This window comes from Dipteris shenzhenensis, chromosome 25, assembly GCF_047967505.1.
Source record: "Dipteris shenzhenensis isolate YYH24624 ecotype China chromosome 25, Dip_SZ_1.0, whole genome shotgun sequence".
In the NCBI taxonomy this organism is placed as follows: domain Eukaryota; kingdom Viridiplantae; phylum Streptophyta; class Polypodiopsida; order Gleicheniales; family Dipteridaceae; genus Dipteris; species Dipteris shenzhenensis.
In genome coordinates this window covers 45,695,280-45,983,637 of record NC_141620.1, presented here as the reverse complement: position 1 = coordinate 45,983,637, position 288,358 = coordinate 45,695,280, and the positions used below count along the sequence as shown (strand labels likewise).

General features: G+C 42.7%; 3 protein-coding genes and 2 pseudogenes across 4 annotated transcripts in view; all 5 read left to right on the top strand.

Annotated features, from left to right (window-relative positions):
- Positions 1 to 27,803: 27,803 nt before the first annotated feature.
- Positions 27,804 to 30,507, top strand: LOC147885947 (uncharacterized). The gene is made up of 3 exons (XM_087396749.1): positions 27,804 to 28,850; positions 29,455 to 29,907; positions 29,995 to 30,507. The coding sequence occupies exons 1-3, from the start codon at positions 28,202 to 28,204 to the stop codon at positions 30,192 to 30,194; spliced, it is 1,302 nt and encodes a 433-aa protein (XP_087252875.1). The 5' UTR covers positions 27,804 to 28,201; the 3' UTR covers positions 30,195 to 30,507.
- A 33,031-nt stretch (positions 30,508 to 63,538) lies between these two features.
- On the top strand, positions 63,539 to 215,586 carry SS3 (starch synthase 3). 2 transcript variants are annotated; one of them, XM_087396090.1, is made up of 16 exons: positions 63,540 to 64,024; positions 65,267 to 65,315; positions 78,496 to 79,821; positions 108,617 to 108,831; positions 128,626 to 128,896; positions 129,094 to 129,269; positions 165,692 to 165,799; positions 166,870 to 166,979; positions 167,255 to 167,360; positions 184,014 to 184,184; positions 184,285 to 184,413; positions 191,360 to 191,542; positions 197,457 to 197,588; positions 197,828 to 197,939; positions 211,427 to 211,550; positions 215,220 to 215,585. In XM_087396090.1, exons 1-16 carry the CDS (start codon positions 63,917 to 63,919, stop codon positions 215,347 to 215,349), a joined length of 3,450 nt encoding a protein of 1,149 aa, XP_087252216.1. In that variant the 5' UTR covers positions 63,540 to 63,916; the 3' UTR covers positions 215,350 to 215,585. The 2 variants fall into 2 exon arrangements, with proteins under 2 accessions (XP_087252217.1, XP_087252216.1); XM_087396091.1 differs by lacking the exon at positions 197,457 to 197,588 and having other exon boundaries at positions 63,539 to 64,024; positions 215,220 to 215,586.
- On the top strand, positions 109,748 to 110,896 carry LOC147885946 (uncharacterized; annotated as a pseudogene).
- A 53,078-nt stretch (positions 215,587 to 268,664) lies between the features above and the next one.
- On the top strand, positions 268,665 to 270,997 carry LOC147885944 (uncharacterized; annotated as a pseudogene).
- Positions 270,998 to 277,870: 6,873 nt separating this feature from the next.
- LOC147885943 (carbon catabolite repressor protein 4 homolog 5-like) overlaps positions 277,871 to 288,358 on the top strand; it is a 69,574-nt gene continuing 59,086 nt past the window's right edge. The window contains 9 exon segments of the mRNA XM_087396411.1: positions 277,871 to 277,902; positions 278,038 to 278,316; positions 278,422 to 278,588; positions 278,734 to 278,799; positions 278,886 to 278,938; positions 279,026 to 279,107; positions 279,647 to 279,690; positions 279,841 to 279,925; positions 288,249 to 288,341. Of these exon segments, the coding sequence (XP_087252537.1) occupies positions 277,896 to 277,902; positions 278,038 to 278,316; positions 278,422 to 278,588; positions 278,734 to 278,799; positions 278,886 to 278,938; positions 279,026 to 279,107; positions 279,647 to 279,690; positions 279,841 to 279,925; positions 288,249 to 288,341 (876 nt within the window). The 5' untranslated portion in view covers positions 277,871 to 277,895.

Sequence of the window (288,358 nt, the reverse complement as noted above, 5' to 3'; positions counted from 1 at the left end):
GATCGACGACTACAGTAGAAGGATATGGATATACTTCCTGAAGACTAAAGATGAGGCTTTTAGCAGGTTCAAGGAATGGCATGTAATGGTCGAGAAAGAAACGGGGAGGAAGGTGAAGAAGTTGAGATCAGACAGAGGTGGAGAGTTCACATCAACTGAATTTGAAAGTTACTGCAAAAGTCACAGAATCAAGAGGCAGAAACCCCCGCCACATACGTCATAGCAAAATGGAATAGCAGAATGCAAGATGTGCGTCATCTATGAAATGGGCCGGAGTATGATGAAAGGGAAAGATTTGCCAAAGACTTTCTAGGCTGAAGCATGTAACACTGTAGTTTACATCCTAAATCGTAGCTACACGAAGGCTATGAATGGGATGACTCCACTGCAAGCCTTTTCTGGTAAGAAACCTTCAGCTGCACATTTTAGAGTTTTTGGAAGTGACTGTTTTGTCCATGTCCCTGATGTTACCAGGACCAAATGGAAAGCAAAGAAGTGTATTTTCTTGGGCTACAGTGAAGAGGCGAAGGGTTACCGTCTCTATAACTCTGTTACCAAGAAGGTAATTATAAGTCGTGATGTGATCTTCTCAAAACAGCCGCATCAATTGGAGGAGGATGCCTTCCCAGACAACCAGGACCAGGATATCCATCCAGTACCGCCACCAATAGCAGAGACCGAACTCCCCCAATGGTGCTTGGGAGGATTCAAGACAAAGAAGATGAAGAAGAGCCTGCAGAACTACAACGGCAACGGCCATTCCTGAGTGGGTAAAGTAGCTTTTGGATGGTAGAGAACCTCCAACCATTGAGGAGGAACCATCTGAACACCACCGGTCCAAGAGATTAGAGGAGCAAAGAAGGGTGCAAGAACACTTGGTCAACCATGCTTTGATGACAGAAGTGATCCGTGCTGATGAACCCAAGTGTCTTGAAGAGGCACAGGGCGATGATAGGTGGATGGAGGCTATGCAGTCAGAGTATGGCTCCATAATGAAGAACAACACTTGGGACCTTGTGGGTCGACCACCAAAACGCAAGGTAATCGGAACCAAGTGGGTGTACAAGACCAAGTACAAGTCTGATAGCACGTTGGATAAGTACAAGGCTCTGACTCATGGCAAAAGGATTTGCACAGGTACATGGTTTTGATTATCAAGATACTTTTGCTCCCACAACTCGACTAACCATAATTTGCAGTGTTTTGGCTTTAGCTACCCAAGGAAGTTGGCCCGTGTTTCAGATGGATGTGAAATCCGCATTTCTGAATGGAGATCTCAAGGAGGAGGTATACGTGGAACAACCACTAGGTTTTGAGATCCCCGGTTCAGAAGGTAAAGTCTACAAAATGAAGAAGGCACTTCACGAGTTGAAACAGGCCCCACGAGTGTGGTACCAGTGAATTGATGCCTACTTTCTGCAAAATAGGTTCAGGAGGAGCCCATCTGATGCAAATTTGTATATCTTCAGAGAAGGAGGCAGGTGTATGATCGTGGTCCTTTATGTGGACAACCTTGTCATAACAAGGAACCATGAAGAGAAGATCTCGCAAACGAAGCATTTGCTAGGAAGAGAGTTTGAAATGACAGACCTCGGACTGATGCATTTCTATTTGGGGATTGAAGTTTGGCAAGAGCAGAAACAGATCTTCATTTCACAGCTAAAGTATGATGGAGAGATACTGAAGGCATTTGGCATGGCTGAGTGCAAGACAGTTGGTACCCCTATGGAGGTTGACGCGAAGCTCCCAAACGAGGATTCATCACCACTGGTGGACGAAGCGAAGTACAGAAGGCTTGTGGGTAGCTCGATTTACCTGTGCAACACACGACTGGACATCAATTTTGTGACTGGTGTACTAAGAAGGTTTTCCAATAAGCCCCGGGAGAACCATTGGAGGGCAGGGATGTAGGTGTTGAAATACATCAAAGGCACACTTGATTATGGCATCACCTATACCAAGGGTAACATCTTGACCAAATTCTGTGACTCGGATTGGGCAGGAGACGTGGACAGCAAGAGATCAGTGACAGGGTACTGTTTCTCACTTGGATCTGGAGTTGTGTCATGGGTCAACAAGAAGCAACCCATAGTTGCTCTTTCTTCTACCAAGGCCGAGTACAAATATGCATGCTTTGCTTCTTGTGAGGCAGTGTGGTTGAGGAGGATTTTGGGGGACATGGATGCAGTGCAAAACAAGCCTACGCAGTTATCATGTGACAATCAAAGTTACATGGCGATTGCAAAGAACCCGGTATTCCATGCTCACACAAAACACATTGAGATTCAATATCACTTTGTACGTGAGCTCATCGTGGATGGAGAGGTCGACTTGGTGTACTGTCCGACTATAGAGAATGCTATGGACATCTTCACGAAGGCTCTTGGAAGAGACTTGCTAGAGAGGCATCTTCATCGACTTGGCATTGGGCTGAAAAAAAAAGTTCACTTGCGGGTGGACATTGAGGGGGGGTGTTAGATATCAATGCTCCACTCTCGTGTAACTACACGGGAACCAGCTAACTCTACTTGTAAGACCCCCATATGAGGAGAAGGCATTTGAGTAGCTCGGTTATCCGGTAGGTCCTGGTTTGGACACCAGATGGGGGCAATGTGTGGCCTGATGGTTGGACGGCTTCAGATAGAGTTGGCACACCACCAACTAGGCTACATGCAATTGTGGGAAGGCATCCCTTGACTGACCGCACTGAAGGTAGATGGAGCATTTCCCGAGGCAGCCCACTCTCAGGTTGCGGGGCCCGTTTGGAGCCTCAGATGATCCCGGATGGATCGGTGACCATAGGTCAATTGCTCTGTTTTGCGCACCGGTTCTATTGTATGGTCGGTGGCCTATTGACCCCCAGTCGACCATTTTGGGTGGACTAGGTCGGTCACTCAATTGAGCCTAACAGACTACGACTGCTATATAAGAGCAAGCCCGTGAAGCCCATTTCATCACTGGCTGCAACAACCCTGATTCCTTAGCATCCAGCCTCCGTCTTCTACTGTTTCTAGCATGCCATCGAAGCTTCTTTCACAGGAGAGCACAGTTGGGAGGCAGCGCCATCTATTGTATTAGTTCTACAATAATCAAATTTTTGATTCTCCATACTATCTTGTTTTCTCTCTTGCGTACGAGATCCTATTATCTGTTGAGCACAGACGTATTATTATTTTCTTACAGGCACCTCTTACATGATCACTGACATCATTGATGACCTCTGAGCTCGACAATCATCTCCTCAATCTGCTCCTAGATTCTCTCAATCATCCTATGTGGCATCTACCACCACCTAACAATGCTTATGGGCACCTAACTGTGCCTCTAGCACACACACATAGAAACCAAGGTGTCCCTGGCATACACCTTGAGATATCCCATCATTATGCACACCATATTTTATTATACTATTGCCACACATACAAGCACACACACATATTTATGCCTTTTACTTTGGTCAAATTTATCTATAACATTGGTTGGCTATTTTTCTTCGAGCCTACGTTCCTTATAACAGAATGGTAGAAACCCACTACTTTAAACCTATCCACAAGCTTGACATAATCCAAGCATCAGTTGTTTCAAAATGTCAGCTACAATGGTAACATGCATTAAAATTTTCTCGCCTGGAAGTAAAAAAATCACCGTGATTAATAATCTAAACAATTGTAATAACAAGTTACCGTGCTAAGGTCTTCTGCAATTTCACTATCACCGATGATTAGTTCATCCATCTGACGGATGCAGCTTCCATTGCAATTGTAGCTAGCAGCAAGTAGTTACCTTATCCTTCGCTCATTCTCTTTACAATCTTCCTTGTACTTGCAGATACTAGTAGTCGGAACAAATATTGGGTCAATTGCAAACGTTTCAGAACGTTCGACTCTAGTCGAAGGATCAAATACTAGAGTATAATCAGATGTTCCCCCATTGTTATGAGTATTTCTATTACGAACTGAGAAGTTTGTAATCTTGATGCAATCTCCTACATTTAGTGTCTTGACAAAGTCGGCATAGTAAACCTCGCCTATTGTGAGTGTTATACACCCGCCTCCTTCTCTATCAGGTAAGTCTAGTTTCAAAGTCTTGGGATAATTGACATTTTGTAATGCCCAGGTGCCATACTTATTCAATACTTTACCTTCACATATTCCATTCTTAACAGATAAGTCCACTTCATGAATGAGTAAATCCCTCTCATTAGGCAAATACTCACTTTTGATGCTTAAATCATCCGAACACTCTATAGTTAAATTATGGTAAGGTCTACCCTCTTGTGGAGATTCTAACTTGGCTCGTTTATCTTCTCTACAATCTACCTCATCGTACATTCTTCTCATAGAGCTTTTGTTGACAATGACAACTGTAAAATTTGATGATTCTCTATCAGATTCGACAAGCACTACTACATTGTCCTTAGTGTAGTACCTACTTGAATCTGAAACATTCATGTTTGTTACAACTTCAGTACGTTGTCCCAATTCAAAAACTACACGTCTCAATCCTAATGTAGTTGCCATATTAAATACTTTGTACATTGTAAATTCGCAATATCTAATTGATCTACATATTCTTATATTCCATCTATTACACATAATTCGTTACAAAATAAAAACCTTAGTTTATACAAATTATCGAAGATACATTCATACCATATTGTTTGTAAAAACAGCTACATGAAGAAAGCCTCATCTATGTATAAACTACTCTTGACTATATAGATGCATGTGTGTGCTTATAAACTCAAAAAATATTAAAGCTCTAGAATTTTCATAGTACCAAGGTTTCATTACAATCTTCTCTCCTCTTTTTTTACGCTTTAGCTTATTCTTTATAATTGTAGGCAACTTCGATTTTGAAGATTCATTAGTATCAATGATTTTCTATACAACTCCTGCATGTCATGTTAAAATCCTTTTAAGCAAGCCAAAGTTATAATAGAAGTTTTTTCTCCTCAATTCTTTCTACACTAGAGAAGTAGATAGTTTGTAAAAGCTTATAATTTATTTTAAGGACAAAAAATCCCAACAGGAAGTCCCACAATTAAATATTACATAAAATCTAGAAGTAAAAGTAATTCGAAATTAACATTCTCAAATTTATTATGATTTTTCACTTGACAATTTCACTATAACAATTTCACACATCTTGTTGATAAGACTAATACTACATAAGGTGGTAACCTTTTACATTTAGTATGCCGAGCAACAGCTATAGGCAAATATAAAGGGTACAGACTGTTGAAATACTGAAAAGAAAGAGTAGAGTGGACACAAACTCAGAATACTTGGTTATGGAATGAAGAAAAGTGAGGTCCTTAAGTAGGCACCTCATACAAGCTCACTGACATCACTGATGACCTCAGAGCTCCACAATCATCTCCTCAATCTGCTCCTAGATTCTCTCAATCATCCTATGTGGCTCTTCCACCACCTAACTATGCTTGTGGGCACCTAACTGTGCCTCTAGCACTCACACATAGAAACATAAGGTGTGCCTGAGGCATACACCTTGAGATATCCCAACAAACCCCCTCTCAAGGAAATGCCTCAGGCTATGTCAAGGATACATCTAGTCTCATAGTTTCTCATGCCATCTCATGGTGGTCAAGGATAAATCTATGGCTAGGTTCTCATGCTAGCAAGGGTTTCCTTGGGTGTAAGGTAAACAAAAGGGATACAAAAAGACCTTCCAATGGTTATCTCCCCTGCATGTACATGCACACAATGTCTGCAGGAGGTACCATGGAACAAAACATACACATGACCTACATCATAAGGTGACCAGAGGTGTTTACAAAACACACAAAACACAATAGTTTATTTTCATTCATTTTGGAGGACTATCCAGGCTGAGTACCTTGACATAAAAAGAGAGATCTGGAGCATACATAGAGATGTGTTTAAAATGCATAATCTTCAAAGGATGCCTCATCTTGTGGAGGCTCATTAACTGTAAGTAGATTTGCATTTTTTGTCTTTGCTTTGGCTCTGCAAAACTTCTCATTATGGTTGTTCTTGCCACAGTGCTTGCATGGATTAACTTTGAAGCAGTCCTTTGAAAGGTGATTTGTCTTTCCACAGTGATTGCAAGGAGTATACTTGCCCTTCTGGACTTTTACAGCATAAGCAGTGTCATTGCCTTTCCTTAGCTCCATATGCCTTTCTTCATATGCTTTTTCTTCTCTTGCTGGATCCCTTGCCGGTCGTGTCGGTGTTGAGGATTCTCCAACATTGGAGGCTGTAGAAGAAGCGGTAGGAGTGGGTTTGACAAGTCCCCATAAGTTCTCCCTCATCAATGCAAATTTCACCTTCATCTGCCATGTATGGAAGCCCTTTCCATTGAACTTTTCTAGATTGAATAGGGTAGCCATGAGAGGGTCTAACCCAGATATTGGGCAGTGTCTATCTCTCTTACAAGACAAAAATAACTGAAAGACTTCCAAAATATGAGCACTTGATGTAGCAAATAGTAGTGACTAGATTTCAAACAATGATGCTTCTTCTTACATGCTTCAGAGAAGTGGGTGAAATAAACACTTTCCAATCAAAACCAGGTCTAGCAAGTCAAAACAAAACTGAATCCACACTTGTACTGAAGTTATTGAAAGCTTCAAAAAACAAAAAATGCTAGAGTAGCATTTTATGTAGCATCATCTTCAAAAACTTGTCCAAAACTGTCAAAACTGAAAAGCTGAAATTGGAGGGCTTGTAGCTCACTCTTCAAAGCAAGGAAAAGAGGGCTTTCTGAAGCAAAAGAAAGCTCATATACCAGAGAAGGTCCAGCACAGAGGTTGGATGAAATGGTGCGCACTTTTGCTCAGGAGAGTTGCTATAGGCTGAAACTGAGTTTTGATGATTTCTCCCTCGTTACTGAACCAAATGACCTGAAAAATGGCTCAAAATCTTTGTCTTGAGGTCGCCCATCTACTCCTAAGAGGGCTCAGGCAATGGCGGAGCAGGCAGGGAGTATTGAGCAACAGAAGAAATTCGCTGTTTGAAGAATGGCAGCCACCACAGACGTTTTTTCTTCAATTGCTTGCAGGTGGAAGTTCGCCCATACTAGAGGAGTTTCCAGCTTAGAGGGTTTGGGCAATGGCCGTTTGTAGATGGAGAACCAAGCTCTCAAAGATTTTGGGAAGAAAGAGGAAAATGGAGAAGAAGAAGATGAAGAAGAAGATGATGATGTGGCAGAAATGGGCTCAAGGGGGATCAAAGGGCTCTGATACCATGTTGAAATACTGAAAAGAAAGAGTAGAGTGGACACAAACTCAGAATACTTGCTTATGGAATGAAGAAAAGTGAGGTCCTTAAGTAGGCACCTCATACAAGCTCACTGACATCACTGATGACCTCAGAGCTCCACAATCATCTCCTCAATCTGCTCCTAGATTCTCTCAATCATCCTATGTGGCTCTTCCACCACCTAACTATGCTTGTGGGCACCTAACTGTGCCTCTAGCACTCACACATAGAAACATAAGTTGTGCCTGAGGCATACACCTTGAGATATCCCAACACAGACATTTGCAATAGTGCCTACTTGTTGTAAATATTGCCACAAAAAAAATGAGATCATAACATTTATTAAAAACTGCAAGAATAAACTATTTTTTCTATTGCAAAACTAATTAATATAATCATATTTATATACTTTGGCTTCAAGTGTCATTGAAGTTTAAATATTAAATAAACTATTTAGGCATTACAAAATTAACATATTTATGCTAAAAAAACCATAACATTAATAAAAATTACAGTTTGTAATTATATGTACAAACTCATATTAGCTACTGGTTCAAATATTAAATTGCATATATCAATACTTAAACATATTCATGGTAAAAAAAACACAACACCAAATTCTATAATGAGATTGTGCATAATTTAAAACTAAATTATAGCTAGCATGAAATACTTTATAAAAATTACAATATGTAATTATATGTACAAACTCATATTAACTACTAGTTGTTTCTATTAGAGTCAAATGGTCTCTAAAATTTATTGAAACTTACACAACTAATTCATCACGTAATGGTATCTTTGCCTTAATGGGAAAAATCTCTACTACAAATCATTGCTATCCTTTCTTGCAAAGTATAAAAAATATATTGCCATTACTAAAATATTTGAAGCTATACGTTGGCTATAGATTCCACTAATGCTCAAGAAATTTAAATATATTCATGATAGGTGCTCTTTCTTAAATGACAACCAAATAAAAACTAAAAATTTACAATATTTGACATGAGAACAATTTGACTTAATGAAATATCTTTAAAAAGGTGCTCATAGAAAATAACTCTTAACAATGTAAATGTTTGATAAATTAATTATATATTGCTTTACAAAGTACAAATGTATTTGCCAAAAGGCAATCATTAGAGAGTATTCTCTTTAAATTGATTTTATGTTGGAAAAAGTGTGGCATTCAATAGACAATGTCTTTAAAAATGTGGGGCCTTCCATAGACAATGTCTTCCAAAGATCTTGGAAGACATAGCCATACTAATACAAAGAAGCACAAACAAGCACACAATAAGGAATCACAAAGTACATTTTGTACGATATCACAATGCAAGCACATTACAAACAAACAAAAAGAAAGACCACGCTTTACATTTATGCAAGAAATAACGGGAAAAAACCCAAAAAATGCAGAATTTTGGCTGTTGCATAGTGGTTGCTAGTAGTTTTTGGCCTAGTAGACACTGTTGTTGCACTGTGAAAATTTGAAATGCAAATTGCAGGAGACCACTCTAATAACAATAATCTCGTCACATTAAGCGCCCACACACCAAAAAACATTTTCATAAGCCGACTACGCAAAAAACACCCATCCCTAAGCCTCTTGCAGGGCCAACAAACGGACATAGCTTTATCTAAAACTAGAGCCTAGTCTATAGTAGGAGTTCTGTATTAACAACGCTACCACAAATCACACACACTTCTGTATATTTTCACGAGTCACAGGAAGGTTTAACAAATTTGCTTCAAAAGTTGCTTCTAAAATCTACCTACAACCAGACAACAAACAAACAGAGATATGTCCTTGCATTACTGCAACTATCACATTGTACACAGAATAGCCATAGGACATGCAACATGCCTACAACAAACAATATATCAGCTCATATCTGCAACCGGATGACTTGCAAAACGATACAACTTCTAGAATTATCCTCCGATTCAAGGCATTGAAGGACAAACGGGACAAAGCCGTGCCCCTTGTCCATCTATTTCAAAAGAAAGGGGAAATGGTGCAAAGAAAGTGGGATTCAAGAGATTAAGAACCCGCAAGACTGGCCTCTGCCTCTAAAATGTGAAATGAAATCGACACAGAAGAATAGATAACAAAAGACCGAATTACCTTCTACACACTCAGCCATCTCCATTTCGCAAGCACTTCCCATCAGAATGCTACAACTTCTTTTGTACTTCGGGAACCAACAGCTTCCTTTTAAACTCACAATATTTCAACTGGTTACAGATGAAACCACAATAGCACAAGTAGTTGAAATCTTTAGCTATATATATAGAGGAATACATATATTAAGTATCGTGACTGAGATAGCGTTACACTGCAATCATGAGCTATTTTATAGATGAAGTCCGATGACCAAAATACAAGAATAACATATGCCTTAAGAGTTCAAGGTTCTACGAGGTTCCTTAACTGACTTCACTCCCTCGAAGCTTCAAACCGACTTCACTGATGCTCCACATAGCACACTACAACATGACTAGAGGCCCCTTTACTTTGCCCTTCAAAGCCAACATGCAACAATAGCATGTTGCGTGTCCGATTTCCTTGGGCAGATGTACACGGTAACAAAGACAACAACCGTTTCAACAACTAGAGAACTTGGGGTGCAAGACTCGGCCAACCAACATAAATTGCAACCATACATCTTGCAGCACAGGACTAGTAAGAGACTAGCCGTAAATCCCTCAGCTCCCTCAAGAACCAGGCCACCATCTTCCTCACCAAAGTCACCAGCTCTGATGCCTCCGACCTCGATGTCACCCTCATAAAAAATGCCAGGCACGCCAAAATCCCCATCAAGGAGAACCATGTTCAGTAGAAGCACCACCTCCAAACGGAATCACCAACAAAAGCATCGCCTCCAACTAGAACCACAAAAGTGAAGCACCCACAATGACAACTAAAACAAAAAGCATCCCTAAATCTAAAACACAACCCTAACCACACTACTCACCTTAATCTAACCCTAGCATATGCACCAGTCGCATGACTAACCATGACCTAACCTACCTGGTTCCACTAACCTGGTTGAATTGACTGCCTATATGAAAAAAACCACATTCATAACCCAACCACCCAAAAAACCACCCATCCCTAAGACCCTTACAGGGCCAAAAAGACATCATTTTTCCAATCAGGATTTCTCAATTTCAACTGGTGTTTTTACACTAAAAGTTGGGTTTTGTTGATCTCTGCCCATGGAAACTTGACCCAAGACAACCATATTAAAACATATCTCGACAATCGTTAGCTCGATTGACACGAGAAGAGTCATGTCTCAAAGCTCTCGTGATGGATTACAAAAGTGCCTCACACAATGCCCGGATCCAATGACAGTGATAAAGAAACCTGTGAGGTAGCCAGCTGATTTGAGGAGTTATTTCCAAGATGGGGACTCGGGACTGTGGAGAGCTTGGCACTGTGCAGGGGAGACAAGAGGTTGGGCAAAAAGTGTTCGATCAGTGAGACTCTGGCATGGATTATGGTACCACCAACAGCAGCTCTAGCAACAACGGATTACCTGCATTGTTCACCCTGGGCCTGTTCATCTAAGCTATGCATGCTTGCCTCTCCAACTCAGGCGTTGCTAAAGGAGTCTTCTATTTTTGTGAGAGGGGTTGTATTCATGACTAACAAATGCAGAATACAGGGCAGAGTTGAACAGAGTTATCACATGCATCCAAGGCCTGCGAACATAGATGAGGTGATAGACATCCAAAACTATTTTGATCCCTGGGTATTAGCTAGATGAACACAAAGGCCTTCTAAAGCATGACGAGGACAAGCAAAGTACATATCATGTTGGCAGTTGTAAAAACCCTTGCGTCATCTAGCTTGCTTTCCTCTTCGTCAAGTGTTTTTCGGACCTAACAGCCATTCTCTAATGTGTAGGTCACGACACTACATGAGGAGGGAGGGTTGAGAAGCAAAGATCCATAGCCGTGTCAAGAAGCTCTTCTTTCAAGCCTTCTTGCACCAAAATATGCATGTGTACAACGTATCAATCACAAATTTCCCTTGACACAATGTATATCAAGGAAGTCAAAATTATCTGCAATGGTCTTAAGCAGGACTCCGAAAAGAACATGCTAAAAAAAGCCAAGACTTCATTGGCATCTTTAGCACAAGGATCTTTTTTGGTCAATCGGCCAATGTCTTCCCTCGGCATATTCCAGATGAACATGCATATTCTGGTGCAAGAAGGCTTAAAAGAAGAGCTTCTTGACACGGCTGTGGATCACTTACTTCTCGACCCTCCCTCCTCACGTAGTGTCATGACCTATGCATTAGAGAATGGTTGTTATGTCCGAAAAACACTTGACAAAGAGGAAAGCAAGCTAGATGACGCAAGGGTTTTTACAACTACTAGCATGATATGTACCTTGCTTGTCCTCGTCATGCTTTATAAGGCCTTTGTGTTCATCTGTCTAAAATTTGAGGATCAAAATAGTTTTGGACTTCTATCACCTCATCCATGTTCGCAAAGAAGCATAAGGCCTTGGATGCATGTGATAACTCCGTTCAACTCCACCCTATATTTAGCATTTCTCAATCATGAATACAACCCCACTTGCAAAAATAATAGACTCCTTCAGTAATGCCTGAGTTGGAGAGGCAAGCATGCATAGCTCAGATGAACATGCCCAGGGTGAACCATGCTACCTCCGTTGTCACCACAGCTGCTGTTGGTGGTACCATAATCCATGCCAGAGTCTCACTGATCTAAGTCTCTTTGCCTGACCTCTTGTCTCCCCTGGATAGTGCCAAGCTCTCCACAGTCGTCGCGAGTCCCCATCTTGTAAATAACTCCTCAAATCATCTGGTTGCCTCATAGGTCTTTGCATCATGAGACCATTGTTGACTTCCTTGATATACATTATGTCGAGGGAAATTTGTGATCGATACATTGTAGATGATATCGAGCGATGGTATGTTCATAACTATACCATTTTCAAGGTCATGCCCCAATCAATGGGGATGTTGTTGAAAATCTTGCAATAGCAAGACATGAGGTGATAGGATCACAAGATAGGGGTCAAAGAAGATGGCATAAAAGATAGAGGTGGAATGCAACAACTGAGCGTGGAGAACAAGAAGCAGGAGGGGAAGCGAGAGGGGAAGGGAAAGGGGAGAAGGAAGGGAAAGGGGAGGAGGAAGGTATGGTGGTAGAGGAAGGGGTGAAAGAGAATCATCTTTTGGCACACAGTTTAGGTAGTATCCTCATTGGAACAAACACATTGGTCTTATTTTAGAAAACATAATCAATGAAAACAAACTCACTTCTACTACTGATGCGACGAATATCTTAAAACAAAAACTCCTGGAAGCATTTCTCTGTAGTGACATTGTCAAACGTAAGATTCTGGACATTAAAAAGAAGCAAAAAAACCTGCGACACAACACAAAGATGATTGCAACAACCAAGAGACTGAACAACACAACCAACAACTACATCCCAATCAGACACCCAATCAGACAGCAAGCACAATTGTACTAGGAACAACTTTAAACCCACAACTAAAAATAACAACACGCAAACGACAGCGTACATACATAATAGATGAATGCATAACATTACAAAAATACTTATCAGCATTTGAAACTTCTTTAAAGTTCGTAGAAAATACATTAATACAATTCGAGACACATCAAAATACGAATGCTTATCGTGCGAGCGTCTATTGTTTAGAAAGCAAACAACATACGCAAAGGAGGCCACACATGCTTGGGTAATGACCAAAAGACAATAAAATGTTCCTTTCAAAAAAAAGAAACAACGTATTTGCAGATAATGCAAGATAGCAATAAAATTAAATAGCATTCCAAAGTATTTCATCCCTCAATAGATAAAGCGAAACACAAAGGTACCAAATGTGGTGATTCTCAACGACATTGAGGAATGATTAGTTGCTCCAAGAATAGCATTCAGTCAAATAAGAGAACTAACACATGGTGGCCAGTATGGAATGTATGGTAGCATTGTAAATGTTATGGCTGACACAAGTAAAATTCAGCATATCAACTGGATTTTGCTCTGGAGTACGAGGGGATGTGAGCTCCCTCTTAATCCCATGTGTATCACAGAAATGCTGAAAGTCATGAGAGAGATACTCTCCACCATTGTTAGTCCGTAGGCATTTAAGCGTTCTACCAGACTAATTCTCAACCAAGGCCAGCCATTTCTGAAATACCTGGAACACATCACTCTTTCGAGCTATAGCATAAGCCCACACTTTCCTAGTTGCATCATCAATGAATGTCACATAGTATTCAGCCCCGCCTAATGACCGTGTAGGCATGGGACCACATACATCTGAATGCACCAAATCAAGCATTTCAAACTCTTTCTTTCCCCTTCTTTTATGGGCTGATTTAGTCTGCTTCCCATAGAGACAATGCTCACAAAATTCAAAATCAGAGAAACTCAAATGCGGTACATAACCCAAATGGCATAAGAGTTTCATTCCATTCTGGCTCATGTGCCCCAACCTGCAATGCCACAAAGAAGTGCTTTGCTGCTCGGTTATTGCAACACCATGATCAAATACCCCTGATACATGTAAGGGATACAAAGTCCCACACTTGGCACCCCTGGCCAAAAGCATAGAGCCCTTCTGAATTTTCCAACTCTAAAAGCCAAAAGTGGTGTGAAAACCAGCATCATCTAGCTGACCCACTGAAATAAGACTCTTGGTCAACTTAGGCACATGTCTCACATCTTTCAAAATAAATGCAGACCCATTTGCAAAAGAAAATTTTATGTCACCTACTCCCACTATGTCACATGCATAGTCATTTCCAAGATGCACACAACCTGTCTTTCCACTGTCATAAGTGGAGAACCATTCCCTGTGGGGAGTAACATGGAATGAAGCACCAGAATCCAAAATCCAATCCTGGGAATATGCATCATCTGAAGTGGTAACCAACTCTGCAGATAAACTAGACATGAAGAGAACGTCATTGTCACTATCATGTGTGACTGCATTGATCTCCTCGATCTTCACTTTTCCTTTGTCCTCCCTTGGACTCTCTTCCTTTTGATTTGCACCCCAATTTGCATTCTTTTTCTTATCCTTTTGCTCTCTTTTCAGCTTGTAGCAATCCTTTTTCATATGGCCCTTCTTGCCACAATGGTAACACTCAATGTTCCATGCCCTGGATTTGCTACGAGACTTCCCTCTTTCTTGGGACTTCCCCCTGAATTGTGATATGCCCCTTTGCACATTTAAGGCTGCATCCTACTTGTTGCCATCCATAGACTTTCATCTAATCTCCTCGGCCAACAAGCTACCCACAACATCATCAAATTTTAGTACTCCACCAGGTGCAGAGTTACTGACAGCTGTACAGAAGGTATCCCATGAGGATGGCAATGAACATAAGAGAAATATTGCCTTAGTCTCCACATCAAAATTCATCTTCTGAGCCTGAAGCTGGCTGAAAATAATATTGAATTCATTCAAGTGAGAAGCAATGGAGACCCCTTCCTTCATCTGCAGCTCAAACAACCTCTTCATGAGGTAAACTTTATTAGAGGTAGTTTCCTTCTCATAAGTGGCACACAGTTTCTTCCACAAATCTTCTGTAGTCTGCTCATTTACTACTATGAAATAAACTGACTCTGCAAGATGAAGTCTAATAGTAGATTTTGCTAATGCATCCAACTCATTCCAATCATCCTCAGACATATTTGCAGGCTTAGCTTCAATCCCTGCCAAGGGTTTAATGTGCTTCTTTTGAATAAGCACATCCCTTATTTGTTCTTTCCACAAAGAAAAGTTTGTCCCATCAAACTTTTTAATGCTGAAAAACTCCTTTTCAGACATGGAAGAGGATGCCATGATGCAAATAAAGCAAAATCCCAAATGCTAGTGCCTCAAGAGAGAATCACACCAAATACCAGGTGCACCCAAATGTGTATGCCACAATAGACTGAAATATCACCAAAACTCAAAGCTCAAAGCATCTGACTCATGTGCATATACTATGCATCCAAATGAGCAAATCTGGCCCAAAAGAAAATGCCAACTACAATGGCAATCCAAAATGCCAATAAGTGCCAAATGACTCAAGCATAAACACCGTCCACTGGCATATGCATCAATAATATCTCATCCAAGAGAGCATAGCACTATCAGTGCATCACCTGCAATGTGTCAAAGCTATCCCTCGGCATAAAATAGCATCCATGTGCAAAGCGTCCATAAAAATAGCATCCCACAAGGCAATTTGGGCCTATTAGCGCATCCAATAAGGACCGCATTGCATCCAAATGGCCTATAAATCATCCACTACAACCCAATGCACACCACAAATGAGCGCACACTGCTCAAACTTGCAACCAGAGTGATCTGCATAAGGTATGCTCAAGAAATCATAGTCCCATGGTAATGACCGCTACTGAAAATAGAAGCTGAGATGCCTCAAAACATGGGCACCATTGCATAATTGGACTCAGCAAGAAAATTTGCAAATATCCCTCTTCTGCCAGAACTCCAAAATCCCAACCGCCGATGAGTGAGAAATGGGAGTCAACACTTATCCAGTGCCATGTGGCATAAATCTAAGGTTTCAAAACCTTAGAATGAAAAATGCATAACAGAGAGACGAAATCGAATACACAGAGATCTATAACTCTAAAATCCTCCACCGAATTGCGCAAGAACTGACAAGTAGGGGTTTTTGGGTGTCCGGAACGCAATGGGATAGACGGTTTTGGAAACCGTGGTCTCAATCACTGGGTCTAACACACGGATTGAAAAACGTTTTTGGGAACAGAGCTGTTTGTAAACTCCACCGGAGTGCGAATGATGAGCAACATAGAAGTTTTAGGACCACTTGAGTCCACCGGAACTGACAGATCTGCAAATGGTTGCTCCAAACTTGAGTTCCAACACCTGGGCAAAAAACGCAGAAACTGACACAATGAGTCAGAAATCCACTGAAATGATCCCATATTCAAGAATGAAGGTGTTTCCAAGCTCCTGAAGTGAAGTGGACACCAAAAGCAAGCAATAGTTGCCTCTACAAGTCAATTCGGAGTCTCTATCATCGAATGGAACAGGGAAAGCCTCAAAAAACGACTTTTTCTTTGAAAACTCTTAACAGGCTCTCAAAACCACTTTGCAAAACCGAAGTGACTTTTCCAAAGGTGCCTCCAAGGTCTTTGCACACTTGGATGTAAGTAAAGTCACCCACAAAGCTTCCCACAGAGCTTCTCCTTCCTCCCACAGAGCTGCTGAGCTTCCAAGCATTCACACACGCTCAGCCAAATCACTCGGGCTTTGATACCAGTTGAGATTGCTCTCAACAGAAGCAAGAATGGAAGAAGGAGAGAGAGAGAGAGAGAGAGACAGAGAGCCACACAAAGTTTTGGTGGGTGCAGAACCACCCTAATCTTCTTTGTCATTCATTTATATATGTGTTTGAGTATTGTACATAACTGGGGTAAAGGCATAGTGACCTTTAACCCCCACAAATCTTATGCGGAGTCTCATGACTCAACTTGCTTCTATCAACTCTCCAATCACTACAGATGATGCAATGGCAGTGTTGCTCAAGAGTATGCCTGAAGATTATGATCATGTTGTTACCACTTTGAAAAATCTTCCTAATCCTAATTTTGAAGGTCTTATTTCTGCTCTTCAAGAAGAAGAAAGACACATGGAACTCTGGAGAGGCAATGACATAGCCTATGCCATAAAAATCCAGAAGGGCAAGTTTTCACCTTGCAAACATTGTGGGAAGACTAATCACCTCTCAAAAGACTGCTTCAAGATCAATCCATGCAAACACTGTGGCAAAAACAATCACCATGAAAAGTTTTGTAGAGCCAAAAAGGAAGCAACTACAAAGTTAGAAACTGCCAATCTACTTTCAGTTGATGTGCCTCCACAAGATGAGGCATCCTATAAAGATTATGCTTTTTGAATCATCTCCATATATGCCCCAGATCTCCCTTTTTTTATGTTGAGTCAAGGTACTCAGCCTGGATAGTCCTCCAAAATGAAATAAACTATTGTGTTTTGTAAACACCTCTAGTCACCATATGATGTAGGCAATGTGTATGTGTTTTGCTCAATGGTACCTCCTGCAAACATTGTGTGCATGTACATGCAGGGGAGATAACCATTGGAAGGTCTTTTGTATCCCTTTTTTTTACTTCACACCCTTGGGAACCCCTTACCAACATGAGAACCTAGCCATAGATTTATCCTTGACCACCATGAGATGGCATGAGAAACTATGAGACTAGATGTATCCTTAACATAGGCTGAGGCATTCCCTTGAGGGGGGGCATGATGGGATATCTCAAGGTGTATGCCCCAGGCAGACCTTGGTTTCTATGTGTGTGTGCTAGAGGCACAGTTAGGTGCCCATAAGCACTGTTAGGTGGTGGTAGATACCACATAGGATGATTGAGAGAATCTAGGAGCAGATTGAGGAGATGATTGTGGAGCTCAGAGGTCATCAATGATGTCAATGATCATGTAAGAGGTGCCTACTTAAGGACCTCACCTTTCTTCATTCAAAAAGCAAGAATTCTCAGTTTGTGTTCACTCCATGCTTTCTTTTCAGTTCAACAACACATAAAGCCCAGGGTTGAGGTGGCAGGGCATGACCCTGTGCCACCCTTCTATGTAAGAGGACCCATAAGGTGTGTTGTACATAATCCATGGTAGCAATAATATAAAATGATAAGGTGGCATGGGTCCTCCATGTACCACCCCTCCACTTAGGTGGTCCCACGCCTGCATTTAGTGAGATATGGCCCAAGGACCACGGGAGAAGTAATATAAAATAGGTAGACATGGATATTATATTGGATTATTCCCTCCATGTAGGATAGGCCCATGTGGGGGGGGGGGGGGGTGTAGAAAGTCCAAGAATGTAAGTTAAATAATGAAAGTAGGATGAGGTGGCAAGATTCCTTGTGCCAACCCTCCACTTGTCCTCCTAGCTATTTGAATGTATTATAAAATTGGGAAGAGACCAAGGGAGTGTCTTAGACTTGGGATATGGGGGTTGATTTATGTGAAAAAATGAGGCAAAGGGTTATCGCACACAATTGAGAGTGTGTAACCACCTAGCCCACATGGGAGACACTTTCACACACACCATGCATGTGGGAGGATGCATTTATTGGGAGAGACCCCCTCTCTTGGATATAAAAGGAGGGGGCTATTCCTTGATGGGACACACTCATTCTTGTAAAGCCACCTAGCTAGTACTTTGATTTCTTCCCCCCCATCCTTCCTTTCAAATAAAGCATGACCCTCCTCCCTTGATGTCTCCATCTCTACATTCCTCGTCCCATTATGTACATGCTCCTCTTTCCCCTCTCCCTCTCCCCTTGTGCCATAGTCTCCCTCTTCATTCCCACCCCTCTTAATCCCTTTTCCCCACCCATGTTAATGATTCTCCCCTCACGTTCCCTTTTCCTATATGGCCCTCAAGCGTCACCATGCCTAGCATCTAGCCTCTTGTCTCGAATTCTTTTCTAGTTAATAGAACTGGTGTGGTTGCTGGGATCAAAATCTCCATGGCTAGTGGTGTAAAATTCGTTACTCCTACAGCTGGGTGTAGTTCTACAACACCTTCTGTGTGCGGTTTTCTGCTTCTGCGCCTCCAATCTGTGTGTCTTCTACTCGCAGTTCTTCGTCTATGCGGCTGCAAAACTTCTCTGTTTTTGTGCCTTTCGCCTGCGGTTCTTGCGCATCTTCTGGGTTCTTGCGCGTCTTCTATGCGGCGCCACACGTCTTCTGGTCGATCGCGTCTGCAAAACTGCTCTTGCGCATCTTTTGCGCGGCGCCACGCAAAATTGCTCCTGCGCATATGCAACAAACCTCGCGCCCCCCCCTTCTATCTTCTTCTTCTTCTCCTCCTCCTTCTCTTTCTCTTCTCTTCTCCTCTCCTCTCCTCTCTTTTTATTAAGGAGTGGGAATTGAACCCAAGACCTCCCCATTCACAAAATAAAGACTTACCAATGGGCCAGCAAATAGAAAGTGATGAAAGTGTAATCATATTGCTTATATGGTGAAATCTCATGAACTGTAACTCTTTAACCGTAGGGAGTTTCCTCTTGTTGTAAAAAGCAAAAGTACTTCATTTCATGTGCTCTATTCATATCTAATAATAGATCGTAGATTCTGAACTTTTTCAAGTTCACTCCTTGGATGCACGCCACAAGAGGAGGGTGGATATTTATGTCACTTCTCGATGAGTTCAAGGATTTGGTGCTTGGTCCTCCGCTCATTATGACTACCAATTGGCGAGATCTCTTTCTTGATCTTCATGTCGATCTTCAACAATTGATTGTACAATGCATGGTTCAAGGAGACGATGGGTGGGATGATACACCATGGATGATTCAAGGTGAAGAACTAGTGATACACTGGGAGGACTTTGATTTCAATTCTACTCATTGTGTGGTGATCGAGCTACTTAATTAAAAGGGTGACATTCTTCGAAGGGTGGGATGCTCCCCAAGCTTGGGGGGAGATTTGGCGCATCTGCTTATTAATTCCTATGGATAAGCTCGTCTTGAATGATTTCTTCTCGATCTCACTACAAAGGTTTCTAGGGCTTGGCTATGGTTGGTAATGTTTCGACCAAGGAATCCCTTTGTACCTAATCAACCTTTTGTGCCTCATTTTGAGCTTCAAGTTATAATGCTTTTTGGTCTAAAGATAAACTATCAACAAAGGATTGCAAGTTTATTTGGTGCTGAACGTCTTGCTCAAGTATTGAATTCTCCCCACCCTCTCCTTCTACCTATCTTTGAAATCTGGAAAACACTTCAGATTTCTGTTTCAGAAAGTAGACCCAACAATAATCCATGGAGATCGTTGTCTACTGTGTCTTCGAAGTACACTAGCTCTTCTGTAGCCATGATGGTAGTCATAAGAGCATAGTTGGTGGTTTCCACCTGAATTGCTTTGTCTTTCTGAGAGTATTTGTACATGTGAATTGTCTTCGAATGCCGTGACTTCTGCAAAAGTTCATGAATGCTGAAGACATGTATTCACCTCCTCTATGTGATCTCATGACCTTGATCTTTCTGCCTGTCTGGTTTTCTACCATGCTCTTCTGTAGCCATGATGGTAGTCATAAGAGCATAGTTGGTGGTTTCCACCTGAATTGCTTTGTCTTTCTGAGAGTATTTGTACATGTGAATTGTCTTCGAATGCCGTGACTTCTGCAAAAGTTCATGAATGCTGAAGACATGTATTCACCTCCTCTATGTGATCTCATGACCTTGATCTTTCTGCCTGTCTGGTTTCTCAGTGTGAGAATCCTAGATGTGTTCTTAGACATAAAGAAATGCAAACATATCCCATGCTTCATTCGATGTCTTCACTGTGTTTAGCTGTAAAAGCACGACATCTTGCATGTCCAGTTTGATCAAATGATATGCATATTTGCCTTTCTTGTCCCATTCTACCTATGCTCAAGCAATGGTGTGGACATAGTTGATGCATGTGAAGACCCTTCTACTTGTGGTGTGGCAATGGTGGGAGTTGTTGCTAGTGCACAAGATGGTGGGGGTGTAGACCCATCTGACATACTCCCATTTGTCTTAAAATACAAGAATGGTCTCCATTTGATATTTCTATGTGCCATAATTGCAATTGTCCAACTTAGCAGATGCCTCTAAATTGAGGTTGCTAAAGGTAGAAATGATGGAAGAAATGTACTCAAAGTGTCTATGAATATATTGTCTAAATCAACTACAAAACACTATCTGTATCAACTACAATCTAAACTACTAGTGAAGACAGAACTATCTATGAATATACTATCTAAATCAACTGCCAAACACTATCTATATCAACTGCAATCTGAACTACTAGTGAAGATAGAACTATATTATATATCAATTTGTTACAAGGCTTGTGTGGCAAACAATGCCAGGAATAGCTAAGAGGCTTTAGAAGGCTCAAAATAATGTGCACAAATGCCAAAAATAGCCAATAAGGCTTTACAACAATGAAGGCAATGTGAGTGCAAAATGAAATAATGTGCAATCTGCCAATACCTCTAAATACTCTCAAATCTACTCACCGATGTGTAGAGGGTCGGTTTTCAGGATATGTGATGATGTGAAACCACATGTGAGCGTAGGGACTGATTCCGAGTAGGAACTAGTTGGGAATCTTTGGGCATGGCTGAGATTGGCTACATTGGAGTTGTGTCATCTATGGAAAACTGATCTATGCTAATCTAAAGCTAGACCAACCATTGCATGATGAAAAGTAGTAAATAGTTTCTTTATCTTTTGTTTTTTTAAGGTGCGGGGATATATGCATTGATGTAGAGGCTTAAATGTGTGCAAGAAGTGGATTTGGTGCTGAGGCTAAAAAGTGTATGATGCAAGCATCAATTTTTTGCGTGATGTGACAAGCATGTAAAGCATGAAAAAATGAGCGATTTACCTATTCGGAGCACCCTCAAATTCTTCCTTGGTCAAGAGATACGGCTTAATCTAGGTGGAGGGGCCAAAAAGGAGAAATGATGATGTGGCAGTTGTGTTCAAATGAGAAAGTGTGCCTGTGAAGAGGTGTGCCTATGGTGGCACTTGGTGCACATGCAGAGAGGAGACTGTGCCTGTGAAAAGTTAATTATGTCTTGCTAGCTTTATGCCACGTGGTAGATGATATGGTAGCATTGTGTTGCCCTAATGGCATGGACTTGTTGTGACGTGGACTTACAAATGTGTCTGATGATGTGGCATTGGTGATGTGGTGGCTAAGGTTGACTTAATGATGTGTCATAATGATGTGTCAAGCTGACTAGGATCATGACGTGGTAGATAGGGCTGACCTGGTTGCTTGATAATGTGGCACATAGGGTGATGTAGCATCTAGCCTCTACCTACTGATGTGGTAGATAAGGTATGATGACATGGTAGATAAGCTACCACATGGCGGCTTGTTGAAATCTTTGTGTAGGTAGTTGCTTTTGCGGTTGGTGTCGCCTCGCTTGCTTCAGTGGTAGAGGCTTAGGCTAACTTAAACTCTCTTACAAAAATGAACAAAATGAGAATAATAGAAATCTCGATCAATAAAATGAACATAATTTTCTCTCACACTCAAGAATCTCTCTCAAATGGATGGAATTAAACAAAAATTTCTCAAAAGAATGCACAGAAGTGAAAAAACTCACAATCGCTTGAGAACTCTTAATCTCACAATCGCTCACACTCTCAGAACGAATAGCACCTCAACAAAAGGTACAATTATGCTCTGATACCATGAACAAATATGGAGAGGGGAGAGGAGAAGAGTGGAGATAAGGAGAGAGGTCACAACTACAAAGCACACCACAAATGACTAGTTGTACACTAGATTTAGTTGAAAATAATGAATGTATACAAACCCCTCTAGGGCTAGGGTTAGGGTTAGGGTTATAGTGTGCATTTTAGCACTCTATGTATGCACATATGATGTTGAGATGAATCCTCAATATATCCAAAGGAGGGAGATGGGATAGAGGGAAAGCCTCCAATGGGTGTCCATGGATAAAGGATCCCAGACCCAGGATCCCAGACCCTTCTCGACTCCCTTTCTACTTTAAATGTCTACACTCCTTTTGTGCTTATTCAACCAACACTCATAGATTATGCGGCCTGAATGATTGCAAACTTACCTAATGGACGCTCGTTTGCCATATGGCCATCCACGTTGCACTTGATGCACCATACTTAACCCTTTTTTGTGGTGGTGCCTCTCATTCATGATTTCCTTCAAAAGATTTTCTAGCTCCTCGTCCTCAAACTTGGTGTCTTTCTTGATCACCAATTCATCATGTTCTTCTTCTTCACTATCCTAAGGAGTTCACTATGCAATTCTAACATAGCACGTGAGTTCAATAGAAGGATTTTTTTCCCCTTATGGAGTTACAAAAAAATAAACCCCCTTCATTAAATGACGTGATGTAGAGGGCTTTTTGCATAGTGAACCTTAGCCATACTTTAATCTCATGGCATGCCATGCTATTTAAACTAGTTAGCATGATTGCATGGCTTCTAGCCACCTTAAAAATCAAAAGCATGTGGTGGTCAACGATTCGAGCTTACAAAAGTCAAGGTAAAAAGGAGTATAAGGTGTGTGTGTGTGTCTGTGTGTGTGTGTGTGTAGATTAAAGAGTTCCATAAATAATTGAGCCATACAATTAATTCCATCAATTGGATAAATAGTTTAAAAAGGGAAACATATAAGGAAAAAATGTTTGGGACATCTATGTTAAAAAATGCAACTAGAGTTTGCAAAAATTTCAATCAAAATTAAGAATTTTTAATAATATTGAGTTTGACAAACATAATATTGAAAAAAGATGTCGAATCTCAGGCATTCCAGGTTCTGAGGTCGAGGTCCATTTACCTATCACCATCCAAACAAACTAGGTATTAGAACATCATAGTTTTCGATAGTCAAGGTGTGTGGCCCACCCCCAACCCAAAGGGTTATACCACATGGTGGGGAGTAAGCCCACCATGTTGAACTTACTCCCAACCTACTGATAATAAGTGAATAAAAGTGGATTTGTATGATAAGTGTCAAAATGAAAAAATAATGCCAATAGTAAATGCGTAAACGACTTCTACAAAATCGACATAAAAGTTAGTAAAAAATAAGGCGGATCACAACATGACTAGGGATTATCCATGCTAAAGAATTATCCAATGGATGTGAATTAATTATATGGCACTAGCCTGACCAAGGGCTAGTTGGGAAATCAAAGTGTGTGTTTAGATTAAAAGTCCCATCAATAATTGAGCCATACAATTAATTCCATCAATTGGATTAAAAGTTTAAAAAGGGAAATATATAAGGAAAAAATGTTTGAGACATCCACGTTGAAAAATGCAACTAGAGTTTGCAAAAATTTCGATCAAAATTAAGAATTTTTACTAATATTGAGTTTGACAAACATAATATTGAAAAAAGATGTCGAAGCCTCAGGCAATCCAGGTTCTGAGGTCGAGGTCCACTTACTGTTGGAGTAAGTATGATCAAGGGCTTGCTCTATGGTGCATGTGTGCATCTAGGGGAGTCACATGTGTGTTTGTGTGTGTTGTAAAGGCACATCAAGTGCTATGATGTGTCTAGTGTGTGACCTAAGTGATGATGTAAGACAAAGGCAATCCCACTGATGTAGGGATTGATTCCCACTGATGTAGGGGCTGATTGCCACTATGTAGGGAAGCTATTACCTTCTCCCCCTTTCTATAAGAGAGAGTCCTCTCTCTCACGATCATAATAGAGATCTACCATCTTTCTTTCATTGTGCTCTCACACCTCTTGCAAGATGCATCTATTCTATCCTACGGGATCCTACAAATGGTATCAGAGCTTTAGGTTCTAGATCTAGCCTAGCCTAGCATTAGATGCTATCTCTAGCATAAACTACTAGTTTCTCATCTTCTCCATTTTCCTTCTTCTTCCCCAAATCTTTGAGAGCTCTGTTCTCTGCCTACAAATGACCATTGCCCAAACCCTTTGAGCTACAAACTCCTCACGTATGGGCAAACTTCCAGTTGTAAGCAATCAGAGAAATTTTGACTGTACGCACAACGCCAACACTCACACGCTCTGATGAAATTTCACACAATGCCACCTTTGTACTTACCTATCTGCAAATTCCTCTGAGCCCGCCGTGCTGGATGACATGGAGGGCAAGCCACTATTGAAATTTGAGCTCATTTGGACAAGAGATGGAGGAGAAAACGATGAAAAACCAGTTGGTTTTCTCAATCCTGGCTATGGCGACCTGGCGCAACATTCCGCCCCTCCTTGTTGGTAGCTCTTCTCTGGTATAAGGCCCTTCTTCCTACATAAAAATCCCCTTGAATAGAACTATGAGCTGTGAGAATTGCACCCTCCAAGTTCTGGTCTCTATTTTGGACAGTTTTGACAAGGTTGTGAGTTTGATGCTACATTAGATGCTACTTTAGCATTTCTGATGTTTTAAAGTGTTGAATAGCTTTAGTACAGCTATGGCTACAGCTTTGCTTTAAGTTGCTATACCTAGATTTGCTTGGAATACTTTCATTTAGCCACTTATATGAAGCATGCAAGTGAAAGCATCATTGATTTGTAGTATGGAATTTGGTTACAAGTCTTTGCTACACTAAATGCTTGTACTTTGAAGGATTATTTTTTATTGCTCATATTTTCACTTGTAAGGCACTAGACACTACCCTCGGGTAAGACCTTGCCATGGAAGCTAAGACCTTTTCTGATAAGTTTAATGGAACTAGTTTCCATACTTGGCAAACAAAAGCCAAGTTTATGCTTATGAAAAAGAAGATATGGAATGTTGTGAATGGAAAGAAGTCTACAAAAGAAAAAGCTAATTGGTTGATCAAAGACAAGAAGGCTCTTGCTATCATAGCTTTGGGATTAAGTGGCTCATACTTTCACCACATTGATGAAGGGAAGTGCTTCAAATATATATTGTTCCTTTGCCTACAATTGGAAAAGGGAATGTGTTATTCCATGAAGAACAACAAAGAGAATCAAGCATTTCTTATGAAGAAGGACTACTTCAACAACAAAGCAAATATGCCTGAAGGAAGAACTCCAACAGCAAATGAAGAAAATGAAGACTATGCTTTTTAAACACTTTTTTGTTTATCATCACTTGGTCAAATTTTGAGGTTCTCTACCTGGAGTAATACTCCAAAAAGAATATGTTATGTAAATCACCTCTGGTCACCATATGATCTAGACCATGTGATATGTGTTTTGACTATCCCATTTTTGTGAACCTCACACCCTTGGGAACCCTTGCTAGCATGAGATCCTAGCCATAGAGATTAATCCTTGACCACCATGAGATGGCATGAGAAACTATGAGACTAGATGTATCCTTGACACTGCAAGAGGCAACCCCTTGAGGGGGGGTTTATTGGGGTAAGAATGATCAAGGGCTTGCTCTATGGTGCATGTGTGCATCTAGGGGAGTCACATGTGTGTTTGTGTGTGTTGTAAAGGCACATCAAGTGCTATGATGTGTCTAGTGTGTGACCTAAGTGATGATGTAAGACAAAGGCAATCCCACTGATGTAGGGATTGATTCCCACTGATGTAGGGGAAATTTTATTATCTCAATAAAAAAGTCTGAATGGGGCTTTTGTTGTGATGCTAAGGTGTATTTGTTGTAGGAAATGTGCATGGATGTGGAATAGAGACGTTAAAGTTTGAGATAAATGTAACATGTATTTATTTATTAGAATGTAGAAGGGAGTTCCTTGGCTAAACTACCATTGGCATCGGAGGGTGTTTGAGAGGAGCTGGCGGTTTGACATGTGTCAAATACGGGTAAATCTTAATGTCATCCTGAAGGGGTCCAAACTAATTGTTTTAATGAAAGTGTCAAGTCAGAAATAGAGGTGATTGAATGGTGAGAATGTGTTTCTAGTGTAGGGAGAGCCTTGTAAACGATGTGCAATTTTATTGCACACATGGTACTATGAGGTCTAAGAGGCATCATGAGGATTTGAGGTTTGAGCATGGAAGTGTGCGATTGCACCACTGCTAGGGCAAGTGCAAGCGATTAGAGCGCATTTATGCATTTACAAGGGTGATGTAGGAGGAATTTATGGCTGAAAAATAGTAGTGAGGGAACAAGTTATCTTCGAACTCTTCGTGTTTTTTTGCGATTGTGAAGCTCTTATTTAGGGTCAATGAGTTACAAAAAACCCTCACTACTGGTTGGATGATTGTGAAACTCATTCTATTAATGTGGCTAACTTCAAATAGCTTGCAATGTTAACGGGGCTTTGTTTTGCCCTTGAATTTGAGGCACAAAAGGCAAGAAAGTACATAAATACCAACTCGTGAATTCAAGGTTGCAACTGTGGGAACGCAAACTTACAATTGGGGAAGGTGATGATGGGGGGCTATGTTTAATTTCATATTAATGGCAAATTTTGGAAATTAACCTTTAAATTTGAAAATAGAAGGATTTAAAACGTACATTTTAGTTACATATTTGCTTAAAACCTCAAAAAGCCCTTAAAAGTTTCAACTTAGATTTTTGTATCTTTTAAGGAAAATGATCTTGTGAACATTGGTGACACGCCTAGATTGTTCCAACATAGGAGCATCCCTAGGGATTCGAATGCAGACAACTAGCTCAAGTGGTGCGGAAAACTACCTGAGCTACCACCGCTGCTGTTGATGCTCCCACGTGCACCCACCCACAGCAGCCTGTGGTGTACGATGTTATGCAAAGGGCTACGGCGGCGGCGGAGCATTAATCCGAGCCGTCCGATCAAAGCATTTTCTGAACCAGAAAATGGCCGGCCGATAAGTGGCAACTGGGTTGAGTAACCAGGTGCTAAGTGCAAAACCGGAAAATGGAAAGGGGCCTAAGGAAACCGACGAGAGCTGTCTCGCACACCGTGTGGGGAGTCGAGAAGTGCGCGGCCAATGGTTGGGATGCGAGGTGAGGTGGAGCGAGGTGACGTGTATGATGGGAAGCCACGTTAGCAGATTCGAGTGGCAAGATATTATTTCCTTAGATTTGTGCAGGAGAATTTTGTGAGCTCTCCAGGTCCTGGCTATGGCGATCCATCATCCAACCCTAACCTCTTTCAATCCATCTCTCTCGCACATTCTCTCCTCTTTCTGTTTCTGACATCGGGAAGCTCCTGGCTATGGCTATCCATCCCTACATGCTTTCAATCGGCAAGTTCCTGGCTATGGCGCTTCACCACCTTTCCTAGACTCTCGCTTCTGCTCCCAGACCGCCTCTTCGCCGATCCTCTTCACCCCCTCGTACTTTTCCTGCTGCAATTTCTTGCCTCTTTCTTTCCATTTCACCCATCCATTCCATCGCTGTATCTCGTCCCCGCCTTTCCTCATGAATTACAGTTTCCTCTTGCCATCGCTCTCCTGAAGACTTCGTCCCTCCAGTAGAAATGTCAGTTTTTTCCGTTACAGCCATCGACAGGCTAATCGAACCTGCTATCACACGTTCGTCTCGGAGATCCTCTTCTATGGAAAGAGAGAGTCTCTCTTCGTCCGAAAGAAAGCCTCCTTTTTCTTTTTATCCCCCGTTGTATGTCACGCCCGCTCAGCAACGACCGCCTTCTCCCTCGTCATATTCGCCGTCACCTTACGTCCTGAATTTTAAGAGGCGAGGTGTGAACGCTAGAGGAACCGTTGGAATTGATGCGAATGATGTTCATCCGGAGAATGTTTCGCAGAGCAGACCGAGTATAGATGAAAAACAGCAGGTCGAAGAGACGGCTGGGATTGCTATGACGGAGCTAAAAGTAAGGCAGTTCACAGACAATTTTCAAGACGACGAGAAGATTGGTCTCTTTTCAGCTGAACGGAAATGGACGGATGGACAGCAAGGTGAGAATGAACTTCTTGATGCTTCAGTAATATATGCCCGAGGCGACTCGGGCCACGTTGGTGTCACATCAATGGAAGAGCTATTCACGAACGAAGGAAGTGATGGACCTCGGAAACATCAATCATTGGAAAACGGCTGGGAGGACTTTCATCAAGCGTCTTTGACTAGCGAGGAATTCTTTGATGCCCCTGATGCTCCGCTCGATGGTATTACATATACTCTGGAAAGTTATCCTTTAGCGAATTCGTTTTTATGCAAGGTATCTAAGTTGAAAGTTTCTAGCTGATGGCATTTCTATGCAATCTACTAGGGCACGAGTAAGAACGTTCTCGATGCACAATACTTGTATATTCCAGCAAAAAAGGAAAGATGTTGGTTTGGGATGCGACATCCACCATCGCGAAATGTGTTAGCTAGCCTACTTGAAAGACATCTGGCGTGTTGGACGTATAAGTCAGTTGTGGACACATATTAGCCTTTTGCCTGCAGAAATTAACAGCGTGCTTCTTTCAGACTGGTCAGCTGAATCAACACTGATTTAAGTCATCCTTATTGCTGGTCCTTTGCCTTACATTCTTAGTCAGAGTCCATTCAATTAAGTGTGCAAGACGGTGCTGGTTTGTTCTGAGGAAGTGGATGTAACTATGTGGTTCGTCAAATCTGAACGTAAAAATTAGTTACGAACCTCTGAAAGGGTCTATTGGTTTTTTAACTACATATGTCCTAGTGTTTGGAGTCTGTTCACAGGTAGGATTCGCTTAAGGTTTGCTTTTTTGTACTTAAGATTGTTTGCATTTCTGTTTTATAAAGGAGATTCTACTAGCGAGGATGAAGGTGCTCTCCTGAATGTGAATCCTACAAGATCTCCGATTAAGTCAAATGAAAAGAGGACTTCAAGGTTGCAAGAGGAGATCTCAAGGCGGATTAGAGCAGAGAAGGATTTGGCTTCTCTGCAGCTTCGATGGAATGACATGGCTAGGAGGTTTGCATTAATTGGATCATCTCTGCCATCAGGATTTTGTCAGAAAGGCATGGAAAATGGGCCAAGAGGGGTTGATCCTTTTGAACTCTTCTCTGAAAAATTGTTTGTGGCGCGGCTTGTGGGAGGGGCTATAGCAAGTGCCGCAGTTAGAGCTGTGAAGGAAGAGGAGTTGGAGAGAATGGTTACAACCAAGAACTGGGAAATTTCAAGGTTACGAGATAAATTGCAGTACTATGAGCTTGTCAATCATGAAATGTCTCAAAGGAATCAGGAGGCCATAGGTAAGCTTTAGTTTGCAAAGCTATTAATTATTTTTGGGTTACAAAGTTTTTGCTTCTGATGTTTTCTTGGGACTTTACACGCAACAGAGATTTCTCAGAGACGACGGCGGAGACGACGGAAAAGGCAAAAGTGGGCTCTTGGATGTTTTTGTGCTGCTTTCGGTATTGGTACTACTGGACTACTTTGTTACAAGTTTTTTCCATGGGAACAGGCTAGAACATGGGCAAAGTCATTGAATGGTCCTGCACGGATCGAGCCCATTCTCACAGACTTGGACAGCATCTAACTGCACTTATTTGGTTAACTGAAGGAAAACTGAGTCATCTGTGCTGTTTTGGTGGGGGCGCGCATCTGCTATTGCATGCGTGAAGGAAATTATGTGTGGCATGGTAAATGATGAATAGATGCTTGTGAAATGTTGCCATGATACGCGACATCTACAGTGACAGCATAACAATACGGTTTTGGTACTATTCAGGATTGATATAGCAGCAGCCCTAGGTCTCATAATTTGCCGAAAATGTGCCCCTGGCAAATCCTTTACGAGGATTTCTGTGTATAAATTCTATATTATGGAAACATCTGCTGACATTTGCTAATGCTGTTATATTTTTTTGGTTTTTTTTGAGTCAATTACTTTGAATGGTTTTCAATTGTAGCGAAGTTGTGTGAAGAGATTATTCTGAGTAGAGATTATTCTCAGAGGGAGGTGGAAAATCCCTGTGTTAACTTGAACTACTGGCAGAGAATATTAGAAACTGAAGTTAGATTTACGATGACAAACATTCACTTAAATACATGGCACCAATTTCCCCTGGAGTGAAGGAAGTTCACTCAAAATAATCATCCACGCATGACAAAAGAACAATAAATTTTGCCTGGTTGTGTTACGCCAGTTCTAATATTTGGACCTTGGGTTGTGGGAGACCATAAGGGCTTGACAGTGTTTGCAAGGACGAGATATTAATATTAAAGGAAGGACCTGTAAGGGGGGTCCAATTTATATATATATATATATATATATGAAGCGTGGTGTGATGCGGCTATTGGAGTTGGATGTGCTGCATAGTAGTCTGCAAAATGGTAAGGTAGACTTGCCCAAGCCGCCCTCATCCTCACCAAATGGTTCATGGTCGTGCAGCCTCAGCATAAGCTCACTTATCATCAGCCTTACCCGTCACTTTGCTTAGGTGCCCCTTTGCTGCTGTTCATTTTATACACAAGAGCAGCCTTATTGAATTTTAATGAAGGCACTCTGCTAGGATGAGCTACTTCAAACATCTTGTAATCGGGGGCTCACAGGTGGGTGGCATTGACCTTCAACAGTGAGATGAAAGGGAGTACTTACTCGCTCACATGAAGATTAGAAGTTGATTGAGCACACAAATAGAGAGATTGGTGTTCTACAAGGCAATAGTAACGGTTTTAGTTATCTAGGTCATACACGGGACTTGGACGTGGATGTGTGCATGGTTGTGGTCACCTTTCCGATCTCATTGAGGATGTAGAGGGGGAGGCTTGAGAGGTGTTGGGACCTTAACTTCTTTTTTACTTTTCACACACTTGTGCTTCTTCCAAGCTACACACTCGTGTGTTATGGGAGGATCGCATGCTTTACTAAGCAAATCTTTAAACTCCTTAAAGTTCCTCAAGATGCTAGTTATTGAGACTCTGTGTGGGTGAAGTGATGTTGAGCTCAATCCACACCACATTGACAAAAAGAACAGTCAATTTCCTTTCACGAATTGAGCATACAACACTTTAGTGAACGAATCAATGTTTCTCTAAATAAAGAATGAACAAGCAGTACATAGCCCAATAGCTTCAATAGTGAACCAATGTTTCTCTAAATGAAGAATGAACAAGCAGTACATAGCCCAATAATAGCTTCAGCCTAATGGAACCCGACACTAAGTTTTTGCCCACCATATTGTTTACTAAAGGCCAAGACAAAGCTAAAATGTTGAACTTGCTAATCATTATGCCAATTCCAAAATTTGAACCTTCCATAAACATCCTACAATGATTAAATAATTGAGGTCTACTACAATACAAACTCCAAGTTTTGATCTGTCTGCTCTAATATTGGTGTAGAAATTATGTACTCATTAGAGACCTCCCTCTTCGATCTGCTTGAACATCTTTACCGTCCTTTTAATCGTTTGACACTTCTTTGACCTCCTTTGGTATGGAACCCTCCCTTGAACCAAGTGCTTGCCACTATAAGACCATCATCTATTAGCTTAGAAATTTCAAATGCCTTGAGTCATGAGGGTCGAGGTCCTAAAAGTTGAGACCAATACTTATTTTGATATATCAATGAATCCTAAGAACCTAGAAGTCACAAAATGATAAACCCAATCACATACTACATAAACACATCTAATGGTAAGGGCAAAGGCCATGTAAAAATAAAGCATTAATAACAAGTAAAGATGTAATAATAAGTTGCAAATATTAACTAGTTTAAACTAATAACATGTAGCATGTTGTGTGTCATGTCTCCAAATTAGGAATACATGCTAGCAGCTGCTCCTCATAATCATCAGTGTTGTCATCCTCCTCATAGCACGTCGTCATGGCTACATGATGAAGATGACCCAAAGTCTTCTTCAATGATTGTGTTCCCGTTATCGTTATACCTATTTTCCTTGTCTAGAAACCCCTACTATTTACATCGAATCATGGATTAGAAACTTTTGGATCAAGAATGTTTTGGCAGTCACAAATTTCACATTGTTAGGAAAATGATGCTAACTTTCTTTTTTTATGATAAAAAGGGTAAATAGAGCGATTTGTCATCATGGGATTTGGGTGATCAAAAGCCAACCACTATACTGAGAGCATTAGTTTCAATGGTAGAGGAAAAATAGGGAATTATTTAGGTCTCAATACGCATCATAGCTTTTCAAAGTATCTACCAATCATGACTCCTTTTAGCTAGTGAAGACACTCACCTAGGGTATAGGTCTCAATAAGCATCATAGCTTTAAAGTATCTACCAATCATGAATCCTTTTAGCTAGTGAACACTGAAGACACTCTCCTACGCAAATGGCTCGTGAACTTAGCTAAGCACACCAGCCCACATTCTTTGAATAAAGGTTAAGCAAGATAGGTTGATAGTACCCAGGTATACCTACAATTGGTCATAGATACTATGTGTTAATGAAGATGGATTCTCATAAATATGAATGAACATGAGTAGGGAACGTGGTTCATAGTGAATACCTACACAGAATTGAATTAGACCATCAACATGCCACGAATGAAAGTGGGGATAGTAAGAAGAAATATTGCAATTCAAGAAATTCTTTTTTGGCACCCCTAAGGATAGGTTGTTAAAAGTGATAGGGTGAGAGTAACAAAAAAAGCCCACAATGACACTAATCAAAGTGCGCTTTTATTGTCTTCTAGTATATGTTACTGTTTGAGTGCTTTCTTTTAATGTAATAAATAGTTCCTCTCTTGAATGCATAAGAGTAGGAATACTCACCCTTCACGTTAGTCCACATTGACACACACACACACACACACACACACATACAGAGAGAGAGAGAGAGAGAGTTTGTTGTATGTGTCAAGGAGAACATTTTAGTATTTGACATTCGAGACTAGTAGCGACACATTTGACATGGTCAGTTGACATGTTATTTGAAATATTCCATATGACATATTAATTTGCCCTACTCATTACATCCTAGTATGTTGTATGGATATCATGCATTGGTTGACGAATGGTGTCTATGTACTATGTGGAAGGGATTGCATTCGTGTGGATGCTTTATCCAACATAACTGGCATATTTGTACTAAGATTTTGGTAATTGACCATTGCAATCAGTGTGAAATGCCTTTGATGATGAGTGTAGGGACTAAAGATGTTGGACTTGTAGCTTATTGTATTCTTGTGTGCAACATGAGCATCATTATTTGAGGAGCATTGGTTTGTGAGCCAATTGACGCAGTAGCCTCATATAGGCTGTGGTGCTCATAAAATAATTGGCATAATTGTCTTATAGTTCTAGGCAAGCATAAGGTGAAGAATGTGGATGTGTATCTTGTGTCATTAGTGGATGACACTCAAGCATATGGTATCTCACAACCCATAAGCAAAAGATACATAATGCTACAAGGGATTTTATTGTGGACCATGCATAACTATCTTGGGTATACAATTGTGCAGGTCTAATTGTGCAAAGATATTATGATTGTCCATTTTGTGGAGATAGTTTGGAGATTCACCAGTGTACACATATTGTAAAAGTGGCGTTAAGAACCTTTAATTATGAAGGAAGGGGATGGTTGGTAGAATGGCATGAACCTAACACACTAAAACCTCCACATGGCATGGAACAGCTTTCTAATTTCTACACCCTTCCTTAATGGGAACTTTTGAATCTGATACACATATTCAAAAACGTTTCTAAAAGCCTATGGAAGCATAACGATGTTTCTAAAAGCCCGTGGAATCCTATGGCAAGAGATAAAGAGAATTGGAAGGAACAAGAGGACTTAAGGGAAATTGGAATAAAGAGGAGCATGTGGCCACCACCAACGGTGAATGAGAAGGTGAAGTTGCCAAAGGCACAACGGGTTTTTACTCCAATCAAAGCTATCAAAAGTGTGATTACAAGCATGGAAACACCTATAGGGTACATGCATTCTTTGAAGGGTCACATGATTGGCACAAGATGTTACAGGAATTCTAATTTGTTTGGTGTGTTTCATATTTTCATGCCATAAGCACATCTACATAGTATCCATTCCATATATATTAATACATTTTTTTTGCAACAATATGTGCTTTCAACCCAAGCTTCCCATAGGACTTCACGGTTGCTCAACGAAGGAGGTCACGAGTTCCATCAAGAAGCTGTGCTCTTTTGTGATGTATGCATCTCAAAATCATGATCCATCATTGAAGTCTATTTATTTTCTTCCATATACATAATTGCATTTCTGAATATCTTGAGGATATTTTAAGTCGATATAATGAAAGGAGATGGCAAAGTCAGCCAATGAGAATTCACTCCATCAAAGCAATATGTTTAATTGAGAAAGCATTTTCAACAAGCATTCTAGATATTCAAGTACATCTTGTTGTCCATCTAGTTGATCTATTGGCATATGTAAGAACTATGCAAAGTCAATGGATCTTCTTCTTAGAGCATTTCATGATGTGTTGAAAGGGTTTGTGAGGCAAGGCATAGCCAAAAGGGAGCATGGCATATGGTTGTTTTATTCACAGTGTTTCTTGTAAAGGGCGTGTGAAGAAACATGAGAATTGCATTCGAGTTAAAGGTGAACACATTTTGTCTCTATATTGCAAGGAAATGGAGAAATGGATTGAAAGTTACGAAATGCAAAAAGAAGACTTAGCATATGATAAACATGATGGTGTTGATGTGTTATTAGAAGATCATGCAAAAGATTTATCTTATGATTAACATAATTGACTACGCAACGCATGCTCTACTCATCTTTCAAGAGTTCATGCATTCATGGATTATATCATGGTTTAACTCTGGCTTCTTGTATACTAAAGGTTTTACACAAAATTTCCATGTAATAGACTTTGAAAATCCAAAACGTTGGTGCATATATCAAACACATGCCAAATTTTGTTTAAAAGGTTGTGCTCTCGAAGGCACTGTGGGCTCACGGGGGTCACCTTGGGATATGTAAGTATACCATGACAATTCAAAATGAGGGGTACTTTTATTATTCAAACTTACAAAAATATGTTTACAGTAGGGTTAATTTTATGCATTGCTTTGAAATTAACAAGTAGGGTGTGTTTATTCCCAAAAATCCACAAGTTATTTTTTAAATATTATCTCATCTAGAATGAGGTGTAATGCACTCCAAATTTACATAATATTTTTTAAAATATTATCTCAACTAGAATGAGGTTTAAGAGCACTCCAAATTTGTTCATAGGCACCTCGAGGTTTTGATGCATTGATTAAAACCCAAGTTACTTCACTTCACACCAGACATGAATGCTTGTATTCGCACTCTGAGATGAATAATATAGAAACATAATATCTAAGTAATCTAGACTTAAAAGCGCTTTGATCTCTTGACATGGTTTGTGATTCCCCTAACACAATGTTCATCAGGATCAAGTCATCTAATGCATAGTCTCTAAGCAATCTAGCCTCAGGAGCACTCTAGTCTATTGACATGGTTTGCAATTGCCTTAGTAGAATGGCCATGAGAATCAAGTTGTCTAATGCATAGCCTCTAGTAAGCAACCTCTAGTAAGCAATCTAGCCTCAGGATCACACTCCAGTTTCTTGACATGATCTACAATTTCCCTAGCACAATGCTCACCAGGTTCAAGTCTCTTAAAATGTAGTATCTATGAAATCTAGCCTTAGGAGTACTGCATTATTTTGACATATTTTGCAATTCTGCTTGCAAATGTCCATGATATTGAAGTCACCTAATACATAGTCCCTAAGCATATATCCTTAGGAGCACTTTGATCTCTTGACATAGTTTGCAATTCTCATGGAAAAATGTTCATAAGAATCAAGTTGTCTAACACATAGCCTCTAAGTAATCTAGCATTGATTTCTTGAAATGGTCTCTAATTCCCTTGATAGCATGTTCATAAGGATCATGTTGTCTAATGCATAGTCTTAAAGAAATATAGCCTCAAGAACATTGTATCTTGACACAATTTGTGAATCCTTAAAAAAATATTGTGTTCTTGAGTATATTAAGTTAGTGTTTTACACTTTGTTCTCCCTATTAGTGAAGCAAGAAAAAATGTTCTATTGAGCACTAGTGTGTATAAAGGGTGCTTGTCACAAAAACGAAGTGCCTTAATTAGTTGGACAACATGGCTTCTCATAGGTAGCTTCCACTTCAACTTACACTAAAATGTACAAGAGGAGGGGAAAATATATATGCTTTTCAAATCTCACATTTATAGAAGAGAAAAATTTATTGATCCAAAAATTCATAGTAGGGGTATATAAAATAGGGCAATTGGGGTTATAGAGGGGTTTTTCAAATACGTTTTAATGCACATTGTATACATGGCTTATATAAGGTGAACCCCTCAAGACTGTGGGTCCTCACCAAGGGATCTCAGAAAGGAATCAATAGTTAAGAGAGACATTGCATCATTTCGAACACCAATGGGACACATGCATGGCCTAAATGGAGATTTCATGTGGAGTAAGCTTAGTGGCATCAAGTCTCATGATTGGCATAAGTTCATATTTTTAAATTTGACATCGATAAAAGGCGTCATAAGAGGGTTGTAGTAGAGCAAAAGGAGAATCTTATATTGAGAACATGGTTAGAACACCAACATGATTCTACCATGGCTAATGCTCTTCTATGTTAGATTAACTGGTATGCTCCAACTAAGCCCTTTGCCTTGGACAATCTAGAGCATTAGAGGTAACATCATTTTGTATCCTTTGGACACAACCTCTAGGCTGTACTATTGACAAAGTCATCCAAATTAGGACTAGGAAAGAAGTTTATGAACAAATATTGTAGTTGAATAGCAAAGACTAGCATGAAAATTCGAAGGAAACATAGACAAAGACTTACACATCGGTAAATTTAGTTTCCGTAAAGTAATATGCCTCTTATGAAGTTGGCACTGTAGCCATTGGTTAGGTCCATGAGATCTATTATGATAGAAGAAAAAGGTGATGCACTCATTTCAATGATTGTAAGTATAATAATGCATTGAACTTGAAGACATCAAATAAGTTTAAAGCTATATCTTGAAACTTATTATGGTGACTACCTATGTGGCATCGGTCAGGAACTTCCATAATTGCCATTGATTGAAAGGCTCCTAAGAGCCTTTGTTTGGGAGCTTCTCAAAGCCCCCAAACTCCAAGGAGGGCTCGATGTGCCCAACATCTTAGCAAGTGGCTGCCAAAATTATTATACTGCAACACTCCATGGGTGGTGACCGTGAAATACTTCCTAGAGTATGGAAGAGGCATTGGGGGGAGGCTCTTGGTCCATCCTTTCTTGGGAGGATAGCTGGTCTCAGGTTTCTTGGTTTGAATCATCGCGTCGAACCTGATATCAAGGCTGGTTGCCGGTTGGAAGCAGTGCACATGCCAATAGTTTTGGAAAGGGCACAAAGGTATGAGAGGCGATGCCAGCCTTGTAAAAAACATATGGTAGAGCCCACCATTAGGAGAGAGATGGATCCCTTTGCTCTACATGATCTTCCTTATGCCAAGAGCCTACACAAGAAGGGTATAAGAACTTGGTCTGATATTTGGGATACTCAGGCAAACTGGTTCCCCATAGAAAATTGAAGGAAACCTACAAACTTTCACAAGGTGAACTTGATCTCTTAAGCGTGGTTATGGCAAGCATCCCAGAGGATTGGCCCTCCAACTACATTTGTTCGACGGATGGCAGAGCAGATCAATGGATGCTAGGTACCACAAGGGTGTCGAAGCTAGCATCTAGGGTGGTGTACATGAACTTGTTTGAGCAGTTAATCTATGTGGGCAACTCAACCAAAAATGGATGTTAAGACGCATCCCAGGCTGGTGGAAGGCGAGAACGAGGACTGTGGAAAAACTACGCAGTGGGAAAAGCAAGGTTTTTACTTTGGAAAATCTCCCATCCATGGCTCACAGTAAGAGGGCAACTGGCAAAAAGATTTCAGGTCAACCCCTCATGCCTACTGTGTGGGAGAATCATGGAGGTTGTGACGCACACGCTTTGGAGCTACACCATCGCCCGAGAGGTCTGGAGAAAATTGGAGGTGGTGGTTCGCAATTCGGGTTTGATGCGCAAGTTCTTCATCGGAGGCAACTGGCGATTACCCCCTCGGAAAGGCCAAAGGCCTGCCCCAACACTGCTTGGCCATACATACGTGCGGCTGTCATTCTGGCCATTTAGGATGTAAGGAACCAAGTGGTATTCCAATTGCATCACCCAGAAGGTTTCAAAGAAATGCCTATCTTGTCCTTGGTCAAATCCAACCTAGGATATCTCAACTCGACCTTGAGCTCACACAACCCTGTCGTGAGTAGAGCCTTGCTAGAGATCTGGTCATCAATGTTGGCTTCTTAAGATTCTCATGTTGCTTGCAATGAACTGGTCCCTTTTTGTATGAGCCAAATTTTGTATAGGGTCTTTTGGGCCTGCTGACCCCCCCATTATAATATATCTGGCTAGTTTTTTTTTTTTAGCTAGATCTTGATAATATGCAATATTTCATTGTATGAAGAAATTCACCATGAATCTCTATTGTTGGTGTCTCACTAATGTACAATATCTCATGGTTTTGAGCTCTTGCCAACAAACAAGTAGTAATTTTTGTGGTCATGAATGGATCATTTGATGTTGATTGGAATAACGTGCCTCAAAACACTTTGGTGGATCGCCCTTAGTAAGGTTGATCTTTTGAAGTTAGGTGATCTCAACTAGCCCTATAACACAATGTGTGTGTTTGGAAGGGGCAACATGTAACACCATAAAACCCTGAAAGGTTTAAGAATTCCCACAAGTACTTGAGTGTTGAGGGCTGATAAATATGTTATAAAGCAAGTGTGCAATTGACTCATCTTGAGGGCACCTTGAGCATAGCATGATGCTCAATGTTGCCAAGATCAATTCTCTATCAATTGATACTACAATGAAGGTTAAATTCATGAACTTTTGTGACCACTAAAGCATTCAACAAATTCCATTAATGAGATAGAGGTCATTGTTATTCTTTACTTCTCAACATGTATCATTTCTCCTAAGGGATGTTTTTTTTCATTAGTAACATACTTTAGTTGAGATATACTATTGAGATTCTTTCATCTTTTCAATATAATAAAAGAACAATCCCCACTTTCTTCATTCTTACCAAGCATAATAAGAGAACAATCCCCACTTTCTTTAATATAATAAGAGAACAATCCCCAGTTTTCAATATAATAAGAGAACAGTCCCCACTTTGTTTATTCTTACCAAGCATTGTGAAGAGATAGTCGTTTATGTGGAGCATTGCACTTTTAGGTTTACAAATGTTTGGAAATCTTATGATTTTACACAATGTAAATATAATGAATGTTATTTGCCTCTTTAATTAGGTTCTATTTGTTATTGAAGGATTTGGATGATGTGCAAGTTGGGTTAACCAGAATAAAGAATGATAAAGGTATGGATTCCTAATAGAATAATATGATCATTATATACAATATATCATGGCAAAACCATATCAAAGACACGTCATTGAGATGTAAGGTAAATATTATTTGAATATATACTACTTGAGCAATATTTAAAATTGCACTCAGACCTTGTAATGTCAATCTTACATGTAAAGAAAGAGGGAGAGAGATAGGAGACTCAAGTTCAGCTTTCTTCATAACACACAAAAGAGAGAGGACACAAGGTTGGAGGGTGAAGCCTTTCTTCACTTTTGCACACAACAACAATACAATAGAAGAGGGAAATACCCTATATGTCAAAACCTAGAATACGTGGTTCATATGTGAACCCAAACCAAAAACATACGTGGTAGTCTAACTACACCACGAGTACAACTAACATAGGCGGTGACATAAATGATAGTCATCCAGGAGATATGTCGGGGATAGAGCTTGATATCTCAACACTCCCCCTCAAGCTCAAATCCATCTCACGTACACCAAGCAAGCTCCTAAATCTGCGAAGCTTCTCGGTACCCAATGCCTTCGTAAAAATATCAGCCACCTGCTCCTCAGTGCTGACATAGACAAGATCAATCTCACCAGCTAGAACCTTCTCTCTCACAAAGTGATAATGCACCTCAATGTGCTTCGTTCTAGCATGATAAACTGGGTTATTAGCAAGCATGATGCTGCTAATGTTGTCACAATGAATGACAACTGCTGCATGAACTGACTGTCCCATATCTGCAAGTAGCTTCCGTAACCAAGCTACCTCACATGCAGCCATTGCTGCACCCCTGTACTCTACCTCTGTGCTCGACAAGGCAACTGTTGGCTGCTTCTTGCTGCTCCAACTGATGGCACCACTCCCAAGGGAAAACATAAAACCACTAGTAGATCTCCTGTCTGAGACACTACCAGCCCAGTCAGCATCTGTGTATCCATGTACCTGTAATGCACACCCAGCTTCATAAAACAGTCCATAATGCAATGTGGACTTCACATACCGCAGTATGCGCCTAGCCGCATCCAAATGTGGCTTCCTCGGTGCCTGCATAAACTGACTCACCAGCCCCACAGCATAGCTCAAATCTGGTCGGGTTATAGTCATGTAAATCAAGCTACCTACTATGCGCCTGTACATAGTAATATCTTCAAGAAGCTCACCTGTCTCTGCATTGAGCTTCACATTCTGCTCCAATGGAACAGAGATAGGCTTACAGCCTGTCATCCCATATTTGGACAGCATGTCCAAACCGTATTGCCTTTGCAACAGCCATATCCCACTCGGGGATCTAATAACCTCAATGCCCAAGAAGTAACGCAGCTCTCCCAAATCCTTCATCTCAAATTTCTGCTTCAACAGCAGCTTCACTTCATTAATGTCTGCATCACTGTCACCTGTAATAATCAAGTCATCAACATAGATGACTATAAGCACAATCCCTCTGTTTGTCCTTTTCACATAAAGTGAAAAATCTGAATTGGAAATCTGAAATCCAATAGTGACAAGATATTGTCCTATCTTGTCTGACCATGCCCTCGGCGCCTGTTTTAAGCCATACAAGGCTTTGCGCAACCTGCATACAAAATCGGGGTGTGCTTTATCCTCATAACCTTCTGGCTGCATCATATAAACCTCTTCCTACAAGTCACCATGCAAGAAGGCATTTTTCACATCCATCTGATGCAAAGACCATCCCTTTGCAGCAGCCATAGCAATTACTGCTCTCACGGTTGCCATCCTTGCAACTGGGCTGAAAGTTTCCTCATAGTCAATTCCATATGTCTGTGCAAAACCTTTGGCAACCAATCTTGCCTTGTACCTGCTAACAGACCCATCAGCATTGTGCTTTACTTTGTAAACCCACTTACAGCCAATAGCCTTCTTATCATGAGGCAAAGGCATCAAATCCCAAGTGTGGTTTGCATCCAAGGCAGCCATCTCTTCATCCATAGCTGCTTCCCAATTTTTATGCCCTGCTGCATCCTCAAAACATGTGGGCTCTGGCTCCTCTAGAACCTTGACCATATAAGCATAGTGATGTGCTGTATACCCATCATATCTCAGCCTGTCAACTGGATACTTAATACGAGTGGACCTCCGTACAACTGGATCAGTTGCAGGAGTCTTTAAATCATGCCTGCTTTTCCTTGCACCAGGTGTAACAACAGAAGGAATCCCAAGTTCCTCATCAAGGCTCATTTCAGAGCCACTTGACTCTCCATCAACATGAGAGCTACCAGCAGACACATCAAACACTGGAGCATGGTCCACTTTTTCTTTTCCCTTATGTGATACCTGCACAACACTATCAGGACTGCCATGTGACGATTCACTAGATCTCAATCTCCCTGTCCATGCATTAGATCCACTAGTAGAGGACTCTCTGGGTCCACTCAAGGCTTGAGATTGCTGCTCTGCATTTATTGCAGCATTCCCATTTCCTGCATCTGCATCTCCTACCATAACAGTTGGTGCATACCAGCTGCTCATTTCATCAAAAACAACATCTCTGCTCACTTGCATTTTGCGGGTGGAAGGGTTATAACAGTGATACCCTTTCTGGTGCTGAGCATATCCAATAAAGATGCATTTTTCTGCCTTTGGATCCAGCTTTGTTCTCTTCTCATCAGGAACATGAACATAAGCTATGCAACCAAATACCTTCAAGTGAGAAATATCTGGTTTTTGACCTGTATACATTTCTTCAGGCGTCATGCCATGGACAGCTGCAGTGGGGGTTCTGTTCATAATATAAACAGCAGTTGCTACTGCTTCAGCCCAAAAATAATCAGGCATGTTTTTCTCATTTAGGATCGCCCGTCCTACTTCTGCAATATGCCTGTTCTTCCTTTCTGCAACCCCATTCTGCTGAGGGGTAGACCTGCATGAGTACTTCCTTTGAATTCCTTGTTCTTTCAGATATTCACAAAATTCTTCTGAAAAGTACTCTCCCCCTCCATCAGATCTTAGCACTTTAATATGCACACCTTTCTCTTTTTCAACCATGGCCTTAAAAGCCTTGAAATGGCTGAACACTTCACTTTTGTGCTTCATAAAATAAATCCACACCTTCCTAGTGTAGTCATCAATAAACGTCACATAATAATGGCATCCACCAATAGAAGCAGCTTTGGTTGTCCAAACATCTGAATGGATCACTTCCAAAGGTCTTTTGCTCACCTTAGCATTTTTGGGAAATGCATGTCTGGCCTGCTTACCCATTTGGCATGCTTCACATACCTTTTGCATTCCCTCAACTCTAAATTTAGGCAAACCTGCAACAATGTTTTTCGTTTGCATAGATTTCAGCCTTTGTATATTCACGTGCCCAATGCGCTTGTGCCATATCTCAATATCTGCAATGACACCTCTCCCATGCGCAAACATAGCAGCTTTCACCTCAGGCATATCAACATCCAAGGTGAACATTCTGCCATTTTTGTTGCCTTTCGCAACCAAGCGGCACTTATTTTTCAAGTCCTCAACGAAGCATCCATCAGGGTTAAATCTAACCTGCAGACCTTGCTCAACCATCTGGCCAACTGAAACCAGGTTCTTAGTGATTTTTGGAACATGAAGTACATCTGCCAAGTACTTTGTTTCGCCATCCTGCATAGCCAATGGCACTTTACCAACCTGCGTAATTGGGTGCGCAGTATCATCACCTGTTTCAACATAACCTGGCTTATCCAAATTTCTGACATCATGAAACCACTCACCATGACTGGTCATGTGGTTAGAGGCACCTGAATCAACATACCAAACATCATTGCAAGCTGCAGCATCTCCTGACATGGAGTTAACCATATGCTGCATCACAAAAAGGTGCTCATTTCTGTCGTCACCATGCCCACTTGATGATGCATAGTTGCTTTGCTGCAACTTTCCACTTTTGATGTCATTCTGCTTTTTATAGCATGTATTCTCCTTGTGTCCAGGCTTTCCACAATAATAGCATTCTATGCTGCTATTTACTTGCTGGTTCCTTTGCCATGAGCCACGGCCTCTTTGGCTCCCCCTGCCTCTAGAACTACCACGTCCTCCTCCATAGGACTGGTTTTCCTGTTGTTGCTGTTGGTTCTGATTTCCTGCACGGCCACCAGAACGGCCTCTTCCTCTACCCCTGCCTCTACCTGTATTCGAGTAGAAAGCAGTCTCTTGAGAAGTTGAGGTGGCTGAACCACCATTCCTTTGCTCTTCACTCAGCAAGAGAGCAATAAGTTCCTGAAAATCAGGAAATGTTTCACGGACTCCAATGGATGTCCGAAATTGTGCATAATCTTTCCCAAGACCATTCAAGGTCACGGACACTAAGTCCTCATCATCAACAGGTGCTCCAATGGAGGCAAGAGAATCTGCAAGGCCTTTCACCTTCAAGGAATACTCATTTATATTCATATTTTTCCTTTGCACATTGTGCAACTCCTGCTTTAGCTGCATCTTTCGTGCTTTGGTATTTGTGCTATACAGCTTCACCAATGTATCCCATGCCTCCTTAGGCGTCTCTAGATCCTGTATATGCACAATCATAGAATCTGAAATGCTAACGGACAGCCAATACAGGCATTTTCTGGCTTTTTCATGCCATTCTTTAAAGGCCTTCAATTCAGCAGGAGTGGGAGCAACACCCAAAACTGGTTCTGCAGTTTCACCACTGATGTAATCCCAAACTCCCTTTCCCATAAAGAAGTTTGTCATCCTGAACTTCCATGCTTGGAAGTTGTTCTTGTCAAGCTTCTCACTGACAATGGTAGACAGATTCTCAGACATTTTACAAATCACGAAATGCAACAGCAACCTGTAAACACAGCAAATGCCTCAAAAGGGCAAATAGCAAAACTTTTGCAAAGAGCCTCACAGGGGCAGATCTGCAACACTGACGAAAGTGGTATTTCACCACATAGTCACTTCCTCGTGACGATTTTGCATCAACAGGCAACAGGCATGAATCTGCAACTCCCAATATCTCTGCACATAGGCATACGATGCAATTTCTGTGGCACCTTTCCACCGACTAGCCGTGCGGTGGTCGCACAGCAAAAACAGGGCCTTTTTCTGAGTGCCCGTGAAGAACTTCCGCCTTCAAAACGGGCCCCGAAACGGCCTCAAATTTCCCGCAGCATATACTGCGCTCTCCGCGAAGGGCCTCTCAATCTGAAGCAGTGCACTCCTGCACTTCTGGCTGTGCTACCTGCACAGATTTGCTCCCGAACTCGAAATAGGAAAGCTACACTGGTCCTCTTACTAGGACACCACAAACTTGGCTAGCTTTCTTGAGCTCCTTACCACGAACAAGGCTCTGATACCATGTAAAGAAAGAGGGAGAGAGATAGGAGACTCAAGTTCAGCTTTCTTCACAACACACAAAAGAGAGAGGACACAAGGTTGGAGGGTGAAGCCTTTCTTCACTTTTGCACACAACAACAATACAATAGAAGAGGGAAATACCCTATATGTCAAAACCTAGAATACGTGGTTCATATGTGAACCCAAACCAAAAACATACGTGGTAGTCTAACTACACCACGAGTACAACTAACATAGGTGGTGACATAAATGATAGTCATCCAGGAGATATGTCGGGGATAGAGCTTGATATCTCAACATTACATATAATGGAGCTATTGTAGATTGCCACCACATATAATTACAAGGATCAGATACCTTGATGCACCTAGTTTTATTATTTGAATGCTATGAAAGTCTCATTTTCACACGAAAGGGACAAAGTGATACTCGTGTCTTAATGAGGGGGGTTCTTCGTTGTTGTGAGGCCCTTTTTTATTCATGCATGAGAGATATAACCATTTTGGCCTGCCCCCTGGGGGTAGTCTTAGCAACAATGCAATTTGGGCAAATCAGAAATTAGGCATTTTTAGAATTTTGGGAAGTGCATTTTTCCTATTGGACAATATGTTGATATGTGGCTTCTCTTCTTCATGCAGACTTTAAAGTGGTTGACTCTCTCTCTCTCTCTCTCTCTCTCTCTCTCTCTCTCTCCCCCCTTCTTTATCTCCTATGGTCTTCCTACACACCATCTCCACCTTTTCTCCATATTCCCCCAACACCCATCTCCCCCCCCCCCCCCCTTCTCTCTCTCTCTCTCTCTCTCTCTCTCTCTCTCTCTCTCTCTCTCTCCCCCCTTTATCTCGTGGAGTCTTCCTCCACACCATTTCCAGTGGATTCCTTTTTGTTTGCTTTTTTTAATATTGGGTAGGCCTTATGAATGATTAAATCTCATTCACCTTGCTCTCTTTTGCTCATTTGAAGCTTAGCTTATGATGGTGAAAACGATGGCAAAGTTTGTGAGCTTGTAGAGAGGGAGAGAGAGTTGAAAGATGGGGAGAGGTGAGAGGATGAGGATGGTTGTGGTGGACAATGGGGAAAGGGAATCTTCTCAATCTTCCTAGGGGTAAATCTACTGATGGGAAAGGAGGGTTATAAGCTTTACATGGTAAAGGTACACACACATGTGCATGATGCAATGTTTGAAGACCTTTTGATATAAAGGTTTAACTCTTTATGAAAGAGGAACATTGGAAACCCCCCCCTTGCCCCCTCCCCCCCAAACACACACATGTGACGTGTGTGCATGTGCGCATGCACATGACAACATGTAAATAAACTCAGAGGTGAATGCAAGGTTCGAGAAAAGAAAGCCTCAGCTTAGCATTCAGCAAGTTAGAATTTCAAATTGGCTAGTTGGATTACAACTAATAGGAAACTAGCTAGTTAGAATTTTAGCCATTTTTTCCCCCACTCATACACACATGGCCAACTACGAGGCACGTTTGCTTGTGGCCTATGATGCTAACACGTAGTAGGGGGCTCCCTAAGATAATTGAATGCAGGCAACTAGATGAGGTGGGCAAATGCCTAGCTGCTTGAGCTGCCACCGTTGTTGCTCTACAAATTTTTATATTGCTAGTCTATTTTTGGCTAGAATCTACGATTTTCTTAAGTTTGATTGCCATTAAAAATGAAATTAGCTGGCTAAGCTTGTTTTTTTTTTCACGAGCACTGTGAATGCTTGGTGTGATACATATAGAGGCACACAGGCACAAGCACACACATGTGAGTGTGCATGCAGACACACACACACAAGGATCGTCAAGGTCGTTGGTCGACTCAGTTGTCCATTCACGACCCCCTATAGCTAGGAATACCTAACTACAAATCCAGCGACAAAAAAATCCCAAACCATGAGTGGACAACTCAACAAACATGAAATCCATAATTTAATACCAACGCGACACCTCAGCACAAAAATAGAGAAAATCAACCTCCGAAAAATGGCGCCCATTGTGCACTATTTGATATGGGCCAAGATCTTACAGTGGAAAAGTGGCGCTTATTGCGAGCCATTAGATGCACTTCTAGTACTTTGGGCCATTAGATCTAAAAAGATCTGATGGTCATGATTGACTGAGCCATAGGAAATCGACGCATGCGCAGATATGTCCTCCCACATGGTGGCACATTCAAGACCCCCCACCACATCAACCACTCGTGATGCAAAACCAGCTAATGAAATTCCACCATGTGCATGGGCCCGCCTCCGAGCAACAAACCTTGACGTCTGAGCCAAGAAGGGACACATGTGTCGGCCTTTCCTCATCAAAATTTGGTCGGGATGTTGGCATCTCGGATTCCTCTCGGGAATATCCTCCCCATGTGGGTCCCCTACCCATGAAGAAAAAGCAGGACGTATAGAGAATGGGTCTTACTCAAGAGTCCACAAGAGGAGGAGGACGATGAAAAAGGCAAAGATATAAATGTGTGGAGGGTGAAACGGCTTTGTCTCATTCACTTGCAGGCAAAGGCTAGTGTTATGTGCACCACCATCTTCATCATCATCTTCATCTTCACCATTTTGCTTCTTAACAATTTCTTCATCATCTTCATCTTCACCATTTTGCTTCTTAACAATTTCGTTAAATGATAGAAAGGGTAAGAAAAAGAACAAATTATATACCTTGAAATCTCCTTGTACCTTAGACATTCCTTGTCTTGTCTTTTTCATCATCTGTGTCAATAGGCATTGTAGAAAATATTCCATATTAAATTATAGAAAGGTTAAGAAAAAGAGCAAATTGTATACATACTATTCTAGTAGTAATAGTAGCCTATTCTACCATGGTCCTGTATCTCTCTTTGCAATATTCAGTGTTGTTGACAACTAAAAAATGAACAACACATTGTTCTACTTGGCCCTATTATATCTCCCATATTCCAAAGCAATAAATTTCTTAATGGCGCAATGGTTTCACAAAAAATAAATATGACAAGAAACAATAAATTCAATTATAAAGGAGTGCTTTTTTAAAAAGAACTTAATGTAATTCCAAGTGGCCACATTGATTGATTATTAGATCTGCTTTAAAGTTGTTGCACACAAGTATTACAAAAGCATGATAGTCTCCTAGTTCCTAGAATCATTCCATCATAATCCCATAATGTAGACACTGAATGTTAGCTGAAATCTTTGCTAAGATAGTTCATAATGCAAGTCGATCACTTGAAACTCGATCACTTTTTTCTCTACAAAATGGTTATCGATCTTAGTCTTCACAGTGATATTCTCTATGGTCAAAGACTCAAATTGCCACTTGATGCACTCTTCAAACCTTTCCCTTTCCTTCAAATATGAGCCCAAAGTTGCCACCCATTTTCATTCGATGTGGACAACATAGCTATCATGGATGGCATTCTCTTTTAGATTTTTGTATCCAAATGGTGGGTTTGTTTGCATCTCAATTCCTACCCTCCAATTCTAAAAAGATTCCCTACAGATCTAGGGGATGGAGAGCAATTAGAAACTCATGAATTAATCCTAAAAGTCTTGATTGCTCTCCATCTCCTATAAGTCTCAAGTCCCATGATGGAGAACTCCTTAAGACTCAAGATTAAGAGATGAGGTAAATAAAATGTTATATGCAGGATCTAACACATATGATCTTGTAACAATTCTTCTCATATTGAATCTAAATCCTACTTATTCTTGGTTGTCATCTCTCTAGGACTATATGGAGATTTAATAAGAGATTTGTTTAAACATAAACTCAATTTGACATTTGAATTTTCATGTAGATTTCTTTGTATATTACTTCCAAAGGGTAACATGGTCCCAAAGTCTTGGAAAGAGGAGAACCAACTCCTTGTAGCATTGGTGAGCATGTCACAATTCATCCAAAATGTGGAGCACTACCATATAGGAAAGGGATAACATATCAAAGAACGTGTTGTGACATATGCCTATTATACCTAGGTTAACAGAAATATTTTGTTCCACATCATTGCCCCATCTTATGAACTTGTATGCTCAAAATCACTCAACAATTGGCATGTTAGGAATGCTAGCTGATTGGAAAGTATCATGCCACATAGAGAGCAAGTGTCTAGAGTTTAAATATGAGCCTCTCAAATTACAACTTGGATTGACTATGGATGGTGCTAATCCCTTTGCATGCCAATCCACATCTTGATCTACATGGCTAGTGATAGTTATAGACTACAATATTCCTTTATGGTTCACTATAAAGAAAATGACATCCCATGCTAGCCTTAATAGTTTTAGGCAAGCATAAGGTGAAGAACTATGGTATCTCACAACCCATAAGCAAAATATACCTAATGCTACAAGGGATTTTATTGTGGACCATGCATAACTATCTTGGGATATACAATTGTGTAGGTCTAATAGTGCAAGATATTATGATTGTCCATTTTGTGGAGTATACTCTGGAGAGTCACGATTGTACACATCTTGTAATAGTGGTATTTGAAAATCATCAAAGATGTATTCCTATGGATCATCTATACCATGTCCATGCTTCATTTAGTGAGCTTAATATGGCAAAAGCACCTTTAAAGATGAATGAAGGGGATGGTTGGTAGAATGGCATGAACCTAACACACGAAAACCTCCACATGGCATGGGATGGCTTTCTATTTTCTACACCCTTCCTTAATGGGAACTTTTGAATCCAATACACATATTCAAAAATGTTTGTAAAAGCCTATGGAAGCATAAAGATGTTTCTAAAAGCCCATGGAATCCTATGGCAAGAGATAAAGAGAATTGGAAGCAATGAGAGGACTTAAGGGAAATTGGAATAAAGAGGAGCATGTGGCCAACAGAGGTGAATGGGAAGGTGAACTTGCCAAAGGCACGGTGGTTTTTTACTCCAATGGAAGCTGTCAAAAGTGTGATTACAAGCATGAAAACACCCATAGGTACATACATTATTTGAAGGGTCACAAGATTTGCACAAGCTATTATAGGAATTACAATCTATTTGGTGTGTTTCATATTTTCATGCCATAAGCATGTCTACCTAGTATCCATTACATATATATTAATACATTATTTTTGCAACAATATGTGCTTCCAACCCAAGCTTCCCATAGGACTTCATGGTTGCTCGATGGAGAAGGTCACGAGTTCCATCAAGAAGTTGTGATCTTTTCTGATGTATGCATCTCAAACACATGATCCACCATTTTTTTTTTTTCTTCCATATACATAATTGCATTTTTGAATATCTTGAGGATATTTTAGGTGGATATCATGAAAGGAGATGGCAAAGTCATCCAATGGGAATTCAGTCCATCAAAGCGATATGTTTGATTGATAAAGCATTTTCAACAAGCATTAAGTACATCATGTTGTCTGTCTAGTTGATCGCTTGGCGTATGTAATAACTATACAAAGTCAATGGATCTTCTTCTTAGAGCATTTCATTATGTGTCAAAAGGGTTTGCGAGGCAAAAGACATAGCCAAAATGTAGTATTGCATAAGGTTGGTTTATACAAGAATCAATGTTTTATTCATAGTGTTCCTTGTGAAGGGCATGTGAAGAAAGATGATTGTGCATTCGAGTTAAAAGTGAACATAAGGAAATGGAGAAATGGATTGAAAGATATGAAGAGGCAAAAAGCAAATGAGAGGAATACTAAAGATATTTTAGAAGAAGCAATAGAGGGGTGTCTATTGCCAAGCAAATGCAAAATTGAATGGCTCCTAGACACAATTATAGAGCCTATCAGAGGGGAGAGGTTGTGGTAGTAGGAAAAGAGAAATTGCCAAGGGTTGTGATCTTCAAGTAAGTAAGTATTGGTCTCCTCCTTTTATGGTTCTCATGATGAGAAGTTGGAAATAGCATGCATTTATTTGAAATGCTGATTTTGCTTCCGATTTTACGTTCAATATATTTTGTTTAATGCAATGTGGTCACATGGGCATCGCTTTCACATAGAGAAGCTTGATGTGAAGCATAACATATTTGATCATGGAGTCATAGCAACATCTCCCAAGAGATTTCAACTAGTGCAAGGGATACCCAAAAAGGAAAAGTGAGTTGGATTACATTGGAGCCATATAAGCTATAATGAAAGTGAGCTTTCAAGAATTTGACATTGGATATGAAATTGTTCAAAGTTTCACATGCAGAAGGGCTCAAGCAACCGTGAGAAAAGATTTGAATGGGTTTTTCCATCAACTCAACCAAAATTTTGGATGAACTTACCCATCATTGTGAACATGCATGTAAAGTTTTGTACTATTCTTATTGGATAGTTGGAATGTAGATATTGTGATTTTTAATGCACTGAATAACATTTGTTGATGCATAGATATTCTAATTGTTGATGCACCTAATAAGTTATTCTTAGATTATTTTTCAATCGGATCACTTCGATGCAAAATGGTGGTATGTGATTCAAGTCGCACCAAGGAATCAATGCCTCTTTGAAGATGAGGACATCAAGGAAGATGAGATACAAAATGTCACAACAAATGACATGGAAGCAAGGAATATAATGCTTCTCCTGTAAAGATAGTGGGAGAGAAGGAAGGAGTCTCACTTGAGGCTAAAAATAGTTTTCCTCTTCTTAGTTGTGAAAGCCAAAAGAACTCTAGTACAAAGAAATAGAAGAACCCTATATGTGGGTCTCAAACCAAACTCAGCTAACTAAGGTGGCATACTAACTGAGCCACGAACTAGAGTACATAAGGATAGCTGTCATCCAGCTATTATTCATGGGCGGCATCTGTAGCTAACAAGTCGGTGACATAAATGCACAACGGTCACCTTGGCATATCACGAGCGGAGCTCGATATCTCAACACTCCCCCTTGAGCTCAATCCCAATTCCTGCACACCAAGCAGGTCTCTGAACTTTCGCAGCTTCTCTGTGCCCAATGCCTTCGTGAATATGTCAGCTACCTGATCCTCTGTGCTAACATAAACTAGATCAATAAGACCTAGTAAAACCTTCTCCCACACATAGTGATAATGCACCTCAATGTCCTTTGTTCTAGCATGATAGAATAGGTTATTTGCCAAGTGTATACTCCTCATGTTGTCACAATAAATGACAACTGCCCCATCTGTAGACTGATGCATATCATAAAGTAGCTTATGCAACCAAGCTACCTCACATGCAGCCATTGCTGCACCCTTGTACTCAGCCTCTGTGCTCGACAAGGCAATTGTAGGCTATTTCTTGCTGCTCCAAGTGACTGCAGCACTCCCAAAAGAGAACATATATCCACTGCTAGATCGTTTATTAGAAATACTACCAGCCCAATCAGCATCAATGTATCCATGCAACTGTATCTGAACCCCAGCCTCATAAAATAGTCCATACTGCAGTGTGGATTTCACATACCTGAGTATCCATCTAGCCACATCCAAATGCGGTTTCCTTGGAGCCTGCATAAACTGACTTACCAATCCAACAGCATAGCTCAAATCTGGCCTGGTAATAGTCATATAAATCAAACTTCCTACTATGCGTCTATACATAGTAGGGTCTTCCAAAAGCTCACCTGCATCTGCGCTTAGCTTCACATTCTGCTCCAAAGGAACTAAAATAGGCTTACAGCCTATCATCCCATATTTGGACAGCATGTCCAATCCATACTGCCTCTGCAAGAGCCGTATCCCACTTGGTGATCTAATTACCTCAATGCCCAGGAAATAACATAGCTCTCCCAAATCCTTCATCTCAAACTTCTACTTCAATAGCATTTTCACATGAAGGATATCTTCATCACTATTACCTGTGATGATCAAATCATCAACATAAATGACAAGCAGCATAATACCTTTCTCTATTTTTCTCACATAAAGTGAGAAATCTGCCTTGGAATTAATTTCATCTTTTCAATATAACAAGAGAAAAATCCCCACTTTCTTCAATATAATAAGAGAACAATCCCCAGTTCTTACTATATATTAAGGAAGGAGAAAGTGTGCCACGTGTTGTGCAGTGTAAGAGAGGCTGATACCACATGTCACCCGAGGCTCGAGGTCCCTTAGCTAACACAACAACCCTACAGGAGTGGCATTTCCTGCCTTATGGTCTTTTTCGAAAACTTCTCTCTCTTATCTCTGCCATCCCAACTCTTTTTCATCACCTCCCTTGACTCAATGTCTTCACTCTGGCCTTTTCTCTTTGCTACCCATGATGGTGTGATGTGAGATCCTTACACATCTAGCCATAGCTGCTAACATCCCAAGCTTTTTCTACACAAGACACAGAAAAGCTAGCACTCTGGCCTTCACCACTAGTCCGTGCTGACAGGTCAAGCCCCTCTTTGAAAAGTTCCTCCTCTTAGTCCCTGATCTCATCTTCTTTTTCATGTCGTCTACTCTTCTAGCAATTAGTATGAAGTCTTCCAAGGGCATGCCATCACTAAAGCCATGGTCTCCAAATGCAATGCCCTAGGCACCAGCTTTGGTTTTGTTGCCTTCCACCTTGCTCATCTCTTTCTCTACTCTGTTGAAAAGGGCTGGTGGCAACCTTCAATTAGTAGGTAGTCAAGTTTCAGTGATCAAAGGATGGGGTGGTAGGAGAGGTTGGGGAAAAAAATTTGCACCTGAAGGCATTACCATTTCAAGAACCTTGACGACAGCCAAGCAAGCTCTTTCTCTTTCATTAGAAGAGGCTAATATAACAATCAATAATGAAAGGTGCTCTGCTGTCATACAACAAGGAACAATTTTGCTCTTGGAGATGTTGAATTGCAGTGAGCCTCACTTTTTCCTACAGGCAATAGGGGACGAGAAGAGCTTGCCATCATCACCAAGTGCAGGAGGATCGTCATCTACATTCCTAGGCGAGAGCACAATGGTGTTTCGAGTTGCCACTTGAGGTAAGAGTTTGCTATTTGGGCAACAAGACACAGCTAATAAGCAATATAATCTATTGGAATAAGGACACATTGTCAATTTTTATAGTTTTGTGGCCTATAGCTCCTTACTAAGCACAATGTGTAAGCAGCATATGAATCCCTGTGTCACATCATCAAGGCCCCCTCTTCTTCACAAAAACTTCGACAAAGCGTAACTTGCAATCTAATAGGAATTTGCACACGCTCCAAAAAGGAAAAGTGATCGTCTTTTTGAGCTCTATGCACTTGTTAAATCAGAATCATTGTTAGCAATTAGACATTGCCAATATTGAAAGAAATCAATTGGTAAGACCTTTGCGACAAATGTTAAAGCAAAGCATGAATGCAAGCATCACTGTCATAAGCATGCTGAAAGCACAAGTGTATGAGATGACCATAGCCCAAGACATGGCATCCACACATAAAGCATTAAGGCACATGAAAGAACAAAGCGTCATGCATCAAGCTACATCGAGTAAAGATGCGAACGCCATTGACATCAAGCATTGAAAAGGAAAAACCTTGCCACCTTTTGCCCATATGTTTGTAAATCAAACCTGACCACGTGAGAGTAGCTATGTGAGCACCAAGGGGAGGATTTGATCTTGCAACTCACATCTAACCACCTTGTAGTAGCCAAAGGATGATGGCACCAAGGGGAGGTGTTGATAGTTGTGGTACCATGAGCACATATTAGAGGCTAAGGTATGGTATAGGAAAGAATCAAAGTAGCCACCCTAGGATGTGGACTACATGATGTGGAGATGTGGATCAAGGATATCCACAAGGAGAGATGTGGATGAAAGGATCCCACAAGTGTTGATTATTCTAAGGGCACGCTCTATATAAGAGGCCTATCATGTATTGTTGAGTACAATAGAGAAATGCACATTCACTCAAGATTTTGTTTATTTGTCCAAGCTAATCTATCTTGGAACCTAATTGACTTGAGGTAAATGTCATGAGCACTCTCTTCATCATGTTTCCACATAAGTTCCATCCACCTTAGAGCACTCCATAGATCTTGAGGCACACATGTTTTCTCAGGGGGGAAGGGGGGGGGTGGAATGGAGGGGGGGATGGTGAGGGAGGGGGGGGGGGGGGGAGAAGGAAAAAGAGAGAGGGGGGGAAAAAAGGAAGGGGGGGGTTGGGGGGTGGAGGAAGGGGGGCGGGGGGTGATGGGGGGGGGGTGGTGGAGGGGGTGGTAGAGAGGGGGGTGGAGGGGGTGGGGGTGGAGGTGGAGGGGGAGGGATGGCAGAGGGGGTGGAGAGGGAGGGGTGGAGGGGGGGGAGGAAACTTGATGGACGGAAAACTTTGACAGAAATCCAAAGGGAGGAAGAGATGGTCACCTAAACACTCTCCAAGTCTTTCTCGATGTAACAAGATTGTTGAGGGCGATGGATGGCTAGGTTATCACAGCGAGATGGGCTCGAAGTAGCTCACCGTGTGAGGATGCGAGTAGGGTGGTAGTCGATGGAGAGGGAGGAGTGTCTTGTGTAGGGCTCGGAATGGGGAAGAGGATGGAGGCAAGATGTGAGGGGGTGGAGTGGGTTTTTATAGGAAATGGGTGTAGGTTTAGGGTTAAACCCTAAACTCTTCCCGAGCCGTAACTTTTTATGGTTAGCTCGGATCGCTATTCTGTAAAAAGCTAAAATGATTGAAATTGCAAGCTCTACGCATTCATGTCCACTACCTAGCCTGATTGTTTACCAAGTGGCTTATTTTTAAGAAATAAAGAAAATTTCTTAAGGTGGTAACCCAAGGTTGATGCTTGGGGTTGATATGTTTGGCTAGAGTTGGAAAAGATTTTACTCTCCTTGCCCTTGAGTGTTATGTTCATGAAATTTTGAGGTAGTTTATTTTTTACACATACCTGAGTATGTTTATTTATTACTTGAGACGCTAGCCTCCCGGACAGTGGCGCCAAATATTGACTCTTTCCCATGGCTTCCACAAGAAGAGCAAGGTATTCTCAGTATGCAGGGTTCCGCGGCTTTTTCTCACCTACAGATATATCGGGGTTGTCGTTTGTAGTATACGTGTAGCTTAGGACCTTGAGTCATATTCCAGTGAGAGACGTAGGCTTAAGTGTGGTAAGCAAACATAGTGCATGCATGTGTAAAAGGAACGTGCATCATCATGGTTGAGATAATGAAGGCTTTCGCCTTCATTGGGGGTTGGAGGGTTTAGGAGGAGTTTAAGGGTTAGAGGGAGGCTTAGGGTTTAGAAGGAGGATCCAAGGTTCAAGGTAGAGTACATGGTGGAGAAGTCGTCTCCCTCATAGATCATGGAGGTTAAGGGTTGAGGAACTAAGGGTTTAGGGGGAGCATAGGAGTGGGAGAGGAAGAAGGTGTAAGACCATAGAGAGAGAAGAAGGAGGAAGAGGAGGGAGGAGGAGGAGGAGGAGGGAGGAGGAGGAGGAGGAGAAGGGAGGAGGAGGAGGAGAGGGAGAGGATGGGTTGCAAGGTTGGAGGAGAGGGGAGGAGGAGTTGTAAGGTTAGGACATGCTTTTGGACATGGAGTGCAAAGGAGCATGGACAATTGAGACAATTGCTTAGAATACCAAAGTAGAACTCGACACAATGCCCCAAAGAGTCTATGGTTCATTCCATTATGGGGTATTTATACAAGTTGGAGAGCTTCTCTCTCTGCATGTAGGAATTGTAAGACATTCTCTCTCTACATGTAGAATTTGCATATAGAAGTTGCATGTAGGAGTTGCATGTTGCATGAGAACTTGCATGTTGAGGATTCCTAAGAGAGATTATTCCTAGCCTTATGCAAGTACAAGCGGAGCTTTGTTGCTACTCTACACACACATTTTGTACTACCTAAGTCCATGTTAGCACAAAGACAACAAGGGTGTATAATATGGATTGGTGCTACTAAAGTTTTACAAGGTAGGGATTAACGTAATAAATTTCAAGCACAAACTTTTCCTTTCCTGTGTTATGAATATAAATAATCTCTCTTGGTAGGGAGCTTAAGTTTTTGGTACATGCAAAATTGGCCCTCCCTATTTCATTACATTTCTTAGCCAAGTAGTTGTTTTCAACTAATATTCAACTATGCGCTTGCATGTATTATATGGAGCTATATAGGGTCAAGGGGACAATAGAATTGAGATTAGGGAATTTACACAATGTTTGGGTGGTGGCTAATTTTAGGTGCTTTTGCCGAGTTAGCTGATGCTACTTGAGAAAAAAAGATTGTGTTTAGGAAGAGAGAGAGGAAAGGCTATTTCAAAGGGATGGATATTTGGTGTATTTCCTTTGCTAGTCGATGTTTTGGTGTTTAAAAATTTATAATGGTACAATCTACATCCTTAGAGGTACTCAAGGGACATGTATGTCATAGTTCTATAGATTTTTCAGTTGAAACCACTAGTAAAAGGGAGTAGAACATCCAAGCTTCTCCAAGATATAATGTCTTATGTGCAAGGTCCTTTAACCAAGAACTCTTTGCAAAAAGCACCATCAAGTTCAAAATTTGAATAGTAGCTTCTTCTTTTTTTGCATCGTGATTGGCTCCACTCTACTCAAATGTTTGCTAGGATTAACTGCGATTTGCAAGAAGGGCATCAAATGGATTACAATTTTAGATTTGAGAGTTTAGGAAGCTGTAGAGGTTTTTCAAAAGTATGAACATGTATTTGGAGATTGGATTAGCAAAATAGAGAGTGAACAAGGAAGGATGTCAAGCCAACTATGTGTAAGAATAGTTTGGAACAATTCATAGTCTTGAGTAAGAGAGAATTTCCTATAAGATAAGATAACAGAAAGGCACAGGGGAAAGCTATAGGAGAGATATACACAAAAGCTTAAAGGGAGCTTTTTTCATCAATGTCAAAGAAGGGCATTAATGTAGGGTAACAAAAAGAGGAAGGGAGAGAATATAGTCACAAAGGGGCTATAAACACAATAAATATAGAAAGAAGAATAGAGTTATTGATTGAGCGATGAGCCATAAGAGGAGTCAAGAGAGGAGACCGAAATGACAGAAAACACATAGCTTCCTTGAGCGAGATTTAAGACAATCCTTATCTTAATAATTTTCTGATAGCATTTTGTCCAAGAAACAAAGGGATCCATGAGAACATAGAGGTAGATCATGTTGCAAATGGCAATCAAAGGTTGGTTGTGTGAAGGGGCAATGTAGAAATCCACCGGTTGTGGGAGGAGAATGGAGGATGCGAGAGTCAAGGGATAGCTAAATTGCAAAGAGGAGGAGGCTTGAGCAAATATTTTGATTGGATATGCAACTCAACAGGAAATTCTTTTGCAATTTGAAAGGAAGAATATCTACTATTGCTATTGTGCTTTGCTCTACCCTACCCCCTTACTTCATAGAGAAGGAGCTACGCCAGGAGAAATGTCCTTCTCTCTCTCCCCAATATATATATATATATATATATATATATACCTTCACATGGAAAATTAATTTAAGTTAATTAGTATGATGATAGATTACATTTGATGACGTTAGTTTGATTAATTTAGATCCCATTATGAATAAAGGAATTGCTAGGGCTTCATAAGGATTTAATTAGAAATTTTATTAAAAAGGATACAAATGTTGAGATTTGTAAATATAGATAGCTAGTTCAGAGAGAGAGAGAGAGAGAGAGAGAGAGAGAGAGAGAGATGTAATGCTACAAAAAAAATTCTTTCCAACTAAATGCTCTTAATCAATATTTAATTTGAAAATCTCTTTAAATTTCTCCAAATTTGAGATTTATACGTAAACCATAAATCTTATTTCTCGAAACTAAAAGCAAACCTTGAGACCCAACAACGCAGGCGTCTAACCTGTCGCAGAGCTGAGCAAACAAACATGACAGTGCATGCAAGCGAGACCCATCACCCAATAAAGACTGTGAATAGTCACCAATAGGGGACTACAAACAATATAAGACCACGATGAGCTAGCAGCAGCAACGAAACAAGGATGTGCAGTTAATAGGTGAACAAGTGGCACCAAGGCAGAAAGTTACTAATTGATGCAGCTCTGAGCACGTCAGCAATCACTAAGGCCAATAGCACAACAGTTTGGCAAATAGGTTGAAGGTCGAAATTGCTAGCCAGTGAACTCGAAGTGTGCACATGGTGCGACGACATGGTAGCATGTGGAAGACTTCACGGAGCATGATTCAAATTCACATAGGCGCCCCCCCTTCTCTCTCTCTCTCTCTCTCTCTTCTTGCCCTCTTTATTACATCTTTTTGGACTTTCTTCTTTGTGATTGTTTTTTGCATCACTGTGGCTTTCTTGAAAGTTGGGCATTCACCCCCTCAATGAGTAAAAACAATCTCCCCCCTTAACAATAGGCATAATAAACTATTCTCTCTCTGTGTCTCCCTGTGTCTCTCTTCTTGCCCTCTGTATTACATCTTTTTGGACTTTCTACTTTGTGATTGTTTTTGGCATCATTGTGGCTTTCTTGAAAGTTGGGCACTCGCCCCTCAATGAGTAAAAACAATCTCCCCCCTTAACCATAGGCATAATAAACTGTTCTCTCTCTCTCTCTCTCTCTCTCTCTCTCTCTCTCTCTCTCTCTCTCTCTCTCAATTTTTTGGACTTTTCCTTTGTGATGCCTTTGGCCTCATTGTGGCTTTCTTGATAGGAGCTTGACGGTAACAGACTCTAGGCACTCTCTCTCTCTCTCTCTCTCTAAAATTTTCAAAATTTCCCTTTATAATTATCTTTGGCCTCATTGTAGCTTTCTTGACCATTTCTCATTTGAGTTGTATCATCCCCTTAATGAGTTAAAACAATTTTCCCTTAATTTCAAGGAATCGCATTTGATGTTTTATTACGGATCTCAATACTTGAATTCTTTTTAGAAATTTATAATCTCAGTTAATCCTAGGCATTTCTTTTAGTTGAGAAAAAGCTTTTATGAATGTAAAAAATAAAAAGGTAAAAAAGAAATATACACACGTGTTGCACAATCAAGGCTACATAGACACATAGAGACACGCCTATATTTTATTCTTTGATTCTTTAATTAGGAAAGATTTACCATGTGGCAGCCAAAGGGTAGATTGAGCCAAAATTTGGGTGTTGTGTGTGTATGTCTCCTAAGTTTGAGTGTTTGTGTAAGCATGTGTACATGCGAGCATGTGTATGTATGTGTGTGTGTGTGTGTGAGGGAAATAGTCACAAGAAAGAAGTTTTTTGTACTTTAGAGAGAGGGAATTTGTAACAAGGATGTGTGTGTGTATGTATGCACATGTTTACATAAGAAAGAGAAGGTGGAGGGAGGGATGTCCTATGTTTGAGTGCCCGTGTGTGTATGCATGTAAGGAAGACACTCAAGGGAGAGAGAGCACATATGGGTGTGTGATAGTGAGAGAAATATTATATGTGCATAGAGAGAGAGAGAGAGAGAGAGAGAGAGAGAGAGAGAGAGGGGGGGGGGGGGGGTGTGAATGCTTTGCCCCTTGATCAACATCATATGGCCGCTCATCTAGGTGAATCATAGAGTAAAGTAAGGCTAGAGCCAAGCCAAGCAATAACTACGGTGGAGAGGTCTTGAAACTTGAATTTTAATTTCTTAAAATTTTTATCTTGAGACCCAACGAAGCGGGTCTCTAACCCATCATAGATGGGTCATGCTACTCGTTTCAATATAATAAGAGAACAATCCCGACTTTCTTCATTCTTACCAAGCATTGTGAAGCGATAGTCGTTTATGTGGAGCATTCACTTTTGGTTTTACAACTTATGATTATTATACGATGTAAATATAATGAATGTTATCGGGCTTAGAGTCTCGTCATGTTATATGAATGTTATCGGGCTCAGAGTCTTGTTTTTTTTAAATTAGGTTCTATTTGTTAATCATGGATTTGGATGATGTGCAAGTTGGGTTAACCATAATAAAGAACGATAAATGTATGGATGCCTAATAGAAGAATATGATCATTATACAATAAACCATGGCCAAACTATATCAAAGATATTTAAGACACGTCATTGAGATGTAAAGCAAATATTATTTGAATATGTACTACTTGACCAATATTTAAAATTGCACTCAGACCTTGTAATGTCAATCTTACATACAATGAAGCTATTGTAGATTGCCACCACATATTTAAATGCTATGAAAGTCTCGTTTTGACACGAAAGGGACAAAGTGATACTCGTGTCTTAATGAGGGGGGTTCTTCGTTGTGAGGCCTTTTTTGTTCATGCATGAGAGAAACAACCTTTTTCTCTTTGGCTTTGAAGCTTAGCTTGTGATGGTGAAAGTGATGGCAAAGATTGTGAGCTTGTAGATAGATAGAGATAGAGAGAGAGAGAGAGAGAGAGAGAGAGAGAGATAGATAGTTTTTTAACGTCGTAGGAACAATCCCAAGGAGCCAATTCTGACTCATCCGACGTCGATCCCTGAGGATCGAACACACAACACCCAACGACAGAAACCAGAGCCTCAACCACCAAGACCCACGCGGGTTTTACAAAACTTGGTGGGGAAGGATGGCCTTATACACCAGGATAGAGAGAGAGAGAGAGAGAGAGAGAGAGTTGAAAGATTGGGAGACGTGAGAGGATGAGGATGGTTGTGGTGGAGGATGGGGGAAGGGAATCTTCTCAATCTTCCTAAGGGCAGATCCACTCATGGGAAAGGAGGGCTAAAAGCTTTGCATGGTAAAGGAACACACCCATGTGCATGCATGTAAACACATGTGCATGATGCAATGTTTTGGAGACCTTTTGATATAAAGGTTTAACTCTTTATCAAAGAGAAACATTGGAAACGCTCCCCCCCCCCAAACACACACACATATGTGACGTGTGTGTGCGCGGAGGTGTGTATATAAACTCATAGGTGAATTCAAGGTTTGGGAAAAGAAAGCCTCAGCTTAGCATTCAATAGGTTAGAATTTCAAATTGGGTGGATTACAGCTAATAGGAAACTAGCTGATTAGAATTTTAGGCATTTTTTTCCCCACTCATACACACATGGCCAACTACGAGCCACGCTTGCTCGTGGCCTATGTGCTAAGAGGTAGTAGGGGGCTTCCTAAGGGAATCGAACGTAGACAACTAGCTGAGGTAGGCAAATGCCTAGCTGCTTGAGTTGCCGCCGTTGTTGCTTTGCAAATTTTTATATTGCTAGTCTATTTTCGGTTGGAATCTACTCATTTTCCTAAGTTTGATTGCCATTCAAAATGAAATTGGTTGGCCGAGCTTTTGTTTTTTTTTTCCTCGAGCACTGCGAATGCTTGGCGCGACACATACAGAGGCACATAGGCACAAATGCACCATGGGTGAGTGTTACACACAAGGACCATCAAGGTTGTTGGTTGGCTGAGAGAATCTCAGCCGTCCATTCGCGCCCCCTACAACTAGGAATACCTAACTATAAATCCGGTGACGAGGAAAAATCCCAAACCAAGAGCGGACAACTACCAATGCGACACCTCAGCACAAAAATAGAGAAACTCAACCTCCAATTGCGCAGTGTTTGATCTGGGTCAAGATCTTACGGTGGAAAAGTGGCGCTTATTGCAGGCCATTAGATGCACTTCTAGTACTGTGGGCCATAAAAGACCTAATGGTCACAATTGATTGAACTGCAAGCAATTGGTGTGTGCGCACATGAGCCCTCCCACATGGCGGTGCATTCAAGACCCCCTGCCACATCAGCCACTTGCGCCACAAAACCAACTAATGAAAATCCACCATGTGCACAGGCTCGCCTCGTTGCCGCTTGGGAAGGGACACATGTTGGCCCTTCTCAGTTGAAATCTGGTTGGGATTGTGGCCTCTCGGGGGAAGGTGCCCCTCCCAATATTCCATGAATAGGAAGCATGACTTACACAAGCCCTGTTCAGACTAGGCCGGCGGAAGGCCTCAAGGTTTTGAAAAAGGAGGACATGACCGCCTGTGTGGTGGTTCACACCACCCGACGGTGGAAAAGACATAAAAGACAATTGCACACTTAATTTTAACGATAGCTTATTGGCTTGGTGGCTGAGGAGATGGGTGCAGACCCCGCGACCCCAGTTCCAATACCCAATAAAATTCATTCACGGTTCGAATTTTTCCGATATCGTTTGCTTGGGCGGCCTTCTTAAACCGGGCAATTTTTTTTCCTCTGAGCATCCGGGCCAGGGACTGTGATTGGGCCTAGTCTGAACAATTCCGAGTATGAACCGTGCCAGAGAGGGAGGGAGGAGGGAAAAGGCAAAGATATAAACGTGTGGAGGGTGAAAGGGGTCGGTGTCATTCACGTGCAGGCAAAGGCTAGTGTTATGTGCACCACCAGCTTCACCATCTTCATCATCATCTTCTTCTTCTTCTTCTTATTCACCATTTTGCTTCTTAACAATTTCTTCATCATCTTCCAATCTTCCAAGCTCCCGAGCTTCCTGGCTATGGCGTCCTACGTTTCCCCTCCTCATTCCTTCCTCCTCTTAGCTCTCCTCCCTCCCCTTTCTCCTCCCCACTCGCAATGCCCCGTCTCCCTCCCTTCTTCCTTCCCTTGAACCCTTCCCTCCTTCGCACATCCGCACAATCGTTACATCCTTCCCTTGAACCCTTCTCTTCTCACATCCGCACAATCGTTACATCCTTGCAGCGACTTTGCCAGCTTTCGCTCAGCTCCAATGACAGTAGCTTGCTGCCTTGACGCCTAGAGAACGCGCATCGTCCCCAGTCGCTATGGCTGCTACGTCTTCCTTACCGTTTATTGCCAACGCATCCTCCCAACCCACTGCCTCGGACCCTTTCGCACGACCTTCGTCAACTAAGTCCATCCCCCGCTACGCGGTGAGTTACTCCGAGTGCTTACGAGAAATAGCTTCGAATGCCATTCCCTGCTCAACCGCGGCATTTTTGTTGCTTAGTAAGAATTGGAGTCTGCTCCTCAATTGCTCAGCTGCGAAAACAATGCCTATGGGGAATTATATGCTACAAGAGCTTGCTTTCAATGTGATTGAAACCAATTATGAATGTTGTCTAAAATAATGCCTAGAATTATCCCAGCGGTCCTGCACGATGTACAAAAATGCGTCCCTTTGAAAGGGCTCCAAGACAATAATGATTCACTTAATGAATCACTTCCAATACAATAACTAAGTTCGAATCTGGTTTCGTCTTCAAAAATCCAGCTCTTGTTCACTGAGTGCAAAAGTTGGATTCTCAAGCTTATCCGGCAACGCGCCTGATCTTCCTTCCTTTTCGAAATACTGGAAACTTGTGTTCAAATTTGGCTGTAGTTGCCTTAACACTTCACACAAGATCCTTTCAAACTCAAAGGCAGATTAACATCGCTATTCAAATCCGTCAATGTTGTGCTTGCTTTTTGCAAAATTGCCAATTTATTCAATGTTTTGGAATCTTAGCTCGTCTGTTTCGGTGCAACAATAGTGCGTGATCAAACCAGGTTTCTTGCCTATTACGGGTCAAGCTACCGAATTCCTGCTTGTGATGAAAACACACATTTACTGACGATTAACAATGCAAATATAACAAAATACAGTTAATTCTCAAGTCGCGAACTGAGAACCTAACCAGATTACTCTTCAAAACAGTGAGATTCTGGTTCGCAAGCTTTACGATGGATTGCTACAGGCGGACTACCAGTTAATTTGACTCTAATCAGGATCGGCAACCTAAACTTGTTTCAGCTCCATCTATTTCCCAGCCGAAGAATTCACACATATGCACGTGACATGTTCGTGTAGAATACGTTTGGCTCTTTGACAACACGGAAATGACATCGTAACGAAAGTTTCTTTTCGTTTTCATCTAGTGAAACATCTGAAGAATTACACGATCTGCAAGGTTTTTGAAACTTCCCATGTTCTGCGAAGCTGCTTGTTCTACGTTATGGCTTCCAGGGACAGTGACTTACTCTTTCGTTCAGGCAATACGTTGGCGGTGCATGTTTCTATGTTTTGATTTCTCATCGCTTGAAAGCAATATAGGTCCGGAGCTAACTATGGGGCAGTCAGCAACCTATTACGTTTTGATGCTGATCAAATTAATCTTAATGTCATTCTTATGCAGACCTCTGGGAGAAAATGTCAAGTGGCATGCCACAACTCAGCAGAACCAGGTGCCGTCATTTGCTCCGTTCTTTCAGCAACACTTTATTAATTGCAGCCTCTGCATATTTCAAACTTAAATGGCAGAGAGTGAAACCCAATGGCTTTTCTAGCGCTGTGTAGTTTCTACCTCCAACTTTGTTGAGGAGAATAAAGATAGCAAGGACAGGCATCTCCACATAGCCTTCTATGTTAATTCCATGCAGCGTATAAGGATATACTTTGATTGGCCTATCAAAGCTCACAGGGCATTAATGACTACGTTGAGCTTCTCAACCTTTTGTAGTTCCATGAATGGCACTCCCTCCTCTAATATTCATGATCCGTGTGGTTCCAAGTCACCCAGCTCCCAAAGGGACCATTTTCCCTTGCTCTTCCAACCACATCCAATGTTCTTAAGAAAAGCCATTGGGTATGCATGTGCTTTCTAAGTAAGGAATTTAATATTACATCATGGTAGGAAGAGGTACAAAGTTTTAAATTAATTAAATCATTCTGTCGTTCTTTCTTTCTTTCATATATGAGAGAGAGAGAGAGAGAGAGAGAGAGAGAGAGGTGTGTAATAACGTCTTCGAGAGGCCTCGCAAGCCTATGAGACAAAGTACAGAATCAAAAGTTACAGACACTCATACAAGCCACAAAGGGCTAAGGCACACTAAGACCCTTTGCTGAATACTATTCTGGACTCAAATCAGAGCTACAAAATATGTAAACAACTAGTAACTAATAGCTAGACTCAGTCTCAGATAATGACTTAGAAGACATATCCAGGTGCCATGGTGGCTCTCCTTTGAGCTGCAAAGATGTCTTGTATCTCTGTATGTCTGGCCGTTTCACGCTATGGTAGAGGGCATGGTCTCCAAGCTCTCTGTATCCTATAGGCCATATCAATAGTAACACCTCTGGTCAGGCGGTCTCCTCCCAATAGGACTGTAAGAGGCTGAACCTCCATCATGTGTGCTCTAGTCCATCATCGCATCGTGGGTGGCTCTAGTGTCTCTGGCTGTATCTTCCCTCGTCGTCGTCTCTTCTCACTGGTCCATACTGCTCTCATGTCGCCGATCTCCTAACCCTCTATCCCGTCATGTCCAAGGTCAGACTCGAATGTGTAGAAGTCTGTGACATGTCGCAGCTTGATCCACTAGAGTCCCCTGCTGAGTTGCCCTCTCTCCCTTTGTGATCTGACGCAGAAGGGTCTCTCTATGACGTCTCATCTCCATCAAGTAGAGACTGACGCAGACATGGTATTGGAAGTGAATCCATTTGAAGAGAGGCCCGAATCGAAGCCCCTCCTGGAAAAGGCAGTGGTAGCGTCCTCGAATCTCATAGTAAATGGGGCAGATACATAAGAATTGCTCCTCTGTCTCTACCTCACCCAATGTGCATAATGTGCAGATCCGCTACTCCCTTGGTGTGCCTGCGGCTCTCCCTGCCTCAATCCTTAGTTGATGGGATGAGACTTGCATTTGCCCCTAAGGGCATGTGATACTCGCCTGTCCTCCAAATATTGGGGCCTGATGATCACTTCGTCCTCTAAGGGTAACCATTAAGAACGGCTCATCAATGACGACATTTGCTTTCTGATTACTAGGCCCATCTTCATTTGCCATGTGAGACGCCATGTCACCTGATGAGATTTAAGTGCAAAGAGAATTTTCCCACTCACAAGCAAATTGACCTCTTTTCACACATGACTGAGTGGAAGTCACGTTCTCTTTCAGTTGTCGAAGGCGATCTCTAGATTGGGTGGCTTGATCACCAAGGCATACACCTCTGGCTTCAGATCTGACCACCCTCAAGATCCCTGATCACACTTCCTTGGAGCTCCACCCATGATATTTTGGGTTCTGACAGCTTTTCAGGCTTTGCTCATCCTTTCATTTGTGTCTTTAAAGCCATAATATATGTTATAAGCAACCCTCAATTGTTCTCCATTACATTTATGGAAACTCACTATTCAACACCCGTTAAATGCTCCGAACATTAACCTGAGCCACCTTCGAGTAAAGTGTTAATTTGTCCCCCTTGTAAGCCCCCAGATGAGGAGACATGATACTGTGTAGGATGAAGGGCATATGGGCATAAGATATGCATGCCACATGGGGAGATCAGCCCATCACAAAAGCTGCCAGGTGGACAGCTTATAGGCTGGCATATGGGCAGCTATGTGGGTAAACTATAGCAGCAAGAAGGCCTGCCAGAGGGCAGCATCGGTTGCAGCAAAGAGAAGATTGGATGCTGCATAGGCAACGAGGTATGCATGGAGAGACTGGCTGATCTGCAGACAGAGGATGAGGATCTGATGAAGAGAATCAGCCCATATGGGCTGTAGACGAAGGCCAGCATAGTGGCATAATATGTCAACTCAATCATGAGAAATCAATAAAGGAACCATTAGGTGGAAGAGCCAAGAACAGTGGTTCCCAATCTCCCCAAAATAAAATAAATGAAAAAAGGAGGTCCTAATCTTGAGCAATATCAAGAAAGAACTAAGGAGAAAGAGAGTAATACTACGTCATGCCACAATCTATGAACCAAAAAGAGATGCTGTTATCGTACAATCTGTGGAGAATACAGTCTTGAATGGTTCTACCTATAGATTGCTGAAAGTATGTAAAACCTTCTGCCAAATCTGTGACAATCTCTATTTGACTCCATCATGTCCCCTTTGAGAACCCATCCAAAATGGACACACCAAATTCTGGAGAGAGATGGTTGGATATCTCCCATGAAAAACCATATGTAGAAGAAACTGGCAATGAGCATGCTAGACTGGGAATATGCAAAATAAAGGAGATAGCTCAATAGTAAGTTGCAGATTAAAAATGTGCAATTGAAGAATCAGGTGGTATGGTCAGACTTGACCTTGTTGCCTCTAGAGAGGTGGTTGTCAACCAGGTACTGCTGGCCACAGCCTTGTTTGTTTGATCTGGCTGGTGCCACTCTAGAGATTGCATCACTTAGCTCAAAAGACCGATCATGAATTTTTTATGGGGTGGGCTTGATGGTTCAGCAAATACCAGAGTGAGGGTGCCTTGGGAGACACTGATTCTTCTGACACAAGAAGGTGGCCTTATAACATTGATCCAGATGTGCAGTGTATGGCTTTACTCTGCAAGCTGATAGTTAGGGCATTCATGCAGGACAGCAGCCTTGGAAAGATTTCTTTATGATGCATTGGGTCCTGTACCCCTTCGTCGGGTGGTGATTGGATGGACAGCACTAGGTGGATTTTTACTTCTTCACACCTCAGAATGCCTTCCTTCCCCCTCATGGCTGCCATCCTGGAAGCTTGGGTGCAGCTTTAGGAAGGTTCTTTAGAGGATCCCCCCCTCCTCACAAGAGGAGTTTGATATGCAGCCTATCATGTGGAATGATTTGGTTTTGGATAAGCATGGCTGACCTTTGGGCACTTTTGGTTACATGCAGTGGTCCAAGTGAGAGAGAGGCCCTGCTTTCTTTGTGGCCTCTTAGAAAGGCTTTTAAAAACCTTCCAAATGAACGTAGACTTCAGATTGTTAGTCACCTCAGAGGGAGTGGAAGAAGGATTGAACAGATAGATGCAGCCTTACCCTTAGATTGGGTCTCTATAGATGAGAGACGGCATTGTCCTCTTAGTTGGGATGGGGGCCTTCTTGAGAACAACGATCCATCTTCATATCATTAGGTCTCTGGTGAGATACATATGGGGATGCCTTGGCCTTTGATGTGCACTTTGGAGGTAGGTTGCCAAGTCAGAGGTTGGGGATATTGACATGTCCCAGCACTCCTGAAACCCCTGATCTGCAAAACAATCACACACAACATCAGAACTGAGCAGGCTGCTCACCACCCAACCGTGACATCTACGGGATGTGATCCCGAATCAGAAGATGTCCCCTCCGAGCCACGAGCTGAGCTACTGGCACGAACTCCCAATCAGATCCAAACCAGCCTGGTGTCCCATACCACCAGGTGGCGCTGTGAAGCCCTGGATCTGCCATTGGGCCTTGGGCTACGCTAAGATGCAGGCGCGCGTCCGCGACACAATCCAGGATCAGCAGACCTAGCACCTGGGAACGAGACTTGCTCCCAACTGCACACTGAGAACTGAACCCCCTGGGCCTCTTTTATAGACTCGGGCCCCGGCGCCAAAAATAGCGAAGACCTATAAATAGTTCGTACCCTTGCCACTCAACCCGAGAATCAAGCCTGCCTAGCTCTAAGCCTCCCCAGGCTAACCTGAGCTAGTTCTGTGTACCTAGTACACGTCAGATACCAATCCGTGCACATGACATACTCCCCCTCCTCTAAGAACTCACTCCTGAGTTCGCTAAGAAATCCGGAAATGTTTTTGGAGCACCCTGTTTCAGCGCAGGCTGCACGCAGCCCTAGGCGCAGGCTGTTCGCAGCCTGTTGCGCAGGCTGTTCGCAGCCTACTGCGCTGGCTGTGGACAGCCTAATACACAGGCTGTCCCGCCACTACAGCCTCATCTACTGCGCCCCCTCCCAGGCTCCGCATCCCTTCGTCCCTTGCAGTCTTTTCCCTGCACATCGCTCCTTCTTTTCTGCTCTCTTTCTCCTCCCTCAAAACTTCTCTCCGTAGCCTTCAAAAATTTCGATTCTATTTCACTCCTCTTCTTCTTCCTTTTCCAGATATCTCTTCACCCCTTCTACCCCAGGTAGTTAGCAAAAACGCAGCAGGAAATTTCGAATTTTAGGGCATACCTGGAAGAGAAATCCGTCAAATTTCTCGCATCAGAAGTTCCTACCTCAGGAGTTGGCTCTGATACCAACTGACACGTCCCAACACTCCTGAAACCCCTGATCTGCAAAACAATCACACACAACATCAGAACTGAGCAGGCTGCTCACCACCCAACCGTGACATCTACGGGATGTGATCCCGAATCAGAAGATGTCCCCTCCGAGCCACGAGCTGAGCTACTGGCACGAACTCCCAATCAGATCCAAACCAGCCTGGTGTCCCATACCACCAGGTGTCGCTGTGAAGCCCTGGATCTGCCACTGGGCCTTGGGCTACGCTAAGATGCAGGCGCGCGTCCGCGACACAATCCAGGATCAGAGCTAGCACTTGGGAACGAGACTTGCTCCCAACTGCACACTGAGAACTGAACCCCCTGGGCCTCTTTTATAGACTCGGGCCCCGGCGCCAAAAATAGCGAAGACCTATAAATAGTTCGTACCCTTGCCACTCAACCCGAGAATCAAGCCTGCCTAGCTCTAAGCCTCCCCAGGCTAACGTGAGCTAGTTCTGTGTACCTAGTACACGTCAGATACCAATCCGTGCACATGACAGATATCCTCGTGGATGCATGTTGAGCCGGTCCGGATTGTGGGTCATCTGTAGTAGTGTTGTTTGACTTTAGCTGGTGTTTAGATCCCCTGTCTGGAGGACAGCTTGGGGACTTGGCTTTATGGGGGTGTTTCCATGCTTGTAGTGGCACCCCAAGGAATCGGAGTGGATGATGTAGGAAACCGTGGGAAGATACTTCCGTTCTTTCATTACACTTTTAGGAACAATAGGAGATCTAGCTTGGTGTTAGGGGTTAGAAAGCTCTCTAGAGTCAATCATTGGAAGGAGTTTCAAATTTCTATAGATTTGTAGATATTGGAGAAGTCCTTGGAAGCCTCTCAGGAATAGAAAAACTACGATTTCCTTTTGGCTTTCTATTCTTGGAGGGATTGTGGTAAATTTTTGGCTTTCTATTCTTGGAGGGATTGTAGTAAATTTTTGGGGCTTCCTCTTGCTGCCCATGCTGCCTCTTTACTGAGTAGTCCATTCGGAATGCAAAGAGGCTAGGATTGTCTGGAAGGAGATTGTGGAGCTTGTGTAGATTGTTCCCTCCCCCTTCTTATTTACTTGGGGCTGAGTGGCTTGGCTATCTTTGATTGGGCCTCAATTGCTTTATGAGACACATACCTTCTTGTGGGCTTTCTCGATTGAACATTTTTGGTTGAGACATGCTCTCCAGTGTCTATCCCCTACTCTCCTTGTAGACCTGCACATTGTAGGCTATCTGGGGGTTTTCATTTTCCGAGCAAAAAACCGCCGAGCGACGAGTAGACAAAAGGTGGGAGGGGTCAAAATATATAGGCTCAAGTCATTTTTGGGGAGCACAAAATTCCAAATTATTTCAAGAAATATTAAGTAAATATGAAATATTGATGAATAGAGATAGATATAAATATACCTTTATATATACCTTTATATAATAAACATATATAATGTCCAAGTGGTGACATATTTTATGACTTTCAAATATTCTTTCTTTTCCTTTCACCCTTGGCTGGATCATGAAATTTTGAGCAAATATCCTCTTTATAGTTCCTCAATATGAGCTAAGAAAAATATACAACGTCTTTTTAATAGACCCCAAGTGTATTCTGCCAGAGGAATATGGTTTGAAGAGCTTGCCCCAATCCTATTCCGCTGGCAGAATACCCTTGGAGAGCCTATAAAGAAGGGGTCATATCTTTTGCTCCTTAGCTCGGATTGAGGAGCTGTAAAAAGGAAAAATGTTCAAAATTTCATGATCTATGCAATGGTAGGCTTAAATTCATAATTTAAATAGGTATAAAAGAGATAAATTAGAAATTTCAGGATGTATATGAGAGTTACAACTTCTCCCTAATTCATATAATGGTAGGAAGGAGTTCAGTAGGGACCACAGTTCCTTAAAAGTACTTAGGATTGGAGAATTGGGAATATTTTGAAAATCCCTCCCTTGCCTTCCCATATTTGATAATGTATTAGAGATTAATCTATGATCGATTATAATGGCTTCACGTATGAGGTTTTCAATATCTTTTTCCTACTCATCCAAGGAATATGGTATACAGTGTTACATGAGAGCTTCTCAATACTTCAAATATGGGATTGCTAAAGCTAAGGGAAACTCTTTTAAATCGATTGAATTACCATAATCCTCAAAAGAGAGTATGGAAGGGAGGGATTTATAGGAGTTTCTAATGTGTTCACTATATGTTCATATATAGTTGATGTTGTCTAAAATGAGGGTTATAATGATAATAAGTATATGGTTCCATCAATGATATAAATTAAGAAAGAATTGTATATTCCTTTGAGAAATATACTAGCATGGTCGGTGTAAAAAATTATCGCTTGGACTTTTCTGCTCGTAGGCTTTTGCTCGGAAATTGTGCACATCCTAGGCCATCTCATGGGCTATCCATAGATGCCACTTATACCTTGGTATGTGCCTTGTACGCCTAGTTATAGTCAGTTAGGACTATTGGTACAGTTAGTTTATGTACCATTTAGGTCAGTTAGGACACTTAGTCCAGTTAGGGCATTTAGCCCTGAGCGTCCACACTTCAGTTTTGCAGCAATCTATTACAGCATCTCGTTTTTCTCCTTCTTGCTTCCATTGCTTCCTACACCCAACAGTGGTATCAGAGCAGGTCAGGGATCCACCCTCTGGCCATTTCCAATCACCCAGAGCCCTTTTGGAGCCATTGGGAGCTGTTCAGCAGCCTGTTTCTTGCTGGTTTGCTGGTTTTCTACACACCCGTGAGCATCTGTGGCCTCTCCAAGCATTTGTGTCGCGGGTAGTTTGCATTTTGGAGTGCCCACTGCAAAGAAAGACCTATTTTGGAGCATTTTTCTGGTGCAGCCGCCTCATTCCAGCCTGTTCCAGCTCTATACAATGCATTTATTGCAAGGCGGTGGATGGACAAAAGTAGTAGAGCCCAGACCGCCTTCACAGCGACCCTCATCCACATTTAAAGCAAGTGAATAACACCATTAGAAGGTAAAAGGCTTTCGTTGAAACTCTTCGTAAACTATTCACTATGCAACACCACTTAAGGCCTTCACACATCTCATATACAAGCTGTTTGCTCCCTCTGCCAGGCTCTTCTCCAGCCACGTGTGCAGCGCCATACTGAACCGTACTGCTGCTGACGTCATCGTGCCCTGCCAAGTCAGATCTAGGGCTTGCTGTCCCCGCCTTTTGCTGCTTCCACAGGTTCCGTCCTTTGCAGCCATGCTTATCTCTGTGAGGTGCTGCCCATGTGGTAGCCCCCTCTCTTTCTTCTCTCTTGGGCACATCCTGCCCTAGGTCACCCTCCCCCACGCTCTCTTCATTTGGGGGCTTATAGATGGGGAGGTGACCTTTCCAACACCCCCTCTCACCGACACATCTCGGCCCAATGCCAACATGCCGATGACGATGCTCCAGTAACTCCCTGGTCGTAGTCCTCTAGAACTCTTCGATGTCAATATCTTTTCCTGGCTTTTCATCCAGTGGCTCCTGCTCCACCAGGTCTGGTTCCGCTTCCGCACACCATCCTGATACACAATCCATCTCTGGTAGCACCTCCTGGCACCACCTCCTTCAGTCACGTTCCCGCCTCTGAACTCGAGCAATCCAGCCATCACGATCTTCCAATTGTCCCCCTCATAATGAGTGAACAACCTGGAGTCTTCCAGGCACCATGCTCTGAGGGTCTGTTTCAACCCGTCCTTCCTTTGGCAAGGTTTGCAACCAATGAATATTTCCAGATAACCTGGACCATGAACTCTCGCTGAGTTCTCAAGGAGGTACTCTTCTGGCTTCAGTACTCTTTGTCCATCACCTTCAAGCAATCTGCGTCAGAGATTTGAAGAAGCACCAATACTTCCCCTTCTGCCTTCGAAGAAGGCCAATTCCTTCCAATCTCGTATCACCTGAGACAAATGAAGAACAGAGTCTCTCCACAGCATGCTATAAAGGCTCAAATGCAAAATATCAAGTACATACCAGACTGTTGTACTTGTGTGTTTGCCCCGAAAGCAAACCGTGTACCTCACCAAAAGCTTGTGTAATCCTGTACTGTCCCCTTCTGAACTACAGCATCCATCTGACCATGAGACTTGCGGGCTTTCCATGAAATCCACCCTCGTGTCAGTGTCAACAGCCACACACCTAAAAGGTACCAAGCGCTCCATGCTGTCCTTCACCTTTACAAAGGCATCTGACTCCTCGTCGACCCACATCTCTATGTCAGACATCCTCACGGTGATTTCTGGATCAACATATCTGACCTCGGTAACACTTGGTGATGTCACCAGGAACAACTCTTTGATTATCACATTTGCTTTGGCCTCTCCCTCTAAATTTGAGTCAGACTTCTTTTTGTTTTTTTGATCCGCCTTTTTCTTTCTGCAGTCCTTTGCAAAATGTCCTGGCGTATCAGAGTAGAAGCACTTCTTCTTCTGCTTCCTTTTAGAAGTCCCCTCGTCGTCAGAGTCGTCTTTCTTGGACTTGCCACTGTTAGGCTTGCCCTTTCCTTTGCCAGTGGAATCCTTCGCCAGCAACGCCTTGTCGTCTTTGTCCTTGTTGTAGAGCTTCTCCCGAGCTTCCTCCTGAAGCAGTATTGGACCCAATTCCTCAAACGTCAGAGATTTGGTCCTCTGTCCTGCTGTCACAGTCGTAACAAAGCTCTTGAAACTCCGAGGTAGTAGCCTCCTCAGTACCATCAAGGCCAAAAGGCATGAGTCTGTCTTCTGACCAACTGCTGCCAGCTGATCCCTCACCACCTTGACCTTCGTCAAGTGGCTATGTACCGTATCTCCTTCTTCCATATCAAGATTGTAGAGTTGATGCTGAAGAAGCAAAATCCGGGAGGGGTATTCATCTCATACAAATCCTTCAGAGTGGCCCACGCCTCTACTGACGTCTCGGCTAGCTGGATATGTGGAAGGACAGAGTCCGCCGTAGTCCCTATGATTAATGCCAAGGCATGGGCATATCCCTCATATCCAGTCTTACAAGACAGCTAAGCAAGCATGGGATCAGCTTGCATCTTTGTATCAGGTGCGGAATGAGGCGAGGGTTCCCTATCTTCGCAAGCAGTTGAAAGATTTGAAGCTTCATGAGGGTGGTAACATGGATGCCTATCTCACTAATGTGAAGGATTTGAAAGAGCAGTTGGCCAACATTGATGAGATTATGCCTAATTCTCAGCTTGTTTCTATACCCTTGATGTACTTCATGTGTTTCTTGGTTCAGTAAGAAGCAGAGTACAGTTGCTACTTCTAGCTGTGAAGCTTAGTACAGAGCAGCTTTTACAGCTACAGTGGAGTGTGTTTGGCTTTGGAAGCTACTTGCAGATCTTTGTGCATGTCAGACTGCTCCTATCGTTATCTTCATTGATAGTCAGAGTGATTTGGCTGTTGCACGGAATCGAGTTTTCCATGCTTGCACAAAGTGCATTAAGGTTCACTATCAGTATGTCAGAGAGCGATTATCAGGAGGTGAGATTGAATTGTCTTATGTTTCCACTGAAGACAACTTGGAAGATCCTTTTACGAAGGCTCTACCTCGATCTAAGTTTGAGGCTTTTCGGCAAGCTTTAAACTTAGTACCTTTTGTAACCTGATCTGTTGTACTCTGTACAGTCATAGGTTGCTATATTCCTACGGGACGAACATGTGCAACCATGACACTAGATATTTAGGTATCTTGAGCCATGTCTAGTATACTTCAGCCCATACCATGGAGGGGGGTTTGTAGGCCATCTCATGGGATATCCATAGATGCCACTTATACCTTGGTATGTGCCTTGTAGGCCTAGTTATAGTCAGTTAGGACTATTGGTACAGTTAGTTTATGTACCATCTAGGTCAGTTAGGACACTTAGTCCAGTTAGGGCATTTAGCCCTAGGGTTTTGTTATGTTGGCTCTCCCTTGAGCCTCCACACTTCAGTTTTGCAGCAATCTATTACAGCATCTCGTTTTTCTCCTTCTTGCTTCCATTTTTGAGCTTCCATTGCTTCCTACACCCAACACACATGCCTCAATGCATACTTGTTCGGAGATCATAGCAAGCTTTTGTTGCCTGGCATATTTGGAGATATATATCTGTGCATTGCACTTGATTGCTCCTAGGTTCACCCCTCTCACATCATGACCAATATATAGACAGACATTATGCACACTTTGCCACTTGGTCGAAAATGCAAGGGTCTGCTTATACCAAGTGGACCTTCTTCCTCAGAGAGTGGAGAAGTTGCCTCTTTTTCTCTGAGGGTTCTAAAGGTTTGAGCTGGCACTTTCAGCATGAAGGCCAAAGAAATCAAGAAAGAATTGGAGACTCCATTTGAAACCTGGCTTATCTCCTTGCTCATCTCCAGGCACGTCACTACCACTCCTCCCCACGTAAGACCATGTCTATCTTTGGGGAAAAAACTTGAAAAGTGGCATTGTGGCCATGTGCTAGCCACAACTCTAGTCCTTGCTATCCCAATCACTCCTTCAAGGTCTCCATTATTTGAAGCTTCATCATGAGGTCGAAGAGAATTGGGGTCCATTGCTCCCCTCATGTGGTAGCGAAATTGACGTCGCAAAAAGGTTGGTTGGAGCTTCCCACCCCTCCAATGGTGGTCCCTTTCTTTGAAGAATAGACACTGAAACCTCTAGGGCGTCATGGTACTTCTAAGGGACCTTTGTGTATTTTTAGGACCTTAGGGGCCAAACCTTTAGGGGGAATGGCTGGCTTGGGTAGGGCGTGCACCCTTTACGGGGAATGGTTGGCTTGGGCAAGGCTTGCACCCTTGGAAGTTGAAATAGAGGGCCAGAGTCAAAAGAAGGCAAAGACGACGTTAGGCCAAGTTAGAGAGAGAGAGAGAGAGAGAGAGAGAGAGAGAGAGATCAATGGAGAGCACGGAGATGCCGTGGTAGGATTTTTATTAGTAGTAGTGGCCAAGTAGGAGGATGCGGCGTGGGAACCTGTGACTATGGAGGAAGCTCAATGGGAAGATGAGGCTTGGAAGAAGGGTGGATGACAAGAGCGATAACTATTGAAGGAGGAGGGCGGGGTGCAAGGAAGATGAAGGGGGCTTGTCAGAAGAGGCGGGGGGGGGGGGGGAGCACAAGGAAGTAGGATATCAAGCCCGGGGGGGGGGGGGGGAGGAGGAAACCATGAAGATGGCTCTATAGATGATTAAACCTATACTAGTGAGCTGTAACCTATGGCACCACCTCTTGGAAGGGGGGGGGGGGGAGCACAAGGAAGTAGGATATCAAGCCGGGGGGGGGGGGGGGGGAGGAGGAAACCATGAAGATGGCTCTATAGATGATTAAACCTATACTAGTGAGCTGTAACCTATGGCACCACCTCTTGGGGGGGGGGGAGCACAAGGAAGTAGGATATCAAGCCGGGGGGGGAGGAGGAAACCATGAAGATGGCTCTATAAATGATTAAACCTATACTAGTGAGCTGTAACCTATGGCACCACCTCTGGGGAGAGATTGAAGAACTCCTCCCTCAAAAGAGAGATTGGGCTCTAGGGATATGTTTCATCGTGCTGCTCTCCCTATGGGGAGGACTTTGGTTGAGGTCTCATCTACGCTTGTGCCTATGACAGGCCCATTGCCTATGATTCTTGGCCACTCTCTTTCTCACCTTCCACTCTAGTCCAAGCCCCCTTTGATGGGGAAACCCAATTGAGGCATGTTGGCATTGGGATGTATATCCTACCGATCGACAGGTAACCAGGGGTCCCCATTGATGTCCCCCCTTTTTGGGTTTTGCCTCTCTCACAACGACATCATGATGTATTTATTTTTTTCCTTGTCACACACATCAGCCTTGGGTATGGGTGCTCATTTAGTGGACCCACCCCTAGCTTTCATTGCATTTGGTTAATTCTCAGTCTCATTGACCCTTGTCGGCCTTTCGTAGATGTTAATAAACTGTGTGTGTGTGTGTGTGTCTCTCTCTCTCTCTCTCTCTCTCTCTCTATCTATATATATATGGAGTTTGGATATGCTCTCTCCACAAGGTAGTGACTAATTTTAAGTAGAGTCCTTTCAGAGGGGATACACCTTTGAGGGAGGTGATACTTTGTAAATTGGCCCGTGTTATCTTCAAGCTCTTTTTATAATAATAAAAATTATTTTCACCCCCTAAAAAAGTGAGGGTGAGAACAGAGGGTGGGAGGAGGAGAAGCAGGCAGGGCACCCTCTACTCCATCAGATTGACTCATCAACCAAACTTAGCTCAAAGACATCGGTTTGTGCCTTTTTTCTAACTAAGATTGTTTTTAGCCTTTTTGCATAGATTCACTAGAAAGTGGCTGGATGTGACATGGTATAATCTATATGGCATATTTGATGTGGACTGGACTATTTTTGTGTTGCGAGGCTGAGTTCTAATCCCTTTTTTAATTTTTTGCAATGGTAGATATTCTTGCAAGAGCTCGGAGGAAATCAGGTGAAAATAATCGCAAAGAACCGGGTGGTGCTCCCAAGTCATCATTCAGGAATCTTGGGAAAGACAATAAGGATAAGGTGTCTCGGGAGATTACCTCTAGTGATACTGTTGGCCAAGGTTCATCAAATCATACTCATACTAGCACATTGCTTGAGAAAGCTTCTTCTGCAGACATCATTCTGCTGGAGAATGAAAAGGATGCAACCACACTAGGCTGCGGGGAAACCAAACTGGAAAAGACTTCACATGAGTCTATTATTTATAATGCAGACAGTAAGGTCCGTGAAGAAGCAGCTGCAGAACTCCAAATATCTCATAGTGCAGATGCTCATGATGGAGTATCTCCAAGTAAGGCTAAAGATATTGGAAGCAGGGATGATGTGATTGATTCAGTCCCTCTCGGAACACAAGCAAAAATTGAAGAAAACATAAGCCCTCTGGTGCAGGGAATTGATTTGCCTGCAGAAATTGAATTGCCTCGCCTTGAAAATGCGAGAACCCTTCAGCTTGAGGCTGAGATTCGCAACTCTCAAATTAGGAGCTTGGCAGAAAAAAATGCACATCATGGCAACAAAGTTTTTTACTACCCAGAGTCTCCGAAAGCAGAGAGCGAATTAGAAATATATCTGAATCGTGGTATTACCAGTTTGGCTAACAGATCCACTATTAAAGCAATGGGAGCTTACAATGACTGGAGATGGAAATCTTTTATGGCAGACTTAAATACTACAAACTTGCCAGGGGACTGGTGGTCTTTTAAGCTACTCATTCCAAAGGAGTCCTACCAAATAGATTTTGTATTTTTTGATGGTGGTGATGTATATGAAAATAATAAAAACAATGACTTTCATGTACAAGTAGAGGATGGCATGCCAAAAGATGCATTCGAAGGCTATTTGATGGAGGAACAGAGGAGAGAAGCAGAAAGGATTGCTGCTGAAAAAGCTGAGCAGGAGAAGCGAGCTGCAGAGGAGCGCAGATTGGCAGAGGCAAGAGCTGCAGAGGCGGTTGACAGGCTCGAAGCAAGAAAGCAGGTGAATGAGCAACGAGAGAGGTCAAGCCAACTTTTACAAAAAGCAGTGAAGTATGTGGATGGTCTATGGTATTTCCAGCCTTCTGAATTTCAAGGAGGAGACATAGTAAAATTTTTTTATAACCGTTTGAATCGCCCTCTAGCTTCTAGTAATGAAGTATGGATCCATGGGGGTTACAATAACTGGCAAGACATGGTGTCAATTGTTGGAAAGCTTGCATTTTTCGGTGCCCAAGAAGGTGGTGATTGGTGGACTATTGATGGTACGCTTTTGCAGGACCTGGCTTTGAGGTGGTTAATTCCTGTATAGTCATATCTGTATAGTCATATCTTTGTATTGAGAAGGCATATATCTTTGGGTAACCTGTGCAAGCTATGTTTTAGTTGTACTTGTCATTTCCTTCCTACTTTTCTTGTGGTCGTTTCTGGATTCGTCTTCGTTCTTTACTACTAAAGTAAGACCTGAATTATCAATCCATTTTTTAGCAGCTAGTTTCTCACTGATTGCATTTTCCTTAAGTCTCAACCGATGCATAGGTAAGACCTGAATTTTCACTTGATATCAATCCCTGATATTAGCAGCTCATTCCCCACTGCACCCATTTTCCTTAAATTTCAACTGATGTCTGTAATCCTTTTGTCAGCAGGCAACTTAATGCATTAAAAAAAATTTCATTATCTTGACTAAGGCCTTTTTGAGGTTGTGTCACGGCATGCTGAAAATTCCTACTTGATACTGAAAATTCCTATACATCTTGTCTCGTTTTTGGAATTAAAGAATAGCTAAGACTTGCCAAAGCGGTATGGCCTATTGAAGGCAGAATCCTAGGGACCAACTATGTAGCAATCATCTGGTATGGGTCTTATAAAGACTTAGTTTGACATCTTTTCCAAGTCACATCTCCTTGCCATAATTCCAGTCTTTCCATAATCAGTCTTTGATGTTGATTGGTTAAATTCTCTTCTAATTTCAAGCCAGGATTTCCATCTGATATGTTCTCTATTCCAAAGCTGCCCCCAATTTTGAAGCCCTTTTTTGAACAACCTAGCTGCAACTGCGATCTGATCATCTGACAGAGTGGTAGATCTAAATATAGAAAACACCCAAATAGAATCAATTAGCATGAAGTTACCTTTACTAGAGAAGAGGATATAGGCTTTTATCTCTTCAAAAGCTCCCCAAATAGACTTCCATAGGGGACTCCCCTTGGATTTACAAGGTTTAGGGTTGAAAAGAGCAAAAATATCCCTTTATTTCTGCTCTTTTTAACTAGTCCTTTAATTTACATATGTGAGAGAGATTTGATTACAATGATACACATAAGCTATTTATTCAATCAAGCATGTGTAAATGCCACATAAGCATCGCCCGAGGTCCAATTCATCCTAGATGGTCATTTTTCACACTTCACATATCCGGCACATTCTTAAGGTGCTCATAACAAGTTATCACTATGCATGCTGATGTGGTCATTGAAACTGTATACATTTTGGTTACCCTTATGATACTAAGGTAGGGTGCTCATGGTGATGTGTGATGTTTAGCTGACCCTAGAGGAACATTGGCCAGGGTTAACCCTTCCAACTTATATGTATACCGTGCATGTCAGGGGTGAGTATGTGTTCTCTCCCACCTATTGACATCAAGTGGGCCTATCTGCTGTGGAGATCATCAAATTTAAAAGCCTACTTCGGTTTTCTAATAGTGTTTACTACATTTTTTTGAACATCAATATGTATGCTAATCACAGCTAAAAACATAGGTGTTAAACATTTTCAAGAGCTATAGTCAAAATAAAGCCAAGACCTTGAAACTCTAAAATTTTCAATATTATTCTTGATGATGTTAATGCTATTGCTATTAAAACAAATTACAGGCCACAAATCTCTTTAAGAGCTGCTGGTCGCGACTGCCTACTACTGGTCACCATCTTCACTTGCTGCATGAGCGATCAGAAAATGGATGAGTGCAGCAAATGGACCTATTTGCAAACAACCTGTGATGGACTAGAGTGGAATTCAAGTATCTTGTAAGGCTGATGGAAGGAAAAGGTGATAGAAGGAGCAGTGATTCATGGGGCGGATGTCAGTGTTGAGCATCATCATCAGTTTCTCAACCCTATTGGGCCCCCAAACCTTGACAACCTACCCAAAGATGCTGTGTTGCAACTTGCAACAGCACAAGCAACCAGCACCAAAGCACTATTTGGTTGTTTGCCTATCTACCACGAGCTACTAACACCTCACAGCCATGCATTCTATCATAAAATTCTTCCCAGTTTGCATGCACATCTCTGCAAACATCAAAATCTTGTACTTAAGGTTCGACTCAGCCTCTGCATTCTTGATCAGTGAAATGACTTCGGCCAATCCTCTTCCACCCCCACCGGTTGAGAGAATCATATCTTTGAAGACGAAGCTCATGGTCCTCAAGGAGAACATTGTTGTAGAGCATGGACACACCTTGATACATAGAGTCTTTGGCTTTCATCCCTCGAGAAGCCAAATTCATTATTGGTATTTTGCAGCGCTTTCTTCAGTCATGCGTCCCATCTAAGAGACATCAGGTTACTTGGTAGGGGTTTCTTAAGCTAGATTTTGACTCCCCAGAGGTTGCCACTGTCATTCTTCAGCTCAGCCCCCTTTCCATGAGGAGAGGAAGAAAGGCATTGATTAGCCCTTATAGCCTTTACTCCAATTTGGTAAGGGCCAAAAGTACACCATTCTCACCATTCACGTTCCTAGCCTTCCCACAATGCCCTTCAAGCTCCTACACACCATTGAGAGGCATTGGATAGGTCCTCAAGATACCTCTTCTCCTACATGCCCCCTCTACAGTAGCAGTAGCAGTTACCTAAGAAGAATATGGAGTGCTGAGACTTGGAGTTTTGATTCTGATCTCGGTTGACTCTGAGGGATCGGACATGTTGGTTGGTTGTGTCTTTCTATAGACACCCAACAAACACCCATTTAGACAAAGGATCGAGATGATTGCCTTAGTATCTAGTGCCACGTTTGCAAGCAATTTCTGTATTCTAGCGCAGGATTGCCTTAAGAGGACTAGACTCACCAAGAGATGCATAGGAGCAGAACCTCTAGTAGGCCCCCCTTCTAGGGCCCCTCCGCAAGTGCGTCCCCCCATGTCTGTCTCAAGTTTGGAGAGTGGTTCGGGATCATGGATGACCCCCGGTTCCTGGTGGCACTCCCTATGCCTATTCCTCTCACCCCAATCTGCTCGAACCGCTTTGCAATCTTTACAGAGAGTGAGGGGCCCCTTCTAGAGGAGGATGAGGAGAATACCAATTTAGGTTTTTTCTAGCTAGATTTTGACTCCCCAAAGGTTGCCATTGTCGTTCTTCAGCTCAGCCCCCTTTCCATGAGGAGAGGAAGAAAGGCATTGATTAGCCCTTATTGCCTTTACTCCGATTTGGTAAGGGCCAAAAGTACACCATTCTCACCATTCACGTTCCTAGCCTTCCCACAATGCACTTCGAGCTCCTACACACCATTGAGAGGCATTGGATAGGTCCTCGAGATACCTCTTCTCCTACATGCCCCCTCTACAGTAGCAGTTGCAGTTACCTTAGAAGAATATGGAGTGCTGATACTTGGAGTTTTGATATTGACCTCGGTTGACTCTAAGGGATCGGACATGTTGGTTGATTGTCTTTCAAACACCCATTCAGACAAAGGATCGAGATGATTGCCTCAGTATCTAGTGCCACGTTTGCAAGTAATTTCTGTATTCTAGCGCGGGATTGCCTTAAGAGGACTAGACCCACCAAGAGATGCATAGGAGTAGAACCTCTAGTAGGCCCCCCTTCTAGGGCCCCTCCGCGCGTGGCCCCCCCATGTTTGTCTCAAGTTTGGAGAGTGGTTTGGGATCATGGATGACCCCCGGTTCCTGGTGGCACTCCCTATGCCTACTCCTCTCACCCCAATCTGCTCGAACTGCTTTGCAATCTTTACAGAGGGTGAGGGGCCCCTTCTAGAGGAGGACGAGGAGAATACGAATTTATATTTCATTCCTTTAACTAATTTATTATATTTTCTTTTGTTGGCATCAGGAATAAGAGGATAAGCCGTGCAGCCAAATATCCTTAGGTGATCTATTCTAGGCTTTACCCTATAAAACCCTCAAGAGTTTTGTTTAGTACGGCTTTTGTAGCACTAACTATGAAGGTACATAGTTATATTTACTGCTTCAGTCCAGTAGTTTGGTTTATATTATGGGTTTCAGCATACTCCTGCTTTTCTCACCTAGAGTACAGTTTGTACGCTGAGTAACAGGAAGTATGAGAACTAGTATGGTGTTGTCTTTCAATGCCCTTTATAAAATGCAATATATTCTGCTGACATATATTCTCCCCCTTCATCTAATCTGAAGGTCTGAATATGCGTTGCCAGTTTGGTTTTCAACAATGGCAAGGAATTTCTTAAAGTACTTAAGGGTCTTAGAATTCTCCTTAAGGAAGCACACCAATCTTCACCAATCTTCAGAGAATAAGCATCTGTGAATGTCAGGAAGGAAAAACTTACCTCCTACTTATGTGACATTGAGAGGACCACATAGGTCAGAATGTATCAGTTCTAGAATATCTCTTTTTCTTGAACTTTTCCTTGGTTTCTTTTCCCATCATACATCCTTTGCAAATCATCTTCTCTTGATGAAGATGAGGCAAGCCATTCACAAAAGCTTTCTTGTTCATGAGGACTAGGCTTTGCATGTTCAACTAGCCAAACCTTTCATGCCTAGGATTTCTTTCCTATTTGATTGAGAGATGTTGGCCTTAAAGTCAAGTATAGATGACGTCATACCCAACAAATTTCAACCTTTGAGAATATTCTCAAGCTTGAATTTCCACATGCTATGGTTGGTTCCATTCAACCCAGCAGTATTTGGAGGGGGACATTCATTAGTCTCGTTGGATTGACTCATCGTGCCTTATGGCATACCACACCAGTTATGTGGTTGTTAAAGGGGCATATCAATCAAATGAAAGTAATGACACCTAAGCAAATGATTGATACTTTATAATTAAGCACAACTGGACAAGATACCAAATAGAGATATATGCCCTTACCTCTATTAGCAGTCAACTAAGAATGATGATGATGCTTCCCCTCGAACCTGAAACCACGTAGGTTCTCCCTTCTAGAGAATCCTCTAGGGATCCAGTACCCAGGCTCACGCTGTATATTGAACAGGAGGCATGCTAGGCTGCATTGGCCTCCCATGCTAGCAGGAATAGATGCAAACACACTTGAATTGCTGCAATGGAAATGCCAAGTCATCACGTTTTCCAGCAAAAAGAATCAGGGTCATACACATCAAAGAGATTGCTGACCCAAGCTGAATCTAAAAAAGTTGCCCTCACCCACATCAGTGTTTCTAGTGTCTTTGCGTGTTCGTCCAGAAAGGAGAGCAAAGATCTTTCTCTCTTTCAGAGTACGAAGCAACCAACATGGGACTGTTCTTGCTTCCAGCAAGTCTGAACCTTCATGTGCAACAATATCATAACCATCTTGCTGAGTAATAGGATCAGCCATAGGCTGATTTGACGGATTTGCAACTTGTGGTTCCTGCTGCAAAATCTGATTTTCAGCAGGTGTATCATCTTTTGCAAGATATGGGAAGGAACCCTTCAAACACACTGAAGTAAACATGATTTTGCTGTTTTGGGAGTTCAGCAACAGGCTGGTCTGAATTTTCTGCAAAAATAGTGTCTCTACGGACAAAGATCCGCTTTGTGACCAGATTGTAGAGGCTGTAGCGCTTGCTTTCTTTGCTGTAGGCCACAAAAATACGTTTGACAGCTTTATCATCATGCTTTCCCCTCAATTCTTGGGGTACATGTGCATAGGCTAAGCAACCAAAAGTGCAAAAATAATTAACCTTGGGTTTTTTGTCATACCAAGCTTAATAAGGTGTAACCAGTGACCACTTTCAATGCCTTTGTTGGACAGTGGTTCAGCACATGGTTGGCAAACCTTTTGATTTAACCATGCATCTGGTCATCTGAGTGACTGATTTTTATGTTTAGCCACACCATTTTGCTGTGGAGTGTAACACATAGTGCATTGATGCATGATGCACTTCTCAGTACCCCGTAACCCCGTCCGTACCTCTCATGCATACCTCTCATCCGTACCTCTTGTCCGTACTTCCATACCTTCGTCGTCCGTACCCCCGTCCGTACAGTAGGCAGCCAATACTGTATAGTCCCGTCATCCGGTAGACCTCCTCCCCTGTCCGTACAGCCCGTCAGCAAGCAGCTAGTACCGTACCGCCCGTCAACAAAAGCCATACATCTCCATTCGTACCTCTCCCTCCATACTTGTTAGAAGTAGCTAACTAACCCTAACCCCGAGCTGGGCTAAACCTACAACCCAACCCGGGGGCTAGGTTAAGCTAGGGGTTGCAAATAGATAGCCAACTATGGACTACTGGCCTACCCTCTCCTCCAAGTCCCCCTCAACTCCCTCAACTCCTTCAACATCCATCAAGACTCGATACTCTACAGTTGCAGCCATGACACCCTCTCCATATGCACGGAATTACCAATAAGAAGGCTCAAAACGACCCATCCTTGGGCAACAGGATCATATCTTTTATCTGCAGCAGGCAATGATAGAGCTACGATTGGAATTGGCAGAAGTAAAGGCTCGACTTCACATTCTGGAAGGGCCTGGTAAGCAGGCAGTAATTGATGAGGCTGTAAAATCTTGTAAGGTGTCCCCCCCCTACCCTACAGCTAGTCTCTACAATCAAAGATCTTGTTCACACTGAAGTACAAACTGCTAAGAAGGTATGTACATAGCTGATGGGTGATGGCTTTGAGCTATGGACACTCTCATAAAGACTCTACATTGATGTAGATATTTTCTTGAGATAGTAGACACTTCTACGGGGACTTTTGGGATATGATGAGATGCAATATGGTTGTACCAGACCTCCAGAGCTAGGGAATCCAATGTGTGGTCAAGTAAAATGTATTTGGGGTTATGTAAAGTCAAGTCATGAAGGGGTTTTTTTATTTTTCTGAGTCAATGTGGTCTTGCATGTTACGGGAAGTTGATATGTTCTGGTGCCCATGTCAAGGGGCTTTTCATGTGGATTTATGGGGGTGCATGCAAGCCTTAATGTGCATGCTCATGTGTGTGGGAATAGTGTGACTAAGGTCCAAAATGTGCATTTAATGTGATTTGGGGGAAATGTCTTGAGAGTGGTAAAATGTCACTGATGAGGTGGCAAATTATGGTGAGGTCGCTGGACTGATTGGGAAGGCATTTTGCTCATGCAAAGGTGGCTACGCAGGAAGGAATGGAGAGCTCTGGAGGGGAGGGATCACGTGAACGGAGGAGGGGATCGTTGCACAAGGGGAGAGCTTGGTTGGAGGGGGGCAATCGTGAGCTGTGGGAGGTTCTTTGGGATGATATGGGTGTGGGATGGACGCTGGAGTTTTTCTTGACGAGAGGCCGTATAATCACATGAAGTAGAGGTGCAGGCTATGGCTCTTGCTGGGAGGATCTTAGACAACGAGAGGTCATGAGCTCCGGGTACTTGTGTGAAGAAGAGCAGCTGCAATTGCTCGTTGAACTTGAAGGAAGAGTAATTGAATAGCTCAAGCTGGGAGCTTCTGGGATCGAAGGGGCTTGATAACTATGAAGCCAGGTGCGCCATGAGTAGGAAAAGCCTTGAAGTAGTTCAGAGGAGCCAAGATTCCAGTTGGAAGGAGGGACTTTTGCGGTCGATGGGAGCTTGGAGAAGGGCTGTGGGAATCTCTACGGGGGAACTCGAGGACTTGGCTGTGAGAGCAAGTCTGGAATGATGCTCAGTGGGAGTCGCATGTTACTCTTGAGGGAACTTCTGGTTGGGTGTGGATCTTGACTGCAGGCTGGAGCACCTTGGAAGACAGAGGGCATATACTGTGAGAGAAAGAGAAGCCGGGTGCTGGCTATGATCATGTGACAAATGGTGGGGCTGTTGCTTTTGGAGGAAGTTTCTCATTATGGGCGACGCTACTATACGGGCTGAAGAGGTTGATTGTTACGAGTACAAAGGGCTTCTCGGCTATGGCATGGTAGATCTTCGTGAGCTCTGGAATGTGTAAGAGCGGCTGTGAAAGGCAATAAGGCAGTTGTTTGTTGCTCTTATCGTGAAGGGGACCGAGCTTGAAGGACAGCTATTGCATTGGTCAAGGGCTCCTGGGAGGATCTCAGACAATGGAACTCCGTGAGCTCAAAGATGCTGAAGGAGCAGCTATGAGAAGAGACTAAGCAGTAGGTGGACTCGGCCATTGAAGCGCTACTGCAAAAGGTGATAAGAGAGGATTTTACAAAGTGTGCACAGTGATGACTTGTGCTTACAAGGGCTTGTGCATGGCTGTAGAGAAGTAGCCACTAAGTGTTGCAGCTGATCGTGAGGGGTCTCCTACCCATTCTTTTCGTGGTGAGCTTTGACACTAGTGCTTTCTCACTTCAGCTTTTAGGGATTGATAGGAGCTTGAGGGCAGCTGGTTGTAGCGAGTAAGGTACTCATTGTTGAACAAGGGAAGAGGCCTTGGTTGAGGTAATAGGACTACGGACTGCAGAGTGGATAAGGAATTTTGATGTTTTGATAGAGGAGGCCGTAATGCATCAGAGAAAGGCGGATGGTGTCTTGCATTTACTTTAAGTTTATGGTAATTCTCTAAGGCAGTGGGATGCTGATAGAAGGTATGTGAGTCCTTATGGGCAGTAGTGTGTGAGTAGAAGGGAAACTGCAGTGCTTGGATGATCATGCGAAGGAGATGTGGGCTGCATCATTTCTAGTGCTTGATTGATAATCTTTGGAAAGATATAATAAGATTTCTGATCGTGGTCACTTTGTGGGTGGTTGTCTTGTGAGTTGTGGGATTGGATGCATTATGAATCTGAATGTTTTTTGAGTTGTTGAGGGAAGTCCAGTACTGAAGACTACTTGTCTTGAGCTCTGTAGTCTTTGGGTTCTTTTTCAGGTTGTTAGGCTTCCGGAGGAAATGTGGCCGGAGTATGAGTTGTATGTAGAGGTGTGTAGATATAAGAATTTTCAATGAAAGCCTTTTACCTTCTGATGGTGTTGTTCACTTGCTTTAAATGTGGATGAGGTGTGAAGAGAGTGGGAGAGAAGGAAGGAGTCTCACTTGCAGCTTTCTCACATACACAATGGGGGAATATACACAAAGGTGGAGACTAAATACAGTTTTTCTCTTCTTAGTTGTTAAGCCAAAAGAACTCGTAAGTACAAAAGAATAGGTGAACCCTATATGTGGGTCTCAAACCAAACTCAGCTAATCAAGGTGGCATACTAACTGAGCCACTAACTAGAGTACATAAAGCTATCTGTCATCCAGCTATTATTCATGGGCGGTGTACCAACGGCATCTGCAGGTAACAAGTCGGTGACAAAAATGCACAACAGTCACCCTGGCATATCACGAGTGGAGCTCGATATCTCAACACTTCCCCTCGAGCTCAATTCCAATTCTTGCACACCAAGCAGGTCTCTGAACTTGCGCAGCTTCTTTGCGTCCAATGCCTTCGTGAATATGTCAGCTACCTGATCCTCTGTGCTGACATAAACTAGATCAATAAAACCTACTAGAACCTTCTCCCGCACATAGTGATAATGCACCTCAATGTGCTTTGTTGTAGCATGATAGACTGGGTTATTTGCCAAATGTATACTGCTCATGTTGTCATAATAAATGACAACTAGCCCATCTGTAGACTGATGCATACCATAAAGTAGCTTATGCAACCAAGCTACCTCACATGCAGCCATTGTTGCACCCCTGTACTAAGCCTCTGTGCTCGATAAGGCAACTGTAGGTTGTTTCTTGCTGCTCCAAGTGACTGTAACACTCCCAAAAGAGAACACATATCCATTGGTAGATCGTCTATCAGAAATACTACCAGTCCAATCAGCATCAGTGTATCCATGCAACTGTATCTGAACCCTAGTCTCATAAAATAGTCCATACTGCAATGTGGACTTCACATACCTCAGTATGCGTCTAGCCGCATCCAAATGCGGTTTCCTTGGAGCCTGCATAAACTGACTTACCAACTTAACAGCATAGCTCAAATCTGGCCTGGTAATAGTCATATAAATCAAACTTCCTACTATGCGTCTGTACATAGTAGGGTCTTCTAGAAGCTCACCTGCATCTGTGCTCAACTTCACATTCTGCTCCAAAGGAACTGAAATAGGCTTATAGCTTGTCATCCCATATTTGGATAGCATGTCCAATCCATACTGCCTCTGCAAGAGCCATATCCCACTTGTGGATCTAATCACCTCATTGCCCAAGAAGTAACGCAGCTCTCCCAAATCCTTCATCTCAAACTTCTGCTTCAATAGCATTTTCACATGAAGGTTATCTTCATCACTATCACCTGTGATGATCAAATCATCGACATAAATGACAAACAGGATAATACCTTTCTCTGTTTTTTTCACATAAAGTGAGAAATCTGCCTTGGAAATCTGAAAGCCAATAGTGACAAGATACTGTCCTATCTTGTCAGACCATGCTCTGGGTACTTGCTTCAAGCCATACAAGGCTTTCTTCAACCTACAAACAAACTCAGGATGAACAGCATGAACATAACCTGGTGGCTGCTCCATATAGACCTCTTCTTGCAAATCACCATGCAAGAAAGCATTCTTTACATCCATCTGATGTAAAGACCATCCCTTTGATGTAGCCATAGCAATGACTGCTCTTACGGTTGCCATCCTCGCAACCGGACTGAATGTTTCTTCATAATCAATGCCATATGTCTGTGCATACTCCTTGACAACTAATCTTGCCTTGTATTTGTTCACAGAACCATCTGCATTGTGCTTCACCTTATAAACCTACTTCCAGCCAATTGCATTCTTGTCTTTAGGTAAAAGCACCAATTCCCATGTAGCATTTGCTTCCAAGGCATCCATTTCTTCATCCATGGCTTTCTCCCATTTTTCTTTTCCCATGGCTTGCTCAAAAGAAGTGGGTTCTGGTTCATGTATCACTTTGACCATATAGGCATAGTGAATGGCTGTAAATCCATTATATTTCAGCCTATCCATAGGATACCTAGCTCTGGTAGACCTACACAAAATAGGCTCACTACCAGGTGCTCTCAAAACATCCCTTGTCTTCCTTACTCTAGGTGTAACAACAGAAGGAATACCCAACTCATTATCAAGGCTCTGTTCTGAGCCACTGGATTCACCATCCACATAAGAGTGACCTGCATTCACATCAACCATGGGTTGATCTACTTTCTCTTTTCCTTTTCGTGATACTTGCATACCACTATCTGCATTGCTTTAAGGAGATCCTGATCTCAATCTGCCTGTCCATGGCGAAGTATGTGAACCACTGCTAGAGGACACTACAGGTCTACTAATATTTCGTGATTGTTGCTGTGAATTCTGTGCAGCATTACCATTTTGTGCATCTACATCATTAATCACATTTATTGGTTTATACCAGTTGCTCATCTCATTAAAAAAAACATCTCTGCTCACTGTAAACTTACGAGTAGAAAGGTTATAGCATCTATACCATTTTTGCTGCAAAGAATAACCAATAAAGGTGCACTTCTCAGCTTTTGGATCCAACTTGGATCTCAACTCATCTGGCACATGAACATAGGCAATGCAACCAAAAACTTTCAAATGAGAAATATCTGGTTTACTACGAGTATACCTCTCCTCTGGCGTCATGCCATGTATTGCTGCAGTGGGAGTCCTGTTCATTATGTAGATTGCTGTAGCAACTGCTTCAGCCCAATAATAATATGGCAGGTCTTTTTCGTTAAGCATGGCATGAGATACCTCTCCAATATGCATGTTTTTTCTTTCTGCAAGTCCATTTTGTTGTGGGGTATGATTGCATGAATATTGCTGCTTTATGCCATGGTATGTGAGCCACATCCTTATCTTACAATTTTGACCAGACAACTCATAAGCAGCTCATGCACCAATTTTCATGTATTTTTTGCCGCCCTTGGAACCTCCCAGCAATGTACTAGGGGGGGTGTTGCCCCCCCCTACCACCCCTTCATAGAATTGATATAAACATTCCTGGGTCCGAAGCATGACAAAAAACAATCTCTGAAAAAGATCAGGCTCCTCCTACAGGAAACTTGCAAACTCATTTGAGAGGTACTCTCCCCCTCCATTTGACCTTAGGTATTTTATTTGCAGGCCTGTTTCTTTTTCAACCATAGCTTTAAAAGCTTTGAAATGCCCAAACACTTCACTTTTCATAAAATACACCCAAACTTCTGCTGTTGTCATCAATAAAAGTGACAGAATAATTATAGCCTCCAATAGATGTAGCTTTAGTAGTCCACACATCAGAGTGGATTAATGCCAATGGCCTCTTACTCTCTTGAACATGTCTAGGAAATGGTTTCCTTGCCTGTTTTCCAAATTGACAAGCTTCACATACCTTATGCATTTCTGCAACCTTGAACTTAGGCAATCCTGCAACAATATTTTGGGCCTACATTAATTTAAGTCGTCGTACATTAACATGACCAATGCATTTATGCCAGATATCAATATCTGCAACTACACCGGTCCCATGTGCAAACATTGCTGCACTCAATTCAGGCATGTCCGCATTCAACGTAAACATCCTGCCCTTCTTCTTCCCTTTTGCTATCAAGCGACCTTTATTTTTCATATCCTCAACAAAGCATCCATGAGGATTAAATCTGACCTGCAAGCCCTGCTCAACCATTTGACCAACATAAATCAGGTTCTTGGTGATATTCGGGACATGAAATACATCAGACAGGTATTTCTTTTTTCCATTCTGCATAGACAAAGGAATTTTACCAATCTGCACAATAGGATGTGCAGTATCATCACCAGTCTCCACAAATCTTGGTCTTTCCATTTTCCTTGCATCCTGCATCCATTCTGCATGACCTGTCATGTGGTTTGATGCACCTGAGTCAACATATCACACATCATTGCTTTCTTCTGCACTTGTCACAGAATTGGTCATGTGCTGCACCATAAACAGATGCTCATTTTGTCATCACCCTGTCTACTAGAGGATGCATAATTGCCTTGCTGTAATTTTTTAGTCATGATGTCATTCTGCTTTTTATAGCAGTCTTTAACCATATGACCCATTTTACCACAGTAGTAGCATCCCTAATTGTGGCGGCATTCACATTCTTTAAGTTTACGCATATTCTGAGCTTCTTGTTGCGTTTAGGCACAATGACGACTCTATCTCGTAGATGAATCCGACATCTAGGAGTTTTTCTAGCTCATCATAAACCATGGTGCGATACTTAGGATTTGTGTGATAAGGTCCACATACCTTAGGGTGGGCACCTTCCCTTATAGGTATCATGTGTACTGCCATGTCTAGTGAATTCCTTTCATCTCTCTGTATGACCATGCTAGGCAGTCACGGTATTCCATTAGGAGTGCTTTGAGTTTGGTTTCCTTCTTGTCGAAGCTGTTTCCCAATGAAAACCATTTTTTCTTCCTCCCCTTCAAGGGCGAGGTTTATTGTGTATGTTTTTGCCAGTCCCTCATAGGTTGGAGTTTCTCCAGTGCTATCGGTTTCTTGAACTTCAGATTCTCTTAGTGGTCTTGGCATTGCTATTGGGACACTACCACGTGTAATTCTTGAAGTACTCCGGCACTTCTCAAAGATCGGCCTCTGATGGTGTTGAACTAGCCTGACATGTGCCATGTGTACTAGGTGGCATAGTTTCATTTACCAATTTGTTAGGCTTTTTTTATTTTCTTTTTTTGAAGCCTCTTGATCAAGCTTCATCTGCACATGTGGCTTATATTTCCGAAACTTCTTACGTTGGGAACTTTGGGGTAACTTTTCCACTGGTAAGGTGTTCCCAAGTAAGGGTTCATTTGCTACGCATACTCCTTCCAGTCCCTCAGGGGACCATTAAAGAGGCGATGGTTCTGATTATGAGAGAGATGGCTTTGTGAGATATAATTCGACGATCCTTGTTTGGACTCGTCGATCCTTGTTTGGACTCGTTTGAATTCATTGAAATGTTCTACGATTTCCTCCTTCAGCTTTCTTACGAGATCTTCTGCTGTTATTCAACTTTGGAGGTTCAACTTTTGGGAGCTCGACTACCATTAGGGCATGCAGAATGGCTAAGTCATTATCAAAGATTTGATCTTCAATTTCAGCATTCTTAGCCTCAGTTTCAAGGTCCCAAGACAAATCGGAGTCATCATTGGTACGGATACCTTCTTTAGGTTCATTATTCCACTCGAGGTCAGTCCCATAAAGAATGGCACCTCTGGATCGATTGGTCCTTCATATGTGAGTGGAGGATCTACCCGTAGCACCTTAGCATCTATCTATCAGAAGATGGGGTCTAATGAATGGCAGTTGTCGATGGTTGCCAATGTTTGAATCCAATTATTGACATTGCTTTGTGAATTGCCCACTATGGTATGCTGTTGCAGGGGAGCTGATTTGCTTGAGATCATCATTGAAGATGTGTCATCCAATGCTTTAGGCACAATTGGTTTTATAGCTCCTGTCCCCACATTCACCTTGACTGCGGTCTCGTGATTTTAAATTGTCAATCTATCAGTTCCCCAGTCATGGAGGACTGATGCTTCCCATAACCAAGGACGTCCTAGTAAGATTTGATAGGATTTTTTTGGGAGATCCAAGATTGTGAATTGAAGGGAAAAGCGGACTCCTGCGACCTTTGTTGACACACCATTCACTATTCCCAAGGGTTTTCATGAATCATTGGCAAGGCGTATGTTGAAATTAGCCTTTTGCATTGGTGGGAGACCCCATTCATCGTAGAGCTCCTTTGATAGGACATTTACACCTGCTCCACCATCCACTATGGCTTGGACTTCATTATATGCCTTGTGGATCAAAGGCACAGTAATGTTACGTATGTCATCTCTCTCACCCATCCACATGAGGATATCTTTGATGTCGTCCATAGGTGGAGGGGGATTTGCGAGTTCAATTCATCCTTTGAAACTCTCCCAGAGATTGGGACAATTCCGTAGGAGGATTCCAATGGGAATTGACACAAGGCAACTTAAGATGCTAGAGAGTGCAGCTCCTTCAAGTTGACACGGCGGTACATTATGTTGTGGAGTCTGTTGTTGGAACAGAGGCTCGAGTACAATATCAATACTTTGTGGGGCCAAGTCATGGATTGGGTTTCTTAGCCTTAAATTGAGCTTGTTTCTCAGCCTCAAATTGAGCTTGTTCCTTTTGTACCCATTGTTGAAGTGCCTGAAAATGAGCCTTCTCCACTTCTGCATTTGGGTATGGAGCTTCTTTTATTTGAGGCTCAAGAGTTGATGTGGATGAGCTTTGCTGCTTATTGCCTGGCGGAGGTGGAGGCACTTGTGCTTTCTTTTTAAGAAGTCGTTTTGGTTGGATTGGAATGTTAGGGTCCTTGGTGGCCTCTTTCTGCTGGCGTGTAATTACATTCACAGGTTGTGACATTATGCTTGCTGGCCCCAGACTTTGATGGTCCACCCCAATGATGCCGATTGGGACGTCAGGCTTAACCTCTATTTGTTGTGGGACCTTATTTTTCATGGGACAATCCATACAGGCATGTTCTATGCCACAATCTCTGCAGAGTGGTTGGAAAGTAGCAGGGCTACCACGATGAGGGCACTCTGCGATCCGGTGATTTTCTCCACAACCGTAGCACTTGATTGGTGCTTGATATGTATTGGGTCAAACTTGATTTGCATAGACTAGTACTAGTTCCTCTGTGCCTTCTACATAGTACACTAGGTAATCTGCTTCATACTCGAATAGCGAGTCTACTTCCTCGGCTTGCAGTTGATGTATTGGAACCGCTTGAGGAGTTGGATTTGGTGCTCTTGGATATGGTCGTGGATTCGGATTCCTGAGTAATTGTGGGACTTGTGTCCGAACAAGAACAGGATTTAGCCTCAGAGCTAGGGGCACTTGTGCAAGTGTCGGTTGCCTGTACACTAGCATGGGTGCCTCTTGGTATTGTTGAGGTCGAGGTGGGTTGTTGCGCATGTTGAAGATGCAATTGTTTTCATCATGGCCGTCGACGATGCAGGTATGGCACCACAACCTTGGTGGTGGATTTGCTTGTGTAGTGATCCTGGCTCTTAGGACCGGGCACTCATTTGCTGTATGATTGGCCATGCAGTGTGGACACCAGACATTTTCTTGTCGTGGATAAGTCTGAGGTGGCAGCTGAGACAAGTGAAGCTTTTGTTCCATGGCATGCATCATGTCTTCTTTTAGCTTCATGGTCATGGCCTCTAGGCGATCTTCATTTGATGTTTCGGCAGTGGACTTGGATTTGCCCTTTTTAGAGCACTTATCTCGTGCACTAGATCTACCATCATCACTGCTAGTGTGAGAGTCGATCCTGCCATCCTCGATGTGAATGGTTGTCGCATGAGCAACATCGAATGTTTCATAGCTACTGCTAATCTTTTTCATATCCTTCTGGATTTTCTTCCTTAGTCCCGCAATGAACCAGGCCGTGAGGTATTTTGCATTGGGGCGTGGGTCACATTTGGCAATTAATCTTTTCATCTTGCCCAGGTACATGCATACATCTTCTTGACAGCCTTATTCGATCTTGCTTAGTTAGAGAGTGGGATTATCTTGTAGCCTCTCCATTTGAAAGCGCCTTTTGAGTTCTGTTTAAAGGAGGTCCCAAGTGGCTCACTCTTCCACTAGAAGGTCTAGGTACCATTCAAACGCTTCATCAGTTACGGCCATGGGAAACCAGGCCACCTTGGTTTCATGGGATTGATCTCCACCTGCTCGGCATGCAGCATCAAAATTCTGGAGGAAACGGGCAGGATCTCCCCTACCATTATATTTGGGAAGTTCCAGTTTTCCCAAGGGGCACCTGCCTTGATTATTATTATTTCTCTTAGGAGAGGTGGAGAAGAGAGAGCTTGGACAGCGAGAGGCGGGTGCTGCAAGCAGGTGGAGGCGGGTGGAGGATGGCGAGTCGGGCGGAGGCGGGCGCCGGAGGCTGCGCCGCCATTGGTAGCTCCGTCGCTGGCGACTAGCTGCGTCGCTTAGGTAGCTGACCTTACAGAGTCAAGGGCCTTAAGGCCCTTTAGTTAGACAGGGCTTGTAAAGCCCTTAGTTAGTAGGGTAGGGAGAGGAATGCGAGCGGGGGGTGAGGGGGGGAGGCGGGTAGAATGCTTTCTTTTGCACTTGTAACAGAATTGGTCATGTGCTCCACCATAAACAGATGCTCATTTCTGTCATCACCCTGTCTACTAGAGGATGCATAATTGCCTTGCTGCAATTTTCTAGTCATGATGTCATTCTGCTTTTTATAGCAGTCTTTAACCATATGACGCATTTTACCATAGTAGTAACATTCAACATTGTTGTTTGCATTTTGGCCTCTCTGCCATCCATCACGACCTCTTTAGCTCCCCCTGCCTCTAAAGTTACCACGTTCTCCTCCATAGGACTAGTTTTCTTGAATTTGCTCTGCCTCTGCCTCTGCCAGCATTTGAGTAGAAGACAGCTTCTTTTGAACTTTTTCCTAAAGAAGATGCACCACCATTTCTCTGCTCTTTAAAAATTAGAAGAGCAATCAACTCCTCAAAATCAAGAAAATTCCCACGGACGGCAATGGATGTCCGGAATTGTGCATAATCCTTTCCTAGACCATTCAAGGTCACAGAAACTAAATCATCATCTTTCACTGGCGACCCAATAGAAGCAAGTGCATCTGTAATCTTCTTCACCTTTATGTGGTAGTCATTGATGCTCATATTTTCTCTCTGCACATTATGCAACTCCTGCTTGAGCTGCATTTTCATGGCTTGCGTATTTATGCTATATATTTTTGTCAAAGTATCCCACGCCTCCTTCGGCGTGCTGGCATCCTGAATATGCATAATCATAGAATCTGAAATACTGATAGAGAGCCAGTACATAACTTTTCTGGGTCTCTCATGCCAGTCTTTAAATGCCTGCAACTCCTGTTGATTGGGAACATTAGGAATAACTGGTTCTTGTTCAGCTCCAGTAATGAACTCCAAATAGCCTTTTCCCTTAAGGAAATTTGTCATTCTAAACTTCCATGCTTGGAAGTTGTTCTTATCAAGCTTTTCAGTGACAATCTGTGAAAGAGCAAAATATTCTGTCACTGCAAAAAAACACAACTTCTGCCTCACAAGGGCAAATCTGTAAAACTGACGAAAGTGGTATTTGACCACACAGTCACTTCCGAGTGACGATTATGCATCAACAGGAAATAAGAATGATTCTGTCACTCCCAATATCTCTGCGCACAGGCATACAATGTAATTTCTGCAATAACTTTTCACTGACCTTCAAAACAATGGTCGCACAGAAAAAACAAGGCACTTTTCTGAGTGCCTACAGAAAACTTCCGCCACCAAAACGGGCCCCGAAATGGCCTCGAATCAAAAAAATAATTTCACCAAGGGCTTTGCCCTTGCCCGTTGCATATACTGCCCTCTCGCCACACCACGAAGGACGACCCAATCTGAGACAGCAGTGCACTCTTGCACTTTCCGACTGTGCTACTTGCAGAGATTTGCTCCCAAACTCCAAAAAAAAGGAAAGCAACACTGATCCTCTTACTAGGACACCGCGAACTTGGTTTGCTTTCTTGAGCTCCTTACCACGAACCGAGCTTTGATACCATGTGAAGAGAGTGGGAGAGAAGGAAGGAGTCTCACTTGCAGCTTTCTCACATACACAATGGGGGAATATACACAAAGGTGGAGGCTGAAAACAGTTTTTCTCTTCTTAGTTGTGTAAGACAAAAGAACTCTAAGTACAAAAGAATAGGTGAATCCTATATGTGGGTCTCAAACCAAACTCAGCTAACTAAGGTGGCATACTAACTGAGCCACTAACTAGAGTATCTAAAGATAGTTGTCATCCAGCTATTATTCATAGGTGTTGTACCAACCGCATCTGCAGCTAACAAGTTGGTGACATAAATGCACAACAGTCACCCTGGCATATCACGAGTGGAGCTCGATATCTCAACATGAGGGTGGTTGTGAAGGCGGATTAGGCTCTACTGCTTTTGTTTTGGTGCCTTTACGAAAGAGTTCACTTTAGTTTACCAGACTGAAAGAGCAGATGTTCTAAGCTGTGTTGCAAGCAATGGGGAGAAATCCACACATGAGAGTGATTCACTGTGAGTGGTGTGGAGGGTGTGGTCACAGGAAGGACAGATGCATTGAAGTCCAACTACGTGTGATCTGACTCCATACCAGAGTGCAGAGAGCTCTAAAAGTGCTTGCCTATAGGAAAAAGAATGCTCTTCGGATGCAGAGTGAGCTTCCTCAGTAGTGTGTTTGCTTTGTTGCTTTCTAGTTTTGTTGTGGTTGAGATAGGCTACGATGTGGCAGTTGTAGGATTGTGAGGATGGCACAGGACTTTCTAGAGTTCTGGGGGATGCCGTATGAGAATGTAGGGAATAGCATTTTCGTTTCGTGACTCGTCGTCTGGACTCCGTACATGCCGTCCGTAACACGGTGCCCTGTCCATACTGCCCCATACGCTTTTTTGCCTCTCTCGTACGGCTGCTGAAGATTCGCGGTACATTGTACGAACCTATCGTACAGATTTCCCGTACTCTGTTGGATTCGCCGTACATTGTACGGACCTACCGTACCCTGTACGGATTTACCGTATGTTCAATCCTGCTGCTGGTTTGGGTGACGAGCATCAACGTTGGAGCTCTATGATGATTGACTATCATCTATGTAGCCCTCTAGGCTCTTTTTAAGTTGTAATTTGGAATTTTGAATATCAAATTGTTGGTTTGCACTTTAAACCTTAAAGTTGTGAGCAGTGTCACCAAAAAACGCGTTTCGAGGCACCAAAACGTGAAGAAACGTTTCTAGACGAAACGTTTCTTAGAAACGTTCGAAACGGGCAGTTAGGGCGAAACGTCTGGCTATCAAAGAATCTGCCGCAATGGGTTTCTTTCTGAATTTGGCCGTTGTTTTTGTTTTTTCGCTCCTCTCCCGCGCCGCTCCATTGCTTGCCTTGCTCCTAGTGCCTACCTTCTACTCTACCGTCTACTCTACCTTCTACTCTACCCTCTACTCTCCTCTACTCTCTACTCTCTACTCTACCCTCTACTCTACTCTACTCTTTCCTCTACTCTAGTCTCTACGGTCTACCCTCTACTTTCCTCTACGGTCTACCCTCTACCCTCTACTCTACCCTACCCTCTACTCTACTCTATTGTACTCTACCCTCTACTCTCCTCTAGCCTCTACTCTCTACTCTACCCTCTACTCTAGAGTCTAGATTCTACCCTCTACAATCTACTCTACTCTACTCTCTACTCCCATACCATGGCCTCAAGACATATGGGCCATGGCATATGCTAGCAGCCATATGCACTTGCAACTAATTAGTTAATAGTAATTTGTAAACTGGAAGATCTATGTCTTTGTAAACCTCAATCTATAGGCTGCGTGACGCATCTTTTTACTCTTTCAACTGTGTAATATGTGTGTGCATTGTGTGCACAATATGGATATCTGAGAGCTCTTTTGAGAGAGAGAGAGAGAGAGAATCTGAAGACAATTATTTATGAAGTATATATAACTTCTATAAAATATAGTATTTTTAGGCGTTTCTAGATGAAACGCCTGTAAAAATCTAGAAATGTTTCTTGTGACACTGGTTGTGAGTCATGACTTGCAAGCCCATGAGTCTTGAGTCTTAACTTTTAACTTTTAAGTCTCGAGTCTTGACTTTTAACTTGCAAGAAGTCCCAGGTCCGGAGTCTTGGCATTTAACTTTTAAGTCTTAATTGACAAGTGAGAAGTCTTCACTCTTAACTACATTGTACTTCTAAAATATTAAAACTAGCAGCTAGTCATGCTACCAAGTTGTACTTATACATACTTATATTTTTAAATTTAATATTTATTTAATATTATTATAATTGGAAAACGTGTCTTACGTGTCTTATCTTTAAGAAACTTTAGACACTCGTGTCTAAAGCGTGTCTAACGTGTCGTGTCTTAACGTGTCTTACAACCATGTGATCAAGCGTGATCGTTTCATAGCTGGCTTGAAGCCTACACTCAGATTGAAAGTGGAGCTAAAGAATCTAAATAGTTTTGAGGATGCTATCAGAGTGGCCAGAGAGAAGGAATGGAAAGTTCAAAGGCTGAGGCAGCTTGGCATGCAAGAGGAGCCTAAGAGTCTGATTGAAAGTCGAGAAGCAATAAAAGCTTATGCAGAGAGAGAGCCGATGTCTGTTCCTATGTAGGATGATTCCCTGAAAAAGGACTTGCATGATGCTATAGAGCTTATGAAGTCACTCAGCTTGAATTGGATGGAGACTGCAGGAAGAGGAAGAGACCGAGGTGTGCAAAATAACAGGAGAGATGCATAGGTTGGGAGTGAAGGAAATTCAGCTGGAATAGGTAGAGGACGGGGATACATGAGCAATGCGAAGTGCTGGAACTGTGGAGAGAGGGGACATATCAGCCCTCACTGTGAAAAACCAGCAAGAGTAGGTGGAGAAGTTTATCGTGTAATGCAGAAGACAAATGATAGGTTAGGAGCCTTTAATGTGGAAGTGAAGGATTTGAATCAGCCCTCTACGTGGAGTCAAATGGGAAGATAAGGGAAAAGGAAAGGCAATCGGCTTGATTAGGGTGGAGACTATTCCGTAGGTCATGCCATTAGTAAAGAGAACAAGGAGCGCAATAGAAGAAAATGGACCCTTTGCAAAAAAAGGGAAGCATGTGGAGTTTGATCTCAACCCTCAGTTTCCTAAAAAGAAGAGTCGGAGGCCCAGGACACATTACAAAACTTCAGACTTGCACATTGATGAATGATTTGAAGGAGGAATACACACTGATGAATGATTTGAAGGGGAGAACAGTCAAAATAACTTTTGCACAGTTACTTGGTTTGTGCCCGAAGCTCAAGAGAGAATGGAAAAAGTTAGCTAATCCCATGAAAAGTAATGAGTAGGAGGCTACGAGAGGAGAAATGGAGATGATGTTGTGGAAGATCTTCTAGATTTATGCCCTGAAGTGGATGCATGGTGTGGAGGTATGAGTGTTGGAGAGGCATATGTTGATGGCGGTGCACAGATACGTGTCATGACTCAGGCATGCATGGAGAGGTTGGGGCTAAAATTGAATGCACATTCAGATTTTAGGCTCCGATTGGCAAACCATGCAAAGGTGAAATGTCTGGGTATATGCACGGGAGTAGTAGTGGATGCTTTCGGAGTATCGTGTTGCATTAATTGCCACATTATGCCTGCTGGTTTGGGAGCATACCCACTGATTTTGGACAGAGCTTGGCTCAGACAGGTGGGAGCAATACAAAACTGGAAGATGGGTACAATTACAGTGCATAATAAGAAGGAGAAATTTGATATGAGCAGCAGACGGGAAATAGAAGAAGAACCAGAGGAAACAATATGGAAGAGGAGTCAAACAGTGAGACAGAAGAAGAAAGTACTACATCTAAGGAGGAGGGGCAAGTATCATTTCTGTTGAAAGACTCTGATTTATATGAATTGTAGGCAGCAGAGATACAAGAAGCTAAGGAGGAGAGTAAGCTTGAAGACATGGATAACTTGATGCAACCCCCACCTTTCTAGATAGAGAGAGAAGAGATATTGCTGTCCATGCTGAATTCCAGTTTGGAAGAAGTGGAGAAGGAGTATATGAAGGCCATTCATCAGTATCCAAAGATGTTTATTACCTCACATGAAGAGATCAGGGGTTTTAGATGTGAGCCAGTGCACATTGAGCTAAAAGAAGGCAGCAGGCCTGTTTTTCAGAAGTTGAGGAGGACACACAGAGAGCTTTTGACTGTGCTGAGAGAGGAGTTAAATAAGTTGCTCAAGACTGGGCTGATATATCCAGTGGAGTATTCAGATTGGGGCAGTCCAGTGGTAATCATTCCTAAGCACACAGGAGGATGGAGAGTATGCATTGATTACAAACCTCTCAATGCGATGCTTGCAGGAAGTTCAAGGCATATCTTATCTCAAAGCCATTTGTGGTTTTGACTTGCTACCCGTTATTGCCTCAGCTAGTTAATAATTCAACTTTCTCAAAGCATGATGAAGTGGTTGGTTGAGCTACAAGAATATACTCTCTTTTCTAGTGGAGAGCACTTCCAGAGCCACACTGGTAGATCTGTTAACATACGAAGAAGGTCCCATTTTGGTGAAGTGGAGACGATAGATAGAGAGGAGCATGCTATCATTCCAGGAGCATCTATCTTGCATTTTGATGGCTCATACAGGAAGAGTTTACATCAAGCTAAAGGAGGCTATGTGATTATTGATTCAGAGAGCAAGCTGATTTAGAAGGAGGGAGTTCATCTAGAAGCTGGAAGCAATAATGAGGCGGAGTATGCAACATTATATGAGGGGTTATTGGTTGCACTAAAGCTGAAAATTCAGAAGATAATGATCAAGGGAGATTCTCTACTAGTAGTGAAGTAGGTCCTAGGAAGTTGGCAAGCAAGAAACCCGAGGTCGAGAGGGTATCTAGGCAAAGTAAGAAGGCTGCTTCATCAATTTACAGCATGGAATATCCAACATGTGCGAAGGGAGGATAATCAAATGGCACATGAATTGGCTCAAGAGATGAGTGATCAAGATCCATTGATAGCAAAGCTTGAAGATCCACTGTGTAGAGGGAGAGAATTCTTGGATCAGGTAGTGGATTTCTTACTGATTGGACATTTGCCTCAGGAGCTTAAGAAGAGTCAGAAGTATCACTTCATACAGAAGCAGACTGTATATGATGATTGATGATGAGCTTTATATGAGAGGGGCTGATCAGGTTTTGAGGAGAGCGCCTTGGAGAGAAGAAATATATTATATACTGTCATCCAGTCATGAAGGAGCTTGTGGAGGACACTATGCTTTTAAGATTACATTGCAAAAAATAATTCTGGAGGGTTATGTGTGGCCTTCAATACAGAAGGACATGCATCAATGGTGTAGATCCTGCCATGAATGTCAAGAGGATGGGAAAAAGAAATCTTAAAATGGAGCTGAGAAATATTATACTGGTTTATGATATTTTTGAGAGATGGGGGATAGATGCAGTTGGTCCTCTATCCAGAACTGCCAGAGGGAAATGTTATATGTTGACCGCAGTGGAGTACTTATCAAAATGGGCAAGGGTAAAGACAGTATAGAGAGTGGATAGCAAAGGGGTTGCTGATTTTGTATATGAGCACATATGCTACAAATTTGGGATTCCCCTGGAGTTACTTTCAGATAATGATTTTGGATTCAGAGAAGAAGTGACAGATTACTTGTGCAGTAAGCTGAATATAAATCATAAATACATCACCCCATATTACCCTCAGTGCAATGGGTTGAATGAGAATTTTAATGGCAATTTCAAATTGATGATGACTAAGATGACAGGAAGCCATACCAAAAACTGGGATTTGGAGATGAATCAAGTTTTGTGGGCATACAGGGTAGCGGTGAAGCACATCACTCAATTCTCTCCATTTCATTTGGTATATGGGAAAGAAGCAATACTGCCACTGGACGTGGAAATACCAGCTTTGAAATTTTTTGTTGAAGAAGGATATGAGCCTTTAGACAGTTACAGGGAGAGACTATTGGCAATACAGAGTGGAGAAGAAATTTAAAAATGGAACTTATTAATTGACCGATTTAGATGGTAAGAAACATAAGAAGAGAGTCAATGGTGTCCGCTTGAAGAAATACTTTGTCGGTTGATGGTAGCACTGATAGAGGAGGAGGATGAAGATAATGAGATGGGCAGAAGCGGTGGAAGTTAGTGCAAAGTGAAGAAGAAGAGAATTTGGATCTTTAATCTCTTTTCGGCTCACTACTGAACATGAATGTCACAGCAGAAGAAAGGGGTTGCTGGAGATGTGTGGATAAAATTGTAAATATGTTTTTAACTTATTGCATGCTGATGGGTAGGTGCATAGCTATGTACATAGCTCGTGGGTGGTGGCTTTGAGCTATGGACACTCTCGTAAAGACTCTACCTTGATGTAGATATTTTCTTGAGATGGTAGATACTTCTACGGGGACTTTTGGGATATGATGAGATGCAATGTGGTTGTACCAGACCTTCAGAGCAAGGGTATCCAGTGTGTGGTCAAGTGAAATGTTTTTGGGGTTATGTAAAGTCAAGTCGTGAAGGGGTTTTTTAATTTTCCTGAGTCAATGCGGTCTTGCATGTTACGGGAAGTTGATATGTTCTGTTGCCCATGTCAAGGGGCTTTTCATGTGACTAAGGTCCAAAATGTACATTTAATGTGATTTGGGGAAAATGTCTTGAGAGTGGTAAAATGTCACTGATGAGGTGGCAAATTATGCTGAGGTGGCTGGACTGATTAGGAAGGCATTTTCTCATGCAAAGGTGGCTACGTAGGAAGGAATGGAGAGTCTGGAGGGGAGGGATCACGTGAACGGAGGAGGGGATCGTTGCGCAAGGGGAGAGCTTGGTTGGAGGGGGGCAGTTGTGAGCTGTGGGAGGTTCTTTGGGATGATATGGGTGTGGGATGGACGCTGGAGTTTTTCTTGACGAGAGGCCGTATAATCACATGAAGTAGAGGTGCAGGCTATGGCTCTTGCTGGGAGGATCTTAGACAACGAGAGGTCATGAGCTCCGGGTACTTGTGTGAAGAAGAGCAGCTGCAATGGCTCGTCGAACCTGCAGGAAGAGTAATTGAATAGCTCAAGCTGGGAGCTTCTGGAATCAAAGGGGCTTGATAACTATGAAGCTAGCCACGCCATGAGTAGGAGAAGCCTTGAAGTAGCTCAGAGGAGCCAAGATTCCAGCTGGAAGGAGGGACTTTTGCGGTCGATGGGAGCTTGGAGATGGGCTGTGGGAATCTCTACGGGGGAACTCGAGGACTTGGCTATGAGAGCAAGTCTGGAATGATGCTCAGTGGGGATCGCATGTTACTCTTGAGGGAACTTCTGGTTGGGTGTGGATCTTGACTGCGAGCTGGAGCACCTTGGAAGACAGGGGGCATATACTGTGAGAAAAAGAGAAGCCGGGTGTTGGCTATGATCATGTGACGAATGGCGGGGCTGTTGCTTTTGGAGGAAGTTTCTTGTTATGGGCGACGCTACTATACGGGCTGAAGAGGTCGATTGTTACGTGTACAAAGAGCTTGTTGGCTATGGCATGGTAGATCTTCGTGAGCTCTGGGATGTGTAAGAGCGGTGTGAAAGGCAATAAGGCGGTTGTTTGTTGCTCTTATCGTGAAGGGGACTGAGCTTGAAGGACGGCTATTGTATTGGTCAAGGGCTCCTGGGAGGATCTCAGACAATGGAACTCCTTGAGCTCAAAGATGCTGAAGGAGCAGCTATGAGAAGAGACTAAGCAGTAGGTGGACTCGGCCATTGAAGCGCTACTGCAAAAGGTGATAAGAGAGGATTTTACGAAGTGTGCACAGTGATGACTTGTGCTTACAAGAGCTTGTGCATGGCTGCAGAGAAGTAGCCACTTAGTGTTGCAGCTGATCGTGAGGGGTCTCCTACCCATTCTTTTCATGGTGAGCTTTGACACTAGTGCTTTCTCACTTCAGCTTTCAGGGATTGATAGGAGCTTGAGGGTGGCTGGTTGTAGCGAGTAAGGTGCTCATTGTTGAACAAGGGAAGAGGCCTTGGTTGAGGTAATAGGACTATGGACTGCAGAGTGGATAAGGAATTTGATGCTTTGATAGAAAAGGCCGTAATGCATCAGAGAAAGGCAGATGGTGTCTTGCCTTTACTTTGAGTTTATGGTAGTTCTCTAAGGCAGTGGGATGCTGATAGAAGGTATGTGAGTCCTTATGGGCAGTGGTGTGTGAGTAGAAGGGAAACTGCAGTGCTTGGATGATCACGTGAAGGAGATGGGCTGCATCATTTCTAGTGCTTGATTGATAATCTTGGGAAAGATATAATAAGATTTCTGACCGTGGTCACTTTGTGGGTGGTTGTCTTGTGAGTTGTGGGATCGTATGCATTATGAATCTGAATGTTTTTTGAGTTGTTGAGGGAAGTCCAGTACTGAAGACCACTTGTCTTGAGCTATGTAGTCTTTGGGTTCTTTCTGAGGTTGTTAGGCTTCCGGAGGAAATGTGGCCGGATTATGACTTGTATGTAGAGGTGTGTAGGGACAAGGATTTTCAATGAAAGCCTTTTACCTTCTGATGGTGTTGTTCACTTGCTTTAAATGTGGATGAGGGTGGCTGTGAAGGTAGATTAGGCTCTAGTGCTTTTGTCCATCCACCGTCAATCATAGGTTTGCACTTTGTGCATCCTGAATGATTCTGAATTAAAGCAATGAAGTGCTTGAAGACCATGAAAACTGTTGATTTTTCCTTAAGTGGAAATACCCAAGCACCAGAAAAATCTGCAATAAATGTGACAAAGTAGAGATGATTTTCCATGGATGGAGTCCTCATGGGGGGACCGCAAACATCACTATGAATGAGCTACAATTTTCTAGCAGCTGAAACAACACCATCGTTTGCAACGAATGCAACCCTCACAAAAATGTTTTGGGGGAACCTCCAAATGTGGCAATACATCAAGCATCTAATATCTCTGTAAGAGCATCAAGCTGCCTTAGTTAACATGCCTAAACCTGGCATGCCACAACTTTGTGCTGTGCATGGCAGAGGTAGAGGTGGTAGCAATACAAGCATTGTGTGACCGATTCTCAAAACTAACAAGCTGAAAGAGTTATCATCTTCATAAATACACGATATCCCCTTTTTTTGAGAGAAGGGAAGTATAGCAAATCCTTCTTGATTTTGGAGCACAAAACAAAATGTCATAAAGATGGAGATCAGAGCCATCAACGTCTATGAGCAAGAAAAATTGTTGGCTCAAGAAACTTTCTTGCCAACTGGAGCAAAATACAATTTTTTAGACAAGCCTTTCTAGATGTTGTGTGCCTGGTTGTTCAGCACTATCAAGATACCATATGTCAATAGTCTCATTAATGAGCAAGACTCCCAAGAACATCATAACTGCATGTAAAAAGTGCCCAACCATGCTCTACAAAGTTGGTGGTATCATCATCCTTATTGGCATCCAAATATGAAGCCATGTGAGACTCTTTCTATTTCTCCCTTACAATCCTCTTTGGGCACTCAGACATGTAGTGACCTGGACTTTTGCAGTAATGGCATTTGCCCTTTTTCTTTGGCTTATATGCATCTTCTTGTCTTCCAGATGATTTTTGGCATCATGCTCTGGCTGAAAACCAGCATACTTTGAGTTCCCTTTGTATTTAACAGCAAATGCTTGCTCTTCACCATGCATATTAGTTGACATGTTTTTCTGTGTTAGCAATTGAAGTCCCACAAGCTCCTGAAACGTGAGTGGGTTTGATTACCTCAGGGGACAGACTGAGCGACATGTGAAAAGACAAATACTGGTGATGCCCTCCATTGTCGCCATCCCAGGGGGCTGATTAGTGAGAAGAGAGAAGCTTCTCAAAAGCACCAAAGAGCAGGGCTGGGTAGAATGGGGAAACGGACAAAAGTAAGGGGGTGGGGGGGATGATCAGCATCGCCCCATCTCAACGCCGAGTATAGCAAGGCTTGGGAAATAGAAAAACGAATGTCGATAATCTCATCATTGTTGTGGGGCTGTTGGATACGTAAAGCAGATGTATTGTCGGTCCGTTATGAATGAGTATGCCTATTAAATAGGTGCTGGATGATATTTTAAGTGCTAGTTTATCTTAGCCACAACAAAATGTTATTTGAGTATGTCCTTCGTATTTCAGTTTTTCTAGGGGAGCTAGGATATCCAGATGTCTCAGATGCACGATAAATAATTTATATTCTCTCACATGGCTACACATGGGCATTTCACTTTTGTATGATTGTTAAGTTTGTGTATCCACATTTGGACACACACGTCTGCTAATGGTTATCAATGCATGGATTTTCGTTTTTTATGCTATAAAAATGCTTTCATATAATTTATGCTATGGTTCTTAGAAATTTCATTCACTGCATGCCCTTTGTGCCACAGTTTCAGTACCCAGCCAGGCATATGTTATCAATTGGGTGTTAGCAGATGGACCTCCAGAGCATGCAATACTTTATGATAATAATTCCTATCAAGACTTTCATGCTCTTGTACCGAAAGGTGTTCCTATTGACCTTCACTGGGCACAGTTGGAGGAGCAGATCTTTGCAAGGCTGCAAGGCGAGAGGCACAAACGTGAGGAGGCTGCTCGTAGGAAGGTTGGTTGAATTGTTTTGGTATCTTTCGATTTTATCATGATGTGTGAACATGAAGCGTAATGCTTGAAATCTTTGTTTTTCATATCTTAAAACTTGTGATGCTGTTGTGCATTATCTCATTGAGCCTGTACCGTCCCCTTCCTACCGCCTCAGGCTCATATGGGGTAGAGGAATGGGGAGGTAGTACATCAACTGGAATCTGGGACGAACTTTTTAAATTGGTCCTCAAAAGTTCATGTATATATGTATATACATACATATGTATGTACATTCTCTCTCTCTCTCTCTATATATATATGTGTGTGTGTGTGTGTGTGTGTGGTGGTGTGTGTGTGTGTACGAGCGTGTGTGTGCGAGAGGAGCGTGGGTGTGGTGCGACGGCCGTTGTGCACGTACGGTGAGCGTGTGTGTGAGAGAGGGTGTGCGACGGACGTACGGTGAGCGTCGTTCATCGTCGTCTTTGGCGCCCGTCGCTTCGTCAGTACCATCCTTCGCTGTTTGTTGCTTACCTTTCCATCGCTGCTCCGTTTGACCCTGCTCGTCATTTCTTACCTGCAGTCTTCCTTCCCAAAGCCCTTACATTCCGTTCGTGTTTTCCCCCCTTTATTTATTCCGTACAGCCCTTCAACTCTTCTGTACAGACTATCCTTTGTCCCGTACAGCCCGTCGGTGATTCCGTACATTTTCCCAGTCCTTTCCTGTATTTCCCCAATCTGACCGTACAGTGCTTCATCTTAGCGTCCGTACAGCCTGCGAGCCTTTCTTCGTTCCTATCCGAATCTCCTTGTTTGATATCTGTTAAATCCCTTAGCCTCCATGGCAGAAGCAAATAAGTACTATGTCAAGAGAGCCCTCTCTCCTGAACCCAAAAGACAATCAAGGGAAGCCTCTTCTCCCATAGCTCCTTCTTCTGAAGATGCTTCTTATGTGTTTGATATGCTGAATGATGATTTTCAACAAAGCAGAAGGGAATGGATTCAACCTGCTCCGGAACTCACTTACAAAATGAAGCTGCCATCTCTTGTGCAACCTTTGAAGAAGCTCTCTCAAACTGCAGTTATCATCTTTTTCCCAGGCAAAATTCCCTCTGCTAATGATGTGGGACAATGGGTGAATTCTCTCCTAGGTGGATGCTTTGTAGAAGGAGTCTATTTTGCCTCCCGAGGATTTTATGAAGTTCATCTTTTGGATGCTTTGACAAAACAAAAGATGCTGGAAATGTCTCCGTTATTTTTTGGTCGCCAGATGGTGCATATCATGCCCTGGTCCCCTAATAAGGACTATCAGAACCTCATCAAGCATCACTGCCCTGTATGGGTTGAAGTGGTTGATTTTCCAGATTATATGAGAACAGAGCTTCCAGGGTTAGCTATGACATTGGGGCAAGTGATCTGTCCCCCTCGTCCAACAGGTAATAAAAATCGTTTTTGCATATTATGGGATACTGATAGACCGACCCCTTCTTCTATTGCAGTTGAGATTGAGGGTGTTAATTTGGGCAAGAAATATTTCACCTTAAAATGGGGCATTTTTGCTGGAGCTTGTTTTTCTTGTCACAAATTTGGGCATCTTGCTTCGGAATGTCCTTCTATCCTTCATCCACCTCCTCCAGCTGCTATTCCTTTGCCATCTAATAAAGGAGGTCAGAAGACATATGTGGAAAAGATTGAAGCTAAAGGACCAAAGCCTTCAGTTCATACAGGGAGTCAGGCCAATTCAGCTCAAAATAAGGATAAAGGTAAAAGCAAGTTAGGAGAAAATATTTCACCTTCTCATGAGGGTTGGCAGACTGCAAAGAAGACGGTGCCTCTCAAACAAAGACCTCTCCAATCTCGTAATTGGGATGCCTCTGCTCCTTCTCCAGGTCAATCTTCTACCTCTTTAAGCAGCCCCATCACAAAGGCTTGGGTCAATGCAGTCAAGAAGGGTCTTCCCCTTTGTGAAGAAGAGGATATTATCAGGGAATTGGAAGCTGAGGGTCAGCAAGACCCTGTGGCAATGGCAGAGGCTTGAGGCCTCCCGCTCTTTTGGAAGACCGAACATTATCTTGTATATATTTTCATGAGTGTTTCTCTTAAATGCTTTTCCTATAATATACAGGGCCTCTGCAACCAGAATAAATGGAGGCTTCTCTGGCATTATATAAATACAACTCATCCGGATGTTGTATGTCTCCAAGAGCATAATCAGCATTTTTTTGCTGGACAGCATGGGTTTTTTTCAGGATATGATATATTCTATTCAGGATCGAAACAATTCTCTGGGCTGTGCATTTTAGCCAGACATGATCTGCAACCCTTGATAGCACATAATGATCTAGGTGGAAGATGGATGATTATTCAATGTATGATCAATGGAGAGATTTTTGAAATAGGATCTTTGTATGCCTCTCAAAATTCAGCTTCCAGAGCTCAAATGTGGAATTCCATAAAGCAATATCCTTGGTCCTCTAATGCTCTACTTTGTGGGGATTTCAACAATTCTCCTCACTGGAAGGACAATACCACGCATAATTCACATATGCTGCCCTCTGAAATCCAGCAATGGGAACACATGACATCATCACTTCGATTTGCAGATTTATGGACAGCAACTCATCCTTCAGTGATGGGATTTACATATCATCATAATGCTTTCACAGATTATTGGGCCAGGCTTGATAGATTTTATCTCATTCATGCTCAGCAATATGATGAATATACATGTCAGATGTGGACTGATTATTCACAACAACTATCTGATCACACTCCACTTTGGCTCACCCTTTCTTTTGGTATGCCTCTGGATGATTTGCAGCTCTCCTCAGTCAGAAATTTACAGGTTAATCAATTCTATCTTTCTCATGAAAAATTTCAGCAAATGATCAGACTGGCTTGCAGGCCATTGCTATCCCATGCTCAGGAGGATCTGGAATTTGCTTGGATCTCTTTCATAAATCGTATTCAAAATGTCATCAAGGAATATGGAAGATGGTACTTGGCAGAAACTAGACAGCATATCCAGTGGGCAAAATCATACAAGCAGTATCTTGTACAGATTAGTCATCAAAGATCTCTATCTGATTCTGAACAGCATTTATTATCTTGTGCCTCCTCTATAATTGATGCCAATGACAAACGCAAGCTGTCTAAATGGCAGATTAGGGCCAGAGTTAAACCCATGCTAGATAAGGGCTGTTCCTCTAAATCTTTTTTCCGGAACTTACATGCACATAGGCAAAGCCAATCTATCATGAGGGTAAGGAAATCAGATGGTCTCTGGACCCAATCTCTCTCTCAGCTTGAAAAACAATGTCTGGATCACTTTCAGCTCCTGTATTCTCAGCCTTCTTCTTCTGCACCTCAGGTTGCATTGGCTCGTAACAGATTTACTGAGCTTGTTTCTCCCATTGTCTCCTCGCAAAAAGCCTTAATGCTGGAAATGTCTTTTTCAGATGATGAACTGGAGGAAGCCCTTAAGCATTTGGGTAAACATAAATCCCCTGGCTGGGATGGTCTGACGGTTGAATTTTTTGAAGCCTTTTGGCAAGAAATGAAGGGTCCAGTTCTGCAGTTTATTAATGCAGCATGGCAGCACCAACATCTTCCCTCAGCTTGGAAGCATGGACTGGTGAGGCTTGTGCCCAAAAAGATTCTTTGTGAGACTATGGATGACTGGAGACCAATTACTTTGATGCCGGTGATATACAAACTGATTGCCAAAATGTTGGTACATCGGATAAAGGATATCCTTCATGATGGACTTCATCCCAGGCAATATGGTTTTGTTCCAAGACGGCATATACATGACAATATCACTAACACTCTTATTGCAATGGAATATGCTAAATATTCAGATCAAGATGTGTTGGTCATGCAGGTGGATGTGGCAAAGGCGTTTGATACAGTACAGTGGGATTATGTCTCTCAAATCATGCAAAAACTTGGTTTTGGGCCAAAGCTATCTAATGTCATATATTGGCTTTATTCAAATTCTACTGCACAATGCTTTATAGGGAAACATTTGTCTGAGTCTTGGACTCTCGAACGTTCGGTTCGACAAGGATGTCCTCTCAGTGCCTTGCTTTATGCCATCGCTTCACATCCATTGCTTCTTTATATGGATCACATGGTTGATACTGGACAGCTAGAGGGGCTTCAGATTTCTGGTTCACGACCCTTCATAGCGCAGGCCTATGCAGATGATTCATTTTTCATGCTAAAGAACAGCCCATTGGAGATTCGACTATTGATGGATACCCTTTCAGATTTTGGGTTGGCAGCTGGTCTTAAAATTAATTTTCAGAAATCAAAACTCATGCCTCTCAAGCTTTGTGATTGGCATGCTATTCTGTGGCCAGGCCAGATTATTCAACCGGAAAATATAGTCAGACATTTGGGTTATCCTATTGGCTGGAAAATCAGTAATAAGCAACAAATGTTATGGGTGTTCAACAAAATTCAGGACAAATTACAATATTGGAAGATTTCCACATGGCCTCTGCATGTACGGCTTCGAATTGTCCAGTCTATTGTTCTAGCTTATGTCCAGTTCTACCTTCCTCTATTACATTGGTCATCTCGAGATCTCTCATCCTTTATGTCTCAAGCCATGGAGATTTTTTGGAAAACCAAGCTTCATAAAAAAGCTTTACGGTTGCTCAAAATGGACTTGCTTTGCTCACCCAGAATGCATGGTGGTTTGAATATAATAAACATCAAATATCATGTGTTGGCAAGAAAGATCACTATGCTCAAAACATTCTTTCAACAAGAGCAGCCTTGGTCTATTATGCTAGCAATTTTGTGTGGTCAGATGCGCACACAAGCTTATGGACATTGGATAGTAGATCCATCGGAAGTAGTACTTGGAAAATTTCAAGGTAAAATCCCTGCTTGTCCATTTTCCAATTCCTTGATTCAGGATTGGAAGCAAGTACTCTCTCACATCAAATGGTCTCCTCATCCTGCTTCTCTAGCTTCATCACTCAGATTGGAGAGTATTCATTGGAGTGCTGTGTTTTCCTCTCCCCTTGCTGTTCAACAACCCATTAGAGCTTACAATCTTATGAAAATGGGTATTCGGTTCATTGATGATGTTGTAGATATGCAAGGAAATCTTCTCCTTTTTCCAGCAGCATGTAGACAATACAACCTGGCAATGCATCATAGATCTATTTGGAAAGCTATTGCTGATCTCCTACTTCCTCTGGTTCCGATTCCGACATTGAATGGCAGTGACAGGCTTCAAGATTGGCACCTTCAGTCTTCATGTTCAAGCATTTCTTCTAAGCCTTTGCAGTCATTGACATCTATACAGGCTTATAGATTAATTTTACCTCCTCCTTGGATTGCCCATCATGCTAATTCTTTATGGCATCTGAACAAATCATCAGCCTGGTGGAAAGGAAGATTGCAAATGATATGGAAGTTGAAAATGCCATTGAAGCAAAGACTATTCTTATGGAGATGTATTGTTGGTATTCTCCCAGTGGGAGTGAAATTGGCTAAACGACGAATAGCTTCATCTCTCTGTCCAAGATGTCACCTTGCATCGGAGAGTATTCCGCATTTATTGTGGTTTTGCTCATATTCCAGAGACCTTCTAGATAGAATCTCCTATTTTTTATCTCTCAGATTTCCAGCACACAGATTCTACAGGTTTTTCTGGATGTATGGCAAACTATCAGCTTCTTTGTCACAGTATTCTCTCTTCTTCCACTGGATCAGATACTGGGCCTTATGGACCCTCTGGCTGCAGCGCATTCAAGCATACCTGAATTCTCCTCTTCAGCATCCTTATGAGTTTTTCAGAGCCTCATTAAGGCAGTCTTTATATGATGCCTTACATGAGGAAGATTTGGATGTTTCTTGTATTCAACTTTTCTTTTACTGCTTCTGATGGATAGGGCTGTAGCTCTATTTTGAGCATGGCCTGGATGTAAATGAATGTTTTATAATATAAGTATCTTGGTTTTACAAAAAAAAAAAAAGTGTGTGTGTACGAGCAACAGAGAGAGTTACCAAGGTGTGTGAGAGCTTGGTCGTTGCTGCTCAGCCTCCCCAAGTCCCCGTACAGGCCTGCGTCAGGTTCCATACAAGCCTGTGCCCTGCCCCGTACAATCGTACGGACGCCTTACAGCTGTACGGACGTCATACAGTCAGCGCGTTTCCTCCCTGCGCAGCCCCGGCCCTGTCTGCTTGTTCCTCGATATTCACCCCCGTTGTATATCCGTACCTTTTGTCCTTTTCCGTACAGCCTCAATCGCCGTTTCGCATCACAAGCCCCGTTCATCTCTATTTTCCGTACAGCTCCTACGTCACCTTTCCGTACGACTCAGTCCCTTCGCAGCCTATCTTCCGTACAACCGTACAGCCTGTACTTTCCGTACAGTCAGTACAGTTTCTGTTTCCACTCTTTACCTTGTCCGTACAGTTCTGCTCTACCTCTGCAATTTCATCAATCCCGCCCTGTTTCCCCCCATGGAGGACCAGTTCAAAAGTTACTCTCGCAAGGATTCGTGCCGGGATTCCAAAAGACAGCAACTTGATTCCTCTACTGCAGATTCTGTAGACGCTCACTATGTTTTTGACATGCTTAAAGATGAATTTCATCACAGCCGGAAGGAGTGGGCCAAACCTCCCCCGGCCATCAAGTATAAGTTGAAGCTGCCTTCATTGGTTGCTCCTCTTCGAAAGTTCTCTCAGCAAGCAGTCATCATTTTCTTCCTAGGAAAGTTACCTTCAGCAAATGATGTGGCCCAGTGGATTCAGGCATTGTTGGGAGGCTGCTTTGTTGAAGGAGTATACTTTGCTTCCAGAGGTTTTTATGAAGTGCATTTTTTGGATGCCTCATATCGTCAGCAGATATTGGAGATGTCGCCTCTATTCTATGGCAGACAAATGGTGCATGTCATGCCATGGTCGCCAAACAAGGATTACCACAGCCTCATTCGACATCATTGCCCCGTATGGGTTGAGGTAGTGGATTTTCCGAACTATATGAGGGCTGAGTTACCAAGTTTGGCAGCTACTTTGGGGCAAGTTGTATGCCCACCCCGTCCTTCGAGTAATCGCAATCGCTTTTGCGTTCTTTGGGATACAGATCACCCAACCCCTCCTTCTATTGCGGTAGAAGTGGAGGATGTTCCCCTCGGTGAAAAATATTTTGATTTGAAATGGGGAGTCTTTGCAGGTGCTTGTTTCACATGCCATGAGTTTGGCCACTTAGCCTCACAGTGTCCTGCAGTCCTGCATCAGCTCCCACCTACAACTATTGCTCCAGAAAATACTCCCCCCCCAACTTATGGCCCGGGGCCTAAGGCTATGCCTACCAAACTGGGTGATGTGCCATCTAAATCTGTCCCTTCCAAAGAAAATGTGGTTCAGGTTTCAGCCAAGCAAAAGGATAAGGGCAAGGGCAAAATTTCAGAATCTCATGCCTCCCCCCAGGGTGCCTGGCAGCAACCCAAAAAGGTATTCGCTCTCAAACCACGTCCGTTACAATCTCGTCATTGGGATGCTTCAACTTCTACCCCTGCTCAGACCTCTACCCCTGCTGACAGCCTCACTTCCCAACTGTGGGTTGATGTGTCAAAAAAGGGCATCCCCGTATGCGACAATGATGAGGATCGTAGAGCTAATGATCCAGGAGGCCAGGTGGATCTTGATGTCATGGCTGAGGCCTGACAGCTTATACTTTACTCTGCTTTTGGTTTGACTGTACATATCTTCTATGTCTACTTCAATTACTTGCATCACATACAACGTTCAGGGTCTTTGCAATGTCAATAAGTGGAGACTTTTCTGGCATTATGTACATAGAATGCATCCCGATGTGATCTCTTTACAGGAACACAACCAACACTTCTTGGCTGGTCAGCAAGGCCACTATGCTGGTTATGATATTTTTTATGCTGGTACAATGCACTTTTCGGGGGTCTGCATGCTGGTAAAACATGATATGCAGCCCACGGTTGCTTACAATGACCCTCAGGGTCGATGGATGGTGATCAGGTGCACCTGGCAGGCTGATCTCTATGAAATAGCATCTGTCTATGCCCCACAAACTTCTGCGACTAGAGCTCAAATGTGGGTCTCCCTCAAACAATATCCATGGCTGTCCAATGCTTTTTTGTGTGGAGACTTTAACAACTCACCTGCCACTCAAGACAATACCACTCATCGTTCTCACATGATCCCCACTGAGCTTCGACATTGGGAAGATATGCTCTCATCCCTGCATGCAGAAGATCTATGGCTCTCAACAAGGGACAGAGATATGGGTTATACATATCATCACAATGCCTTTACTCATTACTGGGCTCGACTAGACAGATGGTATTTGCTGCATGCTCAGCAGTATGCTGATTTTACATGTACACTATGGGTTGATCATTCCCTCTTGCTATCTGATCATTTTCCAGTATGCTTGACATTATCTATAGCACGTCTGACAGATGATATGCCTTTTTTTGGTCGTCGACTGCTCCATGTTAACAGTGCTTATTTGCTTCATTAGCAATTTCAGAACATGGTGAGAGTGGGTGTCCGTCCCCTCCTCTCACATGCTCAGGAGGATATGGATTTTGCTTGGGTCAGTCTTGCTCATTGCTTGCAGGCTGTTATTCAAGATTATGGACGGAGCTACATGGGTAACCTCAGGCTCACGCTGAAATGGGCTCAATCTCACAAGCAGCAAATGGATGCAATCAGTTCTCATAGACAGCTTACCTCTTCTGAACAGGATTCTTGTGCTTATGCGGTTCATATCATTCACCAAAATGATCTTCACAAATTAAAGAAGTGGCAAATCCGAGCTCGCATGAAACCCCTTTTGGATAAGGGCTGCTCCTCCAAGGCCTTTTTTAAAAGTCTCCATGATAGGTGAAAGGAGGATATTTTCAGGATCAAGAAAGATGATGGCACCTGGACCACTTCCAAATCAGAATTGGAATTGCAATGTTCTAGTCATTTCCAACATCTCCTTTCTCTTCAGCCTGATCATTTGATACAAGTGAATGCAGCTAGGTCTCAATTTCTTATGCATGTCTAGCCCATATTGTCTCGGGAACAAGCTCATGCATTGGAGCAGCCTTTTATGCTTAGTGAACTGGATGATGCTTTGAGTCATCTACGTAAAAGCAGCTCTCTTGGTTGGGATGGATTGACTGTCGAATTTTTCCGTGCATTTTGGGGTGATCTCAAGAACACTCTTCTTCTAATGATCAATCATGCTTGGGCAGAACAATCTCTTCCTCCATCCTGGAAACATGGCCTAGTCAAATTGATTCCCAAAAAAAGGTTGTGTGAGACGATGGCCGATTGGCGGCCTATATCTCTCATGCCTATTATTTACAAACTCATCGCTAAAATGATTGTCCTCAGGGTTCGCTTCCTTTTGCAAGCAGGACTTCATCCTAGGCAGTATGGGTTTGTCCCCAGAAGGCAGATCACTGACAATATCTCCAATGCTTCGCTTGCGATTGAGTATGCCAAATATTCTAAACAAGATGTTCTCATTCTGCAAGTAGACATTGCGAAAGCATTTGATACTGTCCATTGGGATTTTATTTCTCAAACTATGCATAAATTGGGATTTGGCCCTCAGCTCGTCCATATTATCTACTGGCTCTATTCTCATGCCACGGCGCAGTGTCTGCTTGGTGGTGGATTGTCAAGAACCTAGACTATGACCCGCTCAGTGAGACAGGGTTGCCCTCTTAGTTCCTTACTGTATGCCATTGCTACCCATCCGTTACTGTTGCACATGGACTATCTTGCAGACACAGGACAGCTTCATGGCTTGCAAATTCCAGGGGCACAGTCATTTCTTGCGCAGGCATATGCTGATGATTCATACTTTATGCCCAGGAATTCTCAAAGTGACCTTTGTCATTTGATGCATGCACTGAATGACTTTGGTATAGCTGCTAGACTGCATATCAATTTTCAGAAATCAAAACTTCTAGCTTTGAAAGAAGCTGATTGGCATGCACTGCTCTGGCCAGGCCACATTATCTCTTCCCATACTATTGTGAGGCATCTAGGCTACCCCATTGGCTGGAATATTACCCCGCAGCACCAGCTCAAATGGGTGCTTCAAAAGATCAACAAGAAGTTGGAATGCTGGCATTTGTCCACTTGGCCTCTACATGTTCGACTTTGGATAGTACAGTCCATCATTATGGCATATGTGCAATTCTATTTGCCTCTTCTTCCCTGGTCTTTTAAGCAGTTGGCTTCCTATATGTCACATGCTATGGAGATATTTTGGAAAAGCAAATCTCATAAAAAGGCTTTGCGGCTACTACCAATGCAGTCTATTTGTTCACCCAAGACTCATGGGGGGCTGAATATTCTCAATCTCCAGGTTCATATGTTGGCAAGAAAGAGCACTATGATTGCTGATTTTTTTCAGCAAAAACAGCCATGGGCTATTATGTTAGCAGCTATGTGTGGAAACATGACGTCCCATGCATATGGGCATTGGATTACAGATCACTGGGAAGCAGTCATGACCACATTTCAGGGGAAAATTCCTAGTTGCCCTGTTTCTACTGCTTTTATTCATGATTGGAAGAGAATTCTCTCATATGCTAAATGGGCAGGTGCTTCCTCTCATCATGGTAATTCTTTTCGCTTAGAAAGCATCCATTGGAGCAAGGTGTTTGAATCGCCTCTCGCTTTACAGGCACCTATTAAAGCATACAATCTCATGAAATCGGGCATAAGATTTGTTGGCGATGTTGTGGATCAACAAGGATGTATGCTTTCATTTTCACAAGCTTGCAGGACATTCTCCTTGGGTCTGCATCATAGGTCCATTTGGAAAATACTTTCAACTATGTTGCAACCATTTATTCCGGTTCCTCCACTGTTTGTACAGGACAGATTACTGGACTGGAATTTGACTTCCTTACCTCCTGCTACCCATACGCTTTCAATGCATAATCTGACCTCCTCGAAGGTCTATAGATTTCTTCTTCCACCGCCATGGATTGACAAGCATGCCAACACTCTTTGGAACTTGGATAGGCCTTTATCTTGGTGGCAATCACGACTCATGAAAATCTGGAAAGCCAAATTGCCATTAAAACAAAGGATTTTCTTTTGGCGATGTATAGTGGGAGCTTTTTCCATTAAGGTGAAATTGGCAGCACGCCATTGCTTCCCCTTCCTACCCCCGTTGCTCTCATCACCGCGAGACAGTTCCTCACCTATTATGGTCTTGCCCACACTCTCGCATATTGATCACTCATGTTTCCCATTTGCTGCGGCTTCGGTTTCCCTCTATCAGATTTGGGAAACTCTTCTGGATGTTTGGATGCCTCTCATCTCAGATGTCTCCATTCCTCCTCTTCTTTCACTGGACTCGCTTTTGGGTACTATGGACCATTTGGACACAGAGACTGCATTCCAGGATGGGTCAACAGTTTCCTCAGGCATATATTTTCTTCAGAATGTCCCTCAAGCAATCCTTATATGATAGTTTTGCTGCAAGGGACTTGGATGCTACTAGCCTTGAAGTGTTCTCTCACTGTTTTTGAGTTCTTCCATTGGGCTCTCCTTTGGAGTCTAATGTCATGTAATCTGCTTTCACCCAAAAAAATAAAATAAAATGTGTGTGTGTGTGTGTGAGGTCGAGAGAGAGCGTGAGAGAGGAGGTCCACGCAGAGACAGGTCCCCGTACAGCTCCCCTTTCCGTCCGTACATCTGTACGGAGGCCGTACGCTCACCGTATGGTGGTACGACCAGGTTCGGCCCATCCCTGCGTAGCCTTGACTGATCCCGCTGCTTTTTACCTCGCCATCGCTTTTCCCCTTCTGAAGTTCCCTCCGTAAGTCCGTACATCCCTGGCTCTTCCGTACAGCTTAGCCCCTTCGTGTCCCGTCAGCATCCCTGTTCCGTACAGTTCTGTCAGATTCCCCGTGTGAAAGCTCCATACAACCCTGTCAGCTTATCCGTACGACCGTACAGTGCCTCAGTCCAGCGTCCCTTTCGTACGTCCGTACATCCCTGGCTCTTCCGTACAGCTTAGCCCCATCGTATCCCGTCAGCATCTCTGTTCCGTACATTTCTGTCAGATTCTCCGTGTGAAAGTTCCGTACAGTTCTGTTAGCTTCTCTGTACGTCCGTACAGTGCCTCAGTCCAGCGTCCCTTCCGTACAGTTCTGTCAGCTTCTCCTTTCTTTCGTACAGTGCTTCAGCCCTATCTCATTCTCTTCACTTGTTATTTGTTTGAATCCCTTAGCCTCCATGGCAGAAGCAAACAAGTACTATATCAAGAGAGCACACTCTCCTGAACCCAAAAGACAATCAAGGGAAACCTCTCCCCCCATAGCTCCTTCATCTGAAGATGCTTCCTATGTATTTGATATGTTGAATGATGATTTTCAACAAAGTAGAAGGGAATGGACTCAACCTGCTCCGGAACTCACTTACAAAATGAAGTTGCCTTCTCTTGTACATCCTTTGAAGAAGCTTTCTCAAACAGCAGTTATCATCTTTTTTCGAGGCAAAATTCCCTCTGCTAATGATGTGGGACAATGGGTGAATTCTCTCCTAGGTGGATGCTATGTAGAAGGAGTCTACTTTGCCTCCCGAGGATTTTATGAAGTTCATCTTTTGGATGCCTTGACGAAACAAAAGATGCTGGAAATGTCCCCTCTATTTTTTGGTCGACAAATGGTGCATATCATGCCCTGGTCCCCTAATAAGGACTATCAGAACCTCATCAAGCATCATTGCCCTGTATGGGTTGAAGTGGTTGATTTTCCAGATTACATGAGAACAGAGCTTCCAGGTTTAGCTATGACATTGGGACAAGTAATTTGTACCCCTCGTCCCACAGGTAATAAAAATCGTTTTTGCATCTTATGGGATACTGATAGACCGACCATCTCCTCTATTGCAGTTGAGATTGAGGGTGTTAATTTGGGAAAGAAATATTTCACTTTAAAATGGGGCATTTTTGCTGGAGCTTGTTTTTCTTGTCACAAGTTTGGGCATCTTGCTTCAGAGTGTCCCTCTATCCTTCATCCACCTCCTCCAGCAGCTATTCCTCTGCCTTCTAATAAAGGAGGTCAGAAGACATATGTGGAAAAGATTGAGGCTAAAGGAGCAAAGCCTTCACTTCATACAGGGAGCCAGGCCAATTCAGCTCAAAATAAGGATAAAGGAAAAAGCAAGTTAGGGGAAAATAACTCATCTTCTCATGAGGGATGGCAGACTGCAAAGAAGACGCTGCCTCTCAAACAAAGACCTCTCCAATCTCGTAATTGGGATGCCTCTGCTCCTTCTCCAGGACAATCTTCTACCTCTCCAAGCAACCCCATCTCAAAGGCATGGGTTAATGCAGTCAAGAAAGGTCTTCCCCTTTGTGAAGAAGATGATATTATCAGGGAATTGGATGCTGAGGGTCAGCAAGACCCTGTGGCAATGGCAGAGGCTTGAGGCCTCCCGTTGTTTTGGAGGATTGATCATCTCTTGTATATATTTTCATGCGTATCTGTAATAGTTTGTGCATGTGGTCGGGATCATATGCAAAAAGAACTATATCATCTGCATATAGCAGTAACAATATTACCCACACTCCTATTTTGGGGCCTTGTATGTCTTCTATTGACATAGCTTCTTTTACAAGTTCTTCTAGCCTGTCAATGCGTATCCCAAATAAAGTGGGTGAGAGTGGGCAGCCTTGCTTGACTCCCATGTTGCTTTGAAATGCAGTCGATAGTCCCTGAGATTGCTTCAATCGGCATAGAACTTTTTCATATATCCGGGAGATGCCCACTCTGAGTGTCAGAGGGACCTCCAGGTTGTGCATTCTATCCCATAAACCTCCTCGTGGTACTGTATCAAATGCTTTTCTGAAATCAACAAAGAAACAGAGTAGAGTGTTTCCGTGTAATCTGCTTTTATCCATGAGGACCCTCAGTGTAACGAGGTGGTCTGCAGTTCTGTGTTCTTTGCGGAAGCCTGCTTGCCCAATAGCCCTTTTCTTGGCTTCTTCTCCCCAGCTGCTGATTTTTGCTTCAAGTATTGTACTAAAAAGTTTGGTTGGGGTGGAGCTGACCATTATAGTTCGATAATTGGTAACTGAATTTCTGTCGCCTCCCTTGAAAAGGAGCTGAACCCAATTTTCCTGCCAATCAAGCGGGAAACCATGTTGTAAAGCGTGTGTCAACACCTGTGATAGCCACTCTCTTGCTTTGTCTCCTGTCCATTTTAGAAATTCAGCGCACATAGACATGTGGTCAGATGCTTTTCCATTGGCCATCTTTTTCAGCCCTGTTTCTATGTCTTCAAATGCAAAAGGATTGGGAGAAGCAAGTGGTATCTCTTCAGTCCCCATTTCTGTTGCATAGACATGATTGTAGAGTTTAATGACGTATTCCATCATATCTTCATCTGATATATTCCCCATGATCTTTTTCTTCGGACTCTTGACATGCCTCCAACCTTTCTTGGGATTTTTAATGAATGTAAGTAAATCAGATTTTTCCTTCTCTAGAATGTAATGCCTCTTCTTTTTCCGTGTGAGAGCATTATATTGTTTATCCTTCTGTCTGTACAAGTCTGTGTTTGGAATGTGTTTCAATGCTTTGCGCATTTGCTTGCACTCTTCATCGTACCATTTCTTACATGGTAGACCTTTAACCAATTTCTGTCTTGCTTGGGGGGCTACTCCAAACACCTTTGTGGCGGTGTCCAAGATAGCCTCTTTGAGGGCTCCCCATGTGGGTGTAACTGCCATTGCATTCAGCTTTGCATCCAGTGTGATGGCATATTCTTTCTGTTTCTCTTGATCCACCCGGAAGCCTCCTGGATGTGCTGTAATTTTCTGTGTGTGGATTTCAGCCTGCACACTAAGGGTGAGCCACAGGGAGAGATGGTCTGACTCTGGCTGTTTTGCTCCTATTTTGAGGCTCTGAATGTTAGGTAATGCATCTACATGTGCCAAAGCATAATCTAATACAGCCCTCCACTAGCCGAAAAACATGTAGTCCCATTGGTCCCGGGAAATAGTTGCGTTCCATTTAGTATTGGCATATGTAGACCATTCATCATGCTTCTAAGTGCTCTGCCTTGTGCATAAATGGTGTTATCGTCTGAGATCCTGTACCATCTGTCATCCACTTCGATTGCATCCTCTTTATCCATTTCATCATGCATGATCGGCTGAAATTGCATTTGTCCAGTTCTTGCATTGAGATCACCCAGTATTATGACTTTACCTACTTCCTTCAACTCAGCAATGTCTAGGCATAAGGCTGCAAATGCATCATTGGTGTCTATTCCATTCCTGCCATAAAAGGGAGAGTCATGATGTGGTATATAGCAACCTGCAATGAAGAGAGGGCATGCGCCTTCAACTTTCAGCCATATAAACCTCTTGTATTTGTCGGCTTTGTAGAAACTGATCTTTTCTGCCAAATGTTCCTGATACATGCATGCTACACCACCTTGACCTCTTTTCCCTATCTGTTTCTCTTACATGGTACGCACCACGTATCCTGTTACGTCTGGAATCCTGCAAATTTCGCTCTCCCATGTTTCTCCAAGGAAAATGATGTCTGCATCTTGTATGAAAGCATTGATACTAATTCCCTTGTTCCAGGGGAATCCTCTGCAATTCCAAAACATTACTTGTAAGGACTTGTGAGTCCCATGGGTCTCGCATCCCTATTTGATAGTCTCCTCCATTGGAGGGGTTTTCCCCTATCGCTTGAGCCTCTCATTGTATTGCTTCCTTCTTATTTCTTGCTGTTTTGGGGTGCGGTCCTCACTGACATAGAAAGGGGAGCCCTTGAGGTATACTCTACTGCTGTCCAAAATGATGTCACGTTTTGTTGTGTCCATCACTATGCATACAATGGCTCTTTTACCAGTCGCACCTTCTTCTATTCTACCCACACGATGTGCTCCATACACTGCCACATCTGGCATCGCGAAGTGCTCTGCAAAGAACTCTGTCACCTCTTTTGCTAGGCTGAGGGGACTCTCCTTTTCCACTTCTGGAATTTGCCGTATGACAAGTTTACGGGATCGTCTTTCTTTTTCTTTTTGTTCCTGTAGGTCTTCCTGTGTAGCAGTGTTGTTACGGGCTGGAGGAATTTGGGCTTGTTGAACTTGTTTATGCTCGTTTGTATTTCCACCGGGTGTGAGCTTTGAGGCAACTTCTACCCACTTTTTGGGTTCCTCTAGAGTGAAACTTTCCTTGTTCCCCTGTTCTTGGGCTTGTTTAAGTTCATGTACCTGTTTGCAGCCTGTTTCCACTTTGGTTTCTAGCACTGTCACTCTGTTTTGCAATTGCATCACAGTCTTGTGGAGTTGGAGATTTTCTGCTTGGAGTTCCACCAACATGTTAATGAGCATGTCAATTTTCTTGCTGTTTTTGGTGCAGTAAACCTTCGAGAACGGAGTGGCAAGATCTAGTTTCTTGCTCAGTTTGAAAGGGGTATGAAAAGTCCCCATCTCTGCCTTGAGGCCTGTCAGATTGCTCCTCTTCCTACAGGACCTTGCTGGATGAGCTGGAAGGGAGACGGCCTGTTCTTGGTGTACTGAGCAATACACGTGACCCCTTTTGAGAGAGCAATGGCCAGTTGGCCCGGCCTGTTCTTGGTGACGTGACCCAGGCCAGTCGGGTCGGGTGTGCGTCAGGCTTGTAGCAAAGGGCTTCTGGTCGTCGAGGTGCGATTGGTAGGGCTGCTGGTCGGCGAGGTGCGAGGGAGTCGAGGAAGGCAGGTCGGCGAGGTACCGCGGGCTGCTGGTCGGCGAGGTGCGAGGGTGTCGAGGGAGGCAGGTCGGCGAGGTACCGTCCAGCCTCCCGAGAGAGGGAGAGAGGCTACGGGAGAAAGGGACGGAGAGGCTACGAGAGAGAGAGAGGCTACGGGAGGGGAGGGGTGGAGAGGCTACGGGAGGGGGGGCGGAGAGGCTACGGGAGGGGAGGGATGGAGAGGCTACAGGACGGGGGGGCGGAGAGGCTACGGGAGGGGGGGCGGAGAGGCTACGAGGGGGGGGGGGGGAGAGAGAGAGAGAGAGAGAGAGAGAGAGAGAGAGAGAGAGAGAAAGAAAGAAAGAAAGTGTATTATTGTCCACTAAAGGCCAAAATGGGCCCATGGGACATCAAGAACTCTGCATACAAGATAGCACAAAATCAACGTGCCACAAAGAAGAGGCATCGTCGAATATCATCTAAGTGCTACGCAATACAATGCAAGTGAAAGTACATAATGTCAAATCTGAGCCTAAATACAAAGTAAACTAGATGCAAGGAAACCGCCCCTGGGTGCAAAATGGGGGGATGAGTACAATATGCCAATGCAAAGATACAAGTCCAGGTGTCACGGAGTCTGAGAACCAAAATAATACTGGAAATCCTGTCCATCGACTCTGCCTCCTGCTATGAGAGTACAAATCTGAGCAAAGGTGAGGTGAGCGGCTGGTGGGGCGAGATCTCCATGAGTAAGTCTCCTCCGAAAAGCTGCCATCATCCTGGATCGTCTGGAGATGAAGCGGCGAGTACGTCCCCTATGTAACAAGATCCTGCGGCGTCTACAAACCATCTCATATGTACATCCACAGGGTGGAGGCATGTGTCCTGTGTGAGCTCTGACCTCCTCGTGCTCCTCCTGGTCTCTATCCTCTGGTATAGCGTGTGCCTGAGCTCTATCAGGCTGGGCTTTATCACGCTCCGGTCTGTGCTGATGGTCTCTGAGGTAGTCTCGTCGAAGCATAGTGGTCTCCCTGACATAAAGAGCTAGGCAATGCTGATCCTCGTAGTCCATCACTCGTGAGAGAGGTCCAAAGCCATCCGTGAAGAGACAGTGGAATCTACCTCTGAGCTCATAATATAACGGGCATCTGTAAATGAAGTGCTCCTCTGACTCCACCTCTCCCATGGTGCAACAAGGGCAGATCCTGGTCTCTCGGCCTGGTCGCCGTCCATCCTCCATGCATCGCATCCTACCAGCCTCTATCTCGAGCTGATGCGAAGAGACTCTAAGCTGGCCAAGGGCAATCCTCAGTGAGTGGGACATGTGGATACCTGTATAGCCTGGTGGAATGACAAATCCATCCTCTGAGATCCGAAGGAAGTGGTCACGATATGTGGCCATCTTCGTCAGAAGCTGCGTGGGATAAATCCAAGTGCGATACGTATGAAGCTGCAGCAAGTCTGCTCTCGTGACCTGGCTAAGCTCGTGGCGAGTCAACTCGAGATGAGGGGCATCTATGCTGTATCGGAAGGGAGGCAGTCTATCCATGTCTAGTCCAAGAGATGTGAGCCACCTAGTGAGTCTGAAGTACCAGCAGTATCGGGCCCCAGATCGTGCCAACTCCATAGAAGATGTAAGTGCTAACCATGGCAACCGAGCTCTGCCTGCTGCTGAGTCTCCAAACTCCCTAACCCTATGCAAATACATGACCGACTGAAACGCTGCATCCAATGCAAGGGGAGTAGCTCCAAACTCTGCTAGCATGATCTCGTGCGGAACTGTATCCTTGGCCCTAATGAGCCGAGAGAACATGATGATCTATAACCTCTCTACTCGTCTCCAATTTGCAGCGCCGAGGTCTCCTGCCCAGAAAGGAGCTGCATTCATCGCAGCTGGTCTCACCAATGTATCGAAAAGCAAGGATTTCGTATCGGGATGCTGAAAGTGGGACTGAAAACACTGACGCTCAAGATGAGCCAACGAAGCATACCCTTTACTAATCCTATCTCGTGCTGCATATGTTGTGGTGAAAACCGGTCCCCTGAAAACTGCCCCCAAATAAGTGTACTCTCTAACAAGCTCAATGGGCTGTCCGTCATAAGTGAAGCAAAACTCATCCGTGCTGTAAATACGATCAGAGGTGTTGAAAACCATAACCTTGGTCTTGCCAAGGTTTACGGTCAACCCCCTGTCCTGGCAAAACCTGTGGAGTGCCTCGATATGTGCCTGGAGGCCCTGAGCAGCAGAGGAAATGAGAACCACATCGTCCGCATACAGGAGGATAGGAATGGAGGATCCTGAGAGAGTAGAGCCCACACCGCCTGTCATCTGTACAAACATCTCTAGCTCATCAATATATAATCCAAAGAGAGTAGGAGAGAGCGGGCAACCCTGCTTCACCCCAATCGTGTTGCATACCTCCTCTGAGAGCCCCTCACGTGTCCGAACCCGACCAGTGTCCCTCTCATACAAAGCCATGATAGCCCACTGTATCTCTCCACACTGAAGCCCATCTGGCGAATCCTCTGAAACAATCTGAATCGCGGAACTGTGTCAAATGCCTTCCTGAAGTCCACGAAGCAACAATAAAGCCGTTGCCTTCATGACTTCGCCTCCTCTACCAGTGCCCTGAGTGTGAGGATGTGATCAAGTGTCGAATGATCCCTGCGAAATCCAGCCTGCCCTCTGGCTCTGAGTCCTGTCGTCTCGGCATGGTCATTTATACGGCTTTCCAAAACTGATGCATAGATCTTGGCCATAACGTGGCCGATCATGATGGTCCTGTAATTCGACGGCTCCATAGAGAGAGAGAGAGAGAGAGAGAGAGAGAGAGAGAGAGAGAGAGAGAGATGTCTGCAAAAGGCCAAAGAAGGCTACGAGACCAAGAGACTAAAGTCAGTATGAAAGTACACCTCCTGTGGGAAGAACCCGGGGTATCTATCATAACCCCTAAAAATTGAAAGATAAAATAAAATACTGTTGAACCTAGGAACGGCATAAGTATGTATGAATACATATGCATATACATGTGCATGCATCTGTGTTGGTTTTCTCCAATCAGTTTTTATTTTTAAGAGTATAATTTCTTCATGCAGGCTGAGCACACCATGCGTATGAAGGAAGAATTCAAGGCAAAGACAAAGCTTGCTTTTCTCAGGTCTCAATCACACATATTTTACACAGATCCGGTTGATGTCCAGGCTGGGAAAACTGTGACTATATTCTACAATCCATCTAACACTGTTCTGAATGGAAAGCCAGAAGTCTGGTTGCGGGTCTCTTTCAATCGTTGGACACATGGGCTGGGCGTTCTCCCTCCTGTTAAAATGGTACCTGCAGGAACCAGTACACTTCTTAAGGAAACTAGTAAGGTTTATTGCATATACACTATCCTGGAGCAGCCAATTTGTCTATTCAGTGTTCCTCATCAGGATTTTAAAATTAACTTCTACTATAAGATACTTTTACCATTGAAAGAACGATTTATGGAAAGTTTTGTGTGTACATTGAATTAGCCTCAAAATTTTATTCTGGAGGCCTTTAATTTGGATCTTTCTTTGCAGTCAGCGTTCCACTTGATGCTTATATGATGGATTTTGTATTTTCGGAGAATGAGGGAGGAGGCATCTACGACAATAGAAATGGCCTGGACTATCATGTTCCTGTGGTTGGTGGAATTGTCAAAGAGCCTCCCATGCAGATCGTGCATATCTCCGTGGAGATGGCACCAATTGCAAAGGTACTTATGTATTGGCACCTTATGAGCAGTCATGTTATATGTATTATGGTTTTAAAAAACAAGATTAAGCTAGAAAAGGCACACTCAAACAATTAAATTACACCAGGTCAATAATACCTCTATTTTCCATGCTTCATATACAATCAGGTCCGGTTTTGACTCATAGCCATTTGTAGAATATCATTTAACAGGTCAAAAATCATCATGTAGTCTTTAGGAAAGCCCCGAGCAAACAATTCCGCTCTAAATGCCTCTCTGACTATATTTTATTTGCAGAGTATGCTGGAACATGCCTTGAGGAGGCAACGAAATGTGACCCAGTTTACTTCTATCCCCTCATCTTGGGTTTGCTCGTAAAGTTGGATAGCTTCCTCGACACACCCATCCTGGATTACATGCCAATTGGTTCCATGATATAGTACTTTGGAAGTGGCAGTCACAGTCCTTGAACCCTACGTTCCACACTAAATGCACACTCGGAGGAAAACATAGAGAAATGGACTGCAAAAGATAAATTCCACGCACACAGTCACATATCCAACTGTAGAACTCGCAGAATAACCACAAGCTAATCAGCAAACAGGAAGATATCTCAGGAACACAAAGAGTGCTGAAATTCACTTCGTTTTCAAAATACAGCAGCCATAAAATATGTCATGAACGGAAAGACAGCTCAAATAGAACACATTTTCCTGTAGTGAGTGCACAGGAAAAGCAGAGAGCCATTAGCTTGTCAGTGTCAGATCGGGATAGACACTAAAGGAGCTCTCACAGTGGGAAAGAGGGAGGGATTTTTGTTCAAAAAAGTGAATTTGTAGAAATGAAACAGGAAGGACAATGTAAAAGCCGTTCGTTGTGGAGGGCTACATATGAAATGAATCGGGTACGTTGCACGAACAAAACACTAAGATAGACTTGGTGCTCTCAATATAATATAGAAAATTCCCTCCCATACTGAAAAGAATTTGTTGGAATAAAAATGTACTATATGTTGCTCCAATGACCTGGTGACCTCTCATCCAAAATGCACTAGATGTTGCTCCAATGACCCGGTGAGCTCTCATCCAAAATATGATGCAGCTGCTTGAACCAAGAGGTGAGGTGATGATGTGCATCAATCTTCTTAGAGCAAGAATGCAACAAAGATGGAAACGTCCTAGTATTCTTACAGGAGCAGCAGTATAATTACCCTTAGGTTGGAAACTGTATTGTTTGCCACAGCATAGCACAATTCTTGTTCTGTGGCATTCATGCCCCCCTTTCTCTTTCAGCTTCCGTCCCCACTGATATTTTGGTCATTATTGTTCCCTTCCCTTGCCATCATTATCAAGTTTACAAACAGATGCTTGCATTTAAATAAGAGTGAATGCACTCTCCCTTTTACCACTCCATTACATATTTGCCACACTACACATCCACTCATTATTTTATGCTCTTAATTACAGTTGCATCTCGCTACATTTTCACTTCTATGCAAAATGATCATGTAAACCCAAAAAATACTATATGCAATGATAGATAATACTCAGATTCCAAATCTGTAGTGAGAGAAAGGAGATGACAATACACAAGAAAACTAAACTGAACTATATTGCGAATAGAGAAAACCAGCAAAGGACTCCATGACTGAACCTTGCCATCACTATGCGGCTTGTTGGAGGGTTACATATTGAAAGAGTAGAGATGCTGCTTACTACAACACCGTTCCATCATATACACGCTTGAGTAGAAGTGGGTAGCAGCCGCGATAGTCACAGGAATCCATCATAGGTGATAGACTAAAACCAGCCGAGAATAATCTAGAGGATTGCGCCATAAACTGTTGAGACATAAATGAACATAATGTTTCACCAACAAAAGTCAACGCTCCTCCAAGATATCTCGACGCACAGCCACACATCCCATGCAACTGCCTTGTGCCCATAGACTAACTAACCCCTTTTTTTAATGATAACTAAAATGACTACCAAAGGTTTACGTTTCCACCAACACAAAACACTCATGGAGTTTTGTCATGACCATTTTCATAATGTAGAAGTGGGCCTTATGGTGGAATCCAGCAACCATTAAGAGACTCAAAGAGGAGCAACCAAGTTCCCTTTGGTTGGTAGGCCAACATAAGTGTGCCATGATTGAACTTCAAGTGATTGGGGGTAGATGTGTAGAGTTTCTCTATCATTCATGTAGAATGAAATGTGTAAGAGAGAGAGAGAGAGAGAGAGAGAGAGAGAGAGAGAGAGAGAATCTATTAAAGTCTTCGGAAGACCACATAGGGTCGATGAGACAAATAGAAGCTGATACAATGAACTCATGGGTGGTGCCACTAAATGAGGATCAACACCTAGGACTAATACAAATAAAAAATTATAATCCTACCCATAACGGTGTCGCTACATAAAAAGAAAATTCTGTAAGTGGAAGCCAACAAGAGTGTCAACCCTAGTAGGGGGGGCGTTGATGTGTGAGGTTGTTGCGGGGGCAAAAATCCTATGATAGGGCACTGCCCGCTGGTGGCATGTACAACTCGTTCAAGTCTCCTGGCTGTAGCCCTATTGCAAACAAATGCACAGTCCCTCCTGGGGGTCGTGCTTCTGGTCTAGTAAGCATGGAGGTAAGGTTCCCTGGTGTGATCTGTGCCTCAATGCGATGGCGAGTCCGGCATGTCTCTGGCTCTAGCTTGGGTCCCCATGGCCGCCGCCTCTGCGAGTCCTGCTGATCAGTACTGTCTGGCTTGAAAAACTTGGTGACCATGCTCTGAGTGGAGTCTAGATGTGTGTCATGGTCTCCCCAACATGCTTTGAGCAACTGCTCCCTACGCCAAGCTGCCAAACATCTTTGGTCAGGGTAGGAGAGGAAGCTAGGTAGGGAGCCGAGCTGTCTCTGAAAAGGCAGCGGTACTAACCTCCGATCTTGTAGTACACTAGGCAACTTAAAAGCAAAACCTCTAACTTGATCTCTCAGGAATCGCATAGGATACAAATGCGCCCCTCAAACTGGCCTCTAGCAAACTAAAGAGCAATAATCTGTAACTAATCTGACATCCACATTGATCACAGCCACAATGTTTCGCTTTCAGCCACTTCTTTTAGTTAATAACCACTGAGAAATAAACTTTTAAGACATTGGAAGGGAGGCTACAATGCCCCTGCTCAAAACACCATATACAAAAGAGGCAGATTGGTCCCAAATGCTTTGGCACCCCTTTTGGTATTTATTTATTTCTTCTGTCAATGGAATGTGCTCTTTTACAACAAGGGCTCTCCCTTGAATTTGTCCTCCTCACTGGCAATTCCACTGTCCACCAAGGCAATTCTTGGCTTTAATAGATAGCGCCCAATTGCCAAGGCAAGGCTAAGGCATTCCCGAGTGTCTGTGATCAACTGAAACCTAACAATGCATTCCATAAGGCATCTAGCTTGCTAAAGAGTGTTTGGCAGTCCCAAAATCCAATGTCCAGCCTCTCAGGCCAATAATGCAACAATACAAATCCCCAAATGCACAAGTGACCTCAAGGCAAGATGAAATTCACAAATCTGGCCCTTTGGCACCAATCTAGGCACACCCTCTGTGGTTGGGTGCCTATTCATAGCTCAAATTGGCCAAGAGAGGAATTCGAACCACAATAAAGCTACAAGGGGCTTCAAAAATGACCAAAATAATCCAAATAAAGGTAGAAATCACTGTATCTGCTGTCCTTGGGAAGAGGGGCGACCTATGGCCTTGCACCTATTCTCTATCCAGGCCCCCAATAGTGCACATATGACCATGGAGTCGAGAAGCAAAAGCAAATGAGCTCGAACCAGCTCTAGATGGCATCAGACCAGCTCCCAAGGACTTGATTCCCGGCTGGAACTCCTCCAGGAGGGAGCAGGTCCACAAAGCAAGAGGTCAACATGAGAAATCGGTAGCTTAGAGAGAGAGAGAGAGAGAGAGAGAGAAAGAAAGAAAGAAAGAAAGAAATTTTATTAAAGGTCCACGGAAGGCCATACATGGCCTATGGGACACAAAATCATCCGAAAGGAAAATACATCATCAACGATGCGCCAACTAGGTGGCCTCATCGTAATACCGCTAAGATGCCAAAAATGGCTACAAAAATCCTAGATACAAAATGAAATGAAATAGAGTACCAAAAATGCCTAGATACAAAATGTAAAATATGAAATATGAGGAACATCGTCTTCCCTAAGGGGTCTGTGATCCAAAGAAATGATGGAAGTCATGGCCATCGACCATGCCTCTTGCCCTGAGTGTGAAGATCTGGGCAAGTGTCAAATGGGCTGCTGGCAGTGCCAAGTCTCCATGGAGCAATCTCCTCCGAAAATCTGCCATCATCCTCCGTCGTCTAGAAATAAAGCGACGGGTACGGCCTCTGTGTAAGATCATCCTGCAGTGCTGCCGGATCATGTCATATGTACATCCTCGGGGTGGAACCATCGGTGCTCTCTGGCAAGATGGGCTATCTCTGTGCTCATGGTCCTGCGCCTCGTCCTGCTCCTCATGAATAACCAGGTCTCTAGCAGGGATGCGATGGTGCTCTCTGAGGAATCTCTCTCTGTATGTGGTGATCTCCCTGATGAACAACGCTAAGCAATACTGATCCTCATACTCCATAATCCGAGAGAGAGGTCCAAATCCGTGCCCAAATAAACAGTGAAATCTGCCACGGATCTGAGAGAGAAAGAAAGAAAGAAAGAAATTTTATTAAAGGTCCACGGAAGGCCATACATGGCCTATGGGACACAAAATCATCCGAAAGGAAAATACATCATCAACGATGCGCCAACTAGGTGGCCTCATCGTAATACCGCTAAGATGCCAAAAATGGCTACAAAAATCCTAGATACAAAATGAAATGAAATAGAGTACCAAAATTGAGTACCAAAATTGCCTAGATACAAAATGTAAAATATGGAATATGAGGAACATCGTCTTCCCTAAGGGGTCTGTGATCCAAAGAAATGATGGAAGTCATGGCCATCGACCATGCCTCCTGCCATGAGTGTGAAGATTTGGGCAAGTGTCAAATGGGCTGCTGGCGGTGCCAAGTCTCCATGGAGCAATCTCCTCCGAAAATCTGCCATCATCCTCCGTCGTCTAGAAATAAAGCGACGGGTACGGCCTCTGTGTAAGATCATCTTGCGGTGCTGCCGGATCATGTCATATGTACATCCTCGGGGTGGAACCATCGGTGCTCTCTGGCAAGATGGGCTATCTCTGTGCTCATGGTCCTGCGCCTCGTCCTGCTCCTCATGAATAACCAGGTCTCTGGCAGGGATGCGACGGTGCTCTCTGAGGAATCTCTCTCTGTATCTGGTGATCTCCCTGATGAACAACGCTAAGCAATACTGATCCTCATACTCCATAATCCGAGAGAGAGGTCCAAATCCGTGCCCAAATAAACAGTGAAATCTGCCACGGATCTCATAATATAAAGGGCATCTGCAAACAAAGTGCTCCTCAGTCTCCACCTCCCCCATAGTGCAACAAGGGCATATCCTAGTCTCTCGCCTGGGTCTATGTCCGGTAGCTGTACGACGCATCCTGCCGGCCTCAACGTCTAATCTGTGGGAAGATACCCTGAGCTGGCCCAAGGCAATCCTGAGTGAGTGCGACATATGAACACCGATATATCCTGGGGATATGATGAAGCCATCCTCTGAAATCCTGAGAAAATGGTCACGATATGTGGCCATCTTCGTAGGAAGCTCCGTGGGATGAACCCAAGTGCGAAACGTGTATAGCTGCAACAAATCTGCCCTGATAACCTGACTGAGCTCATGTCGAGTGAGAGGGAGGCGAGGGGCATCTATGCTGTATCGAAATGGTGGCAGCCTATCCATATCCAAGCCCAGCGAGGTGAGCCATGTGGAGAGTGTGTGGTACCAACAAAAAGTATGACCTCTCTCCGCTAACATCTGCGAGGATGTCAGTGCTAGCCACGGTAATCGTGCTCTGCCTGCTGCTGAGTCTCCGAGCGCCCTGATCCTATGCAAGTACGTAACTGACTGAAATGCTGCATCTAGCGCTAGGGGTGTAGCTCCGAACTCTGCGAACGTAATCTGATGCGGTACCGTGGGCTTCGCTCTGATGAATCTGGAGAACATGATGATCTGTAACCTCTCTACTCGTCTCCAATCTGCAACCCTGAGATCTCCTGCCCAAAAGGGGCTAGCATACATGACTGCAGGTCTCACCAGCGTATCGAAAAGTAAGGACTTCGTGTCGGGATGCTGAAAATGTGACTGTGCACACTGCCTCTCGAGAAGAGCCAAGGCGGCATACCCTCTACTGATCCTATCTCGTGCTGCATGCGTCATGGTGAAGACTGGACCTCTAAATGTGGCACCCAAATATGTATACTCCCTGACTAGCTCCACCTCCTGCCCATCAAATGTGAAAGAGAACTCGCCTCTCCTATAAACCTGGTATGACGTGTTGAAGACCATGACTTTGGTCTTCCCAAGGTTTACAGACAACCCTCTGTCCTGACAAAAGCTGTGGAGTGCATGGAGATGTGCCTGTAAACCCTACTGGGAGGAAGAAATAAGAACCACGTCATCTGCATAGAGGAGAATCGGTATCGTGGATCCTGCCAGTAAAGAAGCTGTACCACCCATCGTCTGTATGTACATCTCTAACTCATCGATATAGAGACCAAAGAGTGTCGGAGACAAAGGACACCCCTGCTTCACCCCTATCGTACTGCGTACTTCCCCCGACAGCCCCGCCCGTGTCCTGACTCTACCTGTGACTCTCTCATACAAGGCCATGATCGCCCATTGAATCTCCCCATTGAATCCCAAGTCACGGAGTCGCTGGAAGAGTCTGAAACGCGGCACAGTGTCAAATGCCTTTCTGAAGTCCACGAAGCAACACATCCTCGCAGATGTTAGCGGAGAGAGAGAGAGAGAGAGAGAGAGAGAGAGAGAGAGAGAGAGAATTCAGTGTGGAAATGATCACCAGCAGGAGAGAAGGTGTGGAAAATGGTGATGGGCAGGAGAAAAGAGCCGTATTGCCAGCAAAGGAGCCTCAATATGTGTGCAGCAGATCCGTACAGCCAGCAAATAGCCTTGGTATGCATGCAGCAGATCCGTACAGCCTTGAAATGCATGATGACTGCATGAAGCAGAGCAGTACAGCCTTGAAATGCATGCTGAAAAGCCGTACAGCCTTGAAATGCGTGAAGCAAGTGTGGAAATGCTCACGGGCAGGAAGAGAATCAATGTACAATCAAGAGAGAACCTCGAAATGCGTGTTAGAGAGAGAAAAACGTGCATGCAAGCACATGCAATCAAAGGACTGCCATTTGGCTCATTAATGCCTCTAACCCACTCTTGTTGGTGACGCTTGGGCCTAACGTTTAGGCCCTCTTATTGCTAACTTAGCACTTGGGCCTAGTAATTGCACCTGGGGGTTGGTCCCACTTCTAACATCAAATCCCAGGGGATTTAAGGAATTTGGCACTTCCTCTAGGCCAGTCCCCCAAGGCCAAAGTATCCACAGGTTTATTTGCATACAAAAATCACATCCCTGTGACGCGGGGTGCCAACCAAGTCTTGAATGTGTGTAACTATAGGAGGTCCTCTTGATATATGAGTGGGATAGAGGGGGCCATATTGGAAGGGGGGTAGCTTATCTATATTGAGCCCAAGGCTCTCAATTCATCTGCAAGTACGTGCATACCAACACCTTTGGTCACCCTCTACTGCCAATGTCATGGAGGAGCATAAAGCCAGCAGGGGCCTATGTTGCCGTGTGGTGCAAGATCCATAGTGCTGAATGTGGACGAGATATGTGATGTGTTGGAATGCTGCATCGAGCTGTAGTGGGGATGCCCCGAACTCAGCTAGAACTATTTGATGTGGTGTAGAAGGCTTACTGTGGATCATCTGTGAAAGCATGATAACCTAAAGTCTCTCAACTCGAGCCCACTTCGTCTCTACTAGATTAGGCCCCCAACAAGGGCGCCGTACATACCTGCGGGTCGAACCAGAGAGTCGAAGAGGAGAGACTTGGCTAAGGGTCCTGGAAGCGAGAGTGAAATCACTGTTGGCTCGAGTTTGGCGAGTGCATCGTACCCCCCACTCAGTCGAGCTTGTAGTACTAGTCGCATCGTAAAAATTAGGCCGGAGAACAAGATTCACAGGTAGGTATAGGATGCAACTACCTCCACTGGCAACCCATCCAAGGTAAAATGCTATGTGTGCATGACTCCCCATGATGTGTTGAAGATCATGACCTTGGTTCTCCTAGTCATGTGTCTCGTAGAAAGTATGTAGTGCACCTAGATGTCGCTGAAGCCCCTTTGCAGAGGAAGATAGTAGGACCACATCATCTGCATATAGAAGTGTCTGAAGCAAGGATCCGGCTAGAGAGCAAGCAGTCCCTCCCAGGGTCCTGATAAATGTCTCAAGCTCATCTATGTAGAGGCCGAAGAAGGTTGGTGATAACGGACAGCCTGGTTGGATCGCAATAGTGCTCATGATCTCCTTTGTCCATCTTGTACTAGTACGAACCGTGCCTAAGACTCTCATAAAGTGCCATGACTACCTAGATGATCTCCTGGTCGTATCCCAACTCCTGTAAGCGTCTGATGAGTCGGACTCTTGGAACTCTGTCAAAAGCGTTGCAAAAATCCACAAAACAACAATACACCCTCTATCTGCATGCCCTAGCCTCCTCGATGATCTCCCTAAGTGAGTATATCGTTCATGGTCCCGTGATCTTCTCGGAAGCCGGCCTGCCCGATGGCTCTAAATCCCCGAAGCTTTGCGACCATGCTAACTCTGTGCCGAGTACTGATGCATAGATTTTGGACATAACATGTCCAATAATAATGGTCCAATAATAATGCATAGATGACTTGTGTATGGGTGTGATGGGGTCCAAGTGTGTGGGAAGCCTGTGCAAACTGCTTCATTGAAGAGCTTTGCTAGGATCGGACCAAGGTATCTATCCCACATGCAATAAACTCATTGTGTAGTCCCTCATGATCTTTTGCCAGGCATTGTGAAGCTTCCGAGCTACGTGTTTGAAACCGCCGGTTATGAAAAGCATGCATGAAGTGGGGCATGGCACATGTGAGAGGTCGGGTGCTGGTTGGTTAGGGCATCGTACAACGTATGTGCGTAGGAGTCTCAGGTTTTGGTGTGTGTGTGTATGTGTGTGTGTGTAATTGTGGTTTTGTTCATATTCCAGAGACCTTCTAGACAAGATCTCCTATTTCTTATCTCTCAGATTTCCTGCACACAGGTTCTACAGGTTTTTTTGGATGTATGGCAAATTATGAGTGTCTTTGTCACAGTATTCTCTTTTCTTTCAATGGATCAGATACTGGGCCTTATGGACCCTCTGGCTGCAGCGAAATCATGCATATCTGAATTCTCCCCTTCAGCACCCTTATGAGTTCTTCCGAGCCTCATTGCGGCAGTCTTCATATGATGCCTTACATGAGGACGATTTGGATGTTTCTTGTATTCAGCTTTTCTTTTACTGCTTCTGATGGATAGGGCATTGGCTCTTTTCTCGAGCACTGCCCTGATGTAAATGAATGTTACATAATATAATTTTCTTGGTTTCACAAAAAAAAAGAGAGAGAGAGAGAGAGAGAGAGAAAAGAAAGAAGGAAATATTAACGTCTTTGGGAGGCCTCACGGGCTTATGGGTCAAAACACACACCAAAAAGGTCAACACCAAACATCAGTTATAGACTGAGAGTCTCTTGGGAGTGTGTATGGCACTCACAAAGTTATTATAGGTTAACTACTTTCCACTACAAAGGATGATTGTCCTGCATTACATCAGTTTAAGATTGAGAGTATTTAGGTTTGGATTTGAAATCTCTCCATCTCTCTAAACAGCCCATTTTCCTTCCTTTCGAGCATCCTTCACTTTAGTCAATTCAGTGGCCTTAGTTTGAGCTGAGTTGGGGCGAGCTCCTTTGCTATCCATATTTTATTACCTTTCAACTTATTGGTTTGCTTGAGAATCTTGCTTCTTTTCATCTTGTTCTGAAAGCATACTTTGGCTTGTGTCCCCTCGTGTAGGACAGCTATTACATCTTCAGCATCCCACTCTATTTGTGGGGTTCTTTCTATGATATTTTCCAGCTTGTCCTTTCAAACCAGCCCTCTGGTAGCCCCCCTATGTGTTTGAGTCGTGCATTAGCCACCCTCTTCCTGTTCTTGTACTTGTTCATATACATCCAATCTATTGACTTTAGAATCCAATGTTGCTGTAATTTCCTGTTTCACTGATTTGAGCTCTGTTGTAACCAAGTCTTGGACTTTAGTCACCATATGTGGTGTGAATGCTGCTGTATTGTGTATCTGCAATACTTCGTGAATTATTTCCTGTTTTCCTTGTCCTTCCCATGCATTTGTTTTCCTCTCTAGAGCTGCAAGTCTGAGCTTGAGCTCACAGATTTCCTGCTGTAGGTAACAAATATGCTCTTGTGGGTCTATGATGCTTACCATTCTCTTCTGTTGTAGTTAGTTCTTGGCATATGGGGAAGGCGTGTTTGCAACACATAAGGGGGGGCCGAAGGGACGGCTGTCATTGAGGAGTATGAGGCTTTGGTCGGGGTCAAGGTAAAAGACTTGACCTTGGGGAAAGCCACGGGCGTCCTAGCTTCCCCATTCATGGTGGCCTGCATGTATATTGGGCACCCCCTGCTGTGACTAACCCCCAAGGTTGGGTTAGGGGCTCAGCCCACACCGTGCAACATGAGTCTTGCTAAAAGCTCCTGCTCCGGCTGACGGGTTGGCGCTAACTAGGAGGGTGCTGCTGACAGGCCAGCGCTGGTGAGGTGACTGGTGGCACAACTCTTGCTGTTAGGTGGCTTTGTGCTGGTGTGGACTACACCGGACTGCTGGTGATGAAACGTGAGGGGAGCGGAGGGCTGGGGGGGGGGGGAGAGAGAGAGAGAGAGAATTTATTAAAGTCTTCGAAAGACCGATGGGTCTATGAGACTATGAAAAACCTCGTACAAAACAAGCTGTGAGGGTGGAGTTACTAAACGAGCATCCACGTCAATGAAGAATGCAAAAATGCAAAACGATAGCACTAAGTACAACATAGTCATGTCAGTGGTCGACTACATATCAATCTCATCATCATCATCATCGGGATATCAATGTGGATGGGGCAATGGAGGCATGAAATTGGCGATAGAGTGCTGTTGGCTGCTCACGGGTGCGGCCTTGTGGTCTCCTGGTCATAGCTTTGCGCCTAACAAGGGCCACAATAACTCCTGTCGGCCGGGCTCCGACTCTAAACAGAGAGGGGATATCCCCAAGTGTAATATGCGCGTCAACTCTCTGTCTAAGCTATCGGGTCACTGGCTCTGGGTCACGATCATGTCAAGGCCTCGTCTTGTGTGGGGCCATGTGATATGGCAGGAAGAACTCCGTGATAGAGCTTTGAGAGGGATCTACCAAGGAGGAAGTTTGCTCCTGTCTTCGTGATCGAAGTATCCTCTCGTGGTGCCTGACTAACTCATGAATGAAGCTCGCCAAACATCTCTGGTTTGGATAGGAGAGGAATCGGGACAAAACCCCAGAGCTATCTCTGAAGAGGCAATAGAAACGCCCTCGGATCTCATAGTAAGCAAGGCACTAATAGATTCAAGATTGATTGAAGAAAGTCAAAATGCTGCAAGGTGCCAATGCGACTGTAAGGGCAATATATCCAGCAAGATTTGGCGATGAAATGAAGACATAGAAGCTCAAAACAGTCGTAGCTCAGTCGCATGTCTGTTGCGGGTGTGTATGGACCGGTTAGAGGCTTAAAGCAGTTGTAAACTGGTCGAATTGCAACAATATCCTATCGCACCTGTATGGAGCAGTTGAATATAATACCTATAAGTCAAAACTAGTCACAAACTATTGGCTAAAGCTAAATGCTAGTGTTGGTCCTATAATCAGGTTCGACTATAGATGAAGCACAAATTCAACTTGGGGGGAAGAGGTCGCAGTTGTTCCAAGGGGCAAATGGAGCTCGAGCCAGAGTCGCTTAACAAGCGGGAGCTACAATGAGGCCTCGGGAGCTATAACATTAGTCGTAGTAGTTGACAAGCAGCTGGAACATGTCATGGGTGTGCTAGAGCATTGCGAGACCGTGTTGAGTAGGTGTGGGGCTATACTATTCGTACTCGACCCCAGACAAATGGTTGAACCATACAACCATTTCACTTTATCGCGCATCAGGTTGGCTCCTGTTTCACCCAAAGAGTTTGTTTTCTTGCGAGGAACCTGTACCGAGCAATGAGCACCGGGGGTGGCAAGTACAAGCAAGAGATCTTGCTATGATACTCTGGTGGATGTGGGGAACAAAGGCACTTTTCCCTCATTAGAGGTTTTCCCCCCTAACCACAGTTAGGACACTTAACTACAGTTAGTAGTTAGGATAAGGTTTTGTCACTAAGACAAAACCTTAGGCTTGTTATTTCTTCTTATTTCCTTTATTCAGACGTTTTGGAGCTCTCTTGCTCTCTCTTGTTTTCTCACATTTTGCTTCTCCTACCTATTCGCAATTAATTAATTAGTGCTCGTGTTTTCGCTCCCCCTCAATTGGCCGATTAACCTAACTTTAAATTTTAATTAATTAACTCCCTCTCCTGCGTAATCTCTCTGCCTCCTACATTTTCCCTGTGCCGCTCTCTACTCGCAGCTTCTCCCTCCCTCACCGCTCTCCACTCACAGGCTCTCCCTCCCTCGCTTCCTCCGCACGGCTCTCCACTCTCAGCCCTCTCCCCACCTCTCTCTCTCTCTCTCTCTCTCTCTCTCTCTCTCTCTGTGCTCAGCCTCCCCTCCCCTATACCTCTGCTGCCTCCGCTCCAGCCCTCTCCTCTCCGCCTGTATGCTCTTCTCAACCCTCCCTTTCCCTCCCTCTGCTCAGCCCTCCCCACTTCCTCCTCCCTCTCTCCCCTCCCTCTGCCCAACCCTCCTCTTCCTCCCTCTCAGCCCTCGCTTCTTCTTCATCCTCCTTCACTGCTGCTCATCGCAGTGGTTGGGAGGCTTTACAGCCCCCCTTCTCCTCTACCCTTCTCGCAACCTGGCCTGCTCTTTATAGCAACATGTAGAAGCTTCTGGAGAGTAGAAGCTTCTCCAATAAGCTGCCCCAATGGCTCGTGCGGCTTCTGGAAACTTCATTTTTAAATTCGCTAGGCCTTATGTTAATCGAATTCATGTCGCATCACTACCTTAGGTTCATTGAGAATTTGCACATGCAGGCCATTGCAACTAATTAATTAATAGGCCCCAAATTCTCGTTGGGGGGCCCTATTTGGTATCAGAGCATGCCTCTGCTCCCTGACCTATAGCTAATCGTCAAGCTTGCCTCTTTGCTTCCGGACCTCGAGCCCACCATCATACGTACGTCCGTACAGCCCACGTGTCTGCACGATTTTCGTTGTATTGCATTCGTATCCTGTTGTATAGTTGAGACGTCAAGTCTCCGTACAGTCCATACGGACTGTATGTTCATTGTTCGTACGCTTGTGCTCGCCATTCCGTACACCTGGAGCAACCGTCATTCCATACTTTAGATCAGCCTCTTAGCCTGTCCGTACAACTGCCTCGTCCGTACAACTATGCCTCTCTGTCTCCTCTATATTGTGTACGGATTTTCGTACTACTTGCAAGAGTGCTAGAGCCGTATGTCGTACGGTATTTTTCGGTACCTGCAACTTGCGTTGACATCAACGCCATACATTTCGTGCCTACATGTGCAGGGCCATACAATCCATACCTGCACATTTGCAGAGAAATTTGGGGCTTTTGCGGATAATTGCAAACTTTGGGGCTTTCAGCTAATTTGCCCTCTTTTGGATGCAATTTCCCTGAAGAAATTGGAGCCTTTGGCATTCGGATGCAATTTGTCAGTGTACTAGCAGTTTGGGACTGTTTCAGGCAGTTTTGGACTCAGTTTGAGTGACATTGGAGACATTTGCCATCTTTGCAGTGTTATTTTGACAATTTTTGGGCATTAGCAGGACTTTTTGGGTGCATTCTGAGCCTTTGATTGGCTTTGACAGTAAGCTGTCATTGTCGATAGATTTCTTGGCATTTTTGGGTTGTGCATCTGAAATCCTAGGAAGGGATAATCTTGTCACATTTTCTTGCTGCAATTTGTTTTTCTTTGGTAGGTATGACCGAGAACCAATCCCAATGAGGTGTTTGGATTCCTCACACACCAACTACTCCTTATGGAGTTTTATGGTTCGCAATATCTTAGTTGGCAAACACTTATGGGTTTATGTCAATGGGGATGAGACACGGCCAAAGAATGTGGTCGCACCTGCGACTCCTCCTTAACAAGGTGGAGGAAGGGGTAGAGGACAAGCTCAGGGTGCAGGACAAGTGCTAGGTGCAGCAGCTGCTGCAATGGTGGCTCCCACACAGGAATAAAAAAGGTGGGATTCAGGTGATGCACTAGTACTTTCAACTATCTCCCTTTTTGTCAAAAGGTTTATTCTGCACATTCGGTCGTGCAAGACCTCAAAGGCAGCTTGGGATATTGTGGAAAGTATGTTTTCAGCCCGCAATGATGCCAAGGTCTCTTTCCTGAAGAGAGAGTTAACTCATACTCATATGCATGAGGGTGACTCTATGTTTGAGCACCTCACTAAACTTCAGGATTTGAGAGAGTAATTGTTGAATATTGATAAGATCATTCCAGATTTAGAGATGGTCTCTGCCACTTTGAATTCTCTTCTTGAGTCTCATCTTGGTTTTCACACCTCATTGAACTTGTCTTTGAGGGGGGGTGGCAACCCTCTCACCTTTCATGAGTTGATAGGACTTTTGTTGCGGGAAGAACAAACTAGGAAGAAAATGGCTTCACGAGTTGGTGAGCATGCCATGCTTTCGAAATTCAAGGCCAAAGGGAAGGGGCAGCATAAACATCATGCAGATCAGCCTTTACATCAGCATAAAGCTGATTATGGACAGCCTTCTCACAAGGCTAAGAATATGCAGAGAAGCCCAAGAGAAAGGGTGTTTGTCATTATTGCAAGAAGCCGGGTCACTACATAGGAGAATGCAATAAAAGAATTGCCGAGGAAAAGAAAAAGGATTCAAGTATGGCTGTCGCAGTCAACTTCTCATGCACATGATGGCGGTGATGCTTCTGCCAACTTAGTGGAAGAGTAGGCCTTTTTGACTTGCAGTCCTAATTTTTAGGTCGTTGCTCCAGATATTACAGCCACATCTGAGGATGACTCTTATGCTTTTCTGATTGCAGCTATGATCCTTCTAAGGATTCATGTGCTTTCAATGTCAATGAGACATTGAATAATTGGTACTTTGATAGTGGTGCCACCAAACATATCACTTCCAGGAAATGTTTGTTTGATTCTTTGCATCCATCACCCGCTGGAAAAAGGGTGTCTTGTGCAAACTATTGTTCTTTTTCAGTTTGTGGTATTGGTGAGATTGTACTTACAGCCATAGATGGCACAAGTTTCAGAATTCATGATGTGCTTTATGTACCTGGAATCAAGAAGAATTTGCTTTCAGTGTCCTCTCTCAATAAAAGAGGATTTCAGGTTGTCTTTGAAGATGACGAGTGTGCAATCTGAGATAGGGGAAGATGATTATGCCTTGAGACTCTTTGGCACGTTGTTTTGTGGTCTTTTTCAGCTTGATGTTTTTTTAGAAAAGATCAGATTATGCACTTTTAGTTTCTTCTCCCATTGCTGCTATGCAGAATGCAGAGTTATGGCATGCTAGATATGGACATATGAGTTATGGCAGCTTGATGACACTTCAAAAACATTTTATGGTTGATGCTTTGCCTCCTTTGGAGTCACTTCCCCCTCACGCCTATGAAGGGTGCATACTTGGGAAGATGCACAGGTTTCCCTTTAAAAAGGATGGTGCAGTACGAGCTGTTCGGAAATTACAGCTCATTCATAGTGATGTCTGTGGTCCCATGAGGACTTCTGCTTTGGGTGGTTATCTCTATTATGTCACATTTAGTGATGACTACTCAAACTACACTTGGGTCTATGGTTTAAAGAAAAAATCAGATGTGTTTAAGCATTTTTGACACTTTGTAGGAAAGGTTGAGAATGAAACAAGCCTAAGAGTTCAGATTCTACACACAGATAGAGGGGAAGAGTATATGTCTCATGAATTTGAGGCTTATTTGAAAGAGAAAGGCATCACACATCAGCTTACAGTGAGGCTTACTCTCAACAAAATGGCAAAGCCGAGCGGAAGAATAGAACTCTTATGGAGAAAGAAACAAAGAAAGAAAGATATATTAACGTCCACGAGAGACCTCGCGGGCCTATGGGACAAAGTGCACAGAAAAGCGAACTCATACAAGCCTCAGTGGGCTGAAGCAAAGGGTACGCTAGGACCTTTGCTGTGTACTACTGAGTACTAGTCTATGCTAACAGAATCATAATCATAATCATAATCATATCAAGCAATCTATCCAGGCGCTGGGACGAAACCAAAGCCTGGTACAGTGATGGCTCTCTAGTGGGCTGCAAGAATGTCTCATATCTGCGTCTGTCGAGCTGTCTCGCGCTGCGGTGAGGGGCGCGGTCTCCTCGCTCTCTGGACTCTCTAGGCTATGTCTAGAATGACCCCTCGTCTCTGTCGGTCTCCCCTGAGGAAAGCTGTAATAGGTCGGACCTCAATAGAGTGTACTCTAGCGGCTTTCTGTCGCACATGTGGCCTCTATGCCCCTCTCTCAGTGGTACTATGCCGGCTGCTCATCCAGACTCACAAGCAAAAAGTTGCCCCACAGGTTTTGGTTTGAGAGTCTCATGTGTGCCAATTATGTTTTGAATCGGGCTCCCACTAAGGCTTTGAAAACAAAGACTCCTTATGAAGTTTGGCATGGAAGAAAGACTTCAGTGGACCATTTTTCGTGTCTTTGGATGTGTTGCATATGCCCATGTGCCTGTTGAGTTTCGACATAAGCTGTCAAACAAGGCAATTAAATGCATATTTGTTGGGTATAGTGTAGAGAGCAAAGGTTACCGTCTCTACAATCCTACTTCATGCAAGATTTTTGTCAGCAGAGATGTAATCTTTTCAAAAAATTCAGCACATACACAAGCTGAATTTAATGTGCCAGCTTCTTCTACATCAGATGATGTTTTTGAGGGGTTAATACCCATTACTTTGGGTTCCACATCTGACATCCCTGCTGAAAATTAGAATTTGCAACAAGCTCCTCATGTTCCACATGCCCCGATTTAGCCACCGCCTGATTTAGTTCCTCCGCAGTGGAAGATGCTGTAAGGCAAGAGGTTACAGAAATACATGCAGCCAAATATGTTCCCAATTGGTTGCTCCAAACTCTCAGGGAGATTAAACTTGATACTCCTTTGCTTGGCAAAACTTGTAGTGTAGCAAGGCACGAAGGGGGGGGCTCTTTTTGTTGAATCAGCTTATGTAGGTACTCTTCTTGATGAGGAAGAGCCTGATACTTTTGAAGAAGCTAAGGATAGTGTGCATTGGATGAATGCCATGCAAGATGAGTTGCAGTCCATTGAGAAAAATTAGACGTGGATCTTGTGCATTTGCCACCAGGAAAGAATGCCATAGGTACAAAATGGGTTTTTAAAGTAAAAGAAAGTCAGATGGGTCCATTGATAGGTACAAGGCACGGCTGGTTGCAAAAGGCTATGCTCATAAGAAGGGCATTGATTATAAGGAGCAAATGTCTCCTACTTCCAAGATGTCCACTATCAGATCAGTTATTGCTATGGCTGCACATTTTGATTGGAATGTTCTTCAGTTGGACATAAAAACAGCTTTTCTTAATGGAGACTTGTTGGAAGAGGTTTATGTCAAACAACCTCCTATCTTTGAAATTTCGGGTAATACACATAAAGTTTGCAAGCTCAATAAAGCTTTGTATGGGCTGAAACAAGCCCCACGCGCATGGTACTCCAAGATTGATGCCTTTCTGACCAGCAAGGGCTTCATAACCGTCCAACTGAAAGTACCCTCTACATCAAGAAGGATGGGGGGGATATTTTGGTCATCATTATTTATGTAGATGACATGCTGTTCACAGGGTCACATGAAGAAAAAATTGCAAATTTCAAAGCTGATTTGAAAGCTACATATGACATGTCAGATTTGGGCATGTTACATTTTTATTTGGGGATCCAGTTTATACAAGAGAGATGTGGCATTATTATGTCTCAATCCAAGTATGTACAAAAGCTCTTGGATTAGTTCAACATGCAAGATTGCAAGCCTACAGCCACTCCCATGGAGCCAGGGCTGAAGCTACTATGTATGATGCAGGTGAATCAATATATGCCACACTCTACAGCCAGGCTGTTGGATGCCTCATTTATTTGTGCAATACACGGCCTGATATTCAGTTTGTAGTATCATAGGTGAGCAGGTATATGCACAGCCCAAGGACAGCACATTGACAAGCTGTAAACCGCATCTTCCGTTACTTGCAAGGCACAAAGTCTTATGGCTTGATGTTCCACAAGGAGGTAAATTGCAGATGCATGCTTACAGTGACTCATATTGGGTTGGAGATTATGACATTAGGCAGTCCACAAGTGGTAATTGTTTCTTTTTGGGACATGCTTGCATTTCTTGGCGCAATAAGAAACAATCTATTGTGGCTACTTCCTTATGTGAGGCTGAGTACAGGGCAGCTTTCATAGCAACAGTTGAGTGTGTGTGGCTATGCCGCTTATTTTCTGATCTTCATCTATCATTGGAGGGTCCCTCTCCAATTCTCACTGATAGTCAGAGTGCTATAGAAGTTGCAAAGAATCCCGTGTTTCATGCTCACACGAAGCACATTGAGGTTCATTATCATTATGTCAGACAGAAGTTACATGCAGGGGAGATCAGTATGATATATGTCTCCACACATGACAATGTTACAAACATCTTCATCAAAGCACTTCCATGTGAGAAGTTTGAGGCATCTCGCAGTGCCCTGAACTTATCTCCTTTTGGTGATTGATCCTTACCTTGTACATCATTACATTGGCACTGTAGGGGGGTGTTGGAATTATCGCCATAATTCATGGCAGTGACCAATGTATGAGCAATAAGTGGGTTAGGGGCACTTTTCCCTCATTAGAGGGTTTTCCCCCTAATCACAGTTAGGGCACCTAACTACAGTTAGTAGTTAGGATAAGGTTTTGTCACTAAGACAAAACCTTAGGCTTGTACTTTCTTCTTATCTCTTCTATTCAGATGTTTTGCAGCTCTCTTGCTCTCTCTTGTTTTCTCACAATGCCTAGCTAGCCTACAAGGCCATACAAGGGCTAAGTGGCAACATTTTCATCCAATCCCCATATGTATGAATAAGTCTCACCGGTGGTGGAGTCATGTAATTACTTGTTGAAAATGCAGTTGTTTATAAACTCCATGACTGCATGAAATCAAATCAACAACCAGCTATAAAACACTTTTCCATAATTGCGCATGGAAAATAATCTTTGGTTCATCAGAGTGTTTTTGTCCCCAAAAACATTCATTAGAGTGGTTTCAATTCGCAATTGTCATCAAGTTTAAAAACTAAGGTCTTCTATGACCTCCATACCAACATCCTTGGTTGGTTCAATAATGCTCATTGGTTGTAATTATAGTGTCTCAAAAACGACTTCAGAGAGCGCACTCAAATCTCTATTTTAGCTTTAAGAGTATTAGAATACTCTTAGTTCTCCAAATGTTCACGTTTTATTCTCCATTAGAGAAAATAATGGGCCTTAACATTCAGAACGAGCCCAACCTCAAGTCCTTGATCCCACGAGCCTTTTGTAGGCCATCTTCTCATGGTTCTAGTGATGCCCTATGGGCCTTGGTATGTGCCTTGTAGGCATAGTTATAGGCACTCTAGTGTTTTAGTGCGTTTTATGCCACATAGGACATTTAGTCCTATGTGATACCTAGGACACTTAGTCCTAGGGTCTACCTTCAAGTACCTTGTACTTTTTAGAGAAGTTGACGGGACAGCTTATCACTCTTGAATCTTGTGCTTGCTCCCACGCTCACCGCACCAACAGTGGTATCAGAGCGGGCATTACTCACTCCCCCAGCCTTCTCCAACCTCCCTGAGCCCGTCTATTGCTCTTTGGGAGCTAGTCACTTGCTGGTCGACTGTTTCAACAGCTCGTTTTTGGGATTGTGAGCAGTTCTAGGGACTTCCAGAAGCTTTTCATCGCGGTAACTTGGCTTCTCCAGCTTTCTCTTGATAGGTGACTTCACAAGCGGCTGTTTACAGCACTTCGAAGATCTCCATCAGCTGGCTTAGGCCTTGTATGGCTGTCCTTTCACCTCGGGTCACTTCTACAACAAGCGTATGCAGATTGCGACCTGTCTAGTGCACTCTCGAGGGACCTCCAGCAGCTACATCTTCAGTTTGAAGCCTTTTGAGGCAGTTCCAGCCACCCTGTAGCTGCTCCTTCACCTCGACTTGCTGCTGCTGCCCTGCTGGAGACTCTATCTCCATCCTAGGTACCTCTACTAGCTAGGCGACTAGCTGGATACACTTTTCCAGCTCGCAATCTGCATAAGGCTCTAATTCGAGGCACCTCCAAGTGGCGAATGCTCATCTACAGCAGGTGCCTACTCCACGCGAGTTATCCACGAGCCTCTTTCGGGTTGTCCAGCCTGTTCTCAACAGGATCTGCTCAGTTTCAGCCCCCTTTGTGAACCTACTGCATTTTGACAGTATTTGACTGTCAAGCCCTAATTTCCAACAGGATAAGTTAGGGCTTTTGACATTTGGACCTTCAACTTGTCAATACAACACTTTGGACAAGGTTGACAACTGAAATCCTTTCAAAAATTGAAGTTTTCAGTCAAATTCAGGTTCAGGACTGTCACATTGTGCCACATCATCACTCAGGCCTTCCAAATTTGGGGCTTTTGTGTTGGGAGCTCAATTTCAGCTGGTAACTCTGTTCCTATACCTTGCTGCACATATTTTCAGTCTATTTGATCTCTCTATTTTATCATCTGAGCAAGAAAAGGCACCGTGTTGCCTTGAGGACCAGTGCAGCCTCCTGGAAACATCTGTTGTTGGCTCACAGGTATTTGGGACAGTAAGACATATTTTTGCAGTTTAAAGCCTTGAGGCTATCCTTTGGTCACTTTGTCAGTGCATTTCTATCTGTACTATTTACAATGGCTTGGAACAATCACGACTTATTTGGCATTCTTCGTGAAGATGATAAGTTGGATGGGACCAACTATCCGATGTGGTCTTATCTCATGAAACATATTCTTGTTGCTAGGCACTTTTGGAATATTGTTTCTGGGGTTGATCTGAGGCCAGCCAATGCTACAGTGGCTGCCCCTACTGCTACTCCCTCTGCAGAGGGTACTCCTCCTGATGCCTTATCCTCTAGCACCCCTGTTGCTGCTCCCCCAACTCAGGAGATGCAAATGCACATTCTTGTATTGCTTATCATGCAAGAGAATCATTATTCCACACATCCCGTTTTGCAGGACAGCAAAGGATGCTTGGGACAAATTGGCTTCTCTTTATCAGATTCGCAATGAGGCACGTGTTGCATATTTAAGAAAGCAATTGTAGGAAGTCAGTATGAATGAAGGTGACTCTATGGATGCATACCTGACAAAGGTCAAGGATCTCATGGAACAACTTGCCAATATTGATGAGGTGGTGCCAAATTCTGAGCTTGTCAGCACCACATTGAATGGACTGCCAGATACATATCAAGGGTTTGCTACAACCCTTCGATTAGTGGCCATGGGTAATCCAGACCACTACTCTTTTGATCAGCTAGTCACTTTGCTTTTGCAGGAAGAGCAAAGTCGTGCTAATAGACAAGCTATTATTCCTGATCATGCATTTTCTTCATAGCAGACAGGAAGAGGCAAGGCTTCCAAGCCTATGGGTAAGCCTAAATATGCGCCTAACAGTCGCAATTCCTCCAATGCATCTAGAAATACAGCAGATAAGTCAAAGAAGAAAAGATTCAACTATTGTCGCAAGCTTGGGCATGAAATTTTAGAATGCAGGAAGCGCATTGCTTCATAGAAAAAGAAAGCAGGATTGACAATTAATGCCTCACATGCAATTGAATCCGACGAGCCAATAGATGCCTCACATGCACATGCTCTCCAGGATGATTGGGCATGGGCTGTCCATTGCTCCTTTGATCCCTCCCAAGTCGATGCATTCTTCACTACTAATGATGCTCAGTCTTGGTATTTTGATAGTGGTGCTTCCAAGCACGTCACATCTTACAGATAGTTGTTTCATTCCTTAGCTAATGCACCTCGTGGGGGAACTGTCACATGTGCTAATAATGCCCCCTATGCTGTAAAAGGAATTGGAGATGTGCAGCTCACATCCATTTCAAGCCATCTTATCACTCTGACTAATGTTCTTTTCGTGCTTGGAATTGAAGTAAACTTGATTTCAATTTCAGCAATTGCCACTTCAGGTTTCAGAGTGATTTTTGATAGGTACAGATGCCTAGTATATGATCTTCGTGATGACAATGCCATAGTTCTCACTTAGCTGCGCTCTCTATTGAAGCATTTGCTATTTCAGATTCACAGCTTGCTGAAACTCATCTTTGGCATGACAGAATGGGTCATCTCAATTATAGAGCTCTTGCCAAGTTACATTCATAGGACATGGCAAATGATGTACACAGTTTCCAAGCATGTATGTGAGGGTTGTCTTTTGGGTAAGATGCATCGGTTTCCTTTTCAAAAGAATTGTCCAAAACTCTCACAAAGGAAATTGCAGCTAGTGCACAGTGATGTCTGTGGCCCAATGAGGACAAATGCCATTGGGGGGTACAAATATTTCATGACTCTCATTGATGACTTCACAAGATATTGCTAGGTATATGCTTTAAAAGCCAAATCTGAAGTGTTCTCATGCTTTCAGAGGTGGCTAAATATGGTTGAGAATGAATCAGGGTAAGCTTGTCGCCCTCAACACAGATAGGGGGGGAGAGTATATGTCAAAGGAGTTTGATGCATTTTTGTCTTCACGGGGCATTGTTCACTCATGCACTACTCCTTACACTCCTCAGCATAATCCTATTCCTGAAAAAAAGAACATGTCCACTATGGAGATGGCTAGATGCATGCTTAAGGCCAAGTCCTTGCCCAATAAATTTTGGCTTGATGTAGCGATGTGCCAACTATGTGCTGAATAGATCACCTACACGGGCATTGAGGACTGTTACACCTTATGAAACATGGAAAGGCAGGAAGTCTTCACTTTCACACATGAGAGTTTTTATATGTTCATGTACCATCTCAGCTGAGGCATAAGCTTGATGACAAGGCAATCAAATGCATATTTATTGGTTACAGCCAGGAGAGCAGAGGGTATCGGTTATACCAACCAAATACTGGGAAGATTATTGTCAATAGAGACTTAATCTTTGCTGAACATTCAGCTTCTCCTCTTGTGGACTGCAAAGCTAAGCCAGAAGTTGAAATGTTTGATGCCTTTTACTCTTGGTTACCTTTGCCTTCCTCAGAGGGGGACTTTGACCAGCAACATGAGCCTCGTGTAGGCCCTTCAACCAGCAATGATCAGCCAATACCCCATGCTGATTTGCAGGTTTCTCTTCCAACACAAAATGATCCCACTATTCATGATGCAGTGATTGAAGAAAGAGCTGTCAATAGACAGCAAAGGCAAGCTCCCAGATGGCTTCTTGATACATTGAGGGACAGCAAACAAGATCAACCTTTTGCTGCCCGGACAAGATCAGGGAATAGACAGATGCATGGTCACGTTCTTGAGTTTGTACTCCTTGCTACAGCTTGCAATGAAGAGCCTTTGTGCCCTAAAGATGCTTTTGACAGCAAAGAGTGGATGGATGCAATGAGAGCTGAGTTACAATCCATTGCCGAAAATGACACATGGGAATTAGTAGATCTCCCTCCCAGCAAGCATGCCATTGGTACCCGGTGGGTCTACAAATTAAAAAGGAAATTTGATGGCAGCATAGATCGACCGTCTTGTTGCAAAAGGGTATGCCCAACAACAAGGCATTGACTTTGAGGAGACCTTTGCTCCCACTTCCAGGATTACTACTATTAGATATGTCATTGCTATTGCAGCTCATTACCATTGGCAAGTATACCAACTTGACATCAAAACTGCCTTTCTTCATGGGGATCTGCAGGAAGAAGTTTATGTGACACAACCTACTGGCTTTGAGGTTGTTGGTTCTGAAAACAAGGTATGCAAGCCCTTTATGGTTTGAAGCAGGCACCCAGGGCATGGTATGCCAAAATTCATCCACACTTACTATCCCTTGGTTTTCAGAATAGCCCCACAGAGCCCACTCTTTATGTCTGTGGGGGTGGATCTGATTTTTTAGTGCTGATGTGGATGATATGCTAATCACGGGCCCAGATACTCAGCATATTGCAGCTTTCGAGGTTGATTTGCAGCAAGCTTTTGAAATGTCAGACATGGGACAGCTACCTATTATTTGGGCATTCAGTTTGCTCATGTTGAGGGGGGTATCATGATGTCACAATCCAAGTATATTGGACAGCTCCTTGATCGTTTTCAGTTTGAGGATTGCAAGCCAATCTCTACTCCAATGGACCTTGGCTTCAAATTTTCAGCTCATGATGGGAGCCCACCATGTGATATTATTCTTTACCAGCAGGCTGTTGGATGTCTCATTTACTTATGCCACACCAGACCTGATTTACAGATTGCAGTATCTCAGCTTAGCAGGTTCATGTACATGCCTAGTTCATAGCATTGGCAGGCAGTGAAGAGAGTCTTTAGATATCTCAGAGGCACTCAGGATTGAGCCCTCTTCTATAGTGATCAGGGTTCACTTACCATGCATGCTTACATGGATAGTGACTGGGTAGGTTGTTCCGACACCAGAGTGTCACATACCGGCAATTGTTTTTTGCTTGGCAGTTCATGTATCTCTTGGCTCAGCAAGAAGCAACCAACAGTTGCCACATCTAGCTGTGAGGCTGAGTATAGGGCAGCCTTCACTGCTATAGTAGAGTGTGTCTGGCTTCGACAATTACTTATAGATCTTGGTATTCGCCAGACATCCTCCACTATGGTCTACACTGACAGCTAGAGTGCTTTGGCCATTGCGCGTAACCCAGTGTTTCATGCGCGTATCAAGCACATTGAAGTTCACTATCATTATGTTCGAGAGCGGTTGTCAGTAGGAGACATAGAGTTGTCCTACCTTCCCACAGAGGTCAACATAGCAAATATGTTCACAAAGGCACTTCCTCGTCCTAAGTTCGAAGTCTTCTGACTAGCTTTACACTTGGTTCCCTTTGTTACATGATCTGACATACCTTGTACATTCATAGGTGGCTATATCCTTTTGGATGAACATGTGCCACCATGACCAGAAAATACCAGGTATTCTGAGATGTTTCCAGAATACTTCAGCCCATACCATGGAGTGGGGGTTTGTAGGCCATCTTCTCACGGTTCTAGTGATGCCCTATGGGCCCTGGTATGTGCCTTGTAGGCATAGTTATAGGCACTCTAGTGTTTTAGTGCCTTTTATGCCACATAGGACATTTAGTCCTATGTGACACCTAGGACACTTAGTCCTAGGGTCTACCTTCAAGTACCTTGTACTTTCTTTTCTCTAGTACAGTTGACGTGACGGCTTATCACTCTTGAATCTTGTGCTTGCTCCCACGCTCACCACACCAACACCTTTGATGCCTACGCCTGGTAAAAGCTCATATACAGCACTACTTGTAAAACACACTCTGTTTTTCTCTCTTCTAAGATCACGGGAGTAGCACCATTCATTTCCTCCCAGCCAATTCTTGCTAAAGCTCACGAGCTAGAAACAGAGATCTTCTTTTCAAATTCCACATGAATAATAATCTTCTCTTCTCTCACTAGCCTTAGCAAACCCCAATTCCCTAGATAGATCTAGATGCCACATGTCATCTACATAGGGCCTTCCTAATGCAACATTTCGCCCCTCTCTTGGGATGCATTTAATTCCTTGCCCCTAGGCACAATCTCAGCACTAGGCCCTTGGTCTTAGATCTATCTAGTCTGGTGCTATCAGCCCTCACCTAGGACCTTGACATTAAATCCCTCCCGATCATTTACATGAAGCGCAAACACATATATTACAGAGATAGATCCTATAAGGGAAATGTCGACTGATTCTTCCGAGGTCATGCTACCTCGGCTAGAGCGTAACATTCCTTCCCTCTTCAGACATCAGCGTCCTCGATGATAAAGTCTGGGAACACTCTCCGCAACTGATATACGGATTCCCAGGTAGCTTCGGATAGAGGCTGACCATGCCATGCAACCAACACCGTGGGTATCTTTCGATTTCGTATTTGCATTGTTCCTCGGTCCAGGATTCTTGTTGGTTTGCGCCTTGCAATATCCTCTATCTCCTGAAACAAAACCACACCTTCGATTAGTGAGTCACCTGTATGTAAAAATTTCTTTAAGCGTGAAACATGAAAAACCGGGTGCACCTTACACCCCTGTGGCAATTCTAATTTATAGGCTACACTGCCTATTCTCTTTAGAATTAACCACGGCCCACAGTATCGAGGTGATAACTTAGCACACTCTCCTGAAGTCAACGACTTCGAGTGCGAAGGAATTCTGAGAAAAACTTTTTCTCCTTCTTCAAATACTCTTATTGACCGATTTTCATCCGCATACATCTTGGCTCTATCCATAGCCTGGCGGATATTAGCTCTCGCAAGTGCTAGCATCTCCCGCATCTGAACTACAAAGTTCGCGGCACTAGGCACTTTCTGAGGTACTCCAACTATAGTCGGATTGGCTGGTCTATAACCATAGTTCAGCTCAAACGGACTGAACCCGGTAGATGAATGTTTCCTATCATTGTAGGCAAACTCCAACAATGGCAACCACTTGTCCCATGTATATTGCCTCAATGACACATATGCTCTCAGCATATCCTCTAAAGTCTGGTTGACTCTCTCCGTCTGACCATCCGTCTCAGGATGGTCCCCACTACTCATTTCTGACTCAGTCCTCAGTGTCTCAAATACCGCTGTCCAAAAATGACCGGTAAATCTGACACTATGGATCTAGGCAATCCATGCAGACGGAATATATGTCTAATAAACAAATCCGCCACTTGCGGGGCACTAACAGACTCTCTAGTCGGAATGAAGTGAGCCATCTTGGTTAGACGATCAACCACCACAAGGATAGAATTATACCCTCCTTGTGTTGCAGGTAGCCCTACAATAAAGTCCATGGAAATGCTCTCCCACTTACTTAGTGGTATTTCCAAGGGCTGTAAAAGTCCGGGTGGCTTCACCCGCTCGGCCTTGCTTACCTGACACAAGAAACACCGTGTCACATACTCATGAATATGCTTTTTCATCTTTGGCCAAAAGAAATCTCGCTTCACGAGATCATAGGTCTTCTCGACTCCTGGATGTCCCGCACACGGGCTATCATGGCATTGTCGAATGACTCTCTGCCTGAGATCATTCTGACCAGGTACTACAACCTTGCCATTTCTAACTAGCATACCATCCCTTATGGTATATCTTGCATAAGTTTGGCCTTTTCTGGACGCCAGGTCATCCTTTTCACTTTCCCCGGGTTTTAACATATGAGCCTTAGGCCATAAGCTCTGGACAAACTCGTCCACTTTTTGAGTTTCTCTTATCTCGGTCATTAGAGCACTCTCTAATACCGTGAAACTCAGGTTGTGCATAATGCGAGACAACGCATCAGCAACCTTATTGTCTTTTCCTCTTCGGTACCGAATCGTCAAATTAAATTCCTGCATGAGCTCTGCCCACCTAGCTTGGCAGCCCCTCAAGTCAGGCTGTTTACAAAAATGTTTCAGAGTATCATGATCTACATCCACATAAAACTCTGAACCATACAGATAATGCCTCCATGTTTTCAAAGCATGGATAACTGCATACAACTCCAATTCATGAGTTGGCCAATTCCTTTGAGAGGGAGAAAGCTTCTTGCTTTCAAAGGCTACTGGCCTTCCCTCTTAAAGGAGGACTGCTCCTACCGCAATGCCACTTGCATCGGTTTCTAGGAACAACGGTTTCTAGGGATCAACTATTTTTAACACCGGTCCTGAGACCACAGCTTGTTTTATGGTGTTAAAACTTTCTTGTTGATTCTGCCTCCAAATAAAAGGTACTTTATCTGAGGTCAGATCAGTCAATGGCGATACTATTCCGGAATATCCTTTGATATGTCTTCTATAAAACTGGACAAATCCCAAGAATGATCGCAACAACGCGGTTAGACTCTGAGGGATTGGCCAAGTTAGTATCGCAGCCACTTTCTTCGGATCCATTTCTACCCCTTGTGGAGTAATTATGAACCCTAAATACTCAAGCCTAACCATACACAGTATAGTTTTCTTCTTATTCACATAGAGACTGGCTTTCCTCAAAGTACTGAACACTATTCTTAAGTGTTCATGATGCTCAGTAACACTTTTACTGAATATCAAGATATCGTCAATAAAATGTACTACGAACTTTCCGATATACGGACGTAGTATATCGTTCATAAGCATGACGAAGGTTGCTGGAGCATTGGTAAGTCCGAAAGGCATTACCAAAAACTCATAATGACCAAACCTGCTTCTAAAAGCGGTTTTATGCACATCCTCGGCTCTAATCCGGATCTGATGATAGCCGCACTTAAGGTCTATCTTGCTGAAAATCACGGCTTCATGTAATGCATCTAGCAAATCATCAATCCGAGCCATCGGATACCTGTGCTTAACAGTGGTATTATTCAATGCTCTGTAATCTATACAGAGGCGAAACGTATCATCCTTTTTCCTTTTTAATATCACTGGTGAAGCAAAAGGTGAGAAACTTGGTTGAATCTGCCCCAACTTGAGGTATTCTTCCAGTTGTCTACGCACCTCCGCCTCTTCAGTAAAACTCATTCTATAGGGAGGTCTATTTACAGGTTCTGCCCCCGGGATTAGTTCAATCTTATGTTGAACTTTCCGCTCTGGAGGTAACCCATAAGGTAGTTCATCCCTAAAGCATTCAGAGAACTCCTCTGTTATAAGATTAGCCAGCTTGGCCATCTCACCACTTTGCGTAACATCAGTGCTAGCCAAAGACTCATCCACCGACTCTACCGATGCTGTGCAAAGGTATAAAAACTCTACTTGAGCCTTTCTGATTTCCATCACAGAAACCAACGGTCCCTGAGGTATATCTTTTTCACCTCGCAAGACATAGAGCACATCATTCATCTTGAATTGATATACGTGCTTTTTCCAATCAATGGCTGGATTCTTCCTAGAATGCCACGCCATTCCCAGGGCTATATCTGCATGAGCAAGCTTGGTCATTTCAAAATCAAGCTTCTCAGCATAGTCCTGAATCCGAAGCTCCAACTGGGTAACCCTTTGGTCCCATACTTCAGTTGAACTTCCATCTGCCATCCTGACTGTGTACGCATAGTCAGATGGACTTGTCTTTAGTTTCAGCCTCTTCACGAGCTTGGAGTTAATCACATTGTGAGTTGACGCTGAGTCAAACAACACAATGACATCATGACTGGCCACTTGCCCTTTCATTTTAATTAACTCCGTATCATTGAAGGCTGTATACCCCGTTGCTGCGGGCTTAGATAGGATGTTATCAGGTGCACTCGTCACTAACTTAGCAACAGACACACAGAACAAACAAGGTACTAACCTCTGAGAAGATCCCGCTAGCTGAATCTGCATCTCTTCCGCTCTGGGACTTCCCTGCATCTCCACGTCGCACTCTGAGATCACCATCTCAGCCATCCGACGATCTTTATTACGTGGACAATCTCTCCACTGATGAGGTTGAAGGCAACCAAAGCACAAGCCTTCTCTCCTCGCTTTTTCCCGCTGTTCTGGGTTCAAGGGAGATTTAGACCAAGCCCGGGCTGCCATTGGGGTTACTTTCCTCTTCACTCCAATGGTGGTACTTGGTTTAGGAGTTTCAGCCGGTCTCGCCTGCTTGGCTTGACCACTCGGCTGCGAACCACTCCCTCTACTAGCCCACTTCTTCTTAAACCAGATTTCTTCGGATACCCATACTGGGTTCCGACCTGTGCAAACCCACTTGGCTTGCTGCCCTTGGCATCCTCGTAGTTCAGGGCTATAGCTATTGCATCATCTAGCGTGTTCGCGTACTTAGCCCGAACTTCCATTTTTATTCGATCATTCAATCCAAATATGAAATCTTTCACTTGGATTGATTGAGGCAGGGGTTCATCAACCTTCATTACACTCTCTCGAAACTTATCAGTGTATTCTGCCACTGATAAATTTCTCTGACGAAGGTTCCTATATTGATCCCAAGCTCGGGATGCTTCGTCAGGAGGTAAGAAGTGTTTCCTGAACTCTCTTTTAAACCCCTCCCAGGTAGTGGATGCTATGCCATCTTTTTGTTGCTTAATCCACCACCGATCCGCTGCCTCACTAAACATATGGGTGGCCTCGCGGATCCTTTTGATGTCATTTCTGATCTCACAAATGGCGAACGCCTCGTCCCATTTGTGTAACCAGGTCTCAATGACATCGGAGCTACGGTCGTTCATCCGACCAGAATACTTTTCCGGTCTGTAATTGGCAATATTTGGCACTTTAGCCTTCCTAGGCTCGACCGTATGGACACTAGACTCCAGTTCCATTGGAGCCTTTCCCTTCTCTTCTCGAGAAGGTCTGGCAGACATACTCTGTAACGCTCTCCTAAGTTCAGACTGCCCTACGTTGGCTTGTAATTGCTGCGCTAACAACTGTTGCAAGGCATCCTCCAGCAATGTAATCCTGCCAGATAAAGTGTGAGCTACTGGGCGCGATCCCTGCTGGGTCGGCCGAACTCCTGATTCACCAGGGTCCCTCCTGGAAGCCCCTTCTTCTGCTTCCATTTAGTTCAATAGGTGTTTTGTTTTGGGATTTTTTTTTTTTAAAAAAAAAAACACCTCTAGAACACTGTAATCACAAGCTGACACAATTCAGTGTACCGACACTCTGACACAATTCCCTATACTAGGGAATACTTGCAACCTCAAATTCGCACTAACTACGCATTTGACACTGGCATATATCCAAATAGCGCTTTTCCCTATACTAGGGAAATTCCTGCAAACTAACTCCGACTGAAGCACACAGGCATAATCTGTCCCTGCTATAGCATCATAAACTGCAAACACTGCTACAACCACCAAAGCCTAATCTGCTTCTGACAAAACAGGAATGACAGAACAAAAGGGAAAATGAGTAAAGTGCTCCCTGGTCTAAATCTGTCTGAGGGAATCCGTCTCAGCTCCACATCGTTCAAGCCCCTATGCTCCTGCGACAAGTCTTCAGCCTAGAGCTTTACTTGAGCATCGATCCAATATCTGGTTACGTGCTGCCTACGAACTGTTCATGTGACCTTGGAGGGCTGCGACAGTGATTCCATTGCACGAGTCCCTTGGTTGGCTGGTCGGCGCCGTGCCTTCCAGAGGCCCTTCTTCCGTCTGACTTACGGGAACCCTGCTCTCCGTTCCTCGTTAATCAATTTCTCCCAACCTACGGGCTAATTACGTAACGCTAACGATCCCCTTTTTTTATCCCGTCAACCGTCAGGCCACCACGCTATTCTGTGCTCACCCGTCCAACCTGCCTTACGTAATTCCTTCGCCAAGGATGCACAAAAATCCCGATCGCCATTGCAGGAGGGCCACCAATATCAATTCGTCAAGTCAGCCCGTCTGAGAAGAACTGGAACGGATCAGAATCTCTCGTTGGTCGTCGAAACCTCCGTCTTGCCCATTAGCCCAGTGATTCTCACACATAACGCTTCGCAGACATTTGAACATCAACGTAATTCCTCATCTTGAATCGTCAGCCTCTTAAGAAAGACCTTGATCCTGCGCTCTGATACCAATTGTAAAACACACTCTGTTTTTCTCTCTTCTAAGATCACGGGAGTAGCACCATTCATTTCCTCCCAGCCAATTCTTGCTAAAGCTCACGAGCTAGAAACAGAGATCTTCTTTTCAAATTCCACGTGAATAATAATCTTCTCTTCTCTCATTAGCCTTAGCAAACCCCAATTCCCTAGATAGATCTAGATGCCACATGTCATCTACATAGGGCCTTCCTAATGCAACATTTCACCCCTCTCTTGGGATGCATTTAATTCCTTGCCCCTAGGCACAATCTCAGCACTAGGCCCTTGGTCTTAGATCTATCTAGTCTGGTGCTATCAGCCCTCACCTCGGACCTTGACATTAAATCCCTCCCGATCATTTAGATGAAGCGCAAACACATATATTACAGAGATAGATCCTATAAGGGAAATGTCGACTGATTCTTCCGAGGTCATGCTACCTCGGCTAGAGCGTAACACTACTACTTATTCACTTGTATGTATTTGTGAGACCTTCCTTGCCTAAGGGCTTAATTGCTTGTTGAGCACATCCTCAAGCTACTACGAACTATTAACTAGGGTTTGAAGTCCTGGCTTTTGGACTAAAGTTCATACAACTTTCTTGATTTTCCACAAGTTGCAAGTTTTTTGCTTTTGTTTTTAAAAGCAGTGACTTCTTCACGCTCTAGAATATGAGTATCTTGTTTGCCTGCATATGTTGCTACTGGCTTTCATGGCCCTTGACATGATGCACATGCGGACCTACAAATGTTGTGAGCAGCCTTGAAGACAACACTACTCTTGTATTCATCAACCAATGCAATCTATGAACAAGTCCCCTTCTATTTATTATTCTTCGTATCCACTATCCTCGGTCGGAAGTTGAAAATAGAGATATATGTCCCAAATAATGTTGCGCTACTCCAACCTAAACTCTATCTACATGATCACATGCTATCTAGGCTAGACAGACTGTGTATATGGTTTGGTCTCTTTGTTTTTCTAAATGCAAGAATCCGCCATGTTTCATGGAGTTTTGATTAGTCGCAATGGCTCACAAATCGATAGGAAGGAAGGCCCTTTGGAGTTTGGTCCCTACTCATGACTTTTGCACAGACAGTCCATCTATTGCGATTGTAGATAGCTACCACAATGTTAATTGGACTCCTACAAGAGCCTAATAAAAGCAAAGCACCCCATAAAGCGAGGGGTGAATTGAAGAACTTATATTCTGGTTTCTGTTAGGACGGAATTCTAGAAGGCGCGAGGACTAACTTTAAAGAGATTTAGACTAACATGGAAGAAGCTTTTCCTATTACCGCTAACATGATAGAAACACACAGCTTTCTCCTTCTTTGTAAGCACAAAGGACAACTTCAGCAACGAAGAAAGGCACAACCACTCACAACCCATGCCACTCTGTTTCTCGTAGTGAAGTCCTGCTCTGATACTACTGAAATGACTCCTTCATCGAGTTAGCAATTACAATCATCTACAACAGACCAAAGCCTAGGAACCCAAACTAACGAGTCATTATTGGAAACTCGGTCCAACAATAGAGCTCCTCTAGCTCACTCCCAAGCACATAGAGGTCATGGGTAAGGTCTGTGACCTGACCCTAGCCCATTAGACATCTGTGTGCAATGCCACGGACATCCCCTCCAAAATGGCCATGGTCCAAGCCCTCATGCCAATATATAGCCTAGGCCATGGCTAAATGCATCATGAATGTTTTTAGACCTCTAATTTAGCTGGTATTTCTTAAACTTAGCCTTGTGGCCTTCCACCTTAGGCTAATATCCTTGCCCTCAAGGGTCTCTCCTAACCCTAGGACTACCTATTGGAAACCTATCATTACCCAGGGATGTAACATTGGCATTTGTGTTTCCACCATTGCCTCTCCCTACATGAGTTATGACAAATTACTTTTTATTGACTTGCCTTTGCTCTTCCCATGTCCATGGGCTCCTAAAGCTTGGTCATTTCTATGGCCCCCTTCATGTGCTGCCTCGATTACTCTTGATCAAGCAAGACGAGCATCACTTAAAGGAATTTGGATGTGAGTTGCCATGTTGAAGCTAGAGATAAAACCTTTTTATTGCAATGCCAAGGAATTGAAGTGATTGGCATAGAATTCTTGTCCTTTGTTTGTCACCATTACTGCCAATTGCTTATTGATTTCTTTGAGATTGGTGAGATGAGTGGAGAGTTATTGTTCCTCTCTCATTCTCAAAGAGTGAGGCTGTCCTTTGAGTTGTAAGATTCGTTCACCTCAAAGGTATGCTGCAATGTCTTCCAAGCTTTTGCTGAAGTCTTGGCACTCATTAGATGATTAACGAGGGGATGATCTAGGATATGCAGTGGGAATGGAATTTGGTGCATTTCTGTCTGCCATTCTTGAATTGTCTTGGCATTTGTTGAGGCTTGTAATTATGCCGTGATAGTTCCATAAGCCTTTGCCAATGAGTAGCATCTTTTGTGTTAACTACCACATGGAATAGTTCTAGATGCCACTCAAGTTCTATTCCACATAAGTCTTGTATGATGTGATTATCTAAAGTCATGTCTGCAAAAAAATGCTATTTCCAATACTACTGCTATTAAAATGTACACAACCGTAGTGCCTTTTAAGAAGGTGAAGAACTTTAATGTGGCTTGTTAAAATCACCAAAAGAGAGATATAGCATTGACAAAATATTGTCTATTTTACCTTGAAATGAAAAAGTTCTTGCGAGACACCTCAAACTGCTTTGAATGTAACCATACACAAAATGCAAAAGTCCCTTGCACCACAAAATGTTTGCAAATGTTTATGTACAAGTTTTTTGTCAAAATTATCACAAATGAATGAAAGTCGTTACAAATGAAGTTTCAAAGACTTTGCATTTCAAAGATCTAGCATATATCAACTTTGGTGCGATGCACGAGTTGCTGTCCTGCTCCCTCATTTTATATCCCTCACTCTACTGCTGAGAAATGGGGACCATGGGGCTAGTTGGTAGGTTGCTGGATGGAAGCTTGTAATAATATTCCACTCTGGTCACTGAAGCAGCAAAAGCGGTTCTCACCTTAGGAATGAAGAGGTTTGATTGAAGAAGAGCATTGCATTAGGAAACTGGTAACATGCTAACAATATTGCAGCAAGCCAAAATAAGATTCTAGCAGTAGAAAATATAAATGGTTCAAAGCTTACTGCGTTGTATTGATAATGTATCCAATATGTTGCCCCCAAGATTACTTTATCATGACAAGCGTAATGCCTTGATGTGCAATATATACTTAACAACAACTTCCTTGTCGATGGTTGTTTTTGTAATATAGTGGAATTGTGGTTCTTATCTCTAGGCAAGGAGTTATAAATTCCTTAAAGATTCACGCTCTCTCTCAAAGTAAAGTAAGAGAAGTGTGAAACGTGGCTCACCTATTCCTAAGCTGTCCATGGTCTCCTTGTGCCTCTCTGACTAGATGGACGAACAGAACAGGAAGACGAACTGAGTAGGAAGGAAAACGGAGTTGAAGGCCATAGACGAATGACAGGAGCAGGAAGAAGAAGACGTAGCAGACGGTCTCGAAGGTAGGGTGGATGTCGGCAACCGAAGGTAGGGTGGATGTCGGCGGGGAAGGTAGGATGGAAGCGTAGGGTGGATGTTTGCAGGGATGAGGAACATGGATGAGGGATGCGGATGATCCAACACGGATGAGGGACACAGATCAGTGTAGTCAATTGAGGGCATGGGGCTCAAATTGCTAGAGCCCACCTACTGCGCATTTTATGCAAATGTACGTCCACACGTGCGACCAACGGTCACAATTATTGGGCACGTGCTCCAAGGTGTACTTGCCAAATATAGGCAGGCCTCAATGCATGCCTACCAAGTATAGTCTATCCTCCTCTACCACTACCTCCACCTCGACCTCCACGGCCGCTTCCTACAGTTAACGTTTCGAGCACCTGGGTGACCCACACCAGTAATAGGCAAGTTAAGCACATATGCTTTCTTGCAAGACATCTGGCACTGGTCTTTTACAACATCTTAGATTCAGTTTTTGGTATAAAAACTTTGGCTTGACCAATCCAGCCTAACCAAGCACCGAGTAGAAACTGAGGGAAAAATGGGTGCAATTGGACGTTGCAATGCCCATGATCATGAGGAAATCTAAAGGGCATCAATGAAGCCACTTGGCAAGTCGTCAAGGTGGGTATTTCTGTTAATAGGCTAAGGACAATAAATGTAGCGTATGGTAGGTGTATGTTATGATGGTCTCTAAAAGCCTCTGCTCTTTTCTGCGCACCTTTGTTTTGTTAACACATGTGATGGTTTCATTAGCCGAGTTTGCAGTCATTGATCGCTTACATCTTCTTTTGCTTCCATCAAGATATCTGATTGGCTTTCAATCTCGTCTTCTAAGGCCTCTAGATGTTTATACTTCCCAAATCCTTTCACAAATAGTGGAAAATATAAATGAGCAATACACATGCATCTGTTTGGCACAATTTCACATTCCATATCTTGTATCATACTGTTTCATAAAATTGTATTGCAGGTTGGAGGCCTTGGCGATGTTGTGACAAGCCTGTCACGTGCAATGCAAGATTTGGGACACAACGTCGATGTCGTATTACCCAAGTACAACTGTCTTAAATACAATTATGTGAGTTCCTATACGAGAATGGAATGCTTCTATACTTGGCAAGTAAAGAGTTGTTAATCATATCTAATCTTTCAGTTTTCTTCTATTAAGATGAAATGCTTTCATACCAGGCAATTAGAAAGCTACAAACCTATCTAACGTTAGTGGTTTCTTGTACCCTCCATGTAGCCTGTAGGTGATCATGTTCTTCACCCACTAGAAGCCATGTAAACGATTCTCCTTGGTCCTCACGTATGAAAAACATTGGTAAAGTAGGGTTTAAAAGTAACATATTGAGTGCTGTTGCGAGAGAAGTCGAAATTCTTATTTCAAGCTCTAGCAGTATGAGGTTCTACTTCATTTTACAGTGCGACAAATTTTAGCATTACAATGCAGTGAAAACTCTAACGGACTCAACTGTTTTTTTGGATTACCTGCTTACTGATGTTTTGATATTCGAATGATGATGATGCCTCAAGGTTTATTTGCATCAATAAAGAATGATGGCCTTGTCAAGATGGTTTACATTCAGATCTGTTCTGAACTTCCAATATTTTCCTCTGTATTTGCTTTTTATCTGGGTTAATTTCATTATGTTGCAATGCCATAAGCTAGTAAGTGAAGGTTCTGCAAGATGGCCTTTTGCATTATTATGTGCACAATTTATGGAGGTCAGGTTCCTCAATCTATTATCTCAAGTCTAGCCTGTTGAGCTGTTAGGCTTGTGAAATAGAAAAGTTGGGCAAATGGTTTAAATTTGGATATGTACTAAATTTATCCTACAAAAGTGCGCTTTGAGATGCAGTACAACTTTCTCTCAGCATGTATATAACACTCATGTGCTGGTTTTGAGGGTCCCACATATGCTTTTCGCAAAGAAGGGCTTAACTCTTTTCTAAAACCTCCGTCTTGATCCATGGTGCCATCAGTGTTAAGATGCAATTGTTGCTTCCGTTAGGTTATATTTCCAGTTCATTCAAACATCTATTTAGTATATATGTTAACATATTATTTTTTAAGGAGGAAAGATACTTCAACTGCTCAGCTTATCTAACATGAAAGATGTGTGTTTTTTTGATTGCCCATATCAGATACAAGATCTGCAAGAAAAACAAGACTTTTTTTGGGGAGGCACCAGGATCAAAGTGTGGAATGGAAAAGTGGAAGGTTTATCAGTTCACTTTCTTGAGCCAGAGAACGGGTAATTGTGCTCACTTTCAGTCTAGCCTGCAATGATTTCTGCCAGATATTATCCATGACTAGTGCCCTCCAGCACCGATAGTTCCCTTCAAAGGAAGCCATCATGGATCTCTAAGTGGACTTTTATGTGGGGCACTAGTATTGCAGTGAAAAACTCTCTGTTTCATGTAGTATGTTTGGTGGTTGTGATTTGGGGAATTGTCCTGCAAGAAAAAAGAGATGATCTGTTTAGCTTAGCCCAGAACAGAAATTTGGCTTGTTCAATGTTTCTTGCAGAATGTTTTGGGTTGGCTGTGTTTATGGTCGTCGTGACGATGATCAACGGTTCGGCTTTTTCTGCAATGCAGCACTTGAATTTTTGTTACAGACTGGGCGCCATCCTGTAAGTATTTTACATTGTTGATGTCATTGCTTTGGCAGATGCAGTGTTCCTGTGGTTCCTGTTTTTTTTTTTTCATGACAAGCGCTACTCAACAAAAAATCGCAGTAAATATCTATAGCTGTGGTTTCCGATCTTGAATACAAGTCTAGGAGAAATTTGCACAGGGCTAACTTTCATAGCAAAGGAGGATCTCTGAAACGTTGATAAGAAAAAAAGAGGAAAGACAGCCAGGAAATTATGTACTTTACCATGTCAGATAGCTGAGACTTCGTAGGGATCAGCAGCAATGTGGGCTCGTAGATGATGAACCTATGAAAGTTCTAGAGCAGATATCCAAAGCACACAAGTCAACCAGGAGTTGTTCTTTTACAAACACTTTCTAAACTCTCAGCTTGTCGTTGATTCACTAGCTAATCCAAAATCACAGGCGCTGGCATCCCGAATATCCACCCAGCCTATCTCATGGATCACATGTACAAAAGATACGTAATTCAATTTCTTTTCATGCATATCCACAAGCCCTCAGTTCCCTAGATGGTTCCTTCTGCCACATGTCATCATTCTAGACCTTTAGCTCGGTACACCATTTACCCCTCTCTTGGGGCACAATTAAAACATTTGCCCCTTGGCATTATTACACATTTAGGTGCACCTAGGCCTGAGCACTCAGAACCACCTAGTCGATGCCAATACACCCTCACCTAGGACCTTGGCAGTTATTTCCCTTGACCATTTTATTTACGCACATAAAATATTACAAAAGTCGGTCATCTAAGAGAAAATGCCCACCGATCTTTCCGAGGTCATGCTATCTCGGCTAGAGCATAACATTCCTTCCCTCTTCAAGCATCAGTGTCCTCAATGATGAAATCTGGGAACACTCTCCGTAGCTGGTATACGGATTCCCAGGTAGCTTCTGATAGAGGTAGACCATGCCATGCAACCAACACCGTGGGTATCTTCCGATTGCGCACTTGCATTGTTCCTCGGTCTAGGATTCTTGTTGGTTTGCGTCTTGCATTATCCTCTTTCTCCTGAAGCAAAACAACACCTTCGATTAGTGAGTCACCTGTATGTAAAAATTTCTTTAAACGAGAAACATGAAACACTGGGTGCACCTTACACCCCGATGGTAATTCTAATTTATAGGCTACCTTGCCTATTCTTTTTAGAATTAACCATGGCCCACAATATCGAGGTGATAACTTAACACACTCTCCTGCAGTCAAAGACAGAGTGTGAAGAAACTCTGAGAAAAACTTTTTCTCCTTCCTTAAATTCTCTAACGGATCGATTTTCATCTGCATACGCCTTAGCTCTATCCATAGCTTGGCGGATGTTAGCTCTCGCAAGTGCTAGCATCTCTCGCATCTGAACCACAAAGTTCGCGGCACTAGGCACTTTCTGAGGTACTCTAACTATAGTTGGATTCGTTGGCCTGTAATCATAGTTCAGTTCAAACGGACTGAACCCTGTAGAGGAATGTTTTCTATCATTGTAGGCAAACTCCAACAATGGCAACCACTTGTCCCATGTATGTTGCCTCAATGACACATATGCTCTAAGCATATCCTCTTAAATTTGGTTGATTCTTTCCGTCTGACCATCCGTTTCTGGATGATCCCCACTACTCATTCCCAACTCAGTCCTTAGTGTCTCAAATACCGCAGTCCAAAAATGACCGGTAAATTTGACATCTCTGTTGGACACTATGGATCTGGGTAATCCATGCAGACGAAATATATCTCTAATAAACAAATCCTCCACTTGCGGGGCACTAACAGACTCTCTAGTTGGAATGAAGTGAGCCATCTTGGTAAGACGATCAACCACCACAAGAATAGAATCATATCCACCTTGTGTCATAGGCACCCCTACTATAAAGTCCATGGAAATGCTCTCCCACTTACTTAGTGGTATCTCCAAGGGTTGTAAAAGGCCAGGTGGCTTCACCCGTTCTGCCTTACTTACCTAACACGAAAAACAACGTGTCACATATTCATGAATATGCTTTTTCATCTTTGGCCAAAAGAAATCTCGCTTCATGAGATCATACGTCTTCTCGACTCCTGGATGTCCCGCACATGGGCTATCATGACACTGTCGAATGATTCTCTGCCTGAGATCATTCTGATTAGGTACTACTACCTTGCTATTTCTTTTCAGCATACCATCCCTTATTATATATCTTGCGTAAGTTTGGCCTTTTCTGGATGCCAGGTCATCCTTTTCGTTTTCCTCGGGTTTTAACATATGAGCCTTAGGCCATAGACTTTGGACAAACTTGTCCACCTTTTGAGTTTCTCTAATCTCGGCCATTAGAGCAAACACCGTGAAACTCATGTTATGCATAATGTGTGACAACGCATCAGTAACTTTATTATCTTTTCCTCTTCGGTACCGAATCGTCAAATTAAACTCCTGCATGAGTTCTGCCCACCTAGCTTGACGGCCTCTCAAGTTAGGTTGTTTATAAAAATGTTTCAGAGTATCATGATCAACATCCACATAAAACTCTGATCCATACAAATAATGTCGCCATGTTTTCAAAGCATGGACAACAGCATACAACTCTAATTCATGAGTTGGCCAATTTCTTTGAGAGGGAGAAAGCTTCTTGCTTTCAAAGGCTACTGGCCTTCCCTCTTAGAGGAGAACTGCTCCTACCACGATGCCACTTGCATCGGTTTCAAGAAACAACGGTTTCTGGGGATCAACTATTTTTAACACTGGTCCTGTGACCACAGCTTGTTTTATGGTGTTAAAACTTTCTTGTTGATTCTGTCCCCATATAAAAGGTACTTTATCTGAGGTCAGATCAGTCAATGGCGATACTATTTCGGAATATCCTTTGATATGCCTTCGATAAAATTGGACAAATCCCAAGAATGATCGCAAAGCGGTCAAACTCTGAGGGATTGGCCAAGTCAGTATCGCAGCCACTTTCTTTGGATCCATTCCTACCTCCTTTGGAGTAATTATGAATCCTAAATATTCAAGTCTAACCATACACAGTATAGTTTTCTTCTTATTTACATAAAGACTGGCTTTGCTCAAAGTACTGAACACTATTCTTAAGTGTTCGCGATGCTCAGTAATACTTTTACTAAATACGAGAATATTGTCAATAAAATGTACTACAAACTTTCTGATATACGGACGTAGTAAATCGTTCATAAGCATGACGAATGTAGCTGGAGCATTGGTAAGTCCAAAGGGCATTACCAAAAACTCATAATGACCAAATCTGCTTCTAAAAGCGGTTTTATGCACATCCTCGGCTCTAATACGGATCTGATGGTAGCCACACTTAAGATCTATCTTACTGAAAATTACGGCCCCATGCAATGCATCTAGCAAATCATCGATTCGAGCCATCGGATACCTGTGCTTAATAGTGATATTATTCAATGCTCTGTAATCTATACAGAGGCAAAAAGTATCATCTTTCTTCCTCTTTAATATCACTGGCGAAGCAAAAGGTGAAAAACCGGGTTGAATCTGCCCTAGCTTGAGGTATTCTTCCAGTTGTCTTCGCACCTCAACTTCTTCTGTAAAGCTTAATCTATAGGGAGGTATATTTACAGGTTCTGCCCCTGGGATAATCTCAATTTTATGCTGAACATTCCGCTCTAGAGGTAACCCATAAGGTAACTCATCCCTAAAACAATCAGAGAACTTCTCCGATATCTCTTTAGCCAACTCGGCCATTTCCCCATCTTAGGTAGCCTCAATGCTAGTCGATTCATCATCAATCGACTCTACCGATGCTATACACAGACATAGAAACTCTTTCGGAGTCTTCCGAATTTCCATGGCTGAAATCAATGGTCCTTGAGGTAAATCCTTCTCACCTCGCAAAACATATTCTACTCCGTTCATCTTGAACTGGTAAATATGCTTTTTCCAATCAATGGTTGGATTTTTCCAAAAATGCCAAGCCATGCCTAAGGCTATATCTGCATGAGCAAGCCTGGTCAACTCAAAGTCAAGCTTCTCAACATAGTCCTGTATTCGAAGTTTCAACTGGGTAACCCTCTGGTTCCATACTTCAGTTGAACTCCCATCCGCCATCCTGACCGTATAACCATAGTCAGACGGACTAGTTTTCAACTTGAGCCTAATAAGCTTCGAGTTAATTACATTGTGCGTTGACGCTGAGTCAAACAACACAATCACATCATGATTGGCTACTTGCCCTTTCATTTTAATCAACTCGGGCTCATCGAAAACCGTATACCCTGTTGCTGTGGGCTTTGAAAGGATGTTATCGGGTGCACCGCTTACTAACTTAGTAACAGACACACTTAACAACATAGGTACTAACCTCTGAGAAGGTCCCGCCAATTGCATCTGCATATGTTCCGCATTGGGACTCTCCTGCATTTTCACGTCGCATTCATATATTATCATATTGGCCGTGCGACGGTCTTTGTTCAGTGGACAATCTTTCCACTGATGTCGCTGAAGGCAGCCGAAGCACAATCCTTCTTTTCTAGCTTTCTCTTTTTGCTCCGGGGTCAACGAGGACTTTGACCAAGCCCGGGCTGCCATTGGAGTTACTTTCCTTTTCACCCCAACGGTGGTACTTGTCTTTGCTTGTCCCTCAACCAGTTTCACCTGCTTGGTTTGGCCACTTGGCTGCGAGACACTTGTCTTTGAAGTCCATTTCCTCTGAAATCCCCCTTTTCTCGGGTACTCATGCTAAGTCCTTGCCTGCACAAATCCACTAGATCTGCCTCTGGCATCCTCATAGTTCAGGGCTACTGCAATATTCATCTAATGTTGTCACATATTTAGCCTGAACTTCCATTTTAATCTTGTCGTTCAGTCCATAGATATAGTCTTTCAATTGAACCGACATAGGGAGAGGGTCTGTTATTTTCATAACACATTTTCTGAACTTGTCAGTGTACTCTGCCACCGACAAATTCCTCTGGCGAAGGTTTTTGTAAGCATCCCAAGCTCGGGACTCTTCGTCAGGTGGAAGAAAGTGTTTCTTAAATTCAGCCTTAAACCCTTCCCAGGTGGTAGGGGCAACTTGATCTTTCTGTTGCTTTATCCACCATCTATCCGCTGCCTCAATAAACAGGTGAGTGGTCTCGCGGATTTTCTTTAGATCAGATCTGATTTCACAAATGGCGAAGGCTTCTTCCCACTTGTGTAACCAAACCTCGATCACATTAGAAGTGCGCCCGGTCATCCAACCAGCGTACTTCTCCGGTCTATAGTTGGTAATATTAGGTACCTTGGCATTCGCACGTTCTGATGAGTGTATACTGGATTCTGGCTCTGTTGGAGCTTTGCCCTTTTCATTTCTAGATGATCTAGCCGACAAGGCTTGCACCATTTTCCTAATTTCATTTTGACCAGCATTCACTTGAAGCTGCTGGTTCATGATCTGCTGTAAAGCATCTTCTAATACAGAAATCCTACCCACCAGAGTAGGTGTTGTGTGATGGGACATTTCTTGCGCAGATCGCGCTCTAGATTCACCAAGATTTACCTTGGAATCTTGTCCCTTTGCCTCCATTCTGTCAAAAAGGAAAAATTGTTTTTTTTTTTTCACTTCGAATTTGCTTCTTCTGTACAGGAATAAATCGACTGCAAACTCTACTGTACAGGAATAAATCGACTGCAAACTGGAAACTAAAATTTATATCACAAGAAAAAATAATGCTCCCTAAAAGCTCCACGTAATTCGAGTTCACATCAATCTATTTCTCCCAAGCCTTGTTGCTTCAATAAAATTCTCGAATCGCTGCCCAACTGCGTACTTTGCGCGATGTATTAGTCTTGGCCAGTTCGATGACGAAATTCCCACATCGTTGAGCTATCGGAGCTTTTTTTTAATAAAGTTAATCCCGTAAGCAACTTGCGCACGCGAACCCTGCGCTACCCTAATTTACTGTCTTGAGGAGCTGCTTTGTTTACAAACACCCCCTGACGTGCCTTCGACAATCCCATCTGTCACCCATCCGTCGAAGCTTGCTCTCTGTTTTGGATTGATTAGCCGCTCATCAGCCTCATGCGTCACCGTTCCCTGGCTCCAAGCTAACCGTAAACCAACGGGTTCACGAAGACAGCTCTTAGAGCGCGATGTGTGGCCGTGTGGAGGTGGCGTCCTTGGCCTTGCTCTTCGTCAATTCACGGGCTAATTCACTATTTGTTTCGTAGATCTTTCACCCAGCTCCACGTATCGCCTCTGGATTTTCGTTGATATGCTCCTTAACTAACTTTTTCGTCGACCTGCCTTACGGGAACCCTCCGCTCCTGCGACAGCTTGTAAGCCTGGAGCTTGGCTATTTTGTCGTCACGTATCCCACGCTCCCTTCATACGTAATCTCCTCGTCCACCTGAGCTCTGATACCAAATTTTATGAACACTTTCTAAACTCTCAGCTTGTCGTTGATTCACTAGCTAATCCAAAATCACAGGCGCTGGCATCCCGAATATCCACCCATCCTATCTCATGGATCACATGTACAAAAGATACGTAATACAATTTCTTTTCATGCATATCCACAAGCCCTCAGTTCCCTAGATGGTTTATTCTGCCACATGTCATCATTCTAGACCTTTAGCTTGGTACACCATTTACCCCTCTCTTGGGGCACAATTAAAACATTTGCCCCTTGGCATTATTACACATTTAGGTGCACCTAGGCCTGAGCACTCAGAACCACCTAGTCGATGCCAATACATCCTCACCTAGGACCTTGGCAGTTACTTCCCTTGACCATTTTATTTACGCACATAAAATATTACAAAAGTCGGTCATCTAAGAGAAAATGCCCACCAATCTTTCCGAGGTCATGCTATCTCGGCTAGAGCATAACATGTTCATACACACGGTCATTCTTTGTACGACCGATCAACCACACATGATGTATCTACAACACCTCCCGCTCTGGTACGATGAACATAGGGATGATCAGCCTCAATTCTGATTTCACTTCGTCAAACATGCTCTCAAAGCCATTGCTTTCACAACGTGCTCACGTCTCAGCCAAGCTCCCCCACTCAGTTTGCTAGCTTGAGCGTAATTGAAGGTAACAAACCCATAGCCAGAAATGAACAACTCTCTCATCATGTCGATCAGCCCGGTAGCTCTCCGCTCAGCAAATCGTCAATTTGTCTCCTCTTCCATACGACTACTCTTGGTCCATGACGGGCGGAGATTTTGCCCGATTTTCTTGAAGATGTAGCCTTGAGTTGGCATGAGGTCTTGCCGGACTCTACCAAGGAGGACCGGGACGAAGTGGTAGCTGCAATGAAGCTGAGATTTGGGACAGTGGAGTCACCAAATGCTTTGATGTTGCAGTTGGACCGGTTCTATCAAGGAGAGGGTGAGATGGTCTCTACATTGGCAATTCGATATGAAACTTTATGGACAAAGTATGAAAGGGAAGCTTTGCGAGCTATGGCATCTACTACCCCTCAAAGTCTCGTAGGGATGGAGAACTTAAAGATGAGCTAATTTGTTACGGCTTTGGAGCCTCGTCTTCGCTCGAAAGTAATGAGTAAAGATCCAACAACATACGTGGAGGCACTTCGCATTGCGACCAAGAAAGAAGCTTCTCTAAAGATCGAATCCTCTTTTGTGTCTTCAACAGCTTCAACTTCTAAGGTGGAGGTCATGGGCACTCCTCAGGTACCAAAGTCCTCTGAGTTAGATCATAATATCTCCCAATTGATGGCAGAGTTTGCCGATTTGAAATTGCATTTGGTCAATGCACGACAACCTAGAGCACAAAAGAGTGAGGATAGGCCTCGAGATAAGAGTGGGGTCACTTGCTATGAATGTAATGAAAAAGGTTACTATCATCCCGAGTGTCCTAGATTGAGAAAGAAGAAGAAAAACAAGTATCCTTGTTGAAAGCTTCTTCAGAGGATGAGGAAAGAGAGGTAATGATGACTAAACGAGGGTGTGGTAAACCAAAAGAAGAAGAAGAAAGCAAGGAAGAAGTAGATGAGGAACATCAGGAAGAAAAGGAAGCTCTTATCACCCTTGGTCAATTACTTGCTTTGTCTCCGAAACCACGGAAGGAATGGGGAAAGCTAGCAAGCACAAGAGTGCCAAAGAAGAATTATCATTCCTGTTGTTCAAAATGTAGATATAGAGGTTCGTGATGATGTACATGTGATTGATGTGATCATTGATGTGATTTCTAATGTTTACATTGATGGAGGTGCATCGATTAATGTCATAAGTGAGAAGACCATGATAGATGCTGATTTAAAATACTCTAGTACTACCTCTCCTTATCTAGGGTAAAGACCTTGGGAGTTGTGAAGAATCTAGAAGTGGATGTATGTCTTAAATAAAAGTAGTCTTGTTGGGGCATATTGTGTCTGAAGAAGGCCTGCAAATGGATCCTGACAAGGTTCAAGCAATCATGGCATTGCCAAGTCCTGAGAATGTCACTGGTGTTCGCAGAATTCTAGGAAAGAGCAAGTATTATTAATGCTTTTGTGATGATTTTACAGAGAAAGTGCATCCCATGAACTTGTTGACAAGAAAAGGAGTTTCTTTCCAATGGGGTGTGGAGCAACAAGAGTCTTTTCAGCAACTTAAGGAGGCCATGAGTAAGGGCCCAATACTGAAGCTCCCTAATTGGTCTGAAGACTTTTATGTAAATCCAAGTGTATCTTTGCATTCAGTTGGTGCTGTATTGCCACAAAAAGGAGAGGTAGGTAGAATGCAACCCATCTATTATGCCAGCCGACAGCTTACAGAGGTGGAAACAAGGTATGAAGAAATGGAGCAGCAAGCCCTCTCTTTGGTGTTTTCAGTCAGAAAGTTTTGCTCCTATTTATTACCTCGGTCATTTTTCTTCCTTACCTCTCAGTCTGTATTAACATATCTAGTTCGCAAGTCTAATCCTGGGGGGAGATTTGCAAAATGGTTGTCAGAGCTTCAAGAGTTCTCTTTCTCTTTTGTAACTGAAAATACCAACTAGGTCCACTATGGCAGATTTGGCTCACAGGACAGCAGGATCTAAGAGAAGAAAAGAAATATAAGGAGGACATTAATGATGAAAGGGAGACACCACCAACAGCTTTTGTCTTGTATTTTGATGGGGCTTTTAGTCCTTCATGCCAACAAGGAGCCGGGGGATAGTCTTGATGAATTTTGAAGGTCGAGAGGTGTGGGTAAGAGGACAAGAGCTTCTAGGTATCACAACTAACAATGCAGCTGAGTATAATGCTTTGATTCTTGGTTTGGAGGGTTGTCTTGAAAGTCACGTGAAAGAATTAAAAGTAAGAGGAGATTCTCAGCTTATTATAAAGTAAATGCAAGGGCATTACAAGATAAGAAGTCCTCGTTTGAAGGAGCTTAATCAAAAGGCTATGGCACTACGTAGACTTTTGCAAGTTTGTTCATATAAACAAAAAAGAAAATCGAAGGACAGATGAGTTGCCACTTAAGCCATTGTAGTACAAGACCGGGGGGTGGTTTCCTTGGTAGATATGGATGGCCAGAACTGCAAGATGTTGAGCAATATTTGGAAGAAGGCATGTTTCCTCGAGGGTTAACTCTACAACAACAGAAGCAGAGATTGGTAAGGTAGTCTTGTCCCTATACTATTGTTGATGACATTCTTTATAAATTGGAAAAAGATAAGGTGCTCCGTCGAGTGGTCCATCCCATGGAGACTAGGAGAATCCTAGAAATGTGTCACGAATGCTCTGGTCATTTTGCTTCAGCATGCACAGCTAGGAGATTTCTTAATGCAGATTACTTTTGGCCACGTCTCCATAAGGATGTATATAAATGGTGTCGAAGTCATAAAGCTGTTGGGGGGGGAAAGATGTGACACCAAAAATTGATACTTTTTATTTGGCATTGGTATTGTTTTTCTCTATGTTTGATAAGAGTTTGAGTATCAAGTGATAGCCTAGCGGCACTCACTTATTTCTATTTTCTAAGATATTGTATGAAATTGAGAGGATGAGTGAAATGGATCATTGTAAATACCATGTGTATGAATGATAAATACCTTGGTATGGGGTGAGAGTTATTTGTGTATGGGATATTATGGGGTTTTTAAAAAATAGGAAGAGTGAGTCATATAAAGAGGTGGGCTCATGTCCATGTGTTCCGATAATATAAGAGAGATCACATGTCAAGTGTGTGGAAGGCATGTGGAGGAGTGTGGAGTCGAGGAATCCTTCTAGAATTCCTATGTGGAATAAGGAGATGTGGACATATGAAAAAGAGACGATCCCTATGGGCTCCATGTTCGGAGACTCTTGACTTTCTCAATATTTTAAGAGTCTTGAGTATCTTTTGATGGGACACATGGTAAGAGTAGCCAAAAAGGACATGGATGGTGACATACGGGCTTATCTGATTGATGGGAAAAGGAATCTATATGCAACAATTGTAAATGGGTGAAGGAGGGTGACAAAATCTCTATAGAAGGAGCTCTCCTCTCCCTTGTTTATCATCTCTTCCATCATTAGGCCTCATGTTGCTGTAGCTCTAGTCTCCTCAAGCCTCTTCCATAGCCTTCTCTACCTCTTGTAAATATTCTCTTATGTAGACTCTTGAGTCCATCTCTCTCTAGTTCATTCTCTCTCTATGAGTAGTCTTGGAGCTTCCGCTCCCTCTTGTACGTATGAAATCTCTTCTTCTCCCTTGTATTTGTAGTATTTTGAGTTGCATTGGAGTGGAGTCTCGCTCTATTGGTAATGAAGGTCACTTCAGGTTTTCTCTCTTGAGTGTCTCTTTCCTTTTTTTCCATTGCTTTCTTTTCCAAAGTGCTCAAAAGTGTTGTCTATTCGGCCGCTCATTGCGCATACATGGTTTATCTATTTCCGAAGCTACAAAGGGAGCTCTTCCTTTCCTCCCAGGCGACCTCTATGGGACTTGGATCGTTGATGAAGTCTAAGCATGGAGGTAGTATTCTCCCAAGTCCGCACCAGTAGAAGGAGTAGGTGTTTTTCATGACAGTTTGACCCCCTGTCAGTATTTTGCTCATAACTTTTTGCTCAGTGGTCCGATTTGAACAAAACTTATATCAGCGCGAAGCTCTCTTCAAGAAGCATCATCTTATGTCTTCAGTTATTATATTAGATTTCAAACAAAAAATCTATGACTGTCTGTGTGTGACTGCTTATTTTTCAGACAGCTTTTACCCCCGTCCAGTAAACTACCCATATCTTTCCGATCGCTTCTCTGTTTCTTATGAAACTTATATTAAAGCGAAGCTTATTTCAAGGCGCATCTGGATATGTGTTTGAATATTTTATATCATGTCTCTACTGAACGTTATGGGTCTTTGTGTCTTATGACAGTTTAGAGAGTGTTTTGAGCTAAGTGTAAAGGTGTCTATGAAGGAGGTGCAATGTTTTCTCGAAGCCTACCCATCCGACCCAATCAGCTCCTTCAAACCCTCGATATATATCAGTTCATATCATGTTGAGCCGCAAGATCTTCTTTCAACAACGTATCGCTCTTCTCTTTGGTGCAGACCGGCTTGCTGAGATTATGGCCTCCGCTGATTCTTTCCTTCTCCCTATGCTTGAGTACAACATCACTTGGGATGTTACCATCTTTATTCTCCTCTAAGGGAGGAAAGTATGGTGTGGTCTCTTGGTATAAAAGCTTCTTTTTAATGTCCCTTTGCCAGTGATAACTATCTCTATTACTCAGTTCGAAAGCAGTAGGAAGTGAAGAGGTGCGTGAAGTTTATTACCCCCCCTACATGTCACAGTGCCCAGTTTTTTTCCCCAAACAAAAATGAGTGCCTGATTTTCTTTGCCAAAAGAACAGAAACACTACTAGGAGCCCTCATTTGGCTATATCTCCCTGTAGCGGTAAGAGATTACAAAGATATGGTGTTGTAGCCATAAAGTCAATCCTATGGTTGACCAATAGTACTTGGATACTATATATACCAAGTACTTGTATTGTTTCATTTGAACATTTTTACTGGAGCTTTCTTGTGTGTGCACTCTTGCTCAATTGTGTTCACAACCTGTCTCCACTTTGTTTCTACATTTGGTATCAGAGCTTGCTTCCAGACTCCCGCAAGCTTGGTGCTCCAGTGCACGTTCCTGGTTCTCACATTCAGCTCTCCAGCTTTCGTTTGAGGTAGCTCTAACAGTCCAATGGCTATTTTTTAACCTTTTGAGGCCCGATTTCGACGTTTTTCAAAATTTTGAGTTGCCCGCGTACAAACAAACCTGTCTTGCACCATTTCACGTGAAAAAAATTTAATAAATTCTATTTTTTTGTCCGTACGTCCACGTGTCCATACAGTTGCGCGACAATGCTGGGAGTTCGTGCGGCTTGTTGAAAGGTGATTCCGGCCAAGGTGCGCTTTCAGTAAGTGTTTTGAGCTGTGTATTTCGCTTCGGGACTGTTTTTGCAGTCTATACTCTTGCACTCTCATGTGCTTTGCAGATACTCTGCATTGTTGGGTGCATTTGCAGTTACTTTACAGTTGTGGATGCCTTTGAGCTCCGTTGGATGCATTTGAGCACACGTGGGTGCGCTATTTCAGATTTGGGTTGTGCATTTTCAGTTTGGGATTGCAGTCCAGATTGCAGTAGAGTGCAGTGATTGGTTTATGCCCATTTTGCAGTGATTGCATTGTACAATCAGTGGCATTTCAGAGCAGCTAGTCATACTTTGCATTTGCAGCAAGCATTTGTTTGGGATTTGCAGGCACATTTGCAGCCAGTTGCACTTTTGGGACTTGCAGTTCTTTTTGCAGGTACATTTGCAGCTTGTGGCTCAGTGGTTTGAGAGCATCACACCAGTTCATAGCAGACAGGTTACATGTGCCAATGATGCTTCTCAAGACATCATCGGAGTTGGGCATATTCCCATTCAGCTTGATAATGGAAAAGTTAAGTATATTCGAGATGTTTGGTATGTTCCAGATTTGAGACAAAATCTGATTTCAGTTTCAAACATTGTCCATGATCAACATATGTTGGTCGAATTTCAGGATAACCAATGCAGCATCAAGGATCCAAAGAAAGGGTATGAGATTGTAGCAACAGGCACATATGACAGAGGCTTATACAAGCTTGATGCTTAGCCTTATGATCAGAAGGTATTGGCTGTAGCAAACAATTCCTAGGCTGATTTATGGCATGCCAGGTTTGGACATGTCCATCATAGGGCATTGTCCTACTTGTACAACAATAATATGACTCAGGGAATGCCAAAATTGCAGCAACCATCAAATGAAGTGTGTGAGGGGTGTACACTTGGCAAATTGCATCGCTTGCCATTTAGTTAACAAGGCAAGAATTGGATCAAGGCAACCAGAGTGTTGCAAATAGTGTACAGTGATGTATGTGGCCCCATGACTATTCCCAGGCATAGAGGAGCCAGGTACTTTGTGACCTTTATAGATGACTTCTCCAGGTTCATATGGCTTTTTCTCATGAAGGAAAAATCTGAGGTGTTCTATTGGTTTCAGGAGTTCAAAGCTATGACTAAGAACCAAACCAATTATAGAATTGGAACACTTAACTCAGATAGAGGAGGAGAGTACATGTCACATGCATTCCATGGATTTTTGAAGTAGCATGGGATTAAACATCACTTGACATGCCCTTACACACCACAGCAGAATCCACTCCTTGAGATGAAGAATCGTACTCTCATGGAGATGATGAGATGCATGCTGAAATTCAAGAGAGTCTCAAAGGCTTTTTGGGGAGAAGTAGTTGTGACAGCCACTTACATTCAGAACAGATGCCCTACCAAAGCTTTGGTTAATGTGACTCCATTTGAGGCTTTGTATGGCTTTAAGCCAAAGGTTAGTCATTTCAGAGTTTTTGGCTCAGTGGCATATGCTTTGGTTCCAGATGTTCATCAGACAAAGCTTGATGACATGAGTGTCAAATGCATTTTCGTGGGGTATAGCACCGAAAGCAGGGGATTTAGGCTTTATAATCCTGCTACTAGGAAGGTAATAATCAGCAGAGATGTTCTCTTTGCTGAGAATGACTGCATGCAGCCCGCTAGTGCAGACTTGCCACCATACGATGACACCCCTTTGGACATCATCCAGTTTGAGGATGATGAGATGGAATCTCTTGATGCTTCCCCTTCTACTTCTCATAGTTCAGATGGCTTGCCACATGTTGAGGATGGCTCTCTCTCAAATGTTTTAGATTTGTAGCCAATTATTGAGAATAGACAGCCTCATGTTTGGAAACATTATCAACGTCGTGAGGCCACTAAAGATGTTGATGCAGCCCCGAGTGGTACAGTAGAGAAATCTATTCCACGTTGGGCAAGGTTGACCGTTCAAGATGCTAAGGATCAGCCTACTTTGGGGAAAACCAGGGCCATCACTCAGAAAATCAAAAAAATGTCAATTTTGCTTTGATGACCTTAGTCATGGAAGCTGAAAATGAGCCTCAGAGCTTCAAGGATGCTCAGCAAAATCCGGCATGGCAAAAAGCTATGGAAGCTGAGATGCGAAATACAAAGCCCGTTTGGTTGCGAAGGGGTATGCACAAGAGGAGGGAATAGATTATGAGGAGACTTTTGCTTCAATGGCCAAGATGACCACCATTCGTTCTGTCATCTCTCTTGCAACGTTTTATGGTTGGTCAGTGTACCAGGTGGATGTCAAGACTGCTTTCCTCAATGGAGATCTTAAAGAGGAGGCCTATGTACATCAGCCCCAAGGTTTTGAGGTGAAGGAACAAGAGCACAAGGTATGCAAGCTCAGGAAGGCTATGTATGGGCTGAAGCAAGCACCTCGTGCGTGGTATCAAAACATACATCAGTTTTTGCTGTCCTAGGGCTTCATGAACACTCATACAGAGCCAAATCTGTATGTTCTGCAGCAAAAATCAGAATTGGTCATGTTGGTACTATATGTGGATGACATCATACTCACTGGTAGTGATTTGCAGCAAATTACAGCAGTGCTGTTCGCTTTATGTCACAACTGTGACATGACAGATTTGGGCCTATTGCACTATTGTCTTGGCATTGAGTTTTGGTAGACCCATCATGGGATTTCTATGTCACTGACAAAGTATTCGAAGGGGTTATTGCAGAAATTTAAAATAAAGAACTGTAAGCGTGTGGCTACTCCATTGGAAAAGAGACTCAAGTTGAGTAAGCATGATACCGTTGAAAAGTTTGATGGCACTTTGTACAGGCAGTTGGTTGGCAATTTGATATATCTATGCTCCACACGGCCTGATATTGCCTACACCACAGGGCTTTTGAGCCAATTCATGCATTGTCCCACGATCACACATTGGAATGCAGCAAAGAGGGTTCTCAAATATGTCCATGGTACTCTCTCTCTTGGCTTGCATTATGCTTCAGATTGTGATCTCGAGCTGAGTGGTTTCATCGACTCAGATTGGTCAGGGGACATTGACGACAGATGGTCCACTACTGGCTATTGCTTCTCATTGGATTCAGCGTGTATCTCATGGCTCAGTAAGAAGCAAGAGCGAGTCTCTGGTTCCTCCAGTGAAGCAAAGTACAAAGCTACAAATTCAGCCACTACGGAGTTAATGTGGTTAAGGAAGCTTTTGCATGACTTGCATCATGCACAGGATGGCGAAGCAAACTCTATCTTCTATGACAGCTAGAGTTGCATTGCCATAGCCAACAATCTTGTCTTTCATGCTCGCATGAAACACATTGAAAATCATTATCATTATGTACGGGATTGTATTTCTGATGGCTTCATTGATCTCATCTATTGTCCATCTAAGGACAATGTGGCAGATATCTTCACCAAAGCCCTGTCAACAGATCTTTTCTTACGACATCGACATGGCTTGGGAATCAGAGACATTCTCACAATGTCAAGGGGGGTTGTGAAGTGATTCACAATGACATTGTTTTCATGTACTCCCATAGGTTGCATATCCATCTGGATGAATTTGTGCAACCATGGTACTGTAGGGTACACCTGAGACGTTTCCAAGGTACTTTCAGCCATATCTTTGAGGGGGGATTTGTAAGAGATTACAAAGATATGGTGTTGTAGGCATAAAGTCAATCCTATGGTTGACCAGTAGTACTTGGGTACTATATATACCAAGTACTTGTATTGTTTCATTTGACCATTTCTATTGGAGCTTTCTTGTGTGTGCACTCTTGTTCACTTGTGTTCACAACCTGTCTCCACTTTGTTCATACGATAGCTTATCAATTATTCTACTTTAATCTCGTCTTTTTGTCTCATGTATTCTATTTCTTCTCTCTTCTCATTACAATATCAATCAACCACTCAACAATACTTCATTTCTCTCTCCAATTTCATTCTCTTTTGATGTATTTGAAGTTTTTACTTGAAAAATCCAACATGCATTGCTTGTGGGATGATCTAAACTGTATGAATGGAAAGGTAGAGGTGAAGAAGCACTTGAGGATAAAGTAGCCCAAAAATGAAAGGGGGAGGGGGTGTCTGTGGGAGGATTATGAGGATGGAAAAGGTGTATTCATGTGCTTTTACTCTGCAGTGTCTGCAAAATTCTGTACCCAATATTATACTGGTAAGCAGGAGTGGTCTGTGTCTCTGCAAGGTTGAGAAGAATGCTTATAATTTCAGAACAGAGTGAGTTTTGTATTTGGGTGCTGCAAATTGCTGTTTAGCCTTGAAAACCCAGCAAATAGTTATCTATGGTTTTGTTTTTTTGCAGGATATAATTCATTGTCATGATTGGTCTACTGCCCCTGTAGCATGGTTATTTCGAGATAGTTATAAGCAATATGGTCTCTCCAATGTACGCACCGTGTTTACAATACACAATCTTGAGTTTGGGGCAGCTTTAATTGGAAAAGCAATGGCATCTGTTGACAAGGCCACCACAGTAAGATCACCTTTTATTCATTTCTGTCCCACACCTAATATTGATTTGAATTTTTGTTTTCGTAAAAGGCATTTCTGAACATAGAAGCCATTTATTACAGGTCTCTGAAACATATGCAAAGGAGGTTTCTGGGAATCCAGTCATCTCTCCTTACCTTTACAAGTTTCATGGTATACGGAATGGCATAGATTTGGACATTTGGGATCCTTACAATGATCCCTTTATCCCTGTATGTTTAATTAACCCTTCATCTTGTAGGACCTAATATGGGAAATGATTAACTTTGTTATAGTCTATACGGGATGCTTACTGGAATGTGTGATATGATGTTTAAATGGATTTCCTGAAAATTCTTCCGTTCTTCATTTGTTTGTGCATATAATTCAGCCTCTTGCCTTGCTGGAAACAACTTTCTACACGCTCTGTTCAGTAAACAAGAGTTGCTCCTGAATGCCTGACCAAGTATGAGAATAACTAGAAATAAATAGAGTTGAAGCTTCTGTGTATTTTATGTGGTACTACAAGTAATTTGTATTGGGAGATTGGGTGGTTCCATAGTGCATACAGTTGTCAAACAATCATATAATGCATAAAGGAGCTGGCTTGCGCATCCTCTTTTGTGTGCATGCACATGCACACTCCATGTGCAGAACTGTTGACTAGCTGAATAGCTACATTAGCCAACAGAGATATTGTGATTTTTAAGATTTGCATTGAAAATAAATCTTTCCAATGGCCCCTGCATACATGGATACTGGTCTTGCCAATCAATGAGCATGAGGGATTTTTCACATCCTGAAAGTGGCCTGAAATCATTGGCTATCAGGCATGGCTAGGTCTGCACATCCTTTTCCCAACCTTGTGCTCTTGGATGAACTTATGCTGAGATAGCTCTACCCTTGAACGTGACAATTTCTACCTGCTTCCCTTTAAGGAGGAGCCTTGTAGCCTTGCATGTGAGGTATTCAAGACCATGACTTCTGTTTTGATAGGCTCACTAAGAGCCTGCTGTCATCACAAAATAATTGGTGCACTAGACCAAGAGTCTTGCTTTATATGCTTGCATCCCTTACAAAATGACTGGAGTGCATCCAAGTGGTCTTGCAGGTCCTTTGGGGGGGGGAACAGACAAATTTGAGGCCAGGACGACACAAGCATTATTGCAAGTGTATATGCCAACGTGCCGTGCTGCAGAACTGTAGCCCAAAAAGTGTGGGAGATAAGAAGGGAACCTCTGTTTCACTCAGAGATTCTGGAAACTGGCCTGGATAGGGGTGCACTTGGCCCCCAACTTGGTTATATAAAAAGCAGTGATAGCCCAAACACAATGTCATGGGAGCCTTGGGTCCTTTAGGTCACATACCAGCATTGGACAGGGCACTGAGTCAAAGGCCTTTCTGAAATCTAGAAAACTGTAGATCTTTTGTTCACGGTACTTGGCTTCCTCTTTGAGAGCTGTGGGATGATCTTGCCTGAAGCCTGCTCAAGTTGTTGCCCTAAAACCTTGTACTCATGTATCGTTTTCATCATCTATCGGTCAAAGCGATCCAAGCATCTTGATTAAGGACATGCTGTCTTTCACCGCATGGACAAATGCAGAGAGATTCCTTTCAGCGACCAGCCTTTAATGTTTGGAGGCTCAAGTTTTGTCTCATCTTCCTTGCGTTGTGCTAGCTGGCTGAATACATCTGTTTTGTCCAACCATTGGGAGAAGGGGGGGAAAGGGTTAAGGACACACCATGTCATAGTTTGTTGTGGGGCAGTCTTGCATCATAAGGTGGGTAGTCTAGACCTAAGATGTGCTATGAGTGAGTGAAGCTGTGAATGGGCTTGGCTAGGGTCCAATTTGAGTTACGACGGTGTTCGAGCATGTCTGAGATTTTTCTATGTCATCCCTTGGCCTGATTTATTGGTCTCACTCAGGGGCATCATGCGCACCTAGTATTGCAAGGCTACAAGGCGAGGAACCCGATGGGTATCTACTCACTGGCCCTATATTTGTCTCATATTGGCCTGGTGCGTATGAAGGTCAAGCTCTAGATTATGTGCTCGATCGCTGGTGGTCATCAAGCATAGGCTCCTCAGGAGTGAAGAAGCCTTTGATCCGCTACTATTTGTGCTCTTAGCCATACTATTTGTGCTCTTAGCCAAGTGTTAGTCGCAAGAGAGTCCGTGTCATAAATGCATGACCTCTGGCACAAAGTGCGTAGCACAATATTGGTCTAGATAATCAATGACTCGACGCATGTCTTGCAACCCCTACTTGAAGAGGTAGTATATCTCCGATGGATCTCACAATACCAAGGGCATCTCATGAGCATGAGCTCCTCTGTATCCACCTCATGCATGTCATAAGGTACAAAGTCTCAGGTCACAGTGATGTCATGTGGTCTCGTCTTCTTATACAGTCTTGATGTGGAATCTTCGGAGTTGGCAGCTGGCTATTTGTACTGCATTGGAGAAATGAACCTAGTACGTAGTCTCGATGTGGAATCTTTGGAGTGGGCAGCTGGCTATTTGTACTGCATGTGAGACATGGACCTAGTCAAATGAAGGAAGTGCTCTCTATAAAACTCAATCTTACGGGCATGTTGTGTCATCAAAGACACTCATGTCTGCTGAATGTATACCTACCACAAGTCATCTTGATGGTTTGCTAGACCTTTTGTCATCTTAGGTGTAGGGTAGGCACAACTAGACAGTACTAGTATAGGGGGGTGGATCAATGAGTAGTTCATGTCTAGACTACCCAATAATACCGCCACTGCTAGATGAGTTTGTAGGCTTGTCGGTGAGTTTGAGATCAACTACGTCATCTACATAAAGTACATTAGGGACAAGTGTCTGTGCAAGTTACGAACCGCAGCCACCTGATTCGTCCATAAAGGATGCCAACTCATCAATGTAGAGACCTAGGGGATAGGGGGTACCCCTATTTGATTCAATGGTTCGACTCACATATTTCGACATGCCTTATGTGTTGCGTACTCTGTCTATAGCTCTCTCATAGAAAGCCAATGACTACCAAATGACATTGTTTGTGATCCCCAACATTTGAAGTCATGAGATGAGGTGAGCCCATGGTACGGAGTCAAATGCCTCGCGAAGGTTCACAAAGCAATGGTAAACCTTTTGCCTGCAATGCTTGACCTCCTCAATGAGACCTCTAAGATTGAAGATGTGATCCAAGGTGGACTGGTCCGTTAAAACCCTTCTTGTGAGTATGCTCACATATGTATGTCAAGCATTGATCTATACACCTTGTCCATCAAATGGCCTCATAATGATTCTTTTACAGTTACCGGTGTTCCTAGGGTCTTCTACTTTTGTAAAGGGAGGCAATGGTGTGCTGGTCCAAGCTATGGGAAACCTTTAGAGAAAGAGTCATTAAATAGCATTGCTAGGATCCATAGTTTTTTTCCATACATTACTGTACGCATACGGCATACGGGTACAGAAGTATAATTGGAGTATGGATCAGCCCGTGGGGCTGAATCATATGTGACCCTCATTTTACCCCCAAAAAAAGAAGAAAAATATACGTTGTACATATTTAATTGACAGAGAGCTACAAAAGTTTCAACTTCAAACTTGTATTAATTTTAAAGCCGAGAAACTGATAAAAAAACGTTTTCATAAATGTTTGAGAACACCGTTTCGCCTCCCCAAAAAAGCCAAGTATGATTGGCCATACCATACGCATACAGAATAAATATTTCATAAGCGTATGGTTGAGTCAACCATACGAGTACGGAACTTGTCCGTCATAATGAGGAGGAGTTACTAAACATCCTGTTTTGTGACAACTCTAAGGACTTTGGTAGAGATTCCTAGAGCGGCGGTCCCCTTCACCCTCACAAACACACAAGTTTGGTAGCACGTTATATGATATTCCACACCAGCCCATCCTTGATCTCTCACACACAACTTGCCCCACCTCCTGCACACTCTTCATGAAAAGGGGTGTTAAGGATGCCGTGATGAAGCTTCATAATGACTGAGCGAAAGCTTAGGAGGGACTGTGCACTGAATTCATTGCATATGGGATTAATATCTTATCCACGGTCCTAGCGAAGCTCTTTAATGAAGCTGTCTGCCTTGGCTTCCCACGCATGTGGACCCTTAATATCATCTCACCCATTCACATGGCAGAGGATCCCATGAGCTCGGAGAACTACAGGACTATCATGATTGGACATGTCATGTCGAAGATGTACGCATCGGTGCTTGACTCCGAGGTTAATCGATTTGTAGAGATGCAGGGACTCAAAGCAGAGGGGCAGGCCCGATTTTGATGTGATCATGGGACCATGGACCACATACTCACACTCAGGTGTGTCATTGAGGAGGCGAGGGCATGCAAGCAGAGGGTCTACTACAGCTTTGCGGATTTCGCAATTCATTTGATACGGTCTCGAGAGTTCACCTCATCAAACAATTGCAGAAGTTTGGTTATGACCGGGAGATCATTTGGGCTGTCATGGCACTTTACAAGAGGGTTTCAAGTAGAGTCTAGACAAGAGGTGGATGGACAGATGAGATCACCATATGGTCAAACAAGGGTGTCCTCTCTCACCACCCTTGTTTGGCCTTTACATAGATGAGCTTTAGATATTTATGTATACATTGGGAGGGGCTGGCTGCTCTCTTCTTGGCACTCTGATTCATATCTTACTATACACAGATGATGTGGTACTCTTATCTTCCTCTGCGGAGGGTCTCTAGAAACATCTAGATGCACTGCAATCTTTTTGCGAGTCACATGACTTGAAGGTAATCTTGGTAAGACCAAGGTTATGATCTTCAATGCATCCAAAGCAACCATGCATGGAGAACGGTTCACCTTTGATGGATCATGGGTCGAGATTGTCTCGTCGTACATATACCTCGTATTCTCTTTTCTAGCCCTATCTTTACGATGAGATCGGCGATGCAGGCTATGAGTAGAGGATATCTGCCTCAATATCGAGGTTAAAGTGGCAGTGCTTCCACTCGCATTTCCAGGACCTGCTGACCAAGGCCTTCTATTTGATTCCTTGGTCAAACCTGTTGGGATGTATGGTAGCGCTTTGATGCATGCCCACAAATTTACCACATTGGATGTAACACAGATATTGACATGACAACATTCCATGCACAGAAGATCATTTATCACACATTTAAATTAAAAAAAAAACTTTTACATTTGACATTCAACCACCGACCCTGTCACACATGGGTACATTGCTCTAGAATGCATCCATATTGCATTTTCATCACTTCCCATAGGAAGTTCCTATAAACATTATATTTCATAGTCAAATATTTACATCATATCGATTGGGACCCCCCACACTCGGCGCTACCCTCGACACGTTGATAAGGAAAAAAAAAAAGGGAAAGACAACCAGGAATTATGTACTTCACCATGTCAGATAGCTGAGACTTCATAGGGATCAGTTGCAATGTGGGCTCGTAGATGATGAGCTTATGAACCAGATTCCAGAGTATGTGTCTTTGTAATAGGCACAGAGACAAACCCCCACAAAAAAAAACACTGACTGAACATGGATCACACAGACTCAAAGAGAGACAAAAGACTACACAGCCCGAAACAGAACTGAACTTTCCCCCAAAACTCAGAAAACAGTCAGCCTCAGAATACTATGAACCCACAGCCCACACTCCTAAGCTTCCATCAAGAACAACAGCTCATAATTCCTGCAAAGCTGCAACAGCGCCTCCTCCTCTCCCTCTCTATCAGTATTCAGAAATCTCCCGCGATCAAATCAACATAAGATCACAACCATGTCAAAGAGGCTTTCAATTCCTTTAGGATAACTTCTCTTCCCTCACAAAGCAGAAGATCAGTGATTGACGAACATCTGCAGCAAGCATCAATTGCCTAACTCCTTTAGGAAAACCATCATTGATGCAGGTCACGATCCATTGCGCCTTAGCCTGCAATTCCTTGGTCCCTCTATCTCTTTGCATACGGAGTTCATGGAGTCTCTGTCGCCCAAAATCCTTCAGCTAGCAGACAACGATACACAGCTATGCCTTAAGCTGTGTTAATCCATAGATCATCACCAACTATGCACAAACCCAACAGAAGACACTTCCACCAATAGCCCTACTGCCTTCATTTCTCATGGAGAGACTAGCTCACATTTATAGCGTCACCCGCACAGCCACGTAGCTTCCTCAATCAGAAAAAAACAGAGCCCTTCCATATGATCTCAGCCAGACCACGATTCTCTGCATCAGCTCACGTGCAAACAACGACTATCCTACCTGCGTAGTAGCTATGCTCAGCCAACGAACAACAGCTCGTAATCTCTGGAGATCCCCAGCGCCAAGGTCTTCTCAGCGCACACACCCTCTTTCATCTATGAGAGCCCCCTCCATTTTTCGTCGTTCAGCCTCCTCTTCTTGGAGCCCCCCTTGCATCGTAGATCCTTCCAGCGTAAAACTGAATCAGCTCCCAGCCGCCATCTCCACGTAGCTCCAGCTCCAATCCGTGCCTCCTAGCCATGCATAACCTCTCTTTCCTCCAAAAGGTCCCGGGAGGGATGAGAGAGAGAGGGGTTTAGTACCTGTATATCCAAGGTCCCCTTCAATGCATTTTTGATTATGGAATTAATTCCCGTCCAATTCCACGTGTCGTCAAGCGGCTGCCCCCCTTGCCTTAAGCATCTCTCCACGCACAATTGAGGGGTGAAGGCCACCACCTCCAACATTGCATAGTATCTAGCTGCCCCCTTTTTGATTGGTCAAGTGTCCCATAGATTTCTGATCTGTATCGTTTTCTAGATTTTTGTAATAGAGGGTTCTTTTTTTTAATAAGAATTGACCCAGAATTTTATTTAATCGACTGCTTATGTAGAGTGAGATACTTATGGATAATGTTATTAAGTTTTGCTGCTGGTTCTTAAATGGAGAATGGCAAATGAATGAAGTCCAATCTACTGCTATTAACAGATGTTTTCATTGATCGGTATTAGAAATGAAAGTTTTTCTTGCACACAAAGTCAACAGATTGATTGGTTGTTTGTTCAAAGCGAGCATATTGGAAGAGTCTTCCCTCTGTTAAAAAGTGTTTCTGATGAAGTTTTTGGTGCAATATGGGTATTGGAGGAAGAGTAGCCTATATTCTATGTTTTGATTATTTTAATTTATAAGTCTGCCTATCATAGATGTCCTACACAGCAGAACATGTAGTGGATGGAAAAAGAGCTGCAAAGCATGAACTGCAACAAAGACTAGGCCTGGCAAAAGTGGATCGACCATTGGTAGGAATCATCACACGATTGACTGCACAAAAAGGAATCCATCTTATCAAGCATGCAATTGGGAGGACACTGGAGCGCAGTGGTCAGGTACTCCTGCTGTGCACATGCTTTCAGGGTCAATTTAAATTTTCGGTTCAATGTTTATTTGCCAAATTTTCCTTTTGCCAAATATCTCTTTGGTTTATGAAAATATGAGACAAATGTAAATGGGCTTCCTGTTATGATTGTACATTAATGAACACTCTGACTGAATAAGGCTTGCATGGCCTGCTCAAGCATGTCCCATGTACTCCTGTGTGAAGGGGCATAGTGAATCTTGTTGCCAGCACTGCCCTATGGTGGATATGGCATATGAGATGTTGACACAATATTTCAGGCAACCGTTTGTGCTCAAAGACCTTAAGCTTGCAAGTCATACCCTCTCTAATTACTGGTCTTGTTTTTTGGTCTCCACATCTACTATTATCCATTTCTTAAAGTGCTTAGTGATGGTATTCTTCTTACTTTCTCAGAGCAGAAAATGCGATGGTGCAAAAGGCACAAAGTCAGTATGCACAAAGTTATAATTTGACTTTGAACTATGTTTAATGTCGTGATATTGAAACTGCACTATGTGTTGTTTTTTTTAGAGGATGAGTTTGGTCCTGTTCCTGGATTCATATATATACAAAGAAGCAGATCTCAGTTATCAAAAAACTCGGCTCATCTCCTTCTATTACAACCTCCTTTGTCTTTCCCCAGCCTCCTCACTTACTACTTGAGTGTGTGGCATCATGTCATTGCCTATGGTCCTTTCGCTTGCCTTTCTTTCAAGGTTGTATGTGCATCTTGTTCTCTCAGCTCGTGCTTTAGCATCTTGTAAAAGAAGAGGGAAGAGGGAGCAGTTAAGGAGAGCTTCAAGAGCAATTCAAGAACAAGAAATGAGGCAGACAATAAAAGGGTACAGTTGCTGGATTTAAGCTGAATTGTATTACAAATGGAAGAGAGGATGAATGTACAAGAGGAGGTTGGAGCTCCCTATGCCGTCTTTTATAGAGGAAGTAGTGGGTTCTAGACCCAAGACATTGAGAATCGTGTGGAAGTGTCCATGCTATAAAAGTTTCCAATGTTGCTTTAGAATCTAAAATGAAACATTTCGAGAACTCAAGTAAAAACTACATAACCTGAGATGTGATCTGATAATATACGCAAGGTACAAGAGCCATCATCAGATATTTACTGGCATAGCTTTCTCCTTTAGTGCTAGCCTTTGTCATGGATGAGTCTGCCCTTCACCTCCAGAGTGCCGACAAAACTCAGTACGAAGACTTTGTATAAATGGATGCTCGAGTATGTGTGGGTGTGTGGATTTGTACGTGTGAGAGCATATGTTTATACTATGGTCTACACCCTCTATTGGGCACTTAGTGGGGATGTCATAGTAGCTGGTCCTTGCTATGCGTGATGGAGTTTATGGTTGCAACCTTATGAGTGACTATCATGAGATTGAAACTGCACTATGTTGTGTTTTAACAGGATGAGTTTGGGCATGTTCCTAGATTCATCTAGATATATGCCAATGCAGCATGTTTTGGCAACAATACAGCTATCATTAGATCAAATGCTAAGTATGTGGCACCCATCATTTCATAAGTGTCAATGAGGTATATCTGATTTGGTACAAGCTGTCCACATAAAATGAGATCAAACTTTTTTCTATTTGCTCCGCCCCCTCCCCTCCCTTAATTTGTTCTCTACGACTGCAAGAAAAGCTCTACGTTTTTCAAACTTAGTACAAGTGGCTTAGTTACGATGTCAACTGTTTGATGTTTGGTGCAGCAACAAATAAGTTACACTTCAAGTCTTTATAAAGTGGTGTTATACCTCTTCAGGCACAAAACAATGGAATCCTGGCTAGTTAGATACAAGGAACATTGCTCACTTTACAGAGGAGTCGCCTTAGTGGGTGAAGATTGAGATCTACCACGAGTGGCCAAAGTCGAATGCATTTAGAGGTTGCATTTATTGCACTTGTATATTCTGTCCCCATGGATGTAAATGAGATGGGTGATTGTTTTTGTCACCATTTGGTGCTTCTCCCAAGAAATAAAGAATTATCTTTTTTAGAATTGACTTCAGTCAAAGCATGTTGATGTTGGTTAACTAGAATAACTTTTATTGTTTGACTTTTGCTTTGCATTGGTAAAAGAGAATTGTGGGGATGCCCACAACAAACTAGGATTAGTCCAAGAACTAGGAATGTTTGCATTTCACTAACCTTTAATGGGTTAAGGTGTTGATGTTTGAGTGGGACTTGGAAGTGTGCAAAAGGGCTCACAAATGATGGAGCAAGTGCCAAAAAGCAGGTCCCGCAAGGGAAAAAGCATTAGGAAGAATGGCGCTAGTAATGAGGGCCCCACGGGTGACATGACTCTGCAAGATCTAGCCCTATCAATGACCTGGAAACTTATCCCCAATCCATCAGGCGCAGGTGCCTTGCTCCTCCCGACCACCCTCGAGCACGTGGGCTACAGCTCAGCTCATCCATAGGCCCATATCCAGCCCAAGCGTCCCATACCACGTCAGCCCGTCCATAAGACCTTTGATACACCACCTATGATCCGCCATGTAGATGGCGAGGGTCCCCGGCTAGGGTCCAAGCTCCATCCGTCAGTTGATGAGCGCTCAACTGAACTCCCACAATAACAGTGGCCCTCCCTTATATAGAAAGAAACCTTGCTATGGATAGCATGAAGCTATAAATAGTTTCCTCCATATAAAGCGAGCACTATATATGAAGCAATCTCTATATATAGCAATCTTAGCTATCCCATAACCCACGTTCGCTTGCTATCCAACCCTAAGTACGCCATGCACATGACATACTCCTATCCCATAACCCACGTTCGCTTGCTATCCAACCCTAAGTACGCCATGCACATGACATACTCCCCTTCCTCTAAGAACTCACTCCTGTGTTCACTAGAAAGCCTAAAAACTCTCAGTGAAGGTGAGTCAATGCCAATAACTAAACTCTGACTATCAGTTTGAGTGTGGTATGATTTCCATGAGACTCTAATCAAAGAGGAGCTAATGCCAAAGCCACTTTCTTTGATAACCCATTCATGAAAAGTAAATCTCTCAAGCTGAACAAGGTTAAATATCTTCAAGTATTCTTCTCAAGAAATCAAATAACTCTTGAATCCACAGAGTCAGCTTCTTTGACATATCTGCACAGGGACATGGTAAAATCTTGGTACCTAAAGATTAATGATTCTGTCAACCCCAACGATTGAATTAGACCTTGGTATTCGCAGAAAACTATTCATCATGCTGAATACCCTTGAATCCAAAATCTGAGGTTGATATAAGGGAGTCATTGTTCTAACAACATCATCAAATTGAACCCCTCGAGGTCAATTTTTGGGTTGCAATTCCTGTCAACCCTATTTCCTGATGTTCTTGGTATTCATAAAGAAAATCCAGCCTTTGTAACTCAAATTTTTGGGTTGAAATACATGACAGACTTTCCATCGTAGAGCCCCCCAAAGGTGAGGATCCCTTCGCCCATCTTCTACTGGTTGGACATATCATAGCCAAAGAGTGTGTTGGTGTGATGTGTTGTTGTGTAGTACTAGGTAATATAGTACTAGTTCATGTAGTAGCCACTACATATGGATTGGGCTCTCATTATCGTCCTTTGTGGCGACAAATTACTTCTATGCTTTCGCCCTCTATTCCGATTCCTCCTTTGGAACTCCAGGACGGACTAGAATATTGGACTTTGACTTCTCCAGGGTCCTCTTCTCGTCCTTTGAGGCTATCTCAGATTACTATACCTGCATTGTATAAAATCCTTTTGCCTCAACCTTGAATTTCAGAGAGAGGTGATTCTGTCTAGCAAATGCATCACCCAGCCAAGTGGTGGAGAAAAAAATCACAGCAACTTTGGGCCTATAAAGTACCGCTTCGGCAACAGGTTTTCTTTTGGCGAGTTCTTTTGGGAGTGTTTCCATCTGGACAGCTATTAGCTCATCGACACATTGCTCCTGCACTTTGCCATAGATGTTATGCTTCTTCGGAGACTGTGCCTCACTTGTTTTGGCATTGTCCGTGCTCTCGTGAATTTTTTGATCTGCTTCGAGAGCACCTACGAGTGAGATTCCCATCTTCCTCGTCACCATAATCCGCCAAGGCAGAAAAAAGAATTCTTGTGAAACATGCCTAGCCCTGGAGTGTATAGAATCCCTACACTCAAAAAATGTAGATAGGCAACAACATCCTCCTTCCCACGAGCAATGAATGAAGTCTGGAGCACAGGTGAGGAAGATGGCTGCTCGGATGGGGGGCTAGGACCTGGAAGAATAAGTGTAGGGGAACTCTCAGTGATCCTATCCAAGACGGTATCCGGTATACCGTTCGTGCTTGTGATCTAAGGAAAATCTAGATCCTCACTAGGGGCGGCCGTATCCAAGGCTGGATCTAGTGCAACACTGGTGGCAACCTGAGGGGCAACCTAAGGGATCGGATCGGAGGTGTCAGAAGTCCAATAGGAGTGGGGTCCGAGGAAGAGGTGGATCCCGCTTGATGTGCAGGTGGTGGAGAAGCCACCACTCTCACACTGATCGGAACTTATCAAGGGCAGTAGCAGGTATAGGACATGCAACTGGTGCCTAGTGAGGAGATGGTGCCAAAGGTACACTCCATGGGATTTGGGGTGCACAAGGCTGATTCTCTTGGTCCATTTTCAATATGAACCCACTGCCCTTTACTGATTTTATGTTTAACCAATTCCCATCATAGTATGCACCATATTGGAGCTATTATGAGATATGAACGTTCTTGGCCAACTTATAATGCAAGTAATGCAGCATTTTTTGGAACTACTTTTCAATAAAAGTACTCAAGAATAGTGGTCCCCATGGGTGTTCCATGAGACACTCTCAAACTTTCCAAACTTTAAGCATGACGGGCATCTAACAAGCCTAACTTCGGTTGGGTAAGAGATGACTTGAATCCTGACTAGTATTGCCCTTGTGAAAATACCAACCTTCATATTGTACAACCAGCATCGATTCCAGAATGGGGTCATGATTCTTAGAGGTCACGATCTTTGTGTGGAAAGATCTCATCCAATTCAATGATTCTTGGAGGTCACGATCATTGTGTGGAAACTTCTATTTCAATGCATCTGAAAGTATCAAAACTTTATCACTAATTTTAAGGTGGGAAATTAATAGCTTGAAGATGAGAAATTTATAGATAGGCTACATCATAAAGGAAATAACAGTGATCTTTTTACTGCCAAAGTATATGATGGAGGCCATGGGATAACAACTTCTACTTACTTGGGAAGCTGCGTCTAGCAGACAAGACAGTCCTACCTGTGTGCAATTAATTGTGTTGAAGAGAAGATGTGTAATACAGGTTTATGCTAGAAGTTTGAAGTTTTTATAGTTTAAATAGGTTTACATATGAATGCGTGTGCTTGCAATGATCCAGTTTCATACTTGACATGTCCTGTCAATAATTTAATTTTCGGAATTTTTTTTTTTGCTCCTGTGAAAGGGCATCCTATTTCTTCATGCAATGACAATATCATATGTTTCTTTCTTTGTGGATTCTGTCTGGCGTTGCTGTTGAATTGTATCTTTTGTTCTTTGTGAAAATGGAATTTCAATTGGATCTCCCGAAATTTCAGTCAAGGTCTAGAATCACAAGGTCTAGAGAAGTTGGAAAGAAATCTATCGATATATGAAGGTAAATCATGGCAGCATGTTTTAACTCAATTAGTGGCTGCTCATCTGCAAGGGCATTCAGATAGACTTCAGTTCCTAGGAATATCTTCAACGCATTGAGGAAGGCATATATCAGAATTTTTCATACAGAATAAGGACTCCACACCATTAATCATTTATCACATCAGGGGAAGTTCTTTGACCTTAGAGATAGGAATCTATGTGGGTGATTGGCTTCTCTGGGTGCATTAATATAAACTTTCTAATGTTCTAGTACGTTTCAGGTTGTTTTGCTTGGTTCTGCTCCTGACCCACGCATACAAAATGACTTCAATACCTTGGCAAATCAATTACACAACTCACGAGGCGACATGGCAAGATTGTGTTTACATTATGATGAACCTCTTTCTCACTTGGTAAGTCTTTACTCAAGGTTCTTGAAAGGAAATTGAAATGAAATTATGCATGGTTTTCTTTCTCAAATCCAATAGATGAGTGAGTTTTGCGACTCCTTTTCCACTTGAAAGATTTGATTTCATCAATGCAATGATTTGGTAACCTTTCACAGAAAATCACAACTGTGAAGGGTTTTCAGGGAGGAAGATTATTGTATCTTCATGCTGATTGCATTCATGTTTGTGCGAGAATGTGACAGATATATGCAGGGGCAGATTTCATTCTTATACCCTCGATATTTGAACCATGTGGATTAACACAATTAATTGCAATGCGTTATGGTGCCATTCCTGTGGTGCGGAGGACAGGAGGTTTGTGTTTCAGAACTTTTTCTTACATGAGGATTTTATATAAGATTCATGTTACTCTAATATTAGTATGCTCGTTGAGGTCCTCCTCTTGCCCATTATATTGGAATTCCCCTTGCCTCTTTTGTCCCCTCTGAGGTTACCCTTTTCCAGGATCTCTAATCCCCTTCAAAGCATGTTTCCAAACGCGGCAGATCAGAATCATCTTCACACTTCTGGGGTACTAATCATGTCCTGTTCATTCTTCTTCCCTACCCCCAGCATGAGTTATATGGTTTTGTATGGTTTCCATGATTGTGCCAAGCAGCAGCCACAGAGGCTGATCTTTTCTCAGAATCTTGGGAAGGCACTGTTTGGTGGAGGGGGAGATCAATGAAGAGATATGCTTGGTGAGGGTGAGATCAATCAAGAGCATATGCATCCTGCAAAGGCACGGAACTGCTTGGAAGAGGAGCTTCCATGTTGTCACATCGTGGCCAGGCGTGGAAGTGGAGTTTGCATTTCAGTATGGCAAGCTTGGCCCTTGAGACCTTTGATCAGGGTGAGCTGATAGTGTGAGATAAGATGGAGCAGAATGCAAGAGTGAGAGCAAGAGTGATCAAAACGTCTGAATAGATGAGTATGAAAGTACAAGAGAGTGAGAGGTTTTGCCTAAGTGACAAAACCTTATCCTATCCACTAACCATAGTTAGGGATCTAACTGTGGTTAAGGGGAAAAACCTCACTGAGGGAAAAGTGCCTCTTACCTACTTATTACATTACATTGGCCACTGCCTAGAATATACCAATAATTCTAACACCCCCGTGCAGTGCCAATGTGGTGTACAAGGTAGTGATCAATCACCAAAAGGAGAGAAGCTCAGGGCACTGCGGGGGAAAAAAAAAAGAACTGAAATGCCTCAAACTTCTCCTGTGGAAGTGCTTTGGTGAAGATTTCTGCAACATTGTCATGTGTTGACACATAGATCATACTGATCTCCCCTGCATGCAACTTCTCTCTGACATAATGATAATGAACCTCAATGTGCTTCATGCGAGCATGAAACACAGGATTCTTCGCCATTGCTATATCACTCTGACTATCAGTGAGAATTGAAGAAGGACCCTCCAATAAGAGATGAAGATCAACAAACAAAGGACACAACCAAACACATTCAACTATCGCTATGAAAGCTACCCTGTACTCAGCTTCACATGAGGAAGTAGCCACTGTAGATTGTTTCTTGCTCAGCCAAGAAATGCAAGCTTTGCCCAAAAAGAAACAATTACCACTAGTGGATTGCCTAGTATCATAGTCTCCAGCCTCACTGTAAGCATGCATCTGCAAGTCACCCCCTTGGGAAACATCAAGCCATAAGACTTTGTGCCTTGCAAATAACGGAAGATGCGTTTTACAGCATGCCAATGTGTTGTCTTTGGGCTGTGCATATACCTGCTCACCTAAGATACTGCATACTGAATATCGGGTCTTGTATTGCACAAATAAATGAGGCATCCAACAGCCTGACTGTAAAGTGTGACATCCATTGATTCACCTGCATCATACATAGTAAGCTTCAGCCCCGGCTCCATGGGAGTGGCTATAGGCTTACAATCTTGCATGTTGAACCTATCCAAGAGCTTTTGTACATACTTGGATTGAGACATAACGATGCCAGGCTTGTCTTGTATGAACTGGATCCCCAAATAGAAATTTAACATGCCCAAATCTGTCATGTCAAATTCAGCTTTCAACTCAGCTTTGAAATCTGCAGTTATTTTCTCATTTGACCCTGTGAGCAGCATGTCATCTAATGATGATCAAAATATCCCCCCCATCCTTCTTGATGGAGAGGGTGCTTTCCGTGGGACTATTGTGTAACCCCTTACTTGCCAGGAATGCATCAATCTTGGCATGCCATGCACGTGGTGCTTGCTTCAGTCCATATAAAGCTTTGTTTGGCTTGCAAACCTGAAGTGCATTGCCAGAAGTTCAAATCTAGGAGGTTGTTTGACATAAACCTCTTCCTGCAAGTCCCTATTAAAGAAAGCTGTTTTTATGTCCAACCGATGGACATTCCAATCAAAATTTACAGCCACGGCAATAACTGATTTTATGGTGGTCATTCGGGATGTAGGAGCAAAAGTCTACTCATAATCTATGCCCTTTTTCTGTGCATAGCCTTTGGCAACCAGCCGTGCCTTGTACCTATCAATGGACCCATCTAGCTTCCTTTTTACTTTAAAAACCCATTTGGTACCAATGGCATGCTTCCCTAGTGGCAAGTCCACAACTTCCCAAGTCTGATTTTTCTTAATGGACCGCAATTCATTGTGCATGGCATGCATCCAATGCACATTATCCTTTTCTTCTTCAAAAGAGTCAGGTTCTTCTTCATCAAGAAGAGTATATGCATAAGGTGTCTTAACAGAAAGAGCCCCCCCTGCGTGCCTTACTGCACTACGAGTCCTGCCAGGTAAAGGTGCCTCAAGCCTACTCTCCCTGAGAGTGTATAGCAACCAATTCCGAACTGTTTTGGCTGCATGTATCTCTTGAATCTCTTGCATGACAACTTCATCTACACCCTGTGGAGGAATAAAATCAGCATGTGGTTGAATCGGGGCATGTGGATCAGGAGGAGGTTGCTGTAAATTCTGATTTTCAGCATGAACCTCAGCTGGGGAACCAAAAGCTATAGGAAGCATCCCCTCAAAAACATCATCTGAAGAAGCTAGAATAGTAAATTCAGCATGTGTATGTGCTGAATTCTTTGAAAAAATAACATCTCTACTCACAAAAATCTTGCGAGAGGCAGGATTGTAGAGACGATAGTCTTTGCTTTGTGCACTATACCCAACAAAAATACACTTAAGTACCTTATCTGACAACTTATGTCTAAACTCCACAGGCACGTGGGCATATGCAACACAACCAAAAACTTTGAAGTGATCCACTAAAGGTCTTCTCCCATGCCAAGCCTCATAGGGAGTGATTGTCTTCAAAGCCTTTGTGGGAGCTTGATTCAAAACATAATTGGCACACATGAGGCCTTCTAGCCAAAATCTGTGAGGCAACTTCTTACTAGTAAGCATCCATCTATCCATCTCCATGAGAGTGTGATTTTTGTGCCCATTTTGCTGAGGTGTAAGCCTCACTGTAAGCTAATGCGTGATGCCTTTCTCCTTCAAAAATGCCTCAAATTCATGAGACATATACTCCCCCCCTCTATGAGTGCGAAGTGTCTGCACCTTGAGGCTTGTCTCATTTTTAACCATGGCCACAAAGTGTTTGAAATGCATAAATACATCTGATTTTTTCTTCAGACCATAGACCCAAGTATAATTGGTGTAGTCATCTATGAATGTAACATACTAGAGATAACCGCTAAAAGCATGTGTCCTCATGGGACCGCAAACATCACTGTGTATGAGCTGTAATTTACGAGTAGCTCTTACTGCACCATCCTTCTTAAAAGGAAATATATGCATCTTGCCAAGGATGCATCCCTCACATGCATGAGGAGGACTTGACTCCAAAGGAGGCAATGCATCAACCATAGCATGCTTCTGAAGTGTCATCAAGCTGCCATAGTTAATGTGCCCATATCTGGCATGCCATAACTCCGCATTCTGCATCGCAGCAGAGGGAGTGCTCAGTGAAAGTGCAAGATCGGGTCTTTTCTCATAAATTTCAAGCTGAAAAAGACCCCGATATAAAATGCCAGATAACGTCAAAGCATAGTCATTCTCTTTGTTGTCTTGGACTGCACACTTAGCATCATCAAATATGACCCGAAATCCTCCTCGATTGAGAGAGGGCACTGAAAGCAAATTCTTCTTTATACCTTGCACAAAAGAACATCTGTAATTATGAAATCTGTGCCATCCGTGGATGTGAGTATGATGTCACCCACTCCAAATACTGAATAAGAAGGATTGTTTGCACAAGTCTTCTTTTTAGCAGGTGGTTCATGCAGAGATGCAAAAAGACTCTTCGTAGAAGTGATGTGCTTCGAAGCACCACTATCAAAATACCAAGTGTTCAGTGTCTCATTGACACTGAAAGAGCATGCATCCTTTGAAGGGTCATAGCTGCAAGTCAAGAAAGCATACGGGTCATCCTCAAGAGTGGTTGTAGTATCTGGACTAGCCACTGGAAAATATGAAATGCAAGTTAAAAAGGTATAGTGCAGTTCCACAAAGTTGGCTATAACATCTCCATCATGTGCATTAGGAGCTCATGCATATGAGACAGCCATACTTGAATTCCTTTTCTTTTCCTTAGCTATTCGGGTCTTGCATTCACCAATGTAATGACCTGGCTTCTTGCAGTAGTGACAAATTCCCTTCCTCTTAGGCTTATCTGCATCACCTTTAGCCTTATAAGAGGGATGTCCTGAATCAGCTTTATGCTTATGTGTGGGCTGATTTCCATGTTGCTTTTGCTGCCCTTTCCCTTTAGCCTTATAAGAGGGCTGTCCTGAATCAACTTTATGCTTATGTGTGGGCTGATTTCCATGTTGCTTTTGCTGCCCTTTCCCGTTAGCCTTATAAGAGGGGCTGTCTTGAATAAGCTTTATGCTTATGTGTGGGCTTTCTCTTTGAGCTTGAACTTAGACAGCAAAGCATGCTCACCAGCCCTTGTTGCCATGTTCTTTCTTGTCTGCTCTTCCTGCAACAAGAGTCCTACCAACTCGTGAAAAGAGAGAGGATTGCTGGCCCCCCTCAATGATAAATTCAACGAGGTGTGGAAACCGAGATAAGACTTAGGAAGAGAATTCAGAGTCGTGGTAATCATCTTTGAATCCGGACTAACCTCATCTATATTCAGCAACTATTCCCTCAAATCCTGAAGTTTTGTGAGGTGAGCATTCATGGAATCTCCCTCATCCATATGTGTATGAGATAGCTCTCTCTTCAGAAAGGAAACTCTAGCATCATTTCTTTCTGCAAACATGCTCTCTAAAATCTCCCAAGCTGCATGGCCATTCTTGTTCCTGCAACTGTGTCAAATCATTGTCTTATTGTGCCCATGCTACAGCAACTATAAAGAATGTACCTCATTGTGTGACGAATATGCTAGATGGCCTCTTCAAAGAGGGGTAGATGGAGGCTGCCATTACTCAAATTTGGTCGTAGAAGGGTGGAACCCTTGAGAGTTAGGCGTCTAGTGGGTAGAGGAGGCTCTTTGGAAGGCTAGTGCCACAGGCCAAGAATATAGGCACTTAGTCATTAAGATTGGGAGAGAGCACTTAGATGCCATTTGGCATTCTTAAAGAACCTCAAAGAGAGCAACAATCAAAATCTGTTTGTGTGGTAGCTCAACAGGCATACTTAAGGATCCATGCCTCCAAAGTACAACACATTTTGCGCATGTAGCTACTCCATCCTCCTTTTTTTCAGTATATCGTAAGAGGTAGACTTGAGAACTTGGCCAGGATGCTGCTTTAGCATATTCACTCGAACCATCAAGAGACCTAGCGATGATTGCCTATAGTGAGCTCTTCTGGGTATGCTCTTCTCTGAAGTGGAGTTCTCAACAAAGGTGTGAGATTAGGTGCCTCAAAGTCACACAAACAATAACGAATATATTATGTTAAGGAGATGCTTGAGGCCTTCAGGCCCTCCTAGGATAGAAGTGGGTAGGGAAAGATGTACTCACTCCAGCCTTCTTCTAGCATTTCTCGGGTGCTACTTTGACTTCCCTTCAATTATTTTTATAGGGATCTTTGATGTAGGGTCCATGTAGCCATCCCTCTCTTTGTGGTGAGGCATTTGACTAGAAAACAGACCTTCTCCACTTGGCTTATAATATCTTAATCGAGATCTTGAGTCTTCACCAAATTGGTCACTTGCTCCTAAATTTGTAGACGCAGGCTTCCTAGATGATACACTAATCCTTTGGGCTTCCCGGAGAGATGAGTTTGCGACATTTCCATGATATGGGGAATTCGATCTACGTCATTATCCAGGGACACAGGCAGATTCTTTTCCTATTTAAGATCAGTTTGCTTGGGGCAGCCTCCTAGACCCTTTTCTTGTCATCTTTGTAGCTGAGACCTTAAGGTGCTTTGCTTGATAGTGTAGGAATTTGGCCTAGTAGCTCTACATGTCCCAATTCTCCAAGAGTGCATGACTACGACAATGATGACTATGAGATGGCACTTTTAGCCTCAACCTTGGATTTTTTCTACTTCGCTTTGAGGAGCTTTTTATAGGCCCGTTTAGGGTATTATGTTCTCATGATGTACTTTTGTCTTAAGCTTGGTCCTACAAGTTTCATTCATACTTAATAGAAGTCTTTTTCATGGGGGTGAAAAACATTATGACTATGAGATTACAACAAGTTCATTGTCTCCTTGATTGAGGCTATATTGCTTTAGGTGGTTTCATCAATAGGAACTAGCCACTTATGTTGCTCTGAGCCTTAGTGGAGTCCTTTGACATGTGTCAAATGGTATGTACCTTAGGCTTCAGTTCAAAGGTCAAATGTTGTGTTGTAGGTGTCACTGGGGATTATAATGTTAGCATGGTAGGAGGTCGCTTCGATTTTGGAATCAACCATTGTTAGCTTTTGTATTGGATCACTCCCACACTCTCTTACAAGTAGAGTGTTGGTAGTCAACAATATGCAGCCTTGTGCCATTGTTTCCATAGAGGAAGCATGGACTAGTTGAGGAGACTACTTTGGAACTTTTTTGAACAAGCTTTGATGGGATCCCAAGAACATCAAGCATGGCAACGGTGATCCTTCTGTACGTGAAAGGTGGACTTGAGATCATTGGCCACGTGATGCAATGCTAGGTCCTACCAAGCAATCTTTTTGTTCGAGCCTAAGATAAGGGATGTGACCCTTGAAGTAGCTCATATGGTATCTTGAGGAAGAGACTTTTGTATGGGGGTCTAGGAAGCCTTTATCACGTTGGATCTTCTTAAATACCCATCTTCCAAGGTGAGTCTTTCCCTTGATGAAGAGCATAATTAGAAATTTAGCAATGCATGAGCATAGTTCTTTCTCAAGCCATGCTACTAGATCAAGAGAAATTTACAATGCATGCGCTTAGGTCTTTCTCGTGCAGAGATGAGATAGGGCGCCAGCTCCTCCTATGCCATCCACAAGTTTAAGGCCCAAGGAGGTATTAGGGGCTCTCGAACACATTGGTTGGATACATTGGGATACTAGACGAGTTAGATCCTTTTGAACATGAAGCAAGACAATGCAAATGGCTCCAGTGCAAAGGATAAGGATCTTCTCACCTATGATGGGATAAAGGGGAGCATGCTTGAGAGTCACCATTTGCTACTCCAAATTTTGATATTATTATGCATAGTCAGCTTGGTTCATGTCCTTGCCTTTTTGTGAATCTTTGTTTTGTAAAAGGATGGCCTTTCTTGATGATTATGTTGGTAAAAGAGCCCTTGAGCCTTCTCCTTATGAGACCCTTGCACCCCAAGGATTTGCAATCCTCTTCATACCACACATTTCAAGAGAGGGGAGGCCATAGATACGCTCAACAAGAGTGATTAGATTGGCATTGTAGAGGTTGTGGGTCACGTGGGAAGTGAAATCTGAGTATAGGTGTCATAAAATGGTTGCCAATCAAAATGCATGAGTGTGGGCTAAATCTATAATAATGTCCACTGTGAAAGAAAGAAAGAAAGAAAGTCTATTAATGTCAAAGAAAGAAAGAAAGAAAGTCTATTAATGTCCACTAGAGATCAAAAGGTCTATGGGACAGCAAGAAACCCTCTAGTACATTTGCTTTAGGGAGGGCACATGGCAGCTCCTAAGGAGTGCAAAAAGCCACCCCATTATTTAGAATACCTACATGATAGTCTGGAAGAGTAAATAGCCATACATCAGTTTAAGACTGAGAGTCTTTTGGTTTTGATTTGAACTCTCTGATTAGTGCTACGCCTTCATGGTAAACTGCCCATTTTCCATCCTTTCTGGCAGCCCTGACTTTAGCTAATTCAGTTGCCTTAATCTTAAGTTGAGCTTGTGTAAGCTTCTCTGCTAACCATACTTTGGTGCCCTTCAACTTGTAAGATTGTCGAAGAAGCTTAATCCGCATATCTTTTGACTTCAGTGTAAGGATAGCATGACCTTTATAGTGCAAAATAGAAGCTGGCGTAGAGTTGTCATCATCCTGCTCATCATCATCCACCCATTCAATGTTGGGCAAGCTTGCTTTGATCTTTGTCAAGATTTCACTATATGTGTCCTCCTCTTTGTACCAATCTTCTGGGAGTCCCCCTATTCTAATCTTCAGCGCATTACCACATCTAGCTTCGTGTTGTTTAATCTGTGCTTGAATATCTGACTTACATGCTTTGGTGTCCACTTCCACAATCACGTCCTTCTTAGCAGTTTGTACTTCAGTGTGAACAAGATCTTTGACTGTAGAGGACTAGCTGCGGGGTAGGGGGGGAATCCTTACAAGATTTTACAGCCTCATCAATTACTGCCTGCTTACTAGGCCCTTCCAGAATGTGAAGTCTAGCCTTTACTTCTACCAGTTCCAATCGTAGCTCTCTCACTGCCTACTGCAGATAAAAGATCTGATCCTGTTGCCCAAGGATGGGTCGTTTTGAGCCTTCTTGTTGGTAATTCCGTGCATATGGAGAGGGTGTCATGGCTGCAACTGTAGAGTACCGAGTCTTGATGGATGTTGAAGGAGTTGAGGGAGTTGAGGGGGACTTGGAGGAGAGGGTAGGCCAGTAGTCCATAGTTGGCTGTATGTTTGAACCCCCTAGCTTAACCTAACCCCCTCGGGTTGGGTTGGGGGTTTAGCCCAACTGGGGGTTAGGGTTAGTTGGTACGGAGGGAGAGGTACGAATGGAGAGGTACTGAGGGGCGGTACGGTACTGGTTGCATGCTGATGGGCTGTACGAACAGGAGGAGAGGTACAAACGATGGGACTGTACGGTATTGGCTACCTGCTGATGGGCTGTACGGACGGGGGTACAGACGACGGAGGTACGGACGGGGAAAGAGAGGGAGAGAGAGGCTAACGGGAGAGGAGAGGCTGAGCGGGGAGAGGCTAGCGGGAGGGGGAGGCTGAGCGGGAGAGGCTAGCAGGAGGGAGAGACTGAGCTAAGGTTGCAAAATAATTCATTGTTAGTGAGATCTATAAGTTTGCAAGGATTAATGATTTTGAAAGAGCCATAAATTATATATTCAAAGTGATTGCAAGGGGCGGATGGGTAGGGGAAACTTCAGCTGAAGTATTTTGTGAGGGTAGCAACAGAAATCCCGGTGGAAGACTAACAACCAAAGATGGTCTGTCCAAAAGGATTCACTAATAACGAACAGAAGAAAGTCCAAGAAGGCACGGCATATCGCATTAGCCAAATCAGGGGCGGTTGGACGATTCACCGTAGGGCAAGCGGTCAAGGAAATTAGTGTGGGGTTCACTAGAGGAACCGAAGTTGATGGAGATAATCAAGGAACTTCCCAGCGAAATCCTAAAGCAAGCCCAAGAACTCTTTCTAGAGTACAAGGATGTATTTTGCATGGTCAATACAGATGTGAAGGGGGTACCACCGAATCTAATTCAACTCCATATCCCTTTGATTCCAAATGTAAAGCCGATTTGACAACAAAGGTATCGAATGAAACCCAACTATGCCATGTTGGTAAAGGCTGAAATAGATGAGCTGCTAGAGCATGATTCATCTAACGAGGTAGATAGAAACGATTGGTTGTCTCGAATTGTAATTGTGCCAAAGAAAAATGGAAAGTTGAGAGTCTATGTAGGCCATAGGAAGCTTAACGAACAAACTATCAAAGACCCATCCCCACTGCCATTCACGAAAATATCATAGACAAAATGGCAGGGCACGAGATGTATTCATTCATGAATGGATACAACCAAATCATATTGGCCAAAGAAGACCAAGAAAAGACCACCTTCATTACCGAATGGGAGGCATACTCAAGCAAGGTGATGCCTTTCGAACTGAAGAATGCACTAGCCACATTCCAACGCTTCATGGTGGAAACTTTCTAGGAATAGAACAATGAATTCCTAGCAAGTTTCCTAGATGATTTTTCTATGTGTAACATGAGCAAAACACACTTAGACTGCGTGCAGAAGGTAATACACAAATGTTGAGAGACTCGAATCTCTCTCAATCCATACAAGTGTGCGCTCTGTGTGTTTGTGGGGTCTTGTTGGGACACACAATTTGAGGCGAAGGCATCATGATCTAAAAGGCAAAAATTGATATCATATAAAAAATTAAGAAACTAAGCAATGTCGAGCAATTTCAGTCATTCGTGGAATTCTTGTGCTTCTATAGGCATCCCATCAAAAAATTCATGGGGGTAGCCAAACCTCCACGTCACTCACAAGGTAGAATAAAGAGTTTGAATGGAATCTAAATCAAATCGAGTCACTCCTGATCTTATAGGAGATAGCAATGAAGGCATCAATTCTCAACAAGCCAGACTAGAACAAAACCTTTCATGTGCATGTGGATGCATCCAGGATGGCGATTGTGTCCGTTTTGGCTCAGCCAGATGGGAACATGGTTGTTCCTTCCTTTGAATTATTCGACCACCAAAAGGGCGGCCCTAGGGATTGTGTATAGGTTAAAATGTTTCGACACTATCTCTTGGGCCACACATTCGTCTTCTATGTGGGCCACCAAACATTGCTCTATTTGATTAATAAACCAATCATGAAGCCAAGGTTGATCAGATGATGATGCTATTGTTGCAAGTATTCAATTTCAAGATCATTCACAAACTTGGTTCATCACGCTGTGGTGTCGGCTACTTGTCTCGCCTCAAAGACAAGAAATTGTTATGCTCTAGCCGAGATAGCATGACCTCGGAAAGATCGGTGGGCATTTTCTCTTAGATGACCGACTTCTGTAATATTTCATGTGCGTAAATTAAATGGTCAAGGGAAGTAACTGCCAAGGTCCTAGGTGAGGGTGGATTGGCATCGACTAGGTGGTTCTGAGTGCTCAGGCCTAGGTGCACCTAAATGTGTAAGGTCTAAAGTGATGACATGTGGCAGGAGGGAACCATCTAGGGAATTGTGGGCTTGTGGATAGGCATGAAGAAAAAAAAATTACGTATCTTGCATGCATGCAATCCATGAGAGAGGCTGGGAGGAAAAATACAATGCCATCGCCTGTGATTGCCCGTGATTCGATGAAAGGAACAGATAGTAGTAAATAGTATTCAGAAATCATAGACAATGGTCTCTCGTATACAAGACTATTTACTTTTTCGATGTACGAGGACAAGCATGAAGAAATCATGTATTACGCTTCCATTACTATGTTCCACAAAAGAGGCATCGAGAGATGAATGGATTGTCCTCAGTTCTTAGAAATATACGCTGATCGTAAGCCACGTGTACAAAAACTAGGGGAGCGAGCAATTGTCTTGGACCCAAGACAATTTGGTACTAGTGGAATTTCTTAGACCAAGTCTAAGGGTTGTGGTCCTGCATATTAATGGCCAAGATGAAGGCCTACCGAAAAGATTGGACGAATTGTCTAAGATTCGTGAATTGCTGGTTACAAACCGGTAGTAGAGGAGAAAGGGATGGCATGACCGCCATATCAAGGAAAGAGCATTCAAAGAAGGCATGTTGGTGCCATTGTATTTTTTTTCAAGGCCTCCCCTTGGAAAAGTGTTAAACATTTGGCAATAAACCCACATACCCTTGTGTGGTGTGTACTCGTGCGTGTGACTCTCTCATAGGGTGCGTCATCATTGGCCAAACAACATCCTATAAAAATCTTCAGTGCCGGAAGGCACAAAATGAGGTGGGCTTGTGGAACCGAAGTCAAAAGAGTCTATGAAGCTGCAGTGCCCACTCAACCTACTCACTAATGTGTATCTCAAGTAGTGCTGATCCGTACACCTTGGCCATCAAACGGTGTGCTTTGTCCAGCAGGACTATGGTATCGACAACCCAATTTTTGGGAAAAGGTGTAGAGAGCTTCATTACATAGCTCGGCCAAGATAAGTGCAATTACCTCCAAGCCATGAGTCGAGCTCAGCTTGACTAGGAAAAAACGCAAGTACAAAATACAAGGTTGAGAGAGTTCTAGACATAACTCTGCAATAGGGTTAACTAAACCTACCCAACTCAATCTAAAGTACTCAGATAAGGAAACAAAATTAAATCATGTCGAACTAAAAATTAGAAAACTAGTAACAAAGCAGGTAGACATATATGCTCTTAGAGATGGCTGCATATCCCTACGAGCCACCTAGTCTCCGGTGAAAGACTGTAGAGGGTTGGTAAGATCCCCCCGGTCCAGTGCTCGCTCCTAGATGCTAGGAGTGTCTTCCTATGCACTACCATCTAGATCAATGTAGCTCCAACCTGTCGTGTTGGGATGAAGAAAAAGGTCATCAGATCCGTTGCTACCACTGCATATTAAGTGATGTTCATCCTCAATCAAACTATCCTCATAGATTTAATAGAGCTAGGGGTGTCTATCCATCTACCAGTTTCTACCTCTAGGTCATGGGAGCTGACTCTAAATCGGCAAATAGCATGTCACTTGTAAATGGAGATATTGTCCTCTTGTTGTATGTTAATTTGAACATTGTTGCTCATTGTTTGTTAACATGGGTTCTCTCTTTCTTGTCAAACTCCATTTCACCCTTTTGTCCACCACTTTCTGCTCCTCAAAAGTGATGGAAGCCACAATAGAAAAAGGATGGTTCAAAAAGGCACCCAACCCTTGGAAAAGGTGGGATATACCATTCTATTGCTATCCATTTTTTTAGTTTGACCATATAAGAGATCAAGAGACATATTGCTTCGCTTTCAAGAAGTAGCATTCCGGTTTCTACCGAAATCTTTTACCCCTAGCTCTTCTATTAGGAATCTTTCCTAAATTCTTTCTATTTATTTCCGCATTTCTTTTGCTAGATTTGAGCCCCATACTTGACATAGACCACCAGCTGCACCAAAGAATTTCCTCATATTCCAGATACTTGTTGGGCATCATATATATAGTTATCACCTATCGTTGAAATTCTCAAACCAGGTGAGGCTATCTAGACATGTAGAGGCTCCAGCAACATTAAATTTTATGGAGGAAGATATGTACCGGAAATATGTACTTTCGAAGAAGATTTGCATTGAGCTCTGACGAACCAAATACTGAGAGATGGAAAAAGACTGCACAAATAAATCTGTTTCAAGAGAGGAGTCTCATTTATACTAAATGCGAATTATTGAGCCCACTGCGGTGACATTTTGTTCATTCTGTCTGTCCTATAAAGCTTGTGGGTGAAGACGTCCAAGTTAAAGTAGCCTTTTTGGGTAATTGATTCATACCACAATTTTCATTGTTACTCTGTATATCTATCTTTCTCATTCTCACTCTTTGTAGCCCTTTCCTTCTTAGAAATGGATGTATTTACTTTCGTCAGTCGTCAAAGAACATGAAGATCAGGTCGAAGCAGTTGCAGCTAAGAATTGTTGCCGCTCTGGTAGAATTTAATTGACCAACTGGTGTCCTTGCAGGGTTGAATGATACAGTCTTTGATGTGGATCACGACAGGGATCGTGCACTGTCCCAGGGCCTTGAGCCAAACGGGTTTAGTTTTGATGGCACTGATGGACCAGGAGTGGACTATGCATTGAATAGGTAGTGGTTCAACCCAGAGTTCTATGATAAGCATTCTGCATTTTTCAAAAGAGTTATATGATAAGCATTTTGCATTTTTCAAAAGATTCCATGTATACATACATACATATATGTATGTGTGTGTGTGTGTGTGTGTGTGTGTGTGTAGGATCACCAAAGACCCTACGATTGCAATCTATCCATACAGTCCAGAGCGCCTAGTATCTAACCCAAGTAAAAAACAAATCAAACTCCAGTCGCCGTGGATGAATGCCAAATAGCCAAAAGAATTTTCAAAAAGCAACATTTGGAAAACGAGCTCTCAGATACTGTCCAATGATACCCAGCAAATCATGAGTATGTGGACAAAGCCAAAAGAGATGAAGCACAGATTCCCACGGAGTATGACATCGTTGACAAACAGCAGGAGTAATATATCTACGTGCCATAAGCTACCCAGATGGGAAAACTCCCAACAAAACTCGCCACCAGAAAATTTGTTGCCAAAGAGGAACTTTAGAATCCCAAATATGGCGTAGTCTCTTCTGCCACCACTTTGCAGGTCAATGCATATGCCAAATCTGATGTGCTCGGTCCGAAGCCCAAGGTGAAGGCAACAGAACTTTATACAATGCCGATACCATAATATGAGACAATTTTAGCGGACGGGATGTGGACACAGAAGGCCGAATAGTCTAGTCCTAAAGCTTGTCTTCAATCTCGACGAGTGGAGGCACAGGCAGAAAAGGCTAAAGCATAGAATCAATAGTATGCCACACATGACGATAATGCATCCCATACCATATTTTGCAGCTGCCAAAGGAAAAGAAAGGATAGTACCATCATCGTCATGAATGACATCTGCCACCGAATAAATACCTTTGAAAGTGAGAAAATAGGAGCGTCTAGGCTCTTGCACCACAAGAGGCGGATCAAAAGCTCTAGACCAATGTATGCTTTCAGCTCTCAAAGAGTTGCCTTGCATAGAATCACGACCATGCCATTCCAAATGGGGGAGAATGTGCTTCCAATCTAATAGCAGTTTAGAGATAAAGGACAGCCTTTGACCTTGCCCTCAATAGAACCAAAGAGAGTCCCACTGCGTGGACTGCCAATGACCAAAAGCAAGGGTGGTGATTTGCAAAAGCAAGAAACGGATCATGGCAACCCAAGGCTGAACACCATGCATGGATTGTAACATCAATTTCCCTTTATGAGCAAGGATATGAACATGAATATTCAGAATGCTCAAGCCCCCATGCATCTTGGGTGAACATAAACGAGACATTGAAAGCAAGTGTAGAGAAGCAATATCTGTCTTGCCAAAAATGATCAAAGGCAAGTAGAAGTGAATGTATGCCACCAAAATAGATTACACTTTCCAGAGCCTAACATGCAACGGCCAAGTCACCAATTTCCAATATTCAAGCTTCTTTTTCAATTTTTCAAGAACCCAGTCTGTTTGTTGACGACGGGTCATCATCCAACCCAAAGGATAACCCAAGTGACGAACTAACTAAGTAAGCGGAACAATCTCCCCCGGCCATAAAAGACTATGCCAGTCTTTAGCATAAAATGGTAAGAGCTTTGATTTTTGAAAATTGACATGAAGACCAACAGCCATTCCATATATAGAGAGAGCATGCATAAGGGAAGAAAAGTCTGTCTCAGTATTCTTTGGGGTTCAAAACGAATGATCAGCATAAGCTTGAGCAATCATTGGGCGACTCCCTTGTATTTCCAAACCATGGAGCATATTAGTAGCCACCAAGTGATCCAGGTATCGAAGCATCGGGGGTGTGGTAATAGCATACAAAAGTGCACTGAGCCGGACAGCCTGGGCGAACAGAACTGTGAAGAGTCCAAGTCTTAGAGATATCTCCCGACAAGATACAAGTAGCTTGACTGTCACTGTAGAGCCAATATATGACATGCTGCATTTTGTGCCCAAATCCCAATGCTGTCATGGTCTGTGAGATAAAATCCCATTGGATAGTGTCAAATGCTTTAGCAATGTCAACGTGTAGCAATAAGACCTCCTGCTCAGTGTATTTGGCATATTCTATGCCAACATATACATTGGCAATGCTATGTGTAATATGCCGACGAGGAATGAAACCATATTTGCAGGATGAAGGCCATCATGCAAAAATCCTTTGATATGATCAACAACCATCTTAGTAATGATCTTGTAAATAACAGGCATGAGAGTGATAGGCTCCAATCAATCAAAGATTCACATAGTTGCTTCTTGGGAAGAAGCCTACCCAACCCTTTTTTCCATGAGGCAAGCATGCATTGATTCTGCTAGGTAGATTTAATCATACATAGCAAGGTAGGCTTAAGAAAATCCCAATACTCAAGAAAGAATTCCACAGTGAGACCATCCCAGCCAGGAGATTTTCATCTACCACATGATTTTACTGCATCAAACAATTCTCTTTCAGTGAAAGGAACTTCGAACTCCAAAGCCTACACAAGAGAAATAATTGGATTGACATGATGTAATAAAAGGTCTCTTGCTGAAAGAACCTCATGAGTAGAAAACTCGGCATGCCCAAATTGTTGAGAAAAATAATCAACACAAACTTCAGCAAGCTGTGCTCGAGAAGAAGTCCAAACCCCATCAGGCAAGAGAACTGTATGTATATATGTGTATATACATATATATATGTATATGTATATGTATATATATGTATATACATATATATATGTATATGTATATGTATATATATGTATATGTATATATCCATCACGGAGTTCACCTTCTGTATTACATAGTCTTTGATAATTTAAGTTGTGGTTTTACCCAAAAAAAAAAAAGTGTATGTGTCAGATAGATTTCTTTGTTTACTAGACTTACAAGGAAATCTTATTCTTATTGTAATTCAATGTCTTTGAAATATAAAAACATACATGGATTCCACACAAAAAAAGTTGTGTGGGTGTGTGTATATCAATCCCCTAAAAGAAGTGTGTATAACTCTCTCTCTCTCTCTCTCTCTCTCTCTATATATATATATATATATATATCACCAAAAAACAACACACACACACACTTTTTTAAATTTGTGAAAACTTTTATGCTTTATATCACAAAATAGCTATCCAAAATGGGATATGCCAAAATACATCAACGCATATGTCCTAAACTGGGAAGCTAGAACATACATCAAGAGAAAATCTCACTGCAGGTCAAGTCTACTTCATTGTGAGTTTGCAAACAATCAAAGAGAGATTGCTGCAAAGAGCGACGAAAGAAAACAAAAGTAGAAAAGATAGGATTACCATAGACTCTGTGGTTTCTATCTTTCCAGAGAGTCCAAAGTGCTCGGTAGCGAACCCAGGAAAAGAAAAACTTAAACTCCAGTTGGCGAGGATAAATCCCAAAAAGCAAGAAAAAACTGTTGAAAGTAGCATGAGGAAACACACGCACGCACGTGCACACACAAACACACACAGAGAGAGAGAGAGAGAGAGAATGTGAGTTGGAAATTGTGTATTCTAGTTTTTTTTTTTAATTTAAATATAGGCGTGCGCGCATGCACACACACAAACACCGAAAAAAAAAGCTATGCATATTGGAGTGAAGTGAAGTGCCTTCTAACAACTAATTATATTATGTGACTTAGAATGGGGAGTTTAGGTAGGATCAATGTTTCTTCTTTTACATGCTCTATTTCATTTCAGGGCACTCTCTGCGTGGTATGATGGTCGAGCTTGGTTCAATGATTTGTGTAAAAAAGTAATGGAGCAAGATTGGTCATGGAACCGTCCTGCTTTGGATTACTTGGAGTTGTATTATGGTGCAAAGAAATAAATACTTTTTGTATATTGACCTAAACAAAAGACATTTCGATCCTCCAAAATTAAATGTACAAAAGGCTTTGGTTCATGAAGGGAGAGTCATGTAAAGAAGTTCACATTTCCATAGGCGATGATAGTATGTTGAAAGTTTGTACATATTTTGACATGCACTATGTGGGAGACTTTGTAATAGTCAATACAAGGTTTTTTGAACGACTCATTATTTATACGGTGCATAATATTTCAAGCCTTGAAAGATTTCAGGTATATTTCAAATGTAAATGCTCATGAACGCAGCACCAAATGCATAGTTCCTCATTATTGTCGCCGTGTTTGATCTTTTTGTGTCGATCGCCCATGTGTCTACTGTTACGCATATTTATGTTGTGATATTTTTGCACAAACAAGCATCAACAAAATGTTCCTTTTTGGGCATGAAAAATTGGCACATTTATTATCATTTGAAAATCACCATGATACAATAACACCAAATAAAAGAGAGTAATCTTTAAGATGCCCCAACTTTTTTACCATATTTTGTAAAATGACATGCTCCACCTTCATACCATCTTTTGTATTAAGAAAATAGAAATTCTCTATTTTAGAATATTCTTGAAAAGGATTTGAGTGCATAAAAATTATTTTAAAAATTCACTTTTTAAATTAAGGCACATTTTATTAATACATAACTTGTTCAAATATGTGCGAAGTTTGGAAAAAATCAATAAGTGGTGAAGATTTTACCCTAGATTTACTATTATACAATTTCAATGTCATATGTGACAATAATTATATTTTCATTAAGGTAAACATCAACATTATCAATTAATTGTTTAAATCCTCCTTATAAATGTTTTTCGTAGCCTCTTCATCCTTGTGTGAACAAATTGCGATTTCATTTGCTCTAATGTCTCTTTTGAAGATGTAAATATGATATAGGAAGGAATTTCCCATTAAAATTCGTATTTTCTTTAGCTAGAGTTTGTAAGCTTAAAATTTATATAGATGATGGCTACTTCATCAAGTTTGACAACACCAAAGCAAGTTTGGCTATTGGGTACCTTTTCCTTTAAGGGCAAGCTACCATTTCGAAATATGCTTTCACTTTTCATAAATTAGCATGGGTAGTATTATATGGTTGAACTACAATAGACATGACTTTTAGTTGTTAACTTATATTTACATTGAGATGTCCAAGAGAGTCTTATTGCGAAAGCATTGTGAATATTGGTTCAACCCTTATGTCTTGTACGTATTATGTTTTTTTGTGTCTCTCTTATTTGGGTTGATCATTAGAGCATGAGATTTGCATCCTTTATGAAGTTTGACTATTGGGTCCCTTTTCCTTTAAGGGCAAGCTACCATTTCAAAATGTGCTTTCACTTTTCATAAAATAGCATGGGTAGTATTATATGGTTGAACTACAATAGACATGACTTTTAATTGTTTAATTATATTTACATTGAGATGTCCAAGAGAGTCTTATTGCAAAAGCATTGTGAATATTGATTCAACCCTTACGTCTTGTACATATTATATTTTTTCATTTCTCTCTTATTTGCGTTGATCATTAGAGCATAAGATTTGCATCTTTATATGTACTTTGAGTTTTCCTTTTCAAGATAGCTTGTAAATAAGGACATGTGGCATGCTACACATTTATTTGAATAAAATGAATTATTACAAATTTAAGAGATTCATAAATCCAATGAGAATAACAAACATTAGAAATATTTGGATTAAAATATTAGACAACTTAGGAACTCTCGAAGTTTTGGAACAACCTAATAGAGGACGTAGCAGTGTGTACTTATGTGTACTTATGGATGATTCTAACAAGACTTTGAAACTCGACATATTATTAATTGCAAACTGCGAATAGGATCCCGTAGATAGCTCTACACATTTATGCTTCTTTCAGATAGGATCTCTGAAGTTTCTTCTATGTTATATAACAAGGAAAATAGAAACATTTTACATATTGAACTTAGACAATATAAACATGGATTTGCTAATAGCTAAAGCCTTCAAATTTTGGTAAGAAAAGCAATGAAATACATATGTAGACTATTTCTTGCCATTTTCTTGGATGTTTCGCTTGATCACGTGTGGACTTCCGTTTGAAAACATGAGTTGGCAAATCGTGAAAATAACCTATCACAAAGGCATACTAGTGCCTTAATGCTTAATTGTTCCAAAAGTTTGTTTATACTTAGTATTTCATGCAAGTTCATATTTTTTAAACTGCAACCGCAAATGGGAAACAAATGGCATGAGAATGTCTACCTATGCCTTCCCTCATTGAATTTTAGATCTATTGTATGTCTTCAAATCTACATCTCTAGCATTGTCAACCACTTGATTCTCTTCTCTTCCATCTAATTCTATATAACCACGATGGAAGCAGCTTGCCTTACCTTCTCATCAAACATCACATAATGAGAAGCAAACATTTTGTGTGCTACAGGGTTATATAGGTTATAAACTTTATCTTCCTCTACATACCCAACCAAATGCATTTCTCATTCTTGGCATCAAACTTATCTCTCTTGTCCTTTGACACATGAGCATTGGCAGTTGATCCAAACACTCTAAGATGTTGGACATTTGGCTTATGTCCACTCCATGTGTTGACGCTTTGGTTCCCTCACCCGTGGCTATCTTAGAAAAGGTGCATGGTGTTGACTAAACCCGGTGCTATGCTCAGTGATGATGCCCTCTCTTGCAGTGTTAGGAGAACCATATGATGGCGGGAGAATACAGAGTTACAACCCCATGACCTGACAACTGTCTGCTGACTAACCTGTCGCCTTATTTAATATGTGTCAGAATGTGCTATCCCATCAATCCGACAGGCGTTGACCTATGGCCTTGAGCCTATTCCCACGATTTGTCTCACCGTCTTGTCAACCCTATGACCGTTGCCATTCTGGCATCCCTCCGAGACAACTAACCTACTAATTGTTGCCTTAAGTCTATCCCCACACCTTGTTGGCTTATAGTTAACCCTTCGACCATCACCATACTCACATCCCACCAACTTGATCATCCTGTCGCCCGAAAACCCAATGGATCCTACCCACCAAGGCAAGGCTTGAGGACACCTCTACAACCCATTATGCCCACAACAGCACCGCCTCCACCAACTTTCCAAACGATGCTATCAGGTGAGAAGGTGCGCATCCTAGTGAACGCACTAAGAAGGAGGCCGCCCCACCCTCGACCACACCCATATTTCTAGCAGGGATCACCAATCCCTCTAGGAGCCGACCCATAGCCATCTCCAAATTGATAAGTAAATTTCTTGGGGAAGAAGATCCGGTCTCCCACGTGGAGCAATTGAAGCAAATATGTAAAGCATTTGGTGCTCTTGGAGATCTAGAAATGGTTAATGCTTTTGGCCTCAGTTTAGATGGCAAGGCATGTCAATGGTATAGGGCCCTCATCCCGAAAGAGAGAGTCAATTGGGAGGCGTTACGAAAATCTTTCATCGTAGGGTTCGCACCCACTGGTCATAAGTGGAGCCCGATTAATCAATTATATGAGGAGAACAAAATGATAAGGAATACCTTTGTTATTACATCACTAGGATCAAACACCTTAATTCCCACTACAAACCACATGACAGGATGAGCAACGAACGATTGTTGCCACACTTTCTCATTGGATTGGCAGACCCGAAGCTGCATGATCACTTAATGGTTATGAATCCCACTTCCTTCGAACTCTACAACAAGGTATCCATCCGTATAAGTGGTAATATGATGGATAAGGCTATCCAGGACAAAGCTACAACTTCATCCGTGGTATCATAATTGGTAAGGTCTTCCAGTACGGAGCCTACCAAGAAGGTAAACAATGAACCTAAGGGTTTGGATATGAGCGAGTTGGCCTCCAACCTAGTAAATCAGCTAGGCCAGTAGTGGAAGTCAGGAACCTCCATGTAAACACCGCATAACCCCCACTTATTTCCCAAGAGGGACAATGTTTGGTGTGGGGTATCCAATGGCAATCACCCCTCCAATGAGTGCCCTGCCTCAGGGCAAGGCAAGCCCTCTACTGTGCACATTGCCATAGATGGGAAGACCATGACACCTCCCAATGCCTATTTCCAAAGATCCTTCCCCAACCGATCTATCAAATGAGACCCCCATTAGCCCTAACAGCCCCACCCAACTCGAGGAATGCACAAGGTGCCCCTCTAGCCAATCCAAGGCAATATAGGGCACAATAGGCTCCCTTACTGCCACCTATACTGGGTATGCAACCTCGTATAACCCTAGTCAATCAAGTGTTGGTGGAGGAACTACCCAATGATTGGGAGGAGCTGGATCATGAGCATAGACACCCCGACTATTACCCTTACGAGGAGGGAAGTGGCATCATAAGTCACTACCTCCTACATGAGAATCAACATGTCCAGTGTTCTAGACATTGACCGTGGCCACGAGGGCAAGAGACATGAACTCCGTGGCACGAAGGACCCCAATCCAATGCTATACTTGCCAAGGTCCACAAAAATCAAGTGAATGCCTGTATAAGGGCTCAATGAACCCCCCTGTGTCATGTTTTAAATTACAAGAGCCGCATTTTCTAAAAGACTACATGTATAGGGATCTTACCCCGGTGGTTCCACTCACAACAAGCCCCATGCCCTTGTGAGTAGGGTGTGGAGTGGAGCATTTATTCAAGGATTGCCCCCTGAGGAGACTAGCAACTCCAGCCACCCCGCCCAAGAGCAATATCATCAATTTGTTGAGTATTGAATAGGGTCAAGTAGCGACACTACCCTTGAAGGTCATCACAAGGATGCAAGCAAGCGCCATAGGCAAGGAGATGAAGAAACAATCAAGGAAAGACAAAACGTCTATGTCACAAAACCCTGAGGCGCCCCAATCCCCGTACACCATATCCAAGAAGGTCACCAGGGTGGGCAAAGGAATGAACCAAGTGCCCATCCAAGACAGTTCAGATGAGGAGACAGCCACCCTCACAACCTCCTCTACCTCCAAACAAGCCCCCTCTTGACGGGTGTAAGCAAGCTAGTGCGAGCCCAAGGCCTCACATCTTTGCCTTATTATAAGGGAGTGTATCTAGATACAACCTTAGAGAAATAATGCTTAATAAACACTCATAACTTGGTCCAAAAATTCCAAGATAAATTCAAGCATATGCTCAAGGTCAACAGAGGGTCAGATACCATCCACTCGAACCACCTGACCACTCATGTAGGGGCAAAGGCACTTAGGGTGTGAGAGAGGATGGAAGAAGAGGAACTATCCAACTCCGGTAAATCAGAGGCTCTAGAATTGATGCAACGAATGTTCCAAGAGGACCCAGTGCTACATAACCTAAGAGTGGAAGGAGACATCTATGATCTCGATGATCCACTATCGATAGGTAAAGGACCTCTTAGGAACTATGTGATAGTGTCGGGTTAGCGACTCTCCTCTCCTCATAGGTCAAGATGCCAATCACATCCTTGTATAGAGGAAATCCTACCCTCTGGCAAGACCTCTCAAACTAGATGAATGAGCAATTCCTGCCCCAAGGTCCTACCATCGCCAAAGTCGGCCAAATGTAGGAGAAGGGCCAAAACCTACCCAAGGTCCCCATCAATAAGTTAGGCCAATACTTTGAAGTTGGTGATACTAATGCAGCTATCCCCGTAATCTACTGGAACCAAAAGGTTGACACCATCTTGGATAGGGGAGCTGGTGTGAGTGGCTGCACCAAGGAATGTTGGGAGAGGTGGTGAAAACCTTCCCTCAAGCAAACCCACCTGGTAGTGAAGCTAGCTGATGGTGGAACTACTAAACCCTTGGGAGTACTCACTAGTAATAATGTTAAGGTATTCGGCTTCATGTACCGCATTAGATTTGTAGTTATGGACTTTACCCCAGCAACGTGGATATAAAGCCATCCTAGGCAGGACCTTCCTATGAATGTCTGGACTCATACACAATTGGTACACAGACAACATCTATTTACGGCATGAGAACCAAATAGTGCGAGTGGACTTGCATACATACAAGGCCCACCACTATCAGGACAACTTTTTTCGTGCAATGTGACACAACCAATAGGACCACATCCTTGAAACTATTCCAAACTTGTGAGAGAGAAGGTGATGAGAAGGAGGCAGATGAATTTTGGTATGCCCCTCTCCCCAAGCCAGAGTTGTCTCAAAATTAGATGCACATTCTAGCAAACCTCAATATCCCCAAAAGAATAGGATTCCAAATAGTAGAAACCCTTGAGCATGGAGAGTTGAGTACGATGGTGCCCCTCAAAATGTTTAACATGCTCAAACCCCGCGAGGTGAGCAGATTGATAGTGAGGGTCAAATGAGACCTCCATTGGCTAACATATGTGGGTGCCACTACTACTCACCATGACTTCTACAATTGGGGATCTTGCTTGAGTAGAGTTACCTCTCCAGTCGGCTCCATAAGTGCCATGAAGAAGCCCCCCTTAGGTCCAAAGCTCCCAAGTCCCAAAAGTGTGGGGGTTAAAGGTCAGTGTGCCTTTACCCCGATTATGTACAATACTCAAACACATATATAAATGAATGAAAAAGAAGATTAGGGTGTTCTGCACCCACCAAAACTTGTGTGGCTCTCTGTCTCTCTCTATCCCTCTTTTGTTCTTGCTTCTGTTGAGAGCACTCTCAACTGGTGTCAGAACCCGGGTGATCTAGCTAAGCATGCATGAATGCTTGGAAGCTCAGCAGCTCTGTGGGAGGAAGGAGAAGCTCTGTGGGAAGCTTTGTGGGTGACTTTACTTGCATCCGAGTATGTAGAGACCTTGGAGGAACCTTTGGAAAAGTCACTTTAGTTTTGCGAAGTGGTTTTGAGAGCCTATTAAGTGTTTTCAAAGAAAAAGTCGTTTTTTGAGCTTTTTCCTATTCCGTTCGATGACAGAGACTCTGTATTGACTTGTAGAGGCAACTATTGCTTGCTTTTGGTACCCACTTCACTTCAAGAGCTTGGAAACATCTTCATTCTTGAATTTGGGATCATTTCATTGGATTTCTGACTCACTGTGTCAGTTTTTGCATTTTTGCTCAGGTGTTGGAGCTCTGAGCAACCATTTGCAGATCTGTCAGTTCCGGTGGACTCAGGAGGTCCTAAAATTCTATGTTGCTCATCATTTGCACTCCAGTGGAGTATACAAATAGCTCTATTTCCAAAAACGTTTTTCAGTCCATGTGTTGGACCCAGTGATTGAGACCACGGTTTCCAAAACCGTCTGTCCCATTGTATTCCGGACGCCTAAAAAACCCTACCTGTTAGTTCTTGCATGATTCCGTGGAGTATTTTCAGAGTTATAGATCTCTGTATATTCGATTTCGTCTCTCTGTTATGCATTTTTCATTCTAAGGTTTTGAAACCTTAGATTTATGCCACATGGAAGTGGATAAGTGTTGACTCTCATTTCTCACTCATTGGTTGGGATTTTGGAGTTCCGGCAGAAGAGACATACTTGCAGATTTTCTTGCTGAGTCTGATTATGCAATGGCACCCATGTTTTGAGGCATCTCAAGTTCTATTTTTAGTAGCGGTCTTTTTCGTGGGACCATGATTTCTTGAGCATACCTTATGCAGATCACTCTGGTTGCAGTTTGAGCCATGTGCGCTCATTTGTGGTGTGCATTGGGTTGCAGTGGATGACTTATAGGCCATTTGGATACATTGTGATCCTTATTGAATGCGCTGATAGGCCTAGATTGCCTTGTGGGATGCTATTTTTATGGACGCTTTGCACATGGATGCTATTTTATGCTGAGGGACAGCTTTGACACATTGTAGGTGATGCACTGATAGTGTTATGCTCTCTTAAATGGGATATTATTAATGAATATGCCCATGGATTTCCATTACAGTTGGCATTTTCTTTTGGGCTAGATTTGCTCATATGGATGCATAGTATATGCACATGAGTCAGCTGCATCTTTTGATGCTTTGAGCTTTGAGCTTTGGTGATCTTTCAGTCTATTGTGGCATACACATTTGGGTGCAACTGGTATTTGGTGTGATTCTCTCTTACAGGCACTAGAATTTAGGATTTTGCTTTATTTGCATCATGGCATCCTCCCATGTCTGAAAAGGAGTTTTTCAACATTAAAAAGTTTGATGGGACAAAATTTTCTTTGTGGAAAAAACAGATAAGGCATGTGCTTATTCAAAAGAAGTAGATTAAACCCTTGGCAGGGATTGAAGCTAAGCCTGCAAATATGTCTGAGGATGATTGGAATGAGTTGGATGCATTAGCAAAGTCTACTATTAGACTTCATCTTGCAGAGTCAATTTATTTCACTATAGTAAATGTGCAGACTACGGAAGATTTGTGGAAGAAACTGTGTGCCACTTATGAGAAGGAAACTGCCTCTAATAAAGTTTACCTCATCAAGAGGTTGTTTGAGCTGTAGATGAAGGAAGGGGTCTCCATTGCTTCTCACTTGAATGAATTCAATATTATTTTCAGCCAGCTTCAGGCTCAGAAGATGAATTTTGATGCGGAGACTAAGGCAATATTTCTCTTATGTTCATTGCCATCCTCATGGGATACCTTCCGTATAGCTGTCAGTAACTCTGCACCTGGTGGAGTCTGAAATTTGATGTTGTGGGTAGCTTGTTGGCCGAGGAGATTAGACAGAAGTCTATGGATGGCAACAAGTAGGATGTAGCCTTAAATGTGCAAAGGGGCAGATCACAGTTCAGGGGGAAGTCCCAAGAAAGAGGGAAGTCTCGTAGCAAATCCAGGGCATGGAACATTGAGTGTTACCACTATGGCAAGAAGGGCCATATGAAAAAGTATTGCTACAAGCTGAAAGAGAGCAAAAGGATAAGAAAAAGAATGCAAATTGGGGTGCAAATAAAAAGGAAGAGAGTCCAAGGGAGGACAAAGGAAAAGTGAAGATCGAGGAGATCAATGCAATCACACATGATAGTGACAATGACTTTCTCTTCATGTCTAGTTTATCTGTAGAGTTGCTTACCACTTCAGATGATGCATATTGCCATGATTGGATTTTGGATTCTGGTGCTTCATTCCATGTTACTCCCCATAGGGAATGGTTCTCCACTTATGACAGTGGAAAGATAGGTTGTGTGCATCTTGGAAATGACTATGCATGTGACATAGTGGGAGTAGGTGACATAAAGTTTTCTTTTGCAAATGGGTCTGCATTTATTTTGAAACATGTGAGACATGTGCCTAAGTTGACCAAGAGTCTTATTTCAGTGGGTCTAGATGATGCTGGTTTTCACACCACTTTTGGCTTTCAGAGTTGGAAAATTCAGAAGGGCTCTATGCTTTTGGCCAGGGGTGCCAAGTGTGGGACTTTGTATCCCTTACATGTATCAGGGGTATCTGATCATGCTGTTGCAATAACCAAGCATCCAAGCACTTCTTTGTGGCATTGCAGGTTGGGGCACATGAGCCAAAATGGAATGAAACTCTTATGCCATTTGGGTTATGTACCGCATTTGAGTTTCTCTTATTTTGAATTTTGTGTATAGAAGCAGACTAAATCAGCCCATAAAAGAAGGGGAAAGAAAGAGTTTGAAAAGCTTGATTTGGTACATTTAGACGTATGTGGTCCCATGCCTACACGGTCATTAGGCGGGGCTAAATATTATGTGACATTCATTGATGATGCAACTAGGAAAGTGTGGGCTTATGCTATAGCTCAGAAGAGTGATGTGTTCTAGGTATCTTCAAAAATGCCTGGCCTTGGTTGAGAATCAGTCAGGTAGAATGCTTAAATGCCTACGGACTGACAATGGTGGAGAGTATCTCTCTCATGACTTTCAGCATTTCTGTGATACACGTGGGATTAAGAGGGAGCTCACATCCCCTCGTACTCCAGAGCAAAATCCAGTTACAGAAAATATGAATTGTACCATTCAAGAAAGGTTGCAATGCATGCTTTTCAATGCAAGTCTTTCTAGTGGTTTTTGGGCTGAGGCAATGAAGATTGCAGTGCATGTGATCAATAGATCACCTAGTAAGAGTTTGGATGGTGGTATTCCTAAAGAGGCATGGAGTAGCAAGAAGCCCTCTTACTCTCATTTGCATATATTTGGGTGTGAGGCATATGCACATGTGCCAAAAGAGCTTCGAAAGAAGCTAGATCCTAAGTCTAGGAAATGCATCTTTCTGGGTTATGGTGAAAGTGGAGAGATGGGCTATTGTCTCTAGGATCCAGAAGCAAAGATCATACATAGCCATGATGTAGTATTCAATCAAAAGAAGATGCATAAGGCACCCATGAGGGATGTGGAAATGAGGAGAATCACTTTCCATGATGTGAATCCACCTGCATATGTTGATAGACAGCAAGCTGTCCATGCACCAAATGTGCAAGAAATGGTACCACCAAATACTCCCAGAGGTATACAATCAAGGGTAGATGATAGATCATCTATTGGTGGAAATGATGAGCCAAATGTGGCTGATATGCAAGTGGGACAGCAAGCTGAAATGCCCTTGAGAAGATCATCTAGAGTGTCTAGACCGCCTGATAGGTTTGTTCCAGGGGTAGACTATGTGATGCTTACTGATTGCGGGGAGGCGTCTTGCTACAGAGAGGCTATGATGTGCGAGGATCAACGCAAGTGGGAGTATGCTATGCAATCAGAGATGAGTTCACTTATGAAGAATAAGACTTGGGACTTGGTTTCTTTGAAAGAAAGCATTGCCATGTAAATGGGTCTACAAGATGAAGGTCACAAGTGATGATGTGCCTAGGTACAAGGCCCATTTGGTCGCTAAAGGATTCAAGCAAGAGAAGGGTGTGGACTTTGATGAGATCTTCTCTCCAGTTGTGAATATGACCACACTTAGATGCATGCTTGGACTAGTGGCAGCAGAGGATATGGAGCTTATGTAGATGGATGTCAAGACAGCTTTCTTGCATGGGGATTTGCATGAGGAAATTTACATGGTGCAGCCGGAAGGCTTTGAAGAAAAGGATAAAGAGCATTTAGTTTGCAAGATGAAGAAGAGTCTCTATGGTCTTAAGCAAGGGCCTAGAGAATGGTATCAGAAGTTTGATGCTTTCATTCGGTCCCAGGGTTTTAGAAGGAGTGAAATTGATCACTACCTCTACACTAAAAGGGCTAAGGATAATAGCCTGATAATCCTGGCACTATATGTGGATGATATGCTATTGGCTAGCAAGAATACTTATGAGCTAGATGCATTAAAGGCCAAGTTGCATGAGGCCTTTAATATGAAGGATTTGGGACTTGCAAGTCATATTCTTGGTATGCGCATCACGCATAATTGGAGTAGGAACTCCTTTGGCTTTCACAGAAGGAGTATGTTACAAAAGTATTATAGCATTTCAATATGGAGGGGGGGAAGGCAGTGAGTACTCCATTGCCTCCATATGTGAAACTGAGTCATACAGATAGTCCCAAATTAGATGAGGAGAGGGCCATGATGGCCAAGGCTCCTTATGCATCAGCAGTTGGGAGTCTTATGTATGCTATGATAGCTACTAGACCAGACATTGCATTTGCAGTGGGAGTTGTTAGCCGGTATATGGCTAATCCAAGAAAGAGGCATTGGGAGGCAGTTAAGTGCATCATGAGGTACATGAAGGGTACCAAGGAGATGTGCATCTACTTTGGTAAAGGAGACATGCGTGTACTTGGGTACACAGATTTAGACTATGTAGGGCATGTGGATAGTAGGAGATCCACTTTTGGTTATGTGTTCACCTTTGCAGGTGGTGGAGTGTCGTGGATGTCTCGCGCACAGAAGTGCATTGCTTTGTCTACCACAGAGGCTGAGTATGTTGCAACCATAGAAGGTTGCAAGGAGGCTATATGGCTTGATCAGCTAGTGGGAGATTTGGGGATTCATACAAGTGTACCAACATCGCATAGTGATTCCATGAGTGCTATTCAACTAGCACGGAACCTGGTCTTTCATGCAAAGATCAAACACATTGAGGTTAGGTACCATTTCATTAGGGAGGTACTTGAGGACAAGCGCATAGATCTTGTCAAGGTTCATATAGATGATAACCCTGCAGATATACTGACGAAGAGTTTACCTAGTCTACGATTTGAGAATTGTCATGTATTGATGGGCATAGGATAGTATGCTCACTAGTTATTCTCCCTTAAAGGCACATTGTCCTTTAAGTGGGAGGTTATGGAGGTTAAAGGTCACTATGCCTTTACCCCCGTTATGTACAATACTCAAACACATATATAAATGAATGAAAAAGAAGATTAGGGTGTTCTGCACCCACCAGAACTTGTGTGGCTCTCTGTCTCTCTCTCCCTCTTCCGTTCTTGCTTCCATCCAGAGCACTCTCAAAAATCCAAAATGCTCCCATCAGGGCCAAGAGGGACACCACCCGAAGGGGAGTAGAGGATGAGGATGAAGAAAAGGAGGAATTACAATAAGTGCCTTCCCATTACAAGGCCTACATGATCGAGGATTGCAAGATCTTATACCAGCAGGCCAAGAGAACCCAGGAAGAAGGTTGCTTCCAAGGATATGACGGCCCAGCTAAGGAAGTAAACCTGGCACCAAAATGTGAAGAGAGTGGGAGAGAAGGAAGGAGTCTCACTTGCAGCTTTCTCACATACACAATGGGGGAATATACACAAAGGTGGAGGCTGAAAATAGTTTTCCTCTTCTTAGTTGTGAAAGCCAAAAGAACTCTAAGTACAAAAGAATAGGTGAACCCTATATGTGGGTCTCAAACCAAACTCTGCTAACTAAGATGGCATACTAACTGAGCCACTAACTAGAGTACATAAAGATAACTGCCATCCAGCTATTATTCATGGGCGGTGTACCAACCGCATATGCAGCTAACAAGTCGGTGACATAAATGCACAATGGTCACCCTGGCATATCACGAGTGGAGCTTGATATCTCAACACTCCCTCTCAAGCTCAATCCCAATTATTGCACACCAAGCAGGTCTCTGAACTTGCGTAGGTTCTCTGCACCCAATGCCTTCGTGAATATGTCAGCTACTTGATCCTCTGTGCTGACATAAACTAGATCAATAAAACCTACTAGAAGCTTCTCCCGCACATAGTGATAATGCACCTCAATGTGCTTTGTTCTAGCATGATAGACTGGGTTATTTGCCAAGTGTATACTGCTCATATCGTCACAATAAATGACAACTGGCCCATTTGTAGACTAATGCATATCATAAAGTAGCTTATGCAACCAAGCTACCTCATATGCAGCCATTGCTGCATCCCTGTACTCAGCCTCTATGCTCAACAAGGCAACTGTAGGCTATTTCTTGCTGCTCCAAGTGACTGCAACACTCCCAAAAGAGCACACATATCCACTGGTAGATCGTCTATCAGAAATACTACTAGCCCAATCAGCATCAGTGTATCCATGCAACTGTATCTAAACCCCAATCTCATAAAATAGTCCATACTGTAATGTGGACTTCACATACCTGAGTATGCGTCTAGTCGCATCCAAATGCGGTTTCCTTGGAGCTTGCATAAACTGACTTACCAACCCAATAGCATAGCTCAAATCTGGCTTGGTAATAGTCATATAAATCAAACTTCCTACTATGCGTCTGTACATAGTAAGGTCCTCCAGAAGCTCACTTGCATCTACGCTCAACTTCACATTCTGCTCCAAAAGAACTGAAATAGGCTTACACCCTGTTATCCCATATTTGGACAGCATGTCCAATCCATACTGCCTCTGTAAGAGCCATATCCCACTTGTGGATCTAATCAGCTCAATGCCCAAGAAGTAACGCAGCTCTCCCAAATCCTTCATCTCAAACTTCTGCTTCAATAGCATTTTCACATGAAGGATATCTTCATCACTATCATCTGTGATGATTAAATCATCAACATAAATGACAAGCAGCATAATACCTTTCTCTGTTTTTCTCACATAAAGTGAGAAATCTGCCTTGGAAATCTAAAACCCAATAGTGACAAGATACTATCCTATCTTGTCAGACCATGCTCTGGGTGCTTGCTTCAAGCCATACAAGGCTTTCTTCAACCTGCAAACAAACTCAAGATGAACAACATGAACATAACCTAGTGGCTGCTCCATATAGACCTCTTCTTGCAAATCACCATGCAAGAAGGCATTCTTTACATCCATCTGATGTAAAGACCATCCCTTTGATGTAGCCATAGCAATGACTGCTCTTATGGTTGCCATCCTTGCAACCAGAGTATCATAATCAATGCCATATGTTTGTGCATACCCCTTGACAACTAATCTTGCCTTGTATATGTTCACATAACCATCTACATTGTGCTTCACCTTATAAACCCACTTGCAACCAATTCCATTCTTGTCTTTAGGCAAAGGCACCAATTCCCATGTACCATTTGCTTCCAAGGCATCCATTTCTTCATCCATGGCTTTCTCCCATTTTTCTTTTCCCATGGCTTGCTCAAAAGAAGTGGGTTCTAGTTCATGTATCACTTTGACCATATAGGCATAAGAAATGGCTGTAAATCCATCATATTTCAGCCTATCCACAGGATACCTAGCTCTAGTAGACCTGTGCAAAGTAGGCTCACTACCAGGTGCTCTCAAAACATCCCTTGTCTTCCTTACTCTAGGTGTAACAATAGAAGGAATACCCAACTCATCATCAAGGCTCTGTTTTGAGCCACTGGATTCACCATCCAATAAGAGTGACCTGCATTCACATCAACCATGGGCTGATATACTTTCTCTTTTCCTTTTCGTGATACTTGCATACCACTATCTGCATTACTTTGAGGAGATCCTCTTGATCTCAATCTGCCTATCCATGGTGAAGTGTGTGAACACTGCTAGAGGACACTACAGGTCCACTAATATTTTGTGATTACTGTTGTGAATTCTATGCAACATTACCATTTTGTGCATCTACATCATCAATCACATTTACTGGTTTATACCAGCTGCTCATCTCATCAAAAACAACATCTCTGCTCACTGTAAACTTACGAGTAGAAGGGTTATAGCATCTATACCCTTTTTGCTGTAGAGAATAACCAATAAAGAAGCACTTCTCAGATTTTGGATCCAACTTGGATCTCAACTCATCTGGCACATGAACATAGGCAATGCAACCAAAAACTTTCAAATGAGAAATATCTGATTTCCTACCAGTATACCTCTCCTCTAGTGTCATGCCATGTATTGCTACAGTGGGGTCCTGTTCATTATGTAGACTGCTGTAGCAACTACTTCAGCCCAATAATAACATGGCAGGTCTTTTTAGTTGAGCATTGCACGAGATATCTCTCCAATATACCTATTTTTCCTTTCTGCAAGTCCATTTTGCTGTAGGGTATGATTGCATGAATATTACTGCTTTATGCCATGCTCCTGTAGGAAACTTGCAAACTTATTTGAGAGGTACTCTCCCCCTCCATCTAACCTTAGGCATTTTATTTGCAGGCCTGTTTCTTTTTCAACCATAGCTTTAAGAGCTTTGAAATGCCCAAACACTTCACTTTCCTTTTCCATAAAGTAAACCCAAACTTTTTTGCTGTAGTCATCAATAAAAGTGACAAAATAATGACAGCCTCCAATAGATGCAGCTTTAGTAGTCCACATATAAGTGTGGATTAATTCCAATGGCCTCTTACTCTCTTGAACATGTCTAGGAAATGGTTTCCTTGCCTGTTTTCCAAATTGATAGGTTTCACATACCTTATGCATTTCTGCAGCCTTGAACTTAGGCAATCTTGCAATAATATTTTGGGCATGCATTAATTTAAGTCGTTGTACATTAACATGACCAATGTGTTTATGCCACATATCAATATCTGCAACTACACTGGTCCCATGTGCAAACATTGCTGCACTCAATTCAGGCATTCCGCATCCAACGTAAACATCCTACCCTTCTTCTTTGCTTTTGCTATCACGCGACCTTTATTTTTCATTTCCTCAACAAAGCATCCATGAGAATTAAATCTGACCTGCAAGCCCTGCTCAACCATTTGACCAACAGAAACTAGGTTCTTGGTGATATTCGAGACATGAAATACATCAGACATGTATTTCTTTTTTCCATCCTACATAGACAAAGGAATTTTACCAATCTGCACAATAGGATGTGCAGTATCATCACCAGTCTCCACAAATCTTGGTCTTTCCATTTTCGTTGCATCCTGCATCCATTCTGCATGACCTGTCATGTGGTTTGACGCACCTGAGTCAACATACCACACATCATTGCTTTCTTCTGCACTTGTCACAGAATTGGTCATGTGCTGCACCATAAACAGACGCTCATTACTGTGATCACCCTGTCTACTAGAGGAGGCATAATTGCCTTGCTACAATTTTCCAGTCATGATGTCATTCTGCTTTTTATAGCAGTCTTCAACCATATGACCCATTTTACCATAGTAGTAGCATTCAACATTATTGTTTGCATTTTGGCCTCTCTGGCGTCCACCACGACCTCTTTGGCTCCCCCTTCCTCTAAAGTTACCACGTCCTCCTCCATAGGATTGGTTTTCTTGAATTTGCTGCATATTCTGATTTCTGACATGCCTCCAAATCGACCTGCTCTACCTCTGCCTCTACCTCTTCTAACATTTGAGTAGAAGATAGCTTCTTTTAGAGTTCCTCCTGAAGAAGACGCACCACCATTTCTCTGCTCTTTAGAAATTAGAAGAGCAATCAACTCCTCAAAATCAAGAAAACTCTCACGGATGGCAATGGATGTCTGAACTGTGCATAATCCTTTCCTAGACCATTCAAGGTCATAGAAACTAAATCATTATCTTCCACTGGTGACCCAATAGAAGCAAGTGCATCTGCAATCTTCTTCACCTTCATGTGGTAGTCATTGATGCTCATATTTTCTCTCTGCACATTATGCAACTCCTTCTTGAGCTGCATTTTCCTAGCTTGTGTATTTGTGCTATACATTTTTGTCAAAGTATTCCATGCCTCCTTGATTTTGTCACTCCCAATATCTCTACGCATAGGCATATGATGTAATTTCTACAATAACTTTTCACCGACTTGTAGAACAGTGATCGCACAGCAAAAACAAGGCACTTTCTTGAGTGCCTGCAAAAAACTTCTGCCACCAAAACGGGCCCCGAAATGGCCTCGAATCAAAAAAATAATTTTGCTACACTGCGAAGGGCATCCCAATCTGAGATAATGCACTCTTGCACTTTCCGGCTGTGCTACCTATAGAGATTTGCTCCCAAACTCGAAAAAAAAGGAAAGCAACACTGATCCTCTTACTAGGACACCATGAACTTGGTTTGCTTTCTTGAGCTCCTTACCATGAATCGAGCTCTGATACCATGTGAAGAGAGTGGGAGAGAAGAAAGGAGAAATAAGAGAATCATATTCTGCTTGCATTGCATCTTGCCACTGAGATTTATGAGGCGATGATATTCCTTAATCATAAGTAGTAGGATCTTCATAGTAGTGAAGAGTGCATGTGTTGCAAAATCATGAGTGTGTTCAATGCCAGCACAACACTTTTAGATGGAGCGCATTGTCGCATGAATTCGCCAAGTGCCCAAGCCTACAATGCTCGAGCTCCCTTCTTAGTATGCTAACCTTGGGGAGCTCAAGAAACTTATGGTCATGTTACCAAGGCTGCATCAATTCGAATAACAAATGGGACCTATTTAAAAATCCAAGCACTAAGTAGGTGGAGAGGGTGACACAAGTCCAATGCTACACTACGAATTTTGCAATGGTTTTGGACATCATTGATCCTCATGAAGACCTAGTGTCTGAAGCATGGACCATGGACCAACTTACCAACCCCTCCCGTGTCGACATTAGCTTGCTATATCCATGGCCACCCAAAGAGAAACAGACTTTTGAAGTCAAGAACCCTAGTTTTCTACCCCTAGCCTCTACTGCAGATGAAGTTCGCCCTTCGCATCCACTAGTTTTTCCGTACCTCCCACTCCAATGAAGGCACCATCATTGGCGATTGCATGGCTTCAACCCAAGAGCATCAGCGTTCAATCAGTGACTAGTTCTTGCTAGTCTATGAGGAGTCAGGACATGGCTAAGGTTAGTCGAGGAGAAATATTAGCCCTTGGGTTAGGTTAACATGAAGCCATAGGGTTGAAGTAGTCCACTAAGTGCCAACTTCAAAAGTAGTGGAGTCTTGATTGAGCACCATCTTGCAACAAAGGAGAAGATTGCGACACTTCCACCTATCAGCCAGTAGAAGCAGCATGACGCACGAAGCGTGTCTATACTTAGAAGGCGGTTTTGTTAGGTAGATGATATGATTGTAACAGGCAAAGGAGAGAACAAGAGAGTAGTGTGTTGAGTTCTCTTCATCTAACCTGAGCTTTCTAGGATAGGGAGTGACTCAATGCTCATTGCAAGCCGAGGCAACTTGGTTGTACTAAGAACTGAGTTGATTCAATATAAGTTGATTCTGTTTGTGCATGTACTTATCTTTATCAATGGATTGTTCAATACTGTTTAGCATGGACACTTGAGATAATTGTGTTGATTCTATTTAGCATGGACACTTGAGATAATTGCATGCTAAACAGAATCAATACAATTATGTACTACTTTGGTTTATTGCATAACAAATATCTAGCCTTGTGATAGCCATATATATAAGAGATCTGATGAGTTGCTGATAGTACTTGTAATTGACTATAGGCTTTTCTAAATCTTTGGTAAGTTTAAACTTTGATCCATGGGAGTGGATGTAATCTTGCAGTTTGCCATATGAAACTTCTTTAGGAGGCTATCCACATATTTCTGCTAGCTCATGAAGGTGCTATCTAAGTCTGTCCAAAACTCAATTCTAAGACAATAGTGTAGAAGTCCAAGATCTTTCATGTTAAACTCTATAGAAAAGTTTTGTTTCATCTTCTTGATGAAGCTATGAGAGCTTCTTGTCATCACGATCAGATCATATACATACAAAAGTGCAATAGTAATGTCTTCCTATCATCTAGATGATTATGCATTCATCTCCAATGATAGCTATATTCCATCATTTGCCCAACTAACAAGAGGTTATTATACTGAGCTTAATACATGCGATGATGTGAAATCGCATGTGAGCATAAGGACTGACTCCGAGTAGGAATTTTTAAGCATGGCTTCAATTGGCTGCTTTGGAGTTGTCTTCTCTATGGAAAACTAATGTACTCTGATCTAGAGCTAGAACAACTTTCAAGCGATGAAAAATAGCATCAATTTATTTTCCTTTGATCCTTTTGAGTGATGTGTCAGATGCGTTGATGGAGAGGCTTAAAGATGTGCAAGAAGTGGGCTTGATTTATGAGGCTAAAAATTATGTGATATAGGCACCGCGTAGAGCATGAATAGTCGAGCGTTTTTTCTTTTTGGAGTACCCTCAAATTCTTCCAACCAAGAGATACGGCTTAATCTAGGTGGAGGGGCAAAAAGTGGAGAAATTATGATTTGCAATTGTGTTCACTTGCAAAAACTTTCCATGGCAGGCTTGCAAACTTCATGAGTAGATTGGGCTATAGGATTCTTGTGAGGATGTCCTTTTCAAAGTTCTCCATGGAGTGTGGAGGTGACACATGAGACTCTCTTCTCCTTCTTTGGTGGATCAGAATGCTCTCTCCTCACAAACACTATGTAGGAACTGAGTGGGACGAGGATGATCAAGAAGAAGAATGGGGAGCACAGAAGATGATCGGGTGCAATGGAAACAAAGAAGGTGGGGAAGATGACATAAAAGCTGAAGCTATTCTGGATGATGATGATGTGGAAGAAGTAGAAGACTGAGAATGAAAATGGAGACGATAACTGGAGTTCCTAACCCATGCAACCAAACAAAATAAGTTGGAATCCCTGTCAAATCAATGATTGCATGAGTATCCCTTTCTTTAGTATGATGATTTTGCATTAATGTGCCCACAACGTTAAGAGTTCCATGTGTCAACATGATATGCGTCTCGTTTGCTATCACTAAATAGTTGACTAGCACTCTGGATTCTGCGAGATTCACCAAGGCATTATTGATGACTAAGGGTCCTGCATTCGAGTCTTTTCTATTCGACGAACTCATTGCTCTATACGGCTTCACTTTGCTTCCATTGTACAACTCAAAGAATACATTCCCTTGAAAATCTTTTAGTTGAACTGTCGCATTGCGAAAGACTTCAACTAATTGGTAGGGACCATTCCATCCAAATTTGGTTTTGAGAGGGTCCAACTTAGAATGGTAGATTAATACGAGCATACCCATCTTCAAATGCGTAGGCACAATATGCCTATCATGCCATGCCTTGCTCTATGCTATATCACCTGCGGTACCAGGTGGCTCGAAAGTGTGACTCATATAGGTGGCTTAACTAATGCAATCATCCCTTGATTGCTTTGGTTCATCCAATTGATTCTTGGTAGCAATTCGAAGACTTGGAACAATAAATTCTACGGGAACAATTACTTCCAAACCAAAGGGTGTAAGATTTGTAGTGAACTTGTGTTGTCTCTATGCCAACATGAACTTAGGTAGTATAGAATGTGTGTAGAGTAGCAGCAAAGCTCCTCTTGTACAATGCTTTAGGCTAGGAATAATCCCTCTTAGAAATCCCACTTGCATGTTCTACTTGTGAGTTCTACATGGAGCTTCTACATGCAATTCCTACATGTGAGTTCTACATGCAACTCCTACATGCGAGTTCTACATGCAACTCCTACATGCGAGTTCTACATGCAACTCCTACATGCATGTTCTACATGCGACTGCTACATGCAACATGCGAGTTCTACATGCAACTCCTCCTACATTCAACATGCAACTTGTAACTCCTACATGCAACTTCTATATGCAAGTTATACATGTAGAGAGAGAATGTCTTACAATTCCTACATGCAGAGAGAGAAGCTCTCCAACTTGTATAAATAGCCCATAATGGAATGAAGCCCACACTCTTTGGGACATTGTGTTGAGTTCTACTTTGGCATTCAAGGCAATTGTCTCAAGTGTCCATGCTTCCTTGCACTCCACATCCAAAAGCATGTCCTAACCTTGCAACTCCTCCTCCCCTCTCCTCCAACCTTGCAACTCATCCTCTCCCTCTCCTCCTCCCTCCTCCTCCTCCCTTCTCCTCCTCCTCCATTCTCATCTTCCCTCCTCCTCCTCCTCCCTCCTCCCTTCTCCTCCTCCTCCCTCCTCTCTCTTCCTTCCCCCATGCTCTTACACCTTCTTCCTCTCCCACTCCTATGCTCCCTCTAAACCCTTAGTTCCTCAACCTTTAACCTCCATGATCTACGAGGGAGACGATTTCTCCACCATGTACTCTATCCTGAACCTTGGATCCTCTCTCTAACCCTGGAACCTCTCTCTAAACCTTGGAACCTCCTTCTAACCCTTAAACCTCTTCTAAACTCTGGAACCTCTCTCTGAACCTTGGAACCTTCTTCTAACCCTTGAACCTCTTCCAAACCCTGGAACCTCTTTTTAAACCTTAGAACCTCCTTCTAAACCTTGAACTTCCCTTTAACCCTTAAACTCCTCCTAAACCCCTCAACCCCCAATGAAGGCGAAAGCCTTCATTACCTCAACCATGATGATGCATATTCCTTTCACACATGCATGCACTATGTTTGCTTACTACACTTAAGCCTAAGTCTCTCATTGGAATATGACTCGAGGTCCTAAGCTACATGTATACTACAAATGACAACCCCGATATGTCTGTAGATGACAAAAAGCCTTGGAACCCTACATATTGAGAAAACCCTGCTCTTTTGACAGAAGCTGTGGGAAAGAGCAAACATTTGGTGCCGTTGCCAGGGAGATTAGCATCTTAAGAAATGAGTAAACATATGCAAGTATGTGTAAAAAACAAACTACTATGAATTTTCACAAACATAGCACTCAAGGGCAAGGAAAGTGAATTTTTTTCCAACTCTAGCCAAACATATCAACCGCAAGCATCAATTTTGGGTTACTACCTTTAAAAATTTTCTTTATTTCTTGAAAAGAAGCCACTTGATAAATAATCAAGCCATGGACATGAATGCATAGAGCTTGCAATTTTGATCATTTCAGCTTTTTATAGAAGGGCAATCCGAGCTAACCATAAAAAGTTACGGCTCGGGAAAAGTTTAGGGTTTAATCTACATTGTCAATCACATGTTTTGTGTCAAGTCCGGAGAAGAAGCCACTCGAGTAGAAGATGACTTGCCAGATGCCACATTATTTCAAATACATGCTGCTCCAGAGTGGTGTGGAGATATCATTGGGTACTTAATGGCAGGAAGACCACCCCCTGAAATGAAAGCAGTAGATGCCAGAAAACTAATTCTAAAGGCTGCACCCTAGCAACTCATTGCAGGAAAACTATACAAGATGGGCAAGGACCAGGTATTAAGAAGATGTGTAATGCCTCATGAGATCATGCCAATCCTAAGTGAAGTCCATGAAGGCATTGTAGGAGGACACTTCCAAGGGGAAGCCACAGTAAGAAAAAGGCTATTGGTGGCCAACACTGTGGGCAGATGCATATGAATATGTAAAAGGTTGTGATGTATGCCAACGGACTACTAAAACACAATACAAAGACTTCAATTCCCTAACAACAGTTGTTGCACAAAAAGCATTTGAAAAATGGGGGATTGACTATGTGGGTCCCATCCATCCAGCAGAGCAAAAGGAACATAGGCATGCTACATTATTATGGCCACTGATTACTTTACAAAATGGGCTGAAGCTAAAGTAGTCAGAAAGGCAGATGCTAGAAGCTTCGCAAGATTCTTATACGAGAATGTGATCACCCGATTTGGGTGCCCCGTTGAAATTGTGTCGAACAGAGGCACACATTTTGTCAATGAGGTAATCTAAGAGCTCTTGTTTGGCTTTATGGTAATCCATAGAAAAAGCACACCCTATTACCCCCAAGGGAATGGACAGGCCGAATCCACCAAGAAAATATTATGCATTATCCTCACCAAGGTAGTAGAACCACAACGTTTTGATTGGGTAGAGAAACTGAATGCAGCCTTATGGGCATACAAAACCACACTCAAGGTCAGTACAGGGAACACACCTTTTCAATTAGTGTACGGCCTTAAAGCTGTAGTCCCACTAGAATTTGTAATACCAAGCCTATGCATAGCAATACAGGAATGCATGGGAGACCATGAATCCTTTAAAGAAAGACTCTATCAGTTGGAGAAGCATACAGAGAAAAGACTAGTCGCTACCATGCCATGACAATAGAAAAATGCTAAAGAAAGGCATGGTTTGATAGAAATCTTAAAGCTGAAGACATCAAGGAAGGTTACTTGGTCTTGTTATACAATGCCAAAGTGCACAAGGGGAAACTGAAGTATCTCGAGGTGGATGGACCCTGGACAACTTTCCTGCCAACCTTCGTCAGCGTCAAATTAGTGAAGGTTGGATAAGTAAGTTGGATCCACAACCTGATTGGTGCCACCATACCAAGCTCTTTGATGTAATCTTCTTGAAAGAGTACCTATGTGCACCTTCATGTCTCATAACCCATCCCAAGTTCTATGCAGTCCCACGATGTAAAAAATGGGAAGCCAACATACACACTTTGGATGATTGAACCATACTCTGGTGTAGAATGGAATATCCTGTTGAGAGTTGTGGTGCCATGAGCACTTGTAGAGCAAAGGTATGAGTAAAGGGAAAGCTGCCACATGGCATGGAGGAGATATCCCACATGTGAGCAAGCAAATGGATGTAAGTACCCTCACCTATAAAAGGGAGGTTCATTTGAAGTAATATCAATCAAGCACTTTGCACTATCTCAAGATTCTTTTTACGAGTCCAAGCTAATCTATCTTGGAACCTAATTGACTTGAGATACATGTCATGAGCACTCTCTTCATCATGTTTCCTCACAGGTTTCATCCACCTTAGAGCGCTCCATAGATCCTGAGGCACACATGTTTTGTCATGGTATCAGAGCATAGGTTTAGCTCTCCTAGTTTAGCTCATTAGTAGCTCACTAGGATTGCTTCCATTTCTAGATTAGTTGTAGGCATGTCTTAGGAGCACGTGTTTTGTCATAGGTTAGTTTTAGTTTTAGATTGAGAGCGAATTTCCGTCCATTGATTCCTTCCATTGCATTGAGGGAATTCCGTCATTGAGAGAGTAAGAGAGATCCATTGTGAGGGATTCAATTCTCCAAGGAGAGAAATTTAAAGAGTGCAAAGTAGTTCAGTGTTTTTTCGAGAAAGAGTCTCGGACTCCTTTGTCAGTTTTAGAGAGGACTGGAGAGGCTCGACAAAGCACTATGACCAAAGCTTCTAAGCTTTAGAGCTCCCGGACTGGCAGTCCGCATGCGACCGCTCTGCATCAGCAAGCTACCACTACCAGCAATGCCTACACTGATCTACGACTCCCAGTCGATGAGACGCGGCTCTACAAACTACGACCCACAAAGCCTTCGACTTAGAGCCTTGTTCATAGACAGCAAGAAAGGCCACAAATTTTGCAGTCCCAGTGACCCGGAGCCACTTTACCGAGCTGCTTCCAATGAGCAAGATGCTTCATATGCTGTAGCACGACCTCTACTGAACCGACCTCCTACAGTATCTCTTGGCGGCTCCATGCACATGGGCTAGCTCCAGAGCTTCAGCCGTGCCAACCGGCTCCAACAAAATGCACCCGCATCGGCCATCAACAAGCAAAGCTCCAAGATGACGAAGCGACAAACGACCATCCCAACGAACGACCTTCTGCCACAGGAAGGAATAGCAGCAGCTCATGCTCTGCTCATAGTCTTCAAGCCTACGACCTGCTCCAACAGCGCCCAAGCGCTCCTACATCCCTCAACAAAGCCAACCTGAGGCTCCTGCAGCTCTCTGCGCCATCTCCGATGACCGGTCAGCAACAGCCCGAACAGCGAAGCCCAAGCTTCATCGACCTGCTCCCCAACAATGAAACGCTCTTGGCCATCGACAGCCAAGAGTTGCAGCCAGCGACTCATGGTAGCTCCGCCTCGACTGACCAGCTCTGCAGCTCCTGAGCTTCTTCGTCGCCGTCGTCGTTGAAGCTTCAAAGATCTTCTATCTTCTTTTTCCAAGGTTCCCTTAGATTGACACGTGGCAGGATAAAAATTAACTATGGTTAAATTTAACTTAGTTTGGTTTGATTAAGTAAACCCATAAACCCAAGTCTGGTCCGCTCAACCCACACTAAACCATGGTTAGATTTAGGTTATGGGGTTAGTTAAAGTGCCACCTAAGCACCCAGCACCCTTGCTAAGCACAGTCTTGCAAGCTGCATATGAACAGCCCCTGTGCCACATCATCAAAGGCCCTTTTCTTCACAAAAGATTCAACAAGCCATAACTTGCAATCCAGGAAGAATTTGCACACGCTCCAAAAAGGAAAAGTGTTCGTCTTTCCGAGCTCTACGCACTGTCATGTCAGAATCATTGTATGCAATTAGACACTGCCAATATTGAAAGAAATCAATTGGTAAGACCTTTGCAACAAATGGAAAAGCAAAGCATGAATGCACAAAGCATGCCAAAAGCACAAGTGCATGAGATGACCATAGCAGAAAGCATGGCATCCACACATAAAGCATCAAGGCACATGGAAGAACAAAGCATCATGCAGGAAGCTACACAAGGAAGAAGTTTGTAGATTGGAGAACCAGCAATTCAACTACGTGGAGTCATCATCAAGCCATGAGCAGAATGACAGAAATAACATGTATTGAAAAGCAAAAACCCTTGCCAACCTTGCCTATATTTTTGTAATCAAACCTGACCACCTGAGAGTAGCTATGAAAGCACCCAAGGGAGATATTGACATGTAAAAGCCACACTTGACCACCTTAAGTAGCAATGCATGCACTAAGGGGAGGTGATGGATTTGTAACTCACATCTGACCACCTTGCAGTAGCCAAAGGATCATGGCACCAAGGGGAGATGTTGAGAGTTGTGGTGCCATGAGCACTTATAGATCAAAGGTATGAGTAAAGGGAAAGCTGCCACATGGCATGGAGGAGATATCCCACATGTGAGCAAGCAAATGGATGTAAGTACCCTCACCTATAAAAGGGAGGTTCATTTGAAGTAATATCAATCAAGCACTTTGCACTATCTCAAGATTCTTTTTATGAGTCCAAGCTAATCTATCTTGGAACCTAATTGACTTGAGATACATGTCATGAGCACTCTCTTCATCATGTTTCCTCATAGGTTTCATCCACCTTAGAGCGCTCCATAGATCCTGAGGCACACATGTTTTGTCATATCCAAGGCATAATGATTTGAGCACTTCAACAGCATGAGCAAATAATGCACGGCAACATTGATTGCTTCCTTCGCCTAAGTGCTATCTTCTGCAAAACATTGGAAAACATTCTAGAAGTCCCATGTTACCTTGATATCCATTTGCCTCCACTCAGTTTCAATCCCAATGAATGGGTCGATCAGATTACAAGCTGACTTTATCAAAGAGTGATCTTCTTAGAAGCATGCTACATATCTCTATTCGAACAAATGGTGGATACAGGCTACCTAAAAACTGAGCAAAAATTGTATGGTGCCAAGGCTTTATAGCAAGATTGACTGGCACGACACAAGTTCCACAACCACTGGACTAAAGACATGGCAACCTAGCTACATGCTCGTAATAAGCCATAACTCGAGGATGGGTAATAAAATGGATCCGAAAGTATGTTGTCTCTATGCCAACATCAACTTAGGTAGTACAAAATGTGTGTTTAGAGTAGCAGCAAAGCTCCGCTTGTACTTGCATATAAGGCTAGGAAAAATCCCTCTTAGAAATCCAACTTGCATGTTCTACATGCAAGTTCTACATGCAACTCCTACATGCGAGTTCTACATGCAACTCCAACATGCATTTTCTACATGCAACTCCTACATGCAACTCCTACATGCATGTCCTACATGCAACTCCTACATGCATGTTCTACATGCGAGTTCTACATCCAACTCCTACATGCAACATGCGAGTTCTACATGCAACTCCTACATGCAACATGCAACTCCTACATGTAACTTGCAACTTCTATATGCAAGTTCTACATGTAGAGAGAGAATTTCTTAAAATTCTTACATGTAGAGAGAGAAGCTCTCCAACTTTTATAAATACCCCATAATGGAATGAAGCCCACACTCTTTGGGGCATTGTGTTGAGTTCTACTTTGGTATTCTAAGAAATTGTCTCAAGTGTCCATGCTTCCTTGCACTCCATGTCCAAAAGCATGTCCTAACCTTGCAACTCCTCCTCCCCTCTCCTCCAACCTTGCAACCCATCCTCTCCCTCTCCTCCTCCCTCCTCCTCCTCCCTTCTCCTCCTCCTCCTCCCTCCTCCTCCCTTCTCCTCCTCCTCCTCCCTCCTCCTCCTCCCTAGTCTATCTTCCTTCCCCCATGCTCTTACACCTTCTTTCTCTCCCACTCCTAAGCTCCCCCTAAACCCTTAGTTCCTCAACCCTTACCCTCATGATCTACGAGGGAGACGAGTTCTCCACCATGTACTCTACCCTGAACCATGGATCCTCCCTCTAACCTTGGAACCTCTTCTAAGCTTTGGAACCTCTCTCTAAACCTTGGAACCTCCTTTTAACCCTTGAACCTCTTCTAAACTTTGGAACTCTCTCTAAACGTTGGAACCTCCTTCTAACCCTTGAACCTCTTCTATACCCTGGAACCTCTTTCTAAACCTTGGAACCTCCTTCTAAACCTTGAACTTCCCTCTAACCCTTAAACTCCTCCTAAACCCCTCAACCCCTAGTGAAGACGAAAGCCTTCATTGCCTCAACCATGATGATGCATGTTCCTTTCACACATGCATGCACTATGTTTGCTTACTACACTTAAGCCTATGTCTCTCATCGAAATACGACTCAAGGACCTAAGCTACACGTATACTACAAATGACAACCTCGATATATCTGTAGGTGACAAAAAGCCTTGGAACCCTGCATACTGAGAAAAGCCATGGAAGAGCAAACAACTTATAAGTAGTTCAGTATGACCACAGAGCAAGATGAAGTTTAGTATCCCATTCAACCTTAATCGAGCTGTGTTTTGCATCTGTAAGTGAATTGCATTTATAGTGCTCTCTCCCAATTGAGCATCTAATGTTTGAACCTTTACCTGTAATTCCTGATTTTTCTTCTCTATGCCATCATATGCAGACATCTGAACACTTGGAGCTTGCATAGATGATATCAAATGTTAATTCCAACGCTCCAACATTGCGATCCTTTTATCTCTTTCATTAAGCAAAGATTGATATTGGCTGTGAAGGTTGCTTGCTCCATGACCAATCAACCTTCGACAATATCCTAACAAACCATTCTCACCCTTATATAGGAACTTTATTAAGCTGGTCAATCCATGGAATTGAGGAGTCTGACAAGTTTGTGGATCTACTGGATATATTTTCCTTTCTAACCACAAATCCATAAGTGCTTTACCTTTATTTTGAAGAGCTACTAAATCACTTTCACTTGCTATAAGGAGGATTCATTCCTCTTTAAAAATGGTGCATTATTTGCATCTATTTGAAAATGGATATCCACCTTTTTTAAATTCCATGCAGTGTTGGCTCTTTCCCATGGCTTTCGCAGGGAAGAGCAAGGTATTCTCAGTATGCAGGGTTCCAAGGCTTGTTGTCACCTATAGATATATCGGGGTTGTCGTTTGTAGTATACATGTAGCTTAGGACCTCGAGTCGTATTTCGATGAGAGACATAGGCTTAAGTGTGGCAAGCAAACATAGTGCATGCATGTGTAAAAGGAATGTGTATCATCATGGTTGAGGTAATAAAGGGTTTGGCCTTCAATGGGGGTTGAGGAGTTTAAGGATTAGAAGGAGGTTCTAGAGTTTAGAAGGAGGTTCCAAGGTTTGGATTTTTAAGAGGGATTATTTCTAGCTTTATGCAAGTACAAGCGGAGCTTTGCCGCTACTCTACACACACATTCTGTTCTACCTAAGTCCATGTTGGCATAGAGACAATGTAAGAAAATAATACAACATTTGTGCTCAATAGATAACAGGACCTTGTATGCAAGAGAGAAAACAAGATAGTATGGAGAATCAAAAATTTGATTACTTTAGAACTGATACAATAGATGGCACTGCCTCCCAACCGGGCGATCCTATGAAAGAACCTTCGATGGCATGCTGAAAATAGTAGAAGACGGAGGGTGGATGCTAAGGAATCAGGGTTGCTGTAGCTAGTGATGAAATGGGCTTCACGGGCTTGCTCTTATATAGCCACCAGTCGTAGTCAGTTAGGCTCAATTGGGTGACCGACCCAGTCCGCCCAAAACGATCAACTAGGGTTCGGTCCTGAAATAGGCCACCAACCATACGATAGAACTGATGCGCAAAACAGAGCAACTAACCTATGGTCACCATTCGGCCCAGAGCCATCCGAGATCATCTGAGGCTCCAAACGGGCCCCACAACCCGAGAGTGGACTACCCTGAGAAATGCTCCGTCTACCCTAATCTCGTACACAAGAGAGAAAAGCAGATAGTATGGAGAATCAAAAATTTGATTACTCTAAAACTCATACAATAGATGGTGCTGCCTCCTAGCCGTGTGCTCCTATGAGAGACGCTTCGATGGCATGCTGGAAATAGTAGAGGATGGAGGCTGGATGCTAAGGAATCAGGGTTGTTGTAGCCAGTGATGAAATGGGCTTCACGAGCTTGCTCTTATATAGCCACCACTAGTAGTCGATTAGACCCAATTGGGTGACCGACCCAGTCTGCCCAAAATGGTCGACTGGAGGTCAGTCCTGAAATAGGCCACCGACCACGTGATAGAACTGATGCGTAAAATAAATCAACTCAACTATGATTTCCGTTCAGACCACAAACATCCGGGATCATATGGGGCTCCAAACGGGCCTCACAACCCGAGAGTGGGCTGCCCCAAGAAATGCTCCATCTACCTCAGTGCGGTCAATCATGGGATGCTTTCCCACACTTGCATGTAGCTTAGTTGGTAGTGTGCCAACTCTATCTGAAGCCGTCTAGCCATCAAGCCACACATGGCCCCCATCTGGTGTCCAAACCAAGACCTACCAGATAACCGAGCTACTCAAATGCCTTCTCCTCATATGGGGGGCTTACAAGTTGAGTTAGCTAGTTCTTACATAGTTACATGAGAGTGGAGCATTGATATCTAATAGCACTAACCTTATAGAGTGCTATAAAGGAAAGGGTTAGATCCCCTAACCCTAACCCTAAATGGGTTTGTATATATTCTATTTTTTCAACTAAATCTAGTGTACAATTTGTCATTTGTGGTGCGCTCTCTAGCTGTGCCCTCTCTCCTCATCTCCTCTCTTATCCTCTCCCCTCTTCATATTTTGTCACTGGCCTCTACATGTTCATCTTCTATCATCCTCCATTCTTGTGCCAATCTCAAGGCTGGAATCTCTATCTCTAGTGGTAAAACTGCCTCAGTACTGTACACCAACTCAAAAGGAGTGTGACTTGTAGATGCTTTAGGGGTGATGTAAGCCCACATGGCTTCAGTGACGTTCTGATCCCACTGGCTCCTATTCCCCATGACCATTTTCCCCATGGTTTTACAAAGGAGGCCATTGGTCTGCTCCGTTTGTCCCATGGATGCTGGATAATAGATGCTAGAAGTGTGATGATCAATACCCATGCAATCCATGAGCAACTCCACTGCTTCATTTAAGAATGGACTCCCATGGTCACATACTATTTCCATGGGTGTCCCAAACCTTGTGCAGATATGTTCAAATATGAACAAAAGATACTTCTTTTTGCAGGCAGTCATGGGCAGGGGCCCAACAAAATCTATTCCCCACTTCTAAAATAGATGGATGGACATCACTAGATGATGTTGCCCAGGACGCAAATCCTTCCTACCAAAGAATTGACATGGTTCACAAGTTTTGCAATACATAGTGACATCCTTGAACAAGATCGGCCAATAGTATCCAGCATGTAAAATCTTCTTAGCTGTATAGTCACCGACATAATGGCCTCCACAAAATCCATCACGATAATGCTTCAATACCTTAGGTACTTCATCTGCATCTTAGTACCCCATCCATGCCTTGATGGTACAACACCCCATCAAAGAGAGTGTAGCGCCTCCTATCTCTGCGGATCTTCTTTCTCTCATAGCTAGTACTTTCTAAAGGAAAGGAGAAAGCGGTCAGAAATCTACAGATACCACCATACCATGGATCCCCAACTTCTATGGCTACTACAAGGGTTACATCAAGACACTCCTCTAAATCAATCAAAGCATTCTTCAAGTTGGAACAACCCCCCTTTACAATTTTTAAAGAAAAATCATATTCTTGTAGAACTTCCAACCATTTGGCCATATGGCCCATGTTGAGATATCGAGCTCCACTCGTGATATGCCAGGGTGACCGTTGTGCATTTATGTCACCGACTTGTTAGCTGCCGATGCGATTGGTACACTGCCCATGAATAATAGTTGGATGACAACTACCTTTATGTACTCTACTTAGTGGCTCAATTAGTATGCCACCTAGGTTAGTTTAGTTTGGCTTGAGACCCACATGTAGGATTTATCTATTCCTTTTTGTAAGAGAGAGAGTTTTTTTGGCTTTCACAACTAAGAAGAGGAAAACTGTTTTCAGCCTCCACCTTTGTGTGTATTCCCCCATTGTGTATGTGAGAAAGCTACAAGTGAGACTCCTTACCTCTCTCCCACTCTCTTTACATGGTATTAGAGCTCGGTTCGTGGTAAGGAGCTCAAGGAAGCAAACCAAGTTCGTAGTGTCTTGGTAAGAGGATCAGTGTTGCTTTCCTTTCTTGAGTTTCAGAGCAAATCTCTGTAGGTAGCACAGCCAGAAAGTGCAAGAGTGCACTATCTCAGACTGAGACACCCTTCGTGGTGCAGTGAGAGGGTAGTTTCGAGGCCCGTTTTGGTGGCAGAAGTTTTTTCGTAGGCACTCAGAAAAGTGGCCTGTTTTGACTGTGCGAACATTGTTCTGCAAGTCGATGAAAAGTTGCCGCAGAAATTGCATCGTATGCCTATGCACAGAGATATTGGGAGTGACTGTATCATTCTTATTTCCTATTGATGCAAAATCATCACTCGGAAGTGACTGTGCACTCAAATACCACTTTCATCAGTTTTGTAGATTTGCCTTGTGAGGCAAAAGTTGTGTTTTTTGCAGTGACAGAATATTTTACAGTGTTCTATAATGGCGTATGACTCTCTTTCATAGATTGTCACTAAAAAGCTTGACAAGAACAACTTCCAAGCATGGAAGTTTAGAATGACAAATTTCCTTATGGGAAAGGCTATTGGGAGTTCATTACTGGAAATAAAAAAGAACCAGTTCTTCCTAATGTTCCCAATCAACAGGAAATGCAGGCATTTAAAGGCTGGCATGAGAGAGCCAGAAAAGTTATGTACTGGCTGTCTATCAGTATTTCAGATTCTATGATTATGCATATTCAGGATGCAAGCACACCAAAGGAGGCATGGGATACTTTGGCAAAAATGTACCGCACAAATACGCAAGCCAGGAAAATGCAGCTCAAGCAGGAGTTGCACAATGTGTAGAGAGAAAATATGAGCATCAATGACTACCACATGAAGGTGAAGAAGATTGCAGATGCACTTGCTTCCATTGGGTCACCAGTGGAAGATGATGATTTATTTTCTGTGACCTTGAATGGTCTACGAAAGGATTATGCACAGTTCCGGACATCCATTGCCATCCGTGAAAAATTTCCAAATTTTGAAGAGTTGATTGCTCTTCTAATTTCTGAAGAGCAAAGAAATGGTGGTGCATCTTCTTCAAGAGGAACTTCAAAAGAAAATGTCTCCTACTCAAATGCTAGAAGAGGTAGAGGTAGAGGTAGAGCAGGCCGATCTAAAGGCCGTGGCAGAAATCAGAATATGCAGCAAATTCAAGAAAACCAGTCCTATGGAGGAGGACGTGGTAACATTAGAGGCAGGGGGAGCCAAAGAGGTTGTGGTGGATGGCAGAGAGGCCAAAATGCAAATAGCAATGTTGAATGCTACTATTGTGGTAAAATGGGTCATATGGCTAAAGACTGCTACAAAAAGCAGAATGACATTATGAATGGAAAATTGAAGCAAGGCAATTATGCATCCTCTAGTAGACAGGGTGATGACAAAAATGAGCATTTGTTTATGGTGCAGACATGACCAATTCTGTGACAAGTGTAAAAGAAAGCAATGATGTGTGGTATGTTGACTCAGGTGCATCAAACCACATGATAGGTCATGCAGAATGGATGCAGGATGCAAGGAAAATGGAAAAACCAGGATTTTGTGGGGACTGGTGATGATACTACACACCCTATTGTGTAGATTGGTAAAATTCCTTTGTCTATGTAGGATGGGAAAAAGAAATACCTGTCTGATGTATTTCATGTTCCAAACATCACCAAGAACCTGGTTTTTGTTGGTCAAATGTTGAGCAGGACTTGTAGGTCAGATTTAATCCTCATGGATGCTTTGTTGAGGATATGAAAAATAAAGGTCGCTTGATAGCAAAAGGGAAGAAGAAGGGCAGGATGTTTACGTTGGATGCGGACATGCCTGAATTGAGTGCAGCAATGTTTGCACATGGGACCGATGTAGTTGCAGATATTGATATTTTCTATAAACGCATTGGTCATGTTAATGTATAGCCACGTAAATTCATGCAGGCCCAAAATATTATTGCAGGATTGCCCAAGTTCAAGGTTGCAAAAATTCATAAGATTTGTGAAGCCTGTCAATTTGGAAAACAGGCAAGGAAACCATTTCCTAGACATGTTCAAGAGAGTAAGAGGCCATTGGAATTAATCCACTTTGATGTGTGGACTACTAAAGCTGCATCTATTGGAGGCTGTCATTATTTTGTCACTTTTATTGATGACTACAATAGAAAACTTTGGGTGTATTTTATGAAAAAGAAAAATAAAGTGCTTGGGCATTTTAAAGCTTTTAAAGCTATGGTTGAAAAAGAAACAGGCTTGCAAATAAAATGCCTAAGGTCAGATGGAGGGGGAGAGTACCTCTCAAATGAGTTTGCAAGGTTCTTGCAGGAGCATGGCATAAAGTAGCAATATTCATGCATGTGGCATTCGCTTGCCACATCAACAGTCTAGTCAAGTGCCATGTCACCATCGACGTCAACACTACCACATCATCAATGCCCAGTCAGCTGCTCATCAATGCCACATGGCACACTTACCCTCTACAAGCACACACAATGCTCCACAGGCACTTCATGTGACACACAGCTGCCTGCCACCTAGGCATAGGGCTCCACTGGCACATCCCTTGCTAGGCCTCACTGCATGTAACCCCCTGACTACCACATCATCATTGAGCACATTTGCACTCCATTTTGGCCCTCCACCTAGATCAAGTCGTATCTCTTGATCCAGGGAGAATTTGAGGTGCTCCAAAAAGAAAAGTCGCTCAATTTTTTGTGCTCTACGTTCTCATCACATCATGCGCATATTTTGCCACAAGTATCACTCACTTTTGAGATTTGCCTGCTAACAAATCCACTTCCTACATGCACATCAACCTCTACATCGTTGCATCTGACCAAGCACTTAAAAAGAACAAAAGAAAAGAAAATTATTTGTTGTTCTTTCATCGATTGATGATTGGTATAGATCTAGATCAGAGTAGACTAGATTGCCATAGAGGGGACGCTTTGAATCTCACCAAGTTGCCAATCTAAGCCATGCCCAAAATTCTCGACTAGTACCTACTCGCAATCCATACACTCATATACGGTTTCACATCATCACAAGTAAATTACTTGAAACCTAACATTCATCAGTTCAGTAAGTAGACTTCAGAGTGTTCAGAGGCATGTCCAATTGTTTAGTTTGGCAGATAGCACATGATTTGATTTCACACACACATTCCATCATTATAAAGCCTATTCAGCTATTTCATAGCATTGTGCACATCATTTCAGCCTTGTAAAGCCTCTTGGCTATTCCCGGCATCATTTGCCACAAGCTTTGTAACACAGATTAGATTTTATCACTGAGTACATTTCTTGCACCATGTCTATGACTAGCAACCTTAAACTAGAGGCATCTGCTAAGCTAGACAACTCCAATTATGGCACATGGAAATACCGAATGGAGACCATTCTCGTACTTTAGGACAAATGGGAGTATGTCGATGGATCTACACCTAGACCATTGGAAGATCTAGCCAGTAGTAGCTCTACTCCACCTGTTGTCACAGTATTAGCAGCGGGATCTACACTAGGATCTATAGCTACACAAACAGTTTTTGCACCTGTAGCAGATCTTGCCATTGCCCGAGCATAGGCAGAATGGGATAAGAAAGATAAGCATGCATATCATCTGATCAAGTAGAATGTGCAAGATTCATGCTAGGATAGCTTAACATAGTCAAGACATCAAAAGAAGCATGGGATATGTTTGCAGCTCTCTATGAGTCAAAGAACACTTCCAGGATTCTCACACTGAGAAACCAAATCAACCAGAGTTTTCGCAATAGCACAGTGAAAGCAGTCATGCTTATGTACTCTAGATCAAATACTACAACAATCAACTTGGAGCAGTAGGAGAGACCACGAACCCTGTAGAAATGGTTCAAGTAATCCTGAATGGACTAGGAGAGGGATACGAGAATCTAGTCCAGAGTATTGCCATTCAATGGCAAATTTTGACACTTGAAGAGCTCCAGTCACAGTCTTACTTGATGGTAAAGAACTCAAGATGCAAGCCATTCAAGCACGCAAAGGTCATTCTAATGATCAGGCATTCACAGCTTCAGACAAAAGCAGAGGTAGAGGTAGATCATTCTAGAGAAGTGGTCATCATCAGCAAAGTCACCATTAGCATCAACATCAGCATCATCCTCAGCAACATCAAAACCAACAAAGAGGAAATCGTTCCAATCGAGGAAGATTCCAAGGATGAGGGAATGCATCCACCAACGTGTCAAACATTTAGTGCAACTACTGTCACAAGTTTGGACACTATGAAAGAGATTGCCACAAGAAGCAATACGACCAAGGCGGTCAATCTAGTAGTAATCGAGGGAATTTCTACAGCAAAGGAATCATCGAGGTGGACATTCTAGTCACAGTCATTTTGCAAATGAACATGGGAATATGTTTCTTGCAAATGAGGAAATGCAGCAAATTGATACAGTGTACCTAGACACTGACTACTCCAAAAGAGGATTTTAGCTATCAAGTCGACCAAGCAGAACAAGATCCTTGGTACATCTATAGCAGTGCATCATCTCACATGACAAATCATCAGGAATGGTTCATAGAGATGAAACCATTATAAGGTCAAAAGAATGTCATCTACATAGCAGATAATACATCGAATCCAGTTCAAGGAACAAGTGTGATCACTATGAACTATTTCACTAGTATGAAAGGATTGATGAAAGATGTGCTCTATGTTTCGAAATGTAGCAAGAACCTTTTGTCATCAGTAGGTGAAATGACGGAACACAACTACCGAGTCATCTTCGACGGAGATGAATGCACTATCAAAGACAAATCCAAAAGATGTCATCTAGTAGCAAAAGGTGTCAGGATGCTTGTACAGAATGCTAGCTACAATACCAGATAAACATGCCATGTCAGCTCAACCACAACAGATGCCACTATCCACAAAATGGCACTAGAGATATGGTCATGTCAATTTCAAGTACTTGTTAGATCTCAGAAATCAAAATTAGGCAATCGGGATTTCAAAGCTATAGGTTCTTGGAAAAGTTTGCGAAGCATGTTGCTTCGGCAAAAAAAGTGAAACAACTTTGGCAGAAGTACCTCTCATGCATGAGGTATTCTTGATTTGATACATATAGATGTATGGGGTTATGCCTAGACCCATAGCATCAATGGTTCACTTTACTACTTGACTTTCATCGACAACTACAGGAGATATTTTTGGGTCTACTTTCTCAAAGAGAAATCTAAAGTGTTTTCCAAATTTTAAGAATTCAAAGCCATGGTAGAAAACCAGACAGGCAAAAAGATCAAAGTCATGAGATTAGATAGAGGAGGTGAATACATGTCTTCAGCATTCATGAACTTTTGCAAAGTCACTTGTGCAGATACTCCTCAGCAGAATGCAAGAGTTAAAAGGAAGAATGGGACTTTAGCAGATAGTGGCAATGCTTAGTGAAAAGCATCTTCCGAATCAATATTGGGTAGAAGCAATAGCCAATGCAAACTATTTGCTTAATTGGCTTCCTAACAAATTGATTCAGGGTATGACACCTATGAGGCGTTCACTAGACATAAGCCACACATCAGGCATCTTTGCATATTTGGTTGCAAAGCATATGCCCACATACATGATGATCATTGCAGGAAATTGGATGTGAAGTCACACAAATGCATCATGGTTGGCTATAGTGAAGAAAGCAAAGCATACAAATTGTATGATCTCATTAACCGCAACAACATTGTGATAGCAAAGAGAATGTTGCAGACATCTTTACCAAACCACTCGATAAAGAGCTTGTTGAGAAACACCGACTAGTGATGAAGAGGAAGGACATTCCCATTAAAGGGATGTGATGGAATGTAATGCTCAATCCTTCTTCGATTCCCCAAAATCATCATCTTGAGGGAAGTCCTACTTCATGATGTTGATCTTGAGGGAAGGTGGTAAGAGTTCACCTCAACATCATGTGATCATGTGTGCATAGCACCATCATGTGATCATATGTGCATAGCACTAACCCAATAGAGTGCTATTAAGGAGAGGGTTGGATGCCCTAACCCTATCCCTAAATGGGTTTGTATATATTCTACATTTTCAACTAAATCTAGTGTACAGTTAGTCATTTGTGGTGTGTTCTCTAGCTGTGACATCTCTCCTCATCTCCACTCTTCTCCTCTCCCCTCTTCATATTTTGTCAAGTATGATGTGTATTGGATTCCATTATCCCAGGTTAACAAAATACTTGTCGATTCTACTAAACCAACTTTCAGGTGCTTGCTTTAAGCTAAAGAGACTTTTCTTGAGATGGCAAACCTGATTCTCCTTTCTTGGTTGAACATAAACTGATGGTGGTTGCATGTAAACTTCCTTGTCTAGGTAACCATTGAGAAAATCATTCTTGACATCGAGCTGGTACACATTCCATCTGCTGATTGTTGCTAGTGTTATCAAGAACCATATGGAATCCATCGTTGCTTACTAGAGCATAATTTTAATTGTAGTCTTGACCATAATGCTGTGAAAATCATTTTGCAACTAGTCTAGCTTTGTATCTTTTAATGCTCCCATCTAGATTGTACTTCACTTTGTATACCTATTTGTTTACTATGGCCTTATTTCCTAGTGGAAGGTCACATAATTCCCATTTATTATTCTTGTATAGAAGTTCCATTTTTTTATTCATAGAAGTTTTCCATTCTAGCTTGTCATCGCATCTTTGAAGTACACTGGCTCTTCTGTAGCCATGATGGTAGTCATAAGAGTATAATTGGTGGTTTCAACCTGAATCAGTTTGCCTTTTTGAGCATATATCAATATGGCTGGTGGTTTGCTTTCCCTAGTAGAATGTTTGAGTTGTTGTGGCTCTTATCGAGGTGCTTCTGGCAATTCTTGCTCTTCTTCATCAGCCTTTTTTTAATGTATCTTCTCGTGTGTATTTGAGGTCTTCCATTCTAACTCCTCATCAAAGATTGCATCTCTAGAGAAACGGATCTTTTGGTTGATGGGATCATACAACTTGTATGCTTTGATTTCTTCATTGTAGCCAACCATGATGCATTTATATGACTTCAGATCCAATTTTCTGCGATGATCGTCATGAATGTGGGAATATGCCATGCAACCAAATATGTGGAGATGCCAAATGCATGTCTTGTGTCCAGTGAATGCTTCATAAGGTGTCATACCTTGAATCGGTCTGGTCGGAAGCTGATTAAGTAGTTTGCAGTGGCTATTTCTTCTACCCAATATTGATTTGGAAGATGCTTTTCACTGAGCATTGCTCTAGAACTGTATGTTAAAGTACCATTCTTCCTTTTAGCTCTTGCATTCTGCTGAGGAGTATCTGTACATGTGAATTGTCTTCAAATGTCATTACTTTTGCAAAAGTTCATGAATGCTAAAGACATGTATTCACCTCCTCTGTCTAATCTCATGTCTTAGATATTTATGCCTGTCTAGTTTTTTACCATGTCTTTGAATTCTTGAAATCTGGAAAAGACTTCAAATTTCTCTTTCAAAAAGTAGACCCAACAATATCTGTTGTATTCATCGATAAAAGTCAAGTACTAAAGTGAACCATTGATGCTACGGGTCTGGGCATAACCCCGTACATATGTATGAATGAAATCAAGAATACCTCTTGCTCGAGAGGTGCTTCTACTAACATTGGTCCACTATTGTTTACCGAAGCAGCATGCTTCAAAAACTTATCCATGAAACTAAAGCTTAGGAATTCCAATTGCCTATGCTGATTTTTGAGCTCTATAAAGCTTTTGAAATTAACATAAATATATCTCTTGTGCCATTTTGCAAAAAGTGGCATCTGTTTTGGTGGTTGAGTTGACATGGCATGCAAATCTGGTACTGCAACTAGCATTTTGAACAAGCGTCCTTCCTTGATTGCTTTTCCTACTAGCTGATAACCTTTGGATTTGCCTCTGATTGTGCATTCATTTCCATCAAATATGACTAGGTAGTTTTGATCCATCATTTGACCAACTGTTGATAAGAGGTTCTTGCTGAGTTCAAAACATAGAGTACATCTTTCACCACTTTTTTTGTACCAATGAAATTCTTCATAAGAACAATTCCTTTCCCTTAAATTGGATTCTATGCATTATCTTCCGTGTAGATGACATTCTTATGGTGTTAAAAGTAACAATGTGCATGTGGGCAAGCCCTTGCGAGCTTAGAGCCCACTTGTGTGTTCTACAACACATGCTTATGCTACACTAGGTGCAATGGCCAAATGCTCCAAGCCCACCAATAGCATAAGGTTAGTCAACCTCCAAAGCCTATAGGAAAGTAATCCTATTGACAACCAATTTTGAGTGACACACTACTCGAGTAGGACCAACTTCAACAATATGTCCAAGCAAGGAGCAACAAACAAAAACCAAACAACTAAGAGAATAAGGAGCAACCAAGGACACCATCACTCCTAGGTCATAGGATAGCTCCTCAAGGGATAACATCCCTTCAATCCACATTCATACCACCCAAGAGCTGACGATTGGCCCCCAAGAAGGACCAAATCGACTCGACTCAAAAATTGTGCACCACTTGTGGTGCCATCCGATGTCGCAATATATGGTTCAAAATGTGGGCCACTTAGTGTGCCTCTACATCCAATCGGTGGTCCTAGGTCCCCTATATTTGCCTTTGTGTGAGGCTCCACATTCGTCTTTGATTGCTCTAGTTGGGCACCGCAATGAGCAAATGGTAGAAATTCACAATAGAAAAAATCATGAATGCATCATGGAGCTTGGGAGAAAACTAATTTGAATACTATAAATTATCTAAAGACTAGGAGGATCTTTTAGGCCTATGTTTAGTTTGTGAGGCAAAAGCAACCACCATTGAGGAAGTTCTAGCTATTAAAATGCAATAATGAGAGGTTTTCATTGACTCACAATTCTAAACACTACAATGAATATTTGCATTATAGCACTAAGAATGTAAATTTTGAAAAAAACGTCTACCAAGTTGAGGTGGAAGAAGTCATAAGCTAGAGCCATTGAGCATCATAGATTTTATCACAAAGATTACAACTTGCTAAAGGCCCAACTCAAGGAAGATAAGGTGCATCAAGATAAGTAGGCTTGGAGGCTAGAAACATTTTGGAAGGCACAAATTTAGGGGAAAAAGAATTGTCTATCTGTGTCTATGTTAGTCTATCTTTCTCTTTGTCTATATGTCTATCTGTCCATATGTATGCAACATATGTATAGGTATAGTTATATGTATATGTATGTATGTATAGGAAGCAATATATATATATGTGTGTGTGTGTGTGTGTGTGTGTAGTGAGAGTGAGAGAGAGAGAGAGAGAGAGAGAGAGAGATTACAAGTTGGTATCACTAGAGAAAAAGATGTATTTATGGAGGAGAAAGTCACTTCATATATTGAAGACTAGCATCTTGCCCAACACACTATCAGCTCTATTATACTAATTCAATTTGGCATGCCATAAAATGTGTGGGTTGTAGACTAGTTTGTGCACAAACTTAGCCATGTAGTGTAGACTAATACTACTCGAATGTTATTAACTAGAAAAGAAATCAAGGCATGAGGCTAGAAACTAGACATGGCTATGCTCGAGGGCCATGGGGGAAAGGGAACGAGCGGGGAGAAGCATTAACATGGGTGGGAAAAAGGGATTAAGAGTGGTGGGAATGAAGAGGGAGACTATGGCAAAAGGGGGAAGGGAGAAGGGGAAGAGGAGCATATACATGATGGGAGGTGGAATGTAGAGATGGAGATCAAGGGAAGAGAGTCATGCTTTATTTGAAAGGAAGAATGGGGGTAGATCAAAATACTAGCATGGTGGCTATACAAGAATGAGCATGTCACATCAAGGAATAGTCCCCTCCTTTTATAGCCAAGAGAGGGGGTCTCTCCCAATAAATGCATCCTCCCACATGCATGGTGTGTGTGGAGGAATCTCCCATGTGGGCTAGGTGGGTACACACTCTCAATTGTGTGCGATAACCCTTTGCCTCATTTTCCCACATAAATCAAGCCCCATATCCCAAGTCTAAGATACTCCCTTGGTCCCTAGGCTTCTCAATTTTATAATATGTTCAAAAATCTAGGAGGACAAGTGGAGGGTTGGCACAAGGAATCTTGCCACCTCATCCTACTTTCCCCAATATTTAACTTGCATTCTTGGACTATTTACACCCCCCCCACATGGGCCTATCCTACATGGAGGGAATAATCTAATATAATATCCATCTCCACCTATTTTATGTTACTTTTTCAATGGTCCTTGGGCCATGTCTCACTAAATGCAGGCATGGGACTAGGTGGAGGGGTGGCACATGGAGGAACCATGCCACCTCAACATTTTATAATATTACTACCATGGATTATGCACAACAAACCTATGGGTCCTCTTACGTCATGGAAGGGTGGCACATGGTGATGCCCTGCCACCTCAAACCTGGGCCCTATGCACACAAAATTTTATTATACTATTGCCACACACACATATTTATGCCTTTTACCTTGGTCAAATTTATCCATAATAGTTCTCCACCCCAGGAAGGGAATGTGTAGCATTTCCATGTCTGGGACCATCACGCACAAGGAAGGGCTTGAGAAAAAACTGATCACCTTCTTGCCATATGGCTCATGCAGCTCTCGAACTTGTACAGACCCATTTCTATGTTCCTTGATGACTTTGTATGGACTAGTCCACAGTGGAAGAAACTTTTTATCCATTTGGTGGTCCAATCTGTTATCAAAGCATAGCACAACATCTCCCTCAACAAAGTGTCTTTCCCATCCCTTATGAATCTTAGCATCTAAGCGGTCCTTTTGTCGATTCTTTTGGATCTCTGTTTGATGTAGTGCAAGCCGTCGGGTCTCATCTAACTTCTCAAGATGTACCAACTTGACCTCTACATGTTCTCTTCTGTCATCCTCTGTTCTTGTGCCAATCTCAAGGTCGGAATCTCTATCTCTAGTGGTAAAATTGCCTTAGTATTATACACCAACTCAAAAGGAGTGTGACCTGTAGACATTTTATGGGTGATGTTGTAAGCCCACATGGCTTCAGTGACCTTCTGATCCCACTGGCTCCTATAACCTATGGCCATTTTTCCCATGGATTTACAAAGCAAGCCATTGGTTTGCTCCAATTGTCCCATGGATGCTGGATACTAGATGCTAGAAGTGCGATGATCAATACCCATATGATCCATGAGCAACTCCACGTTTTCATTTAAGAATGGACTCCCGTGGTTAGACACTATTTCCATGGGTGTGCCAAACCTTGTGTAGATGCATTCAAATATGAAATTTGAAACTGTCTTACCATTTTCAACAGGGAGGACGATAGCTTCAACCCACTTAGTGACATATTGAGTGGCTACCAAAAGATACTTCTTTTTGCGGGAAGTCATGGGTAGGGGCCCGATAAAATCTATTCCCCACTTCTGAAACGGGTGGATGGACATCATTGGATGATGTTTCCTAGGATGCAAATCCTTTCAACCAAAGAATTGGCATGGTTCACAAGTTTTGCAATACATACTGACATCCTTGAACAAGGTCGGCCAATAGTACCCAACATGTAAAATCTTCTTAGCTGTAGAGTCACCGGCATAGTGGCCTCCACAAAATCCATCATGGTAATGTTTTAATACCTTATGTACTTCGTTTGCATTAATGGCTCATCTCAGTACCCCATCCATGCCTTGATGGTACAACACCCTATCAAAGAGAGTGTAGCGCCTGCTATCTTTGTGGATCTTCTTTCTCTCATAGCTAGTACTTTTTGGAGGAAAGGAGAAAGCGGTCAGAAACCTGTAGATACCATCATACCATGGATCCCCAAGTTCTATGGTCGCTACAAGTTTTACATCAAGGCACTCCTCTAAATTAATCAAAGAATTCTTCAAGTTGGAACAATGCCAACCATTTTGCCAACCGCCCCATGGGATTTGGTTGTGGGGTTAAAGGTCACTGTGCCTTAACCCCAGTTATGTACAATACTCAAACACATATATAAATGAATGAAAAAGAAGATTAGGGTGGTTCTGCACCCACCAAACTTGTGTGGCTCTCTATCTCTCTCTCTCCTTCTTCTGTTCTTGCTTCCGTTGAGAGCACTCTCAACTGGTATCAGAGCCCGGGTGATCTAGCTGAGTGTGCGTGAATGCTTGGAAGCTCAGTAGCTCTGTGGGAGGAAGGAGAAGCTCTGTGGGAAGCTTTGTGGGTGACTTTACTTGCATCCGAGTGTGCAGAGACCTTGGAGGAACCTTTGGAAAAGTCACTTTGGCTTTGCGAAGTGGTTTTGAGAGCCTGTTAAGAGCTTTCAAAGAAAAAGTCGTTTTTTGAGCTTTTTCCTGTTCCGTTCGATGACAGAGACTCCGTATTGACTTGTAGAGGCAACTATTGCTTGCTTTTGGTGTTCACATTAGTTCAGGAGCTTGGAAACACCTTCATTCTTGAATCTGGGATCATTTCAGTGGATTTCTGACTCACTGTGTCAGTTCCTGCGTTTTTTGCCCAGGTGTTGGAACTCAAGTTTGGAGCAACCATTTGCAGATCTGTCAGTTCCGATGGACTCGGGAAGTCCTAAAACTTCTATGTTGCTCATCATTCGCACTCCGGTGGAGTTTACAGATAGTTCTGTTTCCAAAAACGTTTTTCAGTCCGTGTGTTGGACCCAGTGATTGAGACCACGGTTTCCAAAACCGTCTGTCCCATTGTATTCCGGATGCCCAAAAACCCCTACCTGTCAGTTCTTGCACGATTCGGTGGAGGATTTTCAGAGTTATAGATCTCTGTGTATTCGATTTTGTCTCTCTGTTATGCATTTTTCATACTAAGGTTTTGAAACCTTAGATTTATGCCACATGGCAGTGGATAAGTGTTGACTCCCATTTCTCACTCATCGGTTGGGATTTTGGAGTTCTGGCAGAAGAGAGATATTTGCAGATTTTCTTGCTGAGTCCGATTATGCAATGGCGCCCATGTTTTGAAGCATCTCAGGTTCTATTTTCAATAGCGCTCATTACCGTGGGACTATGATTTCTTGAGCATACCTTATGCAGATCACTCTGGTTGCAGTTTGAGCAGTGTGCGCTCATTCGTGGTATGCATTGGGTTGCAGTGGATGATATATAGGCCATTTGGATGCATTGCAGTCCTTGTTGGATGTGTTGATAGGCCCAAATTACCTTGTGGGATGCTATTTTTTTATGGACGCTTTGCACATGGATGCTATTTTATGCTAAGGGACAGCTTTGAAACATTGCAGGTGATGCACTGATAGTGCTATGCTCTCTTGGATGAGACATTATTGATGCATATGCCAGTGGACAGTGTTTATGCTTGAGTCATTTGGCACTTATTGGCATTTTCTTTTGGGCCAGATTTGCTCATATGGATGCATAGTATATGCACATGAGTCAGATACTTTGAGCTTTGAGTTTTGGTGATATTTCACTCTATTGTGGCATACACATTTGGGTGCACCTGGTATTTTGTGTGATTCTCTCTTGAGGCACTAGCATTTGGGATTTTGCTTTATTTGCATCATGGCATCCTCTTCCATGTCTGAAAAGGAGTTTTCCAACATTAAAAAGTTTGATGGGACAAACTTTTCTTTGTGGAAAGAACAAATAAGGGATGTGCTTATTCAAAAGAAGCAAAGTAAACCCTTGGCAGGGATTGAAGCTAAGCCTGCGGATATGTCTGAGGATGATTGGAATGAGTTGGATGCATTAGCAAAGTCTACTATTAGACTTCATCTTGCAGAGTCAGTTTATTTCACAGTAGTAAATGAGCAGACTACGGAAGATTTGTGGAAGAAACTGTGTGCCACTTATGAGAAGGAAACTACCTCTAATAAAGTTTACCTCATGAAGAGGTTGTTTGAGCTACAGATGAAGGAAGGGGTCTCCATTGCTTCTCACTTGAATGAATTCAATATTATTTTCAGCCAGCTTCAGGCTCAGAAAATGAATTTTGATGCGGAGACTAAGGCAATATTTCTCTTATGTTCATTGCCATCCTCATGGGATACCTTCCGTACAGCTGTCAGTAACTCTGCACCTGGTGGAGTACTGAAATTTGATGATGTTATGGGTAGCTTGTTGGCCGAGGAGATTAGACGGAAGTCTATGGATGGCAACAAGCAGGATGTAGCCTTAAATGTGCAAAGGGGTAGATCACAGTTCAGGGGGAAGTCCCAAGAAAGAGGGAAGTCTCGTAGCAGATCCAGGGCACGAAACATTGAGTGTTACCACTGTGGCAAGAAGGGCCATATGAAAAAGGATTGCTACAAGCTAAAAAGAGAGCAAAAGGATAAGAAAAAGAATGCAAATTGGGGTGCAAATCAAAAGGAAGAGAGTCCAAGGGAGGACAAAGGAAAAGTGAAGATCGAGGAGATCAATGCAGTCACACATGATAGTGACAATGATGTTCTCTTCATGTCTAGTTTATCTGCAGAGTTGCTTACCACTTCAGATGATGCATATTCCCAGGATTGGATTTTGGATTCTGGTGCTTCATTCCATGTTACTCCCCATAGGGAATGGTTCTCCACTTATGACAGTGGAAAGACAGGTTGTGTGCATCTTGGAAATGACTATGCATGTGACATAGTGGGAGCAGGTGACATAAAGTTTTCTTTTGCAAATGGGTCTGCATTTGTTTTGAAACATGTGAGACATGTGCCTAAGCTGACCAAGAGTCTTATTTCAGTGGGTCAGCTAGATGATGCTGGTTTTCACACCACTTTTGGCTTTCAAAGTTGGAAAATTCAAAAGGGCTCTATGCTTTTGGCCAACGGTGCCAAGTGTGGGACTTTGTATCCCTTACATGTATCAGGGGTAATTGATCATGTTGTTGCAATAACCGAGCAGCCAAGCACTTCTTTGTGGCATTGCAGGTTGGGGCACATGAGCCAGAATGGAATGAAACTCTTATCTTAAATGCCTACGGACTGATAATGGTGGAGAGTATCTCTCTCATGACTTTCAGCATTTCTGTGATACACGTGGGATTAAGAGGGAGCTCACATCCCCTCGTACTCCAGAGCAAAATCCAGTTGCAGAAAAGATGAACCGTACCATTCAAGAAAGGTTGCAATGCTTGCTTTCCAATGCAAGTCTTTCTGGTGGTTTTTGGGCTGAGGCAATGAAGACTGCAGTGCATGTGATCAATAGATCACCTAGTAAGAGTTTGGATGGTGGTATTCCTGAAGAGGCATGGAGTGGCAAGAAGCCCTCTTACTCTCATTTGCATATATTTGGGTGTGAGGCATATGCACATGTGCCAAAAAGAGCTTCGAAAGAAGCTAGATCCTAAGTCTAGGAAATGCATCTTTCTGGGTTATGGTGAAAGTGGAGAGATGGGCTATCGTCTCTGGGATCCAAAAGCAAAGAAGATCATACACAAGCATGATGTGGTCTTCAATGAGAAGAAGATGCATAAGGCACCCATGAGGGATGTGGAAATGAGGAGAATCACTTTCCAGGATGTGAATCCACCTGCATATGTTGATAGACAGCAAGCTGTCCATGCACCAAATGTGCAAGAAATGGTACCACCAAGTACTCCCACAGGTATACAATCAAGGGTAGATGATGGATCATCTATTGGTGGAAATGATGAGCCAAATGTGGTTGATATGCAAATGGGACAGCAAGCTGAAATGCCCTTGAGAAGATCATCTAGAGTGTCTAGACCGCCTAATAGGTTTGTTCCAGAGGGGTAGACTATGTGATGCTTACTGATTGCGGGGAGCCTTCTTGCTATAAAGAGGCTATGATGCGTGAGGATCAACACAAGTGGGAGTATGCTATGCAATCAGAGATGAGTGCACTTATGAAGAATAAGACTTGGGACTTCGTTTCTTTGCCACATGGAAAGAAAGCATTGCCATGTAAATGGGTCTACAAAATGAAGGTCACAGGTGATGATGTGCCTAGGTACAAGGCCCGTTTGGTTGCTAAAGGGTTCAAGCAAGAGAAGGGTGTGGACTTTGATGAGATATTCTCTCCAGTTGTGAAGATGACCACACTTAGATGCATGCTTGGACTAGTGGCAGTAGAGGATATGGAGCTTATGCAAATGGATGCAAGACAGCTTTCTTGCATGGGGATTTGCATGAGGAAATTTACATGGTGCAGCCGGAAGGCTTTGAAGAAAAGGGCAAAGAGCATTTAGTTTGCAAGCTGAAAAAGAGTCTCTATGGTCTTAAGCAAGCACCTAGAGAATGGTATCAGAAGTTTGATGCTTTCATTCGGTCCCAGGGTTTTAGAAGGAGTGAAATTGATCACTGCCTCTACATTAAAAGGGCTAAGAATAATAGCCTGATAATCTTGGCACTAGATGTGGATGATATGCTATTGGCTAGCAAGAATACTTATGAGCTAGATGCATTAAAGGCCAAGTTGCATGAGGCCTTTGATATGAAGGATTTGGGATTTGCAGGTCATATTCTTGGTATGCGCATCACGCGTGATCGGAGTAGGAAACTCCTTTGGCTTTCACAAAAAGAGTATGTTACAAAAGTATTGCAGCGTTTCAATATGGAGGGGGGGAAGGCAGTGAGTACTCCATTGCCTCCATATGTGAAACTGAGTCATACAGATAGTCCCAAATCAGATGAGGAGAGGGCCATGATGGCCAAGGCTCCTTATGCATCAGCGGTTGGGAGTCTTATGTATGCTATGATAGCTACTAGACCAGACATTGCATTTGCAGTGGGCGTTGTTAGCCGGTATATGGCCAATCCAGGAAAGAGGCATTGGGAGGCAGTTACGTGCATCATGAGGTACATGAAGGGTACCAAGGAGATGTGCATCTGCTTTGGTAAAGGAGACATGCGTGTACTTGGGTACACAGATTCAGACTATGCAAGGCATGTGGATAGTAGGAGATCCACTTCTGGTTATGTGTTCACCTTTGCAGGTGGTGCAGTGTCGTGGATGTCTCGTGCATAGAAGTGTGTTGCTTTGTCTACCACAGAGGTTGAGTATGTTGCAGCCACAGAGGGTTGCAAGAAGGCTATATGGCTTGATCGGCTAGTGGGAGATTTGGGGATTCATACAAGTGTATCGACATTGCATAGTGATTCCATGAGTGCTATTCAGCTAGCACGGAATCCGGTCTTTCATGCAAAGACCAAACACATTGAGGTCAGGTACCATTTCATCAGGGAGGTACTTGAGGACAAGCGCATAGAGCTTGTCAAGGTTCATACAGATGATAACCCTGCAGATATGCTGACGAAGAGTCTACCTAGTCAGCGGTTTGAGTATTGTCGTGTATTGATGGGCATTGGATAGTATGCTCACTGGTTGTTCTCCCTTAAAGGCACATTGTCCTTTAAGTGGGAGGTTGTGGGGTTAAAGGTCACTATGCCTTAACCCCAGTTATGTACAATACTCAAACACATATATAAATGAATGAAAAAGAAGATTAGGGTGGTTCTGCACCCACCAAACTTGTGTGGCTCTCTATCTCTCTCTCTCCTTCTTCCGTTCTTGCTTCCGTTGAGAGCACTCTCATTGGTGATTGAAGAACTTGCTTTGAAAGGCCATTGCTAGAGATTATAATGAAGGACTTTCCAGCCACATAATGCTTAAATTTCTCAATGCAGAACACCAAAGACAAGGCATGCTTGTCAGCCTCAGAGTAGCTTCGTTCAGTTTCAAGAAATTGTCAAGAAGCAAATCGAACGGGGTACATGAACCGATCCTCCCCTTGCTAGAGAAGAATACCCGCTAGAGTGTGCTCACCAAACCCAAGATTGATATAGAAAGTCTTTGACCAATCAGAATTGCATAGAAGCTAGAGCATTCTTGATTTGTGCAAACCCTTGGTTGCAATGCTCATCCCAAGAGAAATCAACCCCATATTTTAACAACATAGTCATGGGTCGCATCAAAGCAACATATTGATCAATGAAGCAGTGGAAGTATCTTGCTAGATTGACAAATGAACATACCTAACACTTGGTTATTGGTGGGGAGAGCTTGAGGATAGCTTCTACTTTCTTGGGATCAAGCTTGACACCCTTGGATGAGACAATATGTCCCAGTAACCTCCCTTGAGTGGCTCTAATGGTGCATTTATCAAGGTTGAGACTGCCATTCACATCATTGACCCTTTGGAAGGACATCCTAACCTTCATGATGTGCTCCTTATGTGCCGAGAATATACAAAAATCATCTAAAAACACCTCCAAGAAAACCCCCAAATAAGGAGAAAACACCATTTCCATAAATCTTTGAAAGGTAGTAGAAGCATTAGTGAGGCCAAATGGCATCACTTTGAATGCAAATGTCCCCCGGGGTGTGGCAAATGTGGTTTTAAGCACATCCTTATCGGCAATTTGGATTTGATAAAACCCAGAGTAACCATCGCAGAAAGTATACATCTCATGACCACTTACCTTCTCAAGAATGAGGTCTTGAAAGGGTAGAGGATGATGGTCCCTCTTGGTGGCCGCATTGAGTTTCTTATAATCGATACAGACCCGTCACTTGTTGTTTTTCATTGGGATGACTACCACTGGTGAAACCCATTCAATATTGTTAACCGGAACAATAAACCCAGCTTCTATAACTTCTGCAACTCTAAGCACAAAGCGTCAATCTGTAGGGGCCCTAATCTCTGATACTTCTGAGCCATTCATTTAGCATCAGACTTTAGCTCTATCTTGTGTTCTATGGCAATCACATGGCGAAGCTTGTCTTAGCTAGTTGCAAAGAGGTCATGGAAACCTTTGAACATTTCTAGGAACTCATCTTTCTCACTCGGGGTGAGGTTTGGAAAAAACATAGATTCAAGCTGTTGAGGACTAGCTATTACCTTTTCCGTGGGTGGTGGGGCCGGAGACACCCCCATCATGTAAACTTCTTCCTCTAAGAACTCCTCCCCCTCATCTGAATCTTCCATTGACTTAGACATTGTCCCATCTTCCAATAACTGACCGCATCACTCTTTCTCAACCATGGTCTCCCGAGTATGGCTGGGTAACTCCTACCTGTATCTTCAATGTCTACTACATAGAAATTGATGGTGGTGGTCAACCCATTGACAGTGATGAGAAAATCCTCAATGACTCCTAGGGTGGCGAGTCCTTGACCATATGCTACTTTGATTCGAGTGGAGGAACGCCTTGTGCATTTCAAATTCAACTTCTTCATGATATGCAGCACCATGATATTACATGCGGCTCCCCCATCAACACACACACTTTTGATGTAGCAATTATCTATGATGACATCGACTGTATGCGAGTGCCGATCAACATCTTTAAAGATAAAAGAAATCTCTTGTACCTTTCCCTTTTTCTTGCTCCTTTGTGTTGAGAGCCCTTGTTGTAGCTCATGTCTCACCTTAGGGCCTAATTCTATTAGTTGAGGATGCATGATGCTCAAAGACCAATGAGCAAGGTCTTGAATGACTGAATAGTCCTATTGCCCTAAGCCGATAGGGAAATCTAAGGGTGAGGACTTACTCATGCGAGACCTTTTAGCCTTCTCTGCTGGTGGGTCTATCATCTCAGCATCTGGGGGCTCTGAGAAGGACACTTTCTTCCTTAGGTAGACCGGTGCATGGTTTGGAGAGGGGTCTAAGGTGGTACGACTTCTCTTCCCGAGGTTAAGGACTTCTACATTAGAATCCTTGGTGCTTGATTCACCTAGGAGATTCACCCTTGGGATATTAAGACATTTGGTGCGATAATGTCCCTTCTGGTGGCACTCATAGCACACAACATTGGCACATTCTCTTGGAGGGCGATTGGCTTGATTTCTGATGCCCACCATCTCAAGCCAAAGATCTCATTCAAGGCCTTGGCAAGGTCATTGACTCTGGGTTCTTTAGCTGGAGGGGCCAAGGTGGTAGGAAGGAGGGGGGCTCGTGGGTGAGGCTAGGGAAATCTTCCAGGCAGAGGGTAAGAATATACACCTTGTTGAGGGTAACCATCTAAGGAAGGACCATACATTTCATGTGGAGGCGATGGATACATCCCTGCCGAGGGTGGGGGTATGCCCCTAAGTTGGACCCCCCAGGTGGTTTTTGAATTGAGGGGGTTGCGAAGGGACAACTACCTTCTTTGAAGTAGGGTCGGACTAAACTTTGTCAAACTTTTGGACAATCTCTTGTGCTCGTACCATGGTCTCTGGATTCTCCCATTTAAGCTTGAGGCATAATTCATCACTTGATCTTGCTACAAGGTTGTCCTCCTGCATGGCAATTAAATGGTCCAGGAGCACGATCGCTCAATCCATGTATCGATGCACCATCTCACCTTCTGACTGCTTCAGGTTTGCCACTTGCAGGTACAGATTCTTCGGCTCCTCTTCTTTGCCAAAATACTTGATCATAGCCTCTGTCAAACTTGACCAACTTTGGCAAAACGTGGAGGCTGTCATTATTTTGTCACTTTTATTGATGACTACAGTAGAAAAGTTTGGGTGTATTTTATGAAAAAGAAAAGTGGTGTTTGGGCATTTTAAAGCTTTTAAAGCTATGGTTGAAAAATAAATAGGCCTGCAAATAAAATGCCTAAGGTTAGATGGAGGGGGAGAGTACCTCTCAAATGAGTTTGCAAGTTTCCTGCAGGAGCATGGCATAAAGCAGCAATATTCATGCAGTTATACCCCATAGAAAAAAGGACTTGCAGAAAGGAAAAACATGCATATTGGAGAGGTATCTCGTGCCATGCTCAATGAAAAAGGCCTGCTAGATTATTAGTGGGCTAAAGTAGTTGCTACAGCAGTCTACATAATGAACAGGACTCCCACTGCAGCAATACATGGCATGACGCTAGAGGAGAGGTATACTGGTAAGAAACCAGATATTTTTCATTTGAAAGTTTTTGGTTGCATTGCCTATGTTCATGTGCCAGATGAGTTGAGATCCAAGTTGGATCCAAAAGCTGAGAAGTGTATCTTTATTGGTTATTCTCTACAGCCGAAAGGGTATAGATGCTATAACCCCTCTACTCGTAAGTTTACAGTGAGCAGAGATGTTTTTTATGAGATGAGCAGCTGGTATAAACCAGTAAATGTGATTGATGATGTAGATGCACAAAATGATAATGCTACACAGAATTCACAGCAGCAATCACAAAATATTAGTGGACCTGTAGTATCCTCTGGCAATGGTTCACATACTTCGCCCTAGTTTTAGGTCATGATGGGGGAAAAATAAATTGTAGACATGTAAAGATGGTGTAATATATTTCAATGAGATGTTATTAGATTTAAGGAAAGGGTGGACACAATACACTTTTGGTGATATCCTTATAAGCTTAAATAGGGGTGTTTTATCATCCTACATGGACCGTATATAGGGGGTTTTCTCAAAGTTCATGCATGCAGGTGATGCCCCCTTTTATTAAGAGTGAATCCCCTTGGCTTGATTTGTCTTCCATGCGGCTTTCCAAAATTGGGCTGTGAGATACCTATGCATAATCCATGACCATCATCGGCCTCTTCTGACATTACAAACGCTGGAACCTATCGACCCCACTTCTGGAGCTTTCTAGGGGTGCAGGCTATGTGAGTTGGCTGGTGCTATTGCACACTAGGCTTTTAGATCAGGGTTGCTAATGCTGTGCATTCTATTGAATTTTAAGGTGTAAGTCTATCTACTTTGCTTATGGTGGGCTTTCAGGATATGATTGCATGTGATGTCATCAATCCAAATGATATTGATGTTACTTTTGAAACAATTGGTGGGTTTGAGACGGTGAAACAATCTCTGCACGAATTAGTGATACTTCCATTGCAACGGCCTAATTTATTCGCGCATGGGAAGCTATTAGGCCCATAGAAAGGAGTCCTCCTTAATGGACCCCCCTGGTACTGACAAAACATTACTTGCCAAAGTCATTGCAAAGGAGTCTGGTGCAGTGTTTATCAATGTCAGAATTGCCACTCATGAGCAAATGGTTTGGTGATGCTCAGAAACTGGGTATGGGGAACATGCAATGCATAAAGTCTTGTTTGATTCTTTCTTCGTCAATTAATTTTTGAGCAATTTTTGCTTCTGAACATGTAAACACTATTGAGTAATTGCACTTTTTGCAGTGACCACTATTTTCACAATGGCGTACAAGCTCCAACCCTCTATCATCTTCATAGATGAAGTTGACTTTTTTGCGGCAATGTAGGACTTCAAAGCATGAAGCGGTCACGAATATGAAGACAGAATTTATGGCTTCATGGGATGGGTTCACTATAGATCGTCAAAAATTATGGCAAGCTATAATTCCTTCCATACAAAATTGGTCTATCGTCTACATTTCCACTCCAAATGTCAATATCTATGACTACCATGATTCAATTGCACTTATTGCTTCTGTTTTGAACCTTGGCATGCTCTTGATTTAATGAACATCCATTTGCCTATTAAACCTTACCTGTCTTCTTTTGTAGTTATTTCCCGTTTGTTTTCGTTCCTTATTTTCTTGCTTCTACTGGTATAAGTACTGTTGCTCGTGTACTAGCATTATTGTGGAATAACTGTGGAAGAAGCACATATGGTTGCTTGAAATATCAAGCTATATCTGGAATTGTAGGTGGTAATGGGATGAATTTTAGCCATTTCCATATTTCTTCTTGCACATTGAGTCAAATCTTTGATTTTACAATCTAATATGAAGTCAAGTGAATAGAAGCCTTCAATACATCCTGAAGAGTTATGAATCAATGTAATATTGATGGTATCTTGGCATGATACTTTCCTTCTTGCTGAAAGCTGCTGTTGATTTAGTGATTTGATGCCTTGCTTCTATCAGATATATTTTGGTTATATGTTTTGTACCCAATTCTCAGGTGGCCCCTTATTATATCTGATTCATTTTCTCCCTTCCCTTTCCTCTTTTTTCTTTGTTTGATCACTTTTCTCTTTCAAGAGGATGCACATCTTTGGTCTAGTGTAAGAAGGATATGGTTAGACATGTGTTTGAGCAACCTTGGGTGAGCTTGTTGCCATTGTTGCAAGTAGCTCAAATCTCTTTTGTGGTATTTTTTTTACCTTTGTTTATCTTTTTGGGAGGCAATCTCATACATGGGTGCATATTCATCTCGGCATTGCAGCATTTGGATGTTGGAAGATGTTTTTCAATAAGTTTGCAATTGTTACTTTATAACAGGAACTGTGTATGTTTGTAGAGAATGCTCGTGTTATGGTCTTAGCTGCAACTCATATGAGGCAATCTTGAGGCGGCTGCCTCAAGATTGCCTCAAGATTGCTCGTGTTATGGTCTTAGCTGCAACTCATATGAGGTAATCTTGAGGCGGCTGCCTCGTGCGTTCGAGGTGGGCATGCCTGATTTTAGACAATGAGCTAGCATTTTGAAAGTCATTTTGAAGGACGAGAACGTTGAGGATGGCCTTGATTTTTGAGCTCTTGACAAGCTTGTGTAAAGGCTACAATGGTTCTGATTTTACAGAGCTCTGTAAATAGGCTGCCTATTTTCCTATAAGAGAATTGTTAGAACAAGAGAAAAAAGGGGAGTTGACTTGCCAGGTTAGTTTCCTCCTATCTATTAGGTTTGTATTTCAAGTCACCAATACAAATATGCTATCATGTTGTTAGTATTTTCCTTGTCTATTTGTGTGGTTGAGTAACTAGGAAGGTTGTAAGTTGGGCCATGGCATATTTTATAAAGGTGCTCACACTGCTCTCACACTCTATTTACTTTTCTCTAAGTTTTTTAGGATTCTTAATTAGTATCGATGTTGAGTTCTTGTAGCATAATTATAATGTCTACCCTATTTTTTGCAAAAGGATGCTCTCACACCTCAAAAAAGAGGGTTGCTTGCTGTAGCCAACTCTGATGCATTGGAAACTTTGGAGGGAGATTGCGTCACATCAAACACCAACTCAGTCTGGGTGCATGCAACTATGTACTGATGTTGACTTCTTTATGTTCTCTTGGAAAGCCAAAATCTCAGCAGTTTGAACTACGTGAATTGTCCCCTTAGGCCCTTTCATAGGTGTAGTCTGCCCCTGACTTCACCAGTCATGTAAGAACTCCTAGTAATCTAATATCATTAGTGAGTTGAGGAGTAGAATGTATTGATAGCAGAGAACAAGAACATCTATATTGCATAGGATGTTTGAAGTGTCTAATCCATGCATTGAGGCTTGTCTTATATAGAGAGTGAACTGCTACACATGAAAGGGTGCTTGCATGAAGGGGTGTGTACCTCTTGTGAGGGGTGCAACCTTGATGAGAGGGTACATTGCAATGTAATAAATATAATTGACCTCTTGGTAAGTGTATATGCCTCTTTGGAAGAGTTCTAGCTCTTGATTGAAGTTCTTGTGGATGGTTGTGTTTGGTCGAAAGGGCATACCCTTGTACAAGTGTCCATTCATCCAACATTTACAAATACATCACGGATCATGACATCCCCTTCCACTCAAAAGAAGACCCCTGGTGGAAACAATGAACTTGCATAGAGTGAATCATATATGATGTTGAAAATACTGCTGCAAGATGTGGTGGTACTGCTGCATATGCTCATCTATTTTCTACGTCGTGTTTTGATATAGTTAAGATCGCACCACTAATGTGGAACTCGGTGATAAGTCGATGCCTTGTCTCCCATTGTAATGCCTTAGAATCTCTCAAGAAGTCTATAGGTGGTAGACTGCTCACATGAGTCCAAGTTAATGCAATGCACGCACCATTTCTAGCACCAACATAGGTACCTCCAATTCTAGGAGCAATTTGCACGACATCTCCAACACAACCAATGTAGTAGTTTGAGCATCAGTTCCAGGAGCCCATAAAGCTCCAAAAGCAGCAGTCACATCAGTTCCTTGAGTAGCGAATGCCATAGCTTCTATAGGAACCCTTCTCTCACATGGTAGTTCTTAGTCATAGCATCAATGATGGAAACTTTTATAGCCTCAACATAGCCCTTCAGTAGGGACTTAGACCAGAAAAGCCATGGGGGTGGATCATAATGCTATGACATTCCAAGTGGTGACATTAAAAAAAAAAAGGGAACAATCGCAAGTCCTATTGAATGAGATCAATCTCTCTTGTACCGTTGCAGAGGACCCTTTATCTCTCTCCCACTGACTCCTGAAGGGGGAAAACAAGGTCCACCCAAATAGAAGCCAGTATCAGTCAAAGTGGATGGTTGGCCATCTAAAACATGTGCACATCTCGAAAATTTGCAATAAAATATATCCAAATGTTTGCAGGACCGTGTTGCTGATTTTTTGGTCAAGTTATTCTCTCTCACGGCAATCTTGATACTTGCTTGTGTAAACATGAATATAAGCTTCCGTTGCTTAGAATAGAGCCGGATTCGTCTAGTGTTGACCTGATTAGATAACAGTGTTTTTTGGACATATGTTGGCTACTGCAAGACGAGTAATATATTGTTTGCTCTCTTGAAAATACCCCCCCCCCAAAAAAGCATCACCTTCATGCATCTGCTGGTTCTTTAAGCAGCAGATGTGGTATTCTTACGGATGGTCACCTTTTCTTGTATTGTTTAGGGTTTAGTTCAAAGCTACATGATCTTGTGCGCTACCTTGTGGTTTAAACAGGGAAAAAATAAGGCAAGACTTGTTAATGTGTATGTATTTGGATATAAAAAATCTTGGAGTAGTCATCAAAAAGTTCTAAACATGTGGTCATAATCAGCAATGGAGCAGAGACCACATATTTGATCATCAGAAGTCTTAAAGACTATCTCAAACTTTTTGTGAGAAGTCATTATTGACATGACTGATGAGGAGGATTCTGTGTTCACTTTCTTGCTCATTGACTAAGAGGCAGAGCTGGAACCATGTTAAGCGGAACAGCTTGCTAGACCAGCGGTTTGTTTCTTCCTTGTCGATTAACTTATTTATAACTTATGGTATGTATTTACTTATTGGTTTACCTTATATCTTCAAGCAAGGAATACTTTTATTTTGCTCTTTATGTGGTGAGGTATACTTATATGCCTTTGACGATGAACACATATGGTTGACTTATTGAGTACTCATTTGGCCATGGCACCTATGGATTACTTATTGCGTACTCATTTGAACGTGGCAAGGTTCAACGACTTTCAAATGACAATATATATGAACACATATGGCTAATTGCTTGAGTAATAATTTGGACGTGGCATATGGCTAACTACTTGTGTGATTTAGAAGCGAGATTTGAATGGATGACTACTAATGTTTGTAATGCTGTATATATTAATGGCTTTGCTGCTTCTTGTAAATGAGAAAGGAAGTCTTCTAGTTCCTCTCACATGCATCAAATGGGAAACCTTACAATCTGACGTGATTTTCATGAACTATGGTTTAAACTATGGTTTAGTTGTTTTCTAATCTTAGCTAAGGGAAAGCCTTTTGAGGCTAGACTATCACCAACCAGACTTTGAAACTGTTTTAGAGAAGACTTGGCATGGAATATACACATAGCTTATTGATCACATCTGTGTGTCCATTATTCGCAACCCTCTATCTTATTTATGAAAGCACTATTGACCACATGAGTTGTAGTCTTAGGAATGGTGTGGTAAGGTGTACATGCTGTATAACATCTTTATAGTGCGTTTGGATTGACCTTTGAGTGGGGGTTTAGTTGAATTCATGCTTTACAACTACTACTAGTTGTTATATTGGTGTACAAAGTTCAGCTTGATGTATTGGAGCATAACAATGTTCTGAGGCGCATATCAAGATTCTCGATGATCTATGACCGGGAAAGACATAAAAGCGTACTTGTAGATGACAAATTCTAACTTGTTTTTGTACAAGTATGATACAAACCTGCATGCATTGTGCTGAATTTTATGGAAGCCTGACAAATAGTCTCTTTAAGTAAATTGCTTGTTTAGTTGCAATTAGATCATCCTGAACCATTGTCACCTGCTGTTGATGTCAAGCTCTGTCTCCGTTGACAACGTTGAAGAATGTGGGAAAGGTACAAAGCCCAAGGAAAGGGTTCTAAAACCAATGTAGAAAAGGGGATGGGGCAAATTTAGAGAAAGGGATAGAACTAACAGAAGGGGGGAGAGGAAGGGAAAAGAGATGAAGGAATGGGATAGGGGTTTGCTCAAATGGAACATGGGATTCACAAAAAGCCGGTCAATAAATATGCCCGTTCTCTTTCATTAAATATTATGTTATATAGAGCATTTTGGTACCATCTGCTTCAATATATATTTGAAAGGGCTTCCTTAGATAATGCTTGGGATTTAACTGTCACAGTATATGTACAGTTAAGTGCACTTTTTAATACTCCTAAGTGATGATGATCTTGGAATGGATAGGTTTCCTATGTACCAATAATAGATCCTAAAGACGAATGTGCCTTGTAGAATTTAGAAGTTGAGGACGAGTGTGCTATACTGAAGCCATTGCCTGGAAAAAAGGGAAAAATTTATAATCCAAAAAGCCGTTTGCTAGAAAATCCAGTTTGCCAAAAAAGCTGGTGTTTGCCTGTTGAAAGGGCTTTATGCCTACCAAACGGGCTTTATGCCTACCAAATAGGCTTTATGCCTACCTAACGGGCTTTATGCCTGTCGGTCAAAAGATTGTTGTTTATTGAGACTGTAAAAGAAAAAAAATGTCAAATAAAGCAAAAAAAAAAAGAAAAGTTTCCATCAACACTTTGCATAAAACTACTGGTCTAGAAGATCTCATTTATAAAACCTTTATTGTTTTAGTTATTTCTATTCTCTTTACTAAGTTATGCACGGCTTCTAAAAGGACATCAAAGTGATTCATTTAAAAGTGTAAAGGTAACCTTATTGACATATTTTTTTTCTTTTAAGAATAAAATAGGTAAGCCTGGCATTCAAAACAATAACAATGGACCCAAACAAATCAATTGATAACATCTTGCACAAACATAACTTAAGCCATGCCATGCATTATGGTTACACAGCAAGCGATTGTTTACTTGATGCAATCGTGTACTTGTTGAAAAATGGGATGACCTCTGAACAGCTACGGACCATAAAAGTCCAAAATTTTGTTTCGAACTTGCACAACAATAACAAGCATGTAATAAACTGTTTCAAAACATATTTGGATTTGATCTTCATACATGAACAACATGGAGTTAAAATGCACAACAAATATCCTACACGAATGAGTGTTCCAATATCACGTGGTGGTCTTCGGGGAGATAGATTTGTCATTGCATGGCTTTCAAATTTTCTTCAAAGACCAATTCAAGTGTGGTCATTTGCAACTGAAAAAATATGTATGCAATGTAGCAATGAAAATGTATCGACCTCATTATGGATCTTGTATGATGACAGTTCAATATACCCTTACTACTTTTAGCCAAATGTTGAAACAACAACTTACTCTGATGATGAAGTTGCAATTCTCATAGCAACTACAAACCCAGATCTCGCACCTAGTGTTGAAAAGCAGCACTCAATTGATGCTGTCCTATGTTGTCAACATAGCCTCGGTGATTGTTTATTCAATATAATAAAGTACTTAGTCGATACTATTAGACTCTAATATTATTCTATACAATAAAGTACTTATTCGAAACTATTAGACTCTAATATTATCAATGTGACTTCATCCTGAATTCTTACAACATTTCTCTCTTTTGATGCATGTTCTCGATGCAAATAAGTTTTGAAATCAACAGCAGAGATGCCACATGGGGATGCAAGATCGAAGGATAATATTTCATATGGTTGTAGTCCATGACAATATATTATTTAGGTTGCAACCAAGGATGAGTCATGAGCTCTTGTGAGCATAGTCTTATTCATGTAGTTGTTGAGCAAATCTTTGGATGTCACTAAGGCAATAATAAACACTACCCCTCACATTTGCAGGGAGGATTGGGTCTTGATGGACCCTGTGTCGTGTCTCATGTTTATATTTCTGTTTGTTCTTATTTTTTTATCTTTATGATATTTTCATTAAATGGTAGGATCCAAGTTTCAGATTACGGTTGTAGTTATGTAAAAAAAGAAACTTTGTAATATAGAGAGCTAGCAGTGACAATAAGTAGGTCTCTAAAGGTTAAGTAGAGGCTATCCGCTTTGAAGTAACCTTGCATTTTTTCAACTACATGGATGCAAAAATTGACCTTAAATTTCTTTATGACAGGCTGCTTAGGGAGATGTTTAGGTTTTCTCACACTCCCTTGAGCCATGTGTCATGAATCTAAGCCCTTGATCTGGTTTTATCTTATGCCCTTGATTTCGTTTGATGTAAAAGCTAAGCTTTTGACTAAAGCACTAAAAGCATATAGGTGCTTTTTACAATAAAAAGACTATATAAATATTTCAAACCTATTCAATTTCAAGAGATGGTCTACTTGACTTGCAAGTTTGGGCTTATTGGGACGAATTGGTTGACGAAATTCAAACATCAAACCTAATCTCGATGTACCTAAAACGGAACATTTCCCACTGCCCCAAGATCTAGGTTGGTATCCTAGCGAAAAATTCTGGATATGGATGGGTGAAGAAATAGCCCCGCATGGAATATTGAGACGAATAAGCATGTGAAGCTTTGGAGAGCCTTGCGATGACCTTATGCTCTACTCTCACATGCCTAAAAGCTTGACTTACTATAGTGACCAAACTCCCATTTTCTTGCTCAAGGACACACGCAAATCCTCTCAGGGCCATATTGGCAAGTTTTCTGGATATTATCTCTCGGCGTTCGACTATGATTACGACTATTGACATTTAGGTAATATGCCAATTTCTTATCCATTCGCGAGACTTATCCTCGGTACTAATATTCTTGGCATTTATATTCTCGATGTTATCTTGGCACCCACCAGGGAAGGGCTTGTTCCCTCGGATTATAACTCTTTGGGGAAGGAAGCACGCTGCCTCCCCGCCCACACTATGTGTGGTTATAATAATTATATATTATATATTATAATATAAATATTTTTAATTACTGGTCCATTCAAAATTTATTATTTTCAATTTGAATTCTTACAACATTCCTCTCATTTAATGCATGTTATTGATGCGAGGGAGCAAGGAAATCCAAAATGGATGCAAGATTGAAGGATGGCTACACGTTTATTCATATGGTTGTAGTCCATGTGACAATATTGAAAAAATTGCAACAAGGATCAGTTATTGGATCGCCTTATTCATGTATTTGTTGGACTTTAGCTTCCAAAATATGGACATCACAAAGTCAATAATAAATCGACATAGGGAGGATCGGGTCCTAATGGACCCTGTGTCGTGTCTCATGTCCACTATATTTCTCATTCTCTTTTTTCCTTAAATAATTGATAGGATGCGGCTTCACGAGTTAGTAGTTAGGGGGGTTTCACATTCGTTCGCAGACGAGTGAAGCCCCACAAACGTCATCCACCTTAAAGTGAGGCACTCGTCCGCTTGTCGATTCATAACCGGACGGACGTGATTTGTATAAGTATTAAATGCTCCACTTTCTCATCACCAATATAGGATTGTCCAAGTGGTAAAGCTTTCATAGAGGGTAGCAAGTGGTCCCAGGTTTTATATTCCCACGGGTGCATGGAATGGTTTTGCTCACCCGAACATCATCTTGAATGCTGGGTTGATGCTTCCTAAGAAATACGTTTTTCCTGTCCGTGGGTCAGACGTCATGTCATTTTTTGCCTAAAGGTGGGTGGACGTGCGTGAAGCATTCTTCTCGAGGCACGGATTTTGATTGGTTGTCACTCAGTCCACCCTTTTGTGGGCGGACGAGTGTGAGACTGGTGCAAATCTAGTTTTGATAGAGCCTCATAAGCCGAAGCTAGTGCTTAGTGCTTTTGTGCATACATGCACTCTTGTTTTTATACTTAACAAGAGAGCATTGTTGTTTTTATATAGAGCATTGCTTGTATTGTGGGGTTGCTTGGCTGGGACGTTGTTTAGCACTATGAAAGGTAAGCCAGCTCGTCCCTTTGCTCTGCTCAACAACAACAACAACAAGAAAAAGAAGAAGAAGAAGAAGAAGAAGAAGAAAAACCAGCAACAGCTCTCCCTTTCTTCTCCATCGCTCATCCTCTGCCTCCCCCCAGGTTCCCAGCAAACCTTCGGAGCTCCTTCCCTTCCCGTCACAGCCGACTTGCAGAGTTTTCCTCGCACTATGGATGGCGCCAGATCCCCTCCCCGTCGTTTCTCCAGCACACACCACTCCGCCGGTAGCTGGAACAGAGAACAGCCTCGAGGCCACAGCAGCACAGCTTTTAGCCAGCCTTCTTCCCGCCGCAATTTCCAGAGACTTGACCGCCCTCGTCGTGCTTCGGACGAGCATCGCCATTGGATTTTCAACACCACCCTGCCCCCTCCTTCCGCAGGTCACGTTCTTTGGCTTGTGTGCTGATAAGAATAGGAAGTTTTTTCGACAATGTTTATCCTCACAATGCGGAATACAGACCGATTCGTCATCGTGTGGAATACAGACCGATTCGTCATCGTGTCCTATAATATTTTGGGAGTCGACAACGCTAGTCAGCATTGGCGGGAGCTCTATGCCCACATTCCACCATTCATAATGAATTGGGATCGGCGGAAGGGGAAAATATTACTGGAGATTGGCTTGTGGTCACCGGATGTAATCTGTTTGCAGGCGAGTTCCTTCGAATTTGCAAATTTTCAGGCCTTGCCGCTAGGTTATCTCGTATATTAGGTTGCAAAAGCACCGACATGTAGATTGTTTTCTGCCTTACCATTGGCGTTAGGCTCCATAATAAGTATCGTCCGATACTGTTCAGGAAGTCGACCGTTTTGACGAACTGCAAGACGAATTTGTGCAACGAGGCTACGAAGGTATTTTTAAGGTAGGTTCTCTCCTGAGTAGAAAGCTTATTCAAAGTAAGTTCCTCAAGGGAGCTTATGTTTGTGGCTCAGGTATTACAGTGTGCAGGGTCGTACTGGAGGGGCAAGTGACGGGTGTGCCATGTTTTGGAGGACGCAAAAGTAAGCAAGTTGTGGTGTGGTCTTAGTAATGGTTTCAACTGGGGCATCTGGATGTTGGTCTTATTCTTGTTGTGACTTTGAGCTCAGATTTCAACTTCTCGAGGAAGAGAGTATCGAATTCCAAGAGCTTGACCTCAGAAATAATGTTGCTCAGCTCTGTGTTTTACAGGTGCTGTGCTTTACCTTTGCAACGATTAATGATAATACACTGCGGGTTGATATTAATCGTGTTACTATCTTTCCAACCATTTTCTCAAACGTGGCCACTTCAATTATTGTGTGGGATCCACAGTTTTAGTCACTGTCATATTTTGCTCTTCTACAGTTCTACTTTGTTTTCAGATTCCTGGGGGGTCAACCTGCATTGTGGTCTCCTATCATCGACCCTTAACCAACCTATGTACTTCCATTGCATTGGGGTGGGATGGGGATAATATAGAAAAGCATAGATAAGAAGCCCAAAATAAAGTATTTCATTCATTATGTCTTCAGAATAAGGCTCTTCTTTGTAGAAGCATGCCCGTGCTTGTGTTTGAACGTGTGGACATGTATGTACTTAGCGACACATATATGCATCTTCATAACTACTGGACAATGGTGCAGTGATGTAGCTCGTAGGCTGTTTGAATAAAATTTTCAAATTGCAAACATTTTCTCTCTCTCTGTATGGCAAAATTTATGTTGCTGACTGTATATTTGATGAAACAGGCAAGACATAAAAAGCGGGAGAGGGGTAAAAGCAATAGTACAGAGTAAGTTTTTCAGTTTTGGTACTAGTTTTATCAATCTTGTGTTATTGGGAGATCACACAAATGTTATTGGATGTCCTTTCGGGTGCATGGGTGCTGGGGTAGTTAATAATAAGAATTTGGCCGACTTCAGTGATTGCTGAATTATTGCAGGGAGATAAATGCGGAAAACTGTGTGGTAGTATGCAATATTCATGTTCTCTTCAATCCAAATCGTGGTGATATCAAGATTGGCCAGGTAATTATCCTTATTTTAATAGGATCCCCTGCCCCCCCTTCCCTTTTCCCGAGAGAATAACTTTTTATTAGTGCTTGAAAAATGAACCATACAAATCAGCAATCCTAGAGCGCACTAATCATTGGAATTAAAGAGAAATTGGTTGTCAGGAAGACCAGCGTCTTTCTAAAGTACCCAACTCACTGCAAAGAGGATCTTTGGAATAGGGGCGAACAACCAGGATGGACATCCAATGAATACCTCACCCTTAAAAACATGAAAGAAACCTGCAGGCCAAGCCTTGAGAATGCTCCTGCCTTTTGGTGTCACTCTAGATCCTGAATGCTAGATGGCGCACAGGTGCTAGATGGTTGTAGGCTCACGGAAGCAAAAGGATGCAAAAGAGTGGAGCAAGAAGTGGAAGCCGTCATATCAACTAGAATGAAAATGAAAGTACAAGGTATAATAAAAGAGAACTTTAGGGCCTAGTGTCCTAGTGGTACCACTAGTACTAGGTCTCCTAAGACACTAAAAGTACTAGGTGACCTAAGTTCCAATAACTAAAGCTACATGGCACATACCAGGGCCCAGAGGGCATCAATACGACTGGGAGAAGATGGCCTAGAAACCCCCCTCCATGGTATGGCCTGAAGTATTCTGGAAACGTCTCAGAATACCTGGTATTTTCTGGTCATGGTGGCACATGTTCATCCAAAGGGACATAGCCACCTATGAATGTACAAGGTATGCCAGATCATGCAACAAAGGGAACCAAGTGTAAAGCTTGTCGAAAGACTTCGAACTTGGGACGAGGAAGTGCTTTTGTAAACATATTTGCTATGTTGTCCTCTGTGGGAAGGTAGGACAACTCTATGTCTCTTGCTGACAACCGCTCTCGAACATAATGATAGTGAACTTCAATGTGCTTGGTACGCGCATGAAACATTGGAGTACGCGCAATGGCCAAAGCACTCTGGTTGTCAGTGTAGACCATAGTGGAGGATGTCGGGCGAATACCAAGATCTATAAGTAATTGTCGAAGCCAGACACTCTCTACTGTAGCGGTGAAGGCTGCCCTGTACTCAGCCTCACAATTGGATGTGGCAACTATTGGTTGCTTCTTGCTGAGCCAAGAGATACATGAACTGCCAAGCAAAAAACAGTTGCTGGTATGTGACACTCTGGTGTCGGAACAACCTGCCCAGTCACTATCCGTGTAAGCATGCATGGTAAGTGAACCCTGATCACCATAGAAGAGGGCTAAATCCTAAGTGCCTTTGAGATATCTGAAGACTCTCTTCATTGCCTGCCAATGCTGTGAACTCGGCATGTGCATGAACTTGCTGAGCTAATGTAGGTCACTCCCAAAGTGTATTAAAATGAAGTAGTATAATGAAAGAGATGAGGGTTTTGTCTAAGTGACAAACCCTATCTAATTACTAACCGTAGTTAGAGATTAGATTGTGGTTAGGGGGAAAAACCTCTAAGAGGGAAAAGTGCCCCTAACCCGCTTATTACATTACATTGGCCATTGCCTAGAATATAATAATAATTCTAACATTAGCCATTGCCCAAGTGAAGTCCCGCTGCATCCTATGCCTGCCGGCTGTAGATCCTTTGCGCTGCTAAGCAGCCCCAAAGACAATGTGGGATGGTTTTTAGAACTCTCTAGAGGCAACAATGGCAGCTACCATCGATACGCATATGCTCCAATTAGCGACCAATGGGCTTTAATGGGATCAAGGAGGAAGGGGCACACATGGTATTCGGATCTGAAATACTTGAAGGAAACACAAAGACAGAGAAGAATGCCTGAAGATTATGAATAGCAAGAAACTCATATCATGATTGAATTACAAATGCATAATGAAATACACATCCCTTGGAATTTTGATATGGTGATACTTGCCTTTAGAGCATGCTAGCTACCTCGTAGAACTACCATGATCTTTCGTGTTTCTATGTAAATTGTTGTCATGCTCCTCTTGGTGAGTTCTAGCTCATCCAATTCCAACTCTAGGTGTTGTGTACCTATATGCTAATCCTCGGATTAGTAGACTTAATCCAGTAGGGTTTGCAGGGATCAAGGGAAGCAGGCTAAAGTGAGACTAGAGGAATTGAATTCTAGCAAAGGCTATTTATATTCGGGATGCTTCCTATAAACGGGCATGCTCTTCTATATATGAGTGGTCAATTTGGTATTCAATGTGCGCACACCACTGGATGGTCTGGTAATTTGGTATTCAATGTGCACACACCATGGTATGGTATGGTCTGGATCTTGAGCCTAGACTCCTGCCTTCTACACGGTGGAGGACGAGATACTATGTGGATGGTTCCTTGTGGGTGGTTCTGGGACACTAGAGCTATGAGCATAGCCTTGTGGGAGTTTGAAATCTAGCCCATGGAGGTGAGCTGTTTGCTGATCTTTATTATGTTATTGATTGTGTTTGGACTGTGTTTAGGGTTAGATCCTAGTGGGGCTGCATCAGTTGGTTCAGAGGAGCCCTTTATACAATGAATTGATGAAAGGTTTGCAGCATGAATGGTGCCAGGTTGTCGTTGGTGTGTTTCTGCAAGCTGGCAGTCGTGGATATAGAGCAGTTTACCTTTGACGGGTTATTGACTGCCATGTAGCTTCTATGTTTTTGTAGTGTGCGCACAATGGTTGTTCCTATTCCAATAAAAAGTTCACATAACCAATCATCCTGTACTATAAAACTATCCATAAGCTCATGGATTAAGCGTTTTGTCTTCTGGTGCCGATAGTATTGTGCCTTCTGCCCAAGTACTTGGTGGTCCAATCGCCGTACCTTCTGTGCAGCCCATATGGCTGGCTATAAGCAACCCTAAGAAGGATGTTCTGTTGCTGCCCATGTTGCAGTTGCTCCCAACCCCTCTACGTATGCCTTTATGACATTAAGTTCACCCATATTCTACAGGTGTCAAGCCCGGATTCACTCCTCATTTGGGAATTGACAGGTGGCGCATTGAGCCTATTTATCCAACAATTCTTTCACTGCCTCCAGGTCTGCAGGCCTCATGATTTTAGCCAAGCCATCCCTAATATCTTGGGCTTCAGCTCCATACTTCTAGGCACCTTCCATATCTTCCCTGCCTCTGTATCCTCACCTTCTACATAGGATAATTAGTTAGCTTGCCATTCCCTCCGAAGTTGGGAATTGGCATATGTGAAGCCATACCTTTGAAGAAACCAAACTTTAGGATTGAGACTTGCCGCTATACTTTTGGAAATCTGTGATTCGATTTTGAAATACCTTGAATATTGTAACCCTAAGCTTATAATTGTGCTTATAAAATTGAAATAAGGCTCCTATACTTGAAATATAGAGTTTAAAACTCACAATTTTGGACTCTTAATTTTCTTAAGGAATGGTCAACTTTTTGTGCATCCATGCATGCATCCATTTATTCTTATATGAGAAGCTTGTAGGCTATCTCATGGGCTATCCATAGATGCCACTTATACCTTGGTATGAGCCTTGTAGGCCTAGTTATAGTCAGTTAGGACTATTGGTACAGTTAGTTTATGTACCATCTAGGTCAGTTAGGACACTTAGTCCAGTTAGGGCAGTTAGCCCTAGGGTTTTGTTATGTTGGCTCTCCCTTGAGCCTCTACACTTCAGTTTTGCAGCAATCTATTACAGCATATCGTTTTTCTCCAATGTGCTCCATTTTTTAGCTTCCATTGCTTCCAACACTCAGCAGTGGTATCAGAGCAGGTCGGGAATCCATTCCCTCAGCCATTGACAGGTTTTTCAAGCTGTTTGGCAGCCTCTGGAGCCCTCATTCTTGCTGGTCATGTTGGTTTTCACACTCCCACGAGTGTTTGAGACCTTTCCAAGCAATTTTGTTGTGAAAGATCTCATTCTGGCGCGAGAAGATTGCATTTTGGAGGAAATCTGAGCAATTTTTGCATCAAAAACCTGAATTTCGGAGCAAATGTGAGCAATTTCTGCAGCAAAAACCTAACTGTATGGACCTGTCAGAAAATCCCGTACAGCTGTACAGACATTGTCAGAATTTGCGCCAGAAAATTCTGCACAATTGCGTCAAATATCCGTACACAGCGTCAGCAAGCATTTATTGCAGTACAGACTGCATCAGCAAGCATTTACTGCAGTATAGGAGCTGCCTTGGGGTACGTGCCAGTCATTTCTCAGGTTTCTCAGCATTTCGGAGCTGTCTCGAGTTGCGTGCCAGCATTTTGGAGCTGCCTCGAGCTGCATGCCAGCGTTTTGGAGCTGCCTCGAGCTGCGTGCCGGCGTTTGGAGCTGCGGAATTGATCCGGAGACTTCTCTTTGAGCCCTTCCCTCCTCATTTGGCATCCCTTTTCCTCGGGCTGCGAGCTTCTCTCCATTGGATCTCTTTCACTCCATTTCTACGTGCTCTCCTCCTCGTGGGAGCACTTCTTTTGCTGTAATTCTCATTTCCAGCCTGGTTCTTCAAGTGATGGGTCTTTAGGTGATGGTTCTACTGCTACAGCCAGGACTCTTGCACCTCCTGCTCTAGGTGCTTTGCCTCCTTCACAGGAGCAAATCCAGTGGGATGGTCATGATGCCAAAGCACATGCCTTGATTGCTCTTTTAGTGAAATGGGTTAGTATCCCTCATATTCGGTCTTGCAAGACAGCTAAGCAAGCATGGGATTAGCTTGCCTCTTTGTATCAGGTGTGGAATGAGGCGAGGGTTGCCTATCTCCGTAGGCTGTTGAAAGATTTAAAGCTTGATGAGGGTGGTAACATGGATGCCTATCTCACTAATGTGAAGGATTTGAAAGAGCAGTTGGCTAACATTGATGAGATTATGCCTGATTCTCAGCTGGTTTCTAATACCCTTGATGGGTTGCCTGATTCATATCAAGGCTTTGCTACTACATTGAGGTTGGTTGCAGGGGGTGATGCCAATCATTTCTCATTTGACCAGCTTGTTGCTCTTCTTCTTCAGGAGGAGCAAAGTCGTGTGAATTGCAATGCTACTATGGCTAGTGATTAAGCATTTGCTGCCCATCATAAACACAAAGGTAAAGGCAAGGTTTCAGCTGGAAAGCCCTCTCATTCCCATGCTGATCATTCGCATGGTGCCTCTTCTTCAGGGGATAACAAAAAGAAGAAGAGATGTAACTATTGCAGGAAACCTGGGCATGATATTTTTGAATGCAGGAAGCGCATAGCATCTGAAAAGAAAAAGAAAAGAGTCTAGTCTTGTAGTATTTGGTTCTAGTGCAGAAGATCGACATGAGTCCGCTAATTTCGCGCAAGACCACCATTGGGATTTCTTGGTTACACGTCGATGTTCATGATGCTTGTATGGCAGTTTCAGATGTTCGTGATGCGTGGTTCTTTGATAGTGGTGCTAGCAAGCACATCACTTCCTGCAGGAAGTTATTCAACTCGTTGGAGCTTACATCTAAGGGGGGCAGTGTCACATGTGCCAATAATGCATCATATACCGTGAAAGGTATTGGGCAAGTTGCTCTTACTTCTGTCTCTGGTGGTATTGTCACTCTAGAGCATGTGCTTTATGTTCCAGGCATTGGTAAGAACCTCATTTCTATTTCAGCCATTGCTACATGTGGCTTTCAGGTTAGCTTGATGCCTTTGTTTCCATCCGATGCTGGGGATGATGTTCCTTCTAAGGTTGTCCCTCTCCATCTGTTGGTCATTTATAGCCCCATGTGCATGCATAAATTCAGCCTGATATGCCTATCATTGATCATGATCATTTGTACAGGGCTCTTGACCAGGAAAGAGCAGAAATTCAGGAGCCTAAAAAGGTACCCCGTTGGCTCCTTGACACATTAAAAGACAGCAAACAAGACACTCCTCTGCCAGCCCGTACGAGAGCAGCTGTCCGGAAGAGCATGCTAGTTTTGTTGCTTATGCTTTGGTTGCTACAGCATGCAATGAAGAGCCATTATGTCATCAAGATGCTTTTCAGAATGATTGTTGGATGAAGGCCATGCAAGCTGAATTGGATTCTATCCATTAGAATGACACTTGGGAGTTGTGTGATTTGCCTTATGGCAAGAATGCCATTGGAACTAAGTGGGTTTACAAGATCAAACGGAAAGCTTATGGTTCAGTGGATTGTTACAAAGCCTGTCTTGTTGTTGCTAAGGGCTATGCTCAGCAGCATGGCATTGACTTTGAGGAGACTTTTGCTCCCACTTCTAGGAGCACTACCATTCGCATTGTTATTGCCTTTGCTGTCGACTTTCATTGGCAGATACATCAGCTTGATATTAAGACGGCTTTCCTTCATGAGCATTTGCAGGAAGAGGTCTATGTTTCCCAACCTCCTAGCTTTGAGGTTGAAGGTTCTGAAAGCAAGGTATGCCACTTGAAAAAGGCCCTCTATGGATTGAAGCAGGCACCTCGGGCTTGGTATTCGAGAATTCATTCTCATTTGCTCACACTTGGCTTTCAGAACAGCCCTACAGAGGCTACCCTTTACATCCGCAAGCGCGGGACAGATTTGCTGATTTTAGTCCTTTATGTGGATGACATGCTTGTAACTGGGACACATGCTTAGCAAATTGCAGATTTTAAAGTTGATTTGCAGCAGACATTTGCTATGTCTGATCTTGGTCTTCTGCACTACTATCTGGGCATTCAATTTGCTAGCAGTGACGGGGGCATTTTGATGTCACAATCCAAGTACATTGGACAGCTTTTGCAGCGTTTTCAGTTTGAGGATTGCAAGCCAGTATCCACACCATTAGAGACTGGTTTTCACTTCTCTTCTGAGGATGGCAGCGGTATATGTGATATCACTCTCTATCAGTAGGCAGTTGATTGTTTGATTTACCTATGCCATACGAGACCTGATCTACAGTATGCTGTCTCACAGTTGAGCAGATATATGCACAGTCCATCTATGCACCATTGGCATGCCGTGAAGCGTGTTTTCAGATATCTTAAAGGCACTCAGCATTTAGGCCTTCTTTATGGGGCTGATACTTCACTTGTCATGCATGGGTTCACTGATAGTGATTGGGCTGGTTGTTATGACACTCATGTGTCACATAGTGGCAACTGTTTTATGCTTGGTACTTCATGTGTTTCTTGGTTCAGCAAGAAGCAGAGTACAGTTGTTACTTCTAGCTATAAAAGATGAGAATAGAGCGGCTTTAACAGCTACAGTGGAGTGTGTTTGGCTTCGGAAGCTACTTGCAGATCTTTGTGCATGTCAGACTGCTCCTACCGTCATCTTCACTGATAGTCAGAGTGCTTTGGCTGTCGCACGGAATCCAGTTTTCCATGCTCGCACAAAGCACATTGAGGTTCACTATCACTATGTCAGAGAGCGATTATCAGCAGGTGATATTGAGTTGTCTTATGTTCCCATTGAAGACAACTTGGCAGATCTTTTTACGAAGGCTCTACCTCGACCTAAGATTGAGGGTTTTCGGCAAGCTTTGAACTTAGTACCTTTTGTAACTTGATCTGTTGTACTCTGTGCAGTCATAGGTTGCTATATCCTACAGGACGAACATGTGCAACCATCACACTTGATATTTAGGTATCCTGAGCCATGTCCAGGATACTTCAGCCCATACCATGGAGGGGGGTTTGTAGGCTATCTCATGGGCTATTCATAGATGCCACTTATACCTTGGTATGAGCCTTGTAGGCCTAGTTATAGTCAGTTAGGACTATTGGTACAGTTAGTTTATGTACCATCTAGGTCAGTTAGGACACTTAGTCTAGTTAGGGTAGTTAGCCCTAGGGTTCTGTTATGTTGGCTCTCCCCTGAGCCTCTACACTTTAGTTTTGCAGCAATCTATTACATCTCTTTTTCCTCCATTGTGCTTCCATTGCTTCCAACACCCAACAAAGCTAGCCTTCAGACCCCTACCATGCATCAAATAATTTCAGGAAATTTCAGAACGTTTGTGGTTTTCTTGTTATTTGGTGAAATGCATTTAACACTGAAATTGCATCATTTATGGTTTGTGTCGTGTAACGATGTCACAACGAGTTGTGTTTCCAAACAAGGCCTATCATTCTTGCATCCAAGTTGACTCACTTTCAAAGGAACTCCATTACACAAATGTCAGAGATGGTCTCTAAGATGGTAGTGTGTCAATGTGTTTGTGCTTGAAAGCCAGGTACATGGTTGTTATTTAATACGATCACATATTTAACATGTCTATGCTTCATTCATGAAGAAATGCCATTGTAAATAGTTGTTCTATTCTAATGAGTTAATTAGGGAGGGGTATGTATTTGTTTGAAAAGTGTTAGAGATCAAATCATCTTTGTATTACTAGTGGACTTGAATTAGTTATGAAGCTTGATTTTTTTTCTTTAACATAGCAGGTTCGACATTTGTTAAAGAATGCACATTCTCTGTCTAAAAAATGGGGAGGAATCCCTGTTATTATTGCTGGCGATTTCAACAGTCTTCCCCAGGTTGTTCTAAGCTCATT

Coding starts and splice junctions, on each gene's coding strand:
- LOC147885947 (XM_087396749.1), top strand. CDS start 28,202: ATGTCAGTTTTTTCCGTTACAGCCATCGACAGGCTAATCGAACCTGCT. Junction 28,851..29,454: donor CCCTGATGCTCCGCTCGATG/GTATTACATATA, acceptor TGTTTTATAAAG/GAGATTCTACTAGCGAGGAT. Junction 29,908..29,994: donor AAGGAATCAGGAGGCCATAG/GTAAGCTTTAGT, acceptor TACACGCAACAG/AGATTTCTCAGAGACGACGG.
- SS3 (XM_087396090.1), top strand. CDS start 63,917: ATGGCTGCTACGTCTTCCTTACCGTTTATTGCCAACGCATCCTCCCAA. Junction 166,980..167,254: donor TTTCTTGAGCCAGAGAACGG/GTAATTGTGCTC, acceptor TGTTTCTTGCAG/AATGTTTTGGGTTGGCTGTG. Junction 197,940..211,426: donor TGTGGTGCGGAGGACAGGAG/GTTTGTGTTTCA, acceptor GTGTCCTTGCAG/GGTTGAATGATACAGTCTTT.